Genomic DNA, 288,358 nt, shown 5'->3' with positions numbered 1-288,358 from the left:
CTCGGGTTCTCGACGATGAAGAACTATCCTCGGGTTTTGAGAACCAGGGTGTTACAGTTGGTGTTGATGCATATAGAATGTGGCTTTTGGTTCAAGGATCCATCAAATGATTTGCAGCTTCTTCATTTTGACAATTAAGAGCTCTAATTGCCCTTTTGCAGGAGTTGGTCTTCTATTCTTAATATGCCCAGTTGGTTTGCTGTTCGCTATGGGCTTCTATCCTTCAATCCTTCCGCTCATGGGAGCGAATTTCGTGGTACTTTGCTTGTCATGAGCAGTGGGGTTTTGCTGGGCAGTATCCTATCAAATTCCAAGGTTTTTAAAGTTGTAGTGCAGAATTGCAGGCCAGTCACAGCACCATGGATCTGTTCTGATTCGATTGATTCATAGAATTTGGTTGTATAATGAGATGGGCTGGCCCCTTATGCTATTTGTATGGGCTGCTCAGATGTCAGACAGTCTTTCAGTGATTCATGGGTTCATTTTGTATTCAAATTGATGCAGGTGGAGCTGGTTTCTTTCTTCCTCTTCTCCTTCTTGCTTCTTCTTTTTTTATTGTTTTTTTTAGTAACTCAGCGCAGATGATGTCCAATGTGAAGGTTTATCTATGCATAAGCGGCTAGCTGTTGCTGTCTGCAATGGATGGTTTATTTTGCAGTGGATTCACTGATGGAGATCCGGTGCTGGCAGGTAGCAACTTGATTTTGGTCCAATTTTTTGTGCATTCGTGGCCTTCTGATGTTGGTATGGTCATGTATTGGATATGGGCAATTTGTCTAGCTTTGATTAATCAAAGTAGGTCACTTGTTTATGCATTGTCAGTTTGCAAACTTCATGTAAGAAGCTTTTCCGATGTCCTTGGTGTAGGTTTATATTCTGGGCTGGTAGCATGTGGAATTTGGTGCAAGCATGGGGAAGAAAAATACTCATTCTTACTATCATTTTACAATTAAACACAACTGCTGTGGCTGCCAGTGACTAACTCCTAGTTAACAAGTCAGAAGTAGTGATAGATGATTCAAAATGACTCAATCTCACATCTGTTTGCTCTGCCCATCTGATTGCTCTAGGGAACTCTGCTTGGCCCACTTCAATGGCGATTGGAGTAGATTGATCTCGAACAGATCCCAACTTCTCAAGCACCCTTATGAGTCCAATCATGAACTGTTCTTGATGAATGCATACAGCTTTGTGACTCAATTCAGCTCACATCTGTGCCAGCTTTGTATTGCTTTCATCATTTCTGATTTGAGCGTGCATTTGCATGCCTCCAACAGAATCTATGAAGCCTAACAGAAAAATTCCAAGCATGCTGCATGCATACAACAAAGTGCACCCTCCAACAGAATCCATGTAGCCTAACAGAAAAATTCCAAGCATATAACATCTAGTTTTTCTGACCACCTCAATTAAGAAAATAGTGAAGAACTCTTAGTGGTACCAAGGAACATGAAAGAATCTACATGCAATTGCTGTGTTCAAAATGGAATTAAACATCTAACAACTTTGACTAATTTCCAAATGATCCTTTTGATCACTAAATCATCCTTCTTTATCACTCAAAAGAATAATGATAACAGTTAACCATCACTCAAAAGAATAATGATAACAATTAATCACCATCTTCCACAGGCAGATGCTTTATTTATTTATTTTTAAGGTAACAAGATAATAACTTTCTCTCAACCTGTTGAGCTCAGTAGATGAAAAACTCAATGTAGAACCTCTCCAGTCTATTCTGTTTGAATGAATAACTTCCAACCACAGTTCTAAAACTTGCTGACTTGACTTGAAACTTGGCCGAGTCAACTTTACTTGGTATGATTTTTGCTGGAAACTCAAATCAGCCAATGACCTGGCCGAGTCACATGGAAACTTGATGAGTTGACTCACTTAATCAACTCAAATCATTCTGACTTACATGGAAACTCAAATCAGCCAATGACCTGGCCGAGTCACATGGAAACTTGATGAGTTGACTCACTTAATCAACTCAAATCATTCTGACTTACTTTGTATCACTCATCTTGTCAAAGTCTTTTTAATTAAAAGTAAAAAAAAAAAAGGATTATTAATGCCTAGAGCTGTACATGAGTCGAACCTAGTCGAGCTTAGCATGGCTCGGCTTGGCCAGCAGCCAACCCCAGCTTGAACTCGGCTCGGCTCTGCTCAGCTCAGTCCTCGAGCTTGACTAGCCAGCTCAGCTTAGTTCAGTCAGCAGCTCGGGCTAGTTTGAGCCGAGTTCAAGCTTGTGCGGGATTTTCTCAAATACATATATTGCATTTTCAATCTCCCACACTTCGAATACAAATCAGTAAAAGTGCTTTGTAGGTATTCTATTAAACACTCGGTGAACAACATCAAGATCAAGATATAAGTGTAGTCCTGCAATGTAATTTTTTTTTTTGTGGGGATTTGTTTATTCAATATTCATTTGAATACTCATTTCGAGATACTTTGATATGATGGCAATCCAAGAAATAACACTTCATTGAGGCATTTCATCAAACACTCGGCGAGCAACATCAAGATCAAAATGACTGAATCACCTAGCCGATTTAATCCGAGTTGGGGTTCAAACTGAGTCGAGTCAAGCTCAAGCAAGCTCGAAATATTTTCAAGCTTCAAAAATCAGCTTGACTTCGTCCAATCCAGTTTGGAGCCGAGGCAAGTCAAGCTTTTTTTAATCGAGTCAAGTGAGTTGACTGAGCTAACTCGACTCATGTATAGCTTTACTAATGCCAAATTGAATCATGCAACCTCTTTAACATGAACTTCGATTTAGTAGTGCCCCTTAGGATCCACCTCAATGCAAACTATGTTGGCCCTACCATGATGTATGTGTTTTATCCATGCCATCAATTTGTTTTCTCAACTCATTTTAGGGCATGAGCTAAAAAAATGAGGCTGACCAAATCTCAGGTGAACCATACCACTGGAAGAGTGGTGGTAGAACTCCCACCATCAAAAACTTCATGGGGCCCACAAAAGTTTTGGATCAAGTTGATATTTAATTTTTCCCTTCATCTAGATCTGTCTAACCTAGTCAACAAGTTGGATGGCAAATAAACATTATAGTGGGCCCTAAGAAGTTTTTAATGGTGGGCGATCAACCACCATTGTATCTTGTGGTGTTGTCCACCTTAGGTTTGGACCTGTCTCCTTTATTTATTTATTATGCCATCAAATGAGCAGTAAAAAATGAATGGACAATATGTATAAAACACATACATCATGGTGGGGTCGGGAGAGCTTTTTCCACATTTACCAACAGTGAACCGTTCCTGGAGGGGTCACTGCCCAATCCGAATCCCTTTAACATAATAATTTTCAAAGATGGGTGTCAATCACCATTGCTTCCTATGGGGTAGTCCACTTAAGATTTGGACGTCTCATTTTTTTATTTTTTTATTTTTTGGCATGAGCCAGCAAAATGGATGGACATGGGATAAAATACATGCATCATGGTGAGGCCCAAAGAGCTTTTTAAGAGCACCAACCACTACCGACCTCAGTACTGTGGGGTCACTACCAAATCCCAGTCCCTGGCAATCTGCGTCCCACACAGATTGTTTTCAAACAATCTATCCATTTTTTTCAGTTTATTTCATGGCCTGAACTCCCAAGAAGTAGACCGGAAGATCAAGTGAGCCACAACACAAGAATATGGGGTAATGATACCCACCGTTGAAACCTTTTTTAGTCCCTGGTTATTTGTCATCCAACCTGTTGATAAGGTCCCTCGTACCTGAGTAAAATCACAAATATCAGCATGATCCAAAACTTTAGAGGCCTCAAGAAGTTTTTAACCATGGGTGTTCAATCACCACTCTTTCCTATGATGTGCTCCACTTGAGCTTATGATCTGGTTCTTTTTTGAATTCATGCCCTAAAATGAGGGGGCAAAACGGATGAACAACTTGGATTGGGTGTCCATCTGCTTTTCCGAATCATTTGAGGGCAGATCCCAAAATTGAAGCATATGGAAGTTCAAGTAGACCATGCCAAGGAAACCGTGGAATAATGACATATACCGTTAAAACCTTCCATAGGCCACAACGATGTTTATTTGTTATTCAATATGTTAATAAGAAATAAACACAGATGAAGAGAAAATATAAATATCAACTTGATTTAAAACTTCATCGCCCCACAAAATTTTGAACGGTGGGTATTGAATTCCTATTTTTTCTGGTCCACTTTAGCTTTGGATATCCGTTCAATTCTAGACTCATTTTTAAAATGAGGACAGATTGGCTACTCCCCAGCCACCAGCCCGGTGGCTGATGGTCGGTGCTCTATGGGCCCCGCATGATGTACGTGTTTCATCCATTATGTTCATCCATTTTTAAAGATCATTTTAAGGATTTATCCAAAAAATGAGATGGTTATAAATCTCAGGTGTACCACACCACATGAAAACAATAGTGATTAGATATCCACCATTAAAATCCTCCTAAGGCCCAATGTATTGTTTATTTGACATCCAATCTGTTGATTAGGTCATACATACCCAGACGAAGGGAAAAAACAAAGATCATCTTGATCGAAAACTTTTATGTCCCTCAAAAAGTTTTTAATGGTTGACGTTCATTCAAAACTGTTTCCTGTAATGTGGTTTGCTTGATATTGGGATATAACTCATTTTTGGTCCCATACCACAAAATGATCTAGAAAAATAGATGGACGTCATGGATGAAACACATACATCATGGTGGGGCCCACAGAGCACCGACCATCAGCCATTGGCGGGTGGCAGGGGTAGTAGCTAGTCCGTTTCCTTTTAAAATGAGCCCCTTCCACAGGCATGTGACAAATCCACTCCATCTAATAGTTTTTAAAGACAAGAATAGTGCTAGATTCAGATTGAAAAAATCATCCTGATTTAAAACTCAGCTGGGTCACACCACATGAAACAGTTAGAATAGAATGGCCTATCGTTGAGACCTTGGAGCCAACCATGATGTTTATATGCCATCTAAACCGTTCAAAAGGTTAGTACAACTCAGATAAACTGTAGGTATAGATATTATCTCGCCACAAAACTTCTGTGGCCCCCACAAAATTTTCAACGGTAGACATTCAATTCCTGCTGTTTCGTGTGGTGTGGCTTATCTGAGTTGAGTTCTGTATATGACTCATTTGGGAGTTCTTCACTATCGTGGTATTGTGAAACTGATGGACAGAGTGGATTTTTCACGGTCATCAATGTAGGCCCCACATAGTTTCTGACCACAGGAACTACATGTTGGCTGTTGCACCCCTTCTCTCAAAAATCTTTGATTTCAGAGAATGTCGTCGAGAAGAGCTGCTGCTGCCACTGCTCGAAGGGGTAAACCTCTTTTCTCTTCATCTTCTATTAAAATTACCATTTTTGCCCCTGATTCTAAAATCATAAAAAACAAGATCCCTACTCCCACCAAATTCAACAATTTGGTGAATGATCTATCCAATTCGATCCGAGCCGGTGCTTTTGTGAGGTTAGAGGATGTAGTCGGCCTCTTTGACCGTATGCTCCGCTCGCAGCCATTGCCTTCTGTCCAGACCTTCAATCACCTGTTAGCTACAGTTGCTAGAATGAGACACTATTCAACCGTGATTTCTTTTCATCGAGAGATGAATTGGTTAGGGATCCCATCTGATATCTATACACGGAACATTCTTCTCAATTGTTTCTGCCACTTGAATGGCGTTGGTTTCGGTTTCGCTGTTCTCAGCAACATCCTGAAACGTGGCCATGAGCCAGATGCTGCGACTCTAGCTACTTTTATTTAGGGGTTTTGTATGGAAGGGCGGATTGGGGAAGCGAGTAGTTTCTTTCTAAAGACAGTAGAAATGGGATATCCTTATGATGTGGTGACGTTTGGGATACTTATCGACGGTCTTTGCAAGTCGGGGAATAATGGAATGGCGCTTGGGTTGCTCCGGGAATTGGAGAAGGGTGCGGGTAAATGTAGGCCTGACCTTATGGTTTATACCTCGATCATCGACAGTCTATGCAAAGATGGGCTCACAAAGGAGGCCCTTAAACCTCTTCTTAGAAATGGTTGGTAAAGGGATTCGGCCGAACGTTTTCACTTACAGTTCTTTAATTCATGGACTATGCAATTTAGGGCAGTGGAAAGAAGCAATGATTCTGTTTGAGGAAATGTTGGATGGAGGAATCTCTCCTGATGTGACAACCTTCAGCATACTGGTGAATGCTCTTTGCAAAGAAGGAATGATTAAAGAAGCCCATGGATTACTAGAATTGATGACCCAGAGAGGTGAGGAGCCTAATGTAATCACATACAATGCATTGATGAATGGCTACTGTTTTACTAACCAAATGGATGCTGCCTTAAAGATATTTGATAACATGGTGTCTAAAGGCCATAAGCCTAGTGTCGTGACTTATAACATCTTAATCGATGGATATTGCAAGAATCAGATGGTGGACGAGGCTATGCAGCTGTTCCGAGAAATGCCTTGCAAGGGATTGGAGCCTAATGTTGTTAATTACAGTACTCTTATATGTGGGTTGTGCCGGGTACAGAGAGTTGGCTGCACAAGAGCTCTTCAATGATAAAAACTCATGGACAATGTCCGAATGTCCTCACATACACCATTTTGATGGACGGGCTGTGTAAAAATGAGCGTCTCATTGAGGCAATGAAACTACTCAATGAGATGGAAATTAGAGGAAATAAACCAAATAATGCAGTGTTCGATGTCCTTATCAATGGGATGTGCGAAGCTAAGGAACTCAAATATGTGAAGGAGCTTTTTAGTTGGGCCTCTTCCAAGGGCTTGGGGAATAATGTTAGAACATATAACACGTTAATCAATGGGCTCTGTAAAGAAGGGCTTATGGAGGAAGCTAATGGATTGTTCTTGCAAATGGAAGAGAAGGGTTGCCAACCTGACAGTGTCACCTTCAATGCTTTAATTAGGGGTTTTCTACAAAACAATGAGACTATCAAGGGAATGCAACTTCTTGGTGAAATGGCTAAAAGACATTTTTCTGTAGATGCATCCACTACATCTATGTTAGTGGGCTTGCTCACAGAGGGTGCAAAAGGTCAAGAATACCTTGGAATGCTTAATAAATTTGTCCCCTAGGGCGAATGAGAGGTGATTTGTTGAACATCAATTGAACATCAGCTCATTTTACTTGCTGTAATGAATGTTGCTGCTGGTTGTCCGATATCTTCTTCAGAGCTTTCCTGGAGGGTGAAAAAGGTCAAGAATACCTTAGAATGCTTAATAAATTTGTCCCCTAGGGCGAATGAGAGGTGATTTGTTGAACACCAATTGAACATCAGCTCATTTTACTTGCTGTAATGAATGTTGCTGCTAGTCGTCCAATATCTTCTTCAGAGCTTTCCTACATGCTGCACTTTGTAAGAATATCTATATGCATCTTCCAATATCTTCTTGAAAGCTTTCCCGCACGCGACATTGTGTGAAGACATCTAAATGGTCAGTGAGAACTGCAAAAGTTGCTTCATTCCAAATTTAGGCAATATTCCGTGAAATAACCCAATTACTCATTCATTAGTTTTCTAGCTCTAATTTGTAGATTTTTTTAGACAAATTAATTAGGATATTTCCTTTAAAAAAAAAAAAAAACATTTTTGTTGGTGGCCTCATCTTACTAGAACTAGTGATGTAACCCTTGCTCCATTGATAATTCAAAAAGTTAACTTGACTTAACTCTACTCAATATCTAGCTGGGTCGGGTCAACTCGAAGACTCAACGAGTCTTTAGTTGACTTGACTCGATATTTAAGTTTAGAAGTATCCAGCCTATGTGATATATTTGAAAATAACATAGTTTTTAAATACTCTCATTCAAACACAAATACGTGTCATAGCACACTGGTAGTGCACTTGCTTGTGAGACGCCCCCCCCCTGCGTGAACACGCGGTTTCCAAGTCACGTTGGGCTGACCGAGTTTTTGTGTCAACTCAATGTGTCTTGTTGAGTCCTGACCAATTCAGGCTCATTAGCAAGTTTCCAAGGGACTCAAATATCTCAAGTTGAGTTGATTAGGCCAAGTTTTGAGTTGAGTCACTGAGTTTTATAACTATGGCTCCATTAACTGGTTAACTTTGTGCGGAAGGCTGATAAGTATAGTAAGTTGATAACTGATGACTATTTGCTTTATGGTAATGCTGACCTAATCTCATACTAGATGTCTACAATGTAGTTGTAAGACTTACTAACATAATGTCATAATAGGTCAAGTAATAGCTAGATCAGAAGTATAGAGCTGTGATCCTACTAGGATTGAAGATCAATACCAATTGCAATAAATCCAAAAAATTTAACTACATAGTTTTCATGATGCAAACCACAAGATCTGAGAATAAAGAGATGAAGGGAATGGGAGTTATGATTAATCAATGAAGAGATTCATTGCTAGGGTTCAGAGAGTGACGAAATATGGTAGATGGTTGGGAACCGGACCTCTCTCAAGTGTGGCAACTGATCCAGTTTTGCACTTTCCAAATTGTAGGTCTCACTGTAGATAGAGGACATCATGAAAGTCACACTGTTTGGATGATCTTAACTGACCTAATCTCTGTGAATTTGGAGTGCTGATCATTTTCTTTCAAACTTCCGTGTGATAGTCGCCAATGTGATGCTTGTGATCACCGAGTTAGAGCATCTTTAGTGCCAAGCTCCATCCAAATTGGGGTACATTAGTTGGATGATCTGGATTGGTAGGAATTTATTCCATGTGTACAGTGGATGAGTACAACTTGAGTTATTTTACCTCTCTCAATTTGGAGAGGTCTTGGATTTGTCCTGTTTTTGGAGCTGCAATCAGAACCTCCAAATGCTAAGTCAGTTAGAAGGCATGTAATCTAATGGAATCAGCATAATTTGTTGATGCATACCAACAAATGTATAGCTGTCGTCACCTGGATTGCAGGTGATTCAGAAAGGCATTACAAGCAAAGGAAAAAACTTCAACATTCCAAAAGTGAATTCTGTGGTAGTTGGCTTTAAACATCTGAATGCAAGAAGAGGTAAAATCCAATTTGTTGAGTCTCTTTAGAAGCTCTTTAGTAAATTATTGAAGCTCACCTTTCAATTCTCCACCATTCATATTTATTGGAGATATTTTTGTGTGCAGCTTGCATTTTTATGCCATTGATGGTCACTTTAGTTTCAAGAAAATAATTAGGGGCGTGCTTGGATGCTCAATTGAACTGACTGCAATTCAAGTCCTTCGAACACAAATTTGTTAACCAGGGTTTGGCACCATTTTAATTCATAGTGACAACCAAACCCCCAATTGCAATTCCACATGTTTCTAGTTTGGACATGAAGCAGAAGTACTTTCAACTTTGAGTTTGCCTCTCAGGATGTACAGAGTAGTGCAAGCCTGACTTTGGTTGTTGTTTCTTTATCGAGTTGCATTGTTGCAATTGGATTCAGTTGAACTTGTCAACACAGCCTAAAGCTACTTTCAAGTCATTATTGTTACTTCTGCAAGAAAGGTTTTCATCATGAAGTCACTTTCTTTTGCCTTTTCTCTAGGGTCTGTCACAAGGTTAACTGGATCTCAGGTTGCTCTATGTGATGCTGGAACAGGTATATGGTACACTACTACCTCCAATATGTGGTACACTAGGGTAAGATCATTTTGGTCACCCCAGTACATACACTAGGTATGTGTACAGTTTAATATATGAATCAATATTCTAATTTATGTATAAAATGATGGTATTATTATTAGTGGTCTCACATCCATAATACAAGTATAAATCTCTACGTTCTCAATGTACATTGACATTACGACTCAAACCACACTGGGAGTATATAACCATAGTTTGGGATCGGTAAAAGTAGCATCCAGGTTGCAAATGACCCACAATCTGGATCATGGGATTTGGAACGGTAAACATAAGGGGATTGGTGATTTAGGTAACATTGGTCTCTCATGTCTTCTTGAAGGCAATTTCAATCTAATTATGTTTTCCTTGAGGAGGCTTCTCAATGTCTCCAAGAAAGAGAGAACCATTTGCAGCATTGAAGATTATGGTTTATTGAGAAACTGTGGATTGAGGTAGACTCTCAGCTGATAATTGGTGCAATGCAACTCCAAGAGAAAGCTTCCACGATCAATCACATTCAATGATCCACATACTATAATCTATAGGCAAGAGCAGAAATTCAGTCACATCTTCCGTCAGTAATGGAGCTGCTTACAGGTTGGAAGACTGTGCCATTAACATGACTTGTGAGACGATCTCTGATGCTCCTCTGGACTCCACTGCTTAGTTTGTTGTTGAAATGAATTGGCATGTCCATGATGTTTATTCAGACACTATCTTCTCTTCTAGATTTTGGGTCTAATTAAAACAATGATTTAAGTTTTCAGCATTTTGGTTTAGAGTCTCACGTTTACGATTCAATTTTCTTGAAAAGGAAAGATAGTGATTAGATTGCTTGGATATTCAAAAGAATTGGAATCTGTAAATTATTGGAAAAGGAAACATCTAGCTGTTTTTGGATGCTCTGTGAACTGAATTGCAATAATTTGATTCAATTCATAGAGTAACAAAACTAGAGTGGCAAGGTAGCCTCATTCTATTCTTAATTGTTGGAATATGGGGAGTAGCACACAATGGAAGAAATGAAGAAATTTAAAAAGGAAAAAAAGGAAAAAAAAAAGATTTTGTGGGTTCAAGTGTTGACTTGAATAGTCAATATCTTAAGACAGATTTGCTGCGATTGTTGGGTATTCCAAGTGCAAAAGAAAGGAGATGACAAATTGTCTTTAGGATACAATGAACTCACAAATTCAAAGTTCAACACGAATATTTGCACCTCGTAAGTGTTGAATATATCTTCAAGAATCAATTATTGATATGGCTCACGCAAACGTTCTCAAAAGGACAATTGCAGGAAGGCATAAGGTTGTAGATAGCTTGATCTAGGAATGGTGTTCTGTCTTTGGACTATGATATCAAGGATATATAGAACTTAAAGGGACATTGTGACCTTCCCGTTATGAAAAAACGGTGCTGCATTGGCTTGTATTTTCCGTATCGAGCTGTATTAACATTGATATTTGATAGCCTAAAGATGACTTTTAAAAAAAAAGTTTTCTTTGTTTTGTTTTGTTTTCCCCCCCTCTTTTCCTTTTAATTTCTGTATAGAGAGGGATTATTTTAAAGGCATTTCCGACCAAATCTAGATCAAATTTGAAGATCGAAACTTGTTTTTTTTTTTTTTTTTGCATCAAATCAAAGAATTGAACCTCCCGGGTCCGGTTTTACAAAAATCATAGAAAAGGTAAAAAAAATACTTTTTTTTTTGTTGCTTTTTCAATCTGGAATCACATTGAAACAACAATATAAATTATTTCGATTAAATATTGGTGGATTTGATTTGGATTTGAGGTGTTTTCCCTTTTTAAAAAAAATTATTTATTTATTTATTTATGTGGTTATTTTCTAAAAATTTTAGGAAAAACGTTTTTAAGTACTTTTCTTTTTTTTTTTTTACTGATTTTTATTGTCATGCTTGAGGAATATTAGAAGACTGGATCTATGGATTTGTTGAAGATTTGGAGGTTTATTTATTTATGTAGGTATTTTCTGAAAATTTTATAAACAAATTTAAATTAGTTTTTGTTTCTTTTCTTTTTCCAATTCTTGTTATGATCTTGAGGAGTATTAGAGGACCATGGATCTACTGATTTATTAAAGATTTGGGGCCTTTTCTTTTTTCTTTTATTTATTTATTTACACGTATTTTTTTTAAATTTTAGAAAGATTTTTAAATTAGTTTTTATTTTATTTTTCTGATTCTTGAAGAATATTAGAATATGGATCTACTGATTTGTTGAAGATTTGAGTTTTTTTTTTTTTAAATTTCTTTTTTATTTACACATGTTTTTTCTAAAAATTTCATAAAAAAGTTTTTAAGTCGTTTTTTATTTTTATTTTTATTTTTTAATTTTATAAATTTTTGTTATGATGCTGTAACTTCTCGGAAAAAAATCCGTACAAAAACCCGAGTTCCACCTCAGGCAGAAATCGCTCAAGACCAAATCCTTTAGAAATTAGACGAAAATTAATCAAGTGCTAAACTAAATTATCTGTGAAATTAGCTTGAACCACTTTAAATACGAACTGCAAGACCCAAAGCGTGTAGAATCGTTAATGCTACATTACCCTGAAACATAGAATCAATCTCAAAACTCGGTTGCTCTCGGGAGCACACAGAAACTCCGTATCGGATCTGTACCGCACGTTGAAAGTCCGATTACCACGAGACTATACAAATATGACCACCTTACTGGGCTTGACGACCATCTCGAAAATCAAGTCCAGATAGTATCCAGAAACGCACAACTTTAGCCCAGAGCGAAGTGTGTGAGAAACGCAAATATCTTTAGAAAATGTACTCAGATTTAAGTAAACAAGGCCGTTCGCTTGCGGGCCAATTCTAAGGTTTCAGATCGCCAGAATCTGACCCAAATACACCCTCGGATCAAGGAAAATTTCATACGCAGGTCAGTGTACTTGTGGCCCTGATTGAATGGCGGTGACCGTTGAACTGAAACCGGTCCTCTGCGGTCGTTCTGTAAATCCGATCGGACCAAAAACTTAACCTGACCTAGATCCAATGTTAGGGAACTTTCCCCGAATCGTATGCAGAAAAGGGGCCTCCAGATGTGCTTCTTTGGACCGAAACAGCCACTCTTTGGCTAGAACCTAAGTATACCATGGCCCCGGGGCCATTCCCTTCAGTTCTGAGCCTATGTAAGGGCCTTTACCCACCCTCCTCTCATTCCATACGAATTCTAAACCCTAAGAGAGAAAAGAGAGAGAAAGTGGAGAAGTGAGAGAGTGAGTGTGAGATAGTTCCTGGGATTCGATCCCACTACTCCACGTACGTAACTACCGCTTCCCTGTCGCTATGCTGGAGATTCTGATTCCGTTCTTGGGTAAGAAACCCTAACCCTAACCTGTTTTAGGAATCCAAATACGTAGATCGGTGAAATAGCTAACCCGTTTTATTAATTAGATATTCAAAGTCTAGTTCACAAGGTGATAGTGTTCAAATTAAATCCGTTACGAGTTTATACAGTTGGGTTGCGTCCTTATGCAGAAGGACAGGGTGATTGCCTATGCATCACGACAGTTGAGGAAACATGAGGAGAATTACCCTACGCACGACCTGGAGTTAGCGGCCGTCATCTTTGCATTGAAGCTCTGGAGACATTACCTCTACGGAGAGGACTTCGAGATCTTTTGCGACTACAAGAGCCTTCGCTATATATTCACCCAGAGAGACTTGAATATGAGGCAGCGCCAATGGATGGAAACCTTGAAGGACTTCAAGTTCGAGGTCTCCTACCATCCTGGCAAGGCCAACCTTGTGGCAGACGCGTTGAGCCGCAAGAAAGCGATAGCATTTGCGGCTCCGCTAATGGTTGAGGAGTGGAATATGGTGGAGTTCGTGTGAGATTTTGAGCAGAAGCTCACGGTAGAGGAGCCGTTTAAGAATGTCGCACACATTCGTGTGCGGCCACTTGTGGATGATAGGATCATAGCGGCTCAGAAAGAGGATGAGCGATTGGCTGAGATGAGAGAGCTGGTGAGCGACAGTCATGACTCCGAATGGAGAGTTGGTTTAGATGGAGGTTTGCGATATCGTGGCCGCCTGTGCGTCCCGAATCTCCATGACTTAAGGAGAGAAGTTCTGGTAGCCGCTCACAATTCGAAGATGGCGATGCATCCGGGTAGTACGAAGATGTATCGAGACATGAAGCGTTCGTACTGGTAGGACAACAGGAAGGCCCACATAGCTGACTTCGTATCCCGTTGTTTCACGTGCCAGCTGGTCAAAGCCGAGCATCGCCGACCTCCTGGTCTACTTCAGCCTATGCCTATAGCCGAATGGAAGGGGGACTTCATCTCTATGGATTTCATTTCAGGGTTACCGAAGACGAGGAAGGGGCATGACTCCATTTAGGTGATTGTGGACCGATTGACGAAATCGGCTCATTTCCTCCCGATCAGAGTTACAAACTCTGCAGACGATTTGGCCAGGCTGTACATCAAGGAGATAGTATTTCTGCATGGAGTGCCTATGGAGATCGTGTCGGATCGAGACACGCGATTCACATCTATCTTCTGGACTCGTATCTAGGAAGCAATGGGTGTGAAGTTGAAGTTTAGTACCGCGTTCCACCCACAGACGGATGGGCAGACGGAACGGGTAAACCAGGTGTTAGAGGACATGTTGCGAGCTTGCGTGCTTGATTTTAAGGACAGTTGGGATGACTGTCTTTCTTATGCCGAGTTCGCTTACAACAACAACTTTCAGGCGAGTATTGGCATGGCTCCCTACGAAGCACTGTATGAGTGCCCATGTAGAGCACCACATTGCTAGGTGGAAGTTGGCGAGAGAAGTTTGATTGGACCCGAGTTAATACAGGCGACCTCAGAGAAGATCGACATTATCAGGCATCGACTTCTTGCAGCACAGAGTAAACAGAAGAGTTACGCCGATACGAGACGGCGACCGCTAGAGTTTAAGGTTGGGGACCATGTATTTCTTAGGGTTTCCCCCATGAAGGGAGTCCTTCGGTTTGGCAAGAAGGGGAAGCTCATGCCGAGATTTATTGGTCCATTCCAGATACTAGACCGAGTGGGTGTGGTCGCGTACCGCCTTGCTTTGCCCACACCACTCGCGGGCGTGCACAACGTATTTCATGTATCTATGTTGAAGAAAAACCTTCCTGATCCTTCTCACATCATCAAATGGGAGTAGGTATAGTTGTATGAGGATGCTACTTATGTACTGCGGCCGATGCATATCCTAGACAGGAAGGAGCGGGTGTTGCGTGTAAGGTTATCCCGTTGGTGAAGGTGTTATGGACGCATCACACTGAGGAAGAGGCTACTTGGGAGACAAGCCGAGGTTCGTAAGAACTACCCCAAGATTTTCGAGGAGTACGAAAAGGTACTAATTTCGAGGACAATTTTTCTTTAAGGGGGGTAGATTGTAACGTCTCGAAAAAAAATCCGTATAAAGATCCGAGTTCCACCTCAGGCAGAAATTGCTCAGGACCAAATCCTTTAGAAATTAGATGAAAATTAATCAAGTGCTAAACTAAATTATCTGTGAAATTAGCTTGAACCACTTTAAATACGAACTGCAGACCCAAAATGTGTAAAATCGTTGACGCTACATTACCCTGAAACTTAGAATCAATCTCAAAACTCGGTTGCTCTCGGGAGCACATAGAAACTCCGTATCGAACCTGTACCGTACATCGAAAGTCCGATTACCGCGAGACTATACGAATATGACCACCTTACTGGGCTTAACGACCATATCGAAAATCAAGTCCAGATAGTATCCAGAAATGCATAACTTTAGCCCGGAGCGAAGTGTGTGAGAAACGCGAATATCTTTAAAAAATGTACTCAGATTTAAGTAAACTAGGCCGTTTGCTTGCGGGCCAATTCTAAGGTTTCAGACCGTCAGAATTTGACCCAAATACACCCTTGGATCAGGGAAAATTTCATACGTAGGTCAGTGTACTTGTGGCCCTGATCGAGTGGCGGTGACCGTTGAACTGAAACTGGTCCTCTGCGGTCGTTACGTAAATCCGATCGGACCGAAAACTTAACCTGACCTAGATCCAATGTCAGAGAACTTTCCTCGGATCGTATGCAGAAAAGGGGCCTCCAGATGTGCTTCGTTGGACCGAAACAACCACTCTTTGGCTAGAACCTAAGTATACCATGGCCCTGAGGTCATTCCCTTCAGTTTTGGGCCTATATAAGGGCCTTTACCCACCCCCCTCTCATTCCATACGAATTCTAAACCCTAAGAGAGAAAAATGAGAGAAAGTGGAGAAGTGAGAGAGTGAGTGTGAGATAGTTCCTGGGATTCGATCCCACTACTCCACGTACGTAACTACTGCTTCCATGTCGCTATACCGGAGATTCTAATTCCGTTCTTGGGTAAGAAACCCTAACCCTAAATTGTTTTAGGAATCCAAATACGTAGATCGGTGAAATAGCTAACCCGTTTTATTGATTAGGTATTCAAAGTCTAGTTTACAAGGCGAGAGTGTTCAAATTGAATCTGTTACGAGTTTACCGGCGAAAGGTGAGGACTATAAACGTTTAGGTTATGGTTTTCAAGGCTGTCAATGTCGGTTAATAATTTATAACTGACTTGGTTGCCATTTCTCATGCTAGATACGATGTTTCCCTCGCTTTACAGATATATATGAACTATGTTGAATATAGTGTAATTCATGTGTTTGTAAAAATGTTTGAATGGGTATGGAATTTGGATTCGTGCTTGCCATGATTATACGTTGTGGATATATGATTGTTGTATATGTGACAACTCCTTGGTGAAAGGATTTGCCCTAATACATGTTATGACCAACATACGCCATGTATGTTGAAGTGTGTAGTCAAGTGTTTGTAAAAATGTTTGATTGGGTATGGAATTTGGATTCGTGCTTGCCATGATTATTTGTCATGGATATATGATTGTTGTATATGTGACAACTCCTTGGTGAAAGGATTTGCCCTAATACATGTTATGCCCAACATACGCCATGTATGTTGAAGTGCGTAGTCTAAGTGTTTGCAAAAATGTTTGAATGAGTATGGAATTATGATTTGTGCTTGCTATGATTATTGATCGCTAATACATGATCGTTGTATACATGGCTACTCCTTGTGAAAGGACGAGCTATGGTATGTGTTTTTAATGAATTTATTACCTGTATGCAATGGGTGGTCTAAGTGTTTGATAAAATGCCTGAATGAGAAAATGCTTGATGTAATGTACTTGCTGAGGGTGTTGAGATAGGATTCTTAATTCCCTTATATATAGTTACAGTTTCCTTTATGCAACCTATCTTACAACTATGTAATTTATAAATTAATGCCTATGTGTGATGACATGTGTGGTATGTGTTTGTTGAAATGCTCGAATGGGATTTATGTTTAGATTTGGTTGTCACATGCTGTCTTGGAATATCACATGTGGATGCTATTGGTTGGAGTGTGATTGGGGCTACGATGTAGTCCAGACAATCGGTAATGGTTTACGATCGGTGGCCGTACTGCTTAGCCACAATGGATAAGCCTGATGAATCCGAGTCGTACGTTGTTTGTCGACAGTGGTTAGGCCACGCGGAATGCTTACGTACTCCATGTCGATCAAGTCAACGTACGCTTGTACCAGTCGAGCTTGACAAGTAACCCGATTGGCCCAATGTATGTTTACCACATATGGACGCTACTGCTTGAATCTAAGGTACCAAACTTACCAGAAAAAGGCCCGTTTAACCTTGGTACCTCGATCCGCTAAGACTCATGAGCCGGACATGGTGGTATGGGACACCGTGGTCGAGCTGTCGGCCTACGCTGGGGCAACGAGCCTCCCCGTAGTGTCCAATGAGTAACCTAGATTCGTGAGCTGAATACGGTGGTATAGGACACTGTATTAGAGCTGTCGGCCTACGATCAGGTGACGAGCCCGTAGTGACCTCGAGTATACTCTAAGACTACGTTAAGGCAACGAGCTTTTCTGTAGTGACCTCGAGTATAAACCAGGCCTGCGCTAAGGTGACGAGCCGCTCCGTAGCTACCTAGAACTGTTCTTCGTATGTGATTAACTAGGATTAATGACCCTAGATGGATCAATGTTTGGGAAAATGATATGAAGGGAGGTACCTTAGCTTCCCAATCCTGCTGTATGAATATGCCTAATTAAGAACTTGACTAATCACGATCATGCACCGCACTGCATGTGCTTTGGCAAGGAAGCGTATGTTTCGGGAGGATGCCATGCGCGAACGTGAGATGAAGTCGCTGAGGGAGTGTAGGCTAGGGCATGCATCATTACCGCATACCATTCTTGCATTAACAAGAGTAATCTAGGACATGATTGCTGTACTGCTTTATCATTTCTGCTTGACTGAATTGATAACATGTTAACCTTTGCCTTATAGTTCTACTGAGTTGATCACTCACTCCCACTCTGGGATGGTGTTTTAAAACACCAACCAGACTCTGTCTTAGTTGCAGATGATGGCGCAACTTATGAAGCGGAGCCTGATTTTTATGACGACGAGGAGTTCTCGTATATGCAGTATTCTAGCGGGTTCATGTAGGCCACATTCTGATTGTCGGGGCTATAGGGATTTCATGATGTAGACGGACCTACACATTTTGATATTTTGTATTTTGAAACGATACATGTAATTGTTTAACCTGGAACATGATTATACTTTGGAGACGCACCACCACTTATATGTTTTATATATACCTATCATGGTCTTCCGTTTGCGTAATTTAACTGTCTCAGGGGTATGATATATTGATTTAGTATAATCCCACTTATGTTTAGTGCACTAACATGGACAACATTTAATCATCATTATCCATGTTGCATAGGTGATGCGTTGGAACTCGGGAGTTGAACTTCTGCTCGACCCCCGATTTTCAGGGAGTTACTGATGCATGAGGAGTATTAGAAGACTATGGATCTAATTATTTCACACATGCTTTGATTTAAAAAAATATTTTCTACATTTTTTTTCTAGTTTCAAGTTAATTTTTTGAGTAGCTCTAGGGAAAAAGAAGTGGAGGATTATCCTTATGGTTGTCCATTTGGCAGTTTGGGCAGAAAGAAACAGCCATTGTTTCCACAACTGTAGAGTTTCCAAGGTGGGGGTGTTTTCGAGGGTTCTAATTTTGTTTAGAGATTGGGTTATGTAGTTCTTCTCTTTGTTTTGGGGGTTTCTAGCTACTCTGGAGTAGCTTTCTTTTCTTTTCTTTTTTCTTTTTTCTTTTATTTTTTTAATATAAATTTGGCTTTCAATAAAATGCTCATCTTTTTTTTTTTTTAAAGTTACTTTTTAGGTGTTTTCTATTTTTTAAATAAATTTAGAAAAACTATATTAGTTAATAGATAATCATATAAGCAATATATGATATCAAGTTCTGACACATATCAACAATTTATAGAAAATAAAATAAAATCAACACCACACCTTATAGTTGGTTAACCTGTTAGGATAACATTACATTGTTACCAAAGAACGGTCCGATACACCATCCAATACATTGTCAAAACACACAAAAAAAGATAGATTCCTGAAAATCTCATTTTTCCTATTTTCTAATATATTTCCGCTTTTTTTTTTTTTTTTTTTTTTTTTGCTTTAAAAAAATTCTGACCAATACAGGCCGATATGGCCCAATACGGCCTCGATACTAGTAAGCGACGCTATTCATATCAATTTTCCGCCAGGTCGATACGATGACCGATACCATCATTCAGGACCATGGAGTAGATGCCCACACTTGATGTTAATTGGGGTTTCTCAGATTGAGATCAGATGAAGATTGCAGAAAACTTGAGCTTGCTAAGACCCACTATCAAAAGTGTAACTTCAAGTGGAAATCTTTTGAAAACAAAAAGCTAGGAATATATGGCTAAAAGAGGGAGACTGCAACACTAGATTTTTCTATGGCTCGATTGTAGAAAGGTGTAGATCCATGGTGTGGAGAATTAAGACAAAGGCAGTCGTTATCCTTGAGTCAATTGATGATATTACATTGGAAGTTAAAATGCTTTAAGAACATCTTTTATTTGGAAGGCATTGAAGTGGGGAATATCCTTGATTGTGTTCCAAGGTTGGTGACAGGGCAAATGAATGAGGCCCTTCTATGCCCTCGCCTCTTTTGGAAGAAGTTGGAGATGTTAGATAGACTGAAATATGCCTTGTATAGCTAGCATACCTTATATAGTTGGTTTCCATATGTAAATGATTCTGATTTTATTTCTTTCCTTGTATAGATGCTGTAATCTCTATATATTCAACCCCTTTGGATTGTCTTAAATACACAAAAGCTTTCAGCTCCTCTCGGTTTACATGGTATCAGAGCTTCACTGATCCAAATCCGGCACCATCAGTTAGATCCGACCACACATGCGTCGTCCGGCCACCCCTGCTGCGTCGTCCGACCATCCCTCTGCTCGTCCAGCGCCCTCTGTTGCTCATCCCCTGTTGCAGATCCGACTACCCCTGCTCGTCCGACTGCCCCATCCAGATCTGTTGCTCCCATCTATTGCTCGTTCTCTTTGAGTTCCAGCAACCCCATCCAAATCTGTTGCTCCCATCCAGATTTGTTGAAAATTTGTTGCTGTTGCTCCCATCCAGATCTGTTGCTCCCATCTATTGCTCGTTCTCTTTGAGTTCCAGCAACCCCATCCAGATCTGTTGAAAATTTGTTGCTGTTGCTCCCATCCAGATCTGTTGCTGTTGCTGCTGCATCGCCAGATCTCACTTATCCAGCTCCAGATCCACTATTGCTGTTGCGATTCCGCCAGATCCAGATCTATATTTTCCAGATCCAGAGCTCCTGTTGTTGTTTCTATTTCACCAAATCCAAATACTGCTACCCCTTGGGTATCTCTTACTGTACGGTACACCTAAAACATTCTTTTGCTGCAACTCTTTGCGTGCTTTATATTAATTCCGATCAATGGACAAGAACTCATCACGTACAGAGGCCCGTGTAGTTTTGATGGTACCAATTATTCGCTATGGGCCATCCATTTTCAGAACTTCCTCAAGGGTCGTGGTTTGTGGGGACTAATTGATGGATCTGTTACTATTCCCACTTCCATGGATGCCGATAAATTGGCTGATTGGGAAATGAACAATGGACGGATTATTACCTGGATTCTCGATTCGGTCGATCAGTCCATTGCTGTTGGCCTCACACCTCATCGCACGGCCAAGGCAATGTGGGAGCATCTTCAAACAATTTATTAACAAAGTAATGTGGCCCGGTCATATCGTCCGGAACAGGATCTCGTTAACCTTACTCAGGGTGACAACAGTATTCAATCATTTTATTCTAAAATTGTCACAATTTGGACTGAAATGGCCTTGATGGATCCAATATTTCCTAATGACTTTAGGAATTTTCAAACTATGCGCGAGAGTGCGCAAGTTCGCCAATTTCTTATGAAACTGCGTCCGGAATTCGAGCATTGTTGGGCTGCTCTCTTGAACCGTGGCCCTACTCCTTCATTGAATTCGGTTATTAATGATCTATTGGTTGAGGAACAACGACTGAAAGTTCTATCACTTCCTTCCTTGACTCCGAGATCATCTGATATGGTGCTTGTTGTGTCCACCACTACACCAACACGTGGCTCCTCTCCTTTAACTTGTCGCAGCTGCAACAAGGTGGGTCATGTTGTCGCTCAATGCAAAAAATGGTGCGCTTATTGTCGACGAACTGGTCATGGTATTCAAGACTGTCGTACACGTGCATATGCATCTTCTTCCGGCCGTGGACGTGGTGGTCGTGGTCGTGGCCGTGGTCGTACTCTTTCTGCTACTGCTGCCACTATTTCTTCCGAGCCGACTGTTAGTGATTGTACATCTACTGTTTCTGCTGAAGGTCTTTCATCTCCGTTGACTCCTGCGATGCTCCAGCAAATCATTCAGGCCCTTTCTGCGGCTGGTATGTTAGGTATATCCCATCTTCTACATGGTTCTTCGATGCGGGTGCTTCCAATCATATGACCGGTGCTGTATCCCATCTTCGTGACATTCGTCCCTACACCGGCAATCAGGCTATTTCTACTGCTGATGACACTAGACTACTTATTCAGTCTATTGGATCATTGACTTTCTCTCCTTCTGCTCATCGCCAGTTCATCCTTCGTGATGTGTTTCATGTCCCTAACCTCTCCTCCAATTTAATTTCAGTTGGTCAACTCACATCCAATAATTGCTTAGTTATATTTCTTCCCAACTGTTGTTTTGTGCAGGATCTGGTGACGGGGAAGGTACTTGGGAGGGGTAGCGGCATGGTCGTCTGTACGTATTGGATTTTGATCCATCTGTCACTCCGGCTCGTTGTTTCTTTTCTCCTTCTTCATCAGATATTTCTTCGGCAAATAAATTGTGGAACATATGGCACTTTTGCCTGGGTCATCCACATTTCGATCGGTTACTTCAGTTAATTTCGTCTGGCATTTTAGGGAATATTTCTCTTAATAAAAATGATTTGAATTATTCTTGCTCTTCCTGTTGTCTTTCAAAAAGTGTGTTCCATTTTTCCTAAGTACTACAAAATCATCTTCGATGTTTGAACTTGTGCATACGGATGTCTGGGGTCCTTCACCAATTATGTCTCTCTCTGGTTTACGATACTATGTTATATTCATTGATGATTTCACACGTTACACTTGGATTTACTTTCTGCAATCGAAGTTACAGGTTTTTGAAAAATTCAAGTTATTTCACTCTATGGTGGAGACTCAATTTCGGGTTTCAGTTCAAACTCTCCGCTTTGACTCAGGGGGGAATATCTCTCAACTGATTTTCGTACATTTCTTCAAGGGCATGGGATTATTCAAAACCACCTGTTCTGATACTGAACGGGATGGCTAAAAGAAAAAATCGTTATATTGTTGAAACTGCCAATACCTTGATGACAACTATGAGTGTTCTTCGTTCTTTCTGGGCGGAAGCAATGTTACATTTCGTCTACTTGATTAACCGGATGCCAACCAAAGTTCTGAACAGTAAATCTCCTTACTCTATTCTCACCGGCTTACCTCCTGCATATTTTACATTTCGTGTTTTTGGTTGTATCTGTTATGTTCACCTGGCTTCACGTGAACGTAACAAACTATCTCCAAAATCAGTCAAATGTATGTACTTGGGATTTGGAAAAACTCAGAAGGGTTTTCGATGTTATGATCCGGTTTCTCATCGTGTTCGGGTTTCACGACATGTTATTTTTCTTGAACACATTGCTTTTCATTCATCTCTTCCTCCGCACACTCCAAACTCTCCTGGTCTAATTGCCTTTCTAGAAATTCCGTTTTCCTCAAGTACTGTCCCTCGTCCATTGCAGGTATACTCATGTCGACCACGTACAGATCCACCACCTATTACTCAACCCGAACCTACTGTACCTGTTGCAGATCCTGAACTTACCTCGATACGTCGTTCCGCTCGTGAACATCGAGTGCCTGATCGGTTGATATGCTCTATGTCTGCCATGAATGCTGCTCTGGATACCGTTTGTATTCCTACTTCATACTCTCAGGCAGCCACTCATGATTGTTGGAAGAAGGCTATGGCAGAAGAACTTGCCGCATTGGATGATAATCATACGTGGGACATTGTCACTTGACCTGCTGACCAACAGCTAATTGGTAGCAAATGAATTTATTCTGTCAAGCTCAAGTCTGATGGATCATTGGATTGATACAAGGCTCGACTTGTCGCTCAGGGATACAAACAGGAATATGGAATTGATTATGATGAGACTTTCGCCCGTGGCCAAGATGAAAACTGTTCGTACTCTTCTGGCTATATCTTCTGTTCGCTCATGGCCACTCGCTCAGATGGATGTGAAAAATGCCTTTCTTCATGGAGATCTCCAAGAAACCGTATATTTGAAACCTCCTCCTGGCTCTTTAATCCCTGACAATAAGGTATGTCGCCTAAAGAAAGCCCTGTACGGCCTCAAACAGGCACCTCGGGCATGGTTCCAACGCTTTCACGATGTTGTTACGGGTGCTGGCTTTACTCAAAGTGGTCATGACCCATCCTTATTTTTGCGCATTACTACTCACGGAATTCTCATTGTTCTGGTCTATGTTGACGACCTCGTCCTGACTGGTAGCGATGCTACTGACATCTCGGCCTTAAAGGAAGTTTTGCAATCCTCCTTCAAGATGAAAGACCTCGTCCACCTCACATACTTTCTTGGGCTTGAAATTTCACGTTCTAAACATGGGATCCTGGTCAGCCAGCGTAAATATGCCAAGGATCTTCTCGCTTTGGCATCATTGACAGATTAGAAAACAGTTCAAACTCCCTTAGAACTTAACATTCATTATGGCCGCGACGATAGTGATCTACTTGCACAGCCCGACTTATACCGCCGTTTGGTTGGGAGTCTGGTTTACTTAACTATGACTCGCCCTGATATTGCCTATGCTATCCAAGTCGTCAGTCAGTTTATTTTTGCTCCTCGGACTCTTCATATGACTGCGGTGTTCGCATCATACGGTACGTACGTGGAACTCTAGATCGATCACTGTTCTTCTCCTCCACGGTGACTCTGGACCTTCATGCTTATTCGGATGTTGATTCGACTGGTTGCGCTCTCGCACGAAGATCTACCACTGGCTACTGTGTTTTTCTCGGCACTTCTCTCATCTCTTGGAAGTGTAAGAAGCAGGCCACTGTTTCCAAATCAAGCACAGAAGTCGAGTATCGGGCGATGTCTGCTGCGTGTAGTGAGCTTGTTTGGTTACGTGGACTTCTTTCCGAGTTGGGCATTCCTGTGCAGAATCCTACTCCACTCCATGTTGATAATCTCAGTGCCATTCAGATTGCCTCTAACCAGATTTTTCATGAACGGACGAAGCATATTGAAGTTGACTGTCACTTTATCTGTGAGAAATTTCAGTCTGGGCTCATTTCTCTACCACATGTTGCATCCCATGATCAGATTGCAGACATTCTCACCAAGTCCCTAACTTCTATACATCACTCATTTCTCGTTGGCAAACTATTACTTGTCGATGACTCGCATTAGTTTGAGGGGGGATGTTAGATAGACTGAAATATACCTTGTATAGCTAGCATACCTTATATAGTTGGTTTCCATAGGTAGATGATTCTGATTTTATTTCTTTCCTTGTATAGATGCTGTAATCTCTATATATTCAACCCCTTTGGGTTGTCTCAAATACACAAGCTTTTAGCTCCTCTCGGTTTACAGGAGAAGCGGTTTCGTCTATCGCGGTGGATAGTACTCCATGCCAGATGGTGATGGGGACATCACGCGCGCATGCACACGCATGCCGCCCCCTACGTACGTATGCAAGGAGGAGGGCCCCACCGTTGATCTGGATCAATGACGACATCCAGGGAGGGCCTCCTAGCTAGAAGACTGAGTTTTGGTTAGTTGGAGTGGGCTCGGTAGTCAACTAAAGCCCATCATGGGATCTCATGATCGTGGCCCACTAGTCAAATTAATCTTATATTTTAGGTTTTGCTTATTAATATTATTTAAAGTATCATGGATGTTTTTGATATCTTTAATTAGTTTTTATTTTGGTTTACTTCATCGCCAAGTAATAGGTTGCGCACATGGCGCGAGTTTTGGGGTATAGGTTTTTTCTTATAAATAGGCACCCCTTTTGGCTTTTTTATTGATTGAAGCTTAATAAAAATTTTGCATTTTTCTACTCCTTTGAGTTCTCGAGTTGTGGAAATTCAATTGGGTGTGAAGCTCTCCCTTCATTGAAGGGCTAACTTCCGTGGTGCGAAGCCACATCAATTCCGATTCGCCCCCATACTCTACCATCTTTATTTCTCATCTCCTACCACCATCCGTGCTTCAAATCTGTCCTTTATTGCAACAGTTTTCCTCTTTACAGCAGAATTTCAGATTCTAGCCCAGCAGGAGGGTTGAAACTTCAGCGGAGCACCATGCACAGACCGCGCATCCAATCGACACGAAACTTGGGGGTTTTGAAGCCCTCCCCTGGCTGACCAAAGCCAAGGAAGCGCTTTTCGCATTTGGCGCCCCCTCGCACGTGCGACAGGCCTGACCGGTTGTCCGTGCGTGGGGACTATCTCCAGGTTCAGATTTCTGCCTATTTTACTCCTCTCATACCTATTCTCTCTAACTCTAACCCTAGATTGCATTACTTTCAATTTATTTGCCCTTTTTCTTACCCTAGGGTTCTATGAATTGAATTTGGTGAATCCCTTGGATTAAGGACTGATTGCTGTGCATGTGTGGATGATTTTTTTACTTCCCTTTGAGTATCGTTTGGTCCATAATTTTACTGATCCAGCCCTATCCTGTGTAGGTCTGGACTCACAGAGATTCCCTTTGCTTGAATGTTTGAACTTTTGTGTGGGATGTGGAATTTTATGTGATTGTTTCTGAATTAGTATAATCTAAAGCCTGAGATCTTGCATATCATATTTAATTTTCAAGTCTTACATCAAATTTGGTATCAGAGCCTAGGGTTCTTATAGGGGAATGCATTACATGTTTAGGGTTTAGTTGTTTATGTCCATTACGCATCAATTCTCATCATATATGGTTGTTTAGAGGTCCATAAACCCTGACATAAGCTACTGAAATTTTCTGTTATCCCCTTATTTGAATTATTTTATAAATTAACTTAGCTTTCCATTTTTAGGTTTATAAACTTTCTAATCTGTTTTTAAAAACTAATTTCCTTTCCATTTTCTTTTTTTAGAAACTAGTTTACTTTCCTTTTTCTTTTTTTTTAGAAACTAACGTACTTTTTATTTTTAGAAACTAGGTTGTTTTTTTTTAGAAACTTTCCTAATTTGTTTTTTAGAAACTTTTCTAAATTTTTTTTAGAAACTTTCCTTTTTCATTTTTAGAAACTAGGTTGTTTCTTATAAAAAAAAAAACACAGAACATTTGCAAGAGTCACTAAACAAGCTGTCCCAGTAGTTTGAGTCTTTGGGTAAGCGTTGGGAACAACATATAGACCAATGCTTTGAGCAATTTGATGTGCACAATACCCAACTAGAGACATCCGCCAGGACAAACTGCACCATTGGGAAGAGTACACCAGAGGCTAATGTAGCGTTACCCACTGAGGCCATTCTGGTAGTGGATGAGTTTCGTGATGTCTTTCCTGATGATCTACCGGATGAGTTTTCCCCCATGATGGATATAGGGCACACCAAAAAATGGGACACCATACTACCTATAGCCGAGTTTGCGTTTAATAGTTCTGTCGATAGGACCACAAATCTAAGTCTTTGTGAAGGCGTTACTGGTTATAAACCTAGGAAACCTATTAATCTTATCCCTATGTCGTTGTCCCATAGGCCGTCAGAGTCTTTTGCACATCACATTCATTCATGGCATCAAGAAATCAGGCAGAAGACCATGACTAGTAATGAACATTACACAATTTCTGCAGACTAATATAAACGTTTCAAGGAATTCAAAGTAAGGGACTCTGTGATGGTACGTATCAGGCCAGAGCACCCTCAAGGAGCCGTTCGTAAATTACATGCGCGTAGCGCTGGACCATTTAAAATTATAAAACGAAACGGTCTCAATGCGTATGTGGTAGATCTTCCACCTTCCATGAGAAGTAGTTTCACATTCAATGAGGAAGATCTAGTTTCATTTCAGGGGACCACTGATACATTGTCCAACATATCACCTAACCATCCTCTTTCCCCAGACATTTCCCTTGATCCATGGCCCCCTCTCGACCCATCTTCCCAGCCTTTACCTCTCATACCTACCCGTCCTGACCCATCTTCCCAGCTACCACATCTTATACCTACCATTCCCGACCCATTTTCTCAGCCTCTACCTCCCATACCTACCCGTCCCGACCCATCTTCTCAGCCTTTACCTCCCATACCTACCCTTCCTACACCCAGAGAGGTAATAGAGGATATCCTGGACCATCAGATAGTTTCAACGTCGGACGGTAGGTTTCAGAAGTACCTAGTTAAATGGAAGTCACGCCCAGCTTCAGAAATCACGTGGCTCATTGAGGAGGAGCTTCAGAGACTTGATCCTAACATCTTAGAGTGGTTCAGGAGTTTTATTTTGTCAGTGGCGAAATCTTCGCAGCTGGGGAGAGTTGATAGGGACATCAAGCCCCCACACACACGCACGCCGCCCCCTACGTACGTAAGCAAGGAGGAGGAGGGCCCCACCGTCGATCTGGATCGATGGCGACATCCAGGGAGGGCCTCCTAGCTAGAAGACTGAGTTTTGGTTCGTTGGAGTGGACCCGGTAGTCAAGTAAAGCCTATTATGGGATCTTATGATCCTGACCCACTAGTCGGATTAATCTTATATTTTAGGTTTTGCTTATTAATGTTATTTAGAGTATCATGGATGCTTTAAATTTCTTTGATTAGTTTTTATTTTGGTTTACTTAATCGCCAAGTAATTGGTTGCGCACATGGCGCGAGTTTTGGGGTATAGGTTTTTTCTTAAAATAGACACCCCTTGTAGCTTTTTTATTGATTGAAGCTTAATAAAAATTCTGCGTTTTTCTACTCTTCTGAATTCACGAGTTGTGGAAATCCAATTGGGTGCGAAGCTCTCCCTTTATCGAAGGACTAACTATCGTGGTGCGAACCACATCGATCCTGATTCGCCCTCATCCTCTACATCTCTAATTCTTATCTCCTACCACCATTCGCATTTCAAATCTGTCTTTTATTGCAACAGTTTTTCTCTTTACAGCAGAATTCCAGATTCTGGCCCTGCAGGATGGCTGAAACTTCGATGGAGCACCGTGCACAGACCGCGCATCCGATCGACACGAAACTTGAGGGTTTTGAAGCCCTCCCCTGGCCGACCAGAGCCAAGGAAGCGCTTTCCACGTTCGGCGCCCCCAGGCACGTGCGACGGGCCTGGCCCGGTGTCCGCCCGCGGGGACTATCTCCAGGTTCAGATTTCCGCGTATTTTACTCCTCTCATACCTATTCTCCTTAACCCTAACCATAGATTGCATCACTTTCAATTTATTTGTCCCTTTTTTTACCCTAGGGTTCTCCGAATTGGAATTGGTGCATCCCTTGGATTAGGGACTGATTGCTGTGCATGTGTGGATGATTTTTTACTTCCCTTTGAGTATCGTTTGTTCCATAATTTTACTGATCCAGCCCTAGCTTGTGTAGGCCTGGACCCGTACAAATTCCCCTTGCTTGAATATTTGAACTTTTCTGTGGGATGTGGAATTTTATGTGATTGTTTCTGAGTTAGTATAATCTAAAGCCTGAGATCTTGCATATCATATTTAATTTTCATGTCCTGCATCAGATGGCTTCTCCGGAAGCTTCTTTTACTCATGCTTGAAATATTGTTAGAGAGGATTTCTCTATTGATGCTTGCAAATTTTTCTCAGGTGGTCCTATCTTCATGTCCTTTTTATGCACATTGATTTGCTTGGTCCTGAAAACAGCTAACCCGAAGTATCTAATAGACTTCAGTCCCATGAGTCTTTGCAAATGCATATACAAGGTTTTCTTTAAGATTGTTGCTACGTGATTAGCAAGCATCCTTCCCCATATCATCTTAAAAGAACATGGAACTTTTGTTCAAGGAAGATTGATTGCTAAGAACATTAATATAACTAGTTAAATTGTGAATGAAATTGACTAGAAGGTTTGTCGGGATAATCTCATCTTGAGGCTGAATATGGAAAAGGCGTATGATCTGCTTGAATGGAGCTTCATTTCCTTAGTCCTCCAAAAGTTTGGCTTTGCTCAGGGCTGCATAGATATGATGGAAAGGCGTTGGAATGACTGCTGGTTTTGTATTATTATTATTAATGGTCGAGCTATAGGTTTCTTCATGTCCTTCCGAGGGCTTTGATAGGTGATCTGATTTCTTCTAGCATATTTATCCTAACAGCAAAAGTTCTGAGTAGGGGAGTCAGAAACCTCATGATATCCGGTGCATGCTAACCGTTCCACCTGCCCTGATTATGCCCGTTGATATCCCATTTTCTCTTTGCTGATGACATGACTCTTTCCCAATGGCAGGCAATCCCTGGTTTAGGAAATGAAGAAATTTCTAGTGAATTGTGAGAAGGCATCAGGACAAAGGATTAGTGCAAGGAAAAGCTACTTACTATCATTCGACAAGGTGATAGGCTCTCATGCTCAGAGCATCACTCAACTGACAGGTTTCAAGCAGACTGCCTTGCCCATGTCCTATCTGGGGGTTCCTCTTTTGAAGGGGAGGCTTCAGGTTAGCCACTCACTCTTCCTTGTTTAGATGACCAAGAAAAATCAAAGGATGAAAAGTGAAGCTACTGTCGTTGGCGAGGAGAATTACACTAATCATCAAGTATGTGCTAGCTAGCTATCCTATGCATGTCTTGGTTGCTTTTAAAATCCCAATATTCATCCATAAAAAAATGGAGGTAGTGCTCTTGGATTTCTGTTGGAGTGAATCAGAGGGCAAGAAAAACAGGCATTGGGTTAAATGGGCTAGAATCTTCTTTCCAATGTCAGAAGGAGGCTTAGGAGTAAGAAGGTTGGAGGATGTGATCCAAAGCTTCTGCATTAAGATGTGTTGGAACTTATTGTTGGGTGAATCTCTCTGGGCAAAGCTTTTTGGGGTCAAGTATCTTAACAAATTTATCAAAACTGATCGTATCTCTTAGGCTGGGGGGATTGAAGTTGTGGAAGGACCTAGCCTGGAAGCTTCTGACTACCTTTCAACATTTTAGATTGATGGTTTTCCGGTGTGAGATGGATTTTTGGTCTCAAAATTTGACAGGACTTGGGCTTTTGGCTGGTGCGAATGAAGTTAGAATCCCAGAGCATCTCCAGGATGCCAGAGTAGCTATTTTTTGGTTCAGGATGGAGCTTGGAACTTCTTGGATCTTGAGGATGCGGTGCTGGCTGACATTCTTCAGTGCATTCAGGGGAAAAATATAAAGGTCATGGACAGGGATGATTGATTCATATGGGCCTTGAAATCTTCAGGTAAGTTCTCCCTAAAGTCTGGTTAGGAGCATGTTCGGGCTAAGCGTCTTATCTAGTCGTGGACATGCTGGGCCTGTAATAAGTATATTCCACCGAAGCTGGCGGTGTTCTTATGGAAGGTTATGCACAAGGTGTGCTGGTTGATGTGGTTCTTCAATAGGCAGGCATACAAATAGCGTCCAAATGTGTTTGTTGTGACAGTGATTCTCAGGAGTGTAGGCCCTGACACTGTTCCTAGATGTACGAGATTATTCTAGAATGGTAATGCTCTTGCTCAGGCATCTGTGGATCACCTGCAAAGGGGATTTGCTGATCCTGGGACCCATCTGGCTAGCAGCAGCTCTCATACTCTGGATAGAAAGGATTTCTGAGGATTTCTGAGCCACCGTGGATCATCTACATAGCTTCACTAGAGAGTCCACTTACCAACAGCTTTTACAGTGCTCTGTCAACAGTGGGGAATGGGTGCAGTGCAATAAAAACCTGTTGGTCTACAGCTGAACAACGTTCAACCTGTTAATCAGGATGATCTGAATGTTGAATTTCAAGCTTCTTTGGGGGTGGCAGGGGCTGGATAGGTTGAGCTTCCAGGTGCATATATCCTATCATTTTGAGAGCCAGGGGCCCCAGAAAGGCAGGGGAAGGGAGTGGAAGATTCACCGGTGGAGGAGACACCACATCAGAAATTGGGAATGGAGAGGGAATACTGGTTCAGGCAATGAAATTGGAAGTGTGTGGAGTCTGGTTGGGGAGACAGATTAACAGGTCTCAAATTATGCATCTAAGAAGACTAGTTAGCAATGATGCTTCTGTTCCCCTCTTTCTTTGATCATTTGCATTTTTTTCTTCTTGACATTAGATTAGTTGATTTTCAAAGTATTCAAAGTAAACTGATCAAATTCGCCACACAACTATATGCTTAGTTCTAGCAATTGTTTAAACACCACCATATAAAGAGGTAAAGGATCATCAAGAAGCTGCTCCAAGATTTACTAGGCTAGTAAATGTTAAGGCGAAATACAATTGGCATGTCTAGTTCTTGGTGCAAGTGGGCTGGCCACAATGAAAGCTTGTCTTTGGTCTTCACCATTAAACCGTGATCAAGTTTGTATACATAAGCTAAGCTGTCCTACCAGTACAATCCGATATGGTTTTTCTATCAAAATTCTTGTGCATACACAACCAGCCTACCTTTTACTTCTCCAAGTTGGGGCTACTGAATGAAGCTGAAGCATTTCACTAAATCAACAGGACAGAAAAGCTGTTAGCATTGCTTCATGCCATTAGATACAGAATAACAACACATGGATATATGGATATACGAGGAAATCACGATTAAAAGATTAAAAAGAAGAAGAAGAGAACATCAGGCACTACATTAGTTAACCAGCTGCTGCCATGACTCCAAGAAAGATTTTGGAGTAGCATCCGAAACCAATAAGTATCGCCCAATACATATGGGTTTCATTTCAGAGCACAACTCACTTAAAACCTCCAAATTCACTTATTATTAGCCCGTATTTGAAGTATTTACAAATGTTTGTTAACATATTTTAATGTATTTTGTGGACTTACGAGACTTTTTTTTTTTACTGAAATTTGGGCATCTCATCCAATATGTACTAGGTTTTGGCAATGGACAATAGGATACCCATTACGCCCACTTCAGACTTGTTGCCAATAGAAGCCAAGCAAATATTCATGACATCTAAGACATAAAAAAGAAGAGGAAGAAGAAGAAGAGAATTGAAGAAAAAAGAAAAGAAAGTGTCTCAAAAACATTTAAAGGTTGGCATGTAAACTTTAGATCAATACATGGATAAGTTCATAAAGGAACAAGGTGTTCAAGTATACATAGGCAAATCTTAGCAAATAAATATACATACATGAAAGGATGATACAATATCAAAAGAAATACCTTGAAAGTAATCGGCTGCATGGAAAAATTAATTAAATTGAGTATTAGATGGCAACAGTTAAAAATTCAGAGCAACAGTATTAAGAGCTGAAGAAAGTGTTCGTTGTGGAGGACATCAGAGTAAAAACATTGAATTTCTTCTTTCAAGAAAGAAACCAAAAAAATCCAATACCTTCAAATTGACACGCTAGAATCCTCTCTTGCAGATCGAACATAGGGAAGCCAAAATCCCTTCCCTTTTCGCAATAAATTCTAGCTCTCTTCAGAAATTTGCTAGATCTGAGGGAGAACCCAAGAATCCCTCAAATCCCAATGGATTTCAATCTTGTATCCCACAACAACCCCTAGAATAGAAAATAAGGTGAATAAACCATAAAATATCTCAAAATCCTTTCCTATCTGTCGAATTCCTAACAGATCGCGGAAATCCTTTCTTTATTGTCGAACTCCTAATGGATCAAAGATGATAAGAAGCAGAACCTCAAAAATGAAAGAAAACCTTTTCCAGCCAAAGAATGTGATATTTTCTATTTGGAAGGTTAGGAAAGATAGAGAGAGAGAGACCTTGGAGCCCACGATGATAAAAAAAAAAAAAAAATTATCACGGGTTCTCTCTCTTCTTTTTTTTTTTGGCACAGATGGAGATGGACGGTCCTGTCAGGGGGCTCGTGGGGCCCATTGTGTTGTATGTGGTTTACCCACTCTGTCCATCCATTTTGACAATAGAATTTAGGCCATGATCCCATAAAGGAGGTAGATTGAAGCCCCAAGTTGATCACACCATAGACAAATCTCTATTTTTTTCTACTGTGTGGTTCACTTGAGCCTTCATGTGTATTACGATGGGCTCCATAGCACTTCTTTTTGGTAGTTTCCTTTGCCAACGGCTTTTAGTGATTCGTTGACGGCTTTTAGCCGTCGGAAAACCACCATATGACCGTTGACTTTAATTTAATTAATTATTTATTTATTTATTTATTTATTTGTAGTGTTTTGGCATAGAAATTGAAAATGTGAGGTATATTAATTCAGCCTAAGTTAGGGCCAACTCTTTTTAAAAATAAAAAATAAAAAAATTTATGTTACACGCTCACACCCCCACACACTCACGCCTTAGTGGGATTTCACCACCTATGGATACTCGAACCCTTGACCGGGTGTTGAAACTCCTTAGAGTCTACCATCGAAGCAAGAGTAAGGATCCCTGTGAGCTAAACTTGATCAAGCTGAATTAATTAAAAGGATTCATATTTTTCAACCCAAACCCAAACCAAGGACTTTGATAGACCGTGTGAGCTAAAGGTTGACCTGCACTTAAAGTTGCAGCCATATAGGGAAGTAAGAGATCGTGGTTTCACTAATTCAGACTCGTTGTATTTTTATTTTATTTTCTAGTTATACGATTCACTACTGTTTCCTTTAAACCTAATATATGTAGGGAATGAATGTGACATAATCATCACGGCATTACAAGCAATATATCAAAAGCTACTTATTCACACCGCTCTACATAAAATAGCCAAACACTTAAGAAAATCCACACACACGGAGAGAGAGAGAGAGAGAGAGAGAGAGAGAGAGAGAGAGAGAGAGAGGAATGCTCACCTACATACCTTCTTATGTGAGCACCCATGCACACCTTTACACACGTGTCATGGGCACATAATCTGAATGGTCCATGTGATGCGGCACCCCTTGAAACCTCACAATCCCAACTTTCGGCCTGATAAAAAACTTTAGAAGGCCATGGCAAAAGAAAACAGTTTCTTCCCTTGATTTGCATTTCTCTTTGCTATGGCCCACTAGAGTTTTGGATCATGGCAAATTATGTGCCCATGACACATGTGCAAAGGTAAAAAGGTGGGCAGGTGAGCATTTCTCTCTCTCTCTCTATATATATATATATATGTATGTGTGTGTGTGGGAAACGGTTCTATGAGGTCGACCTCATGGAAAGTTCCCATGAGGTGCAGCAACGTGGGCCCACCGTGATGTGTGTCTAACATCAATATTTTTTGAGAACTCATCTCCCATACTATAAGCTTAAAAATCTGGATGGTATACGATATGAAGCACCCCATGAAACCCTAATATAAATATAATACTCACTTGTGCACTAGTGCTCATGGATTCTCATCAAAATTTTTTGAGAACTCATCTCCCATTCTATGAACTTAAAAATCTGGACGATATGTGTTATGAAGCACATGAAACCCTAATGGTCTAAGTGGAATTTCACCACCTATGGGTATTCGAACCCTTGACCACGCATTGAAACTCCTTAGAGTCTACCACTAGAGCAAGAGTAAGGACCCGCCTAACTTTTACCTTATTCCAAAGTTTTGGTAGTCTATGGAAGAAGAAAGATGCAAAGGAAGAAACTATTTTTCTTTTGCCATAGCCCACCAAAGTTTTAGATCAAGGTAAAAGTTGGGCCGAAATGGTTACATGAGGTGCTGCATTACATGAACCGTTCAGATTTTGGACTCATTTCACGTGAGATGAGTTCTAGAAAAGTTCTCACAAGAAAGGGTGACAACTAGTGTGCATGTGAGCATTCCAATATATATATATATATATATATATATATATATACATACACATATATATAATTGAAACATTCTTTTTGATAAAGGCTTTCCCTTAAAAAAGAACAAAAAAGAAAAAAGGAAACAAAAACAAACAATTTTTATAAACATCTATACATTATACACATTCCATAACATAAAGAATTGCTTTTCTAATATTAATTAATGCTTTTATCTTGATAGAACACTGTCTCATTAGGCACAAGGCACTGTTAGCAAGCACAATATTCAATAGCCTGAATTTGTTACTGAAGACTCACTCCTTGCCAAGCACTATACATTCCTCCAAGTGAATTGGGGTCAGTCGATTTTTAAAGATTTAAATAAAGAAGAATATCAAATCTCCTCCAACTGTTGAGGCATCTTGAACCGGCAAAGAGGACACACATGGTTAATCTCCAACCATTGAATTAAGCATTCAACATCAAAAATATGTGAGCATGGCATACATATGACCTCCATCCCTGTACACAACTCATTCAGACAAATTGTACATTTGATCTCGTCTGACTTTCCTTTGTTAAACCTCATCCTCTCCAACACTTCAACTGAAGATCTTAATGCTGGTACTATACTAGCCCTCCTTTCATAAGCCAAGTCCATTGATTCTCTCAGGGCCTCAGCCAGTGTCTCATCTTCATCTTCTTCTTCTTCTTCAACCAATATCAAAACTTCAAAATCAGCAACAACGGGTACCATCTTCCTTCCCACTTCATGGGCCTTCTTCGCTATATCACTAATATTCAAGGCCACTGATTCAACACAATTTGTATGAATGTTCAAGTGGGAAACCATCTCAGCAACATGCCTTTTAGATGTCTCGGCTTCCAAGAAATTGTGGAGATCATTCGAGAACGTCTCCACCACTGTACGAAATTCCTCCTTGGATCGATGTCCCTCTACATCTATCCATCTACAGTATTCTTTCAATTGAATTTCTATGGATAGTGTGGGCACTTGGGATTCACATACTATTTCATCCAATTTTTCATGGACACTTTGCCAATAAAAACGGGTGATATTTCCATTGTGGACCATGTATGATTCATCAATGGGCAAATCAAATTCATCGTCGGAGGACATGTCCAAGTAATCTTCAATGGCAACGAACATGTTGAATTCATCTTCAAAGGTGGTGGAAGGTTTGAATTCAGCATGGGATGGTGTGACCGAGTCTTCTTGAACCACTACAAGAAACAGGGCCTTGGCCGACCGATGGGCCGACCTTTTGCGGGCGGCCAGTTTTAACGGCTGCCGGCAGGGTTGTATATATAAAAGAAAAAGAAAAAAACCCTATACCTAGCGCGACTCTTTCTCTCTCCCTCTCTCTGCCGCTCGCTCTCCTTCTCTCTCCCCACTGCAAATTCTCTCTCTCTGCGCCTCTCCCTCTCCGCTCGATCTATCTCTCTACGCCTCTCTCTCTGCACCTCTCCCTCTTTGCTCGATCTACCTCTCAGCCTCTCCCTCTCCGCTCGATCTATCTCTCCCTCTTCACTCTCGAACCCTCCCCTCTCCCTCTCCTCTCGATCTACCTCTCCCTCTCCCTCTCTCCCTCTTTTATTTCTTCTTTTCTTTGGTCTAGCAGATTAAGGATCATTATGCAATATCAGGTCTCTCTCTCTCTCTCTCTCTCTCTCTCTCTCTCTCTCTCTCTCTCTCTCTCTCTCTCCCCTTATCTATTCATATCAATTTGGGCATTTTTTTGGCATTTTTTAATCCGTAAAGTAACATTGTGTAATGATTTGTGTTTTGGGAATTTTTGAGTTTCGAATCCCTAATTAGGGATTTTGTAGTGTTGATTCCCTAATTGTGGATTATAGATTTAAAAAAAAAAAAACCGAAAATCCCTAATTAGTGGAATTTTCTTTAGAACTATGAAATGCTTTGTTTCTCTCGAGAGTAGCTAGATTTAGAAAATGCTGAAACCTTTAGCTTCTATGCGATCTGCAAAAGTTGGGATTAAAGATCAAGCATCATGAGGACAACCTGAAATTTCTGAACACTCAAACAAACAACTTTAGATGAATCCATTTTTGATATGCAAGTTTAGCTTAATGCTTTTCTTTAGTGTGGTGTCCTTGTATCATCTTGTTTATGATCCATCTTGAATTAGGTAAGGCGTTGAAACTAGCTAAAAGCAGAATCAGAAATGGAGTCCATAGGCTATCTATTATTCTGTTCTGTTTTCGAAGCTTGTGTGGCTTTCGATCTAATGCACTAGGAAAGTTGGGTCATTTAGATGCTACCCTAGGATTGCATCTCTGCAAGTGCAACACGATATAACTAGTTACTACTTCATTGCCTTTCTTTTTCTTCTTTTAATATCTATTTCCTATTTTATTGTTAAGGGTGTGAATGGTCAGGCCCACTCAGGCTTGGGTCCAGACTCTAATGGACATTTACGCCTAATTACTAATTGAGCCAGAAATTGGTTGAGGATCTTCTGCCTGTCAGGTTGGGCTGGATCCAGTCAGGTCTGGAATATATCTTGATCATATATATATTTTTTTATGATTAACATATATATAACTAAAAATGCATATCATGTTGGGTAGTTGCGTGCTTAATTTCTATTTGGTTTGCTGGGTCATCCCAAATCGAGCTCAGGCCAAGATCATGTTCTATTGGCTTGGGCTTGGGTGACCCTGACCCAGCTATGGATGCTGCTACTTATATATATATATATATATATATATATATAACACGCACTCACACCACAGTGGGATTTCACCACAATGGGCACCCAAACCCATGACCTCATGTTGAAACTCTTGTGAGTCTACCACTGAGGAATGAGTAAGGACCCAGCTACTTGCTGCTTGTTTTCTCTCCATATATGTTTAGCAAACTGCTGTCTTTGATATATGACCTGCATGTGTCATGTCTTTTATCCACTGCTAACACAACTTGTTCACTCAGTTAGTCTTGGAAAGTACCACTCATCTACTGTAGCTAACACTGGAAGTCAGAATCTTAACCGTCTACTGTACCACTCATGTCTTTGATATAATAACTGATTTTTTATGAATGGGTGGGGTTTGGGTCTGTTTGGATGCTTGGAATTTGTTTTTCATCCCATTAATGTTAATTTGAATGGGGGCTAATAATCACGCGGAGAGGATCTGCATGACCATTGATTTGTTCAGTTGAAACGTGAGCCATTAAGGATTTTTCAGGGTTGAGGGGCATTTTCCGTGCGGGTGTTGGAACCTGAGGTTTGTTGACTTCCCACCAAGCATTTGATGAAAATCCGTAATGGACTTTTACCATCTTGATAAATAATGGGATGCTGCAATTGGATATGTTGCATAATGTGCTACTTGACCTCTGTATTCTTGAAAATGTGACTGATTTATAGGTTGTTTGGAGCTTCTAGAATTTTTTTTCCATTACAGCTCTAGTCCTTCTGATTGAGAACTTGATTTTCATGCAGGAAAAGGCCAATGACAACTGTTGTATTTTCATCTGATTCCCTTTTTGCCTTCCATATACTGGGAATTGATGCACTTGTGGGCAATCAAAGTTCCATATCTGTCTGCTATATACAAAAGCTCCCTGCACCTTGGAGATACATTTCCTAGCATCTTTTGTAAGTGGATGGCTGTATTTTAGCATGGATTTTGTAGGGACTTTCAATCAATCTGATTGGCCTGAAATCCCTCAAGGACCCACTCCTTTTTTCTTTGGATTGAGAGTAATAAGTGATGTTCCCAACTCCAATGAAAATACAACTAATTTCAGAAGCTTACATTTCAACTCTCAGTTGGACTGTGGCTTTGGCATATTGATCTGACCTTACATGCTTCTTTTACATGGTGCCATCCTTTTCTCATGTTGTGTTAAAATGCCTAGGAGTGCCATGTGCTGACAGAATCTCACATGGCAGAGTTTGTGGATCATGTTTTGAATCAGTTAACAAGCAAGTAAACTAAAGTTGCTGTTAACGAGATTGCCTAGTCCTTTATTAATACTTACCTGTATGATAGAAGTTAGGAATTAGTTGATATATTTATTAGCGTGGATATGAACTTACATTATGATTCACCCAGGGATACTGAGGTAAGGGACTGGATTTGAAACATGGGGAAGAGGAAGTCAAGGGCAAAGCCACCTCCTAAGAAGTGGATGGACAAGCTTGATACTGTCTTTAGTTGCCCCTTCTGCAACCATGGAACCAGTGTTGAGTGCGGCATGTGAGCATTCTTCATCCCTTCATATATTTCTGTATTTGTATTTCTCTGAATGTGGTTTCTGGTTGTGTAGAATATCTGTCACATTTTGCCATATTATGGGATTGAATGATTTTTTTCTCTTTCAGTGATATGAAGAATTTGATTGGTGAAGCCACATGCTGGATTTGCCAAGAAAATTTTAGCACTACAATCACTGCAATGGAATTGATTGTGTGCTTTGCAAGGAGATCCTAACTTTAAATTCTATTTTTTGTTATTACATCTTCAACAGGCTTATGTTCAACAGCTAGAGTCTAGTAGGATTAACTTAGCTAGTACAGGAGCTCTAGAGGGCTCGAGCTCAGGTGAGGCTCTTTATTCATGTGTGCTATATATTCAGTGTGGATTTCATTTTCCGTTCTTCTTTATACTTGGAAGTTGGGTTTGATATTGCTCTAGTCATTAGGTTATAACCCATGTATGGAGGATTTCATGTTTCCATGCTTGGGCCGCCAACCAAAAACAGAGTTCTCAACCTGTGGCTGGCCATGATGTGAGTTTTTGTGTTATTTGGATAGCAAAGAACCATCAATTCACAAAAGAATTGTTAACATTTTTTATAGTTGGGATTTTTTAAAGATTATCTAATAAATATAAGATTTTCACTTGTTATCCTAATAAGATCCTGAAAATAGAATTCATTTTTCAATAATCTCAAAATAATCGTTTGATTATTATTAACTTTTCTTTCTTTTGCCTTGTGGAATGATTATTATAACTTTTTTCTTTCTTTCCCTTGAATTCCATGTATCCAAAAATGTCCTAAATGGACAAATTTTCATGAGTCAGATGACCAACTTCACTGGACATGTCCAGTGGGGATGATCATTTGTTTTATTGAGACATTTTGATTGGTTGCTTGTGCAGTTAGATAATGCTAAGCACAATTTGCAAAACAAATCTACAGCTTTGAAGGCCCACTCTGCAAGGTACACTACATGTATACTTGTAGCATATGTGCAATGTAGCAAAGTCATTCTTGCATGCTTTTTTTTTTTTTTTTTAAGAAAGCGAACTGATTAATTTTAGGATTTACAGCAACCCAGACCATGATGGGTTCCATCATGGATACACCATGAAGTAAGAATCTTACTTGGGTACAGTCCCAACCTCGGTTCCATCATGGATACCCCATGAAGTAAGGCATCTGTTGACTGTTACCCAGCTCATTACTGTAGGTGGCTTAACATCTTGATTGTGTTGCAGGATTTGATGTTCCCCTTACTCATCTGAGCTAGTCCCTTCCCCTTTTTAATGGATTTTTTTTTTTTTTTTTTTTTGTAAATGTTATTGATTTGGATCCCCATTTCTTGAGTAGTTTTTAATGAAGGATCTAAAATTAAGCTAGGGAAGAAAGAAGATGAAGAAGCTGATGAAATATAGCCGGTACTTATGACAAGTTGCCTTTACTAGATTCGGCCAAATAGTTATTCTTAACAATGCAATTTCAATGTTATTTTTTTGAAATCTTCTTGACTTGGCATATGATTGGATCATCTGAATATTAGCAAATCCATCTTGAAACTAAGTTGCCACTCTCACTTGAGAATTTTACATTTTTTGCTCTTAGAAACTTAGAAAAAAAAATCTAAAAGATAACAAAAGTGAGTCTATCCAAAGACTAGTGCAGCCACAACGAAGTATGAAATTTTTATTTCAATGTGTTATGGTAGAAAGGGTTGGGGCTTAACTTGAACCAGGGAATTAGAATCTGGTGAGCTCTTTGAACGGTAATGTAGCTCTTTGTGCAGGCCACTTGAATGGTAATGTAGCTCTTTGTAGCTCTTTGTGCGTCGGTGTTGGGTTCAGATCAGATAATGTGGTATGCATGTTCATTCTTTGAACGGTTCATCAGGTGAGCTCTTTGTGCAGGCCATTTTTCCTTGGAACAAATGCTTTAAAATATTGGGTGAATGGCCTGCATCCTATCTATATATATAGCCCCAACTGATCAGCAGATGGTTGGTATTCTGGGTAGAACACAAGGAATATGTATGTGATATCCACTCAAACCACTGTTTGAATATGGAGGTTTTTCTGGTAATAAAAGAATAAAAACACTACACACTGACTTGCAACTTGTTGAGATGCTCCTGCTTGATTTGTCATGGTAGAGATTCAGGATGGAAACTAAGAACCACAGCAAATGTTTTTTGGGAAACTTACACTTTCATTTACTAAGTTTCCGCTCACTCCTTGTGGGAGAGCACATCCTCCTTTGTATAAAAGGGTGGTTCCCACATCTATCCTAACGTAACCAAACCACACCATATTCATTTGCTTTGCATTCTTGCTCTCTTTGGACTTCAGTTTTATGGCCCCTTTTCACTGAACATTTTTCATTTTCCATCCTTCTCTTTTTAAAATTTTTTGAAATGTTGATAGGTTCTTGGGGCTTGGGGATTGGGCTGGGAAATTTTGATGGATGGGATGGAGGTTACACAATTCACATGCGTCCAGCAGGTATCTAAAATCTTTTTATAAATTTTATGTGTTTTGTGCATACCTCCCATGGTATTGCATCATTTCACTTGGTTCTGTTTTCCTGCTTCAGTTCAGGAGTTTTCTCCCAACTCGGATTATCTTTATCTTTCTATCTGTATCATAAAATGATCATTGAATTCCCCATAATAAAGTGTTTTAGTGCTCTATTTGTTGTTTCTTTCAATTCTTTTCAGGCTGGAAGTCTCCTGTTGCTGCCCATTTCTGTGGAAGTTACTTATGGCCTTAAGTGTATCCTCATGTGTCTTCACATCAACTTAGTGTTTTCATATCAGTAGCCATACGCTATAAAATTCCTTTTTTCCAGGGCTGACGTAGATGATATATAAATGGCAGGGGGTTTGATCATTTCAAGAAAATTCAAACCATCTTTTTTGTTGCTGCTTTAAACTTGGTTTCTGCATTTTACAACAAGGGAGTTGTATTTTAGTGCTTTCCTGTAATATTGGCATCGTTTTGATTGATTAAATTGTATGGTGGTCTGACCTTGGGTACTGTTAATGCTGTGCTTTCTTCCTGTGATAGTTATATTGTCAAGTGTTTTATCCATATCCTTCATAAAAATTAAAGTTACAATAGAGAAAATCTAATTAGAAAATCTAAACTCATTCAAAGGTATGTTCTAATAATATATTGTTTTGGCTTGTTCAAAATCATGAGAGGTTGGCTTTAATGACTGCTTTTGTTTCAAATAGGAATGCAGTCACTTGATATCAATATTCAGCCCCTTTAAGAAATTTTAGATCTAACCTTTCCATACAGCTGTAGCGGTATTCACAGATTAAGATTCACTGTTATTGATCATGTGTTTTCTGACTTGATTGAATAAATTGTAGGATAGAAACATAAAGCTATGTTTGTAAAATTTGAGCCTATTCTTGAAGTTGACGATGACCCTGTCAAGGTTGCGTTTGTGCAGGTTCTGGACCGTGGTGAGAAGATTGAGCTTCTGGTAGACAAAACAGAGAACCTCCGCTCACAAGTGGTGAACCTCAATATCATTGAGGGCCTGAACCTGCTGAAGGATTCCGAAATACTGGTGCTGATGCCTTTTACTGCTACACAACTCACCAAAGATCGACAGAAGAAACTAGTCCCTTGGAAACAATGGGCAACAAGGAGATCATTGACATTAACCAAGGTATGTTAGCTGCTTAGACTAGTGTAAAATTTTTTATTTTTTATTAAAAAAAAAAAACTAGGATGCGTGTAGGTTACCTTTTCTTTTATTCATTTATTTTTTAACCTTTTGATAATTAAGACTTTCTTTATGGCTGCGGATTTTCTGTGGCCATGAACTAAATCACTACGGGTTTAATTCGTAGCAAATTTTGTAAAAAGCTACAGTACAGATATCTACGGTCATACTGTGGGCTAGCCATCTTTAGCTACGGTTTTATTCGTAGCTTTCACCAATTTTCTGGACGATTTAGCGGCGTCCAGCACAACCGTCAGTAAAGGTCCTGTGGAGTGGGGCTGCGACCCCGGAACCATTGATGTGGGTGCGACCCTGACTGTAGGACCCAGTAGTACAAATCTTAGATTCGATGCAAGTTTCATGTTCTTACGTGTAAAAGGTGCGTGTGGAGAAGCTGCTTATTTCGCAACCAAAGTTGGTTCTCTCTTGGATGCGCGGATCCCGCATGAAATCCAAAATCCTGTGACCAGGCGTAAATCTCACGTAGGCATGTACAATGTACGCGGAAACTCCGTTGAGCCCACCACGATGTCCGTGTGGCATCCACTCCGGCCATCAATTTCTCCATCTCATGTTAAGGGATGAAGGTGGGGTCCACTATGATGTTTGTGGGAAATCCATGCGGTCCATCCATTTTGTGAGCTCATTTTAGGACATGCCACCTAAAACGAGAAAATCAAGGGAGGTAGACGAAAGGAAACGGTGATTATTCAGTTACCACCGTCAATCACTACTGTTTCTTGTTATATGGCCCACTTGGGTCTTTGGAACTACCTTATTTTTGGGATCTCATCTAACATGTTCAGACGAAACTGATGGACAGAGTGGATTTTACGCAGGTAATGCGGTGGGCCCCACAAAGCTCTATGTTCCGGGAAATCTTCGTATCAAGTGTTACACGATTTGGTGCTGCACCATCCCACGGTAGCGTGGTGATGTGTTGGGTGACGTGGGCTCACTTTAATTTATATGTTTTATATCTACTCCGTCCATCCTTTTTTATAGCTCATGTTATGCTATCAATAGAAAGATGAAGCAGAACCGAAGGTTAAGTGGATCACAACATATGAAAGAGTGGGAATAATGACATTCACGGTTGAAACTTTCTTCAGCTCAATGTAACGTTTATTTTCCAAATCAACTTGTTGATAAGATCACACATACCTGAATGGAAAACACAAACACCAGTTTGAACTAAAACTTTTGTGGCCCTCGGGAAGTTTTTAATGGGGCACATTCAATCAAGGTTGTTTTCTACAGCGTAGTCCACTTGAATAAGCTGTCAAAACATACGAATGGTGTGGATATAAAACACATGACTCAAAGTTGAACTCAAAGCTGTCAAAGCATATAAACGGTGTGGGTATAAAACACATAAATCAAAGTGGGATTCATAGGGCCAACATATCACCACCCTACCCCGGCAGTGGTGTGGGCAATACCACCTGATCTGCGGTCCCTAACTGCATATGCCAGCGGAAAGAGAAATTTACGACTGTGGACCCCACCTTTTATCCAGCGGTTTTTTGGAAGCAATACAAACTTAGAATACGCAGTTGGACCTCCTCGTACAGAGTCGGAATATCAGGACGAAAATACCCCTCCTCCTGACGGAAATGGCTCTTACTCTCCATTTCCTCTCTTTGCTTTTCCTCTCCCTTTCTACTGCCACTTTCCCTGCCGTTGCTTTCACCCCCCATTTCCTCACTGCATTTCCGGTAGAAAGATCCAAAAAAACACTCTTTTTATCGGCCCCATATCAGCATTTTGTCTTTTCTTCTTGAAATGATGGGCCTAACGAAGAAAGCACACAAGACAGGTATATATATATTATTTAATTATTATTACACACAGACACACACCCCACACACTCACGCTGGTGGAATTTCACCACCTATGGCACTCGAACTCTTGACCGGGAGTTAAAACTCCTGAGAGTTTACCACCCGAGCAACAGTAAGGACCCCACCTTTTATATTTTAAACTCAGTTGGGCCCACATTGAATTTACTATCCACGCCGTCCATCCGTTTTTCCATCTATTTTAAGGGGTTGAGCCCCAAATTGAAGCATATCAAAAGATCAAGTGGATCATACCACGGGAAACAGTGGGCATAATGATTTTCACTGCCGAAACCATAGTCGGCCCAACAGTGATGTTTGTTTGTTATCAAACCTATTCATAAGATCATACATATATGGATTAATAGAAAACACAATTATAAGCTTGATCCAAAACTTCTGTGGCCCCTAAGAAATGATCAACATTAGAAGTTCAATTCAAAATTTCATGTGGTGTGGTCCATTTCAACATTGGATATGTTTAGATTTTTCAGCTCAAGCCACGAAATTTTTTGTTAAGTTGGCCCCGCTGATTTTTCAGTTTGCCCCGTTGATTTTATAATTTTCTCCGCTGATTTTTCAGTTTGCCCCGCTGATTTTCTAGTTTTTCCCGTTGATTTTCTAGTTTGCCCCACTGATTTTCCAGTTTCCTCCGTTAATTTTCCAATTTGCCCCGCTGAATTTAATGATTTGCCCTGCTGAATCTCATGTTTCCGCCGCTGAATATCAAGTTTGCCCCGATCAATTTCATGTTTTCCCCACTGAATTTCATATTTTCCCTGCTGACTTTAATGTCTCCCCCGCTGAGTTTACTTATTTGTTAAGTTTGCCCCACTAATTTTCATGTTTGCCTCACTGATTTTTCAGTTTGCCCCGCTGATTTTCTAATTTCCCCCACTAATTTGTCAGTTTGCCCCACTGATTTTCCAGTTTGCCCCGCTGATTTTCCAGTTTCCCCCGCTGATTTTCCAGTTTGCCCCGCTGATTTCCTATTACCCCGTTGATCTTCTAGTTTCCCCTGCTGATTTTCCTGTTTGTCCCGTTGAATTTAATGATTTGCCCTGCTGAATCTCATGTTTCCCCCGCTGAATATCAAGTTTGCCCCGATCAATTTCATATTTTTCCCACTGAATTTCATGTTTTTCCCGCTGACTTTAATGTCTCCCCCGCTGAATTTCATGTTTGTCCCGTTCAATTTCATGTTTGTCCCGCTGAATGTCTAGGTTCCCTCCCTCAATGTCTAGGTTCCCTTCCACATATGAGGTTTTGGTGTATACATATTGCGATGAAAACAGAGGGGTATTACATAATCCGATGAACATGATGTATTACAAATAAAACACCATTGTGGGGCGTAGCAAGCGTAATCGGATTGCGTATTGAGTTAGTCAGTACGCTCCCATTGTACTAAGTAAACTCAGTTGGGCCCACAATGAATGTATGTAGTATATCCACACCGTCCATCCATTTTTCCATTTATTTTAAGGGGTTTAGTCCCCAAATTGAAGCATATCAAAAGATCGAGTGGATCATACTACGGGAAACAGTGGGCATAATGATTTCCACCGCCGAAACCATAGTCGGCCCAACAGTGATGTTTGTTTGTTATCAAACCTATTCATAAGATCATACAGATATGGATTAATAGAAAACACAATTATAAGCTTGATCCAAAACTTCTGTGGCCCCTAAGAAATGATCAACATTAGAAGCTCAATTCAAAATTTCATGTGGTGTGGTCCATTTGAACATTGGATATGTTTAGATTTTTCGGCTTAAGCCACGAAATTATTTATTAAGTTTACCTCGCTGATTTTTCAGTTTGTCCTGCTGATTTTCTAGTTTTCCCCGCTGATTTTCCAGTTTCCCCTACTGATTTTCCAGTTTGCCCTGCTGATTTTCTAGTTTGTCCCGCTAATTTCCTAGTTTGCCCTGCTGATTTCCTAGTTTGCCCCGTTGATTTCCTAGTTTGCCCCGCTGATCTTCTAGTTTCCCCCGCAGATTTTCCAGTTTGCCTCGCTGAATTTATTGATTTGCCCTACTGAATCTCATGTTTCCCCTGCTGAATATCAAGTTTACCCTAATCAATTTCTTTTTTTCCCCACTGAATTTCATGTTTTCCCCGCTGAATTTAATGTCTCCCCCGTTGAATTTCATGTTTGTCCCGCTGAATGTCTAGGTTTCCCCCCTCAATGTATAGGTTCCCTTTCACATATGGGGTTTTGGTGTATATATATTGCGATGAAAACGGATGGGTATTACATAATCCGATGAACATGATGTATTACAAATAAAACACAATTATGGGGCATAGAAAGCGTAATCGGATTGCGTACTGAGTTAGTCAGTACGTTCCCATTGTACTATGTAAACTCAGTTGGGCCCACAATGAATGTATGTAATATATCTACATCGTCCATCTGTTTTTTCATTTATTTTAAGGGGTTTATGTCACGCCCCAAACTCGGAGACCGGGCTCACAAAATTCCCGATCGCCGAATCCGGCGCCGACAGCCTCCGTAGAACCCCATTCTCGGCTCCCAGCGCCCATTCGCCAGGTTCCGATCCTGGGATGCTACAAGGAGGATTTTGTATATCAGTTTGATTCGTAATAAGCATAACCAAAGGCATAACCCACAAACAACAACCAAAAACTCCATCACATTTCCACTATAATAAAAAACTTTACAAGTACAATGAGCATAAGGGAAAATACAATGAAGGTAGACCAAAACTCTAAAAGAAGATCAGCCACGCGTCCAAGCCTCAGCGCTGCTGCGATCCAACGTCACCTGCACGCAACGGTCGTGCATAAGCTTATAGAAAGCTTAGAGGGTGGTGAAAGTGTATGCTCAAGGTGATAATGTAGTCATGCAGTATCAGAGTAATGCGGAACATGCTGATGAATGCTAAGAATCCCATTAGCCGTACCAAGGCCATGCGGTGCAAAGAATGATGTCGGCCATACCAAGGCCACGCAATGCAAAATGCAAGTCAAGCATACAAATCCTCATCTAAGTCCACATGTCAATACGGCTCAAATCTGGAATATCACCGGGGTCTAGTACACTCCAAGCCAGATTGCCGCCCCATCGCGCGCAATAAGGTGAGTGGAAAAGACCTCACTATCCGCCTGCCAATATCGGGCTCGGCTCGTCAATAGCGGACCCATTCCTCGAGCCGGTCGAACTGCCTAGCATTGCCCCTACTCTCGGGGTAAGGCCACACCCCTTCCAACCGACCACGACACTGGAAAACGCAACCGTCTGGTAATCGGCAATCGGCGCTCATGCATCCACTGCAGACGTTGGAGCAACCTCCTGGTACCATAAGGGTTTAGGGACTTTCACCCAGTGGATATCTATCGCACCCCATGTAGAGAGATTCAGTATCCAATCCCGCCAACCACGATGCGTCTGTGGAGGCTATGGCCACGTACAGTAACAATATCACACAATGTAAATGCATGAATCACACTATCCACTCGCAGCAATCTGCGCGTATCGTGCGCTCATGTAGGCAACATGTACGGAGCCCCTAAACAATCGCCCGAAGGCATGCTATGATCGATCATTTCTCATATCAAGCATACGTATGATGAATATGATCATGAATCATGGAATTAAATATGTTATATGGGGTGGATGATGTTCATAATGGAGACGGGCCTAGACGGCCTACACATTACACATATGGGCCTATCAGTGGGCCCAAGGGAAAGTCATAATGCGGACATTTAACCACACTACACTTACAATGTGGACGTCAAACCAACATTGCTCCCAAGGCACGACTGCCACAAATATCATTTCATAAGTTATTTTGGGATCACACATTGCAATGGACCTTAGGTACATCCATTGGGCCCTTAAATACATCAAATTAGCCAAGTCATATGGGCCTTATATTCATTAAGTGGGCCACACCAATGGGCCTTATGTACATTGCAATAGGCTATAACCCAGGGGCTTCAGAACATATCAAATAGGCCTAAGCTTATGGGCCTTACACGTGTCAAATGGGCCTCGACAGTTGGGCTCCATATGTACATCAAATGGGTCTACTCACCTGGGCCTTATATGTATCAAATGGGTCTCACCAATTGGGCCCCATGTGCACATCAAATGGGCCTCAACTCATTGGCCCCATTACATCAAATGGGCCTCGACAGTTGGGCCTTACATCTATATCAAGGTGGGCCTCAATCACAGGCCACAACAAACTAAGGTGGGCCTCCCACCAATATTATATAACACTATATATAATATATATATATATATATATATATATATATATATATATATATATATATATATATATATATATATATAATACATATGCATACGCCACACGCACGCCCACACCTGCACCCACCACGACCACCGCCACACACATGGGCTCCACCGCCCAAAGTGACGGTGGAGGTAAAACACATACATCATGTGGCTCCATGTGGGGCCCACCATAATGTTTATATGCCATCCTGACCGTTGATAAGGTCCCTAGATGAAGGGTGAAAATAAATTTCACCCCGATCCAAAACTTCAACGGCTACCAAATTCCAACGGTATAGTCCAATTCACACTGTTTCCTTTGATGTGGGCCGCCCGAATCTTGGATCAGTCTGATTTTTGGGGTGGGCCCACGTCAGATAGTGGCCCACCCGATGAACGGTTTAGACAAATTTTTATTTTTATTTTTTTGATTTCTATTTTTTTGAGGATTTTACTAGTGGGGTCCATATCCAAGCCATCCACTCCATCCAATGGCCTTCCATGGCCCTAGACAAGTTAAATGAGCCCAATATTGGACCTGTTTCGGCGGATAAAAAAAATAGGGAAGGTTTTAATGGTAAAGACCACCATTTGCTACGGTATGGCCCGCCCGAAGGCCTGATTGGTCCCATATTTCGGCTCAACGCCTAAAAGGTGGTTGGGAAGGGAATGGATGGTATGGATTTAATACATACATCAAGGTGGGGCCTACATGAGTGGACAACCCCCATTGGCAAGCTGTTTTTTCCAGCGTCTCTGGACGCTGGACCCTTGTAAATATATTAGGGGTGGGCCCTGCTTAGGTGGGCCACCTCATGGAAAAATGGTGTGGGTACTACACACAAAGTGGGCCCCACTTGTAGGTGATTTGGATGGAATACATACCCTATGGTGGGGTCCATTCAAGTGGGCCACACAACCTCATCATCATACAACAAAATAAAATAAAATGAAATAAAAATAAAATAAAAAGGGAGAGAAATAAAGAGTGAGACCGTGTGATGGAGGGACCCCGGCACTATGGGCCCTCCCTTGCACTAAATCATACATCAAGTGGGCCCCATTACACATGGGTCTATAAAAATTAGATCCAACGGTGGAGATCCCTTCTCCACTAAATTAAATGGTCTAGATGACCCTAAGCATGTAAAGAAATAAACATCATGATGGGGTCCATGGAGAATGGCCCCATCATGGAATGATCATGATGATCCAAGTGGGCCATTGGCCACATCTTAGGGTCCAAAGTGAGATCCAAACCATTGATCGGTTGGCCTCACTTGGCCCAACTTAAAAGCATCAAAATCTATCCTATCCAAACACCCACCGCTTGATCTTCTTGCTCCCTTGGCTTCCTTAGCTCCTTGTGCTACCCTTTGATGGAGGAAGATGGGAAATGGATGGTTGAGATGAGAGATGAAGGGGTGGGAAAGGTGGACCTCACAAATGAAGTTTTCTCACCATGGGGGACTCATACGTATGGTGCTCTCTCTTGGATTTAGATTTTTGAAAAAAATGAATAAGAAAGATAGTTGTAAAGGGAGAGAGAGAGAGAGAAAGAGATGGGTGATGGAGTGATGGGGGATGGTTTGGGTTGAAAATTGTGAAAAGGTGTATGGTTGTTGTTGAAATTTGGAAAAGAGGAGTGGTGAGGTGGAAAGAATGGTGGACTTTTGAAAAAGGTGGAGATGGTTTGTTGTACTTGAGGTATGGGATGCTTTAATGGTTGATTGATGGGACTAATAGTAGAGATTCCCTCGAAATCCGCAACGCGCGGTGTTTTCTTCGGAATAAACGCTGATCGGCATCTTCTTGCCTGGGTATCGGTTCAGTGCGCAAGTCATGGCGTTGGAACCGCGGCGACGACGCGGTCGCTATAATATAACTTTCGGACCAAGCCGACGTCGGTGCGCGGGACCTGGCTTAGGATCGTGCGCAAACACCGAATACGGTGCGAAGGTTGCCGAAATATGACCGGAAGGATCGCGGAAGCCTACGGAGCGGTACGGTCTAGGATACGGGGCTTACAGTTTAGCCCTCAAATTGAAGCATATCAAAAGATCAAGTGGATCATACCACAGGAAACAGTGGGCATAATGATTTCTACCACCGAAACCATAGTCGGCCCAACAGTGATGTTTGTTTGTTATCAAACCTATTCATAAGATCATACAGATATGGATTAATAGAAAACACAATTATAAACTTGAACCAAAACTTCTGTGGCACATAAGAAATGATCAACATTAGAAGTTCAATTCAAAATTTTATTTAGTGTGGTCCATTTGAACATTGGATATGTTTAGATTTTTCGGCTTAAGCCACGAAATTATTTGTTAAGTTTGCCCAGCTCATTTTCATGTTTGCCCCGCTAATTTTTCAGTTTGCCCCGCTGATTTTCTAGTTTCCCCCACTGATTTTCTAGCTTGCCCCGCTGATTTTCCAGTTTACCCCGCTGATTTTCCAGTTTCCCCCGCTGATTTCCTAGTTTGCCCCGCTGATCTTCTAGTTTCCCCCGTTGATTTTCCAGTTTGCCCCGCTGATTTTAATGATTTGCCCTGCTGAATCTGTAGTTTGCCCCGCTAATTATCCAGTTTGTCCTCCTCAATTTCATGTTACCCCCGCTAAAATTCAAGTTTGTCTCGCTGAATTTTATGTTTTCGTAACAGGGTTTAGGCATGTTTCTTTGAAGATGACAACTCTCTTCAAGAAGAAAATATGACCAATTAACCAACTATAAAACTAGTTGCAAATAACATCTTCTTGTTGATACTACCACTATAAATGTTCACTAATCTGGCCAACGTTGAACTTGGTAAAATGTCCAGCTTGCCATGTTCAATTTCCAATTTCTTGTTAGTTCCGATCAATGTATAGCTTATGTTAATGGTTTGTCTCTGTATAATTTTTGGTATTTCCTTGCTCATTTTCTATTTATATTTCATATGAAGCTTGTTCAAATTAATGAAATGCTACATTGTTTTCAGAAATGATTCCAATTTTGTACACTATGTTTATCTTGTGAATTTTATGTTTGATATATTTTTCAATTCATTTCTGCAGGCGACGAATATTCTGCCGTAATATCCAACCCAACATCTAGGTGTACACTGACATGGTGGTTTAACAAGGTGAAGGGTGGAGTGGAAAAGCACAATAGTCACCTAAATCTGTTTAGGCAATCCCCTTTCTCGTTTCTATTGCATGTTACATCCTTTAGATTTATGGGGGCTATATTTCAGATTCTTTTATTAAGATACAAAGGTGATTCGGTATTTGAGATCAGGGGGAGGCGATTGCAGTTTTCGGAGATGGACTTCGCCCTCATTACCGGTCTTAAGATTGGAGATCTTACTGTACCGAAGAATCGTTGCACTACGAGTACACTAAGAGATAAATACTTCAAGGAATATCCAATCTTAAAGAAGCACCTAATGGATGTGTTTGAGAGATTAGTTGACACCAATAAGCATGAGGACGTCGTGAAAGTTGCCCTACTTCTAGTTGTAGAGTGCTTTCTTACGGGAACCGAACCGAAAACCATGTGCAACTTGGATTATATTCACCTGGTGGACTCGTTAGATGATTTCTATAGGTATCCGTGGGGTAGTCTGGGATACTATACAATGTTGCAAGGAATCGAATTTGCTGTTGCCGCATCAAGGTCCCCTCGGTACACTGTATGTGGTTGCGCCCTTCGCCTACAAGTAAGAACACCTTTTATTTTTTATATGTTTTCCCTCTATATTCAATTATGGATTTTTAACCATATACAATTTTATTCTAACAGGTATGTGCAGTAGAGACATTTCCGGCCCTACAAGTGTGTATTGTTTCATATATTCCCCATCAAATTTCACGCTTCATTCAATACCGAGGCTGGAAATGTTGGAGGTACAACAGAATAAATGCTATTTTCGAGAGTAAAGCTGTAAGTTTATATATCTCTGACATTTACTTTGCTTAAGTTGACGTATACGCTTAATTATTTAACATTACTCTTTGTTCTTTTTCAGACATTAGTAGTAATGAAATTAGAACCAACTCTACGAGAATGGGAAATGGATGCCGTTCGCTTGGTGCGTGACAGTTTCCAGGTGAGATGTCATGAAAAATGAACTATAATTTTCTGCCATTGTAAAGTTATCCTTACTCTTACATATCCATCTATACATCTTGTAGCTTACCGAGACCCAGGAAGATGATGATGATGAGGGTAATGAGATTGATCATGAGGAGGATCAGTCAGATGATAACGATGAGAAAGGCGTGGAGGGAGAGGGACCGAGGGGGGTATCATGAAGAATGTTGTTTTTATGAAGAAATTTCGAATTGAGAGGAAAGAGTTAAAGAAGGAGAGAGAGGAATTGAAGAAGGAGAGGGACGAATTGAGAAAAGAGAGGGAAGAGATGAGAAGGAAAGAAGCAATGTTTGCTGAGAGGGAGAGATTGCTGAATGAGAAAGAACAATTGAAGAGGGAGAAGGATTTGTTTTTTGAGGACAAGGAAAAGTTAGTGAATGAGAGGGAGGAGTTTATTAAGGAGAAGGAATGTAGTCATACACGGAGGGGATGTTTTGTGATGGAGGAGGGTGAGGAGTTGAGGAAGACAGGGGAAGTAAATGATATTGAAGATAAAGAACTTTGACATGGGGACCTATATGTGCAATCGTATAGTAATGTCAAAGGTAATATATTGAATGCATCCACTTCTCATCCTGTTTATGAAAAGAGAACCAAAAGGATACCGAAGCCGTCATATTACAAGATTCTCCGTACTTGTCCCTGTCTGCATTCGATACAACCCCTGCGGCGGTTCCCGAACCCTAGCAAGTAACAGCTTTTGCAACTTCTCCAATACCATTTCCTCTACAGATGGATCCTTTCAGGATACTATCCGCACATGAGGTAAAAGAGGCAGAGGACTGGTATGAAGCAAACAAGGCCATGACAGCGGAAAAATGGTTCAGTACGATATGGCTGAAAGATGCGTGGGTTGATAGCGAGGTAAGCATTATTAATTTATTCTCAATATGTATTGATTGACATATAATTATGTGTTATATTAATCTATGACTAAATCGTACTATCCTATTGATTAGGCTATCGACACATACATCGAGTTCCTTGAGAAAAGGCATAACGACCTTTCAATAGCATATCCTCAAGATTGCAAGTTCTGTCCTACGTATTTTACGGCAACTATTTATTACGCTAATCCGTAATCTGCTTGAAAATTTGATTTTCTTACATAACGTGAACTTTCATCATGTTTGTAACAGCAAAGCCTTGAGGCGTGTTTGCCTATTTTGATTGCATAACAGGCCTCCAAATCGGCGTTAGAACGGGCCCAGCTATTAGGTCAGATGGGTACAGCCTACGCAATTGCCAAGCAGTGAGATAAACCATACACCAAAGCGATTTGGTGTTATGAACGAATAATGCACTTGTCACAGAACATCATCTCTGACTGTAATGTGTTCTATAATGTTTTAACTAATATATTTTTTTTTAATCATAGACAGGTGTATGCGCCCATAAATCACAAAAATTCATATTGGTTTCTGCTAGTCATCTATCCTAGAGTAAGAGAAATTATTGTTGTGGATAGCTTGTGCACCAATTTATTATCAAAGTACAAGCAAAAGATGAAGAAGATAACTGATGACTCCCCATCCTCTTCCATACCACTGGAGACAGCACTGCGCTTGAAGGGAAGAAGTGGACCATCAGAGTTGATGAATATGCACCGAAGCAGGACAATGGTTATGACTGTGGTATATTCGTAATGAAATACATCGACATTTTGTGTAGCGGTCTCACCTTGGCGGGAATAGACATGCAAAAATTCACCGCCGATTGGAGGAAGTTAATAGTATATAATTGCTTGTCTCTAGTTTGTAGATGATATTTGTCCAGGGCATGGGATGAATTTTGGAAATATGTTGTATACATTGTATTATATACATCGTTGAATATACATTGTAAGTTATGATGTATAACATACTTTGTAAGTTTTGATGTATAACATACTTTGTAATTTTGGTGGATAGCATACTTCGAAAAAATTTTGCATATTCGTCGGGATTGTAAGTTATGATGTATAGCATACTTTGTAATTTTGGTGGATGATGAAATGAACTTTATACTTTGTCCCACTATATTTTCCGTTTGCCTCGCTATGCTCATCGATCAAGTTCAATGTACATGGAACTCAATGCTTCAGATTGGCCCGCTCATTCTCATGCCTGATCCGCTCATTTTTATGCTTGCCCCACTCATTTTCATGCTTGCCCCGCTGATTTTGATGTTTCCCCAGCTGATTTTCATGTTTCCCCCGCTGATTTTCTAGTTTGCCCCGCTGATTTTTCAGTTTTCCCCGCTGATTTTCCAGTTTGCCTCGCTGATTTTCCAGTTTCCCCCACTGATTTTCTAGCTTGCCCCGCTAATTTCTTAGTTTCCCCCGCTGATTTTCTAGTATCCCCTGCTGATTTTCTAGTTTGCCCCACTCATTTCCTAGTTTCTCCCGCTGATTTTCTAGTTTACCCCACTCATTTCCTAGTTTCTCCCGCTGATATTTGAAAGTGATGATGGATGAATGGGATGGAAGGATTGGGGCTAAAGCATAAACGTAGGTAAGAGCCATGGAGATTGGTTGGGTTTATTAGAGATTAGGCAATGGAGAGACACTGGAGTTGGCTCAACTCTGTTAGTTCCATTAAACCAAAACCAACCACATTCCACCAGCCAACCCTATGACCGAAGGAAATAGCATCCATTTGATCACTTGATCAGTACTCCATGGAGTATGGAGGTCCAATTGGGTAATGTTGGACAATGAAGTTTCCATGAGTGCCAGGCTAGCACATCACGAGATTGCTGCTTCAAATGATAAAAAAAGAATTTCTGACTTCTGAGCAAGGTTTTAAATAATGCTGTGATTGTATCAGCCAGGCCCTAAAATGATACGATATTGGGCGTATCAGACTATAGGATCCATATCGGCCGAAATTGTCTCTTTACACACACACACACACATTAATAAAATAGGAAATTAAAACAATGGAATCTACACATCAGAAAATAGGATACAATAAATGTCGTGATGCATCGGAAAATTATATTTCTGTCATTATCATTAGAACTTCCACAATTGCTGGATAGGCTCCGCAAAGCAGTATAAGTGGATTGCTATGGCAAATTGCTATTAATTTGGAATCTGCCTTTTGTATTGATTGGGGATTGAGGATACGTGGTGATCCAGACTGTTGACCTGATGAGCCCCAATGTGGGCGTTGGATGCCCGAAACATTTTCCAGTCGGTAGATCCTGACCATCAAATCTTTATCCTCTTCTGGATTGTTCTCTTTTTACCGTATATCTCCAGGCCAGTGATTGGAGGGTTTGGATCTTCAGATCTGAGAGATTTTTGCACAATTCTGTCCTAGATTGTACCAATCAGATTAGCACCATGGGTCACCAAACAATGGGGCCCATTTGTACAGACTTGTACATCAGGAAACAATGTTCATGTCATGATGCATTAAGGCCCCATATTCATCTTTAACATCAGTCATTTGTATCATATATCCACCTAATAATAAATAAATAAAAATCATATTTTCCAAAATTTTATTTCTTAACATGGTAACTTATTGATGAAGCTGAACATGAAATTATGAGCAATAGGCCAAGTAAATGTTAGTGCAGCCCCAACCATGAACTAGAAAGCCAAGCTAATACATTCAACGTCACAGGCAACGTTGTCAAATTGCAAAAGTGATTATGTGCAGTCCATCATGTGTGATTGCATAATCGCAAAAGTGATCTCACATCTTCTTCTTCTTTTTTTATAAAAAATTTAAAAAATAAAAAATTGAAAAAAAAGGGACAAATCTGAAAATTTTGTAGAAAAGACTATAACCACTCCAAATTGGTATAGCCTAACACATGTGCATTGATTGTGGGGCTCACCAAAACTGTATTTCAGAGTGTGGGGCCCATTGAAATTATTAAATCCACTTGAAATGTGGGACCCACTGAAAATTTTCAAAAAAAAAGTGGAGGTCCGGGCGGTAGTGCCGCCCGTCCCCTTTTTTTTTGAAAATTTTTAAGTGGGTCCCACATTTCAAGTGCATTTAACCCCTCACACGCCCAAACCCTCCTATTCTATACCCCCCTCCTCATCTTCCTTCACACAAACCCTCTCTTCTTCTTAATCTCTCAACTTCCCTAAACCTTTCTTCATCTCCATTCCCCTTTCTTCATCTTCCTTCACCCTCTTTTTTTTTTTTCCAATCATTCTACCATCTCTTCAAGTTCCAAACCCCCTCTCCACATCTTCCACAATACCCATTTCCATCTTTCAAACTCTCTCAACTTCCAAACCCACTATCCACATCTTCCACAATCCCCATTTCCATCTTTCAAACCCTCATTTCCTTAAGCCTTTCTTCATCTCCATTCCCCTTTCTGCATCTTCCTTCACCCTCTTTTTTTTTAATCCTTCTACCATCTCCTCAATTTCCAAACCCCCTCTCCACATCTTCCACAATCATCTCTTCATCTTTTTAACACCTTTATAAACCCATCATCCTCATGGGGAAGAAGAGGGTGGTTCAAGCAAGTCCATCATCTCCATCTCAACAAAGAAGCACGAGGCGGGCTGTTATGGCTGTTGCGACTCCATCATCACCACCTGAGAGTGGAAATGTAGGGACGGTCAATGTTGGTGCAATGAGTTCTAGATCGGCTCATCGTGAAAGGAGGTCGAAGAGTGGCCACGATCGAAACTTTTGGACATTGGATGCGAGCCCATATCACGATAGGAAAGTGGTTTTCGAAATCACGGTGGGGGACCGACTGTTTGCCGAAAATGACGTGCTAGATCGGCTCTTGCATCAAGGTTGGGGACCTATTTTTGAAGGTAATTTTCCAGCCAACGAGCATGATATACGGTTTTTCCATTCTTGAATTATTAATGCAAGTGTCAACCCACTCGGATTTGACATTTCATTTGGAGACGTGCTGATTCCCATCAGGGTAGAAAACATCGCGAACATACTTGACGTGTCACTGGGAACGGTCCATATCCCTATAAACACTAGGAACTTGAACACATCGCAGCATAGGAATGAGCTGAGTAGGAGATTGTGTGGCCACCTCGTGGAGTGGAGGAGAGATAGTAGCTTCAGAAACAAAGAAATGATTCCAATTTACAGACTGTTGCATTACATCTTCACATATAATTTATATCCGAGAAGGGGAAATAGCACGGAGGTTTTTGTCTATCATGCAGAGATAATGTACCAGATAGGGCGTGGGGAGAATGTGTGCCTGCCCTCCATTATCCTTTACCATATAGTGAAGTCCGTGAAGACAAGAAGATATAATCTCTCCCTCCCATTTGTCCGCCTAATTTCCAAGCTAACCCGACAAAATGGGTTCAGGGCATCCATCGGCCCTTCACATCCAAAAAGAGTGATAACTGAAGACACCTTAAATCACATGTAATGTGGCCCTAGACAAGAGGCAAGGCGGTTGGAAGAAATGGGTGACGAGATAGCTGAAGATGAAGAAGGTAGCGAAGAGGATGAGGTTGAAGAAGAAGGAGAGGGTGATGATACAGGTGAGGTGCCCAATGCACGTCAAGGTTTAGATGAGCGTGTAGGGGAGATCGAGGCGAAACTATCTTAGATTAAGAAGGACCAGGACTATCGGAAGCGTAAGATGAAGAGTATGCACCGAACGATAAAGGCGGTGTTGTGTTGTGTACAGAAGGAGGGAGTGCCTCCTCCCTCGCTGGACTCGATATCACAGTAGGGAGTTGTGATGCATATGGACTCCTTCACTTCTGTTTAGCCGTGTTAGTGGTTATGTGCTTTGTGTTTAATGTGTAGTAAGAAGTGGATCATTTCCATCTAGTACTGTAATAGTTAGTAGTTGGCATCATTTACGTTTTTTACGTGGTTAGTTATGTATGAGAACAATGTACTAACTCAGATTATCAATGAAAGCGTTTCCGCTTTGGTTTATGATGAGCAGTAGTGTATGGATGTTCTCATTTTATCACTCTCAATCTCCTTCATCATGCATCTCAGATTGATTCTGTCATTTCTCATCCCAAGCATGAAATTGAGTTAGGCAAGCATGAAAATGAGCGGGGCAAACTAGAAAATGAGTGGGGCAAACTGAAATATGAGCTGGGCAAACTAGAAAATCAGTGGGGAAAACTAGAAAATAAGTGGGGCGAACTAGAAAATCAGCAGGGCAAACTGAAATATGAGCGGGGCAAACTAGAAAATCAGCGGGGCAAACTGAAATATGAGCTAGGCAAACTAGAAAATCAACGAGGGAAACTAGAAAATAAGCGGGGCGAACTAGAAAATCAGCGGGGCAAACTGAAATATGAGCGGGTCAAACTAGAATATCAATGGGGCAAACTGAAATATGAGTGAGGCAAACTAGAAAAATGGCGGGGCAAACTGCAATATGAGTGGGGCAAACTGAATTTTGAGCAGGGCAAACTAGAAAAACAGCGGGGCAAATTAAAATATGAGCGGGGCAAACATGAAAATGAGTAGGCCAAGGGGTTTCCCTTCTATGCCTGTGAAGTTCTCGTCTATCAGGCATGTTTTTGCTTTTGCTCATTCTAGTATCTACGCAATTGCCTTGCATTTATTTCCATGAGCATATTCCTTTTTGATGAGCATAGCGGGACAAACTGAAAATACTTTGGGACAAGGTAGAAAGTTCATTCATCATCCACAAAGATTACAAAGTATGCTATACATCAAAACACTAAATAAATTACAAAGTATGCTATTTTTCAGGTATGGGAAACTTGCACTTCCAGCGATTATAAACAGTTTGTTTGCATCGCCCACACTTTATTATTTTCGATTCCTCTCCACGCGATGGAATTCTCAACTTTTTGGGTCTTCCAACTGACCTCCTTTGTCCTGGAGGTTTAATTTGCGCATAATACTCCTTAAAGCCCACCGAAATTTCTTCCCACTCACTCTTATCACGTACTGGGTACACCGATTCGCTATACGTAGCTATGTAATTTTGCACCGTGTAGAATGAGGAGCAATATGAGTAATGAGGGAGATTTTAGTTTATACATACTGACATGACATGTATACAAGGGTACCCCTTCATGCCAAACTCGTGACATGTACACGAAAACTCACTGAGCTTGACTGTATAATTATAATCTTCCACAACATAGTACTCATCTCGAGAAATAAGATGGCATCGAACTTCTCGCGCCTTCTGCACAAGATCCTTTAACTACTGCTCCGCCATGGTGTTAATGGCCCTATAAATGATGTCGCAGATTCTCTTCTCTTATAAAATAATTCCTGTATTTTCAATCTAACCCCTTCTATCAATTTCGTAACGGGGTATTCGCGTGCTTCTTTGAAGAGGGCATTAACACACTCGGAAATGTTTGTAGTAACCAAGTTGAATCTTTTTCCTGGAAAGTGTGAAGATGCTCATCTCTTGTATCTGATTTCTGTCAGCCATGCATGTACTGCAGGGTTGGCCATTTCGATATCATGCATTACTTTTTCAAATTCAACCACCCTACATGTCTTCACTGCCCGCCAGAAGTACATATCCAATGACTTGTCTTTAAAGGTATCCACCAAGTTTCTATAGATATGATATGCGTAGTAGCCATGAATTGCACGTGGGAAGACATGGGGTACCTCTTTCAGTAAACCTTTATGTCTATCAGATGTAATCACAAGATCCTCCAGAGACCCTATCGCATCGCAAAGATAAGTAAGGAACCAATTTCAACTGCTACCATTCTCCGATTCCCCAATGCCAAACGCAATTAGAAATATATGATTGTCCCCATCTAAGGCCGTGGCGATGAATAGAACACCCTTGTATTTGCCCTTTAAGTGTGTTCCGTCAATGGCTAATACCCTCCGCAATGATTTTTGAAAACTTCTAACGCATTGTCCAAGCGCAACAAAACATCTTTCGAACCTGAAAGTCTTTTTGTTAACATGCAGGGCAGTCACTGTCCCTGGGTTGACCGTCCTCAATTCATGTAAATACAAGGGGAGTTGATTGTCGGAGTCTTCATAAGACCCTATCACCTGATTGATTGCAAGCTCCTTGGCTGCCCATGCCTTCCTATAACTGATAACAATATTATACTTCTCTTGCATGGCGAAGATAATATCACGTGGCCTCAACCCCAGGCGTTGCTCTATGCGGCTAACAACCAAATCACATGCTAACTTACTGCTTGCTTGCCGGTGATCACTCCTCATCTATGACATGCCACACGTGTGATTTTACGTATAAGTCCGTATCTTGAAAATTTCCGAATCACTCACGCGTGATGCATGAACCCTCTATTCGCATCTATCTTCGAAGTATACAATCGTAAATCTCCTAGAATTTGAGTACAGTACCCTGTACTGAAATTTATTTTGAAGGAAAAATTGGCTCAAAACATGCTGGCACCGACTCTTGTCCTTAAATGTTTGCTCAACGGCTATCTCGATCGATTCACTCAACGAATCCGTATATTCCAGCATTGCTGCATTAGTGAATGCAGCATCATCAAACGGCACAGGAACTTGACAGGTGTTGAAGTTTGATGTTTCGGGAAGGTCTGGATGCGGGATGTTGCTTTCAGGATTGATGTATCTTCGAGTTGTGGATGATGACGGTAGATCTGTTGTTGTTGTTAGAGGCGGTGCCATGTAATCACAAATGAGGTCAAGGTCACGTGCACCGCAGACTTGGGTACTCACAAATTTTGATGTTTAGTGCGGCTCGGACAGTTGATCATTTGTTCCTAATACTTGTAATGGATTTGGCTTATATTCAAATTTCACGCCATGCTCTTCTGCCACACTGTTAACGTGTGTTGTCATATTAATGTGTTGGATTGTCTCGATGACTAAAGGGATGAACTTTTTCGAATGCTCCAACTGTGTTGCCAGGAACACTTTGACGTCATCGTCGTCCTCAAGTACGGTTGGAGGGATTAATTTATTGGAGCAGGGATACAAAACTTTCATCTGAATATCACAATCTGTTGGTGTTCTCTTAATAATCCTGTACATTCTGGATATAAGTTCCTCGTACATAGTATCAACATCTAACGAAATAGTTTTCATACTTCCACTCATGTACGTTCATTGCTTATTTTCACATTCTAACTCCCCACCATAGCAACAGATGATTCTCGTAGCCATTATCTGAAAAATTCAATACAATGACAAATTATCAATAAATCGTTAAACAACAGAAGCTTACCATAAGACAAAACTCAATTAAATAATAGAAGACCGAAAACTCTCTTTCCCTTATAGATGAGAATGACATAAAGCTTAAGGAAATAAAGAGTAAGCAACGCGTTAAATTTTCACGTAAACAACCAGAACTTATATGGATTGGGCCTTTTACGAATGATTTCGTGTCGTATTTTATTAAATTGAGTAAGGCAATCTAACATGACATTGAACGGGGCAAACTGGAAAAATGAGCGAGACAACGTACAAATTGAGCAGGGCAAATATGAAATTCAGCGGGGGCAAACAATTAGCCACAAGAAGGCAAACATGAAATTGAGCGAAATGGAATTCAACGAGCATAGAATGAAATTGAGTGGGGCAAACTATAAATTAAACTATGCAAGCAAACATTAAATCGAGTGTATGTAATCTCCATCAATGCATAAAATTCAATAAGCCTAACGCATGAAATTGATTAAGCCTAACACATGCGCATCAACTTGCATTAAATTGACCGTAGCTAACATCAAATAAGTCCATCAGTAAATTCATTGAGCTAGCATCAAATAAACAACTAGAGCTCATACATTGAAAATATGAGCGGGGCAAACTAGAAATTGAGCTGGGGAAACATGGAATTGAGCAGGGCAAACATGAAATTTAGCGGGGCAAACTAGAAAATCAGCAGGGCAAACATGAAATTTAGTGGGGTAAACTAGAAAATCAGCAGGGCAAACTAAAATTAAGTGGGGTAAACATGAAAATTGAGCGGGACAAACTAGAAATTGAGTGGGGCAAACTACAAAATTCAACGGGAAAATCTAAAAAATCAGCCGGGCAAACTAGAAATTGAACGGGGCAAACAGAAAATTGAGCGGGACAAACTATAAATTCAGCTATGCAAGCAAACATTAAATCGAGCGAGCGTAGCATGATATTGAGCTGGGCAAACGATATTTCGAGTGAGCATAACATGATATTGAGCTGGGCAAACGATATTTCGAACGAGCATAGCATGATATTGAGCTGGGCAAACATTAAATCGAGCGAGCATAGTATGATATTCAGTGGGGCAAACATTAAATCGAGCAAGCATAACATCATATTCAGCGGGGCAAACATTAAATCGAGCGGGCATAGTATGATATTGAGTGGGGTAAAAATTAAATCGAGCGAGTATAGCATGATATTGAGCTAGGCAAACATTAAATTGAACAATCCTAACATGAAATTTATCGAGGCAAACATTAAATTGACCTTATCTATCATGAAATTGAGCTGGGCAAATATTAAATTGAGCGATATTAGCATGAAATTTATCGAGGCAAACATTAAATTGAACTTATCTTATCTACCATGAAATTAAGCTGGGCAAACATTAAATTAAGTGATCCTAGCATGAAATTTATCGAGGCAAACATTAAATTGACCTTATCTTATCTACCATGAAATTAAGCTGGGCAAACATTAAATTGAGCGATCCTAGCATGAAATTGAGTAAGGTAAACATGAAATTCAGCGAGCATAGCATGAGATCGTGTGAGCCCTAACATGGAATTGAGTGAGCTTCAAATGGAATTGAGCGAGTTCCACATGGATTGGACCGATCAATGCATAAAATTAACTAAGCCTAACACATGAAATTGAGTAAGCCAAATATATGGAATTGACCGAACTTCGCATGCAATGCAATTGTACGAGCCGAGCATTTTTTTTAAATATCTGTACCACCGACTACCGTAGTACAGGTCAAATGTAGGTTGAAGAGAGGTGCTTTGGAGTGAGGGAATATTTTGAACCTTTTTAAGGATTGCAAATGCAGCCACTTCGTGGGATTTCACGTAACCCTAGCCAAGAAAGAAAATGGCAAATGTAGAATGATGATATCTACATGATTCACTGAGATTCAATGAGGAAAATGAGAAGAATAACCTCAATGCGTTGGTTTATCATTGAAAAGGAGTGAAAGGCTGTTATTTTGAGAAGGGAGTGAAAGCAACAAGAGTGAAAGAATGGAGTTACATATTAAAGGAAAAGAAACGGATTGGCTACTCACCCTGCCACCGGCCAATGGCTGTGGTCGGTGGTCTGTGAGCCCCACCATGATGTATGTGTTTCATCCATTCCGTTCATCCAATTTTTCAGTTCATTTTAGTCCTTGTTCGAAAAAATGAGAGGGATATAAATCTCAGGTGGACCACACAACAAGAAGATAATATTGATTGGATATTGACAATTAAATTTCTCCTAAGGCCCAATGAACTGTTTAATTGACATCTAATCTGTTGATTAGTTCATACAGGCATAAATGAAGGGAAAAAACAAAAATCAAGTTCATCCAAAACTTTTATGGCCCACTAATGGTTTCTAATAGTTGACGCTCATTCAACACTATTTCCTGTAATGTGGTACACTTGAGATTTGAATATACCTCATTTTTGGTCTCATACCATAAAATGATGTGAAAAAAATATATGGACGGCATGGATGAAAAGCATACATCATGGTGGGCTCACAGAACACCGACCGTCCGCCATTAGCTGGTGGCAGGGGGAGTACCGAATCTGTTTCCGTAAGGAGGAGATATTCCGACTCCGTACGAGGAGGTCCAACTGCATATTCTAAGTTTGTATTGCTTCCAACACCGCCTGATCCGTGGTCCCTAACTGCATATGCCAGCGGAAATTGGATTGTAACTCAGTATGCTCTTATCATATTGAGTAAACTCAGTTGGACCCACCTTGAATGTATGTGATCTATTCACACCGTCCATTCGTTTTTCCATCTAATTTAAGGGGTTGAGCCAAAAATCTAATCATATCCAAAGATCAAGTGGACCATACTGCAGGAAACAGTGGGGATAAATGATATCTATCGTTAAAACCTTGCTAGACCTAACAATGATGTTTATTTGTCATCCAACCTGTTCATAAGATTATACAAACATGGATGAAGGGAAAAAATAAATATAAACTTGATTCAAAATTTCTGTGGCCCCTAAGAAATTTTCAACAGTAGATGTTCAATTCAACTATTTCCTGTGGTGTGGTCCATTTGAACATTATATATGTTTCATTTTTGGGTTGAAGCCCTAAAATTATCTGGTAAAATGGATGGACGGAGCAGATAAAATACATAAATCATGGTGGACCACACAGAGTTTACTCAATGCGCCTAAGCATAGTGAGTTACTCAGTACCCAATCCGCTTCCATGCCAACGTGGCGGAAAGAGTAATATCCAAGCAACGTTGTAACACCTGTTACGGGAGTTCCCTAACACAAAGTGATGTGGGGCCCACCTCAATGTCCTGGTGAAATCCACTCCATTCATCAGTTTCATTGGCTCATATTACAATGTGATTCTGAAACTGAATGAGATCGAAGATTAACTCGGTCACATAAGAAGAAACAGCGATAACTGAACGTTGAACATTAAAATCTTATCAGGTACATAGAAGTTTTGGATAAGGATGGTATTTCTTTCGATCCCTTCATCCAGGTGGCAATCACCTTATGAATGGGTTAGATGGCATACGGTGGGCACAGGAATGTTTTATGGTAGGCATTAATTTCACTCGACTGCTTCCTGTGGTGTGACCCACTGGATACGTTGATCATAACATCTGATTATGGGAACGTAAACTTCACAGTATACATTAACCGGATTGTCAGGAAATCATATTTTGTACATGTTAATTCAAGTTGCATTCATGTGTGAAATCTCTTATTACCTGTGTATCATCAACCATCACTATCAGAGTATCAAACTTTCCTCACGATGATTTCACAGAGCATGTTGCATGACTTATTGCATGTAACGTGTGGATGGGAAAGATGTACATAGGCCTCACATGATCAGTACTACTGTGTTTTTGCATGGGGACGGGGGACACGCTAGGTTTTTTTTGCCCAATTTTCCCTCTAGTGTAGTCCACTTTAGTTTTGGATCCAACTCATTTTTGATCACTTGTCCTAAAATTAGTTCGCCAAATGGATGAACGGATTATATTTCCCAAAAACATGGTGATAGGCCTCACCCAGCATCCTTGCGCAGGAACTCCGTGCGAAAGCTTTTGCAGGAAATCCGCTTCCCGCACATTACTAAGGCGTGACTTCCCAAGTTGGGACACATTTCGAGAGTCATGGCCCAAAAGTACGCCTGACATGGAAAACGGATTAGCTACTGCCCATGCCGCCAGCCGATGGTTGATGGTCGGTTGTCTGTGGGCCCCACCATGATGTATGTGTTTCATCCATTCTGTCCATCTATTTTTCAAGATCATTTTAAGATATGAGACCAAAAATGAGATATATACCAATCTCAAATGGACAGGAAACAGTGTTAAATGAACATCAACCATTAAAAACTTTTTGGGAGCCATGCAAGTTTTGGATCAATCTGATCTTTGTTTTTTTCCCTTCATCTGGGTCTATATGACCTAATCAACATATTGGATGTCAAATAAACAGTACAGTGGGCCTTAGGAGGATTTTAATGGTGGATATCCAATCATTATTGTTTTCATGTGATGTGGTGCACCTGAGATTTATATATATCTAATTTTTGGAACCAAACCCTAAAATGATATGTGAAAATGGAAGAACGGAATGGATGAAACATATACATCATGGTGGAGCCTACAGGGCATCGACCACCAGCATGGGATGTAGGCAGGGGGAGTAGCCAAACCGTGTTCATCGAAACGAAGGCCAAAAGTATAAGGCGGTCCTTTTGAACAAAGTAAGAGATTGGGATCATATGATCAGTCTGATTTTTGGGCCATCGATCATACACAATTGATTCGGCTAATGAAATTCACAGAGCTCATTTTGGACGGTCAAAAGCAAATGAGATGCAAACTACTCATCTGGACCTCATGATATGACAGCCGTGACTCAGAACTTAGACTGGCAGACAATCCTAACTGCTGGATCAGGGACAAGGGCCAAAAGTACAAAGTGGCCTTTCTTGATCAAATTTACCGGTTATGATTTTATATACAGACTGATGTTTTGGCCACCATCCATACGTATATAGTGGGGCTCGCACGATTAACCGTACGTTCTGATCTGGAATACAAACTCTACCTAATTATCACTTAATGGTATTATGGTATCAACTTCACAACCCTTCAGCAGAGCACTAAGCCGAAGGATCTTGACAGTCAGTTTAGTGCGCTCCAAATTGATGAGTTAATGCCCTTCACAACCCTCCACTCCCGGAAGGATGACTCCAGTGGCTTTTCATTTCTCCATCCATAGATGGTTTGTATTTCAAAACTATCCATATTAGATAATCTATTCGCCGCATTTGAAAGTCACTGATCAGATGGCCAGGATCATTTGATGTTGATACCAGGTTGGCCCGCCCACAGAACTACCCGTTCGGGGCTGGAGACAGGCGGGGGTAGGACGCAATCCGCATCCCTGTAGACAAAACCTTTAGCGGTTTTTATGAAGGAATACAAACTAAGTTACCAACTTAGATTAGCACGTGCGGACAGCGACTTTGAGGACGAAACTAACCCCCCTTTCACCGCGAAGACGAGCGCTGACGCTCCTCCAACTGAGAGTTGTACGAGCGGCTTAGAAGAGATCAAAGTTACATGGCCCCACAGCTATGTATTTATTATATGCACAACGTTCATCCATGTTTCAAGATCATATCGGAGCATTATCCCAAAAAAAAAAAAAATCATATCCAAAGATCAACTGGACCACACCACAAAGAGCAGCGGGGAAATTGATTTTCACCGTTAAAAATTTTGTAGGGCCCACCATAACATTTATTTTCTATCCAATCTATTCATAAGGTCACAAAGGCCTGGATGAAGAGGAAAAACAAATTTCATAATGATCCAAAACTTCTGTAACCCCTAAAAGGGTTTCAATGGTAGACTTTCAATTCCCCACTGCCTTTTACAGTGTGGTCCACTGGATAGCTAGATCTGTCTTAATTTTCATCTCAAGCCTTAATACGAGTTCTCCAAATAGATGGACGGTTTGGATATAACACATACCACATAATGGGACTCACAAAAATCGGTGGGGATTACATCAGGGAAAAAAAAGAAGAAGAAAAGAAACCAGCGTGTTGAGGTCGACCGGGTTGTAACCTGGGTAATTTGGTCAAAGTTGGGTCTATGGCTACGGATTATAACCATAGCATAACTGTAATGCTAAGCACTTTTTTCTCTTTTTATTTTTTACATGGAGAACTTTATTCTACCTATATTTTTCTCTAACACACATACACACACATATATAAATTTCTTTCTTTTTTATCATTTCTTTCTTTATTAGTTATTAGACGTACCACATATGATTTTGGGGTAGGAGAAGCTACTTTAGCCAACCAACCTAGTTATTTTCTAAGATTCCATCAGGTCGATGGTCGAAAATATATTTCATTCACTTTGCGGTCAAACTAGAAATTGAGAGGGGGAAACATGAAATTGAGTGGGCAAATTAAAAATTGAGCAGGGCAAGGTATGAATTGAGTGAGGGAACCTAAAAATTGAGCGAGGCAAGGTAGGAGTTCAGTGAGGGAATCTAAAAATTGAGCGAGGGAAGCTAGAAATTGAGCGAGGCAACGTATAAATTGAGCAAGGCTACGTCGAAATTGAGCGAGAGAACCTATGATTTGAGCTAGGCAACCTAGGAATTGAGGGAAGTTAGAAATTGAGTGAGGGAAGCTAGAATTTGAGCGAGGGAACCTAGAAATTCAGTAAGACAACCTAGGATTTGAGCGAATGAAGCTACAAATTGTGTGAGGGAACCTAGAAATTGAGCGAGACAACATATGATTTGAGCGAGGCAACATAGGAATTGAGCGAGGGAACCTAGGAAATGAGCGAGGCGATGTAGAAATTCAACGAGGAATCCTAGGAATTGAGCGAGGGAAGCTAGAAATTAAGCGAGGGAACCTAGAAATTCAGCGAGGCAACCTAGGATATGAGCGAGGGAAGCTAGAAATTGAGCGAAGGAACCTAGAAATTGAGCGAGGCAAGGTAGAAATTCAGCGAGGAAACCTATGATTTGAGCGAGGCAACCTAGGAATTGAGCGAGGGAAGTTAGAAATTGAGCGAGGGAAGCTAGAATTTAAGTGAGGGAACCTAGGATTTGAGCGAGGCAACGTAGGAATTGAGCGAGGGAACCTAGGAAATGAGCGAGGCAACGTACAAATTCAGCAAAGAATCCTAGGAATTGAGTGAGGGAAGCTAGAAATTAAGCAAGGGAACCTAGAAATTCAGCGAGACAATTAGGATTTGAACGAGGGAAGCTAGAAATTAAGCAAGGGAACCTAGAAATTGAGTGAGGCAAGGTAGGAATTCAGCGAGGCAACTTAGGAATTGAGCGAGGCAACGTAGGAATTCAGCGAGGCAACGTAGGATTTGTGCAAGGCAACCGAGGGAACCTAGGAATTGAGCAAGGAAAGCTACAAATTGAGCAAGGGAACCTAGAAATTGAGCGAGACAACCTATCAATTGAACGAGGCAACCTAGGAATTGAGCGAGGGAAGCTAGAAATTGAGCGAGACAACCTATGAATTGAGCGAGGGACCTAGAAATTGAGCGAGGCAATGTAAAAATTGAGCAAGGGAACCTAGAAATTGACCGAGGGAACCTATAAATGCAGCGAGGAAACCTACGAATTGAGTGAGGGAAGTTAGAAATTGAGTGAGGGAAGCTAGAATTTAAGTGAGAGAACCTAGAAATTCAGCGAGGCAACATAGGAATTGAGCAAGGCAACTTAGGAATTGAGCGAGGCAATGTGGAAATTCAACGAGGAAACCTAGGAATTGAGCTAAGGAAGCTAGAAATTAAGCGAGGGAAGCTAGAAATTGAGAGAGGGAACCTAGAAATTCAGCGAGGCAACCTATAAATTGAACGAGGCAACCTAGGAATTGAGCAAGGAAAGTTAGAAATTCAGCGAGGCAACCTAGAAATTGAGCGAGGGAACCTAGGAATTAAACGAGGCAACGTAGAAATCCAGTGAGGCAACCTAAGAATTGAGCGAGGGAAGCTAGAAATTGAGCGAGGGAACTTTGAAATTTAGCGAGGCAACATAGAAATTCAGTGAGGCAACACAGATTGAACGCTAATTAAATCGTCAACAAAGATTGAGCGCTCAAATCCTAGGTTTCCTCGCTAGATTTTTAGGTTCCCTTGCTCAATTTTTACGTTGCCTCGCTCAATTCCTTGGTTGCCTTGCTCAATTTCTAGGTTCCCTCGCTCAATTCATAAGTTGTCTCGCTCAATTTCTAGCTTCCCTCGCTCAATTTCTAGCTTCTCTCACTAAATTACTACCTTGCCTCGCTCAATTTCTAGGTTCCCTCGCTCAATTCTTACCTTGCCCCGTTCAATTTTCAGTTTCCCTCTCAATTTCATGATTGCCCCTCTCAATTTCTAGTTTGACCCCGAAGTGAATGAAATGGATTTTCGACCATCGACCCGATGAAATCTTGGAAAATAACTAGGTTGGTTGACTAAATTAGCTTCTCCTACCCCAAAGTCATATGTCGTACGTTAAGTAATTAATTTTAGTTTAGGAGATATGCTTGTTAAAAGATAGAAAAATATTTTTATATACTTATATATACATATTTACATATTTATGTATTAGAGAAAAATGTAAGGGGGAAAAAGTTCTCCTTGTAAAAAAAATAGTAAAAAATAAAATCTGTCTAGCTCCCGCGATAGTGCCGCCCTTTTTTTTCTTTTTTTTTTTGCTCTGTGTGTGCTTTTGTGGGTCCCATCATGAGGTCTGTGTTATATCCAAACCGTCCATCTATTTGGCGACCTCATATTAAGGCTTGAGATGAAAAATAAGACAGATCTAACTATAAAAGGCAATGGGGAATTGAACGTCTACCATTGAAACCCTTTTAGGGGTTACAGAAGTTTTGGATCATTATGAAATTTGTTTTTCCTCTTCATCCAGGCCTTTGTGACCTTATGAATAGATTGGATGGAAAATAAATGTTATGGTGGGCCCTACAAAATTTTTAACGGTGAAAATCAACTTCCCCGCTGCTCTTTATGGTGTGGTCCAGTTGATCTTTGGATATGATTTTATTTTTATTTTGGATAATGCTCCGAAATGATCTTGAAATATGGATGAACGTTGTGGATATAATAAATACATAGCTGTGGGGCCATGTAACTTTGATCTCTTTTAAGCCGTTCGTACAACTCTCAGGCCGTGTTTGTTAACGCTGAATTTTTGCACTTAACACAGAATGGGAAAAATTTTCCGTGTTTAGTGATGTTTGTTAATGTGTTATTAACATGGAATACAAAAAGCGCTAAGTGGTTTTTCATTGAATTCTTTCCGTGATAGGAGTTTGGCTTAATGGTGAACGCGGAATGCACTCCGTGATTTTTCATTAAATAAAAATTTTTTACTTCCAAAAGTACCCCTTTTCAAGTTACTAGGTTGATTTTTTCTTTTAAATTGTTTGCGCAACACAAAATTAACCTTTGTGAAACTTCTTTATGCCTCGCCATGATTTATGTGTTTGATCCACACCGTCCATCAACTTTTTCAGATAATTTAAGGTGTGATCCAATAAAAGAAGTAGGTCCAATGGTTAATTGGACCATAAGGTGGGGATTGAACGTACACCCTTAAAAACTTCTTAAGAGCTGGAGAAGTTTTAGATCAAGCTGATATTTGTGTTTTCACTTCATCCATATATACATGACCTAATGAATAGGTTGGATGGTAAAAAACATCACAGGATGGATGTCACTTCCGATTTCACACCCTTTGTTACCACATGTGGATGAGTTTCTTTTCTATATTGTTGTTAAAAATAGGTGGGGTCCACTTGTGATGATCTTTCGGAAGATCCACTCCATTCACCATCTTCAACACCTCGTGCTAACCCATGGTCCCAAATTTGAAGTAGATTCGATCTTCAGGTGGGCCGCACGATCCGCCAATGCATGACCCGTAACGTTAAAACATCTTTACATAACGTGTGAAAACATGGAAGTAACGTAAACTTGAATATTTTTCTGGAGTTCATTGGATTGTTTGAAGTAGTATAATCCACTCTGTTCATCGAGATTGGCACAACATGTTATGACATTGGTCCGAAAATGGAGCAGGTATATTGATCGGGTGGGCCACGAAGTTCAATAGAGTGTCAACGGTGGCATGTAATAGTAATGAGTATTTACAACTTTGCCATCCACTTCTCAAGTAGCTTTTGATGTCCGTTATGTCAAGGTGCGCCATCCGAATGTCTTGAAATTTGTTGAACATTCCTCATTTTTCGTACTCTTTCCATCGGTCCAGTTTGGACCTTGATCGATTATAAATGACCCACGTGCCTTTTTAAATGGACTAGCTTACTTGGTAATTCAAAATAATATTTGTGCATATTTATTTGACAAATTTTCAGGTAGTTTGGGCCTATACCCTAAACTCTTAATGATGATCGGTTTATCATGATATTCACGTGGCCCGTTTGGCGGATCCAACCACGATGAACGGTCATATGATATGCTAAAACTAGGAAGACTTGATTGTTGGTATTCTAGTCATGTATCCAAGTGATTGTACTGTCAGTTTTATAAATGGACGGATATAAAGCGGGTTTCTGAAGTGATTAGGGGTAGGACCGGTATATCGTTAGATTCGAGTGATTTTTTCACATTTCTAAGTTTCTCAGATTGTAATTCTAATGGTGAGTTAAGCATATTCATATGGTGTGAATAAGATGGACAGGTCATAATCTTGATTTGATAAGTGTACGAATGGATATAGAGGTTAAGTAGCTAATTTATTACGATCTAAGGCTGAAATTCAACGTATATGGTTAATTTATGATCATTAGGCCTGGTATAAAATCTCACATGAGACAGATTGTGGGAACCATGTGATCTGGAATTCGGGGGTCTACGTCAATGGCATTTTTATACCATGTGATATTTTAATTTTCTATTAAGTACTTTATAGTTTATTTGAATTAAATAGAATAATTTTATTTTCATTTAATAAAAAATAATTTCTTTATAATGTAAAGTATTTCCAAATAGGAGATAGATAAGGGCAAATGTGTCAAATTAACATATTTCAGACATTTCAGATATTTGTTAACAAACAGATTGTTTTAAATTCAGTACTTAATTTTCAGACTTCAGCCATAGTTACCAAACAAGTTTTTATGGATATAATAAATATATAGCTGTGGGGCCATGTAACTTTGATCTCTTTTAAGCCGTTCGTACTACTCTCAGTTGGAGGAGCATCAGCGCTCGTCTTCGCAGTGAAAAGGAGGGGTAGTTTCGTCCTTAAAGTCACTGTCTGCACCTGCTAGTCTAAGTTGGTAACTTAAGTTTGTATTCCTTCATAAAAACCGCTGGATAAGAGGTTTTGTCTACGGTGGTCATTTTCCCCTTAATTATCTCAACCAGAAGAAAATGGGTAATCGGTCTGGAAGTTATCAGTTGGTTGGACCGAATTGTATACAACTGTTTTATACATAAAACACTCAAACTCTATTATAGTCAAATCTACTCCGTTCACCATGTGAAGCCATAAAGAAAATCTAACACTAACATGAACAATGTGGAATTGATATTAAAACTTTTAAGTTCATAAGGTTTGTCCTGCCTAATATTTGGATGAGGCTGATTTTTGTATTTTCGCTTCATCTTGGTCAATTAAACAACGTGTGTTGATGATATTCACCATGGTGACCCCCACACAAACCCATGGGTGGCATCCCAACCCATCAGTGCACCTAGTTCGTGTATTTCATTGATTTTCTGCCCCATCCTGTAATTAAGGATAGAGCCAGATGGACGGGTTAGATACTCTTTTATCATATTCTGTCGGCTGCTTCCTCTGCAAAGTTACAAACCATATGGACGCCGTGGATATACAGTACATACATCGAAGTGGGTCCTACAGTCAGGGTCGCACCCACATCAATGGTTTTGGGGTGGCTGCCGCACTGCACAGGACCACAACAACTACCATCCCCTCTTCTCTTCTCTCATCAGGAGTCGTTTGGCACCCACAAAATCTTCGATTTCGTAAAATGTCGTCGAGAAGAGCTGCCGCTGCCGCTGCTCAAAAGGGTAAAACTCTCTCCTCTCCAGCTTCTATTGAAATTACCATTTCTGCCCTTGATTCTAAAATCACAGAGAACAAAATCCCGACTCCAACCCAATTCAACTATTTGGTGAATGATCTATTCAATTCGATTCGAGCTGGTGCTTTTGTGAGGTTAGAGGATGCAGTGGGCCTCTTCAATCGTATGGTCCGCACGCAGCCGCTGCCTTCAATCCAGACCTTTAATCGCCTGTTAACTACTATTGCTAAAATGAAACACTATTCGACCGTGATTTCTTTGCATCGGGAGATGAATTGGATAGGGATCCCATCCGATATCTATACATGGAGCATTCTTCTCAATTGTTCCTGCCGCTTGAATGGCATCGGTTCTGGTTTTGCTATTCTCAGCGACATCCTGAAACATGGCCATGAGCCAAATGTCATGACTCTGGCTACTTTTATTAAGGGGTTTTGTATGGAAGGGCGGATTGGGGAAGCGAGTAGTTTCTTTCTGAACACGGTAGAAATGGGATATCCTTATAATGTGGTGTCGTTCGGGATACTAATCGACGGTCTTTGCAAGTCGGGGAACAACGGAATGGCTCTTGGGTTGCTTCGGAAAATGGAGAAGGGAGCAGTTAAATGTAGTCCTAACTTTGCTGTTTATAACCCAATCATCAACAGTCTATGCAAAGATGGGCTCACAAGGGAGGCGCTTAACCTCTTCTCAGAAATGGTTAGTAAAGGGATTCAGCCGAATGTTTTCACTTACAGTTCTTTAATTCATGGACTATGCAATTTAGGGCAGTGGAAAGAAGTAATGAGTCTGTTTGAGGAAATGTCGAATCGAGGAATCTCACCCAATGTGACAACCTTCAACATACTGGTGAATGCTCTTTGCAAAGAAGGAATGGTTAAAGAAGCCCATGGATTACTAGAATGGATGACCCAGAGAGGTGTGGAGCCTAATGTAATCACATACAATGCATTAATGAATGGCTACTGTTTTATTGGCCAAATGGATGCTGCCTTAAAGATATTTGATTACATGGTGTGTAAAGGTCATAAGCCTAGTGTCGTGACTTATAACATGTTAATCAACGGCTATTGCAAGAAGCAGATGGTAGACGAGGCTATGTGGCTTTTCCGAGAAATGCCTTGCAAGGGATTGAAGCCCAATGTTGTTACTTACAACACTCTTATAGGTGGGCTATACCGGGTACGGAGAATTGTGGCTGCACAAGAGCTTTTCAATGAGATGAAAGCTCATGGACAATGTCCGAATCTCATCACATACACCATTTTGATGGATGGGCTACGTAAAAGTGAGCGTCCTGTCGAGGCAATGAAACTACTTAATGAGATGCAAATTAAAGGAATTCAACCAAATAATAAAGTTATGGATGTCCTTATTAATGGGATGTGCGAAGCTAGGGAACTTAAATATGCGAAGGAGCTTTTCAGTTGGGCCTCCACCATGGGCTTAGGGAATGATGTTAGGACATATAACACGTTAATCAATGGGCTCTGTAAAGAAGGGCTTTTGGAGGAAGCTAATGGATTGTTCTTGCAAATGGAAGAGAAGGGTTTCCAACCAGACAGTTTCACCTTCAATGCTTTAATTAGGGGCTTTTTACAAAAGAATGAGACCCTCAAGGCAATGCAACTTCTTGGGGAAATGGGCTAAAAGACATTTTTCTGTGGATGCATCCACCGCAACTATGTTAGTGGGCTTGCTCGCAGATGACATAAAAGGTCAAGAATACTTGGGAATGCTTCATAAATTTGTACCCTAGAGGCGACAAAGAGGTGATTTGGTGAACTTCGATTCAACATCAACTCTCTCTCTCTCTCTCTCTCTCTCTCTCTCTCTCAAGTTGTAACGACCCATACCATAATTGTAACAATGTTATCTGTTCTGACCACTGTCACCGTTAGGGAATACCTTGCTTGTAAGAGGTTGATACACATTCAACTCCTCCCATATTCCTTCGAGTTTCCTGTAATATTCACCTAGCGATTTATCTCCTTGTTGGAAAGGAAAAAACCTTTTCAAATAATTGGTGTGGATTGAGTGATGTTTTTATTTTTATTTTATTTTTTATGAATACATCTCTCATGGATAGAGCTATACATGAATCGAGTTAGCTCAGTCATCTCGCTCGACTCAACTAGGAAAAGCTCGAAATTGGATTCAAACTGAGTCGAGTTGGTTTTTAGAGCTCGAAAAAAATTTCAAGTTGAGTTCAAGCTTGCCCGAGCTTGACTCGACTCAGATCGAACCTCAACTCGAATCGACTCGGATTGAATTGGCTTGATGACTCGGTTATTTTGATATTGATGCTGCTCACCAAGTGGTTGATGAAATGACTCAACGAAGTGTTGTTTCGGGTGTATACATTCTCCGTAGGATCGGTTGGTGCGAGGAAGGAATGGAATCGAAACAAATCACAACAAAAAAAAAAAAACTTTACATTATAAGACTGCCCTCATATCTTGATTTTGATGTTGCTCACTGAGTGTCTGATGAAATACCTGTAAAGTGCTGTCATTGTTTTACATTTTGTTTAAAATTGAAGATGCACTCTACGTGTTTGAGAAAATGTCGCACAGGCTCGAACTTGTCTTGAACTTGTCTGAGTTGTTGATTGAATCAAGCCAAGCTTGCCAGTTAGGCTCAAGAAACGAGCCGACCTGAGTTCGAGCTGGGGTTAGCTACTGGCTGAGCCGAGCCGAGCTGTGCTAGGCTCATCTCGGTTCGACTTATTTACAACTCTACTCATGGAGAATCCTAAACTTTATTTGCCATATCTAGAAACATTTCTAATAGACATTTCTATACAATTCCACAAGCACATCACGATCTGAGCATTGTCCTAAATCCATTCATCATATTTACTTCTTTTCATCTAATTTCTCCTATTGTTCCCCTTGGCTGTTAAGACTTGTATAGATTTAGAATACTGGCCATTTAACTTGATAGTGGATATTTGAACCCTCAAAAAGTCATATGGATTTACGAACCTGATTTTTGCTTACCCTTCATATACATTGCAAATAGAGGCAATAAAAAGTAAAAGAAATGGATGTACAATGCTTATAGAAGTAAGGGCTAATGCTTCTGGAAACTTGAATGCTTCAGCCACTCAATCCAACACAATGCGTAAACAATACAGGATGCACCAATCGGCCCATACACCTTAATCAAATACTAGAAAGAACTACGATCACTTACACATCACCAACACCATTCACACATAGGCCATTGAAGAGGACAGTTTACTAGAAATAACCCTAAGTTTCTTAAAAAGCTATGAGCACAAGAGAACATGAAGGAAAGGAAGAGAAGGTTTTTGATAGGTAAGGGAAAAGAAAGTGATTGGAACTTGATCCATTACCGCTCTAATACCATCTAGTTTGATGTAAGAGAGAAGAAAAAGTGGAAAAGGGAACGAAGAGAATGGGAAAGGAAGAGAAAGTTACTGTTGGACGTCCCCCACCCCCTTGCTTATATTTACTTAAATCATAAAACAAAGTCTGTATCCAAATTTGGAACCTCCCTTTCAAATTTTGGATAAACAAAGTGTTCACAGAAATCAGGGCTTGTATCAAAATGGTAGTAGAGATTGATTTGTTGTTCGAATATTGTGAGAAAATTCGTTTTGCTATAATCTAAATATGGAAAAAAAAAAACTGCAAATGGTGCTGAAAAATATTTGAATAGAGTAAAAAATGATAGCATTTTCATAAAGTTGTAGAAGGAATCTCAGGAGTTGGTTATAGGTGTAGGGAAAGATAGCTCGAGCTCGTCGTTGATAGCGAATCAGAACATGGAAGATGATGGAACACCATATCGAGCAATGGATGATAAATCATTGTGTTGTAAGTCCCACGTTGGTGGGCAGAAAGGTGGAGGGAATAAAAGAGAAGAGGTATTGATGCATGGTAGTAATGATACCAATGTCAGTCATGGCCGAAGCTTTCAACAGGTGTGGGTCTCTTTAGGGGGGTCAAGATGCTTCGAACGAGAAGTCGAGCAATAAGCGTAGGGTACTTTTCTTGTTTTAATGAAGCAGAAGAGAATGGTGACATGTGGTGGTGATGTCACAAAAAATGCTTTTTAGCGTAGTGAAGTTTTGAATGGAACTTTTAATGTGGGCCTCACATTGCGTGTGGAAGGTGTCTCGCGAGTGGTTTTGTTAACACAACTGGGAACCACACGTGTGGTTTGCTTCACATAGATGGGCGAAAGTAGTGACGGCATGTGCTTGAAATTAATATAACGATATGGTGATTTTTCTCTGTTTTCTTCTTCTTCTTCTTCTTCTTCTTCTTCTTTTTTGACTTCGAATTGCTAGGAGAAAGAGAATATCTTCAGGAGCAATCGAACGTTTCCATTTTGAAATTATTGGAGGATTAGATAGAGTTTGGAGAGTGCAATGGGGTCTACGTTAAGCATCAATCAGTTGAAAGTTCCGACCAAGTGATGATGATTCATAAAGGTACACTGTCGTCATTGTTAGATCTACAGAGGCAAGAGGAAGATGAAGAGGCATCGACAAAGAGTTTGGCAATGTTTGCTCTGATAGTTTCTCACGAGGTGTAGAAGAAAGAGAGGAGCTCAGCAAAGAGAAGGGCAAGCACAATTTCTCTATGAAGATAATAAGTAGGAACGTGCGTCATATGAGGTGTCTGTAAAAGAGGGCACATATTAGGAATAATTGTAAACAATACAAGGCTTAAATAGTAGCTTTCCAGGCAAGGTATGTCGTATAGGTAACTATGGCCGTAACGGTCACCACCATTACCAATATGGGCATCGGCCGTAACGGTCACCACCATTACCAATATAGGCATCGGTCGTAACGGCCGATACGGGGGCCATAACGACCATTACGACCTCCATAATGGTTGAATTTATTTTTTTCCCTGAAAAGTTCTGGAATAATATAAATATTCCAAATATGTATTCTTTTTTTCCTTTATTTATTTATTAAAAAGAACATGTTTATGGTAGCGTAACAATCTACTCTTTTAGCGAGAGTGTTGTATCTGGTTGTTTGGTGAATTTATGAACATGGTTACATGTCTCTAATATTTACACATCACAATTAAGCAATAGAACTAGAAAATGAAAAAAAGGCATAAATAACATATTTTTTGAAGGGAAAAAAAAAAAAGACCCTCGAAGCTTCTATTCGCCTAAATCACTTCAATCTATTGTTTTAATCCTAAAAAAATATAGTAAGAGTGGTGGAAATCTGCTGTAGAATATTCTAAGAAAGTTTTTAGAATGAGAAAAGTGAAAAAATGAATTTAAATAGAAAAAAGTTGTCATCTTTTGACCGTTATGGGGGTAATGGTTGTTATGCCCCATAATGGTCGTTATAGCCCCAAAAAAGCCAATTGCCCCGTTTCATCCCCGTATCATGTAATGGTCATTGCCATTATGTATACGTATCGGCCTTTATGGCCATATCAGAATAAATACAGAACACTTTACTTCCAGGAATCAAAGCTGCAATCATATGATCAGAGGATAGTGGACTTATTGTGTAGGGGAAAATTCAAAGGTTGGGTGGCGTAAAACACAAATTGTTCAATAGGTAGATTTTTAACTATCTAGAACTCAAAGTTGTGGTCAAAGGAGAATTGTTGGGAGGGGCATTTCTCCCTATTTCTATTAGTAAAAGAGGTTTTATCAGGTTTTAAGTGGGTTTTTACAGTTGTCTGTGAGCCAAATAGATTGAGCTCATGACAATTATTCTGAGCTGAATTGGATTCATGCCAGAGTAAACAATAGTCGCCATGAGCGGTGGGTGGAGACTTCAATGCTGTGAGATTCTCTTTTCAAGAATAAAGTGGCAACCATATAACCAGAAGCATGGGGAATTTCTCAAAATGGATAGTCTATAATGACAAGGTAGATTTACCAATGGGCAAAGTAAAATTCACGTGATCTAATGGTTAGACTAGGGCAATTAAGTTGAAGCTGGATTGATTTTTGCTCTCAACGGATTGGGTTGAAAAGTTTCCTTTAGTTTTTCAAAGAGTTCTGTTTAGGCCAATATTCGATCACTGCCCGATCCTTTTAGAGATGAAAGATGAGGATTGGGGCTTGCATCCTTTTATGTTCGAGCTTGCTTCCTTAGTGGTGTAGAGTTTCTCGGATAAGGTGAAAGTATGTGGGTCTTCTTTCTCAGTTTGGGGTGGGGCCGGTCTCTCTTTTCCAAAAATTAAATTTGCTTAAGGGAAAGATAAATTTTTTTTTTTGGAAAAAGAGGTTTTGGAGAACTGGGAGGAGGAATCCTTGAAGAAATTCAGATGCTTAAAGTAAAAGAAGAGGGAGGCGAACATTCAGTTGATGAAATGGCATGGAGAAAAATTCGTAGGGCGAAGTTCAATGCGAGCTTAGGAAGGAAGAAATCAAATGGGGACAATATTCTAGGACTCTTTGGTTAAATGTGGGAGGCAAAAATATGAAATTCTTTCACACAATGGCTAGTGTGCGAGCTCGGAACAACAAAATTAAAAGTGTGGTGGTTGAGGGGGAAAGGGTTGAAGGGAAAGCAAGGGTATATGCATTGATAGTAAAACTTTACAAGGAGCTTTTGTCTAGGGAAGATTGGGAAAGACCAACATTTGATAATCTTCCTTTGGGTTCTATTTTGCGAGAGGCAGCAGAGTCTCTAGAGGAAGCTTTCACAGTTAAGGAAATAGAGGCAACCATTTCGGATTTGGTGAGTCAAAAGCCCCTGGTCGTGACGGCTATTCGATTGCAATTTATCAAAAGTTTTGGGATCTATTAAAGGCGGATGTGATTGATTTTGTAAAGGTTTTTTTAAAAGGAGTACTAGCGGTGGAATTAGGGACCACTTTTGTTGCACTAATCTCAAAAACACAAGGGGTGGAAAGCTTGAGGGAAGGTTCATTTCCGACTACATATCTTGGGTATCAATCTGTATAGGGAAGCTGGCCAAACACCTATAGGATAAAGTAATCGAGAGATTTGAAAGAAAGTTATGAGGTTCGAAGAGAAGGCACTTGTGTTTGGGAGGAGGGTTAATGCTAATTAAGGTGGAAATGTCTAATGTACAACTCTCCTACATGTCCTTATTTAAGTATCCGAAAGCGGTGGTGGAGAAGCTCTAAAAAATTATGCGGGATTTCTTGTGGAAGGGGGCAAAACAAAAGCATAAGTTTCATCTTTTGAAGTGGGAGGAAGTATGTTAGCCATGGGATAAAGGAGGAGCCGGTCTTAGGGTCTTGGGAGAGATGAATTTAGCATTATTGGGTAAGTGGGTGTGGAGGTTTGGTGTTGAAGATGATAGTTTATGGAGAGAAGTGGTGGGAAGAAAGTATGGATTTCAAGAAGCTTCTTGGTGGATTAAGGCATCATCATTGTATAGGGCATTGTTTCTTTGGAAAGCGGTGGCCTCGCTAAAAAATTAGGTTTGGGAAGGAGTGGGGGTTTCTTTGGGTAATGGTGAGGGGTGTAGATTTTGAGAGGATGTATGGCTACATGATAAAAAGTTGAGGGAGTTGCTCCCCCTTTTAGCAGAGCTTTTGCAAGAGGTTAACTTGTCCGTGGCAAGGTGTTATTCTTTCCAAGTAGCCCAGGAGAAACTTAAATGAGGAAGCGGTAGAGGAGTTGTTGAGATTGTTGGAAATGTTGAGCAAGGCATGCCCTTTGGTCTTACAAAGAGATTTGATCTGGTGGTTAGAAGAAAAGTCCGGCAAGTTTTCAGTTAAATCTCTCCACCAAATGATCAGTTGCAAGTTAAATGTCAACGGGGTTAGTCACACAGCTTAATCTTTGGAGATATGGCACTCCTTTGAAGGTGGCTGCTCCAGCTTGGCTAGTGGGAAGTAACAAAGTGCCTACAGTCGACAATTTGCTCAAGAGAAAAATGATTCTTCTAAATGTGTCTTATGTGTTACCAGGATGAGGAATCAGTGAATCATCTTTTCCTTCATTGTGTAGTCGTAAAGAAAGTATGGGAGGGGTTTCTTGGCATGTTTGGTTCTCGGTGGGTCATGCTGTGTTCCGTAGACTCTTTCTTTTTGTCTTGGCATGGTGGGGGTAAACAGTAGATCAACATGGAATGGGTGATCAAACCAAAGGCTATTGTGGCAGATCAGTTTCCTAAAAATTGGGCAGATTTTTGTAGTTTCTTTTTCTTTGTTCTTTTTTTTACGTTTTCTTGTAATTCTTTAGGCTTTGGCATCTTTGCAATAAAATCATCAAAGCTCAAGGAAAAAAAAAAAAAAAAGAGAAGAAAAAAGAGAGACATAAATACCTCCCACGTATTGCAATTTAACATGTGCATTGTAAGTGTACCAAATATGACTAGAGGCTACATGATAAATAAAGAGACTAGGTGGGCCGTACACCTTTATGATCCTTATTACTATTATCTAGGTGTGCTATACAATTGTACACCATTGTATACCCACATTCGTCAACATTAACATAATTGATGCACGCGGGTTTCTTCTCCTTCTGTTTGCTGTAATTTTTGTTTGTTTTACTTAGTTTCTGCATGGTTAATCTCCTTCAATCTGACAAACAATTGATTTGCATGTTTAGTTTGAAGTTACAATCTGGTGGTAGTAATCGGTCACTCTGATCTTTCCCTCTCCATCTTTGTTTCAGTGATTCTCTATTTGCTGAGCTAAAATTTATCTCCCTTTTTTATATTTTTTAATACCCTTTTTCTATTGAAGGTGATGTCCATGATGTTGATTATGACAATGGTGGTGGTGAATATGGTTATGATGCTAATATTGGACTATGTTGTTGAACAACAGATTATGATAACAGACTATGTTGTTGAACAACAGATTATGATAAAGAACGTAGCATTGGGATATGCATGTTGGGTGGAATGGCCTTGGTAATGTTGAGTGTGATCAATTGTTGGAATTGTATATAGTGGCTGGAATTTATCATTTATTATTTATCTCTACTGCCATTATTTTTCAGATTCATGATGAAAGTCAGGCCCTTGATTGAGTGGAATGGCCATGGGATAAGGCTTAGATGACGACGACGACAATGATGACCTCTGCTGCTATTGGATTTTCTACTTGAAGTTCCGAATATATGTTAGTCATGAGTTTTGGTGTTGATGAAGATAGAATGTGGCTTTTGTTTTAAGGCTCCATATTTGATTCGCAGCTTCTTGTTTTGACAATTAAAGAGCTTTAATTGCCCTTTTCAGGAGTTTGCACTTCTATTCTTCATATGCTCAGTTGGTTTTCTGTGGGCTTCTATCCTTCAATCCTTCAGCTCATGGGAGTGAATTTGGTGGTGCTATGTTTGTCACGAGCAGTGGGGTTTTGCTGGGCAGTTTCATATCAAATTCCATGGTTTTAAGCTGTAGTACAGAATTGCAGGCCAGTAACAGCCCCAAGGATCTGTTGTGATTTTGATTGATTCATAGAATTTGGTTGTTATTATCAAATGGAATGGCCCTATGTGCTATTTGTATGGGCTGCTCAGATGTCAGACACCCTTTCAGTGATTCATGCGTTGCAGCATCTTTTTGTTTTTGAATTGATGCAGTTGGAGCCGATTTCTTTCTTACTTCTTCTTACTTGGTTTCTTTCTTTTCTTGTCTTCTTTTTTTATTAGCTGAATGCAGATGATGTCCAATGTTAATGGTCAATCTATGCATTAGTGGCTAGCTGTTGCCGTCTGCTCGAGATAGTTTATTTTACAACGGATTCATTGATGGAGACTAGGTGCAGGCCAGTGGCAGCTTGATTTTTCTCCAATTTTCTGTGCATTCATGGCCTTCTGATGTTGGTATAGTGATGTCTTAGATATGGGCAATTCGTCTAACTTTGAGTTGTTAAAAGTAGCCCACTTGTTTATGCATTGTCAATTTGCAAACTTCATGTGAGAAGCTTTTCCTATCTCCTTGGTATAGGTTTATATACTGATGCAGGGAGGGACATGATGAGGTCGATCACCATCTTCCTCAGGGGATATCTGCTCCGAATCCATGGAGCTCTTTGGACTCCTAACAGAGCTTCCTCAAATTCACAAGGGATAAAAGTAGAAATAATTTCTAATAAATTCAAAACAACTTGATTGATGATAAAAAATGAAATTACAACTCTTTAAATAAAGAAGTCAAACCTAGGATAGAGTTTTAGACTTAGACTCCAAGTCAAACACCCTAAAAAGGTGACTTATTATAAATAGTAAACTTGCTATCTATAGACGACCTCTATTCCTACTAGACCCCATGGTTTTTGGCTAAAAATAGCGAGTGTCCAATTCGGACCAACCACGTTATTCTCCTAATTTTTCTATGCCCTTTTCATGTTGGGCAAGACTTCTACAACTCAAATGATCAAAAGTTATACTCGAATTAAAACTTACTATTTATAGTAAAAACGAAATTAAATGGGAATTTTAACCATCGATCCGATTGAATCTTGCAAATCCACCGTGGGTAACCCGGCATAGTGGGTTGGTTGGCTTAAGTTGGTTCTCTTACCTCAAAATCATATAATATGTCAAAAAACTCATCCAGGTTTGTGAGATACAACTGTTTTAAGGTTCTGACGGTCCGGGTCATTTCTGCCTCCGATCCGGCCTTTTTTGGTCCATCTTTGCCATGTAAGTGTCTGTGACCCGCTCTACATCATATACGCTGGCAGCATGTGGTATTAGGTGCCAGCACAGAGACGGAAATGCTCATTCCTATGCATATGGTCATTTTACCATTAAACCCAACTGTTGTGGTTGCCAGTGACCAACTCCTAATAATAACAAGTCATAGGTAGTGGCAGATTATTCAAAACAACTCAATCTCACATATGTTTGCTCTGCTTGTTTGATTTTTCTATGAAAATTCTGTATGCCGACTTCCATGGTGATTGGAGCAGATTGATTTGGAAGAGGACATCTCAAGGACCCGTATGAGTCCAATCATGAAATGTTTGTGATGCATATATACAGCTTTGTCACTCAGTTTAGCTTACATCAAAGCCAGCTTTTTATTCATTTCATTATTCTTACATTTCTTGAGTGTTGCTCATTGGCTGATTTTATACAGAGAGATTTAAATCAATACGGATGTTAGTCCACTTCATAATGGAATGCTCGGGTTCTCGACGATGAGCGACTATCCTCGGGTTTTGAGAACCAGGGTGTTATAGTTGGTGTTGATGCATATAGAATGTGGCTTTTGGTTCAAGGATCCATCAAATGATTTGCAGCTTCTTCATTTTGACAATTAAGAGCTCTAATTGCCCTTTTGCAGGAGTTGCTCTTCTATTCTTCATATGCCCAGTTGGTTTGCTGTTCGCTATGGGCTTCTATCCTTCAATCCTTCAGCTCACGGGAGTGAATTTCGTGGTACTTTGCTTGTCATGAGCAGTGGGGTTTTGCTGGGCAGTATCCTATCAAATTCCAAGGTTTTTAAAGTTGTAGTGCAGAATTGCAGGCCAGTAACAGCCCCAAGGATCTGTTCTGATTTCAATTGATTCATAGAATTTGGTTGTTATAATGAGATGGGCTGGCCCCTTGTGCTATTTGTATTGGCTGCTCAGATGTCAGACAGTCTTTCAGTGATTCATGGGTTCATTTTGTATTCGAATTGATGCAGCTGGAGCTGGTTTCTTTCTTCCTCTTCTCCTTCTTGCTTCTTCTTTTCTTATTGTTTTTTTTAGTAGCTCAGCACAGATGATGTCCAATGTGAAGGTCTATCTATGCATAAGCGGCTAGCTGTTGCTGTCTGCATTGGATGGTTTATTTTGCAGCGGATTCATTGATGGAGATCCGGTGCTGGCCGGTAGCAACTTGATTTTGGTCCAATTTTTTGTGCATTCATGGCCTTCTGATGTTAGTATGGTCATGTATTGGATACTGGCAATTTGTCTAGCTTTGATTAATCAAAGTAGGTGTTTATGCATTGTCAGTTTGCAAACTTCATGTAAGAAGCTTTTCCGATGTCCTTGGTGTGGGTTTATATTCTGGGCTGGTAGCATGTGGAATTAGGTGCAAGCATGGGGAAGAAAAATACTCATTCTTACTATCATTTTACAATTAAACCCAACTGCTGTGGCTGCCAATGACTAACTCCTGGTTATCAAGTCATAAGTAGTGATAGATGATTCAAAATGACTCAATCTCACATCAGTTTGCTCTGCCCATCTGATTGCTCTAGGGAACTCTGCATGGCCCACTTCAATGGTGATTGGAGTAGATTGATCTCAAAGAGAGATCCCAACTTCTCAAGCACCCTTATGAGTCCAATCATGAACTGTTCGTGACGAATGCATAGGGCTTTGTGACTCAATTCAGCTCACATCTTTGCCAGCTTTGTATTGCTTTCATCATTCCTAATGCATGCATAGACCAAAGATGTTTCTGATTTGAGCGTGCATTTGCATGCCCCCAACAGAATCCATGAAGCCTAACAGAAAATTTCCAAGCAAGCTGCATGCATATAACACCCTCCAACAGAATCCATGTAGCCTAACAGAAAAATTCCAAGCATATAACATCTAGTTTTTATGACCACCTCAATTAAGAAAATAGTAAAGAAGTCTTAGTGGTACCAAGGAACATGAAAGAATCTACATGCAACTGCTGAGTACAAAATGGAATTAAACATCTAACAACTTTGACTAATTTCCAAATGATCCTTTTGATCACTAAATCATCCATCTTTATCACTCAAAAGAATAATGATAACAATTAATCATCATCTTTCACAGGCGGATGCTTTATTTATTTATTTTTAAGGTAACAAGATAATAACTCTCTCAACCTGTTGAGCTCAGTAGATGAAAAACTCAATGTAGAACCTCTCCAGTCTATTCTGTTTGAATGAATAACTTCCAACCACATTTCTAAAACTTGCCGACTTGACTTGAAACTCGGCCGAGTTAACTTTACTTGGCATGATTTTTTCTGGAAACTCGAATCTGCAAAACTCAGTTGGTTGGACCGAATTTTATACAACTGTTTTATACATAAAACACTCAAACTCAAACTCTATTATAGGCAAATCTACTCCGTTCATCAGGTGAGAAAAATTATTTCAACTATACATACTAAAAAAGATCAGCCATATAGAAAATCTTACACTAACATGAGCAAAGTAATGTGGAATTGATATTAAAACTTTTAAGTTCATAAGGTTTGTCCTGCCTAATATTTGGATGGGGCTGATTTTTGTATTTTCGCTTCGTCAACGTTTGTTGATGATATTCACCATGGTGACCCCATCCAAACCCATGGGTGGCATCCCAACCCATCAGTGCACCTAGGTTGTGTATTTCACCTAGGATAGAGCCAGATGGACGGGGTGGATGCCTCACGTGTTGTAGCGGACTATGGTAAGGTTGGTGGTGGATGTACCGTATGTCGATATACTCTCTTATCATATTCTGTCGACTGCTTCCTCTGCAAAGTTTGTGTAACAACCTTATTCTACCTTGCAGTGCATGGGGCCCAACCTGTTGTAGTTATCACATCCAATCCGTCCATAAGGTGGCCCTTCAAGTTCACTCACTACATACCAAAAATCAGTTTGATAGAAAACCTATGTTGTTCACACAACATGAGAGAGTTTGGATGAGTTTCTCACCATTAAAAATTTCCATCTTGTTTCTGGGAACGACTTTGTTTCTTATAAACCATCTAATCCATTCAGAAGATGGGTTCCACCACCATGACTGGGCACTTCAAATCAGGTCATTTCAAAACTGAGGTAGGCCATCCGTAATTTTAAAGGTTTTGAACAGGTTTTTGCACTGGTTGGGCAACCTGATTTTTGGATGATACTAAGGGTTGGAGAAAATGAGGGGCACACATGATGGACGGATTGGATGTGTGACCCATCTCTTCAAAGGAAGCTACAGTCAATAGGCTGGGCCAACCTATGGGCTTATGGGCTGGTTAAATATTTCGGGCAGGCTTAGGTATAAAAGACCAAAAACTTAGGGCTGAGCCTACTGAGAGTATTGCTCGGTTGCTTTACTAAAAAAAAATAAAAGACCTAGCAACTTTGGGCTGAGCTTGGACTATATAACCCCATCTCACACAAATGTAGTCTATCTGATCAGACTGATATAATTAGATAAATATAAAATTAGAACCATTTTATTGATAAAAGCTTTCTTTAAAAAAAAAAAAAAAAACCATTATCTGAAGAATGAAGTTACGAATTACAGACTTCAGCTTTTTTGTTTATATAAATAATTCAATATAACAACTCATCTATCAGCAAATCTTCAAACACTTCTCACATCTTTTTTTCCTTCTCTTCTTTTCTTTCTCTTACTACAGAAGCAGCCATGTCATTGGGTGGGGAAGCGACATGGCTGCGGAAGCTGACATCCGATTCCATCAGGACACCAAAACCATCTACTGCAATGCCAATACCCAGAGCCGCTGCTCAGTTCGCATGCATGCCTCTCTCGAACGAGTGCCTGAAAACAAAGAACCTCTCCCTTCATCAAAATCACCTTGAACGAGCAGTCCCAGCAGCTCACGGCCACCTCCCATGGATACATATACAAAATCGAGGATTCAAAGGCATCTAAGAAAATGCAGATATTCTCAGACAAGCTTCATTGACACTGCCAACGTAATAGATCCATCTTACGTTTCCAAAATATTATGTCCTACTTCAATGTTCATCCAATGGCCCGTAAATTCTCTGCACAGAGCTTGGCCATTGGTGCTAGCGATATGGCAAAGCGGGCCATGAAAGCTTGTAAGGAGTTACATATGGCCATGGAGATTAATATAGCGACATTGTCGTTGGTGCAAGATGATGGAGATGCAGATTCAATGGCTAGGATTTTGACGTGGTCCCCTGTGGTCCCTGTATCAGGATCTTCTATTGAAGAATTGGAGGGGATGGGCTTAGAATCCGATGCTAGTAAGTGTGTAATATGTCAAGATGAATTCTTGGGAGGGGTTGGGATATTGTGTATGCCTTGCTCACATATTTTTCATGGCCAATGTATAATCCAATGGTTGGAGGAAAGACACGTATGCCCAGTCTGTCTATTTGAGATGCCGGTGAAGCACATGCAAGAAAGCTGATTTTTTATTTTTTTTATTTTTTTATTTTCTATAATCAATCTTGTCAAATTTTTACTGGTATGTATGATATTCTATTTGATTTTTTAAATAGTGACCCACATGATCTGGATGGGCCTAACTCTTGGGGCAGTGCTGTGAACCATCTGCACAAGTTCTATGCATCGTTATATGTTTCAGAATCAAAAGCTATGCCGGGCTTTTGCCAGCTAATGTCTGGATATGAGGCACACGCCGTTGAAACCGTCCCGAGGCTAACCATGACGGATAAATGCCATCGAACCGTTCATGAGATTATTCTTGGGACGGACTGAAAACCGAAGTATTAGCCTGATTGATGTAGAGTGGGTCTGATGTAGAGCAGGTCAGGGACAGTTTCATGGCCAAAATGTATCAGAAAAGGCCCGGTCGATGACAGAAGTGATCCGGACCGTCAGACCTTAAATCGGGCATATTTCGCAATTCGGAATGAGTTATCGGGTGTAAAATATATGATTTTGGGGTAGGACGAGCTGCTTTAGCTACCCAACCTCGTTATGTTGGTTGCGTAAGCTGGATTTGTGAAATACCATCAGATCAACTGTCGTTTCCCTGTTTTAATTCTGTTTTTATTATAAATAGTAAGTTTTAGTTTGATTATAACTCTTCATCCATTGGGCTTTAGGAGTTGCGCCCAAAGTGAAAAGTGCTTAGAATGATTAGGAGAACAGCGTGGTGAAGCCAAACAGGAAACTTACTATTTTTGGCCGAAAACCTTGCGCACTAGTAGACATCACAACCGTCTATAAATATAAGTTTACTATTTATATAAGTTGCGAATTCTAGGAGTTTTAGTCATAGCTTGATTCTGAAATTTCTCCCATATCTTAGTATCCCTATACAAAGGGTTGTAAACTCGTTTATTTCAATCATCTATCAAATTACGAATTTTCTAGAATTTATTTCTATTTTTCCTGTTCTTTTCCTCATAGATTCGAGAAGTCTCTGTGAGGAGTCCAGAGAAGCTCCATGGATTCAGAGTAGTTATCCTTGAGGAAGACGGTGATCGACCTCATCATGTTCATTCCTGTGTCAAATGGTATCAGAGCGAGGATTCCCCTCGGGCCGATGGCAAACAACGAAGGTATGAACCAAAATTCTGTGGGCGATGATCTAGGGATTCGTTATCTTTCGAAAAGAATGAAAGCTTTCCATCAGGATAGTCAGTTAACCATGCAAGGGCTGTATGCAACACTCGACCGTCTTGCGGATGCATTACTTCCACCCCGAATCTTAGATGATGCTCCATCGCCAGTGGTTGCTGTACGGCATAACCCCAATTTCCATAGAGCACTACCAGTGATAAATCGTAGGGCTACACCGGGTGATTTGAGCTTTAGCGACGAAGACCTTAATGAAGGCTTTGCCTGACAACCAATCCATGGAGGCGATCATCTAAATCATGCTGAGAGAGACTATCGAGGCAAGGCTAAACTTTCTAGTTTTAACGGTTTATTATGCATAGAAGATTTGCTCGACTGCCTAGCCGAACTAGAAATATATTTTGATTATCTGGACGTGTCAAAGCATAAAAAGGTGAAATTAGTAGTGTTTAAATTAAAATCTGGTGTTTCTGCATTGTGGGAGCAATTACAACTCTTACAAGCCCGGCAAAATGAGGCGCCCATCTCATCATGGCCACGGATGAGACGCCTTCTTCGATCTCGATTCCTTCCTAATGATTATGAACATGTATTATTCCAGCAATACCAAAACTGTTAATAGGGGAATCGAACCGTCAACAACCGTCTATAAATAGTAAGCTTACTATTTATAGTAAGTCACGATTTCTACTAGTTTTAGTTGTAGTTTAATTTTGAAACTTCTTCCTATGTTTCATGTCATTATTTAAGAAGGTTGTAAGCTCTTTTTAATGATCAATCAATTATTACGAATTTCTAGAAATTATTCTATTTTCTTATTTTCCTTGTGGATTCGATGTATCTTTGTGAGGAGTCCAGAGAAGTTCCGTGGATTCAGAATAGTTATCCCCTGAGGAAGACGATGCTCGACCTCAACACGTCCTTTCTATACGCCAGTTTGGTATTAGAGCCAGTCTTTCTCCTCGGATCTATGGCTTCTAGCAACGGGTTGGGCAATAATCCCATGGATGGTGCTCCAAGAAATTTGCCTTTAACGGCGGCGACTTTCAAAGTAGCACAACGAGAGAATCAGCAAGTCATGCAATGGCTGCAGGCTGTCATTGATCGATTGATGGGGGCCCTATGGCCACTCCGTGTTCATGGCGGTGACCCGCCACTAGCAGGTGTGGGAACTCGTAATCGCACTGATCGTGGGATAGTGCCGACAGTGAACCAAAGGATCATCCTTGAGGAGGGAGATCCATCAACGAGGAGGTCGATGACATGGTACTCCAACATCCCAGACAAGACATCGATTGAGCAGATCGAGAGTTCATGATGAGAGTCGATATTCCTAACTTCAATGGATGGCACCCCTTTCTATAACGCCGAAGATCTATAGCTGGATGAGTCCTTGGTCCACCAACTCCCCTCTAAATGCCCGTACTTTTTCTTGACTAACGTATTCCAGAGGGTCCTGTCCTCCGTCCCTAGTCTTCAGGTCCATTAGCCTAAGAGGGCCCAATTCATACTCTTAAGGTCTTTTATATCAGCCCCGCCTTCTTGTATGTGCTTACACACCTCCTTCCAATCGACCAAATGAAATTTCTTCTCTTCCTTACCATGCCATAGAAAACCTCTTCTTAACTTTTCCAGCGTTGCTGGTGTCAAGGCCGGGCATTTGAACATCGACATGAAATAGAAAGTGCTATGGAATCCCACTATATCAAACTCAAAATAATAATAATAATAATAATAATAATAATAATGCTGTGAGTCATGCTAAATTGTCTTAATATTTCTCAAGCATATTGCACATGGGTCATACCTCATTCTCTTCAATTCTCATTCTAAAGTACATCTAGACAGACTTTTGGGCTAATATATTACACCTGGGATTGATCAGAGACGAAATCCAAATTAACAAATTTTCAAAAGAAAAACTAGTAAACATACAGATGTAGGCATTCATGAACTTGAAGCAACAAGAAAAGGTCATTATTTGTTGTCTATTAGACCCTCATGAATTTTAATTAAGGAATAAGAAATTCATGCAAACTTATTTCAAGTTGTGAAAACTAGTATGATGAATTGAGAAGCACAGTCTACATGCTATAACATATTGCAATAAATGAAAGTTCCTACAAAGACCTGCATCACAGAAACCGAATAAATTTTTATTATTTTTTTAAAATTTTATCAACAGAAGAAGAATACTACCAAAATGCAGCCCAAGCATCTACCTTGAAATATATATAAAAATTAGTTCATTTCTGATGGGCATCAAATGACAACATCTGTACATTAAATAAATAAATAAATAAATAAAAAGAGTTAAAAAGTTTAAGATTAGCTGCCTTATACCTGCAAGTGCACCTAGCAAATCTCAGTCATTAGACCTTCAGTTGCATAAATTTTCTTGTGCTTGGGATCATGAAACAAAACCTGCACAGAAATGGATTGTCATTTAGGATCAATGAAGATGCACAAAGATTAGTGCCAAAGCACGAGATTTAAGCTCATTTTCATATAATCTCTCTTATACATTGCGACCTATGCCAGGAAATAAGAAAAAGAATTAGGCATTATTGCTCGATAACAAGCATCACATCCAGCTGCTCTTGAATGTGATTAGAAAAAAATATCGCTTGCAAATTTGCTATAAAAAAAAAAAAAAAAAGAAGAAGAAGAAGAAGAAGAAGGCAAAATTAAATGACTGCCGCTCAAAATAATCATGTAACAATTACCAAAGATGTTTGCCCAAATTACAGGATAAAGACAACAGGCAAACTGCACCCCTCACTGAAGTTCACACTCCAATTTCAAAGGCCTCAACAAGTCCCTGTCATTTGGACTACAGAATATAAGAAGCATTTTATGAAGGGTATTTATTTATTTATTTATTTTAGCTGGAGTTGCTTGAATCTCTCCCTTACACAAAAATGTCACCTTCGAAACTAGAGAAATGGATGTGAATTTTGGGGCTACCACAGAAGGCAGTCTACTGTTTCTGTAGGTTGAAGCGAAGGACTACCATGAAATGAAGGGCCTGCTCCTGTATTGCATGGCCGTTAGCACTCTAGCCCACTGTCCACCAAACCAAATCTCTGAGAAACCAACTCCACAACTCAGCTTTTTCAAAAAAAAAAAAAAATTTTTAAATTTAATTATTTTTTTATTTTTATTTTTCCGGGTGAAATTATTGAAACCACTTGCAGTAAATAGCCTTGAAGTTCTGATTTTTGAGCTAACATATGAGGCCAACTAAACTTCCATCTCACTCTCCAAAGGAGTGAAAACAATTCTGAATATAAAAACCACTCTCTTTTCTTGTAAAGGACACAGGAATATGTTCTGAGTTCACTAAATTCTCTTGAAGCTTGCAAAAAGAAATTAGTTTTCAGTGGTTAACGTTCAATTCCCACTATTTCCTTTGGTGGCGCGGTCCACTTGAGCTTTGGATCTACCTCAATTTTGGGCTCACACCTAAAAATGATATGACAAAATGGATGGATAGCCTGAATAAAACACATACATTATGTTGTGCCCCGCGTGATGGGTCAGTAGGCAATCAGCATCCCCACAATGGTGGGAGCCTTTCCAGACCAACCTAGTACTGGAGGGGTCACTAATGAATCCCATCTGTGTTTGACCTAAACATTCCATCCATTTTTCAATACTCATGATGAATTAAAATATGAAATAGATCCAAATCTCAGGTGGCCGCACTACTGTAAATGGCAGTGATTAAATAGCCCCAATAAAAACTTCCTAATGCCTATTATCATGTTTATTCACCATCCAACCTCTTGTCAGGTCACCTCACCTTAATGAAAGGAAAACACAATTATCAGTTTCATACAAAACTTGTGGCTCCCTGTAAGTTCTAATCACCCCTGTTTTCTGTGTGTGGTCCACCTGAGATTTGGATCTGCTTTATTTTTTAGCTCATGACCTAAAATGAGCTTAGAAAATGAATATACCATGTGATAAAACACATACATCATGGCAGGGCACACCATAACCAGTGTAAGACAAGTGATCGCTATTGCATAAGCAGCTCCCCCCTAACCAGTGTGTGACACAAAAAGATAGCAACCTGCAGATCTGCAGGAAAGAAAAAGTCCTTCAGTTAGATTACATCACCTGAAATTAACAGAAAAAAAATATTCTTAGTTAAATATAAGAGAAATCACCGTAAAACAGATAATAGTAGCTAGCTGTCTGATATGTGATACATACTCATCTTGACAGGAGTGGATTGCGTCAATATCTGTCAATAAGGCTTCCCTTTCTTGTGTTAGCGGTATCCTCTTGTATTCAATATTGTAGCCTTCAGCTTTCAGAGAGGCATATACTTCTGCAGGTGTCTTCACATCATCTAATAAAATGTTCTCCCAGTACCCTTCTACACTGGAATGCTTCGACACTGGATTAAGTTCTTCACGATGCAATAGCATTCGACCACCAGATTGTGTTACCTCAGCTATTATATCTTCTTTCATCTGAGCTTCCATGTTTTTCACCTGCATGAAGTCCAAGCAGGGATACATAAAGAAAATCTGTTGGCTTAATTATTTCTAATGTAATAGACTAATAGGCAGGGCTTTTTTTCCTTTTTTTTTTATCTTTTTTGGTGTGTGTGGGTTTGAAGAAGTCTTATGTTTCTTCGGTGCAATTTGGACAGGCATTTGAGAAGGCCTGGACGAAGTCTTGCTCATCAGCTCCTTCTGTTCTTGTGGTGCCTGCAAACAAGAACTACCTTCTCAAATCAATCACCTTTTCAGGCCCTTGCAGATCTTCCATTACAGTGATAGTGAGATGAATCTAAACCCAAAAATATCAACCATATCTTATGTAAAATTGAAGATGGTTTCACAGAACGTCTTCATTGTCTTCAGGGGACAAATACAAACACAAGTGTCCTATTCTTCAGTACTATTCATATCCAGTTGTTGCTTTAACTTGAAACACCTATGACCCATTCCAGTCATTTAAAGTTTTATTAATCAATGTAACTCTTTGTATTTCTAGACATCTGAATTCAGTGCAACTATCAAGATTTACAGGAAAGGTAAGTTGACATTATATAACAAACAAAAACAGAGAAGGACATAACCCTTTAAAAACTGAGGTTTCTGCCCAGTTGCCCAACGGAAAGAAATCAGAAGCTCCCTGGATTTAAAAGAACAGTGAGTGATATTAAAATCCCTCTCTTTATTTTAAGCAGCTACATTAAATAGATCTTGTTTAAGATGGCCACATGTGAAAACCCACAAGAGCACATCGATCATAAATAATAAATCTACCACTTTATTTAAAAGCTCAAAGAAAATAAGAGACAATACTTGATCATGCCACCCGTAACAGTGCCCCGTACAGGAGCTTGCCAGACTTTAAAAAGATCTTGGATCAGCTCCCAGCGGTGAGCTTGTGCACAAACCAAACCAAACCAGCATACTTAATGACCTCTGGCCAATCTTGTGAAGCCACAACCTTTTTTTAATTAGAAATCAAAGAGGATTTCATTAAAGAAAACTAAAACCAAAAATGCAGAACCTGGTAGACAGAGGGCCACTCACTGGACAAATATCCAAATCTCTTTCACCAGATTTCAATACCATCCTTTTGCGACATTTGTCTAGGCATCCAAGGATAACAATTTCTCTGAAACGTTTGACATTTATAGTAGTAGTCCTAGGCTCCTAGCCATAGAAGATATACACTTAAATCAGTCTTAGATAGAGTAAATCAGAAGTAAATAATATGACCCATGATAAGTGTTTAAAGTTCGGCACAAGTTAAGATGATTTATATTACAAGTCAATTGGATCTCAACATTAATCTGTTGGTAAAACCTAATTTGGAGGTATCATTGACTTAGGCATTTGATTATAGGCATTTGACATCATTCCTCCCAAGTAATTATAAGAAAAGATTGAAATTAAATTCAGATGAAAAGATTATTTATATTACATTAATGCTGCCAATAATCCCAGTGAAAGCATATCCATAAATCAAAAGATATGAATTATATGGTACATTCCCTTCCAAAAATATGGTTATTCACCCAGTGTGAACATTGAGTACAAAAAACTGATTGAGAAAAAAACAGAAAAAAAAAAAATCTCAATGCAATGACTAATATCTTGAAAACATCTACAAGCCTATTTTATTTTATATTCAAACTTCTTCAATTTGCACCATTAGCCTGCTGACATTAACAGATCAGCTAAAAAGAAAAACATGACAGCATAGTTTTGAAATTATAAAGCATGGGATGATGTGTTATGATTCTTCAACCCTGTAGTCATTTTTAAGATGAGAAAAATGCAACCAAAGATGTAAGAAGTCTCTGAATCAAATTACAAATCCATGCAGCAGACTTATTCCCATTTGAATATCTGAATGAAGGGGGAGAGAGAGAGAGAGAGAGAGAGAGAGAGAGGCATACAAATACAGATTTTTACAAGTAGAAATAAATTAGCACAAATGGCCTTAAAATTACAGCTAATAGATCAAGATACTATAATTCAGCAATCAAGAAATGATCAATTCTAAGATTATGTGATTAACTACCTTGTGACAGTACACCCATAGATCGTCCCCAAAGACCTATGCAGGAAATTTTTGGGTTGCTTCGTAGATAGGACACCACAGTTCTAAGATTATCTTTCTGACATATAGATAAACAAACACATCAAAAACTTGAGCACATGTAAATAGCACAAGATTAGGTGAAGTTGAGGATGAAGAAATTGATTATATATATATATATATATATATATATATATATATATATATATATATATATATATATATAAACTCTAATGAGATGTTGATAAAGTGTCTACAGTTAGCTATAGAGGTGACAGAGGGATATAGAAGTAGATTCCAAAAATGGGAAAATAAGCCATGGGGTACATCAAAACAGAGGATTCAAATAAGCAAAGATCCTCAATTTCAGACTCCTGCCTTGACTGGTTTCCAAAAAAACACAAGTTAAGAATATAAAAGAAAAAATAACCATGTCAGCTAAAAAAAAAAAAACAGAGAGAGAATCAGCTAATGAATACAATCCTATCAAGTTATCAAGCCAAATCTAGAAAAAGGCTAGTTCTTGAATTCTTGGCCCGAGGCTAGCTTGCAAATCCCAAGGGAAACGTGCATATTTGTTTAATTTGTCATATAATTTATTTTTTTATTTTTTATTTTTTTATTTTTTACACACGCACAGACGCACACACACACACACCCCCCACACACACACACGCACACACACACCCCACACACGTATGCCGTGGGATTTCACCACCGGTGGGTAAGAACCCTTGACCCGGTGTTGAAACTCCTGGGAGTCTACCACCCAGGCAGGAGTAAGGACCCGGGTGGTAGACTCCAAAGGTAATGAATTCCAAGGTAATGAATTCTAAGTTCCCAAGCACATTTCTAGATTCTGCAAAATTTTATTCCCAGTTTGTAGACATAATCAATTGATTCAATTTCTCGGAGAATTTGTTTCATGGAAATAAATTCTTTAGTAACTTCTAAATTCTAGGTTGCCAAATGACCCCTAAAACACATAGCTAGCACAATTTGTATTGCATATGAAAAAAGAAGCCTCTATATAGAAGCAAGTACTTTATCTGTGTTCATGGGTGGTCCCCACCATGCAGTGTCTTTCCCAAAATCAAGATGATCTGCGTTGTCACAACATTTGATTGAAAAGCCAACGCTCAACGTTCGATCTAGTGCCATAATTCATTGGAACCCACTCTTAAGGTTGAGACTCTAGGGCCATTCATAGGTGGAACCCACTCTTAAGGTTGAGACTCTAGGGCCATTCATAGGTGGAACCCACTCTTAAGGTTGAGACTCTAGGGCCATTCATAGGTGGAACCCACTCTTAAGGTTGAGATTCTAGGGCCATTCATAGGTGGAACCCACTCTTAAGGTTGAGATTCTAGGGCCATTCATAGGTGGAACCCACTCTTAACATGTGGTGGCTCAACAATTTAAGCAACCTCACTCATCATGTGGTCATGGATCTCACAAAGCTATGGCGTGCTCTGATACCAATTTGATGCAGGACAATTAACCACTTACTCTAAAAGCTCGAACTGTTAGAGTATGGCGAATTAATCCCTTTATCTCATAGCCCAGGCCCCACATCTCATGGGTTAGGACCTCCGCCGAACCCCCATTGTGGGCTTGTGGGCCCCAAATCACATGGGCCGCCCACCCCGAGTGTGTCCCTGCATTCCACGGGCTACCCCACTCAAGCCCGGTGTGAAATGCCCCTACATTAATACGTTTTTCATCCCAAGCAGTGGTGGACTAGGGGTGAGATGATGATACATTCCATGTGTTCGAGGGGGAAGAATAGAATGTGGTAGGGCCATCTTTCCACAACACAACTTGCAGGTTGAATTATCAATTTGGTTTAACCATCTACTGGGCCCTACTAAGGATGTCTTATTATGTAGAACTCATCCCTACTATACAATCCTATTTACCACCTTTATTCAATTTACTCCATCGAGTATTTCAGTGTCAATTTTTCATTTTTCCATTGGCTTGATGACCATGATCAGATGGATACGAATTTCTAATAGGTGTGATTTTGATACATAAGCTGTAAATCAGTGTATAGGTTGACCTGATTGGTACAAAACTGTGCCATGTGTGCTGTATTATATATGGCCCTACCATAGTCTGATTCCTATGACTCTACTTTATCATCTGTTCATGATCATTTCTAATATGTCTCAAACTCAAAATTGAAATTGAAAAATAAAAATGAACAGAGTAAAAAAAGGGAAGAGGAGTGGCCTAGTAGACCTACACTCTTCCCCAGCCTAATCCAGCAGAATAATATCTTGGAAAATGGAAAAAAAAAAACAAGAATCTAGAACTAAGAATCGAGAATTTACCCTTGTTTGTATGGAAATCGAGAATGAAACTGACTGAAGTGGTCCTACACACATATATTCTCTAGAAACCTTGTAAAAAAATATAAATCATCATAGAAACTATATAAAGAAGAAAGAAAAAGCTATTTGGAATCAATAGCAAAGCAATGTAGGAAAGGTTAAAAAATAAAACAATAAAAAAAAATTACCTTTGTTTCAAGCATAAAACCTTGTTAACTATTGGGTATTGCATTTGAAACAGTTTTTTGAATAAGGAGCTGTGACAGCTGTCCCCATTTCTTCCCGAGGAATGATAGGTTACTTCCTTGACTAAAGATATGTGAATGGTATAATGGTGTGGACTCTTGCTGTTTTTTCTTTATTAGACATCTATTTGTTGAACACTATGAAAGGGTGAGGACATCGCATCCACTGTAGTCATCTATTTGGATTAGTGAACCATGGGCTCCACTTGTAAAAACCTAAAAACTTGAACAGAGCTATACAATCTTTTGGGTTGAGCTATACTTGAATTTTTTTAAAAAAAAAAAATTGCTGAATTTGTGATAGTAAAATAGTGTGGGGTTTCTTTCATTTCAGTCTGATTTCTGAGAATGAGGATTCTTTTGTTGACTTCTAATGAAATCTGATTGAACATGGGGACTTGGTTCTTCTTAATTCCTGGTTTTTGGTTGATATGATTGCATGGTGGAAAAAAGAACATGGTTATGTGGGTAAAAATGCAATAATAAAATAAGTGCAATGTGCATGTGTGTGTGCATCATAGCTATCAAAATCATTCACCTAGGCATTTCAATGATTGCACAACTACTAGGTGTATACTCTCCTGGTGGCCTAATACAATCATGTACAAAATTCGAAAGGATTGTAGTTCAATTTTGAAAATAAGATAATTCAACCACATAGTAAGATCTCTAGTAAGCCAATGCATCAAAACTATCTCAAATTTATGGATAGGACTTCACTCAAACATTTCACCAAACACCTAAATGGCAAGTCAAACGAGTGCCTGAAAACAAAGAACCTTCTCTCCTCATCAAAATCACCTTGAATGAGCGACGGCCACCTCCCATGGATACATATACAAAATCGAGGATTCAGAGGCTTCTAAGAACATCCAGATATTCTCAGACAAGCTTCATCGACACTGCCAATGTATAATAGATCCACCTTACGTTTCCAAAATATTATGTCATACTTCAATATTCAACCTATGGCCCGTAAATTCTCTGCACAGAGCTTGGCCATTGGTGCTAGCGATATGGCAAAGCGGGCCATGAAAGCTTGTAAGGAGTTACATATGGCCATGGAGATTAATATACTGACATTGTCGTTGGTGCAAGATGATGAGATGCAGATTCAATGGCTAGGATTTTGACGTGGTCCCTCGTGGTCCCTATATCATTCACCCTTATTGAAAGCCTTGTATTTGTGTAGGGACCACCTTGTTATTCATGTGGCTCACATGATCTGAATGGGCATGACTCTTAGGGCAGTGCCGTGAACTATCTGCACAAGTTCTATGCATCGTTATATGTTTGAGAATCAAAAGCTATGCTGGGCTTTTGCCAGGTAACGTCTGGATATAAGCCACAGGCCACCTTCCCGAAGGTCGCCATGACATAAAAATACTATCAAACTGTTCATGAAATTATTCTTAGGATGGACTGAAGACACAAACATTAACCTGATCAAGAACTTCTGTGGCTCCAACAAGGTTTCAATTGTGACAGCTTGATCCCTACTATTCTCTTTGCTATTTCCCACTTGAGTTTTAGATCGGCCTCATTTCAGACTTATGTCCTAATTAACAAGGGCAAAAGATATCATGGTGGGCCCACATACTACAGATAATTTTTATCCATTGGGCTTCCAGCATGGGCAGCTTTAGACTGGGCTTGGGCTGTATACTAGACCTGTTAGGCATGACCTATATTTAAGCCTGTTTATTAATTAGGCCTGGCTTGGGCTTAATATAAGAGCTAGTTAGCCTGGCCCGAACCTGGTACCGCCTGGCCCGTTTAAAGTTTCAAGGACATTTTTGTGAATATCATGCTTGATTGGGCATTTTTAGCAAACTGGAGTGAGCTGGATTGCTGAACCAAATGATTAAATTGAACTAAGCCTACCGGCCTACCCAATGTATCAGTTTTGTCTCAACAGTTGCTATTTACGAGCTGTGAACCAATGGTCGTAGTCAGCATGCAAACAATGCAGGTCATGATTAAAAGGCTGGAATCTACTTGTTAGGCCCCGAGTTGAATTTGTTGGCTGAATTGATGTATTACAGATTGTTGTCTGTGCAATATTGGCCATTAACATGTTTTCTGCCCGTCGTCAGATGTATAGGAGCAAGAGTTGACAAATATGTGATCCTTTTCCTTAATGTATGAGAAAGAAGAAGAAGAAAGTTAAAGAAACCGGTGAGGGATATGGGGTAGAGGAAGGGACGCCAAATGGAGAGAGGTCTTAACAAGAAAATATGGGGTGGAGGAAGGGGGGCGGTGGACTAAAGCATCCTCGTTGTATCGATCTTCATATCTATGGAAATCAGTGGCTCACTAAAAGATAAGAGTGTGTGAAGGTATAGGTTTTAGCTTGGCGGATGGTAGTAGTAGTTTTTCGGTGAGGGATGAAGTAGTCACTTGGACTCCATGTTGTAGAAGAAATCTGGCTGATGAAGAGTTTGAAGAATTTTTGCAGCTTCTTCAATTGCTAGAAAAGGTTTCTCCAAGGCTATCAAATCCAGATTCCATAAAATGGTTAAAAGAAAAGTCAGGATCGTTCTCAATGAGATCTCTTTGTTGGTCTCTATGTGAAAGAGATGGTTTTGATGGGATGGCTCCAACAGCTTGGCTATGGCACTTCTCTAAGATCATCTTTCTGACATATAAATAAACAAACACATCAAAAACTTGAGCACATGTAAATAGCACAAGATTAGGTGAAGTTGAGGATGAAGAAATTGATATATATATATATATATATATATATATATATATATATATATATATATATATATATAAACTAATAAGATGTTGATAAAGTGTCTACAGCTAGCTATAGGGGTGACAGAGGTATATAGAAGTGGATTCCAAAAATGGGAAAATAAGCCATGGGGTACATCAAAACAGAGGATTCAAATAAGCAAAGATCCTCAATTTCCAACTTCTGCCTTGACTGGTTTCCAAAAAAAGATGAGTTAAGAATAAAAAAGAAAAAATAACCATGTCAGCTAAAAAAAAATAAAAGAGAGAGAATCAGCTAATGAATACAATCCTATCAAGTTATCAAGCCAAATCCAGAAAAAGGCTAGTTCTTGAATTCTTGGCCCGAGGCTAGCTTGCAAATCCCAAGGGAAACGTGCATATTTCTTTAATTTGTCATATAAATTGACATTCCAAGGTAATGAATTTTGTACATGATTGTATTAGGCCACCAGGACAGTATACACCTAGTAGTTGTGCAACCATTGAAATGCCTAGGTGAATGATTTTGATAGCTATGATGCACACACACATGCACATTGCACTTATTTTATTATTGCATTTTTATTCACATAACCATGTTCTTTTTTCCACCATGCAATCATATCAACCAAAAACCAGAAATTAAGAAGAACCAAGTCCCCATGTTCAATCAGATTTCATTCGAAGTCAACAAAAGAATCCTCAGTCTCAGAAATCAGGCAGAAATGAAAGAAACCCCACACTATTTTACCATCACAAATTCAACAATTATTTATTTATTTTTTTAATTCAAGTATAGCTCAATGTATTAATAAAAAAATGAAACATTTTTTGTCTTTAGCCATGTTGATCTACCCTTTACCCCCACCATGCCAAGACAAAAAGAAAAAGAGTCTATGGAACACGGCATGACCCACCGAGAACCAAACATGCCAAGAAATCCCTCCCATACTTTCTTTACAACTATGCAATGAATGAAAAGATGATTCACTGATTCCTCATCTTGGTAACACATAAAACACATTTAGAAGAATCATTTTTCTCTTGCACAAATTGTCGACTATAGGCACTTTGTTACTTCACAGTTCACACTAGCCAAGCTAGCAGCCATCTTCAGAGGAGTGCCATATCTCCAAAGATTAAGCTGTGTGACTAACCCCGTTGACATTTAACCTGCAACTGATCATTTGGTAGATAGATTTAACTGAAAACTTGCTGGACTTTTCTTCCAATCACCACATCAAATCTCTTTGTACGACCAAAGGGCACGCCTAGCACAACATTTCCAACAATCTCAACAACTCCTCTACCGGTTCCTCATTTAAGTTTCTCCTACAAGGAGCCCAAATAACTTCATCTCCTTGGAAAGAATAGCACCTTGCCACTCACAAGTTAACCTCTTGCAAAATCCCTGCTACAAGGGGGAGCAACTACCTCAATTTTTTATCATGTAGCCAAACATCCTCCCAAAATCTGAACCCCTCACCATTACCCAAAGAAACCCCCACTCCTTCCCAAACCTAATTTTTTAGCAAGGCCACCGCTTTCCAAAGAAACAATGCCCGATACAACAATGATCCCTTAATCCACCCAGAACCTCTTTGAAACCCATACTTTCTTCCCACCACTTCTCTCCATAAACTATCATCTTCGATACCAAACCTCCACCCCCACTTACCCAATAACGCTAAATTCATCTCTCCCAAGACCCTAAGACCGGCTCCTCCTTCATCCCATAGCTAACACACTTCATCCCACTTCATAAGATGAAACTTATGCTTTTGTTTTGCCCCCTTCCACAAGAAATCCCGCCTAATTTTTTCAAGCTTCTCCACCACCACTTTCGGATACTTAAATAAGGGCATGTAGTAGACTTGTAGGTTAGACATCGCTGCCTTAATTAGCATTAACCCTCATCCCAAACACAAGTGCCTTCTCTTCTAACTTCGTAACTTTCTTTCAAATCTTATATTATTCAACAACCGATTTCCACCACTCTTACTATATTTTTTAGGATTAAAATCATATATTGAAGCGATTTAGGTGAATAAAAAGCTCCGAGGGTCATTTTTTTTTCAAAAAACAAATAAATTTGTATTTATGCCTTTTTTCTATTTCTAGTTCTAATGCTTGATTATGAGGAGTAAATATTAGATACACGTAACCATGTTCATAATTTCACCAAACAACTAGACATAACACTCTCACCAAAGAGTAGACCGTTATGCTATCATAATCATGTTTTAAAAAATGAATACATAATTGGAATGTTTATATTATTCTAAATTGTTTAAATATTATTCCATAACTTTTCAGGAAAGAAAAAAAAATTCAGCCGTTACGGGGGGTCGAAACGGTCGTTATACCCCTAGTATCGGCCATTAAGGCCTATGCCCATATTGGTAATGGTGGTGACCGTTACAGCCACCATTACCTATACGAAATACCTTGCATGGAAGCTACTATCTAAGGCTTGTATTGTTTACAATTATACCTAATTTGTACCCTCTTTTATGGGCACCCCAGATGATGCACATTCCAACTTATTATCTTGATAGAGAAACTATGCTTGCCCTTCTCTTTGTTGAGCTCCTCTCTTTCTTCTTCACCTCATGAGAAACTATTGGATCAACCCTTGCAAAATTCCCTGTCAATGCCTTTTCATCTTCCTCTTGCCTCTGTAGATCTGACACTGATGACACTATACCTTTACGAATCATCATTGCTTGGTTGAAACTTTTAATTGACTGCTGCTCAATGTAGACCCCATTGCACTCTCCAAACTCTATCTAATCCTCCAATAATTTCGAGATGGAAACATTCGATTGCTTCTGAAGATATTCTCTTTCTCTTAGCAATCTGAAGTCGAAAAAGAATAGAAAGAGACAAACCACCATATCGTTATATATTAATTTCAAGCACGTGCCATCACTTAAACTTTCCCCCATCTATGTGAAGCTAACCACGTGTGTGGCTCCCAGTTGTGTTAACAGAACCACTTGCAAGACACCTTCCACATGCGATGAGAGGCCCACATTAAAAGTTCCTTTTGAAACTTCACTACGCTGAAAAGGCATTTTTTTTTCTTTTTTCTATGATGTCACCATCACATGTCACCATTCTCTTCTCCTTTATTAAAACAAGAAAAGTAAGCTTACTACTCGACCTCTCATTTAAAGCATCCTCACCCCACCAACCCCCCCCCCCCCCTTTAAAAAGAGACCCACACCCATTGAAAGCTTCAGCCGTGACTGACATTGGTATCATTACTACTAGAGGTGTACACAAGTCGAATCGAGTCGAGCTTGGCACAACTCGGCTCGGCCACTAGCTAACCCCAGCTCGAACTCGACTCGGCTCAGTCCTCAAGCCTGACTGGCTAACTCGGCTCAGTTTGGTCAGCAGCTCGGGCCAGTTCGAGCCTTTGCGGCATTTTCACAAACACATGGAGTACACTTTCAATTTCTTACTGTATGTAAAACAACAACAGCTGTTTACAGGCATTTCATCAAATACCTTGTAGGCAACATCAAAATCAAGAAAAAATGGGATTTGTTTCATATACATACCTTCCTTGCCACTAGCCGACACTTTATTGAGTCATTTCATCAAACACTTGGTGAGCAACATCAATATTAAAGTAACCGAGTCATATAACTGGTTCGATCTGAGTTCGATTTGAGTTGGGGTACGATCCGAGTCGAGTCGAGCTCGGGCAAGCTTAAACTCGGTTCAAAATTTTTTCGAGCTAAAAAATCAGCTCGACTCGGGTCGAACTCAGTTTCGAATCGAGCTTTTTCAAGTCGAGTCGAGTGAGCTAACCGAGCTAACTCGGTTCATGTACAACCCTGATTACTGCCACGCATCAACACCTCATCTCTTTTATTCCCCCTACCTTTCTGCTCATCAATGAGGGACTTACAGCACAATGATTTATCATTCCATCATCTTCGACATCCTGATTCGCCATCAACGACGAGCTCGAGCTATCTTCCTCTACACCTATAACAAACTCCTGAGATTCCTTCTGCAACTTTACAAAAATGCTATCATTTTCAACTCTAATTCGAATATTTTTTGGCACCATTTGCAGTTTTTTCTTCCTTATTTAGATCCTAGCAAAACGAATTTTCTCACAATATTCTAACAGTAGATCAATCTCCACTGCCATTTCAATACAAGCTCAATTTCTGTGAACACTTTGTTTATCCAAAATTCCAAAGGGAGGTCCCAAATTAGGATCCGTTTTATGATTTGAGTAAATATAAGCAAGAGGGTGGGGGGCATCCAACACTAACTCTCTCTTCCTTCCCCTTTCTTTCTCTCCTCTCTTTTCCACTTTCTCTTCTCTCTTACATCAAACTAGATGGTATTAGAGCGGTAATCGATCAAGTTCCAATCACTTTCTTTTCCCTTACCTATCAAAAACCTTCTCTTCCTTTCTTTCATGTTCTCGTGTTCATAGCTTTTTAAGAAACTTAGGGTTATTTCTAATGCACTTGCCTCTTCCATGGCCTATGTGTGAATGGTGTTGGTGATGTGTACGTGATCGTAGTTCTTTCTAGTATTTGGTTAAGGTGTATGGGCTGATTGGTGCATCCTGTATTGTGTATGCATTGTGTTGGATTGTGTGGCTGAAGCATTCAAGTTTCTAGAAGCATTAGCCCTTACTTCTATAAGCATTGTACATCCATTTCTTCTGGTTTTTATTGCCTCTATTTGTAATGGAGATGAAGGCTACGCAAAAATCAGGTTCATAAATCCATCTAACTTTTTGAGGGTTCAAATATCCACTATCAAGTTAAATGGTCAGTATTCTAAATCTATACAAGTCTTAACAGCCAAGGGGAACAATAGGAGAAATGGGATGAAAACAAGTAAATATGATGAATTGATTTAGGACAATGCTCAGATTGTGACGTGCTTGTAGAATAGTATGGAAATGTTATTAGAGATGTTTCTAGATATGGCAAATAAGGTTTAGAATTCTCCATGAGTAGAGTTGTACATGAGTCAAACCGAGTCGAGCTTGGCACAGCTCAGCTCGGCTCAGTTCTGCCAGTAGCTAACCCCAGCTCAAACTCAGCTCAGCTCGGTTCTTGAGCCTGACTGGCCTGCTCGGCTCAATTTGGTCAATAGTGCAGGCCAGTTCGAGCCTGTTCGACATTTTCTTAAACACATAGGGTGCATCTTCAAATTCACACATAATGCAAAACAATAACAGCACTTTACAGGTATTTCATCAAACATTCAGCGAGCAACATCAAAATCAAGATATGAGGGCAATCTTATAATGTAAAGTTTTTTTTTTCTAGTGATTTGTTTCGTATCCATTCCTTCCTCGCCACCAGCTAATCCCGCGGAGAATGTATGCACCCGAAACAACACTTTGTTGAGTCATTTCATCAAACACTCGGCGAGCAGCATCAATATCAAAATAACTGAGTCATCGAGCTGAATCGATCCGAGTCGATTCGAGTTAAGGTTCGATCCGAGTCGAGTCGAGCTCGGGCAAGCTCGAACTCAGCTTGAAATTTTTTCGAGCTCCAAAAACTAACTTGACTCGGTCCGAATCTAATTTCTAGCCGAGGCGAGTCGAGCTTTTCCGAGTCGAGTCAAGTGAGCTGACCGAGCTAACTCGACTCGTGTACATCTCTATCCATGAGAGATGGATTCATAAAAATAAAAACATCACTCAATCCACACCAATTATTTGAAGAGGTTTTTTACTTTCCAACAAGGAGATAAATCACTAGGTGAATATTACTAGAAACTCAAAGGGACACGGGAGGAGTTGAATGTGTATCAACCTCTTACAAGCAAGGTATTCCCTAACGGTAACAATGGCCATAACAGATACTATTGTTAAAATTATGGTATGGGCCGTTATGGAGAGAGAGAGAGAGAGAGAGAGAGAGAGAGAGAGAGAGAGAAACGATGTTGAATCGATGTTCACCAAATCGCCTCACCTTCTCCATAGGGCACAAATTTATGAAGCATTTCCAAGTATTCTTGACCTTTTTCGTCCTCTGTGAGCAAGCCCACTAACATAGTTGCGGTGGATGCATCCACAGAAAAATATCCTTTAGCCATTTCCCCGAGAAGTTGCATTGCCTTGAGGGTCTCATTCTTTTGTAGAAAGCCCCTAATTAAAGCATTGTAGGTGACACTGTCTGGTTGGAAACCCTTCTCTTCCATTTGCAAGAACAATCCATTAGCTTCCTCCAAAAGCCTTTCTTTACAGAGCCATTGATTAATATGTTATATGTCCCAACATTATTCCCCAAGCCCGTGGTGGAGGCCCAACTGAAAAGCTCCTTTGCATATTTAAGTTCCCTAGCTACGCACATCCCATTGATAAGGACATCAATAACTTTATTATCTGATTGAATTCCTCTAATTTGCATCTCATTAAGTAGTTTCATTGCCTCGATAGGACGATCACTTTTACATAGCCCATCCATCAAAATGGTGTATGTGATGAGATCCGGACATTGTCCATGAGCTTGCATCTCATTGAAGAGCTCTTGTGCAGCCACAATTCTCCTAACCTGGTACAGCCCACCTATAAGAGTGTTATAAGTAACAACATCAGGCTTCAATCCCTTGCAAGGCATTTCTTGGAAAAGCCACATAGCCTTGTCTACCATCTGCTTCTTGCAATAGCCGTTGATTAACATGGCATAAGTCACGACACTAGGCTTATGACCTTTACACACCATGTAATCAAATATCTTTAAGGCGGCATCCATTTGGCCAATAAAACAGTAGCCATCCATCAATGCACTGTACTTGATTATGTTAGGCTCCACACCTTTCTGGGTCATCAATTCTAGTAATCCATGGGCTTCTTTAATCATTCCTTCTTTGCAAAGAGCATTCACCAGTATGGTGAAAGTTGTCACATTAGGAGAGATTCCTCCATCCAACATTTCCTCTAACGGACTCATCGCTTCTTTCCACTGCCCCAAATTGCATAGTCCATGAATTAAAGAATTGTAAGTGAAAACATCCGGCCAAATCCCTTTACCAACCATTTCTGAGAAGAGGTCAAGGGCCTTCTTTGTGAGCCCATCTTTGCATAGACTGCCAATTATTGTGTTATAAACAGTAAGGTTAGGACTACATTTACCCGCTCCCTTCTCCATTTTCCAAAGCAACCCAAGAGCCATTGCATTGTTCCCCGACTTGCAAAGACCGTCGATTAGTATCCCGAACGACACCACATTATAAGGATATCCCATTTCTACCGTCTTCAGAAAGAAACTACTCGCTTCCCCAATCCGCCCTTCCATACAAAACCCCTTAATAAATTAGCCAGAGTCATGACATTCGGCTCATGGCCACGTTTCAGGATGTCGCTGAGAATAGCAAAACTAGAACCGATGCCATTCAAGCGGCAGGAACAATTGAGAAGAATGTTCCATGTACAGATATCGGATGGGATCCCTAACCAATTCATCTCCCGATGAAAAGAAATCACGGTCGAATAGTGTTTCATTTTAGCAATAGTAGTTAACAGGCGATTAAAGGTCTGGATTGAAGGCAGTGGATGCGTGCGGACCATACGATTGAAGAGGCCCGCTGCATCCCCTAACCTCACAAAAGCACCGGCTCGAATCGAATTGAATAGATCATTCACCAAATGGTTGAATTGGATTGGAGTCGGGATCTTGTTGTCTGTGATTTCAGAATCAAGGGCAGAAATGGTAATTTCAATAGAAGCTGGAGAGGAGAGAGTTTTACCCTTTTGAGCAGCGGCAGCGGCAGCTCATCTCGACGACATTTTATGAAATCGAAGATTTTGTGGGTGCCAAACAACTCCTGATGAGAGAAGAGAAGAGGGGATGGTAGTTGTTGTGGTCCTGTGGAGTGCGGCTGCCACCCCGGACCCATTGATGTTGGTGCGACGCTGACTGTAGGACCCAGTAGTACAAATCTTAGATTCGATGCAAGTTTCATGTTCTCACGTGTGATATGTGTAAAAGGTGCGTGTGGAGAAGCTGCTTATTTCGCAACCAAAGTTCGTTCTCGTGGATGCGCGGATCCCGCATGAAACCCAATACCTGTGACCACGCATAAATCTCACGTAGGCATGTACAATGTACGCGGAAACTCCGTGGAGCCCACCACGATGTCCTTGTGGCATCCACTCCGTCCATCAATTTCTCCATCTCATGTTAAGGACATGAACATGAAAACGAGGCAGATTCAAAACTCAAGTGGGCCACAACAACTGAAACAGTGGGGATTGAACAACCACCATTCAAAACTTAGTTGGGGACAGACACTCTCTGCATAAGGCTGGTATTTTGTTTCCCATCCAACCTGGTGGGAGTTTGGAAGGGAAATAATCATCAAGGTGGTCCCTTTGGCAAGTTTCAACCCTAGCCGTTTTCATCCCACTCTATTGGGTGGTCCTTCGGTCTACCTCAATTTTGGGATCATGTCCTAACATGAGGCGGCAAAACCGATGGACGGAGTGGATGCAACACGCACATCGATGTGGGCTCCATAGACCTTCTGGCTACAATTGAATGGTTAAGATTTGATGGTGAATTACTGTCTCCACTCATCCTAACGAATTATAGAAACTTATACTTTAATCTTCTTCTGTTTCTTTGTTTCTATAAACGCCTCTCACTTTCTTTCTTCTTCTTTTTTTCTTTCTTCTCTCTCTCTTCCTTCTTTAATATCACGACATCAGCAGCCATGTTCTTTAGTTCACATACATGCCGTACTCGAACCAGTGTTTCAAAACCAAAAACCTTCTCTCTACATCAGAATCACGTTGAACGAGCGGTCCCAAAAGCTCACGGCCACCTTGGATAGATACATATACAAAATTGAAGATGCAAAGGATTCTAAGAATGTCAAGATTTTCACAAACAAGCTTTGCTTATACTATCAACTTAAGAAATCCAACACAGGTGCCCGATATATGATGTCGAACTTCATGTTCATACACTGGCCAACGAATTCAAGACAAGATATACGTGGAAAAACCCTAAACTAGAGTAAAAAACCACGGATGCAAACTTCCACTATGAAGACAAACGAAGATTACAAGGCAATATACCAACCTCTCCCTTGGAAAAACATAGAAAATCCCTTGCCCACACCTTAGAAATATTTTTCAATATTCACCTTAACCCTAGAATAGCCCTAAGGACCCCAATTTATAGTTTTGGCAACTTCTCTTTCGCACCCCTGCGAAAGGTGACACAAAAATCCACAGTCCGCATCAGATTCGGAAACGAATCTGCGTAACCACGATCAGTCGAGCGGACTGCACGACTGGTCAAATACCTCGGATCCAAAAAACTGATGCTCGTTGGAGTTCGAGTCGTGTCAGTCCACGATTGGTCACGACCAGTCGAGCGGGCTCCACGACTGGTCAAGCAGGGGCCACGACCGGTCGTGCGCGGCCCCAGATGTGGCTCCACTTCTCAACAATTTTTCACTTGAAAACACATCGCCATAAACCTTTGTCTTCTTCATCCGGAATGCACCACCTCCCCGTCTTCAAGCCTGAAGACCAATTAAAGCTGAATAGAGCTTCAGCTTCTCCCATGTGACCGCCTTGGTCAGTATATCCGCAGGATTCTCACTTGTATAAATCTTCTCCAGAACAATCGATCCATCTTCCAGTAATAAACGTATGAAGTGATATCTGATGGCAATATGCTTGGTCCTTGAATGAAAGGCTGAATTCTTAGCTAAGTATATTGCACTCTGACTGTCACTGTATAGCTTGCAATCTGCTTGTTTCTTACCCAACCCTTCCATAAAACTGTAACGTCTCGAAAAAATTCGTACAAGGACCCAAGTACCACCTCAGGCAGAAATCACCCAGGACCAAAACCTTTAGAAATTAGGTTAATATTAGTAAGTGTTAAACTAGAGTACTTGTAAAATTAGCACTAATCACTTTAAATATGATCTGCAAGACCCGAAACGTGCAAAGTCATTGACGCTACATTACCCTGAAATCTAGAATCCATCCCTAAACCCGATTGCTCTTGGGAGCACACCGAAACTCCATATCGGACCTGGACCGCACGTCGAAAGTCCGATAACCACAAAACTATACAGCTATGACCGCATTACTGGACTTGACAACTCCCTCGGAAATCAAATCTAAATTGTGTCTATAAATGCACAACTTGAGCCCGGAACAAAGTGTGTGAGAAACGTGAATATCTTTAGAAATAAAATTCGAATTTAAGTAAACTGAGTCGTGTCGCTTGCGGGCCAAATATAAGGATTTAGACCGTCAGAATCTGACCCAAATACACCCTCGGATCAGGAAAAATTTTCCATATATGGTAATGTACTTGTGGCCTTGATCGAGTGATGGTGACCGTTGAACTAAAACCGGTCCGCCACGGTCGATCTGTAAACCCGATCAGAGCGAAAACTCAGCCTGACCTAGATCCAATGTCAAGGAGCTTAAGTCCGACCGCACGCAGAAAAGGAGGCTCCAGAAGTGCTCCATTAGATTGGAACAGCCGATCTTTGGACATAACCTAAGTATACCATGGCCCTGGGGCATTCCCATCAGTTCTGGGCCTATATAAGGGCCTTAAACCCTCTCTCTTATATTACATACTAATTTTAAACCCTAAGAAAGAGAGGAGAGGAAAAGGAAAGGAAAGAGAGAGAAAGAGAGAGAGAGTTGGAGATTTATCCTGGGATTTGATCCCGTTACTCCAAGCACTTAGCCACCCTATCTATATCACAAATCCGGCGTTTCCGACAACGTACTTGGGTAAGAAAACCTAATCATAATCTGTTTTAGGGTTTCAAATAGTGTAAGTTATGAAATAGCTAACCTAATTCATGTTATAGGTTGTCAATCCGCTATTGACAAAGATTAAGTGTCTAAAACGAATCCGTTACGTGTTTACCGGCGTAAGGTGCGGACTATAAACGTTTAGGTTATGATTTTCAAGGCTTTCAATGTCAGTTAATAATTTATTACTGACGTGGGTGCTATTTCACATGTCAAATGTGATATTTGTTTCGCGTTTCAGATATATATGAACTATATTGAGTTTAGTGTATTCCATGTATTTATAGAAATAACCGTATACGTATGGAATTTGAAAGTGTGTTTGCCATGATTAATTGTCGTGTGTTTATACTAGTTGTATATCTAACAACTCCTTGGCAAAAGGATTTGCCCCAATACATGTTATGGCCAACATACGTCGTGTATGTTAAAAAGTGTAGTCTAAGTGTTTGTAAAAATGTCTGAATGAACTAGTAGTTAGTAAATTGTATTTTATATGTTGTTGAGATATGATTCTCAACTACCTTAATTATGTATATGATTTCCTCCATGTATTTTATATTATAGTGTCTATTTAGGTATGGAATGTATATGTGTGAATTCATATTTAAGTTGTATTCCCTAATATGCTCAAATGATTGTATGAATTGAATCATTGATTCATTGCTGCCTTAATTTTCTTATAATTATCTGTTGAAATGGAATGTGCTTGGGACTATGATATAGTCAAGGCAATCGGTAACAGGCCCTGATTTGGTGGCTAAGGTTGTTTTCGCCCCACAGGACGTGTTCGATGAGTTCGAGCCGTACTTCGGTTGTCGACAGTGGTTAGGCCACATGGAGTGCTCGTGCACTTCATGTCGATCAATTCGATGTACGCTCGTACCAGTCGAGCTCGTCAAGTAACTCGATTGACCCGATGTATGTTCACCATGTATGGACGCTACTGCTTGAACCTAAGGTACCAACTTACCACTGGAAATCCCGTTAACCTTGGTACCTTAATCCGCTAAGACTCATGAGCCGGACATGGTGGTATGGGACACCGTGGTCGACTGTCGGCTTACGCTAGAGTGATGAGCCTCCCCGTAGTGTCCAGTGAGCAACACAGCCTCGTGAGCCGAATACGGTGGTATGTGACACTGTATTCGAGCTGTTGGCCTACACTGATAAGGTGACGAGCCCTTTGTAGTGACCTCAAGCATACTCTAAGACCGCGTAGAGGCGACGAGCCTTTACGTAGTAACAAGAGTACATACTAGGCATGTACTGATAAGGTGACGAGCCCTTTGCAGTGACCTAGAACCGTAACATCGTATGAGATTTGCTAGGACTGACAACCCTAGAATGGATCATCGTTTGAGAATTGATATAAGGGAGGTACCTTAGCTTCCCAATCCTACTGTATGAAAATGGTCTAATAAGAAACTCGGTAATCATGTTCATGCACCGCATTACGTGTGCGTTTGGTATAGCAGGTCAAGCACTGAGGAAGGGTTTCATGCCGCGATCGTGAGATGAAGTCGCTGAGGGAGCGTAGGCGAGGGCATGTATCATTATTTCATATCATTCTTGCATTAATCAGAGTATTTAGGGATGTTTGAATGTGCTGCTTTATCATTACTGCTTGACTGAATTGATAACATGTTAACTAAAAGTATAACCCTGAAGCCCCGCCGATCAGAACGGTCTATGCAAACCCGCCTGTATACTGCATATAAAAGAAGGCATCCTCATCGTCTACGAAGTCCGCCTCGCCTCATCAGTCGGGTCTCCATTTGCATCTAAGACAGAGTCTGGTTGGTGTGTACAACACCATCCCGCAATGTGGGAGTGAGTGATCAACTCAGTAGAACAATAAAGCAAAGGTTAACATGTTCTCAATTCAGTCAAGCAGTAATGATAAAACAATACAATCAAAGATTCCTAAGTACTCTGGTTAATATAAGAATGGTATGAATAAATGATGCATGTCCTCGCCTGCACTCCCTCTGCGATCTTCATCTAACAGTTGCGCATGTCAGTCACTTCCTTAGTGCTCTGCCCAACGCCAAACGGTACATGCAGTGCGGTGCATGAACGTGATTACCAAGTTCTTATTAGTTCTTTTCATATAGCAGGATTAGGAAGCTAAGGTACCTCCCTTATATCAATTCTCAAACGATGATCCAATCTAGGGTCGTCAACCCTAGTAAATCTCATATGATGTTACGGTTCTAGGTCGCTATAAAGGGCTCGTCACCTTATCAGTGTAGGCCTAGTGTACTCCTGTTGCTACGTAAGGGCTCGTCGCCTCTACGCAGTCTTAGCGTACGCTCGAGGTCACTACAAAGGACTCGTCACCTTATCAATGTAGACCGACAGCTCGAATATAGTGTCTCATACCACTGTATTCGGCTCATGAGTCTGGGTTGCTCACTGGTCACTACGGGGAGGCTCGTCACCCCAGCATATGCCGACAGCTCAACCACGGTATCTCATACCACCATGCCAGGCTCATGAGTCTTAGCGGATCAAGGTACCAAGGTTTTAAAGGGTTTTCACTGGTGAGTTTGGTACCTTAGATTCAAGCAGTAGCGTCCATACATGGTGAACATACATCGAGTCAATCGGGTTACTTGACGAGCTCAACTAGTATGAGCGCACATTGAGTTAATCGACATGAAGTGCGTAAGCACTCCATGTGGCCTAACCACTGCCAACATCCCAAGTACGGCTCGGATTCATCTATCACGTCCTATGTGGTGAGACAACCTCAGCCACCAAATCAGAACCTGTTATCGATTGCCTGGACTATTTCATAGTCCCAAACACATTCAATTATAACAAATAATCATACAAGCTAATTCGAACAGTAATGGATCAACAATTCCAATCATACAAGCATGTGAGCATTTGGTGGATTTCAACTTAAACAAGAATTCACACATATGTAATCCCTAAGTAAAACAGATAAGAATGTAAGTTACATGGCATACACATCGTTAAGATAGTTGAGAATCTCTTCTCAACGCCCATATAAAGTACAATTTATTACACATTTGTTCATTCAGACATTTCTACAAACACTTAGACTACATATTCCAACATACATGACGTATGTTAGTGATAGCACGTCTTAGGGTAAATCCTTTCACCAAGGAGTTGTTACACATACAACTAGCATAAACACACGACAATTAATCATGACAAACACACGTTCAAATTCCATACGTATACGACCCGTTTTACAAATATATGGAATACACTAGACTCCATATAGTTCATATATATCTAAAACGCGAAACAAACATCGCATTTGCCATGTGAAATAGCACCCACATCAGTAATAAACCATTAACTGACATTGAAAGCCTTGAAAACCATAACCTATACGTTTATAGTCCGCACCTTTCACCGGTAGACTCGTAGCGAACTCAGTTTTAAAAGTTAAGTCTTGTCTACGGCACCACAATAACCTATAACAAGAAATAAGTTAGCTAATTCATCCATTACGCTAGTCGGAAACCCTAAGACAAGTTAGGGTTAAGTTTTCTTACCTAAGTACGGAGTTGGAATCGCCTGTATAGCGATACAAGAGTGGCGGTTGAGTGCGTAGAGTAGCGGGATCGGATCCCAGGAAGTATCTCCAACTCTCACTCTCACTTTCTCTCTTTTCCCTTCTCTTTTCTCTTCTCTCTCTCCTAAGGTTTCTCAAATTCGTAGGAGGTGAGAGAGTGAGGGTTTAAGGTCCTTATATAGGCCCAGGTTTGATGGGAATGGCCCCAGGGCCAAGGTATACTTAGGTTATATCCAAATACGGACTGTTCCGGTCCAACGGAGCACTTCTGGTGGCCCCTTTTTCCACCTGCGGTCGAACTTAAGCTCCCTGACCATGGATCTAGTTCAGGCTGAGTTTTCGTTCCGATCGGGTTTGTGGATCAGCCGTGGTGGACCAGTTTCAGTTCAATGGTCACGGTCACTCGATCAAGGTCACAAGTACACCGACATGTGTGGGATATTTCTCTTGATCCAAGGGTATATTTGGGTCGGATTCTGACAGTCTGAATCCTTATATTTGACTCGCAAGCGACACGACTCAGATTACTTAAATTCAGATTTTATTTCTAAATATTTTCACGTTTCTCACATACTTCGCTCCAGGCTCAAGTTGTGCATTTCTAGACACAATTAAGACTTAATTTCTGAAGGGGTTGTCAAGTCCAGTAATGCGGTCATATCTGTATAGTTTCAGTATAATCGGACTTTCGACGTGCGGTCCAGGTCCGATACGGAGTTTCGGTGTGCTCCCGAGAGCAACCGAGTTTAGGGATGGATTCTAAATTTCAGGGTAACGTAGCGTCAATGATACTGCACGGTTTAGGTCTTGCAGATCATATTTAAAGTGATTAGTGCTAATTTCATAAGCACTCTAGTTTATCACTTGCTAACATTAACCTAATTTCTAAAGGTTTTAGTCCTGGGTGATTTCTGCCTGAGGTGGTACTCGGGTCCTTGTACGGATTTTTTCGAGACGTTATAACAGTTTTCTACTAGCATCATCAATAAAAGAAACAAAATAGCGTGAGCCACCAAGAGATAATACCTATGCCGGTCCCCACACATCAGTGTATACAAGCTCCAACAGATGCGTCTTTGGAGTACGTTGTCTTCTTGAAACTTACCCTTTTCTGTTTGCCATACACGCAGTCCTCGCAGAATTCCAAGTCAATAGACTTCAGCCCTGGTAGCTTCCCTTTAGACAATAACACTTTCATTATTTTCTCACTCATCTGTCCCAACCTCTGATATCATAACTGTTCATTCACTCCAGTTGATGCGACTGCGAGTGAACTATATGTTCCTGAAGTCACGTACAAAGTACTTTCCCTTTTACCTCAAGATATCATCAAGGCACCTTTTGTGATCTTCCAGGAATCACTAGTGAATGTCGTCACATAATTGGTATCGGCCAACTGTCCCACTGAGATCAGATTCCTTCTTAAACTAGGTACATGTCTGACATTCTTTAATTTCAACATCGCTCCGTCTTTCTGATTCATATGAACGTCTCCTTTTCCAACAATACTGCACGGCTCATCATCACCCTGGTAGACTCTCCCGAAGTCACCTGATACATAGTTACACAAAACTTCCTTATACGAAGTGGCATGAAACGAAGCACCTGAGTCTATAACCCAAGACTCATTCCTCGCATTAAGAGACAAGATCAATGCCTCTGTTTCACTCTCCTCAGATAGATTCATTGAATCCTTCTCGCCTTGAGAGCTTCCTTCTTGTTTCTTGAGCGCCCTGCAATCACGTTTCATATGCCCCTTCTTGTCGCAATGCCAACATCCGTCTTTGTCTTTCGGTCCCTTGGACTTCTTCCTTGACTTAGAACGCCCGTGTTTATTGCTTTCTTTATTCAGCGATCTTCCTCTTCCTTCAACGTTTAGAGCATTCCCTGAATCCCCTGAAACTCCTGATGCATTTCTTCTAGATTCTTTGTTGAGAATTAGACCGACCACATCATCAAATTTCAGCTTTGTCAACTCTGAAGAATTGTTCACAGCAATCACCAAACCATCCTAACTGTCTGGCAAACTGGATAAGATCAATAACGCCCTGACCTCATCCTCAAAAACAATGTAATGGATTCTAACTGGCTCGTGACTGTATTGAACTTGTTTAGATGTTCAGTCACGCTCCCACCATCTGACATCTTCATGTTGAATAGCTGTTTCATAAGATGAAGCTTGTTGGATGCTGAGGGCTTTTCATACATGGTGGCTAGGGCTTCCATTAATTCTTTTGTAGTTTTCATCTTGGATATATTGAAGGCGATGCTCTTAGATAAAGAGAGTCGGATCGTTCCTAAAGCCTTCCTATCCAGTAAAAACCATTCATCATCTGTCATCTTTTCTAGTTTCTTCTCTTTTCCTCCTAGAGGAATATAAAGGTCCTTCTGATACAGATAATCATCCATCTGCATCTTCCAGAAGGCAAAGTTTGAACCATCAAACTTCTCAATTCTAGTTTTCCCCTCTTCTATCATCGCTCCCAATAGAAGTAAACCAATAGCTTTGATACCAGTTGTTGCGCAGCACGCCAACAACGCAGTGAGCCTAGATCCAATCTCAGGCCTCACCCACAAATGATAAACAAGAAGAAATATAAACTAGAAACAGATTAAAGCAATCCAAACAAACCATAAGACAAGATATACGTGGAAAACTCCAAACTAGGGTAAAAAACTACAGATGCAAACTTCCACTATAAAGACAAACGAAGATTACAAGACAATATACTAACCTCTCCTTGGAAGAACATAGAAAATCCCTTGCCCATACCTTAGAAATATTTCTCAATATTCACCTTAACCCTAGAATAGCCATAAGGACCCCAATTTATAGTTTTGGCAACTTCCCTTTCGCAGCGACACAGAAATCCGTAGTCCGCATCAGATTTGGAAACGAATTTACGTAACGACGACCGGTCGAGCGGATCCCACGACCGGTCATGCATGGCTCATGATCAGTCGAGTACCTCGGACCAAAAAAACTGATGCTCGCTGGAGTTCGAGTCGTGCCAGTCCACGATTGGTCACGATCGGTCTAGCGGGCTCCACGACTGGTCGAGCAGGGGTCACGACCGGTCGTGCACGGCCCCAGATGTGGTTCCACTTCTCAACAAGACGTAGGTGCAATGGCTAGGATTTTGACAGAGTCAGTTGAGTTAGATGGGGAGATGGGGTTGGGCGTTGTCCCTGAATCAAGATCTTCTATTGCTTCGGAATCTGATGGTAGCAAGTGTGTAATATGTCAAGATGAATTTTTGGGAGGAATGGGCATACTACGTATGCCTTGCTCCCATATATTTCATGGTCAATGTATAATCAGATGGTTGGAGGAAAGCCAAGTGTGCCCCATCCGTTGATTTGAGATGACGCTCCAAAACATGCAAGGGAGATGATTTTTCTGTCATCATTGTTATCAAACTTTTACTGATATATTTAATATTCTATTTGATTTAAGCTTTGTTTTTTTCTTCTTCTTTTTTTTTTTCTTTCTATTTTTCAAGTGATTGTTAGGATTGTTGCTGGGTTGTCAATGTGCCAGTATGGCTCATTGGGCTTGCGAACTTGGCAGCTCAGGACGACTTTTGGCGAAATACTAGGGCGCATGATCTGAGTATAAAATTTAAGCCCGTTTTATTAATTTGGCTTGGGCTGAGGCTGAGGCAAGTTTGGATTGATTAAAGGAGGGTTGGTTTGGCATCCCTTGAATAAGAGTTTATTCGTTTATTTCTATATAACGAAAAACGAAAGCTTTTAGATTATTTAGTAAAAGTCTAATTAGGAAACTTATTTGTTTACAAAGTAACCAAATTAATTCCAATTTTTTTTGAAAAGGAGCTTATTTGGCTAAAACGTTTAACGCTAATTTTTAAACGAGTTTATCCTTAAAATTTTGAGGTAGTTCCCATCTTACCCTCTTCTCTTCACTTTACAATCTCTTCGAGGTAAGCCCACATGATGAATGGTCCACATCAAAGGTGGGCCCACATAATGCATAGTCACATTAAAGGTGAGCCCCACATGATGGATGACCTATATCAAAGTGTGGCCCCACATGATGCATGATCCACATAAGAAAAAAAAAAGAAGAAAAGAAAAAAAAAGTAGGCCTTACTTGATGAATGGTGGGCATATTGAATGTGGGAGCACATGATGGAAGGTTGACATTGTGGGCCCACATGATGAATGGCCCATACTGAAGGTTGGGACCTACATGATGGAAGGTCCACAGTAAAGGTGGGACCTACATAATGGATGTTGGACATCAAAGGTGGGTCCCTCATGATGAACAACTCATATTGAACGTGGGGCCCCACAAGATGTATGGTCCACATCAAGGTGGGGCCACATAATGAACGATTGACATCAAAGGTAGGCCTTGCATGATGGATGGCCTGCATTAAAGTGTGGCCTAGCAAGGTGAAACATGCACATCAAGTGGGTCCCATTGATGGTTAGTCCACATCAAAGCTAGGACCCATACGATGGACAATGGTCATTGAAGGTGAGCCCACATGATGGTCATTTGACATCAAAGGTGGGCCCACATGATGAATGATCCATATTGAAGGTGAGGCCCCACACAATAAATGGTCCGCATGCATCAAGGTGGGCCCACATAATAGACGGAGTGGGCTTCACATGATGGATGACTCACATCAAAGTGTGGCCCCTCACAATGGACAGTCCACATCAAGTGGGGGCAGTTCGTTAGAGTTTGTTGAAGCCATCAGCCAAGTGACGCTGTTGGATGCTGGTTTTACGGGCTGCAAGTTTTACATGGAGTAACAACCACCCTGGGAGATCCCTTATGTGGGAGAGGTTAGACAAGGTGTTGTGCAACTCAGAATGGCTGCTCCACTTGGAAGCGGATTGCGTACTGAGTAACTCAGTACGCTTATAGTAAACTCTATGGGCCCCATTGTCATTCACACATTGTATCCACTCCGTCCATATTTTTTAATCACGTACTTCTAGGGCTTTCTACCAAAAATGGAGCATATCCAAACTCAAGTCGACCACACCACTGGAAATAGTGTGAATTGAACATCTACGTTGAAAAATTCTTGTGAGCAACCGAAGTTTTAGATCAAGCTGATATTTGTGTTTTCCCTTCATCCATGTCTGTCTGATCTTATGAACAGGTTGGATGAAAAATAAACATCACTGGGGTCCTAGAAAGTTTTCAAATGGTGGAAATCAATACTTCCACTTTTTCTTGTGGTATGGTCCACTTGAGCTTTGTATATGCATCAATTTTGGGTTGAACCCCTCAAATGATATGGAAAAACGAATGGACGGCGTGGATAAACCACATGCATTCACGATGGGCCCAACAGAGTTTACTTAGCACAATAAGAGCGTATTGAGTAACTCAGTACGCAATCCGATTTCGCTCCACTTACCTACATTTCGGGTCCAACACCTGGCTATGACCAATTCAGACCACGTCAAACGGCAAGGCCGTTTGATTAGTTGGCTGATGAAAGCATGAAACTTCCATAATTAATCACTATTGAATTAATTCATAGAGTAAGAAGAAAATAAAATAAGCTCATAATTTTTTACCCAAAGAACCAACTTCTCTAGTTAAGGGACACATAAGGTAGTTCGAAAAGAACCAATGACATTGATAAAATGGATTTAAACAAAAGGAAAAAATAATAAAAACAAATGAAGATAAGAACTAGACTCACCTTCTTGTGGCCTACCTAAGTTTCAAATCAGGCTGAGTTTTGGTCCTAAGCTTTTTCAGAGGTGATGCATCTGATAGATGAGTTGGATGGTGTGAATACATCACATGGACCCCACATCTGCCTGGTGTCACCATAAGCATACTGTGGTGCTGGTACCGATGGAGCGCACCCTTTATGGGGCACATGGAAGATCAGCTTATTTTCTAGGTTAGCTAACATGCAAGGCAGAGACTGATGGACGAATGGCCCTGATCATGCACGTGCATCACATGTTAATGGATTGCACATGCATGGTGACCCCACACAAAGCCATGGGTGGCATCCCAACCCATCAGTGCACCTAGGTTGTGTATTTCACTGATTTCCTGCCCCATCCTGTAATTGAGGATAGAGCCAGATGAACGGGTTGGATACTCTCTTATCATATTCTGTCGGCTGCTTCCTCTGCAAAGTTACAAAACATAAGGACGGCGTGGATATAGAGTCCATACATCGAAGTGGGTCCTACAGTCAGGGTCGCACCCACATCAGTGGTTCCGGGGTGGCAGCCGCACTCCACAGGACCACAACAGCTACCATCCCCTCTTCTTCTCTCATCAGGAGTCGTTTGGCACCCACAAAATCTTCGATTTCGTAAAAATGTCGTCGAGAAGAGCTGCCGCTGCCGCTGCTCAAAAGGGTAAAACTCTCTCCTCTCCAGCTTCTATTGAAATTACCATTTCTGCCCTTGATTCTAAAATCACAGAGAACAAGATCCCGACTCCAACCCAATTCAACCATTTGGTGAATGATCTATTCAATTCGATTCGAGCCGGTGCTTTTGTGAGGTTAGAGGATGCAGCGGGCCTCTTCAATCGTATGGTCCGCACGCAGCCGCTGCCTTCAATCCAGACCTTTAATCGCCTGTTAACTACTATTGCTAAAATGAAACACTATTCGACCGTGATTTCTTTTCATCGGGAGATGAATTGGTTAGGGATCCCATTCGATATCTATAGTTGGAGCATTCTTCTCAATTGTTTCTGCCGCTTGAATGGCGTCCGTTCCGGTTTCGCTGTTCTCAGCAACATCCTGAAACGTGGCCATGAGCCGAACGTTGTGACTCTGGCTACTTTTATTAAGGGGTTTTGTATGGAAGGGCGGATTGGGGAAGCGAGTAGTTTCTTTCTGAAGACGGTAGAAATGGGATATCCTTATAATGTGGTGTCGTTTGGGATACTAATTGACGGTCTTTGCAAGTCGGGGAAGAACGGAATGGCTCTTGGGTTGCTTCGGAAAATGGAGAAGGGAGTGGGTAAATGTAGTCCTAACCTTACTGTTTATACCACAATCATCGACAGTCTATGCAAAGATGGGCTCACAAGGGAGGCGCTTAACCTCTTCTCAGAAATGGTTGGTAAAGGGATTCTGCCGGATGTTTTCACTTATAGTTCTTTAATTCATGGACTATGCAATTTAGGGCAGTGGAAAGAAGCAATGAGTCTGTTTGAGGAAATGTCGAATCGAGGAATCTCACCCGATGTGACAACCTTCAACATACTGGTGAATGCTCTTTGCAAAGAAGGAATGGTTAAAGAAGCCCATGGATTACTAGAATGGATGACCCAGAGAGGTGAGGAGCCTAATGTAATCACGTACAATGCATTGATGGATGGCTACTGTTTTACTGGCCAAATGGATGCCGCCTTAAAGATATTTGATTACATGGTGTGTAAAGGTCATAAGCCTAATGTCGTGACTTATGCCATATTAATCAACGGCTATTGCAAGAAGCAGATGGTAGACTAGGCTATGTGGCTTTTCCGAGAAATGCCTTGCAAGGGATTGAAGCCCAATGTTGTTACTTACAACACTCTTATAGGTGGGCTGTACCGGGTACGGAGAATTGTGGCTGCACAAGAGCTCTTCGATGAGATGAAAGCTCATGGACAATGTCCGAATCTCATCACATACACCATTTTGATGGATGGGCTGTGTAAAAGTGAGCGTCCTGTTGAGGCAATGAAACTACTTAATGAGATGCAAATTAGAGGAATTCAACCAAATAATAATTTTATTGGTGTCCTTATCAATGGGATGTGTGAAGCTAAGGAACTTAAATATGCGAAGGAGCTTTTCAGTTGGGCCTCCACCAAGGGCTTAGGGAATAATGTTAGGACATATAACACACTAATCAATGGCCTCTGTAACGAAGGGCTTTTAGAGGAAGCTAATGGATTGTTCTTTCAAATGGAAGAGAAGGATTTCCAACCAGACAGTGTCACCTTCAATGCTTTAATTAGGGGCTTTCTACAAAAGAATGATACCCTCAAGGCAATGCAACTTCTCGGGGAAGTGGCTAAAAGAAATTTTTCTGTGGATGCTTCCACCGCAACTATGTTAGTGGGCTTGCTCACAGAGGACGAAAAAGGTCAAGAATACCTGGGAATGCTTCATAAATTTGTGCCCTAGGGCGAAGGAGAGGTGATTTGGTGAACATCGATTCAGCATCAACTCTCTCTCTCTCTCTCTCTCTCTCTCTCTCTCTTTCTCTCAAGTTGTAACGGCCCATACCATAATTGTAACAATAGTATCTATTCTGACCACTGTTACCATTAGGGAATACCTTGCTTGTAAGAGGTTGATACACATTCAACTCCTCCTATGTTCCTTTGAGTTTCCAGTAATATTCACCTAGCGATTTATCTCCTTGTTGGAAAGTAAAAAACCTCTTCAAAAAATTGGTGTGGATTGAGTGATGTTTTTATTTTTATTTTATTTTTTATGAATACATCTCTCATGGATAGAGCTATACATGAATCGAGTTCGCTCAGTCATCTCGCTCGACTCAACTCGAAAAAGCTCAACTCGCCTTAGTTCGAATTTGGATTCGGACTGAGTCAATTTCAAGTTGAGTTCAAGCTTGCCCGAGCTTGACTCGACTCAGATCGAACCTCAACTCTGAATCGGCTTGATGACTTAGTTATTTTGATATTGATGCTGCTCACCGAGTGGTTGATGAAATGACTCAACGAAGTGTTATTTCGGGTGCATACATTCTCCGCAGGATCGGTTGGTGCGAGGAAGGAATGGAATCGAAACAAATCACTACAAAAAAAAAAAAAAAATTACATTATAAGATTGCCCTCGTATCTTGATTTTGATGTTGCTCACTGAGTGTCTGATGAAATACCTGTAAAGTGCTGTCATTGTTTTACATTTTGTTTGAAATTGAAGTTGCACTCTACGTGTTTGAGAAAATGTCGCACAGGCTTGAACTTGTCTCGAACTTGTCTGAGTTGTTGATTGAATCAAGCCGAGCTTGCCAGTTAGGCTCAAGAAACGAGCCGAGCCGAGTTTGAGCTGGGGTTAGCTACTGGCTGAGCCGAGCCGAGCTGTGTCAAGCTCGTCTCGGTTCGACTCATTTACAACTCTACTCATGGAGAATCCTAAACTTTATTTGCCATATCTAGAAACATTTCTAACAGACATTTCCATACAATTCCACAAGCACATCACGATCTGAGCATTGTCCTAAATCCATTCATCATATATACTTCTTTTCATCCAATTTCTCCTATTGTTCCCCTTGGCTGTTAAGACTGGTATAGATTTAGAATACTGGCCATTTAACTTGATAGTGGATATTTGAACCCTCAAAAAGTCATATGGATTTACAAACCTGATTTTTGCTTACCCTTCATATACATTGCAAATAGAGGCAATAAAAACCAGAAGAAATGGATGTACAATGCTTATAGAAGTAAGGGCTAATGCTTCTGGAAACTTGAATGCTTTAGCCACACAATCCAACACAATGTGTACACAATACAGGATGCACCAATCGGCCCATACACCTTAACCAAATACTAGAAAGAACTACGATCACGTACACATCACCAGCACCATTCACACATAAGCCATTGAAGAGGACAGTGCACTAGAAATAACCCTAAGTTTCTTAAAAAGCTATGAGCACAAGAGAACATGAAGGAAAGGAAGAGAAGGTTTTTGATAGGTAAGGGAAAAGAAAGTGATTGGAACTTGATCGATTACCGCTCTAATACCATCTAGTTTGATGTAAGAGAGAAGAAAAAGCGGAAAAGGGAACGAAGAGAATGGGAAAGGAAGAGAGTTACTGTTGGACGTCCCCCACCCTCTTGCTTATATTTACTTAAATCATAAAACAAAGTCTGTATCCAAATTTGGAACCTCCCTTTCAAATTTTGGATAAACAAAGTGTTCACAAAAATCAGGGCTTGTATCAAAATGGTAGTAGAGATTGATTTGTTGTTCGAATATTGTGAGAAAATTCGTTTTGCTATAATCTAAATGCGGAAGAAAAAACTGCAAATGGTGCCGAAAAATATTTGAATAGAGTAAAAAATGATAGCATTTTCATAAAGTTGTAGAAGGAATCTTAGAAGTTGGTTATAGGTGTAGGGAAAGATAGCTCGAGCTCGTCGTTGATAGCGAATCAGAACATGGAAGATGATGGAACACCATATCGAGCAATGGATGATAAATCATTGTGTTGTAAGTCCCTCATTGGTGGGCAGAAAGGTGGAGGGAATAAAAGGGAAGAGGTATTGATGCATGGTAGTAATGATACCAATGTCAGTCATGGCCAAAGCTTTCAACGGGTGTGGTTCTCTTTAGGGGGGTCAAGACGCTTTGAACGAGAAGTCGAGCAATAAGCGTAGGGTACTTTTCTTGTTTTAATGAAGGAGAAGAGAATGGTGACATGTGGTGGTGATGTCACAAAAAATGCTTTTTAGCATAGCAAAGTTTTGAATGGAACTTTTAATGTGGGCCTCACATTGCGTGTGGAAGGTGTCTCGCAAGTCAAGTGGTTTTGTTAACACAACTGGGAACTACACGTGTGGTTTGCTTCACATAGATGGGGGAAAGTAGTGACGGCATGTGCTTGAAATTAATATAACGATATGGTGGTTTTTCTCTTTCTTCTTCTTCTTCTTCTTCTTCTTCTTCTTCTTCTTCTTCTTCTTTTGACTTTGGATTGCTAGGAGAAAGAGAATATCTTCAGGAGCAATCGAACATTTCCATTTTGAAATTATTGGAGGATTAGATAGAGTTTGGAGAGTGCAATGGGGTCTACGTTAAGCATCAATCAGTTGAAAGTTCTGACCAAGTGATGATGATTCATAAAGGTACACTGTCGTCATTGTTAGATCTACAGAGGCAAGAGGAAGAAGAGGCATCGACAGAGAGTTTGGCAATGTTTGATCTGATAGTTTCTCACGAGGTGTAGAAGAAAGAGAGGAGCTCAGCAAAGAGAAGGGCAAGCACAATTTCTCTATGAAGATAATAAGTGGGAACGTGCGTCATATGAGGTGTCTGTAAAAGAGGGCACATATTAGGAATAATTGTAAACAATGCAAGGCTTAAATAGTAGCTTTCCAGGCAAGGTATTTCGTATAGGTAACTATGGCCGTAACGGTCACCACCATTACCAATATGGGCATCGGTCGTAACGGCCGATACAGGGGGCATAACGACCATTACGACCTCCATAATGGTTGAATTTATTTTTTTCCCTGAAAAGTTCTGGAATAATATAAATATTCCAAATATGTATTATTTTATTTTATTTTATTTAAAGAACATGTTTATGGTAGCGTAGCAATCTACTCTTTTGGTGAGAGTGTTGTATCTGGTTGTTTGGTGAATTTATGAACATGGTTACATGTCTCTAATATTTACACCACAATTAAGCAATAGAACAAGAAAATGAAAAAAAGGCATAAATAACATGTTTTTTGAAGGAAAAAAAAAAAAAGACCCTCGAAGCTTCTATTCGCCTAAATCACTTCAATCTATGGTTTTAATCCTAAAAAAATATAGTAACAGTGGTGGAAATTTGCTGTAGAATAATCTAATAAAATTTTTAGAATGAGAAAATTGAAAAAATGAATTTAAATAGAAAAAAGTTGTCATCTTTTGACCGTTATGGGGGTAATGATTGTTATGCCCCATAATGGTCGTTATAGCCCCAAAAAAGCCAATTGCCCCATTTCATCCCCGTATCGTGTAATGGTCATTGTCGTTACATATACGTATCGGCCTTTATGGCCATATCAGAATAAATACAGAACACTTTACTTCCAGGAATCAAAGCTGCAATCATATGATCAGAGGATAGTGGACTTGTTGTGTAGGGGAAAATTCAAAGGTTGGGTGGCGTAAAACACAAATTGTTCAATAGGTAGAATTTTAACTATCTAGAACTCAAAGTTGTGGTCAAAAGAGAATTGTTGGGAGGGGCATTTCTCCCTATTTCTGCTAGTAAAAGAGGTTTTATCGGGTTTTAAGTGGGTTTTTACAGTTGTCTACGAGCCAAATAGATTGAGCTCATGACAATTATTCTGAGCTGAATTGAATTCATGCCAGAGTAAACAATAGTCGCCATGAGTGGTGGGTGGAGACTTCAATGCTGTGAGATTCTCTTTTCAAGAATCAAGTGGCAACCATATAACCAGAAGCATGGGGAATTTCTCAAAATGGATAGTCTATAACGACAAGGTAGATTTACCAATGGGCGAAGTAAAATTCACGTGATCTAATGGTCAGACTAGGGCAGTTAAGTTGAAGCTGGATTGATTTTTGCTCTCAACGGATTGAGTTGAAAAGTTTCCTTTAGTTTTTCAAAGAGTTCTGTTTAGGCCAATATCCGATCACTACCCGATCTTTTTAGAGATGAAAGATGAGGATTGGGGCTTGCGTCCTTTTATGTTCGAGCTTGCTTCCTTAGTGGTGTAGAGTTTCTCGGATAAGGTGAAAGTATGTGGGTCTTCTTTCTCAGTTTGGGGTGGGGCCGGTCTCTCTTTTCCAGAAATTAAATTTGCTTAAGGGAAAGATAATTTTTTTTTTTGGAAAAAGAGGTTTTGGAGAACTGGGAGGAGGAATCCTTGAAGAAATTCAGATGCTTAAAGTAAAAGAAGAGGGAGGCGAACATTCAGTTGATGAAATGGCGTGGAGAAAAATTTGTAGGGCGAAGTTCAATGCAAGCTTAGGAAGGAAGAAATCAAATGGGGACAATATTCTAGGACTCTTTGGTTAAATGTGGGAGGCAAAAATACGAAATTCTTCAACAAAATGGCTAGTGTGCGACCTTGGAACAACAAAATTAAAAGTGTGGTGGTTGAGGGGGAAAGGGTTGAAGGGAAAGCAAGGGTATATGCATTGATAGTAAAACTTTACAAGGAGCTTTTGTCTAGGGAAGATTGGGAAAGACCAACATTTGATAATCTTCCTTTGGGTTCTATTTTGCGGGAGGCAGCAGAGTCTCTAGAGGAAGCTTTCACAGGTAAGGAAATAGAGGCAACCATTTCGGATTTGGTGAGTCAAAAGCCCCTGGTCCTGACGGCTATTCGATTGCAATTTATCAAAAGTTTTGGGATCTATTAAAGGTGGATGTGATTGATTTTGTAAAGGTTTTTTTAAAAGGAGTACTAGCGGTGGAATTAGGGACCACTTTTGTTGCACGAATCTCAAAAACACAAGGGGTGGAAAGCTTGAGGGAAGGTTCATTTCTGACTACATATCTTGGGTATCAATCTGTATAGGGAAGCTGGCCAAACTCCTATAGGATAAAGTAATCGAGAGATTTGAAAGAAAGTTATGAGGTTCGAAGAGAAGGCACTTGTGTTTGGGAGGAGGGTTAATGCTAATTAAGGTGGAAATGTCTAACGTACAAGTCTCCTACATGTCCTTATTTAAGTATCCGAAAGCGGTGGTGGAGAAGCTCTAAAAAATTATGCAGGATTTCTTGTGGAAGGGGCCAAAACAAAAGCATAAGTTTCATCTTTTGAAGTGGGATGAAGTATGTTAGCCTTGGGATCAAGAAGGAGCCGGTCTTAGGGTCTTGGGAGAGATGAATTTAGCATTATTGGGTAAGTGGGTGTGGAGGTTTGGTGTTGAAGATGATAGTCTATGGAGAGAAGTGGTGGAAAGAAAGTATGGATTTCAAGAAGCTTCTTGGTGGATTAAGGCATCATCATTGTATAGGGCATTGTTTCTTTGGAAAGTGGTGGCCTCGCTAAAAAATTATGTTTGGGAAGGAGTGGGGGTTTCTTTGGGTAATGGTGAGGGTGTAGATTTTGAGAGGATGTTTGGCTACATGATAAAAAGTTGAGGGAGTTGCTCCCCCTTTTAGCAAGGCTTTTGCAAGAGGTTAACTTGTCCGTGGCAAGGTGTTATTCTTTCTAAGGAGCCCAGGAGAAACTTAAATGAGGAAGCGGTAGAGGAGTTGTTGAGATTGTTGGAAATGTTGAGCAAGGCATGCCTTTTGGTCTTACAAAGAGATTTGATCTGGTTGTTAGAAGAAAAGTCCGGCAAGTTTTTAGTTAAATCTCTCCACCAAATGATCAGTTGCAGGTTAAATGTCAACGGGGTTAGTCACACAGCTTAATCTTTGGAGATATGGCACTCCTCTGAAGGTGGGTGCTCTAGCTTGGCTAGTGGGAAGTAACAAAGTGCCTACAGTCGACAATTTGCTCAAGAGAAAAATGATTCTTCTAAACGTGTCTTATGTGTTACCAAGATGAGGAATCAGTGAATCATCTTTTCCTTCATTGTGTAGTTGTAAAGAAAGTATGGGAGGGGTTTCTTGGCATGTTTGGTTCTCGGTGGGTCATGCTGTGTTCCATAGACTCTTTCTTTGGCATGTTGGGGGTAAAGGGTAGTTCAACATGGAATGGGTGATCAAACCAAAGGCTATTGTGGCAGATCAGTTTCCTTAAAATTGGGCAGATTTTTGTAGTTTCTTTTTCTTTTTTCTTTTTTTACTTTTTCTTGTAATTCTTTAGGCTTTGGCCTCTTTGCAATAAAATCATCAAAGCTCAAGGAAAAAAAAAAAAGAGAAGAAAAAAAGAGAGACATAAATACCTCCCACGTATTGCAATTTAACATGTGCATTGTAAGTGTACCAAATATGACTAGAGGCTACATGATAAATAAAGAGACTAGGTGGGCCGTACAGCTTTATGGTCCTTATTACTATTATCTAGGTGTGCTATACAATTGTACACCCACATTCGTCAACATTAACATAATTGATGCATGCGGGTTTCTTCTCCTTCTGTTTGCAGTAATTTTTGTTTGTTTTAAATAGTTTATGCATGGTTAATCTCCTTCAAGGTGACAAACAATTGATTTGCATGTTTAGTTTGAAGTTACAATCTGGTGGTAGTAATCGGTCACTCTGATCTTTCCCTCTCCATCTTTGTTTCAGTGATTCTCTATTTGCTGAGCTAAAATTTATCTCCCTTTTTTATATTTTTTAAAACCCTTTTTCTATTGAAGGTGATGTCCATGATGTTGATTATGACAATGGTGGTGGTGAATATGGTTATGATGATAAATTGATAATATTGGACTATGTTGTTGAACAACAGATTATGATGAAGAACGTAGCATTGGGATATGCATGTTGGGTGGAATGGCCTTGGTAATGTTGAGTGTGATCAATTGTTGGAATTGTATATAGTGGCTGGAATTTATCATTTATTGTTTCTCTCTACTGCCATTATTTTTCAGATTCATGATGAAAGTCAGGCCCTTGATTGAGTGGAATGGCCATGGGATAAGGCTTAGATGACGACGACGACAATGATGACCTCTGCTGCTATTGGATTTTCTACTCGAAGTTCTGAATATATGTTAGTCATGAGTTTTGGTGTTGATGAAGATAGAATGTGGCTTTTGTTTTAAGGCTCCATATTTGATTCACAGGTTCTTGTTTTGACAATTAAAGAGCTTTAATTGCCCTTTACAGGAGTTTGCACTTCTATTCTTCATATGCTCAGTTGGTTTTCCGTGGGCTTCTATCCTTCAATCCTTCAGCTCATGGGAGTGAATTTGGTGGTGCTATGCTTGTCATGAGCAGTGGGGTTTTGCTGGGCAGTTTCATATCAAATTCCATGGTTTTAAGCTGTTGTGCGGAATTGCAGGCCAGTAACAGCCCCAAGGATCTGTTGTGATTTTGATTGATTCATAGAGTTTGGTTGTTATCATCAAATGGAATGGCCCCATGTGCTATTTGTATGGGCTGCTCAGATGTCAGACACCCTTTCAGTGATTCATGCGTTGCAGCATCTTTTTGTTTTTGAATTGATGCAGTTGGAGCCGATTTCTTTCTTACTTCTTCTTACTTGGTTTCTTTCTTTTCTTGTCTTCTTTTTTTATTAGTTGAATGCAGATGATGTCCAATGTTAATGGTCAATCTATGCATTAGTGGCTAGCTGTTGCCGTCTGCTCGGGATAGTTTATTTTACAGTGGATTCATTGATGGAGACTAGGTGCAGGCCAGTGGCAGCTTGATTTTTCTCCAATTTTCTGTGCATTCATGGCCTTCTGACGTTGGTATAGTGATGTCTTAGATACGGGCAATTCGTCTAACTTTTGAGTAGTTAAAAGTAGCCCACTTGTTTATGCATTGTCAATTTGCAAACTTCATGTGAGAAGCTTTTCCGATCTCCTTGGTATAGGTTTATATACTGATGCAGGGAGGGACATGATGAGGTCGATCACCATCTTCCTCGGGGGATATCTGCTCCGAATCCATGGAGCTCTTTGGACTCCTAACAGAGCTTCCTCAAATTCACAAGGGATAAAAGTAGAAATAATTTCTAATAAATTCAAAACAACTTGATTGATGATAAAAAATGAAATTACAACTCTTTAAATAAAGAAGTCAAACCTAGGATAGAGTTTTAGACTTAGACTCCAACTCAAACACCCTAAAAAGGTGACTTATTATAAATAGTAAACTTGCTATCTATAGACGATTCTCTATTCCTACTAGACCCCATGGTTTTTGGCTAAAAATAGCAAGTGTCCAATTTGGACCAACCACGTTATTCTCCTAATTTTTCTATGCCCTTTTCATGTTGGGCAGGACTTCTACAACTCAAATGATCAAAAGTTATACTCGAATTAGAACTTACTATTTATAGTAAAAACGAAATTAAACGGGAATTTTAACCATCGATCCGATTGAATCTTGCAAATCCGCCGTGGGTAGGGGTTGGTTGGCTTAAGTTGGTTCTCTTACCTCAAAATCATATAATATGTCAAAAAACTCATCCAGGTTTGTGAGATACAACTGTTTTAAGGTTCTGACGGTCCGGGTCATTTCTGCCTCCGATCTGGCCTTTTTTGGTCCATCTTTGCCATGAAAGTGTCTGTGACCCGCTATACATCATATACGCTGGCAGCATGTGGTATTAGGTGCCAGCACGGAGACGGAAATGCTCATTCCTATGCATATGGTCATTTTACCATTAAACCCAACTGTTGTGGTTGCCAGTGACCAACTCCTAATAATAACAAGTCATAGGTAGTGGCAGATTATTCAAAACAACTCAATCTCACACATGTTTGCTCTGCTTGTTTGATTTTTCTATGAAAATTCTGTATGGCCGACTTCCATGGTTATTGGAGCAGATTGATTTGGAAGAGATCTAGACATCTCAAGGACCCGTATGAGTCCAATCATGAAATGTTTGTGATGAATATATACAGCTTTGTCACTCAGTTTAGCTTACATCAAAGCCAGCTTTCTATTCATTTCATTATTCTTACATTTCTTGAGTGTTGCTCATTGGCTGATTTTATACAGAGAGATTTAAATCAATACGGATGTTAGTCCACTTCATAATGGAATGCTCAGGTTCTCGACGATGAGCGACTATCCTCGGGTTTTGAGAACCAGGGTGTTATAGTTGGTGTTGATGCATATAGAATGTGGCTTTTGGTTCAAGGATCCATCAAATGATTTGCAGCTTCTTCATTTTGACAATTAAGAGCTCTAATTGCCCTTTTGCAGGAGTTGCTCTTCTATTCTTCATATGCCCAGTTGGTTTGCTGTTCGCTATGGGCTTCTATCCTTCAATCCTTCAGCTCATGGGAGTGAATTTCGTGGTACTTTGCTTGTCATGAGCAGTGGGGTTTTGCTGGGCAGTATCCTATCGAATTCCAAGGTTTTTAAAGTTGTAGTGCAGAATTGCAGGCCAGTAACAGCCCCAAGGATCTGTTCTGATTTCGATTGATTCATAGAATTTGGTTGTTATAATGAGATGGGCTGGCCCCTTGTGCTATTTGTATGGGCTGCTCAGATGACAGACAGTCTTTCAGTGATTCATGGGTTCATTTTGTATTCGAATTGATGCAGCTGGAGCTGGTTTCTTTCTTCCTCTTCTCCTTCTTGCTTCTTCTTTTCTTATTGTTTTTTGTCGTAGCTCAGCGCAGATGATGTCCAATGTGAAGGTCTATCTATGCATAAGTGGCTAGCTGTTGCTGTCTGCATTGGATGGTTTATTTTGCAGCGGATTCATTGATGGAGATCCGGTGCTGGCCGGTAGCAACTTGATTTTGGTCCAATTTTTTGTGCATTCATGGCCTTCTGATGTTAGTATGGTCATGTATTGGATATTGGCAATTTGTCTAGCTTTGATTAATCAAAGTAGGTGTTTATGCATTGTCAGTTTGCAAACTTCATGTAAGAAGCTTTTCCGATGTCCTTGGTGTGGGTTTATATTCTGGGCTGGTAGCATGTGGAATTAGGTGCAAGCATGGGGAAGAAAAATACTCATTCTTACTATCATTTTACAATTAAACAGAACTGCTGTGGCTGCCAATGACTAACTCCTAGTTAACAAGCCATAAGTAGTGATAGATGATTCAAAATGACTCAATCTCACATCAGTTTGCTCTGCCCATCTGATTGCTCTAGGGAACTCTGCATGGCCCACTTCAATGGCGATTGGAGTAGATTGATCTCAAAGAGAGATCCCAACTTCTCAAGCACCCTTATGAGTCCAATCATGAACTGTTCGTGACGAATGCATAGGGCTTTGTGACTCAATTCAGCTCACATCTATGCCAGTTTTGTATTGCTTTCATCATTCCTAATGCATGCATAGACCAAAGATGTTTCTGATTTGAGCGTGCATTTGCATGCCCCCAACAGAATCCATGAAGCGTAACAGAAAATTTCCAAGCAAGCTCTGCATGCATATAACAAAGTGCACCCTCCAACAGAATCCATGTAGCCTAACAGAAAAATTCCAAGCATATAACATCTAGTTTTTCTGACCACCTCAATTAAGAAAATAGTGAAGAAGTCTTAGTGGTACCAAGGAACATGAAAGAATCTACATGCAATTGCTGAGTACAAAATGGAATTAAACATCTAACAACTTTGACTAATTTCCAAATGATCCTTTTGATCACTAAACAATTAATCATCATCTTCCACGGGCGGATGCTTTATTTATTTATTTATTTTTAAGGTAACAAGATAATAACTTTCTCTCAACCTGTTGAGCTCACTAGATGAAAAACTCAATGTAGAACCTCTCCAGTCTATTGTGTTTGAATGAATAACTTCCAACCACAGTTCTAAAACTTGCTGACTTGACTTGAAACTCGGCCGAGTTAACTTTACTTGGCATGATTTTTGCTGGAAACTCGAATCTGCAAAAATCAGTTGGTTGGACCGAATTTTATACAACTGTTTTATACATAAAACACTCAAACTCAAACTCTATTATAGGCAAATCTACTCCGTCATCAGGTGAGAAAAATTATTTCAACTATACATACTAAAAAAGATCAGCCATATAGAAAATCTTACACTAACATGAGCAAAGTAATGTGGAATTGATATTAAAACTTTTAAGTTCATAAGGTTTGTCCTGCCTAATATTTGGATGAGGCTGATTTTTGTATTTTCGCTTCATCAACGTTTGTTGATGATATTCACCATGGTGAACCCACGCAAACCCATGGGTGGCATCCCAACCCATCAGTGCACCTAGGTTGTGTATTTCACCTAGGATGGAGCCAGATGGACGGGGTGGATGCCTCACGTGTTGTAGAGGACCGCAGTAACGGTTGGTGATGGATCTACCATATGTCCATATATTCTCTTATAATATTACGTCCACTGCTTCCTCTGCAAAATTTGTCTAACCACCTTATTCTACCCCGCAGTGTGTGGGGCCCACCGTGTTGTAGTTATAACATCTAATCCGTCCATAAGCTGCCCTTTCAAGTTCACTCACTACGTACCAAAAATCAGTTTGATACAAAACCTACGTTGTTCACACAACACGAGAGAGTTTGGATGAGTTTCTTACCATTAAAAATTTCCATCTTGTTTCTGGGAACGACTTTGTTTCTTATAAACCATCTAATCCATTCAGAAGATGGGTTCCACTACCATGACTGGGCACTTCAAATCAGGGCATTTCAAAACTGAGGTAGGCCATCCGTAATTTTAAAGGTTTTAAATGGGTTTTTGCACTGCTTGGGCAACCTGATTTTTGGATGATACTAAGGTTTGGAGAAAATGAGGGGCACACATGATGGACGGATTGGATGTGTGACCCATCTCTACAAAGGAACCTACGGTCAATAGGCTGGGCCAACCTATGGGCTTATGGGCTGGTTAAGTATTTCGGGCAGGCTTAGGTATAAAAGACCAAAAACTTAGGGCTGAGCCTACTGAGAGTATTGCTCGGTTGCTTTACTAAAACAAAATAAAAGATCAAGCAACTTTGGGCTGAGCTTGGACTATATAACCCCATCTCACACAAATGTAGTCTATCTGATCAGACTGATATAATCAGATAAATCTAAAAACAGAACCATTTTATTGATAAAAGCTTTCTTTAAAAAAATAGTGAAAAAAATATAACCAAAAAATAAAAAATAAAAAATCTTTCAAAACACCTGTACAATGAGCCCATTCCACAACTTAAAAGAATTGCTTTTTTAATAATCCATTTTTGAAGACTCACTCTTTGCAAAACCACAGGCATTCCTTCATCTGATTTTCCGTAGAGTCGATTTTCAAAGACAATTCCTGCATGCTTATCTATAGATGTAAAGAATAAAGAAAAATATCAATTCTCTTCAAACTGTTGAGGGGGCATCTCCAACCATTGAATTATGCATTCACTATAAAAAAATATGTGAGCATGGCATACACATGACCTCCTTCCCTGTAGAGAATTCATTCAGACAAATTGTACACTTGATCTCGTCTGACTCTCCTTTGTTGAAACTCATCCTCTTCAAGGCTTCAACTGAAGATCTTAATGCTGGGACTGCACTATCCCTCCTTTCAAAAGCCAAGTCCATTGATTCTCTTAGCGTCCTAGCCAGTGTCTCTTCTCCTTCTTCTTCTTCTTCTTCTTCAATCAATTCTAAAATCTCTAAAATCTCAAACTCAGCTACAATCTGTACCATCTCCTTTCCTGCTGCATGGGCTTTCTTTGCTATATAATTAATATTCAAGGCCACTGATTCAACACAGTCTCGATGAATGTTTAAGTGAGAAATCATCTTTGCAATACGGCTTTTAGATGTCTCTGCTTGCAAGGAATAGTGAAGATCATCTGAGAATGTCTCAACCACCCTACGAACTTCCACACTGGGCTCTGATTATTGTCCTCCTGCATCTAATCGTCTAGAGTATTCTTTCTTGGGCTTCAGATACTATTTCATTCAATTTTCCATGGGCACTTGGGCTTCAGAAACTCAAGTGAGGCACACGAGAGGAAACAGTGATAATTCAATTACCACCGTTGAAACATTCATACGGCAACAGCTGCATATGCCAGCGTGCCAGAAAGAGCAACATCCAAGTGACACTGTAACACCTGGTACGGGAGTTCCCGTAACGCAAAAGTTCCGTGAGGCCCATCTCAATGTCTGGGTGAAATCCACTCCATTCATCAGTTTCACCGACTCATGTTACAATGAGATTCCAAAACGGAAACAGATCGAAGATTAAGTGGACCCCACAAGAAGAAACAGCGAGAGATGGGACGTTCAACATTGAAACCTTATTAGGGTCACAGAAGATTTGGATCAGGATGATATTTGTTGTGATCCTTTCATCCCGGTGGCAATCACCTACCTACTGCTTTAGGCGGTGTGGCCCACTGGATGTGTTAATCATAACCTCAGGTATATGAGCCCATAAACATCACTGTGAGGCCTAAGTATTTTCATCTTAGGTTGTTGATCATGTCCTGTGATCCAATGGCATTTCATTATTCTGTTAAGCCGTTCCCATTTTTCATTTAAACAAATAATTAAATAGACACCAATTAGACCATTAAGAAATCATATTTTGAACGTGTCAATTCAAGTTGCATATCCATGTGTGAAAGCCCTTGGTACCTGTGTATCATCAGCCATCACTATCAGAGTATCAAACTTTCCTCATATTAATTTTACAGGGCATGTTCCCAGCCTTATTAGAGAGGGGCCACGTGGCAAAAATGCATGTGAACCAGATTATATCATTGAAAGGCAAATAAACATTATAGTAGGTTTTAATGGTAAGTGTTCAATCACCCATGTTTCTTGTGTTGTGGTCCACCTGATATTTTAGAATCTCCTGCATTTTTTGGATCAAACCTAAAATAAGCATATGAAACGGATGGACGGTGTAGATATAAGACACATATATCACAGTGGGCCCAACATGCAGGTTGGTGGATCTTATCCACTGAAGCTGCGTCCAAAGTTGCTATATGCAAACCTTCTAAATACCATTATCTGAAGAATGAAGTTACGAATTACAAACTTCAGCTTCTTTGTTTATATAAATAATTCAATATAACAACTCATCTATCAGCTAATCTTCAAACACTTCTCACATCTTTTTTTCCTTCTCTTCTTTTCTTTCTCTCACTACAGAAGCAGCCATGTCATTGGGTGGGGAAGCTTCTCTCCAACGCCAATACCCAGAGCCGCTGCTCAGTTCATCATGCGTGCCTCTCTTGAACGAGTGCCTGAAAACAAAGAACCTTCTCTCCTCATCAAAATCACCTTGAACGAGCAGTCCAGCAGCTCACGGCCACCTCCCATGGATACATATACAAAATCGAGGATTCAAAGGCATCTAAGAAAATGCAGATATTCTCAGACAAGCTTCATCGATACTCTTAACGTAATAGATCCACCATACGTTTCCAATATATTATGTCGTACTTCAATGTTCATCCTATGGCCTGTGAATTCTCTGCACAGAACTTGGCCATTGGTGCTAGTGATATGGCAGAGCGGGCCATGAAAGCTTGTAAGGAGTTACATATGGCCATGGAGATTAATATTGTGACAATGTTGTTGGTGCAAGATGATGGAGATGCAGATTCAATGGCTAGGATTTTGACGTGGTCCCCTGTGGTCCCTGTATCAGGATCTTCCATTGAAGCATTGGAGGGGATGGGCTTAGAATCCGATGCTAGTAAGTGTGTTATATATCAAGATGAATTCTTGGGAGGGGTTGGGATATTGCGTATGCCTTGCTCACATGTTTTTCATGGCCAATGTATAATCCGATGGTTGGAGGAAAGACACGTATAACCAGTCTCTCTATTTGAGATGCCGGTGAAGCACTTGAAAGAAAGCTGATTTTTTTTTTTGTTTTTTTTTATTCTATAATCAGTCTTGTCAAATTTTTACTGGTATGTATGATATTCTATTTGATTTTAGCTTCTTTTTTTTTTTTTTTTTTTTTTTTTTTTAAAGTCATTCATCCAATATTCAACTTTTCTATTCATCTATTCACTTGCTTATTCAAAGCCTTATACTTGTGTAGGGTCCACCTTGTTATTTATGTGGGCCACGCTATAGAAATTAACAACTTAACCTTCTAAATTTAAATAGTGACCCACATGATCTGGATGGGCCTGACTCTTAGGGCAGTGCTGCGAACCATCTGCATAAGTTCTATGCATCGTTATATGTTTGAGAATTAAAAGCTATGCCAGGCTTTTGCCAGCTAACGTCTGGATATGAGGCACACGCCGTTGAAACCTTCCCGAGGCTAACCATGACGGATATGTAGGGAAGCGCGGAAGGTGAGCCCTTAAGATCTGACGATCTACACGAGTTTTGGAACCCTCACAAAGTAGAAGATTAACGCTCCTACGGCCCGCCTATGTACTACTGGAGCAGATGAATCTATTCACACCTCTGATCCTACGGTATAGGTGGCCTCGGATCACGATTTATGGATTAGATCGTCCCATGGACAAGCCAAAATGGACAGATTATTGTGCACACTATATCTTTCTGTATGCTATCGGTATTTCTTATGATTGATTGCACTTTACGAGAGAAAAGCCCATCCCTTTTTATAGGAAAGGAAGGAGATGGGATGAGATCAGATTATCCGGTCTTCTCCTTATCTCCTATCCAAAATCAAATTCAAAAATGAATTTGAAATCTCAACAGAAAGGAAAAGGCCGGAAGAAGCCTAAACATATGGGACCCATCCGCTAGTGATTGCTTACCAGTGGGCCCCACTGGCCTACGTCCAACATCTCCCACTCAATCACATTGTGGGATAAGCACAAAAATTTGTCCATCTAACTCACCCAATAACAATCAAAGACCAAACATCGCGATCAAAAGAATCAGAGGCGTGGGACCAGCTGGATCACCGTAATTTTCTCACAGGTGCTTAAGTACTAAGTGACCACCTAACAAGTACTCAATAACCCAAGCTTTGCAATGCCTGTCTTAGTCCGCATGACCACACCGGATGGAGTTAAATCCCGATCTGGAGTACTCGACCAACATATGTACTTATCCAACTTATCGAGTTATTTTGAAAACTTGATTTTTCATAAACTTAGACTATAACCAATTTAAAGCAATACTTATATATGTATGCTTTTTAAGAAAAATATTGTTTGCAAAAGTCTAATAAAAACAACTCGATACTGCCGGCGGATAAGTCTTCAAATGCGTATTTATAGTTCTAGAAACTTAATGTAGCTGTCACGGGATCTTTCCTACGCAGATGTGTAATTTGGAATTAATCAAGCCGCTTTCCTAGCGTAACTGAGTCTGGCCAATCAAGGACCCTTCGTGATAGTACACTAAAGTAGCGACTCAATCTCATCCTCATATACACAAGAGGAGGGTAGCTAAGGACACAAAGAGTCACCTACGGAGCTGGCTACTAGCACCTTGCAATGATTGGATCGAATCAAAGTAATCTGTAGGTAAAAAGGTCTTAGCACGTGGCTACAATCTACGTCGTAAAGTAGACAATACTAGGTAAATGTCGGGTCTACAATATGCAGGTCATTCTACATGAGGTACGACTCATTTCATAACCTCATAACCTGACTATAAATTCAGGCCATAACATTGATCGCATGAAAAATAAATGGTGCAATTATGTTATTCGACTTTATCAGTCTCATCTTCAATCTTAAAAGATTGTAGGCGGATACAACTCACTCATATCCTCATCTTTTATTATTTACAATAAAGAGAAGTTCATACCTCAATGTATAAACATGACCCCAATTGTACCTCTCTTGTACATTCAAGGTTGGTCAACCTGTGCGAGTGGGTGACCAGCCTGCCGACAAAAAATAGAAATCCTACATTATCTCAAGGTAAATGCTGATGATCTACTTACCTAGTTTATATTAATGTTCAATACTAAATAAATGAAATGTGTTTTTCATTAATGAAAGATCAAAAGTATTACAAAATAAGTACATCACTCAAGCCTTGCTCAATCCCATCTGCCTAACGTGAACCTGAAATAGATCTCTAGCCATAGGTTTCGTCATAGGATCGGCCATCATCTCCTTAGTAGGAATATAGCTGAGGGCGACCTTCTTATCTCTCACTTGATCATGGACGTAATGATACTTGATCTCAATGTGATTAAACTTCTGGTGGTGTTTAGGATCCTTTGCCAAGTCAATGGCAGAAGTACTGTCTATCTTCAGCGATATAGGCTGACGAACACTTGGTACAACACCCAAACTCAATAGAAATCTGGGAACCCATACACACTCCTGAACTGCAGCACAACATGCAATGTACTCAGCTTTCATAGATGAAAGAGCTATGGATGTCTGTTTTTTACTCGACCATGAGATAGCTCCTCCTCCGAGTAAGAATACATATCCTGAAGTAGACTTTCTCTCGTCGGCGTCATTATCCCAAGCAGCATCAGAATATCCTTTGAGCTCGATACTTGTGCCTTCATAACACAACATTAGGTCTTTCGTTCCTCTTAGATAGCGGAATATATGTTTGACGGCTTATCAATGAGATTGTCCTGGGTTACTCTGATAACGGCTGACTATGTCAACTACATAGCTAATACACAGTCTGGTGCAAAGCATAGCATACATTAAGCTCCCTACTATGCTTGAATAAGGTACTGAGGACATATCCAATTTCTCGGCTTCAATCTGGGACACGATTTTCTATCTAGCTTGGTAACTTTATCCATAGGGGTTTCAACAACTTCTGAATTTTTCATCTTGAACCGCTATAAGATCTTTTGTATATAGGTGGCTTGAGATAAGCCTAAAAAATTCTTAGGGCAATCTCTGATTTTTTACCCCAAGAATAAAGTTGGCTTCACCAAGGTCTTTTATCTTAAAGTTCGAGAATAGCCAATTTTTAGTCAATATCAATAATTGCATGTAATTACCAGCTAACAGGATATCGTCTACATATAGAGATAGTATCGGAAAGGATCTTTCAAATCGTTTCATGTATACACAATGATCTTCTTTACTCATCGTGAATCCAAAAGTAGTGATGGCTAAGTGGAACCTCATGTACTATTGTCTTGGAAATTGCTTCAGCCCATAAATAGATTTCAACAACTTGCAGAATTTTTTTGGATGTTTTTTGTCCACATGACCCATGGGCTGATGCATGTATATCTCTTTGTTCAAGTCACTATTTAAAAATGCAGTCTTTACATCCATCTGATATAACTCTAAATTTAAACTTGCGACAATGGACAAGATCACGCGGATTGAGGAGAACTTTGCAATAGGTGAAAAGTCTCCTCGTAATCAATGCTTTCTTTTTGTGTAAAACCTTTAGCAACTAATTGTATTTTGTACTTGTCCACTGTTCCATCTGTCTTTCTTTTTATCTTTAGTACCCATTTATTACCTATCGCTTTGCGATTGGAATACGGATCAACAAGTTCCCAGACTTTATTCTTCTCCATGGAAGCGATCTCTTCATCCATAGCATTCACCCAATCAGCCGAGTTAGAAGATAACAACGCATCCTGATACGAATCAGGTTCATCATCATCAACCGCAACGTAAGAGAATGTTTGCCCCTCAATATCGAAGTATCTTCAGGGAATCAATCCTCTTTCGCTTCGACATAACTCAGGAGCCCTCTGAGATGTCCTCCCACTGTCCTGACGAACTATACGAGCGTCATCATTTTAAGAAGCAGAACTCCCACTCTCCTGAGATACATCAGGTATTTTAAAAAGTTCTATTGAAACCTTTTGCTGCATTCGGCTCGGGTATCTATCTTCAACGAAGGTCATGTTCCGGGATTCTATCTCAATCAATCGTCTATGGCCCTAAAAAATTAGAACGTATGCCTTTGAATGCATAGGGTACCTTATGAACACGTATTCAATGGTTTTACTATCAAGTTTACTTCTATGCGGAGTAGGTAGCAAAACATATCCCAAAGATCCCCAAGAGCGTAGGTTGGCTAGAGAAGGAATCCTCCCATACCACAACTCATATGAGGTCTTAGGAATGGATTTGGATGAGACTCTATTAAGGACGTATACGGCTGTTAAGAGTGCGTCTCCCCAGAATGTGGTAGAGAGATTGGCTTGTATCATCATCGATCTAACCATATCTAATAGTGTCCTATTCCTTCTCTCTGCAACACCATTTTTTTGTAGAGTGTAAGCCATTGTGTACTGTCAAACTATGCCAACGTTTTCACAATATGATTTAAACATTTTAGATGTATACTCGCCACCTCTATCAAATCGAAAGATTTTAATCTTTTGTTCAAGCTGATTTTCCACCTCAGCTTTATATTTAAGAAAATAATCAAAAGCCTCAAATTTGTGTGAGATGAGATACACATTTTCATAGCGCAAGTAATCGTCAATAAAAGTGACAAAGTATTAACATCCATTTCTGGCATGTACATTGAAAGGTCCACAGATGTCTGAATGGATTATCTCTAGTGTGCCCTTGGACCTAGTCGCTTTAGGAGATGGTTTCTTCGAAGTCTTTCCGAACACACAATGTCCACAAAATGGCAAATCAAATTTGGATAAGGAGTCTAACAGACCAGAACGTACTAGTCTTGTCATATGATCCTTTCCAATGTGACCTAACCTCGCGTGCCAATTTTGAGATTCAGATACTACAATTTCATTTGACATAGCAGATAAAGCAAGAGGTGCATTATAACTATCTACGTCCAGAATAAATAAATCTAAAATTAAATTTTTCCATGCAAAGATGAAGTTATTTAGTCTCAAAGAAACTCTTGTCCCGGAAAATCAAATATCAAAACCATCATATAATAACTTAGAAACATAAATTAAATTCCGACACATCCCCGGTGCATAAAGAGTATTACGGAGGATTATTGTTTGCCCTATACGCGTAAGAAGATGTGAAACGCCAATCCCTAGTACGTCTTCGACAGCATTATTTCCCATATACACATTGTAACTTCCCTTGGCTACAGGTCGAAATTCCTCGAGTCCTCGACGACTCCATGTCACGTGCTTTGTTGCGTCTGAATCCAAAATCCATTCGTTAGATATAGTATCAACAGAAAGGATTTTAGAACAAACGCCTACATACAAAGTATCTAGTGACTGAGAAATTACCGTCTTTTTATGGGCACACTGCCGAGCATAATGGCCGGAATTTCCACAAACAAAGCAAACTATATTTGTCTTTTTCTGCTTCTTCTTTTCATTCCCCTTCTTGAGATTTGGAGGAGGTGTCGTGGTCTTCTGTTCTTAGTTATTCTTTTTCGCCTTCTTGCGAGCTTTGAACCGTTTCTTTTTATCTTTCCGTTTATAGGTCTCTGCTACAAAGGCCTTGGCCGATCCTAGCTGAATTGCATTCATTTCAACATCCCGTACCAAGTGGCCACAAAAGTCTCTGAACGTAGTGATAGAATCAGTATAGTTCAGAATTCTTTTGATTAGGGCCCAAGATTCAGGCAAGAAACAGTGCATTGCTATTATTTTTTGATTTTCAGTCAATTTACACCCAATATAAGGGCACCTATCATCTGCTCCATCTTACAAATATGATCTTTGATTGGGCAGGCGACTGGCATCCTATACTCCTGGAATTCTAATTCCATTGCCCGAACTCTCGCATCTAACTTCTGCGCATAGATATTTGTCAGTGCTTTCCAAATTCCCTTAGCGGTGTCATGTACTTCATACGTAGGTATGAGTTCTTTGTGCATAATGCTAATAAGGACATTATGGGCTGAACGATTTTGTTTACGTCACTTATTGTAGCGGGTCATTGCAACCCTATGTTCTCCTAAATTTTTGTTTTCAGCTAGTATGGGTTCCTCTTGAACCTCATCGAGTGTGTACGATATATCGTCCTCGTACAGAAGGCTTCACACCGCGCGGGACCAGTCTTCATAGTTGTTACCGTCGAAATGTTGTCCTTTCAGCTGTTCAGCAGTTAACGCTTTGGTAACCATCTCTACATTGCATAAGTATCACTACTTAGCTATGATCTAACGTGTTATACAAATTTTCAAAGTATAAAAGTAGTCAACACATTTTAACGAGATCTGAAAGTCCACATATACCCGAATGGGCGGTGTAGATCAATCAAGTTCTCTATTTAAGATGAGTTTAATGCTTTTATAAGAATAAATTTGTATAACGTGCAACCTTCCATTATTAGTTGGATGCATCATTTGGTGGAGGAGAATCAACTCTCACTCAGGTTATGCACAACCTATTTATATGTGTAGGGAGCATTCTAACACTAATTTTCTATATTCCAATGAAAAAAATGGCTTAGATCTGATCACATCAGGCGTAATTATATCACACATATAATCATTATTATCAGATTAAAAAAAAAAATTGAAGTGCATAGCCATAAAGAGAGTTCAATTATCACCTGTGATTATGACCATTAGTGATGGATCCGATCATTACCGTTAATGATCATTGTTGATGATAGATCCTTTCATTAACATTGATCATCATGGTTGATGATCGTTTCAATCACTAATAATCTTTGGATCACTAGTGAATAGAATGATATAAAGGAAATCACATTCACATGCATATATATATGTACATGTCAAAAAAAAAAAAAGAAAAAAAGAGAGAAATATACATATTACTTGCAAGAAAGCTGTAGAGTTTCGGGTTACTCCAAGTGGGCAACTGGACCAAAGTTTATTGATCCAACAGTTGATATTATGGGCCCCACTTGTATATCCCATATGTCAATAATCCAGTTGATGTAAGAATCTAATCCCTTCATTTTATTAGATGATAGGATTATTCAATCTAGGATATATTTATTTCAGGGGCGATCGATAGTGAGACTAACAATCTCAACGGCCTAAATCATTGAAAAATGGGCCCACTTGTACAAAACTGAAAACCAAAGCAGTATGCCAATCCTAGGGCCCATATATAACACAAGCATACATGCATCCACTGCACACAGGACTTCACTTGTCTGTACTTGCCTAAGTTACATGAGCCCACATGATATACATGTGAAATCCACTCAGTTTCTCAAGTAATGGGCCATTCTATTGATGTGCTTTAGCCCAAAATTTGACATACTTGTTTCACGAGATCCTAACCATCGGATCAGAGATCTTTCGTGTATTCATGGCCCACCATATGAGGTGACTACCCTGATTTGTTTGCATCTTGATAGACGGTCTGGATCTATCCCACGAGAAGCCATAAATTCATTCCCTCTCGCTTATCTCTAGAAGTATCAACGGTTGAGATTGGAGAAAGTATCAACGGCTGAGATTAGAGAGAGAGGTGGCACAACCCATGAAGCCATTCCCTCTCTCTTATCTCTGGAAGTCGCTTATAGTTCTGGAAAAACAGATGGACACCGTGGATTTAGAACACAGACTTCAAGGTGATCCTCATTATAGAGGTTTCCAGGGTAGACGTTCAATCCCCACTACATATTATAGTATGGTCCATTTGATAATTATATCTGTCTTATTTATCTTCTCAAGCCTAAATCCGAGGTCGCCAGATGGATGGACGGTTTGGATATAACACATACCTTGTTATTAGACCCACGTGTACAACAGCTATATCACTGGTATAATGTACATCAGCCAATCAGCTTCCCACGTGTACAACAGCTATATAGCCAGTATGATGCACAGCAGCCAATCAGCTTCCCACGTGTACAGTAGCTATATAGCTGGTATGATGTACACCAGCCAATCAGCTTCCCACGTGTACATCAGCTATATGGCTGGGTGCGTGACACGTCAATACAACAATCTATTGGCACGTATGGTGAGATACGTCACCGGCAGCTATATTGATGACATACGTCACTAGTAGCTAGTTGTGATGAGATACGTCACCAGCAGCTATATTGATGAGATACGTCACCAGTAGCTTGTTGTGATGAGATACGTCACCAACAGCTATATTGATGGGTATGTCTCCTGATTTAGTTGTGTAGCTCACGATGAACGTGTGGTGAGTGGCTAAGAATAAAATATGGTGGATGATATACATGGACATTGAAGGGACAAAATGATCATGGGACCCATGTACAAAATGAACGGCTACTAATAAACATAATTCCACAATTTCTATTCAATTTTGTACATGGCCCATGTGGATGATACCAGGGTGTCATTCACAATATCTATTCAATTTTGTATATGGCCCATCCACGTTATGGGCTACAAACTGACAGCTATGGTCACAAAAAATGCATGCCAGGCTAATTTGATAAAAAAAAATAAATAATAATAATGGGAATCCAGATTGTCCGTATTGATAGGCCGTTGTAATGGGTACTGTCCACAGCAGTCCAAATAAAACACATGCACATACCATTCGAAAGCCATGATTAGGAGTCCAAGCAAAAAAAAGAAAGGTCACTTACCTTTTAGATGAAAATAATCGGAGATCCATCATTGAACGCTTTGATACCACTGTAGGGAAGCACGAAAGGTGAGCCCTCAAGATCTGAAGGTCTACATGAGTTTTGGAACCCTCACAAAGCAGAAGATTAACGCTCCAATGGCTCACCTATCTACTACTGCAGTAGATGGATCTATTCACACCTCTGATCCTACGGTATAGGTGGCCTCAGATCACGATCTACGGATTACATCGTCCCAAGGACAAGCTAAAATGGACAGATTACTGTGCACACTATATCTTTCTGTATACTCTCGGTATTTCTTATGATTGATTGCACTCTACGAGAGAAAAGCCCATCCCTTTTTATAGGAAATGAAGGAGATGGGATGAGACCAGATTATCCGGTCTTCTCTATCTCCTATCCAAAATCAAATTCAAAAATGAATTTGAAATCTTAACAGAAAGGAAAAGGCAGAAGAAGCCTAAACATATGGGACCCACCCACTAGTGATTGCTCACCAGTGGGCCCCACTGGCTTACGTCCAACAGGATAAATGCCATCGAACCATTCATGAGATTATTCTTGGGACAGAATGAAAACAGAAGCATTAGCTTGATTGATGTAGAGTGGGTCAGGGACAGTTTCATGGCCAAGATGTATCAGAAAAGGTCCGGTCGATGACAGAAGTGATCCGGACCGTCAGACCTTAAATCCGGCATATCTCACAATTCGGAATGAGTCATCGGGTGTAAAATATATGATTTTGGGGTAGGACAAGCTACTTTAGCTACCCAACCCCGTTATTCTGGTTGCGCAAGCCGGATTTGCGAAATACCATCGGATCAACTGTCGTTTCCCTATTTTAATTCCATTTTTATTATAAATAGTAAGTTTTAGTTTGATTATAATTCTTCATCCATTGGACTTTAGGAGTTGCGCCCAACGTGAAAAGTGCTTAGAATAATTAGGAGAACAGCGTGGTGAAGCCAAATATGAAACTTACTATTTTTGGCCGAAAACCTTGCACACTAGTACACATCACAACTGTCTATAAATACAAGTTTACTAAGTTGCGAATTCTAGGAGTTTTAGTCGTAGCTTGATTCTGAAATTTCTCCCATCGCTTAGTATCCCTATATAAAGGGTTGTAAACTCGTTTATTTCAATCATCAATCAAATTACGAATTTTCTAGAATTTATTTCTATTTTTCTTGTTCTTTTCCTCATGGATTCAAGAAGTCTCTGTGAGGAGTCCAGAGAAGCTCCATGGATTCGGAGTAGTTATCCTTGAGGAAGACGGAGATCGACCTCATCACGTTCATCCCTGCGTCAATTGGTATCAAAGCAAGGATTCCCCTCGGGCCGATGGCAAACAACAAAGGTATGAACCAAAATCCTGTGGACGCTAATTCAGGGATTCGTTATCTTTCGGAAAGAATGAAAGCTTTCCACCGGGATAGTCAATTGACCGTGCAAGGGTTGTATGCAATACTCGACCGTCTTGTGGATGCGTTACTTCCGTCCTGAACCCTAGATGATGCTCCACCGCTTATGGTTGTTGTAAGGCATAACCTGATTTCTGTAGAGCACTACCAGTGATAAATCGTAAGGCTACACCAGGTGATTCGAGCTTAAGAGACGAAGATCTTAATGAAGGCTTTGCCCAACGACCAATCCATGAAGGCAATCATTTAAATCATGCTGGGAGAGACTATCGAGGCAAAGCCGAACTTTCTAGTTTTAACGGTTTATTAGGCATAGAAGATTTGCTCGACTGGTTAGCCGAACTAGAAATATATTTTGATTATATGAACGTGTCAAAGTATAAAAAGGTAAAATTAGTAGCGTTAAAATTAAAATTCGGTGCTTCTGCATGGTGGGAGCATTTACAACTCTCACGAGCCCGACAAAATAAGGTGCTCATGTCATCATGGCCACGGAGGAGATGCCTTCTTCGATCTCGATTCCTTTTTAATGATTATGAGCATGTATTATTCCAGCAATACCAAAACTGTTGATAAGGGAATCAAATCGTCAACGACCATCTATAAATAGTAAGCTTACTATTTACAGTAAGTCACGATTTCTATTAGTTTTCGTTGTAGTTTAATTTTGAAACTTCTTCCTATATTTCATGTCATTATTTAAGAAGGTTGTAAGCTCGTTTTAATGATCAATCAATTTATTACGAATTTCTAAAAATTATTTTATTTTCTTATTTTCCTTGTGGATTCGATGTATTTTTGTGAAGAGTCCAGAGAAGTTCTGTGGATTCAGAATAGTTATCCCCTGAGGAAGATGATGCTCGACCTCAACACATCCTCCCATGCGCTAATTTGGTATTAGAGCCAGTCTTTCTCCTCGAATCTATGGCTTCTATCAACGGGTTGGGCAACAATCCCATGGATGGTGCTCTGGGAAATTTGCCTTTAACGGCGGTGACTTTTGAAGCATCACAACGAGAGAATCGGCAAGTCATGCAAGGGCTGCAGGCTGTCATCGATTGCTTGACGAAGGCCCTAGGGCCACTCCGTGTTTATGGCGGTGACCCGCCACCAACAGGTGTGGGAACTCGTAATCGCACTGATCGTGGGATACTGCCGATAGTGAACCAAAGGAGATGGAGATCCATCAACGAGGAGGTCGACGACGTGGTACTCCAATATCCCGGACAAGACATCGATCGAGTAGATCGAGAGTTCAGGATGAGAGTCGATATTCTTAACTTCAATGGATGGCACCCCTTTTCATAACGCCGAAGCTCTGTAATTGGATAAGTCCCTGGTCCACCAACTCCCCTCTAAACGCCCATACTTTTTCTTGACTAACATATTCCAGAGGGTCCCATCCTCCGTCCCTAGTCTTCAAGTCCATTTGCCTAAAAGGGCCCAATTCATACTCTTAAGGTCTTTTATACTAGCCCCGCCTTCTTGTACGTGCTTACACACCTCCTTCCAATCGACCAAATGAAATTTCTTCTTCTCTTCCTTACCAAGCTATAGAAAACCTCTTCTTAACTTTTCCAGCATTGCCAATGTCAAGGCCGGGCATTTAAACATCGACATGAAATAGAAAGTGCTATGGAATCCCACTACATCAAACTCAAAAGAAAAAAAATAATAATAAAATAATAAAATAATAAAAAATGATGTGACTCATGCTAAATTGTCTTAATATTTCTCAAGCATAATGCACATGGGTCATACCTCATTCTCTTCAATTCTCATTCTAAAGTACATCCAGACAGACTTTTGGGCTAATATATTACACCTGGGATTGATCAGAGATGAAATCCAAATTAACAAATTTTCAAAAGAAAAACTAGTAAACATGCAGATGTAGGCATTCATGAACTTTAGGCAACAAGAAAAGGTCATTATTTGTCATCTATTAGACCCTCATGAATTTGAATTAAGGAATAAGAAATTCATGCAAACTTATTTCAAGTTGTGAAAACTAGTATGATGAATTGACAAGCACAGACTACATGCTATAACATATTGCAATAAATCAAAGTTCCAACAAAGACCTGCATCACAGAAACCGAATAAATTTTTATTTTTATTTTTATTTTTTAATTTTATCAACAGAAGAAGAATACTACCAAAATGCAGCCCAAGCATCTACTTTGAAATATATATAAAAATTAGTTCATTTCTGATGGGCATCAAATGACAACATCTGTCCATTAAATAAATAAATAAAAAGAGTTAAAAAGTTTAAGATTAGTTGCCTTATACCTGCATGTGCACCTAGCAAATCTCAGTCATTAGACCTTCAGTTGCATAAATTTTCTTGTGCTTCGGATCATGAAACAAAACCTGCACAGAAATGGATTGTCAATTAGGATCAATGAAGACGCACAAAGATTAGTGCCAAAGCACGAGATTTAAGCTCATTTTCATATAATCTCTTATACATTGCGACCTATGCCAGAAAATAACAAAAAGAATTAGGCATTATTGCTCCATAACAAGCATCACATCCAGCTGCTCTTGAATGTGATTAGAAAAAAATATCGCCTGCAAATTTGCAAAAAAAAAAAGAAAAAGGCAAAATCAAATGACTGCCGCTCAAAATAATCATGTAACAATTACCAAAGATGTTTGCCCAAATTACAGGATAAAGACAACAGGCAAACTGCACCCCTCACTGAAGTTCACACTCCAATTTCAAAGGCCTCAACAAGTCCCTGTCATTTGGACTACAGAATATAAGAAGCATTTTATGAAGGTTTTTTTTTATTATTTTATTATTTTTATTTTATTTTATTTTATTTTATTTTTGTTATTTAGCTGGAGTTGCTTGAATCTCTTCCTTACACAAAAATGTCACCTTCAAAACTAGAGAAATGGATGTGAATTTTGGGGCTACCACAGAAGGCAGTCTACTGTTTCTGTAGGCTGAAGGGAAGGACTACCATGAAATGAATGGCCTGCTCCTGTATTGCATGGCAGTTAGCACTCTAGCCCACTGTCTACCAAACCAAATCTCTGGGAAACCTACTCCACAACTAAGCTTTTTCAATCTTTTTTTATTTTTTTAAATTATTATTATTATTTTTTTTCCGGGTGAAATTATTGAAACCACTTGCAGTAAATAGCCTTGAAGTTCTGATTTTTGAGCCAACATATGAGGCCAACTAAACTTCCATCTCACTCTCCAAAGGAGTGAAAACAATTCTGAATATAAAAACCACTTTCTTTTCTTGTAAAGGACACAGGAATATGTTCTGAGTTAACTAAATTCTCTTGAAGCTTGCAAAAAGAAATTAGTTTTCATTGGTTAACGTTCAATTCCCACTATTTCCTTTGGTGGTGCGGTCCAAATGAGCCTTGGATCTACCTCAATTTTGGGCTCACACCTTAAAATGATATGACAAAATGGATGGATAGCCTGAGTAAAACACAAACATTATGGTGTTCCCACGTGATGGGTCAGTAGGCAATCAGCATCCCCACAATGGTGGGAGCCTTTCCAGACCAACCTACTACTGGAGGGGTCACTAATGAATCCCATCTGTGTTTGACCTAAACCTTCCATCCATTTTTCAATACTCATTTTAGGGGATGAATTAAAATATGAAATAGATCCAAATCTCAGGTGGCCGCACTACTGTAAATGGCAGTGATTAAATGGCCCCAATAAAAACTTCCTAATGCCTATTATCATGTTTATTCACCATCCAACCTCTTGTCAGGTCACCTCACCTTAATGAAGTTAAAACACAATTATCAGTTTCATACAAAACTTGTGGCTCCCTGTAAGTTTTAATCACTCCTGTTTTCTGTGTGTGGTCCACCTGAGATTTGGATCTGCCTTATTTTTTAGCTCATGACCTAAAATGAGCTTAGAAAATGAATATACCATGTGATAAAACACATACATCATGGAAGGGTACACCATAACCAGTGTAAGACAAGTGATCGCTATTGCATAAGCAGCTCCCCCATAACCAGTGTGTGACGCAAAAAGATAGCAACATGCAGATCTGCAGGAAAGAAAAAGTCCTTCAGTTAGATTACATCACCTGAAATTAACAGGAAAAAAAATTCTTAGTTAAATATAAGAGAAATCACCGTAAAACAGATAATAGTTGCTAGCTGTCTGATACATGATCCATACTCATCTTGACAGGAGTGGATTGAGTCAATATCTGTCAATAAGGCTTCTCTTTCTCATGTTAGCGGTATCCTCTTGTATTCAATATTGTAGCCTTCAGCTTTCAGAGAGGCATATACTTCTGCAGGCGTCTTCACATCATCTAATAAAATGTTCTCCCAGTACCCTTCTACACTGGAATGCTTCGACACTGGATTAAGTTCTTCACGATGCAATAGCATTCGACCACCAGATTGTGTTACCTCAGCTATTATATCTTCTTTCATCTGAGCTTCCATGTTTTTCACCTGCATGAAGTCCAAGCAGGGAGACATAAAGAAAATCCGTTGGCTAAATTATTTCTAATGTAATAGACTAATAGGCATGTTTTTTTTTTTTTTTTTTTTTTTTTTTGGGGTGTGTGTGTGTGTGTGTGGGTTTGAAGAAGTCTTATATTTCTTCGGTGCAATTTGGACAGGCATTTGAGAAGGCCTGGACAAAGTCTTGCTCATCAGCTCCTTCTGTTCTTGTGGTGCCTGCAAACAAGAACTACCTTCTCAAATCAATCACCTTTTCAGGCCCTTGCAGATCTTCCATTACAGTGATAGTGAGATGAATCTAAACCCAAAAATATCAGCCATATCTTATTCAAAATTGAAGATGGTTTCACAGAACGTCTTCATTGTCTTCAGGGGACAAATACAAACACAAGTGTCGTATTCTTCAGTACTATTCATATCCAGTTGTGGCTTTAACTTGAAACACCTATGACCCATTCCATTCATTTAAAGTTTTATTAATCAATGTAATTCTTGTTTTTTTATATGTATTTCTAGAAATCTGAATTCAGTGCAACTATCAAGATTTACAGGAAAGGTAAGGTAAGTTGACATTATATAACAAACAAAAACAGAGAAGGACATCCCTTTAAAAACTGAGGTTTCTGCCCAGTTGCCCGACGGAAAGAAATCAGAAGCTCCCTGGATTTAAAAAAACAGTGAGTGATATTAAAATCCCTCTCTTTATTTTAAGCAGCTACAGTAAATAGATCTTGTTTAAGATGGCCACATGTGAAAACCCACAAGAGCACATCGATCATAAATAATAAATCTACCACTTTATTTAAAAGCTCAAAGAAAATAAGAGACAATAGCTGATCATGCCACCCGTAACGGTGCCCAGTACAGGAGCTTGCCAGACTTTAAAAAGAACTTGGATCAGCTCCCAGCGATGAGCTTGTGCACAAACCAAACCAAACCAAACCAGCATACTTAATGACCTCTGGCCAATCTTGTGAAGCCACAACCTTTTTTTAATTAGAAATCAAGAAGGATTTCATTAAAGAAAACTAAAACCAAAAATGCAGAACCTGGTAGACAGAGGACCACTCACTGCACAAATATCCAAATCTCTTTCACCAGATTTCAATACCATCCTTTTGCGACATTTGTCTAGGCATCCAAGGATTACAACTTCTCTGAAACCTTTAACATTTATAGTAGTAGTCCTAGGCTCCTAGCCATAGAAGATATCCACTTAAATCAGTCTTAGATAGAGTAAACCAGAAGTAAATAATATGACCCATGCTAAGTGTTTAAAGTTCGGCACAAAATGATTTATATTACAAGTCAATTGGATCTCAACATTAATCTGTTGGTAAAACCTAATTTGGGGGTATCATTGACTTGGGCATTTGATAATAGGCATTTGACATCATTCCTCCCAAGTAATTATAAGAAAAGATTGAAATTAAATTCAGATGAAAAGATTATTTATATTACATTAATGCTGCCAATAATTCCAGTGAAAGCATATCCATAAATCAAAAGATATGAATTATATGGTACATTCCCTTCCAAAAATATTGTTATTCACCCAGTGTGAACATTGAGTACAAAAACCTGATCGAGAAAAAAACAGGAAAAAAAAAAATCTCAATGCAATGACTAATATCTTGAAAACATCTACAAGCCTATTTTATTTTATATTCAAACTTCTTCTTTTTGCACCATTAGCCTGCTGACATTAACAGATCAGCTAAAAAGAAAAACATGACAGCATAGTTTTGAAAAATTATAAAGGGATGATGTGTTATGATTCCTCAACCCTGTAGTCATTTTTAAGATGAGAAAAATGCAACCAAAGATGTAAGAAGTGTCTGAATCAAATTACAAATCCATCCAGCAGACTTATTCCCATTTGAATGTCTAAATGAAGGGCCAAATTTGAAATAGATATATCTTAATATCAAGAACAGACAATAGTTTGTGTACATGAGAGAGAGAGAGAGAGAGAGAGAGAGAGGAGGGGGGGTGGCTGGCATACAAATAAATTAGCACAATTACAGCTATTAGATGAAGATACTATAATTCAGCAATCAAGAAATGATCAATTCTAAGATTGTGTGATTAACTACCTTGTGACAGTACACCCATAGATCGTCCCAAAGACCTATGCAGGAAATTTTTGGGTTGCTTCGTAGATAGGACACCACAGTTCTAAGATCATCTTTCTGACATATAGATAAACAAACACATCAAAAACTTGAGCACATGTAAATAGCACAAGATTAGGTGAAGTTGAGGATGAAGAAATTGATATATATATATATATATATATATATATATATATATATATATATATATATATATATATATATATATATATATAAAATACTAATGAGATGTTGATAAAGTGTCTACAGCTAGCTATAGAGGTGACAGAGGGATATAGAAGTGGATGCCAAAAATGGGAAAATAAGCCATGGGGTACATCAAAACAGAGGATTCAAATAAGCAAAGATCCTCAATTTCCAACTTCTGCCTTGACTGGTTTCCAAAAAAAGATGAGTTAAGAATAAAAAAGAAAAAATAACCATGTCAGCTAAAAAAATAAAAGAGAGAGAATCAGCTAATGAATACAATCCTATCAAGTTAACAAGCCAAATCCAGAAAAAGGCTAGTTCTTGAATTCTCGGCCCGAGGCTAGCTTGCAAATCCCAAGGGAAACGTGCATATTTCTTTAATTTGTCATATAAATTGACATTCCAAGGTAATGAATTCTAGGTTCCCAAGCACATTTCTAGATTCTGCGGAATTTTATTCCCAGTTTCTAGACATAACCAATTGATTCAATTTCTCGGAGAATTTGTTTCATGGAAATAAATTCTTTAGTAATTTCTAAATTCTAGGTTGCCAAATGACCCCTAAAACACATAGCTAGCACAATTTGTATTGTATATGAAAAAAGAAGCCTCTATGTAGAAGCAAGTACTTTATCTGTGTTCATGGGTGGTCCCCACCATGCAATGTCTTTCCCAAAATCAAGATGATCTGCGTTGTCGCAACATTTGATTGAAAAACCAACTCTCAACGTTCGATCTAGTGCCATAATTCATTGGAACCCACTCTTAAGGTTGAGACTCTAGGGCCATTCATAGGTGGAACCCACTCTTAACATGTGGTGGCTCAACAATTTAAGCAACCTCACTCATTATGTGGTCATGGATCTCACAAAGCTATGGCGTGCTCTGAGACCAATTTGATGCAGGACAATTAACCACTTGCTCTAAAAGCTCGAACTGTTAGAGTATGGCAAATTAATCCCTTTATCTCATAGCCCAGGCCCCACATCTCATGGGTTAGGACCTCAGCCGAACCTCTATCGTGGGCCCCAAATCACATGGGCCGCCCACCCCGAGTGTGTCCCCGCATCCCAGAGGCTACCCCACTCGAGCCCGGTGTGTAATGCCCCTGCATTAATACGTTTTTCATCCCAAGCAGTGGTAGACTAGGGGTGAGATGATGATACATACCATGTGATCGAGGGGGAAGAATAGAATGTGGTATGGCCATCTTTCCACAACACAACTTGCAGGTTGAATTATCAATCTGGTTTAACCATCTACTGGGCCCTACTAAGGATGTCTTATTATGTAGAACTCATCCCTACTATACAATCCTATTTACCACCTTTATTCAATTTACTCCACTGAGTATTCAGTGTCAATCTTTCATTTTTCCATTGGCTTGATGACCATGATCAGATGGATACGAATTTCTAATAGGTGTGATTTTGATACATGAGCCGTAAATCAGTATATAGGTTGACCTGCTTGGTACAAAACTGTGTCATGTGTGCTGTCTTATATATGGCCCTACCATAGTCTGATTCCTATGACTCTATCATCTGTTCATGATCATTTCTAACATGTCTCAAACTCAAAATTGAAATTGAAAAATAAAAATGAACAGAGCAAAAAAAGGGAAGAGGAGTGGCCTAGTAGACCTACACTCTTCCCCGGCCTAAACCAGCAGAATAATATCTCGGAAAATGGAAAAAAAATAAAATAAAATAAAATAATAAATCAAGAATCTAGAACTAAGAATCGAGAATTTACCCTTGTTTGTATGGAAATCGAGAATGAAACTACATATATTCTCTAGAAACCTTGTAAAAAAATATAAATCATCATAGAAACTATATAAAGAAGAAAGAAAAAGCTATATGGAATCAATAGCAAAGCAACGTAGGAAAGGTAAAAATAAAAAACCAAAAAAAATTACCTTTGTTTCAAGCATAAAACCTTGTTAACTATTGGGTATTGCATTTGAAACAGTTTTTTGAATAAGGAGTTGTGACAGCTGTCCCCATTTCTTCCCGAGGAATGATAGGTTAATTCCTTGACTAAAGATATGTGAATGGTATAATGGCGTGGACTCTTGCTGTTTTTTCTTTATTAGACATCAATTTGTTGAACACCATGAAAAGGTGAGGACATCGCATCCACTGTAGTCATCTATTTGGATTAGTGAACCATGGGCTCCACTTGTAAAAACTTAAAAACTTGGACAGAGTTATACAATCTTTTGGGTTGAGCTATACTTGAATCAAAAAAAAAAAAAATTGCTGAATTTGTGATGGTAAAATAGTGTGGCGTTTCTTTCATTTCTGCCTGATTTCTGAGAATGAGGATTCTTTTGTTGACTTCGAATGAAATCTGATTGAACATGGGGACTTGGTTCTTCTTAATTTCTGGTTTTTGGTTGATATGATTGCATGGTGGAAAAAAGAACATGGTTATGTGAATAAAAATGCAATAATAAAATAAGTGCAATGTGCATGTGTGTGTGCATCATAGCTATCAAAATCATTCACCTAGGCATTTCAATGGTTGCACAACTACTAGGTGTATACTGTCCTGGTGGCCTAATACAATCATGTACGAAATTCAAAAGGATTGTAGTTCGATTTTGAAAATAAGATAATTCAACCACATAGTAAGATCTCTAGTAAGCCAATGCATCAAAACTATCTCAAATTTATGGATAGCACTTCACTCAAACATTTCACCAAACACCTAAATGGCAAGTCAAACGAATGCCTGAAAACAAAGAACCTTCTCTCCTCATCAAAATCACCTTGAACGAGCGGTCCCAGCAGCTCACAGCCACCTCCCATGGATACATATACAAAATCAAGGATTCAGAGGCTTCTAAGAACATCCAGATGTTCTCAGACAAGCTTCATCGATACTCTCAACGTAATAGATCCACCATGCGTTTCCAATATATTATGTCGTACTTCAATGTTCATCCAATGGCCCGTCAATTCTCTACACAGAGCTTGGCCATTGGTGCTAGTGATATGGCAAAGCGGGCCATGAAAGCTTGTAAGGAATTACATATGGCCATGGAGATTAATATTGTGACATTGTCGTTGGTGCAAGATGATGGAGATGCAAATTCAATGGCTAGGATTTTGACGTGGTCGCCTGTGGTCCCTGTATCAGGATCTTCCATTGAAGCATTGGAAGGGATGGGCTTAGAATCCGATGCTAATAAGTGTGTAATATATCAAGATGAATTCTTGGGAGGGGTTGGGATATTGCGTATGCCTTGCTCACATATTTTTCATGGCCAATGTATAATCCGATGGTTGGAGGAAAGACACTTATAACCAGTCTCTCTATTTGAGATGCCGGTGAAACACTTGAAAGAAAGCTGATTTTTCGATAACCAGTATTCTCAATTTTATTTTTTTATTATTTTTTTTAATGTCATTCACCCTTACTGAAAGCCTTGTATTTGTGTAGGGCCCACCTTGTTATTCATGTGGCCCACATGATCTGAATGGGCATGACTCTTAGGGCAGTGCCGTGAACTATCTGCACAAGTTCTATGCATCGTTATATGTTTGAGAATCAAAAGCCATGTTGGGCTTTTGCCAGGTAACGTCTAGATATGAGCCACAGGCCGTTGAAACCTTCCCGAGGCTTGCCATGACATAAAAATGCCATCAAACTGTTCAGGAAATTATTCTTAAGATGAACTGAAGACACAAACATTAATCTGATCCAGAACATCTGTGGCTCCGACAAGGTTTCAATGGTGACAGCTTGATCCCTACTATTCTCTTTGCTATTTCCCACTTGAGTTTTAGATCCACCTCTGTAACGCCCTGAAAATCGGGGGTCGAGCAGGTACCCAACTCCCGAGTTCCAACACATCACTTATGCAATATACATAATGATGATTTGATGTTGTCCATGTTAGTGCATAAAACATGAATGAGATTAAGCTAAATCAGCAGATCATACTCCAGGGACAGTTAAATTTACGCAAGTGGAAGACTGTAATTAGAGTATAAAATATGTAAGTCATTGTAGGTCCCCAAAGCATGAACGCATTGCCAGGTCAAATAGTTATAAGTATTGATTCAAAATACAAAATGTCAAAAGAGTGGTAGTCCTCTACAAGCATAAACCCTGAAGCCCCGTCGATTCAGAACGGTCTACGAGAACCCGCCTAAATACTGCATATATGAGAAAGCATCCTCATCGTCCTCAAAATCTGACTCCGCCTCGCAGGCTACGCCATCATCTAAACCTACAACCTACAACAGGGTCTGGTTGGTATGTACAACACCGTCTCGTAACGTGGGAGTGAGTAATCAACTCAGTGGAACAATAAAGCAAAGGTTAACATGTTATCAATTCGGTCAAGCAGTAATGATAATGCAGACATATCAGACATTCCTAAATACTCTTATTAATGCAAAGATAAAATGTAAGCATGATGCATGCCCTCGCCTACACTCCCTCGTGCGACACCATCTTACGGTCGCGGCATGCTTTCTTCCCTCTGTGCTCTTCAACCCGGGGCACATGCAGTGCGATGTAATGAGCGTGATTACCGAGTTATTATTAGTCCCTCTCATACAGCAGGATTGGGAATCTAAGGTACCTCCCTTATATCAATTCCTAAACAATGATCCAATCTAGGGTCGTCAATCCTAGTAAATCTCATACGATGTTACGGTTTTAGGTCGCTGCAAAGGGCTCGTCACCTTATCAGTGCTGGCCTAGCGTACTTCTGTTGCTACGTAAGGGCTTGTTGCCTCTACGCAGTCTTAGCGTACGCTCGAGGTCACTACAAAGGGCTCGTCACCTTATCAGTGTAGGCCGACAGCTCGAATACAGTGTCCCATACCACCGTATTCGGCTCACGAGTCTGGGTTGCTCACTGGTCACTATAGGGAGGCTCGTCACCGCAGCATAGACCGACAGCTTGACTACGGTGTCCCATACCACCATGTCCGGCTCATGAGTCTTAGCGGATCGAGGTACCAAGGTTAAAGGGGTTTTCACTGGTGAGTTTGGTACCTTAGATTCAAGCAGTAGCGTCTATACATGGTGAACATACATCGGGTCAATCGAGTTACTTGACGAGCTCGACTAGTACGAGCATACGTTGAGTTGACCGACATGAAGTGTGTAAGCACTCCGTGTGGCCTAACCACTGCCGACATCCCAAGTACGGCTCGGATTCATCGATCACGTCCTATGTGGCGAAACAACCTCAGCCACCTATTCAAAGCCTGTTATCGATTGCCTGGCCTATTCCGTAGTCCCAAACACATTCAATTATAACATATAATCATACAAGCAAATCAGAACAGTAAAGGATCATCAATTCCAATCATACAAGCATGTGAGCATTTGATGGATTTCAACTTAAAACATGAATTTACACATGCAGTCCCTAAGTAAAACAGACAAAGAATGTAAGTTACATGGAGGAAATCATACACATCGTTAAGATAGTTGAAAATCTCTTCTCAACGCCCATATATCGTATAATTTATTACACACTTGATCATTCAGACATTTCTACAAACACTTAGACTACACATTCCAACATACAAGACGTATGTTGGTGATAGCACGTCTTAAGGCAAATCCTTTCGCCAAGGAGTTGTTACACATACAACTAACATAAACATACGACAATTAATCATGGCAAACACACGTTCAAATTTCATACGTATACGATACTTTTTACATATACATGGAATACACTAAACTCAATATAGTTCATATATATCAGAAACACGAAACAAACATCGCATTTGGCATGTGAAATAGCACCCACATCAGTAATAAACCATTAACCGACATTGAAAGCCTTGAAAACCATAACTTATACATTTAGAGTCTGCACCTTTCGCCGGTAGACTCGTAACGAACTCAGCTTTAAAGCTAAGTCTTTGTCTACGGCAGATTGGCAACCTATAGCATAAATTAGGTTAGCTATTTCATCACTTACACTATTTGAAACCCTAAAACAGATTAGGGTTAGGTTTTCTTACTTAAGAATGGGATTGGTATCGCCCGTATAGGGACACAGGAGTGGTGGCTAAGCACGTGGAGCGTCAGGGAAAGATCCCAACATCTATCTCTCACTCTCTCTCTCTCTCTTCCTCACTTTCTTCTTCTCTTTTCTCTCTTCTTTCCCTTAGGGTTTGCAAAATTCGTATGGCATATGAGAGGGAGTGTTTAAGGTCCTTATATAGGCCCAGGTTTGATGGGAATGGCCCCAGGGCCAAGGTTTACTTAGGTTATTTCCAAATATGGACTGTTCCGGTCCAACGGAGCACTTCTGGTGGCCCCTTTTCCATGTGCGGTCGGACTTAAGCTCCCTGACCATGGATCTAGGTCAGGCTAAGTTTTCGTTCCGATCAGATTTATAGATCAGCCGTGGCGGACCAGTTTCAGTTCAACGGTCACGGTCACTCGATCAGGGCCACAAGCACATCGACATGTATGGGACATTTCTCCTGATCCGAGGGTGTATTTGGGTCAAATTATGATGGTCTGAATCCTTATATTTGGCCCACAAGCGACGCGACTCAGATTACTTAAATTCGGATTTTTATTTCTAAATATTTTCACGTTTCTCACACTCTTCGCTCCGGGCTCAAGTTGTGCATTTCTAGACACAATTAAGACTTGATTTCCGAGGGGGTTGTCAAGTTCAGTATTGCGGTCATAACTGTATAGTTTTACGGTTATCGGACTTTCGACGTGCGATCTAGGTCCAATACGAAGTTTCAAGGTGCTCCCGAGAGCAACTGGGTTTTGAGATGGATCCTAAGTTTCAAGATAATGTAGCGTTAATGATTCTACACATTTTGAGTCTTGTAGTTCATATTTAAAGTAGTTCGAGCTAATTCTATTGATTGTTCAGTTTAGCACTTAACTAAATCGTGCCCTAATTACGATAGAATAAGGTCTTAGGGCAGTTCTACGCCCCTTTCTGGCACTTTTAGTTGGTATATTATTTTAATTATTTTTCTAATAGTTCATCATCAAGTCCACTTCATCCCTACCAAATTTCATTAGATTTCGTTTTGTAGAAAAATTCTAAAAATTCCAGAAGCAGCAGTTGTCCAAACTAATGATTTTCGGACAGTTGTCACAACGACCTATATTTAACTATATTAAGTATTTTATTATATTTTTTACTTATTTTTATATGAAACTAGACTTATCAAGCTTCAATATGGCTTTTGAATCACCTAAATCGGAGTTATAACGAGGGAAATATGACTTTTCAAAGTTGGACGAAAGTCGCAGAATTTTTCTGCCGAAAACAGGCCGTCGGCCCGCTGCGGCCGTGCCAGGCCCGCTTGGCGGCGAGGCCTCGCCAAACCGGCGAGCCCCTCGCCGGTCGCTGGACTCTGGGGCGATGGCTCGCCCCAGGGGCGATGTCCTCCCCCCCGGGGGTGCTGGATACATGCGGAACCCACCCCGGGTCCCCCCGAATTGTGTTGTTTGGGCCCTCGAGTCCGTCGAGGCATTATCGAGTCTCATTTGTAAACCAGAATGAGTTATTTGACGTGCAATATATGATTTTGGGGTAGGAGAAATTAATCTATCCAAATAATCTATTTATTTCGTAATATTCCAAAAGGTTAATAATCAAAAGCCCATTTTATTTACGTATTTACCATTACAGTAAGTTTTAGTTTAAGTATTGTTCTTCATCATTTAAACTTTAGGATTAGTATCTAATATGAAAGTACTTAGAAAAATTTGAAGAATAAGATGGTGAAAGGTGAGATTTTTGAAGGAAATGGGAGATTTTGAAGGAAATGGGTTGAAAGGGGATTTGAGACTTTGGGATTGAGTTTTTGAGAAGTAATTACGGTGTTAGATCGACCCATTGCCTAAGTACGTTAACTCCAAGTTGGCAAAAATCCGGGGTGTTACAACCTCATTTCAAACTTATGTCCAAATTAACATAGGCAAAAGATATCATGGTGGGCCCACATACCACAGATAAATTTTATCCATTGGGCTTCAGGCGTGGCCAGCTTTAGACTGGGCTTGGGCTGAATACTAGACCTGTGAGGCATGACCTATATTTAAGCCTGTTTATTAATTAGGCCTGGCTTGGGCTTAATATAAGAGCCAGTTAGCCCCGCCCGAACCTGGTACGGCCTAGCCCGTTTAAAGTTTCAAGGACATTTTTGTGAACATCATGCTTGATTGGGCATTTTTAGCAAACTGGAGTGAGCTGCATTGCTGAACCAAATGATTAAATTGAACTAAGCCTACCGGCCTACCCAATGTATCAGTTTTGTCTCAACAGTTGCTATTTACGAGCTGTGAACCAATGGTCGTAGTCAGCATGCAAACAATGCAGGTCATAATTAAAAGGCTGGAATCTACTTGTTAGGCCCCGAGTTGAATTTGTTGGCTGAATTGATGTATTACAGATTGTTGTCTGTGCAATATTGGCCATTAACATGTTTTCTGCTTGTCGTCAGATGTATAGGAGCAAGAGTTGACAAATATGTGATCCTTTTCCTTAATGTATGAGAAAGAAGAAGAAGAAAGTTAAAGAAACCGGTGAGGGATATGGGGTAGAGGAAGGGACACCAAATGGAGAGAGGTCTTAACAAGAAAATATGGGGTGGAGGAAGGGGGGCGGTGGACTAAAGCATCCTCGTTGTATCGATCTTCATATCTATGGAAATCGGTGGTGTCACTAAAAGATAAGAGTGTGGGAAGGTATAGGTTTTAGCTTGGGGGATGGTAGTAGTAGTTTTTCGGTGAGGGATGAAGTAGTCACTTGGACTCCATGTTGTAGAAGAAATCTGGCTGATGAAGAGTTTGATGAATTTTTGCAGCTTCTTCAAATGCTAGAGAAGGTTTCTCCAAGGCTATCAAATCCAGATTCCATAAAATGGTTAAAAGAAAAGTCAGGATCGTTCTCAATGAGATCTCTTTGTTGGTCTCTATGTGAAAGAGATGGTTTTGATGGGATGGCTCCAACAGCTTGGCTATGGCACTTCTCTAAGATCATCTTTCTGACATAGAGATAAACAAACACATCAAAAACTTGAGCACATGTAAATAGCACAAGATTAGGTGAAGTTGAGGATGAAGAAATTGATATATATATATATATATATATATATATATATATATAAACTAATGAGATGTTGATAAAGTGTCTACAGCTAGCTATAGAGGTGACAGAGGGATATAGAAGTGGAATCCAAAAATGGGAAAATAAGCCATGGGGTACATCAAAACAGAGGATTCAAATAAGCAAAGATCCTCAATTTCCAACTTCTGCCTTGACTGGTTTCCAAAAAAAGATGAGTTAAGAATAAAAAAGAAAAAAAAACCATTTCAGTTAAAAAAATAAAAGAGAGAGAATCAGCTAATGAATACAATCCTATCAAGTTATCAAGCCAAATCCAGAAAAAGGCTAGTTCTTGAATTCTTGGCCCGAGGCTAGCTTGCAAATCCCAAGGGAAACGTGCATATTTCTTTAATTTGTCATATAAATTGACATTCCAAGGTAATGAATTTTGTACATGATTCTATTAGGCCACCAGGACAGTATACACCTAGTAGTTGTGCAACCATTGAAATGCCTAGGTGAATGATTTTGATAGCTATGATGCACACACACATGCACATTGCACTTATTTTATTATTGCATTTTTATTCACATAACCATGTTCTTTTTTCCACCATGCAATCATATCAACCAAAAACCAGAAATTAAGATGAACCAAGTCCCCATGTTCAATCAGATTTCATTCAAAGTCAACAAAAGAATCCTCATTCTCAGAAATCAGGCAGAAATGAAAGAAACCCCACACTATTTTACCATCACAAATTCAACAAATTTTTTTTTTTTTTTTTAATTCAAGTATAGCTCAATGTATTAATAAAAAAAATGAAACATTTTTTGTCTTTAGCCATGTTGATCTACCCTTTACCCCCACCATACCAAGACAAAAAGAAAGAGTCTATGGAACACGGCATGACCCACCGAGAACCGAACATGCCAAGAAATCCCTCCCATACTTTCTTTACAACTATGCAATGAATGAAAAGACGATTCACTGATTCCTCATCCTGGTAACACATAAAAAACATTTAGAAGAATCATTTTTCTCTTGCACAAATTGTCGACTGTAGGCACTTTGTTACTTCACAGTTCACACTAGCCAAGCTAGCAGCCATCTTCAGAGGAGTGCCATATCTCCAAAGATTAAGCTGTGTGACTAACCCCGTTGACATTTAACCTGCAACTGATCATTTGGTAGATAGATTTAACTGAAAACTTGCTGGACTTTTCTTCTAATCACCACATCAAATCTCTTTGTAAGACCAAAGGGCACGCCTAGCACAACATTTCCAACAATCTCAACAACTCCTCTACAGGTTCCTCATTTAAGTTTCTCCTACAAGGAGGAGCCCAAATAACTTCATCTCCTTGGAAAGAATAGCACCTTGCCACTCACAAGTTAACCTCTTGCAAAATCCCTGCTAAAAGGGGGAGCAACTCCCTCAATTTTTTATCATGTAGCTAAACATCCTCCCAAAATCTGAACCCCTCACCATTACCCAAAGAAACCCCCACTCCTTCCCAAACCTAATTTTTTAGCAAGGCCACCGCTTTCCAAAGAAACAATGCCCGATACAACAATGATCCCTTAATCCACCAAGAACCTTTTTGAAACCCATACTTTCTTCCCACCACTTCTCTCCATAAAGTATCATCTTCGATACCAAACCTCCACACCCACTTACCCAATAACGCTAAATTCATCTCTCCCAAGAGCCTAAGACCGGCTCCTCCTTGATCCCATAGCTAACACACTTCATCCCACTTCATAAGATGAAACTTATGCTTTTGTTTTGCCCCCTTCCACAGGAAATCCCGCCTAATTTTTTCAAGCTTCTCCACCACCACTTTCGGATACTTAAATAAGGGCATGTAGTAGACTTGTAGGTTAGACATCGCCGCCATAATTAGCATTAACCCTCCTCCCAAACACAAGTGCCTTCTCTTCTAACTTCGTAACTTTCTTTCAAATCTTATATTATTCAACAACAGATTTCCACCACTCTTACTATATTTTTTAGGATTAAAATCATAGATCGAAGCAATTTAGGTGAATAAAAAGCTCCGAGGGTCATTTTTTTCAAAAAATAAATAAATTTGTATTTCTGCCTTTTTTCGATTTCTAGTTCTAATGCTTGATTATGAGGAGTAAATATTAGACACACGTAACCATGTTCATAATTTCACCAAACAACCAGATACAACACTCTCACCAAAGAGTAGACCGTTATGCTATCAAAAACATGTTTTAAAAAATGAATACATAATTGGAATGTTTATATTATTCTAAATTGTTTAAATATTATTCTATAACTTTTCAGGAAAAATAAAATAAAAAATTCAGCCGTTACGGGGGTCGTAACGGTCGTTATGCCCCTAGTATCGGCCATTAACGCCTATGCCCATATTGGTAATGGTGGTGACAGTTACAGCCACCATTACCTATATGAAATACCTTGCCTGGAAGCTACCATCTAAGGCTTGTATTGTTTACAATTATACCTAATTTGTACCCTCTTTTATGGACACCCCAGATGATGCACGTTCCAACTTATTATCTTGATAGAGAAACTACGCTTGCCCTTCTCTTTGTTGAGCTCCTCTCTTTCTTCTTCACCTCATGAGAAACTGTTGAATCAACCCTAGCGAAACTCCCTATCAATGCCTCTTCATCTTCCTCTTGCCTCTGTAGATCTAACTCTGACGACACTATACCTTTACGAATCATCATCGCTTGGTCAAAACTTTTAACTGACTGCTGCTCAATGTAGACCCCATTGCACTCTCCAAACTCTATCTAATCCTCCAATAATTTGGAGATGGAAACGTTCAATTGCTTCTGAAGATATTCTCTTTCTCTTAGCAATCTGAAGTCGAAAAAGAATAGAAAGAGACAAACCACCATATCGTTATATATTAATTTCAAGCACGTGCCATCACTTAAACTTTCTCCTATCTATGTGAAGCAAACCACGCGTGTGGCTCCTAGTTGTGTTAACAGAACCACTCGCAAGACACCTTCCACATGCGATGAGAGGCCCGCATTAATGGTATTTGTTTCATATACATACCTTCCTTGCCACCAGCCGACACTTTATTGAGTCATTTCATCAAACACTTGGTGAGCAACATCAATATTAAAGTAACCGAGTCATCTAACTGGTTCGATCTGAGTTCGATTTGAGTTGGGGTTCGATCCGAGTCGAGTCGAGCTCGGGCAAGCTTGAATTCGGTTCGAAATTTTTTCGAGCTAAAAAATCAGCTCGACTCGGGTCGAACTCAGTTTCGAATCGAGCTTTTTCGAGTCGAGTCGAGCGAGCTAACCGAGCTAACTTGGTTCATGTACAACCCTGATTACTGCCACGCATCAACACCTCTTCTCTTTTATTCCCCCTACCTTTCTGCCCATCAATGAGGGACTTACAGCACAATGATTTATCATTCCATCATCTTCGACATCCTGATTCACCATCAACGACGAGCTCGAGCTATCTTCCTCTACACCTATAACAAACTCCTGAGATTCCTTCTGCAACTTTACAAAAATGCTATCATTTTCAACTCTAATTCGAATATTTTTCGGCACCATTTGCAGTTTTTTCTTCCTTATTTAGATCCTAGCAAAACAAATTTTCTCACAATATTCGAACAGTAGATCAATCTCCACTACCATTTCAATACAAGCTCAATTTCTGTGAACACTTTGTTTATCCAAAATTCCAAAGGGAGGTCCCAAATTTGGATCCAAACATTGTTTTATTTTCTCTCCTCTCTTTTCCACTTTCTCTTCTCTCTTACATCAAACTAGATGGTATTAGAGTAGTAATCGATTAAGTTCCAATCACTTTCTTTTCCCTTATCTATCAAAAACCTTCTATTCCTTTCTTTCATGTTATCTTGTGTTCATAGCTTTTTAAGAAACTTGGGGTTATTTCTAGTGCACTTGCCTCTTCAATGGCCTATGTGTGAATGGTGTTGGTGATGTGTACGTGATCGTAGTTCTTTCTAGTATTTGGTTGAGGCGCATGGGCTGATTGGTGCATCCTATATTGTGTATGCATTGTGTTGGATTGTGTGGCTGAAGCATTCAAGTTTCTAGAAGCATTAGCCCTTACTTCTATAAGCATTGTACATCCATTTCTTCTGGTTTTTTATTGCCTCTATTTGTAATGGAGATGAAGGCTACGCAAAAATCAGGTTCATAAATCCATCTAACTTTTTGAGGGTTCAAATATCCACTATCAAGTTAAATGGTCAGTATTCTAAATCTATACAAGTCTTAACAGCCAAGGGGAACAATAGGAGAAATGGGATGAAAAGAAGTAAATATGATGAATGGATTTAGGACAATGCTCAGATTGTGACGTGCTTGTAGAATAGTATGGAAATGTTGTTAGAGATGTTTCTAGATATGGCAAATAAGGTTTAGAATTCTCCATGAGTAGAGTTGTACATGAGTCAAACCGAGTTGAGCTTGGCACAGCTCAGCTCAGCTCAGTTCCACCAGTAGCTAACCCCAGTTGAAACTCGGCTCGGCTCGTTTCTTGAGCCTGATTGGCTAGCTCGGCTCGATTTGGTCAATAGTGCGGGCCAGTTCGAGCCTGTGCGACATTTTCTTAAACACATAGGGTGCATCTTCAAATTCACACATAATGCAAAACAGTAACAACACTTTACAGGTATTTCATCAAACACTCAGCGAGCAACATCAAAATCAAGATATGAGGGCAATCTTATAATGTAAAGTTTTTTTTTTTAGTGATTTGTTTCGTATCCATTCCTTCCTCGCCACCAGCTGATCCCGCGGAGAATGTATGCACCCGAAACAACACTTTGCTGAGTCATTTCATCAAACACTTGTCGAGCAGCATCAACATCAAAATAACTGAGTCATCGAGCAGAATCGACCCGAGTCGATTCGAGTTGAGGTTTGATCCGAGTCGAGTCGAGCTCGGGCAAGCTCGAACTCGGCTTGAAATTTTTTCAAGCTCCAAAAACCAACTTGACTCGGTCCGAACCCAATTTCTAGCCGAGGCGAGTCGAGCTTTTCCGAGTCGAGTCAAGCGAGCTAACCGAGCTAACTCGACTCGTGTACATCTCTATCCATGAGAGATGGATTCATAAAAATAAAAACATCACTCAATCCACACCAATTATTTGAAGAGGTTTTTTACTTTCCAACAAGGAGATAAATCGCTAGGTGAATATTACTAGAAACTCAAAGGGACACGAGAGGAGTTGAATGTGTATCAACCTCTTACAAGCAAGGTATTCCCTAACGGTAACAATGGTCATAACAGATACTATTGTTAAAATTATGGTATGGGCCGTTATGGAGAGAGAGAGAGAGAGAGAGAGAGAGAGAGAGAGAGAGAGAGAGTCGATGTTGAATCGATGTTCACCAAATCGCCTCACCTTCTCCATAGGGCACAAATTTATGAAACATTCCCAAGTATTCTTGACCTTTTTCCTCCTCTGTGAGCAAGCCCACTAACATAGTTGCGGTGGATGCATCCACAGAAAAATGTCTTTTAGCCATTTCCCCGAGAAGTTGCATTGCCTTGAGGGTCTCATTCTTTTGTAGAAAGCCCCTAATTAAAGCATTGAAGGTGAAATTGTCTGGTTGGAAACCCTTCTCTTCCATTTGCAAGAACAATCCATTAGCTTCCTCCAAAAGCCCTTCTTTACAGAGCCCATTGATTAACGTGTTATATGTCCTAACATCATTCCCCAAGCCCGTGGTGGAGGCCCAACTGAAAAGCTCCTTCGCATATTTAAGTTCCCTAGCTTCGCACATCCCATTGATAAGGACATCAATAACTTTATTATCTGGTTGAATTCCTCTAATTTGCATCTCATTAAGTAGTTTCATTGCCTCAACAGGACGCTCACTTTTACACAGCCCATCCATCAAAATGGTGTATGTGATGAGATTCGGACATTGTCCATGAGCTTTCATCTCATTGAAGAGCTCTTGTGCAGCCACAATTCTCCGTACCCGGTATAGCCCACCTATAAGAGTGTTGTAAGTAACAACATTGGGCTTCAATCCCTTGCAAGTCATTTCTCGGAAAAGCCACATAGCCTCGTCTACCATCTGCTTCTTGCAATAGCCGTTGATTAACATGCTATAAGTCACGACACTAGGCTTATGACCTTTATACACCATATAATCAAATATCTTTAAGGCGGCATCCATTTGGCCAATAAAATAGTAGCCATTCATCAATGCATTGTATGTGATTATATCAGGCTCCACACCTCTTTGGGTCATCCATTCTAGTAATCCATGGGCTTCTTTAACCATTCCTTCTTTGCAAAGAGCATTCACCAGTATGTTGAAGGTTGTCACATCGGGTGAGATTCCTCGATTCGACATTTCCTCAAACAGACTCATTGCTTCTTTCCACTGCCCCAAATTGCATAGTCCATGAATTAAAGAATTGTAAGTGAAAACATCCGGCCAAATCCCTTTACCAACCATTTCTGAGAAGAGGTTAAGGGCCTCCTTTGTGAGCCCATCTTTGCATAGACTGCCGATGATTGTGTTATAAATAGTAAGGTCAGGACTACATTTACCCACTCCCTTCTCCATTTTCCGAAGCAACCCAAGAGCCATTGCATTGTTCCCCGACTTGCAAAGACCGTCGATTAGTGTCCCGAATGACACCACATTATAAGGATATCCCATTTCTACCGTCTTCAGAAAGAAACTACTCGCTTCCCCAATCCGCCCTTCCATACAAAACCCCTTAATAAAAGTAGCCAGAGTCGCAGCATCTGGCTCATGGCCACGTTTCAGGATGTTGCTGAGAACAGCGAAACCGAAACCGACACCATTCAAGCGGCAGAAACAATTGAGAAGAATGCTCCAAGTATAGATATCGGATGGGATCCCTAACCGATTCATTTCTCGATGCAAAGAAATCACGGTCGAATAGTGTTTCATTTTAGCAATAGTAGTTAACAGGCGATTAAAGGTCTGGATTGAAGGCAGCGGCTGCGTGCGGACCATACGATTGAAGAGGCCCACTGCAACCTCTAACCTCACAAAAGCACCGGCTCGAATCGAATTGGATAGATCATTCACCAAATGGTTGAATTTGACGGGAGTAGGGATCTTGTTCTCTATGATTTTAGAATCAAGGGCAGAAATGGTAATTTCAATAGAAGCTGGAGAGGAGAGAGTTTTACCCTTTTGAGCAGCGGCAGCGGCAGCTCTTCTCGACGACATTTTACGAAATCGAAGATTTTGTGGGTGCCAAACGACTCCTGATGAGAGAAGAGAAGAGGGGATGGTAGTTGTTGTGGTCCTGTGGAGTGCGGCTGCGACCCCGGAACCATTGATGTGGGTGCGACCCTGACTGTAGGACCCACTTCGATGTATGTATTGTATATCCACGCCGTCCATATGTTTTGTAACTATATTGTGGAGCATGGTCCCAAACATGACACAGATAAAAATTTCAGGTGGACCCCACCACTTGCAGGGAAGCGGATTGGCTGGTGTACCACACACCAGAACATGCAAGGAGATGATTTTTCTGTCATCATTGTTGTCAAACTTTTACTGATATATTTAATATTTTATTTGATTTAAGCTTTGTTTTTCTTCTTCTTTTTCTTTTTTTCTTTTTTTTCAAGTGATTGTTAGGATTGTTGCTGGGTTGTCAATGTGCCAGTATGGCTCATTGGGATTGCGAACTTGGCAGCTCAGGACGGGTTTTGGTGAAATACTAGGGCGCATGATCTGAGTATAAAATTTAAGCCTATTTTATTAATTTGGCTTGGGCTTAGGCTGAGGCAAGTTTGGATCGATTAAAGGAAGGTTGGTTTGGCATCCCTCAAATAAAAGTTTATTTGTTTATTTCTATATAACAAAAAACGAAAGCTTTTAGATTTTTTAGTAAAAGCCTAATTAGAAAACTTATTTGTTTACAAAGTAACCAAATTAATTCCAATTTCTTTGAAAAGGAGCTTATTTGACTAAAACCAGTACACGTTTAGCACTAATTTTTCGACGAGTTTATCCTTAAAATTTTCAGGTAGTTCCCATTTTACCCTCTTCTCTTCACTTTACAATCTCTTTGAGGTAAGCCCACATGATGAATGGTCCACATCAAAGGTGGGCCCACAAAATGCGTAGTCACATTAAAGGTGAGCCCCACATGATGGATGACCTCTATCAAAGTGTGGCCCCACATGATGCATGATCCATGTAAGATAAAAAAGAAAAAAAAAGAGTAGGCCTTACTTGATGAATGGTGGGCATATTGAATGTGGGAGCACATGATAGAAGGTTGACATTAAGTGTGGGCCCACATGATGATGGCCCATACTGAAGGTTGGGACCTCCACAATGTAAGGTCCACAGTAAAGGTGGGACCTACATAATGGATGGTGGACATCAAAGGTGGGTCCCTCATGATGAATGACTCATATTGAACGTGGGGCCCCACAAGATGTATGGTCCACATCAAGGTGGGCCCACATAATGAACGATTGACATCAAAGGTAGGCCCCGCATGATAGATGGCCTGCATTAAAGTGTGGCCTAGCAAGATGAAACATGCACATCAAGTGGGTCCCAATTGATGGTTAGTCCACATCAAAAGTGGGACCCATATGATGGACGATGGTCATTGAAGGCGAGCCCACATGATGGTCAATTGACATCAAAGGTGGGCCCACATGATGTACGATCCATATTGAAGGTGGGGCCCCACACAATAAATGGTCCGCATCAAGGTGGGCCCACATAATAGACGGAGTGAGCTTCACATGATGGATGACTCACATCAAAGTGTGGCCCCTCATAATGGACAGTCCATATCAAGTGGGGCGGTTCGTTAGAGTTTGCTGAAGCCATCAGCCAAGCGAGGCTGTTGGATGCTGGTTTTACGGGCAGCAAGTTTTACATGGAGTAACAACCACCTGGGGAGATCCCTTATGTGGGAGAGGTCAGACTGGGTGTTGTGCAACTTAGAATGGCTGCTCCACTTACCTACATTTCGGGTCCAACACCTGGCCATGACCAATTCGGACCACGTCTAACGGCAAGGCTGTTTGATTAGTTAGCTGATGAAAGCATGAAACTTCCATAATTAATCACTATTGAATTAATTTATAGAGTAAGAAGAAAATTTACCCAAAGAACCAACTTCTCTAGTTATGCGACACATAAGGTTGTTCGAAAAGAATCAATGACATTGATAAAATGGATTTAAACAAAAGGAAAAAATAATAATAATAACAAATGAAGATAAGAACTAGACTCACCTTCTTGTGGCCTACCTTAGTTTCAAATCAGGCTCAGTTTTGGTCCTAAGCTTTTTCTGAGGTGACGCATCTGATAGATGAGTTGGATGGTGTGAATACATCATAACATGGACCCCACATCTGCCTGGTGTCACCATAAGTTTACTGTGGTGTTGGTACCGATGGAGCGCACCCTTTATGGGGCACACACAACCCATGGGATGAGCAGATAGCTTATTTTCTGGGTTAGCTAACATGCAAGGCAGAGACGGATGGACGAATGGCCCTGATCATGCACGTGCATCACATGCTAATGGATTGCACATGCATGGGACCTTTTCTTGGAGCCCTATTTGTATTTTCGCTTCATCAACGTTTGTTGATGATATTCACCATGGTGACCCCACACAAACCCATGGGTGGCATCCCAACCCATCAGTGCACCTAGGTTGTGTATTTCACTGATTTTCTGCCCCATCCTGTAATTGAGGATAGAGCCAGATGGACGTGGTGGATGCCTCACGTGTTGTAGAGGACCGCAGTAACGGTTGGTGGTGGATGTACCGTATGTCGATATACTCTCTTATCATATTCTGTCGACCGCTTCCTCTGCAAAATTTGTCTAACAACCTTATTCTACCCTTCAGTGTGTGGGGCCCACCGTGTTGTAGTTATAACATCCGATCCGTCCATAAGGTGCCCCTTCAAGTTCACTCACTACTAACCAAAAATCAGTTTGATACAAAACCTATGTTGTTCACACAACATGAGAGAGTTTGGATGAGTTTCTCACCATTAAAAATTTCCATCTTCTTTCTGGGAACGACTTTCTTTCTTATAAACCATCTAATCCATTCAGAAGATGGGTTCCACCACCATGACTGGGCACTTCAAATCAGGGCATTTCAAAACTGAGGTAGGCCATCCGTAATTTTAAAGGTTTTAAACAGGTTTTTGCACTGCTTGGGCAACCTGATTTTTGGATGATACTAAGGTTTGGAGAAAATGAGGGGCACACATGATAGACGGATTGAATGTGTGACCCATCTCTTCAAAGGAACCTACGGTCAATTGGCTGGGCCAACCTATGGGCTTATGGGCTGGTTAAGTATTTCGGGCAGGCTTTGGTATAACAGACCAAAAATTTAGGGCTGAGCCTACTGAGAGTATTGCCCGGTTGCTTTACTAAAAAAATAAAAGACCAAGCAACTTTGGGCTGAGCTTGGACTATATAACCCCATCTCACACAAATGTAGTCTATCTGATCAGACTGATATAATCAGATAAATCTAAAAATAGAACCATTTTATTGATAAAAGCCTTCTTTAAAAAAATAGTGAAAAAAATATAACCAAAAAATAAAAAATAAAAAATCTTTCAAAACACCTGTACAATGAGCCCATTCCACAACTTAAAAGAATTGCTTTTTTAATAATCCATTTTTGAAGACTCACTCTTTGCAAAACCACAGTCATTCCTTCATCTGATTTTCGGTAGAGTCGATTTTTAAAGACTTCCTGCATGCTTAGCTATGGAGGTAAAAAGAACAAATAAAATTATCAAATCTCTTCAAACTGTTGAGGCGGCATCTTGAATTGGCAAATCGGGCACACATGGTTCATCTCCAACCATTGAATTATGCATTCACTATCAAAAATATGTGAGCATGGCATACATATGACCTCCTTCCCTATAGAGAATTCATCCAGACAAATTGTACACTTGATCTCGTCTGACTCTCCTTTGTTGAAACTCATCCTCTTCAAGCCTTCTACTGAAGATCTTAATGCTGGTACTGCACTATCCAGTGTCTCTTCTTCTTCTTCCTCTTCTTCTTCGTCTTCTTCTCTAATCAATACTAAAATCTCAAACTCAGATACAATCTGTTCAATCTTCTTTCCTGATTCATGGGCTTTATTTGCTATATAATCAATATTCAAGGCCACTGATTCAACACAGTATGGATGAATGTTTAAGTGGGAAATCATCTTGGCAATACGGCTTTTAGATGTCTCTTCTTGCAAGCACTACCAGAAAACTGGCCTTTGCCGGTGGTCCCCGAAAACCGCCGGCATAGCCTTTGCCCGCAGTTTGCTAACAGCCGGTAAAGCCTCAGTTGGTAAAGGCTTTACCGGCAGTCGTGTTCCCTTTACTGGCGGTTGTGCAGGCCGCCGCTGCATGCGGGATTTACTGGCGGTTGTCCTGGCCGCTGCTGCATGTGAGATTTACCGACGGTTTGTACGGCAGGTTGTGGTATTTGAATTTTTGACTCTTGATCCATGTGAGACTGATTTAACTTTACTAACACTTTAATTAGCATTTAGGCTCCTAATTCCATAATGCATATGCATTTGTAAACGCATCTATAATTGTGATTTGGTTTTTTTTTTTTTTAATTTCCCTATGCCTTACTGGTTAAGCTCTCTTTTCCATTGCCTATGGCAGCTTCATGTTGCCTGCAGTTTTGGATGTACAGGCTCATTAGATTGCAAATATTCAGTTTATAATTAAAAAAAAAAGAGGAGGAAATGACACAAAATAGATGCCCGACTCACCTTGAGTCCCATTTTATGAGTTCTGCCTCCCCAACTCATAAAATGATGGACCTTATCATTGACCTTTTTGGTCAAGGCCCACCTGACTTTTGGTCAAGGCCCACTTGATATCACATTCCTCTTAGGAAGTCGATTGTGCCTAGTGATTGTTTTCCTATAAAAAAATACATGCCTATGTGGCCCTTTCACATGCACCGAGCTGCCACGAATAATATTTACAATAATAAATCGAATAGTTTCAAATAAAATAAAATCTATCGATCTATAGCTCCCATTCATCCATGCCTAAAACCTGCAAAACAAAATAGCGAAAAGAAATTAATTGGTATTAGAGTTAGAGATTGGAATTCAACTCAATATTGCATCAAAATACATATTAAAGCAATCGAAAACTTATTTCCAAGAGCCTGTGTAAGTTGTACAGAGGAAAGAAGTGTCCTAGCTATCATTACTTTTATTCTATTAGAACATACAATTGCCAATGCCAATGAAAACAATAACATTTTAATCAAGAAGTGCCTTGTAATCTTCAGTTTCAGTTTGATACACAAATGAAAATGAAAACCTGAATTTCCAGGAAATGAAAAGGAGACTGGAGACCCATGCTTCTTGATGTAAATAGCAAATATGGGTGCAATAGAATGCAAGAATTTTTTATTTTAAATCAAGAGGTATAAAATCTGATGGGAAGTAAAAGGGCAAATGATGGTACAATTCAGATGGATAAAACTGAAATTCTCAACAATTCAATCTACTGATAGCTAGCAAATATCATATGAGAGAGAACAAGTAATGAAAAAGTTTCCAATGCTAGGAACAAGGTCAAATGATTTCATACCATTCCCAATCAGTTGATGTACAGACAGGCATAAGAATGAACACTGCTGGTCTGATCTAAATACGTAAAAGGCAAACAATAGCTTTTTTAAAAAGAAAAACAGAAATAATGTGTACTTGTCTCTTCAACTTACTGTTTGGATGAAACATTCTAGAAACAAACCGAACTGTTGGTGGCTTATTTGGATAATCCTCTGTAAACTGAAGTGTCAATTTAAACGTACCTGAAGGATTCAAAGAAATTTAAAACACAATTAAATCATTTTGTAATAGTCAACACATGAAACATCAAGAAAAACCTACTCATAAATGCAAGCAACCTAAAGTTGAACAGATGTTAACAAAACCACTCAAGTGATTGCAACAGAGCACATTGCAAAAAAGAGTCTTCACCTCAAAATTGCATTTCAAAAACCCTGCAAAATGGGATTTTAGAATACACTCAAATCCCAAAACACCATTGGCAGGAAGATATGGTGAATTCCATCACGTTATTCATAGAAATGAATGAAAAGAACAAGAAATATGGAGCACATCATAAACTTATGGGATCTTGGGTGGTTTGATCCTCACCGTAATAGTAGGTAGACAGAATAGTGATCCTCTCAGTCAGCCGAAAATGAAAGAACCATCAGTTCCAATGTTTTGAATGGACAAAAAACTCTAATCAGTTATTTAACTGTTGAAATTATTAACTTGTTAAACATACATGAAGCAATGAAATAATCAAGTACAGAAACAAAATTCCAAACCCAAGATAAACTACAGATAATAATTTCTCTGCATCACTCTGAAAAGAAAGTCAACTTGAATGTAAATATCAATGTGGAATAAGATGCATAAGGATGGTGTGCATGCTTAGCGAAATGCTGAAACAGAGATGCTAAACAGAGTCGAAAACTCACCAATTGACTAAGAGCCCAATCTAGCATGTTCCAGACATTAAATTCATGTTTCGGTTCAATATAGACACACCACTGCTTTATTGAAGAAAGACAGAACTAAAATGGTACAGGTCCCAACACAAATATCCTGATGACTGCAAAAAGGCTTGAAGTTAGTACATATCGTGTCCATAAAAGAAATGATTTCACATGCCAAAGTAAAAATCTACATTAGTCTTGTGAGTTGCTTTCATGATTCAAAGGTATTTCACCTGCATGAGCCGCCCCAAAAATCCAAACCATCTTCACTAGAGGGACAATAAAATTCAAAATGGATTTGATACAAAAAAACATGTTACTTAGTTGTACAATAGATCAATGATTCTACAAACATATTTCAATAAAAGATGAGATTGTATAAATAATAAAAAAAATTTAAAAATTTATGGGATGTGGGTCTTACCGGAAAAGCTTGAATCTTACAATATGACACAAAAGAACACTACCAAACGAACACACTTCTTGCTGTAATTAACACAAGAAGACAGCCAAGGCATGCTGATAAAGCCTTTTATTCAAAATCTGCACAAAAAGCAAACAAATCACGGGCACAAATATTTCTAAAATAAATGTGAATTGTTATAAATAGAGTTCGAGTAATAAAGCCTCTATTCTCTAAGTTGAAAGCAATCATCTGAAATTGAATAGAGAATAATTAAGAAAAAAATAAAGATAAATAGACGTGCCTTGATCATATTTTTTCATAGTTATAACTCAAAAGTATATTTAAAGCCATCATAGGCACTTCAAATAATTCAAGCACGAGCTTGGAAATATCATCTAATTCTAAAGTAGAAACAAAACAAGAAATATATTGTTAAGTGTCATACGCTGCCAGAGTATCAAATAACTCCCTATATACGTAATGCGCATCTCTTAACAATATACACAGGTATTCAGAAATGACAAGTGGGGCCCATAGCCCAGTAATATGTACCATTTATCTATTGATTGCCATCATTACAATTACCAAAAATCAATTATCAGCCTTATCATGGTCATGTCAATAGTTATACATGCTACATCAGGCAGTTAAAATAGAAGATATAGGCACAAGTTTATGAATGTCACAGATTAATTTAAGGTTTCGAGAAACTTACATCCACCTCACTCTTACTGCCAAGTAGTCCGGATGAAAATGCATCTCCACTATAAGAAGGGAAAATGCATCTACACCATAAGAAGATGAAAAGCTGAAACAAATCACAACATAAATCTCCATAGATTAGTCAAGCAAAACTACTAAATATTTCAAGAACATAGCGATGGAATCCCACTACGAATATGTAAAGAGTTGTATTTCTGATATAAGACATTTCCACATCCATTTCACACAACATGGAAACCACCACAACTTTGTTTTTGTAAAACAAGACATCAATGTAATCTGTGAGAGAAACTACAGAAAATATCATAATTGAGACATTTCAATCAATTCACTACATTCAAAACAGCTGCAATTCCTTCTAAACGATATCAAAATGCAAAATATCTTCAAAACCAAACATCTAATTCACCACGATGCTTCCACAAAATCAGTAAAATACAGCTAAAATCCCCTTCAACCAAAATCCAAGAAACCGATTCTTCGACAAGAATCAGTTTCCAAAACCAGCTATTCACCAACTCAATAAGATGTTCTAAAACTCCAATTCCACTTCGAATCCAAAAAAAAATCAGAAGACAGAACTAAAAAAAAAATTTCAAACCAACTTAGAAATTTTACTTCTCTGAACTTCTGAAAACGGAAACGTGAAAAAAATACTACCATGAAACAAACATTAGCTGTCACAACCAACTGCCAAGATCAATTTTTTTTTTTTGTTTTCAAATATAACGAGAGAGAGAGAGAGAGAGAGAGAGAGAGAGAGAGAGAGAGAGAGATCCCTCCATTTAGCTCAATCCATAGCTGTCACAACCTACAAAACAAAATAACAAAAAGAAATTAGTCTCATCAAAGTCTTATATAAGAAGTTCTATTGTATATGCAAAAGAAAAGAAAAAAAATCTTACCAAACAACAACAATCAGGCCAACAAATACTTGTTCCAACCGCATCCCCAATTGTTACGTATCGTCCATAGGGTCTCATCAAAGTCTCTTCACGTACAATTGCCACCTAAATATATACTTCCCAAAAACCATTTCCAAGTGGGAACCCGCCTACTTTTGTGAGCGGATCCTTACTCAAGACAATTCCTCTAGCAACAGTAACCCCACGGATACTAGTAAGAAGAACTTCGATCACGTCCTACAAATAAAATTTACTCTTTAACACAATACATTGCATCATTTGTATACCACATCTAATTAAGAACACAAGAATCTCAAAACACAATAATCTAACCTTGAACTGTCCAAAATGGGACAATTTGAGCGATTTCTATGCCACCAAAAACACACCATATCTATGTATGGCCACATAGAAATCCTCAAATGGGTAACTAATTATCTAACTTACAAATCACAATCACAAGTCACAATAATAATTTAAGGAAAAAATAATACATATAAAGCATACTGCCCAAATTTGTATTTTCCTATTGTGACTCACGTGAGCACTGGATTTACATAAATTTTGATATGACCTTGCAATATAAGTCAACTCAATAAACATACAAAGCATACATTTTGTTAACAGTAATAATCATGTATAAGAGACGTTGGATGAACTCGTGTATTAGAGATAAATATCTCTAACACAATCATTGTTAACTAAGATGAAAGATGGCGTCATGTATTAGAGATTCAAGGCCTGACCACCCACTACAAAATGTACATTAAAAATGCTTCCAACAGCCACTTGAAAAGAGATGAGAAAACCATTTAAAATTTCACATAGAGTATTGACATTAACCATGCAGGTGTTGCATCAAATTTCAAGGAGGTGGCACATGATATAATCAAATCAATTGGTATACTATAGATAATTAGCATAACCCAACATCACTTACTTGTGGAGAAGAAGAAATACACCACACAAGACAAATGTGCCCGCGACAAGGATCCAACCAATGACCACCAAGCTACAGCAAGTAGGAATCAGGCATTGGGTCAGATAACCAATGACAATAAAACATGAATGTTATGAAAAATTGCTACAAGCAAAGAGGAAATATGTGGTCTTGAGCCTTGGCTCACTGATTTAGGGCCAAGCTTGGGTGAGAAGTGCTACATAATGTCCTAGATCAACAGATCCTAAGGCCATGTTTTGGTTGATGCCTAAAAAACTTGTCATAGTTTATTAACTGGATAAGGAGTGCCATAGTTGCTTACAATGTAGATGCTTGGCATTGCATACTTGTGTTCTTTTATTGATTTTCATTTATACTTTATTATGTTTTGTTCAGGTTCAGCAACTCTGCATCCCCTGTCCATGTTGATGATGATGAAAGATCCACTTTTCATTAGAGTTGTTTCTTTAAGGGTAGAGGTCAATAGTATGAATAATGTTTGATGGTATCCACAATTACATCAATTCCAAAAATAGCTCAAGCTATAAGTTTATCTTCTGTTTTTGTCACAACCCTAAATCTAGTGTTGGTAATCCATGATTACGGGATACCAAATTTTGGTTGACAGCCTCCGTAGAACTCCGATTTTGGGACTTCCAACTATTACATCCTAAGTCCCATAAGCGGGGCTCCACAAGGAGGATTTCTGAAAGTAAAGACAACAAGCATGTATGTCTCAAAATTTCATCATATTCAACATATATTATTGTGTACAACTGAGCACATCAAGGCAAAAACAAAACATAAACCATGTCATATTTACTATACCTGATGTACATATTCAGGGTTTTACAAAAAAAAAAAAATACACACTGATATGTATAAAACAAAAAGGACAACTAGAGTCTGTAGCCTCTACTCCTGCAGCTCCCTACTCTCACCTGTAACAAAAAAAATAGAAAGGAAAGCTTGAGCTACTAAGCCCAGTGAGTGCGTGTGTGCAGTGAAAATGCATGTTTCATGTCATGCTCCTCTAATGCACATGCTTTCTGGCTCGATAACAATAAAATAAAGATACAATGCCTACTCTTTCAACGTTTTCACAACTTTCTACATTTCTCAATTGGATCACCAGGGTCTAAAACAGAGGTGGGACTCGCATATGATTACTACCCACTTGTGTAGACTTTTCCACCGTGGTCAACTATAGAGGTGGGACTACATAGTTCACGGGCCGAACTAGTTTAACCCACTTGTGTTAAACCTCACTATCTGCTTAATAGCGAGAAATAATAAGTCGCTTGGCAAAACGATAGTGGACAATTTACGAGCTCATCACACACAACCTATCTTTGCTTACCCATAAGCAGGTCAGGTCAAACCTCTCAACTAATCGACACGCGTCGATGGGAGTCGCTGCCTACTTTGGTATTTCGGCATTCCAGCGCTCTGTTCTTCCACCCGGTCTAAGCATTGGTCGCTCCCAATGGTACCAATCGGGGTTTAGGGACTTTCACCCACGGACCCTTTAATTATGTCCTATTGAATTACACATTTCCGATGTGGTGTCCAACTCAAGTTATAACAAAGTATGTTTCATCGCATTTACAATTACCATATGCATAAGTCCACATACAAGCACAAAATGTCATTGTTTTCAAGGCAAACATAGGACGACCTTCCTCATGTGGTCTCCTCATACATTTAAGTTCCACATTTAAATTCCTCAGAAGGGTCTCATGTAATACATCATGTATCTAGACGGTTTACATATTCATCATAGACACATCGTGTGTCGCACTACAACCCACGATGATCACCATATCATGATATGAATCATTCACTCTCAAGCATACAATGATACAACAACTATGAATCATGCATATGATATGCACATGACTTAGCCAATCTAATTCCAATCCGGGATTTATTCTGTTATAAGACTTCATGCTACAAGCATGCTTTTTCTTAAGAAGTAACTACATTAAAAAGATGTAGGATATTTCTTTGAAACAATTTGCCAAACAGGTAGCGGGCGGATGTAAGGGACAGAGAGAACCCGTTTGTAAGGGACAAAGAGAGAAACCGTTAGAAATACGTATGACTTTCATCTAATCAGTCATTAATAACCTAGTCAACTAACGTATAAAATCCACTTTCATCTAATCAGCCATAACCTTAAGAAAGTCCAGCAATAACCTAACGAATTTAAATCAGCAAAGCTAGTCTTCTATAGGGTTTTGAAAGAAAATCCAGCAATCTATTAACCCTAAATATAAATCCAGCGAAAACCTAACTCTAAAACAGACAATCCAACAATTATTTAACCTTAAAACAGAAATTTCAGCAATTTTCTAACCCTAAATGAAAATCCAGCGAAAACCTAACCCTAAAACAGAAAATCCAGCAATTATTTAACTTTAAAACAGAAATTTCAGCAATCTTCTAACCCTAAATGAAAATCCAGCGAAAACCTAACCCTAAAACAGAAAATCCAGCAATTATTTATCTTTAAAACAGAAATTTCAGCAATCTTCTAACCCTAAATGAAAATCCAGCGAAACCCTAACCCTAAAACAGAAAAATCCAGCAATTCTCTAACCTTAAAACAGAAATTCCAGCGATAGGGTTTTGAAGAAAACCTCAACGTACACATATACGTGCTCCTAATCTATACACTCACCTGTAACTAGCAAAGGATTGACTTGCAATCTCAGCTTCTATTTCCTTTTCTTCTTCTTCTTCTTCTCAACTTCACATTCAACAAGAAAGAGTGCTGAAAAATAAAATCCTGCAAGAGGGTTTTCATATGTGTGGACTTGAAATTGGTTTTAAAGGGTTATGGGATGTTTTGTGATGATTTTGAAAAGTTTAAGCGTATAGTAGCAATATAACAATGTTATTTAAGTAGTTGGAACTAACGTATTCCAAGGAGTTTAAAAACATCGAGGTCATTTGAGTATATTTTCTCAAAATATACATGTACATATCTATGCATAACTTACACTCCGGGTGTCCTATTGACATGCCGTTTTCGCCATTAACTCCGTAACTCGACTACGGTTACAACGGTTAGGTTCTCGGACCTAACGGATTTTGAAAACTCGATGGTGGGGCTCCGCCAGATAAAATAAGAAAATAATTGTCATTTCTCAGATTGTTTAATTTTAAGTCCATATCTTAAATTCGGACATCGGGTTGAAATACGGCTTGCGGCTTGATAACAGAACAACATTATGATCAAGTCAAAACAATCTCGAGGCCAATGGACCTATAGTCAACGGCTATCCAGTGTACAAACCAGATTTCGGGGTCATGGGTCTTACAACTCTTCCCTCCTTAAAAAATTTCGTCCTCGAAATTTCAAAACATATCCAGTTATAACAGTACAATACAACAATACAACAATAACCATATCATATTTATAAGTACTTAGGAATCAAATAAATGAGGGTAACGACTGCATATCTCTGCTTCCCGTTCCCAGGTTGCTTCTTCTACAGAATGATAACCCCATTGGACTTTAACTAAGGGAATGACTTTAGTACTAAGAACCTGTTCTTTTCTATCCACGATACAAATTGGCTGCTCGATATAGGATGCAGCTTCCTGAACTGCTAAGGATTGCCAGTCAATAACAGGTGTTATTATCTTTGGATCACATTTACAAAACATCAAGACGTGAAAAACATTATGAACTCCAGATAATTGGGGTGGCAAAGCAAGACAATAAGCTACGGTGCCAACTCGTTCAACAATATCAAAGGGCCCTAGGGCTAGCTTTCTCTTAACACCAAATCATACTACACCTTTCACTAGTGAAACTCGAAGATATACACGGTCTCCCTCGACAAACTCTAGGGGTCTACGCCGACGATTTGCAAAACTCTTCTGCCGACTTTGAGCTGTAAGCATACGTTGTCGAATAAGATCAATCTTTTCAGACGTTTCCGAACAACATCAGGACCTAAAAGACACCGCTCACCAATCTCAGTTTAACAACTTTGGGACCGACAAGGTCTACCATATAACGCCTCATAGGGTGCCATGCCAATAGTAGCCTGAAGACTATTATTATATGCAAATTCTGCTAACGGCAAGTGGTCGTCCCAACTACCAGAGAAATCTAAGGCACATGATCTGAGCATGTCCTTGAGAATCTGGTTAACTCTTTCGGACTGCCCATCTGTTTGTGGATAATATGCTATACTAAATCTTAAAACCGTCCCCATTGCTTTTTGAAAACTCTTCCAAAACTTTGATGTAAACCTCGGATCTCGGTCAGATACAATCGACACAGGTACACCATGTAATCTAACAATTTCGTTTATAAACAAAGCTGCGAGCTGATCTGTAGACCAAGATATACATATAGAAAGAAAGTGAGTTGTCTTTGTTAAACGGTCTACAATAACCCATATAGCATCATGTCGACGTAAGGTTCTTGGTAAACCCACAATGAAATCCATAGTTACATGTTCCCACTTCCATACTAGTATCTCCAAAGGTTGCAATTCCCCTGCCGGCTTTTGATGCTCTGCCTTTACTCGTTTGCAAACGTCACACTCTGACACATGCCTAGCAACTTCACGTTTCATTCCAGTCCACCAAAATTGCCTTTTCATGTCCTTATACATCTTCGTAGAACCTGGGTGGATAGTAAACTGAGTGCGATGTGCCTCATCCATAAGGGCCTTCTTCAATTCTGAGATATCTGGAACATATAATCTACCCTGAAACCGAAGTCCACCATCCAAACCTATCTGCCCTCTGGTTGACTTTTCCCTATTATCACCTCTTTACAAAACAACGCCCATTGATCAAACTATTGGGCTTCTATTACTTGGGATATCAAAGAGGGCTGAATCGTCAAGTTTGCTAATTGTACAACTGAGGACTGTAGAGTCATCTCAAAATCAAATTCAGTTATATCTTCTACCATTTTCCACTCTCGCATCATCAATTGTGCCACTTGGGCCTGTGGCTGACGACTTAAAGCATCCGCCACCACATTAGCTTTTCCTGGGTGGTACTGAAGATCAAAATCATAGTCATTCATCAATTTCATCCAACGTCTCTACCTCATATTCAATTCGGCTTGGGAAAAGAGGTATTTTAGGCTCTTACGATCCGAAAAGAGTTCGAATCTAACCCCATACAAGTAATGCCTCCATACTTTGAGGGCATAAACTACCGCTGCTAACTCTAGGTCGTGTGCGGGATAATTCTGCTCATAAGGCCTAAGTTGACGAGATGCATATGCTACTACCTTGCCCTGTTGCATTAGGACACACCCTAAACCTATAAGCGAGGCATATATATACACAACGAATCCCTCACTTCCAGATGGAAGAGTGAGAATCGGTGCCGTCGTAAGACGAGTTTTTAATTCCACGAATGCCCGCTCACAGGCTTCACTCCAAATAAACATTGCATCCTTTCGAGTCAATCGAGTCAGTGGGACAGCTATACGAGAAAATCCTTTAACAAAACGTCTATAATACCCTGCTAGACCTAAGAAACTTCGAATCTCAAATGCATTCTTCGGCTATTTCCATTGCAAAACTGCTTCAACCTTAGCTGGATCAACTGAAACTCCATTCTTCGAAACTGTGTGCCCTAAAATTTCACTTCTTCCTGCTAAAACTCACATTTTTCCAGTTTAGCATATAGCTGGTGGGCACGAATGGTTTGCAACGTCATCTCTAAGTGACACTCATGATCTTTCCTTGTCATTGAATATATTAAAATATCATCAATAAAAACAACAATAAACTGGTCTAAATAAGGACGGAATACCTCATTCATCAACTGCATAAATACTGCAGGTGCATTAGTCAGACCAAATGACATGACCTGAAATTCAAATTGTCCATAACGAGTCACAAAAGCTGTCTTCGGGATATCTTCCTCCTGAACCAGAATCTGATGATACCCGGACCGTAAATCTATCTTCGAGAAATACTGCGCAACACTCAACTGATCGAATAAATCATCTATTCTTGGGAGCAGATACTTATTTCTAATTGTAACTTATTAAGTCCTCTATAATCGACACACAACCGTAAAGAACCATCCTTCTTCTTTACAAAAAGCACAGGCGCTCCCCAAGATGAAGTACTTGGGCGAATAAACTCCAACCGACGTAATTCATCTATCTGCCTTTGCAACTCATGGAACTCTAACGGTGCCATACGATAAGGGGCTCTGGATATAGGGGCAGTGCCAAGAATAAGATCTATTCGAAACTCTGTCCGTCTAACGGGTGGTAAACCTGGAATTTCCTGAAAAAATCTGGAAAATCACGTACTACCAACAACTGTTCAATACATACACCTTTAGACTCGTTATAAAGACAGGACATCAAGGTCTCTATAAACTTATCTTTAGGATCAGCCACAAACTGAAATTGAAGATGGTCAGGTATAGAAAAGGTGACTGTCTTAGCGGTACAGTCCAACACTGCATGGTACTTGGCTAACCAATCCATTCCCAAAATCACATCATACTCTAACAACTCCAAAACATAGCAATTGATTGGAAGGGCATACTCTGCTATGTAAACAGGACAGTCTTGGCATATAGAACTCAACACCATTCGTTTCCCTAAAGGAGTCAAGAGCTCTAATCCCTTGGTCATCGATGTTCTCGGCAATTCCAATGACTGACAAAAACTATCTGCTATAAATGAATGTGATGCTCCAGAATAAAAAAGGACACGTGCAAAAAGGGATGATACTACAAGTATACCTTCTATGACTCCTCCCTTAGTCTGAGCATCTTTCTTTTGAATTGCATAAACACGAGGTTGCGTCTGAAGGGGTAAGTGTTGTCTACCTTGCTGCCGCTGTGACTATTGTTGAGACTGTTGATGTTGGGGCCTATACTGTGTCCTATATGGTGGCCTTTGCTGTTGGGGCTGCTGATGTTTAGGTGGTTGATATGGCTGCTGTTTCTGCGGATTGGGACAATCCTTTTTACGGTGCCCTACACCACCACAATTATAACAGGCTCCGAAAAACTGTCGCTGAGGAACAAACGATGATACTAGGGATCTGACATCAGGTCTAGCTACAAATTGTCATTGAGGAATAAATGGTACTACTGGGGGTCTTACATCAGGTCCGGCTACATTATCATATCTGACTGTAGGCCTCTTTGGGGATGAAAATGGCTGAAAACTACTACCACTCTCTAAAATAAATCTCCTCTTCCTTTGTTGATTAGAAGTAGATGGATGCGTACTTTGTTGTTGGTTCCAATCAGACTTAAAAAGCTGTGCCTTCGCTACTACTCCCTCAAGAGTCGACAACTCAAACCCTCTAACTCGAGATTGCAAACTAGGACGCAAACCATCCTCAAATTTCCTCGTCTTTAAATCATCAGTGGCTACTAAATGCGGAGCAAAACGAGATAATTTTATAAAACGAGCCTCATAGTCAGCAACAGTAATCTCACCCTGAACCAAAGAATCAAATTCATGTGCTTTCTGACGATAAGCAGCTACGGGGAAAAACTTACGATCGAATTGGTCTTTAAATGCGTCCCATGTCCACACAAATTTTGGATCTACTGAACGAACAACTGATTTCCACCATTGTTCTGCCTCTCCTTGCAATTGATAAGTCGCTAAGGTAACACATTGCTTGGAAGTACAACCCATAACTTGAAAAAGTTTCTCTATTTCTGACTTCCATAACTCGGCTGCCATAGGATCTGGCTTGCCAGAAAAACAAGGTGGATCTAGACGTCTAAACTCCTTAAAAAAAGCACTGGCCCGCTCTTGCGCTGATGTCTCAGGAGTATAACTAGATCGCTACTTTTGATTAGCCGTTATAGTTGACATAGTCTGCAACAGTTGTTGAAGTTGTGTTGCAGGAATAGGTATAACTGGATCTGGAACAGATTTTGACGTAAATTGTGACTTAGACTTGGGTTGTACTGGAGGAGTCTGAACAGATTTCGACGTAGATTTTGACTTAGACTTAGGTTGCATTGGAGGAGTCTGAACAGGATTCTTTCTAGGCAGCATCCTATAGATAAAACACCGAATTAGCCTAAAAAGAACTGGGAATAAGTAAACCGATACAATATACACAATAGTAAATAACCATACAACTCCTCTACTTCACAAAACATGAACCTAACAACTCTAACACAACAACATATAGTAAATACGTTAGGATTTATGTAGATAGTTCCCAGATCATGCTCTGATACCATTTTCTATCACGACACTAAATCTAGTGTTGGTAATCCATGATTACGGGACACCAAATTTTGGTTGACAGCCTCCGTAGAACTCCGATTTTGGGACTTCCAACTATCACATCCTAAGTCCCATAAGCGGGGCTCCACAAGGAGGATTTCTGAAAGTAAAGACAACAAGCATGTATGTCTCAAAATTTCATCATATTCAACATATATTATTGTGTACAACTGAGCACATCAAGGCAAAAACAAAACATAAACCATGTCATATTTACTATACCTGATGTACATATTCATACAAAAAAATACACACTGATATGTATAAAACAAAAAGGACAACTGGACTGTAGCCTCTACTCCTGCAGCTCCCTACTCTCACCTGTAACAAAAAAAAAAAGAAAAAAAAGGAAAGCTTAAGCTACTAAGCCCAGTGAGTGCGTGTGTGCAGTGAAAATGCATGTTTCATGTCATGCTCCTCTAATGCACATGCTTTCTGGCTCGATAACAATAAAATGAAGATACAATGCCTACTCTTTCAACGTTTCCACAACTTTCCACATTTCTCAATTGGATCACTAGGGTCTAAAACAGAGGTGGGACTCACATATGATTACTACCCACTTGTGTAGACTTTTCCACCGTGGTCAACTACAGAGGTGGAACTACATAGTTCACAGGCCGAACTAGTCTAACTCACTTGTGTTAAACATCACTATCTGCTTAACAACGAGAAGTAATAAGTCGCCTGACAAAATGATAGTGGACAATTTACGAGCTCGTCACACACAACCTATCTTTGCTTGTCCATAAGCAGGGTAGGTCAAACCTCTCAACCAATCGACACGCGTCGGTGGGAGTCACTGCCTACTTTGGTATTTCGGCATCCCAGCGCTCTGTTCTTCTATCCGGTCTAAGCATTGGTTGCTCCCAATGGTACCAATCGGGGTTTAGGGACTTTCACCCACGGACTCTCTAATCATGTCCTGTCGAATTACACATTTCTGGTGTGGTGTCCAACTCAAGTTATAACGAAGTATGTTTCATCGCATTTACAATTACCATATGCATGAGTCCACATACAAGCACAATATGTCATGGTTTTCAAGGCAAACATAGGACGACCTTCCTCATGTGGTCTCCTCATACATTTAAGTTCCACATTTAAATTCCTCAGAAGGGTCTCATGTAATACATCATGTATCTAGACGGTTTACATACTCATCATAGACACATCGTGTGTCGCACCACAACCCATGATGATCACCATATCATGATATGAATCATTCACTCTCAAGCATACAATGATACAACAACTATGAATCATGCATATGATATGCACATGACTTAGTCAATCTAATTCCAATCCGGGATTTATTCTGCTATAAGACTTCATGCTACAAGCATGCTTTTTCTCAAGAAGTAACTACATTAAAAAGATGTAGGATATTTCTTTGAAACAATTTGTCAAACAGGTAGCGGGCGGATGTAAGGGACAGAGAGAAACCGTTAGAAATACGTATGACTTTCATCTAATCAGTCATTAATAACCTAGTCAACTAATGGAGAAAATCCACTTTCATCTAATCAGCCATAACCTTAAGAAAGTCTAGCAATAACCTAACGAATTTAAATCAGCAAAGCTAGTCTTCTATAGGGTTTTGAAAGAAAATCCAGCAATCTATTAACCCTAAATACAAATCCAGCGAAAACCTAACTCTAAAACAGACAATCCAGCAATTATTTAACCTTAAAACAGAAATTTCAGCAATTTTCTAATCCTAGATGAAAATTCAGCGAAAACCTAACCCTAAAACAGAAAATCCATCAATTATTTAACTTTAAAACAGAAATTTCAGCAATCTTCTAACCCTAAATGAAAATCCAGAGAAAACCTAACCCTAAAACCAAAAATCCAGCGATTATTTATCTTTAAAACAGAAATTTCAGCAATCTTCTGACCCTAAATGAAAATCCAACGAAACCCTAACCTTAAAACAGAAATTCCAGCGATAGGGTTTTGAAGAAAACCTCAACGTACACATATACTTGCTCCTAATCTATACACTCACCTGTAACTAGCAAAGGATTGACTTGCAATCTCAGCTTCTATTTCCTTTTCTTCTTCTTCTTCTTCTTCTTCTTCTCAACTTCACATTCAACAAGAAAGAGTGCTGAAAAATAAAATCCTGTAAAAGGGTTTTCATATGTGTGGACTTGAAATTGGTTTTAAAGGGTTATGGGATGTTTTGTGATGATTTTGAAAAGTTTAAGCATATAGTAGCAATATAACAATGTTATTTAAGTAGTTGGAACTAACGTATTCCAAGGAGTTTAAAACATCGAGGTCATTTGAGCATATTTTCTCAAAATATACATGTACATATCTATACATAACTTACACTCTGGGTGTCCTATTGACATGCCGTTTTCGCCGTTAACTTCGTAACTCGACTACGGTTACAACGGTTAGGCTCTCGGACCTAACAGATTTTGAAAACTCGATGGTGGGGCTCCGCCAAATAAAATAAGGACATAATTGTCATTTCTCAGATTGTTTAATTTCAAGTCCATATCTTAAATTCGGACATCGGGTTGAAATACGGCTTGCAGCTTGATAACAGAACAACATTATGATCAAGTCAAAACATTCTCGAGGCCAATGAACTTATAGTCAACGGCTATCCAGTGTACAAACCAGATTTCGGGGTCACGGGTCTTACAACTTGTCAAACTAGTTCTCATGTGACTACAAGGCTTATAGAGATGTTTTGTTTGGATGATATTTTCTAAGTGCTTGTGGGAGATTTGAGCTGTGAATCAGGTTGGATCCATTTGTGAAGATCAACTAGGATAAAAGTAAGGTAGGTTCATTCATCTGGCAGCCACACGCACCAAAACAATTATCTGTTTAAAAAAATCAGCAAGCCCATCTAATGAATGGATCAGCCTGATGCTCTTACCTTTTTGTACAGCTATGATGTCCCCATATGCATTTGTGCTGCATTTAAATGTTTGTGTGGACTGTGGAGAGGTATTAGGTCTCTGATTCAAGCCCAGTTTACCTATTCAAAAACTTTTTGCCGATTTGGAATTTTCATGGAACTCTGTCCAGCACCTCATATCCCTGTTTGGCAGCAACAACCATGTCAAATTTGTTTCACAGTTGTTCTCTTAAAAGAAAAGAAAAAACTGTGTGACTTGTTACTGCCGTTGAAATGTTTACAAACATCAGGGTGCATTACCTATAATGGACATGGGATGAAGGAGTTCGTTCATCAAAGGACTTCGGATTATCTTAGTCAGGAGGACTGGCATGTGCATGAGATGACAGTGAGGCAAACACTTGATAAGAGTCATTTTCATTTTGTCAATGGCCTTTTCTCTTTGAAACATTTTTGTTGAGTTTTTAGAATTCCAGTTTAATTTCTGTTGAGTTCCATGCCTTAAAAAATTTTCAATTTTTAGAGAAGAATTCTCATTTGGTTTATGTGAAAGTATATGCATTCAGTGGCTAATGATATTCACAAATTATGTGCAGAGATTGCCGAACATAGAAGGAAATCATTAGGACTCGTTAGTTTTTTAAGGCTTTGATCTAGGACATTATGTGCACTTTTTCCTCCTACGTTCTTGCTACTTTCTTGTATGCATTAACTAATGTTTTTGGTATTTGGGATATCTGAACACAGAAATTATGAACTGAGTAAACTGAAATTTAAATTAGAGAAATGATCAAGTGCTCCCACAGCTCTACAAATCATGTGCTCCCAATTGCATATGGCTACCTAGACAGAGCAATCCCATTTTTCAGCTAATGCAGTAGCAATTTTTACAAGAGATATGCTGAAGGAGACACTACAAGAAGTACAAACGTATCAAGCTTAACAAATATTTTGCTTTTCCTAATACTTGGATGAAATTATATGACAATCAAACGCTCATTGTCATTAAAGCCCCGTTTTTTCAGGTCCAAATTGAAATTGACAGAATTACAATTGAGAAACGAAAAATCCCTGATATAATTACAATTGAGAAACGAGAAGCAGGATTGTTTCTGTCTCAATTTATTTACACTCCATAGGGAAACAATTTAAACCCAAGTTAAGAAAAACATGTACCTACTCCCATCAGTAAAGTAAATGAGACAAAAAAGCAGGTTACAGATATTAAGAAATGAAATAGAATTAAATAGCATAATTATAGAAACTTGTGAGACAAGACAGTAGATTCAAAGATTCTTTCCTTTCTAGTGTCTGGAATATTTTCAGAAAAAAACTGTAAGCCACTCAATTAAAAACTGATAATCTGATATGCTTTCAGGGTTGTTTCTGTCTCAATTTATTTACACTCCATAGGGAAACAATTGAAACCCAAGTTAAGAAAAACATGTACCTACTCCCATCAGTAAAGTAAATGAGACAAAAAAGCAAGTTACAGATATTAAGAAATGAAATATAATTAAATAGCATATTTATAGAAACTTTTTCCCTGCAGTTCCCAGGTTTCAAAGGTCAAGCACATGGAAAAGCATCAAAGGTAAAACCTAATATCTCCTTATTAATGGAGCAAATGCAGTCTCCTCATAGATCCAATGAACTATCCCCAAAGAGTGTCAATAGTACACACAAATAACCTTTACTTCATAGATATCTTATAGTAAACATAACAAGCAACTGTAAAAGTTGAGTTCCTAATGCAATAAATAATGGAACTGACATGGTATAGTGACATCATACCTGGAAGTACTGATATTAGCAACTTACCACTCTGTGTAGTTGATCAGCTGAACGGTGATTTCCTTCTGTTCTTTGATAGCCTCTGTAATTTTAGAGACAGTTCCTTGATCTGTATCAGGGCCTTGAAGAAACCTACAGCATCAACTTGATCTTATTGTTTAATTGTGGTCTGATAAGGGAGATCTCACAATTTTAGTAGAAAATAAGAAACTGAGGGCCAGTTCACATTCATCAAATTCAAAAGGATTTAAATCCTTTAGGTTCCAAAATGCACTTCATTTGGAACTAGATAATGAATGGCTTGGATCTCATGAACTTGTTCATGGGCAGATTGTGGGCAGCTCAACATGCATGAGTCTAATTTAAGTTTTTATCTGAAATACATTGCCACCATCATACAATTGTACTGTTACTTACTGAATGATTATATGAATTGTATTCCAGTCAAAAGTGTTCTCATTATTTTCATTTGGTATTCAGTTGAAAAAATGTTGGTGAAAAAGGGGCCCAAACAGATGGATGTGATGGTAAATCGGGCTCCATCACGCAAACATACAAATGGGCCAGGTAAGCATCTGCAATAAACAGATGGTGTCTTACTCCCATAAACTTCTCAGCATTAAGCTTAAAACTTCAAGAATTCAAAGCTTAAAACTTTAAGTGATACAGCTCCACAGATGCAAATGGGCCATTAGTAGCGTGGATGATCAAATATAAAATAGATAATACATACAAGTAGATGTATGCCTATGATCGTGTTCTCTTGCACAAGGAGCAAATTAGGATGCAGATTTCATACTACTTGCCGTGCAGCAAAAAGCTCTGTGGAGCCTACTGTGCTGTGTATGTGACATTTACTCGGCCCATCATTTGCACCAGGTAGTGTTAGGATGAGGACAAAAAAATAGGCTGATCCAAACTCAAGCCTTGGAAGTTCTTTTCTTTCTCCCAATTCCATTCTCTTTGGGTTCTTTTTTTTCTTTCTTTTTTCATTTTTCTTTGGTGGAATTTCCACATTTTCAGATCTTGGAAACTGTTTTTCTTTACTGGAGTTAATCTGAATTTTCAAAGCTAATGCCCCCTTTTCCTCCCTACAGTCGTTCCTTTTTCATTATCTTTTCTTTTTTTTCTTTTTCTTTTTTCTTTTTTTTTTTTGGTTTTTTCTTTCTGTGTTGTAGTTTTACTCTCCAATTTCCTTCTACATTTTCATAGCTCGAAAATCTTGTCTTTTTATTCAGCATTATCATATCTCAATACGAGTTGGTGGCTGAGCTAAAAACAGTGAAAATGAACCGCGACTATCTAGCATCATTGACGAGATTTCAAGGCTAGCTACATAAACATTTCAAGAATAGGACCAATGATATCTCCAAAATTTTGCTCCCCAACTTTTATGAAGGAAAATGGCCCCGAAATATGAAATAGGATCCATTTTCAAGCATTTCCCAGAAACTAAACATGTGCAGCAGCCCTTGCTACTGGATTCCATTTCCATTAGGGCTATTTTCTAGGAGCCAAATCAGCCCAACACAATATAAGAAATCAGTAACTGATATGTGAAATAAATGAGCTGAAAAAAAAAGGCAGGAAATCGACAACGCAAATCCCTAAAAATGGATTTGACAACGCAAATCCCTAATTAGGGATTTGTATTCGACAAAGCATACCTGAGATGGATGAGAATCCGAGATCCACGAGCAACAGAAGACCGAACTGCAGCAGAGGGCCAAGAGATAGAGAGAGAGAGGGGGAGAGAGAGAGAGGAATAGGGTTTTGAGAGAGAGATAGATAGGGAGAGTGAGAGTGAGAGGAGAGCGAGAGGGAGAGGCAGAGGGAGAGGGAGAGGGAAAGGGAGAGCGTGCGAGGGGGAGAGGGAGAGGGAGAGGGAGAGCATGCAAGAGAGAGAGGGAGAGGGAGAGGGAGAGGGAGGGAGAGCGAGAGGGAGGGAGTCGGCGCTCAAATAAATTAGGGCTTTTTAAAAAAAAAAAAATTTATATGGCATAGCGTTTGCCCGCAGCCGGTAAAACTGGCCGCGGGTAAAGGGTTGGGCCATCGGTCGGCTTAGGCCGCTTTTCTTATAGTGAAGAAATAGTGATGATCGTCTGAGAATGTCTCAACCACCCAACGAACTTCCGTCTGTTCACTAGTGGGCTCTGATCGATGTCCTCGTTCATCTAACCGTCCACAGTATTCTTTCAACTAAATTTGTATGGATAGTGTGGGCACTTGGGCTTCAGATACTATTTCATCCAATTTTCCAGGGACACTTTGCGAATGAAAACGGGAGCGGACCCTGTGCGAATGAAAACGGGAGCTGACCCTGTATGACATGGAGAAATCAAATTCATCGTAGGAGGACGTGTCGGAGTCATCTTCAACGGTAGTGGAAGGGTCGAATTCAGCATGGGATGGTGTGACCGAGTCTTCTTGAACGACGGACATGGTTGGTGGTGTGATCGAGTCTTCTTAAATGACGGACATGATTGGTGGTGTGACTAAGTCTTCTTGAATAACGGACATGGTTGGTGTTGTGTACTCACCTGAATTCATGAGTTGAGAATAAGATGCGAAAGAGAAATTGGACGCTGAAGAGAGAGATTAAATACTCGTTAGGAAGAAAGGCTCGGCACGTCTTCTTTATTTATAGGGATGGTGTTTTCAAGTCCTCACGCGTTTACAATTCCGCAGTGCATCGCAAGTGCATCTACATTAACGCGAGTTTCCAGGGAATTTAAGAAACACAATGATCCATGGAGCCCAATGTCATGTCCACATGAAATCCACTCCGTCCATCAGTTTAACAAGCTCATGCTAGCATGAAATCCCAAAAATGAGCTAGATTAAAGATGTAAGTGGACCACACCACAGGAAATAGTAGGGAGAGAAACGCCTACCATTAAAGCCTTTCTGGGATCATGCTGACGTTTATATTGCATCTAAACCATTCAAAACAGTACCCAAGACATCACCATCCCACCTCACCCCAGCAGTGGCGTGGGCAACACCACTTGATCGGACGCGGATTTCTTGCTAAAGCCTTTCACAGTAAGTTGCTGCGCAAGGACGCTGGGTGGGGTCCAACTATATGTTTCTAAGAAATCCACTCCGTCCATCCGTTTTCTGAGATCATTTTAGGATATACGAACAAAAACGAAGTGTATCCAACACTTAATTGGGCCACACGAGAGGAAACAGTGATAATTCAGTGAGAACCGTTGAAGCATTCTTATGGCCATAAAAGTTTTATACCAGGCTATCTTTTCAATGTTTTCACTTCATCCCATTGAGAATGAACTTATAAACGGTTTGGATATCATATAAACATCAAGGTGGAGCTCAAGGAGGTTTCAACGGTAGAAATTTCTTTTACCAATTTTCTCTCTCGTGTGACTCACTTCAATTTTTTATCCATCTCATTTTTGGTGGAACGTCCTATAATTAGCTAGAAAAACGAATGGACTGAATGGATTTCTCACATACATTAAAATGGGCCCCACCCAGCATCCTTGTGCAGGAACTAACTGAGAAAGACTTTCACAGGAAATCCGCGAATCCGCGTTCCGCGTCCCCCTACCGCATATGCCAGCGTAGCAGAAAGAGTAACATTCAAGTGACGATGTAACACCTGGTATGGGAGTTCCCCTGACACAAAAGTTCCGTGAGACTCATCTCAATGTCAGGGTGAAATCCACTCCATCCATCAGTTTCACCGACTCATGTTACAATGAGATTCTAAAACAGAAACAGATCAAAGATTAAGTGGACCCCACTAGAAGAAACAGTAAGAGATGGACGCTCAACATTGAAACCTTAATATTTTCACAGAAGATTTGGATCAGGATGATATTTGTTGTGATCCTTTCATCCCGGTGGATGTGTTAATCATAACCTCAGATCTATGAGCCCATAAACATCACTGTGAGCCCCAGGGCATTTCATTATTCTCTTAAGCCGTTGGCATTTTTCATTTAAACAAATAATTATATATGGACCAATTAGACGGTCAGGAAATCATATTTTGAACGTGCTAATTCAAGTTGCATATCCATGTGTGTAAGCCCTTAGTACCCGTGTATCATCAGCCATCACTAATCAGAGTATCAAACTTTCCTCTTATTAATTTCACAGGGCATGTTCCCACCCTTATTAGAGAGAGGCCACGTGGCAAAAATGCATGTGAAACAGATTATATCTTTGAAAGGCATATAAACATTATAATACGCCCTAGGAAGTTTTCAATGATAGGCATTCAATCACCTATATTTTCTGGCACGGATTAGGTGAGACCTTGAAATCATGGAGGTGGGTAGGACCCCTCAAGTGGATCATACCACAGGAAACAGTGAGGATAATGATTTCCACCGTTGAAACCTTGCTAGGTCCCACTGTGATGTTTATTTGTCATCCAACCTGTTCATAAGATCATACAAACATGGATGAAGGGAAAAAAACAAATATAATCTTGATCCAAAACTTCCGTGGCCCTCCAGAATTTTTCAATGGTAGATGTTCAAATCAACTGTTTCATATGGTGTGGTCCATTTGAAGATTTTATATGCTTTATTTTCGGTCTCAAGCCGTACAATTATCTGTTAAAATGAATGGATAGATCGGATAAAATACATGATTTGGATAGATCGGATAAAATACATAAATCATGGTAAACCTCACAGAGTTTAATCAGTACGATGAGCGTGGTGAGTTACTCACTATGCAATCCGCTTCCATTTTTTAACGGCTCCTGTGTTAAGCTCTCCGCAGTTGAGTATCCTAAAACTTCTTCTAGGAAATAGAGGTACTAATAGACTCATAGCAGGATAAGGAAAAGATGTCAGTTTCTAAACACATAAGAGCGTAATGTCACCACGTGAGACGGGGAAGTAGGCACTTCAGGACGCGGCTTTGGTGGAACCCCGGCTCTGGGCTACATTGATGTATTTGTATCATATCCATGCCGTTCATTCTTTTCTCTGGATCATTTTATGAAACAATACAAAAAAATACAACAGATACAAATCTCAGATGGACCACACCATTCAAGCTGATATTTGTGTTTTCGCTTCATCCAGATATGCATAACCTTATCAACAGCAAGGATCGAAAATAAACATTACGTGGGCAGCAGTAGGTGTTAATGGTAAGTGTTCAATCACCCATGTTTCTTGTGTTGTGGTCCACTTGATATTTTAGGATCTCCTGCATTTTTTGGATCAAACCTAAAATAAGCTTATGAAACGGATGGACGGTGTAAAAATTTGTCCATCTAACTCGCCCAATAACAATCAAAGACCAAACATCGCGATCAAAAGAATCAGAAGCGTGGGACCAGCTGGATCACCGTAATTTTCTCACAGGTGCTTAAGTACTAAGTGACCACCTAACAAGTACTCAATAACCCAAGCTTTGTAATGCATGTCCTAGTCCGCATGACCACACCGGATGGAATTAACTCCCGATCTGGAGTACTCGGCCAACATATGCACTTATCCAACTTATCGAGTTATTTTGAAAACTTGATTTTTCACAAACTTCGACTAAAACCAATTTAAAGCAGTACTTATATATTTATGCTATTTAAGAAAAATATTGCTTGCAAAAGTCTAATAAAAACAACTCGATACTGCCAACGGATAAGTCTTCAAGTGCGTATTAAAAATTCTAGAAACTTGGTGTAGCTGTCATGGGATCTTCCCCACGCAGATTTGTAATTTGGAATTAATCAAGCCGCTTTCCTAGCATAACTGAGTCTGGCCAATCAAGGACCTTTCATGATAGTACATTAAAGTAGCGACACTCAATCTCATCCTCATATACACAGGAGGAGGGTAGCTAAGGACACAAAGAGTCACCCATGGGGCTTGCTACTCGCACTTTGCAATGATTGGATCAAATCAAAACAATCTGTAGGTAAAACGGTCCCAGCATTTGGCTACAATCCACGTCGTAAAGTAGACAATACAAGGTGAATGTCGGGTCTACAATACGCAGGTCATTCTATATAAGGTACGACTAATCTCATAACCTCATAACCTGACTATAAATTCAGGCCATAACATTGATCGCATGAAAAATAAATGGTGCGATTATGTTATTCGACTTTATCAGTCTCATCTTCAATCTTAAAAGATTGTAGGCAGATACAACTCACTCATATCCTCATCCTTTATTATTCACAATAAAGAGAAGTTCATACCTCAATGTATAAACATGACCCCAAATGTACCTCTCTTGTACATTCAAGGTTGGTCAACCCGTGCGAGTGGGTGACCGGCCTGCCGACAAAAAATTTAAATCCTACATGATCTCAAGGTAAATGCTGATGATCTACTAACCTAATTTATATTAATGTTAAATACTAAATAAATGGAATGTGTTTTTCATTAATGAAAGATCAAATGTACTACAAAACAAGTACATCACTCAAGCTTTACTCAATCCCATCTGCCTAACGTGAACCTGAAATAGATCTCTAGCCATAGGTTTCGTCATATGATCAGCCATCATCTCCTTAGTAGGAATGTAGCTGAGGGCGACCCTCTTATCTCTCACTTGATCACGGACGTAATGATACTTGATTTCAATGTGCTTAGACTTCTGGTGGTGTTTAGGGTCCTTTGCCAAGTCAATGACAGAAGTATTGTCTATCTTCAGCGATATAGGCTGACGAACACTCGGTACAACACCCAGACTCAATAGAAATCTGCGAACCCATACACACTCCTAAACTACAACACAACATGTAATGTACTCGACTTTCATAGATGAAAGATCTGTGGATGTCTGTTTTTTACTCGACCATGAGATAGCTCCTCCTCCGAGTAAGAATACATATCCTGAAGTAGACTTTCCCTCATCGGCGTCATTACCCCAAGCAGCATCAGAATATCCATTGAGCTCGAGGCTTGTGCCTTCATAACACAACATTAGGTCTTTCGTTCCTCTTAGATAGCGGAATATACGTTTGATGGCTTGCCAATGAGACTGTCCCGAGTTACTCTGATAACAGCTGACTATGTCAACTGCATAGCTAATATCCGGTCTGGTGGAAAGTATAATATACATTAAGCTCCCTACTGCGCTTGCGTAAGGTACTAAGGACATCCAATTTCTCGGCTTCAGTCTGGGGACACGATTTTCTATCTAGCTTGGTAGCTTTATCCATAGGGATTTCAACAACTTCTGAATTTTCCATCTTGAACCGCTATAAGATCTTTTGTATATAGGTGACTTGAGATAAGCCTAAAAAATTCTTAGGGCGATCCCTGATGATTTTTACTCCAAGAATAAAGTTGGCTTCACGGAGGTCTTTTATCTCAAAGTTCGAGAATAGCCAATTTTTAGTCAATATCAATAATTGCATGTCATTACCAGCTAGCAAGATATTGTCTACATATAGAGATAGTATCGGAAAGGATCATCCAGACCGTTTAATGTATACACAATGATCTTCTTCACTCATCGTGAATCCAAAAGTGGTGATAGCTAAGTGGAACATCATGTACCACTGTCTTGAAGATTGTTTCAGCTCATAGATAGATTTCAACAACTTGCAGACTTTCTTTGGTTGCTTTTTGTCCACATAACCCATGGGCTGTTGCATGTATATCTCTTCATCCAAGTCACCATTTAAGAATGCGGTCTTTACATCCATCTGATATAACTCTAAATTTAAACTTGCGACAATGGACAAGATCACACGGATTGAGGAGAACTTTGCAACAAGTGAAAAGTCTCATCGTAATCAATGCTTTCTTTTTGTGTAAAACCTTTAGCAACTAATTGTGTTTTGTACTTGTCCATTGTTCCATCTTCCTTTCTTTTTATCTTTAGTACCCATTTATTACCTATCGCTTTGCGATTGGAAGACAGATCAACAAGTTCCCAGACTTTATTCTTCTCCATGGAAGCGATCTCTTCGTTCATAGCATTCACTCAATCGGCCGAGTTAGAAGATAACAATGCATCCTGATACGAATCAGGTTCATCATCATCAACCGCAACGTAAGAGAATGTTTGCCCCTCAATATCGAAGTATCTTTGAGAAATCAATTCTCTTTCACTTCGACATAACTCAGGAGCCTACTGAGATGTCCTCCCACTGTCCTGACGAACTATAGGAGCGTCGTCATTTTAAGAAGCAAAACTCCCACTCTCCTTAGATACATCGGGTATTTCAAAAAGTTCTATTGGAACCTTTTGCTGCATTTGGCTCGGGTATTTAACTTCAACGAAAGTCACATCTCAGGATTCTATCTCAATCAATCGTCTATAGTTCTCATAAACTAGAACGTATGCCTTTAAATGCATAGGGTACCTTATGAACACGCATTCAATGGTTTTACTATCAAGTTTACCTCTATGCGGAGTAGGTAGTAAAACATATCCCAAAGATCCCTAAGGGCATAGGTTGGCTAGAGAAGGAATCCTTCCAGACCACAACTCATATGAGGTCTTAGGAATGGATTTGGATGAGACTTTATTAAGGACGTAGACGACTGTTAAGAGTGCGTCTCCTCAGAATGTGGTAGAGAGATTGGCTTGTGCCATCATCGATCTAACCATGTCTAATAGCGTCCTATTCCTTCTCTCTGCAACACCATTTTTTTGTGGAGTGTAAGCCATTATGTATTGTCGAACTATGCCAACGTTTACACTATGATTTAAACATTTCAGATGTATACTCACCACCTCTATCAGATCGAAGGATTTTAATTTTTTTCTCAAGCTAATTTTCCACCTCAGCTTTATATTTAAGAAAACAATCAAAAGTCTCAAATTTGTGTGAGATGAGATACATATATCCATAACGCAAGTAATCGTCAATAAAAGTGACAAAGTATTAACATCCATTTTTGGCATGTACATTGAAGGGTTCACAGATATCTGAATGGACTATCTCTAGTGTGCCCTTGGACCTAGCCGCTTTAGGAAATGGTTTCTTCGAAGTCTTCCCGAACACACAATGTCCACAAAATGACAAATCAACTTTGGATAAGTCTAACAGACCAGAACGTACTAGTCTTGTCATACGATCCTTTCCAATGTGACCTAACCTCGCGTGCCAATTTTGAGATTCAGATACTACAATTTCATTTGACATAGCAGATAAAGCAAGAATTGCATTATCACTATCTACGTCCAGAATAAATAAATCTGAAATTAAATTTCTCCATGCAAAGATGAGGCTATTTAGTCTCAAAGAAACTCGTCCCAGAAAATCGAATATTAAAACCATCATATAATAACTTAGAAACATAAATTAAATTCTGACGCATCCCCGGTGCATAAAGAGTATCATGGAGGATTATTGTTTGCCCTATATGCATACGAAGATGTAAAACGTCAATCCTTAGTACGTCTTCGACAGCATTATTTCCCATATACACCTTGTAACTTCCCTTGGCTACAAGCTGGAATTCCTCGAGTCCTCGACGACTCCACGTAACGTGCTTTGTTGCGTCTGAATCCAAAATCCATTCGTTAGATATAGTGTCAACGGAAAGGATTTCAGAACAATCGCCTACATACAAAGTATCTACTGACTGAGAAATTACCGTCTTTTTATGGGCACACTGCCGAGCATAATGGCCGGAATTTCCGCAGACAAAGTAGGCTATATTTGTCTTTTTCCGCTTCTTCTTTCCATTCCCCTCCTTGAGATTTGGAGGAGGTGTCGTGGTATTCTGTTCTTAGTTATTCTTTTTTGCCTTCTTGCGAGCTTTAAACCGTTTCTTGTTAGCTTTCCGTTTATGGGTCTCTGTTATAAAGGCCTTGGCCGATCCTAATTGAATTGCATTCATTTCAACATCACGTATCAAGTGGCCACAAAAGTCTTTAAACATAGTAATAGAATCAGCATGGTTCAGAATTCTTTTGATTAGGGCCCAAGATTCAGGTAAGAAACGGTGCATTGCTATTATTTTTTGATTTTCAGTCAATTTACACCCAACATTCATAAGGACACCTATCATCTGCTCCATCTTACAGATATGATCTTTACTGGGGCAGGCGACTGGCATCCTATACTCCTGGAATTCTAATTCCATTGCCCGAACTCTCGCATCTGACTTCTGCGCATAGGTATTTGTCAGTGCTTTCCAGATTCCCTTAGCGGTGTCATACATTTCTTACGTAGGTATGAGTTCTTTGTGGATAGTGCTAATAAGGACATTACGAGCTGAACGATTTTGTTTACGCCACTTATTGTAGCGGGTCATTGCAGCCCTATGTTCTCCTAAATTTTCGTTTTCAGCCAGTATGGGTTCCTCTTGAACCTCATCGAGTGTGTACGATATGTCGTCCTCGTACAAAAGGCTTCGCACCGCACAGGACCAGTCTTCATAGTTGTTACCGTCGAAATGTTGTCCTTTCAGCTATTCAGCGATTAACACTTTAGTGGCCATCTCTACATTGCATAAGTATCATTACTTAGCTAAACGTGTTATACAAATTTTCAAAGTATAAAAGTAGTCAACACATTTTAACGAGATTTGAAAGTTCACATACCCGAATGGGCGGTGTAGATCAATCAAGTTCTCTATTTAAGATGAGTTTAATGCTTTTATAAGAATAAATTTGTATAACGTGCAACCTTTCATTTTTAGTTGCATGCATCATTTGGTGGAGGAGAATTAACTCTCACTCAGGTTATGCACAACCTATTTATATGTGTAGGGAGCATTCTAACACTAATTTTCTATATTCCAATGAAAAAAAAGGCTTAGATCTGATCACATCAGGCCTAATTATATCACACATATAATCATTATTATCAGATTAAAAAATAAAAAAATTTGAAGTGCATAGCCATAAAGAGAGTTCAATCATCACCTGTGATTATGACCATTAGTGATGGATCCGATCATTACCGTTAATGATCATTGTTGATGATGGATCCTTTCATCAACATTGATCATCATGGTTGATGATCATTTCAATCACTAATGATCTTTGGATCACTAGTGAATAGAATGATATAAAGGAAATCACATTCACATGCATATATATGTACATGTCGAAAAAAAGAAAGAAAAAAGAGAGAAATATACATATTACTTGCAAGAAAGCTGTAGAGTTTTGGGTTACTCCAAGTGGGCAACTGGACCAAAGTTTATTGATCCACCAGTTGATATTATGGGCCCCACTTTGTATATCCCATATGTCAATAATTCAGTTGATGTAAGAATCTAATCCCTTCATTTTATTAGATGATAGGATTATTCAATCTAGGATATATTTATTTCAGGGGCGATCAATAGTGAGACTAACAATCTCAACGGCCTAGATCAGTGAAAAACATAATTCCACAATTTCTATTCAATTTTGTACATGGCCCTTGTGGATGATACCAGGGTGTCATTCACAATATCTATTCAATTTTGTATATGGCCCATCCACGTTATGGGCTACAAACTGACAACCATGGTCCCACAAAATGCATGCCAGGCTATATATATATATATATAGGAATCCAGATTGTCCATATTGACAGGCCGTGGTAGTGGGTACTGTCCACAGCAGTTCAAATATAACACATGCACATACCATTCGAAAGCCATGATTAGGAATCCAAGCAAAAAAAAAAAAGGGTCACTTACCTTTTAGATGAAAATAATCGGAGATCCGTCGTTGAACGCTCTGATACCACTGTAGGGAAGCGCAGAAGCTGAGCCCTCAAGATCTGACGGTCTACACGAGTTTTCGAACCCTCACAAAGCAGAAGATTAACGCTCCAACGGCCCGCTTATCTACTACTGGAGTAAATGGATCTATTCACACCTCTGATCCTACGGTATAGATGGCCTCGGATCACGATCTATGGATTAGATTGTCCCAAGGACAAGCCAAAATGGACAGATTACTGTGCACACTATATCTTTCTGTATACTCTCGGTATTTCTTATGATTGATTGCACTTTACGAGAGAAAAGCCCATCCTTTTTTATAGGAAATGAAGGAGATGGGATGAGACCAGATTATCCGGTCTTCTCTATCTCCTATCCAAAATCAAATTTAAAAATGAATTTAAAATCTTAACAGAAAGGAAAAGGCGGAAGAAGCCTAAACATATGGGACCCACCCACTAGTGATTGCTCACCAGTGGGCCCCACTGGCCTACGTCCAACAGGATAAATGCCATCGAACCGTTCATGAGATTATTCTTGGGACGGAATGAAAACAAAAGCATTAGCCTGATTGATGTAGAGTGGGTCAGGGACAGTTTCATGGCCAAGATGTATCAGAAAAGGTCCGGTCGATGACAGAAGTGATCCAGACCGTCAGACCTTAAATCCGTCATATCTCGCAATTCGGAATGAGTCATCGGGTGCAAAATATATGATTTTGGGGTAGGACAAGCTACTTTAGCTACCCAACCCCGTTATGCTGGCTGCGCAAGCTGGATTTGCGAAATACCATCGGATCAACTGTCGTTTCCCTATTTTAATTCCGTTTTTATTATAAATAATAAGTTTTAGTTTGATTATAATTCTTCATCCATTGGACTTTAGGAGTTGCGCCCAACATGAAAAGTGCTTAGAATAATTAGGAGAACAGCGTGGTGAAGCCAAATATGAAACTTACTATTTTTGGCCGAAAACCTTGCACACTAGTAGACATCACAACCGTCTATAAATACAAGTTTACTATTTATAGTAAGTTGCGAATTCTAGGAGTTTTAGTCGTAGCTTGATTCTGAAATTTCTCCCATCGCTCAGTATCCCTATATAAAGGGTTGTAAACTCGTTTATTTCAATCATCAATCAAATTACGAATTTTCTAGAATTTATTTCTATTTTTCTTGTTCTTTTCTTCATGGATTCGAGAAGTCTCTGTGAGGAGTCCAGAGAAGCTCCACGGATTCGGACTAGTTATCCTTGAGGAAGACGGTGATCGACCTCATCAAGTTCATCCCCGCATCAATTGATATCAGAGCGAGGATTCCCCTCGGGCCGATGGCAAACAACAAAGGTATGAACCAAAATCCTGTGGACGGTAATTCAGGGATTCGTTATCTTTCGGAAAGAATAGAAGCTTTCCACCGGGATAGTCAGTTGACCATGCAAGGGTTGTATGCAACACTCGACCGTCTTGCGGATGCGTTACTTCCGTCCCGAACCCTAGATGATGCTCCACCGCCTGTGGTTGCTATAAGCCAAAACCCGATTTCCGTAGAGCACTACCGGTGATAAATCGTAAGGCTACACTAGGTGATTCGAGCTTAAGACACGAAGACCTTAATAAAGGCTTTGCCCGACGACCAATCCATGAAGGCGATCATCTAAATCATGCTGGGAGGGACTATCGAGGCAAAGCCGAACTTTCTAGTTTTAACGGTTTATTATGCATAGAAGATTTGCTCGACTGGTTAGCCGAACTAGAAATATATTTTAATTATATGAACGTGTCAAAGTATAAAAAGGTGAAATTAGTAGCATTTAAATTAAATTTCGGTGCCGCTGCATGGTGGGAGCATTTACAACTCTCATGAGCCCGACAAAATAAGGCGCCCATGTCATCATGGCCACAGATGAGATGCCTTCTTCGATGTCGATTACTTCCTAATGATTATAAGCATGTATTATTCCAGCAATACCAAAACTGTTGATAGTTATAGTAAGTCACAATTTCTACTAGTTTTAGTTGTAGTTTAATTTTGAAACTTCTTCCTATATTTCATGTCATTATTTAAGAAGGTTGCAAGCTCGTTTTAATGATCAATCAATTTATTACGAATTTCTAAAAATTATTCTATTTTCTTATTTTCCTTGTGGATTCAATGAATCTTTGTGAGTCCAGAGAAGTTCTGTGGATTCAGAATAGTTATCCCCTGAGGAAGACGATGCTCGACTCAACACGTCCTCCGATGCGCTAGTTTGGTATTAGAGCCAGTCTTTCTCCTCGAATCTATGGCTTCTAGCGACAGGTTGGGCAACAATCCCATGGATGGTGCTCCGTGAAATTTGCCTTTAACGGCGGCAACTTTCGAAGCAGCACAACGAGAGAATCGGCAAGTCATGCAAGGGCTGCAGGCTGTCATCGATCGCTTGACGGAGGCCCTAGGGCCACTCCATGTTCATGGCGGTGACCTGCCACCAACAGGTGTGGGAACTCATAATCGCACTTATCGTGGGATACTGCCGACAGTGAACCAAAGGAGAGGGAGATCCATCAACGAGGAGGTCGACGACGTGGTACTCCAATATCCAGGACAAGACATCGATCGAGCAGATCGAGAGCTTAGGATGAGAGTCGATATTCCTAACTTCAATGGATGGCAACCCTTTCCATAACGCCGAAGCTCTGTAGTTGGATAGGTCCTTGGTCCACCAACTCCCCTCTAAACGCCCATACTTTTTCTTGACTAATGTATTCCAGAGGGTCCCGTCCTCCGTCCCTAGTCTTCAAGTCCATTTGCCTAAAAGGGCCCAATTCATACTCTTAAGGTCTTTTATACTAGCCCCACCTTCTTGTACGTGCTTACACACCTCCTTCCAATCGACCAAATGAAATTTCTTCTTCTCTTCCTTACCATGCTATAGAAAACCTCTTCTTAACTTTTCCAGCGTTGCCAATGTCAAGGCCAGGTATTTGAACATCAACATGAAATAGAAAGTGCTATGGAATCCCACTACATCAAACTCAAAAGAAAAAAATAATAATAAAATAATAAAATAATAATAAATGATGTGACTCATGCTAAATTGTCTTAATATTTCTCAAGCATATTGCACATGGGTCATACCTCATTCTCTTCAATTCTCATTCTAAAGTACATCTAGACAGACTTTTGGGCTAATATATTACACCTGGGATTGATCAAAGATGAAATCCAAATTAACAAATTTTCAAAAGAAAAACTAGTAAACATGCAGATGTAGGCATTCATGAACTTTAGGCAACAAGAAAAGGTCATTATTTGTCTTCTATTAGACCCTCATGAATTTGAATTAAGGAATAAGAAATTCATGCAAACTTATTTCAAGTTGTGAAAACTAGTATGATGAATTGAGAAGCACAGACTACATGCTATACCATATTGCAATAAATCAAAGTTCCTACAAAGACCTGCATCACAGAAATCGAATAAATTATTATTATTATTTTTTAATTTTATCAACAGAAGAAGAATACTACCAAAATGCGGCCCAAGCATCTACTTTGAAATATATATAAAAATTAGTTCATTTCTGATGAGCATCAAATGACAACATCTGTCCATTAAATAAATAAATAAAAAGAGTTAAAAAGTTTAAGATTAGTTGCCTTATACCTGCATGTGCACCTAGCAAATCTCAGTCATTAGACCTTCAGTTGCATAAATTTTCTTGTGCTTGGGATCATGAAACAAAACCTGCACAGAAATGGATTGTCATTTAGGATCAATGAAGACGCACAAAGATTAGTGCCAAAGCACGAGATTTAAGCTCATTTTCATATAATCTCTTTATACATTGCGACCTATGCCAGAAAATAACAAAAAGAATTAGGCATTATTGCTCCATAACAAGCATCACATCCAGCTGCTCTTGAATGTGATTAGAAAAAAATATCGCCTGCAAATTTGCAAAAAAAAAAAAAAAAAAAGGCAAAATCAAATGACTGCCGCTCAAAATAATCATGTAACAATTACCAAAGATGCTTGCCCAAATTACAGGATAAAGACAACAGGCAAACTGCACCCCTCACTGAAGTTCACACTCCAATTTCAAAGCCCTCAACAAGTCCCTGTCATTTGGACTACAGAATATAAGAAGCATTTTATGAAGGTTTTTTTTTATTATTTTATTATTTTTATTTTATTTTATTTTTGTTATTTAGCTGGAGTTGCTTGAATCTCTCCCTTACACAAAAATGTCACCTTCGAAACTAGAGAAATGGATGTGAATTTTGGGGCTACCACAGAAGGCAGTCTACTGTTTCTGTAGGCTGAAGCGAAGGACTACCATGATATGAAGGGCCTGCTCCTGTATTGCATGGCCGTTAGCACTCTAGCCCACTGTCTACCAAACCAAATCTCTGGGAAACCTACTCCACAACTCAGCTTTTTCAATCTTTTTTTTCTTTTTTTTAAATTTTTTTTTTTTTTTCCGGGCAAAATTATTGAAACTACTTGCAGTAAATAGCCTTGAAGTTCTGATTTTTGAGCCAACATATGAGGCCAACTAAACTTCCATCTCACTCTCCAAAGGAGTGAAAACAATTCTGAATATAAAAACCACTTTCTTTTCTTGTAAAGGACACAGGAATATGTTCTGAGTTAACTAAATTCTCTTGAAGCTTGCAAAAAGAAATTAGTTTTCAGTGGTTAACGTTCAATTCCCACTATTTCCTTTGGTGGTGCGGTCCAATTGAGCCTTGGATCTACCTCAATTTTGGGCTCACACCTTAAAATGATATGACAAAATGGATGGATAGCCTGAATAAAACACATACATTATGGTGTTCCCACGTGATGGGTCAGTAGGCAATCAGCATCCCCACAATGGTGGGAGCCTTTCCAGACCAACCTACTACTGGAGGGGTCACTAATGAATCCCATCTGTGTTTGACCTAAACCTTCCATCCATTTTTCAATACTCATTTTAGGGGATGAATAAAAATATGAAATAGATCCAAATCTCAGGTGGCCGCACTACTGTAAATGGCAGTGATTAAATGGCCCCAATAAAAACTTCCTAATGCCTATTATCATGTTTATTCACCATCCAACCTCTTGTCAGGTCACCTCACCTTAATGAAGTTATAACACAATTATCAGTTTCATACAAAACTTGTGGCTCCCTGTAAGTTTTAATCACTCCTGTTTTCTGTGTGGTCCACCTGAGATTTGGATCTGCCTTATTTTTTAGCTCATGCCGTAAAATGAGCTTAGAAAATGAATATACCATGTGATAAAACACATACATCATGGCAGGGTACACCATAACCAGTGTAAGACAAGTGATCGCTATTGCATAAGCAGCTCCCCCATAACCAGCGTGTGACGCAAAAAGATAGCAACATGCAGATCTGCAGGAAAGAAAAAGTCCTTCAGTTAGATTACATCACCTGAAATTAACAGGAAAAAAATTTCTTAGTTAACTATAAGAGAAATCACCGTAAAACAGATAATAGTTGCTAGCTGTCTGATACATGATCCATACTCATCTTGACAGGAGTGGATTGAGTCAATATCTGTCAATAAGGCTTCTCTTTCTCATGTTAGCGGTATCCTCTTGTATTCAATATTGTAGCCTTCAGCTTTCAGAGAGGCATATACTTCTGCAGGCGTCTTCACATCATCTAATAAAATGTTCTCCCAGTACCCTTCTACACTGGAATGCTTCGACACTGGATTAAGTTCTTCACGATGCAATAGCATTCGACCACCAGATTGTGTTACCTCAGCCATTATATCTTCTTTCATCTGAGCTTCCATGTTTTTCACCTGCAAGAAGTCCAAGCAGGGAGACAAAAAGAAAATCCGTTGGCTTAATTATTTCTAATGTAATAGACTAATAGGCATGTTTGTTTTTTTTTTTTTTTGTTTTTTTTGGGTGTGTGTGTGTGTGTGTGTGTGTGTGTGTGGGTTTGAAGAAGTCTTATATTTCTTCGGTGCAATTTGGACAGGCATTTGAGAAGGCCTGGACGAAGTCTTGCTCATCAGCTCCTTCTGTTCTTGTGGTGCCTGCAAACAAGAACTACCTTCTCAAATCAATCACCTTTTCAGGCCCTTGCAGATCTTCCATTACAGTGATAGTGAGATGAATCTAAACCCAAAAATATCAACCATATCTTATTCAAAATTGAAGATGGTTTCACAGAACGTCTTCATTGTCTTCAGGGGACAAATACAAACACAAGTGTCCTATTCTTCAGTACTATTCATATCCAGTTGTGGCTTTAACTTGAAACACCTATGACCCATTCCATTCATTTAAAGTTTTATTAATCAATGTAGCTCTTGTTTTTTTATATGTATTTCTAGAAATCTGATTTCAGTGCAACTATCAAGATTTACAGGAAAGGTAAGGTAAGTTGACATTATATAACAAACAAAAACAGAGAAGGACATCCCTTTAAAAACTGAGGTTTCTGCCCAGTTGCCCGACGGAAAGAAATCAGAAGCTCCCTGGATTTAAAAAAACAGTGAGTGATATTAAAATCCCTCTCTTTATTTTAAGCAGCTACAGTAAATAGATCTTGTTTAAGATGGCCACGTGTGAAAACCCACAAGAGCACATCGATCATAAATAATAAATCTACCACTTTATTTAAAAGCTCAAAGAAAATAAGAGACAATAGCTGATCATGCCACCCGTAACGGTGCCCCGTACAGGAGCTTGCCAGACTTTAAAAAGATCTTGGATCAGCTCCCAGCGATGAGCTTGTGCACAAACCAAACCAAACCAAACCAGCATACTTAATGACCTCTGGCCAATCTTGTGAAGCCACAACCTTTTTTTAATTAGAAATCAAGAAGGATTTCATTAAAGAAAACTAAAACCAAAAATGCAGAACCTGGTAGACAGAGGACCACTCACTGCACAAATATCCAAATCTCTTTCACCAGATTTCAATACCATCCTTTTGCGACATTTGTCTAGGCATCCAAGGATTACAATTTCTCTGAAACCTTTAACATTTATAGTAGTAGTCCTAGGCTCCTAGCCATAGAAGATATCCACTTAAATCAGTCTTAGATAGAGTAAACCAGAAGTAAATAATATGACCCATGCTAAGTGTTTAAAGTTCGGCACAAGATGATTTATATTACAAGTCAATTGGATCTCAACATTAATCTGTTGGTAAAACCTAATTTGGGGGTATCATTGACTTAGGCATTTGATAATAGGCATTTGACATCATTCCTCCCAAGTAATTATAAGAAAAGATTGAAATTAAATTCAGATGAAAAGATTATTTATATTACATTAATGCTGCCAATAATCCCAGTGAAAGCATATCCATAAATCAAAAGATATGAATTATATGGCACATTCCCTTCCAAAAATATTGTTATTCACCCAGTGTGAACATTGAGTACAAAAACCTGATCGAGAAAAAAACAGGAAAAAAAAAATTCTCAATGCAATGACTAATATCTTGAAAACATCTACAAGCCTATTTTATTTTATATTCAAACTTCTTCAATTTGCACCATTAGCCTGCTGACGTTAACAGATCAGCTAAAAAGAAAAACATGACAGCATAGTTTTGAAAAATTATAAAGCAAGGGATGATGTGTTATGATTCTTCAACCCTGTAGTCATTTTTAAGATGAGAAAAATGCAACCAAAGATGTAAGAAGTGTCTGAATCAAATTACAAATCCATCCAGCAGACTTATTCCCATTTGAATGTCTAATTGAAGGGCCAAATTTGAAATAGATATATCTTAATATCAAGAACAGACGATAGTTTGTGTACATGAGAGAGAGAGAGAGAGAGAGAGAGAGAGGAGGGGGGGTGGCTGGCATACAAATAAATTAGCACAATTACAGCTAATAGATGAAGATACTATAATTCAGCAATCAAGAAATGATCAATTCTAAGATTGTGTGATTAACTACCTTGTGACAGTACACCCATAGATCGTCCCCAAAGACCTATGCAGGAAATTTTTGGGTTGCTTTGTAGATAGGACACCACAGTTCTAAGATCATCTTTCTGACATATAGATAAACAAACACATCAAAAACTTGAGCACATGTAAATAGCACAAGATTAGGTGAAGTTGAGGATGAAGAAATTGATATATATATATATATATATATATATATATATATATATATATATATATATATATAACTAATGAGATGTTGATAAAGTGTCTACAGCTAGCTATAGAGGTGACAGAGGGATATAGAAGTGGATGCCAAAAATGGGAAAATAAGCCATGGGGTACATCAAAACAGAGGATTCAAATAAGCAAAGATCCTCAATTTCCAACTTCTGCCTTGACTGGTTTCCAAAAAAAGATGAGTTAAGAATAAAAAAGAAAAAATAACCATGTCAGCTAAAAAAATAAAAGAGAGAGAATCAGCTAATGAATACAATCCTATCAAGTTATCAAGCCAAATCCAGAAAAAGGCTAGTTCTTGAATTCTCGGCCCGAGGCTAGCTTGCAAATCCCAAGGGAAACGTGCATATTTCTTTAATTTGTCATATAAATTGACATTCCAAGGTAATGAATTCTAGGTTCCCAGGCACATTTCTAGATTCTGCGGAATTTTATTCCCAGTTTCTAGACATAATCAATTGATTCAATTTCTCGGAGAATTTGTTTCATGGAAATAAATTCTTTAGTAATTTCTAAATTCTAGGTTGCCAAATGACCCCCAAAACACATAGCTAGCACAATTTGTATTGTATATGAAAAAAGAAGCCTCTATGTAGAAGCAAGTACTTTATCTGTGTTCATGGGTGGTCCCCACCATGCAATGTCTTTCCCAAAATCAAGATGATCTGCGTTGTCGCAACATTTGATTGAAAAACCAACACTCAACATTCGATCTAGTGCCATAATTCATTGGAACCCACTCGACTCTAGGGCCATTCATAGGTGGAACCCACTCTTAACACGTGGTGGCTCAACAATTTAAGCAACCTCACTCATTATGTGGTCATGGTTCTCACAAAGCTATGGCGTGCTCTAATACCAATTTGATGCAGGACAATTAACCACTTGCTCTAAAAGCTCAAACTGTCAGAGTTTGGCGAATTAATCCCTTTATCTCATAGCCCAGGCCCCACATCTCATGGGTTAGGACCTCAACCGAACCCCCATCGTAGGCTCGTGGGCCCCAAATCACATGGGCCGCCCACCCCGTGTGTGTCCCCGCATCCCAGGGGCTACCCCACTCGAGCCCGGTGTGAAATGCCCCTGCATTAATACGTTTTTCATCCCAAGCAGTGGTAGACTAGGGGTGAGATGATGATACATACCATGTGATCGAGGGGGAAGAGAATAGAATGTGGTAGGGCCATCTTTCCACAACACAACTTCCAGGTTGAATTATCAATCTGGTTTAACCATCTACTGGGCCCTACTGAGGATGTCTTATTATGTAGAACTCATCCCTACTATACAATCCTATTTACCACCTTTATTCAATTTACTCCACCGAGTATTCAGTGTCAATCTTTAATTTTTCCATTGGCTTGATGACCATGATCAGATGGATACGAATTTCTAATAGGTGTGATTTTGATACATGAGCCGTAAATCAGTATATAGGTTGACCTGCTTGGTACAAAACTGTGCCATGTGTGCTGTATTATATATGGCCCTACCATAGTCTGATTCCTATGACTCTACTTTATCATCTGTTCATGATCATTTCTAACATGTCTCAAACTCAAAATTGAAATTGAAAAATAAAAATGAACAGAGCAAAAAAAGGGAAGAGGAGTGGCCTAGTAGACCTACACTCTTCCCCGGCATAAACCAGCAGAATAATATCTAGGAAAATGGAAAAAATAATAATAATAATAATAAAATAAAATAATAAATCAAGAATCTAGAACTAAGAATCGAGAATTTACCCTTGTTTGTATGGAAATCGAGAATGAAACTACATATATTCTCTAGAAACCTTGTAAAAAAATATAAATCATCATAGAAACTATATAAAGAAGAAAGAAAAAGCTATATGGAATCAATAGCAAAGCAACGTAGGAAAGGTAAAAATAAAAAACCAAAAAAAATTACCTTTGTTTCAAGCATAAAACCTTGTTAACTATTGGGAATTGCATTTGAAACAGTTTTTTGAATAAGGAGCTGTGACAGCTGCCCCCATTTCTTCCCGAGGCATGATAGGTTACTTCCTTGACTAAAGATATGTGAAAGGTATAATGGCGTGGACTCTTGCTGTTTTTTCTTTATTAGACATCTATTTGTTGAACACCATGAAAAGGTGAGGACATCGCATCCACTGTAGTCATCTATTTGGATTAGTGAACCATGGGCTCCACTTGTAAAAACTTAAAAACTTGAACAGAGCTATACAATCTTTTGGGTTGAGCTATACTTGAATCAACAAAAAAAAAAAAAAAAAAAATTTGCTGAATTTGTGATGGTAAAATAGTGTGGGGTTTCTTTCATTTCTGCCTGATTTCTGAGAATGAGGATTCTTTTGTTGACTTCGAATGAAATCTGATTGAACATGGGGACTTGGTTCTTCTTAATTTCTGGTTTTTGGTTGATATAATTGCATGGTGGAAAAAAGAACATGGTTATGTGAATAAAAATGCAATAATAAAATAAGTGCAACGTGCATGTGTGTGCATCATAGCTATCAAAATCATTCACCTAGGCATTTCAATGGTTGCACAACTACTAGGTGTATACTGTCCTGGTGGCCTAATACAATCATGTACGAAATTCAAAAGGATTGTAGTTTGATTTTGAAAATAAGATAATTCAACCACATAGTAAGATCTCTAGTAAGCCAATGCATCAAAACTATCTCAAATTTATGGATAGCACTTCACTCAAACATTTCACCAAACACCTAAATGGCAAGTCAAACGAATGCCTGAAAACAAAGAACCTTCTCTCCTCATCAAAATCACCTTGAAAGAGCGGTCCCAGCAGCTCACGGCCACCTCCCATGGATACATGTACAAAATCGAGGATTTAGAGGCTTCTAAGAACATCCAGATGTTCTCAGACAAGCTTCATCGATACTCTCAACGTAATAGATCCACCATACGTTTCCAATATATTATGTCGTACTTCAATGTTCATCCAATGGCCCGTGAATTCTCTGCATAGAGCTTGGCCATTGGTGCTAGTGATATGGCAGAGCGGGCCATGAAAGCTTGTAAGGAGTTACATATGGCCATGGAGATTAATATTGTGACATTGTCGTTGGTGCAAGATGATGGAGATGCAGATTCAATAGCCAGACTCGATCTGAATCCAATTTCGAGCTTTTCCTAGTTGAGTCGAGCGAGATGACTTAGCTAACTCGATTCATGTATAGCTCTATCCATGAGAGATGTATTCATAAAAAATAAAATAAAAATAAAAACATCACTCAATCCACACCAATTATTTGAAAAGGTTTCTTCCTTTCCAACAAGGAGATAAATCGCTAGGTGAATATTACAGGAAACTCAAAGGAATATGGGAGGAGTTGAATGTGTATCAACCTCTTACAAGCAAGGTATTCCCTAACGGTAACAGTGGTCAGAACAGATACCATTGTTACAATTATGGTATGGGTCGTTACAGCTTGAGAGAGAGAGAGAGTTGATGTTGAATCGAAGTTCACCAAATCACCTCTTTGTCGCCCCTAGGGTACAAATTTATGAAGCATTCCCAGGTATTCTTGACCTTTTACGTCATCTGCGAGCAAGCCTACTAACATAGTTGCGGTGGATGCATCCACAGAAAAATGTCTTTTAGCCATTTCCCCAAGAAGTTGCATTGCCTTGAGGGTCTCATTCTTTTGTAGAAAGCCCCTAATTAAAGCATTGAAGGTGAAACTGTCTGGTTGGAAACCCTTCTCTTCCATTTGCAAGAACAATCCATTAGCTTCCTCCAAAAGCCCTTCTTTACAGAGCCCATTGATTAATGTGTTATATGTCCTAACATCATTCCCCAAGCCCATGGTGGAGGCCCAACTGAAAAGCTCCTTTGCATATTTAAGTTCCCTAGCTTCGCACATCCCATTAATAAGGACATCCATAACTTTATTATTTGGTTGAATTCCTCTAATTTGCATATCATTAAGTAGTTTCATTGCCTCGACAGGACGCTCACTTTTACATAGCCCATCCATCAAAATGGTGTATGTGATGAGATTCGGACATTGTCCATGAGCTTTCATCTCATTGAAGAGCTCTTGTGCAGCCACAATTCTCCATACCCGGTATAGCCCACCTATAAGAGTGTTGTAAGTAACAACATTGGGCTTCAATCCCTTGCAAGGCATTTCTCGGAAAAGCCACATAGCCTCGTCTACCATCTGCTTCTTGCAATAGCCGTTGATTAACATGCTATAAGTCACGACACTAGGCTTATGACCTTTACAGACCATGTAATCAAATATCTTTAAGGCAGCATCCATTTGGCCAATAAAACAGTAGCCATTCATCAATGCATTGTATGTGATTACATTAGGCACCACACCTCTCTGAGTCATCAATTCTAGTAATTCATGGGCTTCTTTAACCATTCCTTCTATGCAAAGAGCATTTACCAGTATGGTGAAAGTTGTGACATCAGGCGAGATTCCTCGATTTGACATTTCCTCGAACAAACTCATTGCTTCTTTCCACTGCCCTAAATTGCATAGTCCATGAATTAAAGAACTATAAGTGAAAACATTCGGCAGAATCCCTTTACCAACCATTTCTGAGAAGAGGTTAAGCGCCTCCCTTGTGAGCCCATCTTTGCATAGACTGTCAATGATTGTGGTATAAACAATAAGGTTAGGACTACATTTACCCGCTTCCTTCTCCATTTTCCGAAGCAACCCAAGAGCCATTCCGTTGTTCCCCGACTTGCAAAGACCGTCAATTAGTATCCCAAACGACACCACATTATAAGGATATCCCATTTCTACCGTCTTCAGAAAGAAACTACTCGCTTCCCCAATCCGCCCTTCCATACAAAACCCCTTAATAAAGGTAGCCAGAGTCACGACATCAGGCTCATGGCCACGTTTCAGGATGTCGCTGAGAATAGCAAAACCAGAACCGATGCCATTCAAGCGGCAGTAACAATTGAGAAGAATGCTCCATGTACAGATATTGGATGGGATCCCTAACCAATTCATCTCCCGATGAAAAGAAATCACGGTCGAATAGTGTTTCATTTTAGCAATAGTAGTTAACAGGCGATTAAAGGTCTGGATTGAAGGCAGCGGCTGCGTGCGGACCATACGATTGAAGAGGCCCGCTGCATCCTCTAACCTCACAAAAGCACCGGCTCGAATCGAATTGAATAGATCATTCACCAAATGGTTGAATTGGGTTGGAGTCGGGATCTTGTTCTCTGTGATTTTAGAATCAAGGGCAGAAATGGTAATTTCAATAGAAGCTGGAGAGGAGAGAGTTTTACCCTTTTGAGCAGCGGCAGCGGCAGCTCTTCTCGACGACATTTTACGAAATCGAAGATTTTGTGGGTGCCAAACGACTCCTGATGAGAGAAGAGAAGAGGGGATGATAGCAGTTGTGGTCCTGTGGAGTGCGGCTGCCACCCCTGAACCATTGATGTGGGTGCGACCCTGACTGTAGGACCCACTTCGATGTATGTATTGTATCCACGCCGTCCATATGTTTTGTAACTATATTGTGGAGTATGGTCCCAAACATGACACAGATAAAAATTTCAGGTGGACAGTTACTGCTATTAAAAACCAAGACGAGCGCCGACGTTCCTCCATCTCCGAGTTGTACGAACGGTTCAAAGGAGATCAAAGTTGCATGGCCCCACAGTGATGTATTTTTTATATCCACACCGTTCATCCATTTTTTAAGATCATTTTAAAGCACCACCCAAAATGAATCATGTCCAAAGCTCAAATGGACCACACCTAAAATAGCAGCAGAAATAAAGATTTTCACTGTTAAAAAACTAGTAGGGCCCGCCGTAACGTTTATTTTCCATCCGATCTATTCGTAAGGTCAAAAATACCTGAATGAAAAGGGGAAAAAAAATCGTATTAATCTGAAACTTCCTGGGAGCTAGAGAAGTTTCGGATCAAGCTGATATTTCTGATTTCACTTCATCCACGCCTACGTGAAATTATTAATAAGTTGGATGGTAAAAAACACATCACGTTGGCCCCTAGAAAGGTTTTAACGGTGGGTGTCATTATCAATGCAGCTTCCTTTGGTGTGGTCCAGTGGAGCTGTGTACATGCCTAATTTTTAATTCCAAACCTTAAAATGATATACCAAAAGAGTTGAACGGCGTGGATAAAACATTTACATCACGGTGGACCCCAGACCGATTACCGTCCGGGCGGCCGCGTCCACCGTAAAAACGGTGAGATCGGGAAGCCCCACACGCACCCTCTGTACAAGCTTCTCTACACGCGGTGCACGTGCGAACATGTTAAGCATGATGTGAATCTTAGATTCGATGCAAGTTTCATGTTCTCACGTGCGATACGTGTAAAAGGTGCGTGTGGAGAAGCTGCTTATTTCGCAACCAAAGTTGGTTCTCTATTGGATGCGCGGGTCCCGCATGAAATCCAAAATCCTGTGACCACGCGTAAATCTCACGCAGGCATGTACAATGTACGGGGAAACTCCGTGAAGCCCACCACAATGTCCGTGTGGCATCCACTCCGTCCATCAATTTCTCCACCTCATGTTAAGGACATGAACATGAAAACTAGGCAGATTCAAAACTCAAGTGGGCCGCAACAACTGAAACAGTGGGGACTGAACAACCACCATTCAAAACTTAGTTGGGGACAGACAATTTCTGCATATGGCTGTTATTTTGTTTCCCATCCAAGCTGGTGGGAGTTTGGAAGGGAAATAATCATCAAGGTGGTCCCTTTGGCAAGTTTCAACCCTAGCCGTTTTCATCCCACTCTCTTGGGTAGTCCTTCGGTCTGCCTCATTTTTGGGATCATGTCCTAACATAAGGCGGCAAAACAGATGGACGGAGTGGATGCAACACGCATATCGATGTGGGCTCTACAGACCTTCTAGCTACAGTTGAACGGTTAAGATTTGATGGTTCCCCACTCATCCCTAACGAATTATAGAAACTTTAATCTTCTTCTATTTCTTTGTTTCTATAAACACCTCCCACTTTCTTTCTTTCTTCTTCTTTTTTTTTTCTTCTCTCTCTTCCTTCTTTACTATCACGACATCAGCAGCCATGTTCTTAGACGAGGAAACTGGCACCTGGTTCGATCAAAACACCAAAATCATCATCTCTGCCAATACCCAGATCCGTTGCTCAGTTCGCATACATGCCGTGCTCGAACCAGTGCTTCAAAACCAAGAACCGTCGCTCTTCATCAGAATCACATTGAACAAGCGGTCCCAAAAGCTCACGGCCACCTTGGATGGATACATATACAAAATTGAAGATGCAGAGGATTCTAAGAATGTCAAGATTTTCACAGACAAGCTTTGCTTATACTCTCAACTTAAGAAATCCACCAAAGGTGCCCGATATATGATGTCGAACTTCATTGTTCATACACTGGCCAACGAATTCTTGATAGAGAGATTGGCCATTGGTGCAAAAAAAAAAGAAGTAGGCCTTACTTGATGGATGGTGGGCATATTGAATGTGAGAGCACATGATAGAAGGTTGACATTAAGTGTGGGCCCACATGATGAATGGCTCATACTGAAGGTTGGGACCTACATGATGGAAGGTCCACAGTAAAGGTGGGACCTACATAATGGACGGTGGACATCAAAGGTGGGTCCCTCATGATGAACGACTCATATTGAACATGGGGTCCCACAAGATGTATGGTCCACATCAAGGTGGGCCCACATATTGAACGATTGACATCAAAGGTAGGCCCCGCATGATGGATGGCCCGCATTAAAGTGTGGCCCAACAAGATGAAACATGCACATCAAGTGGATCCCAATTGATGGTTAGTCCACATCAAAGGTGGGACCCATATGATGGACGATGGTCATTGAAGGTGAGCCCACATGATGGTCAGTTGACATCAAAGGTGGGCTCACATGATGAATGATCCATATTGAAGGTGGGGCCCCACACAATAAATGGTCCACATCAAGGTGGGCCCACATGATAGACGGAGTGGGCTTCACATGATGGATGACTCACATCAAAGTGTGGCCCCTCACAATGGACGGTCCACATCAAGTGGGGCAGTTCGTTAGAGTTTGCTGAAGCCATCAGCCAAGCGAGGCTGTTGGATGCTGGTTTCATGGCAGCAAGTTTTACATGGAGCAAAAACCACCTGGGGAGATCCCGTATGTGGGAGAGGTTAGACAGGGTGTTGTGCAACTCAGAATGGCTGCTCCACTTGCCTACATTTCGGGTCCAACACCTAGCCATGACCAATTTAGACCACGTCATAAGGCAAGGCTATATTTGATTAGTGGGCTGATGAAAGCATGAAACTTCCATAATTAATCACTATTGAATTAATTCATAGAGTAAGAAGAAAATAAAATAAGCTCATAATTTTTTACCCAAAGAACCAACTTCTCTAGTTATGCGACACATAAGGTAGTTCAAAAAGAATCAATGACATTGATAAAATGGATTTTTTTTTTTTAAGGAAAAAATAATAAAAACAAATGAAGATAAGAACTAGACTCACCTTCTTGTGGCTTACCTTAGTTTCAAATCAAGCTGAGTTTTGGTCCTAGGCTTTTTCTGAGGTGACGCATCTGATAGATGAGTTGGATGGAGTGAATACATCACATGGACCCACATCTGCCTGGTGTCACCATAAGCTTACCGTGGTACTGGTACCGCTGGAGCGCACCCCTTTTTGGGGCGCATGGAACCCATGGAATGAGCAGATCAGCTTATTTTCTGGGTTAGCTAAATTATTTTCAAGTAAGAACCCTGATGTAGCAATCCCATCTGCATATTCTCTAAACGATTGCATGTCACAACTAAGCATGGACCGTCCACGTGCTCTAAATAAAGGATACTCTGGACTGCATCAGGAAAAAGGAAAACAATCATGAAGCAAACTGTGGAGTACATGAAAAATGCAACAACATTTCATAATAATTTAAACCAACTGAAAACTTGAGTCGGCCTTCTGTCAAACATTGCAAATGAGTCCATCCTGAATTCATATTACTTAACTCATAAGTGAGTTACAAGTGAAAAGATAACCAAAGGGACCAAACAACAGTCCATGGTACTAAAGTTCATGGTATATTAGAAATAAGCAGAATTACTTACCTGTCAATCAGGATGTTCTGAATGATAAGGTTTGACATAGAATGGCCATACCGAGGGTGATTGATAAAGTTCCTACATAAATGAAAAGTTTACTACCATAATTACCCAAAGTAAATACCATAGGTCTAACTGATGAAGAATGAGAAACAATCTAATCCTAAGTCCACAACAACTAACCAATAAGAAGAAATTGGTTTTGCAGTAGTATACGTCTAGACTTTGCCCATTGGATTGGTTTTATAACTTCTTAACCTTGCTCTTCTTTCTGTAAAACTAAAACACTCCTGAAGAAAGAATGAAAGAAAAAAAAAAGATATTAACCAGAGGTAATCCATGTCAAGAAAATGTTGACATTGACAATCAAAGAGAAAATTGATAAATGCATAAGGAACTTTTTGTGTTCAGCTAGTGAAGACACCATGGTTAACTATGAAGGGCAATAAGATCACAGTGTTACTAAAATTGAAACCTCCTAGATAACTAACAATATTGAAATCTGTCACAATAGCTGGAATATCATGAAAGGATCCATAAAAGCATTGTTTTATACAAAGCAACCAATCAAGGAAGTTCTCTAGCTATGCATCTCTATATGAATTGTGACTCAGATTCCTGCACTGGGAAAAAAGATCGGTTAGCAAAATAAACTGCCTACTCATAAACCAGAGACTTTAACACCCTCACAGATTACAAGAACTTACAAATAACGGAGAGATTTCAAGGAAGCTAAGGAGAACTGAATATTCTGACTCAGCCAATTGAATGCCAGGTTTCTGCATTGCAGGAAGAAAACAAAAATATATCTTGGAACTGAGATTCAGATTTTTTTTAAAAAAAACATAACATCTTCCTCCTAATAACTAATGAAAGCTAAGATGAAGATAGCAGAAAGTCTAGAGATGAGGAAATTTTCAAATTTATAAATGCCTCTAATGAATTCAAATGGCATATCGTGAAAAAAATTAAGGAAAAGACTATCTAAAACTAAAGAATTAGATGTGTGCTAGTAGAAGAGAACTCCCTTAAAAAGAGAGGAGGTGAGAAAACAGAGAACTCCCTAAAAGTTACTCATATAGAGCCACTGGTATGTCAAAGCCATAAAAGAATACATAAAATTTTAATTGCAAATCTCAAAAGAAGCGAGATAGTGTGTGTGGGGCAAGAAAAACCCCTGTTTACCTATGCATTTGGATGCTTAGTTGGACGGAATTGCTAAACAAAAAAATAAAAATAAAAGTGAAAAGGGGAGAAACAATATCTATAGAATCTGTTTCTTACTCATCAAACGATATTAAACTTACCAAGAGATTTGATGACAACACTGTTGGACGTAGGCCAGTGGGGCCCACTTGTGAGCAATCACTAGTGGGTACGTCCCATGTTTTCTCCGGTCTCTTCCTTTGAATTAAATTTCAAATTCAAATATGAATTTGATTTTTAATTGAAGATAGGGATTTGATCGGATTATTTGGCCTTATCCCAATCCCACCCAAACTCTCCTTCCTCTGTTATAAAAAGGAATGCGCTTCTCTCGTGTAAAGCATTGAGTCATACGATAAACCGAGAGTATACAGAGAGATACAGTGTGCACTATAGTCTGTCCATTTTAGCTTGTCCTTGGAACGATCTGATTCATAGATCGCAATCCGGGGCCACTTATACCATAGGATCAGAGGTGTGAATAGATCCATCTGCTCCAGTAGTAGATAGGCGAGCCGTTGGAGAGTCAATCTTCTGCTTTGTAAAGGTTCCAAACATCGTGTAGACCGTCAGATCTTGTAGGCTCACCTTCCGCACTTCCCAACAAACACTGCTCTTAATAGTGAATCAGGATGCCTAATCCGCCCGGTCGATTGTCCACATTTTGGATCAACCCACTTCTTAACCTGTAGAAATGCTGAAAATTTCAACCTAGCACTGCTGCATTAAAGAAATATGGAAGAAAATGATGCATTAAAGAAAACTAGTTTGCCTAGGGTCTACTACTTTCTTGGTGAAGTCCTCACTTTCCAAATTCAACAAACCAACCTATACAAAAAGCAAGGGATGTAAACATACTAATAGATCCCAAAAATGAATCATATCTAAATCTAAGGTGTACAACAAAATAAGAAAACAGTAAAAATTAAATATCCTCAAGATAGAAAATATCATCCAATATTTCCTAAATCAAAATTGTAAGTACAACCTGAAAGTCAGTTGTTGGCCATGAATACTAAACCAAAAAATTAAAAAATAAATAAATTGGCAGTTGGAATGGAATCCATTTCACAGGAATTTGCTAGCCGGCTGCTGGCCAGGAATCCGAAAACAGGCTTTTAACTCGAAATGGATTCCAACTGGAATCCATTTCTCACCTTTCCAGGGCCCAAATGCCGGATTTTTCCCACACTCAAGGACTCCATTTCCATAATTGAACCTTTCCACTTGCACTTAGAAGCTGAGTGTGGTGTGATGTAATGGTCATCCATCAGGACCATCCAGTGACATTGTTCACAAAGAAGGAAAAGGGCATGAGTTCATCTAGACACAACAGAACAATACCCAAAAAGACTGTAATGTTCACCAAGATCACTCTGTCATCCAATGGGACTGTCCAAATAAAATTTACTGCAATTAGATTGCCTTTTAGGCAAGAATGAGTACGAAATTAAGCACAATCAGATGCCGTAAACTTCTAATAAATTGATTTTATTTGTTTTTTCTGGTAGACTGTCGAGAAGTGAGGCAATTCGTCAAGAGTCAAATTGCAATAATTCAAAACAGCAAAAGCTGTACGAGTCCGACTCCATTTATAACGAGTGAAGACGCACAAACTGTAATTTAAAAATATTTCAAATTTGGAACATATGGAATCATGGTTTGGGTCATGTCTTCTCATGAATGAAAATGGTGCCATCCCAACTTTGATTATCTCTATATTGAAAATAGGACCATTGGATATTTCATACTTTTAACCATCCAAATAATCTCCACTAGTCTGACGATCAGCTGAAACTAACTGATGTTTGGAAGACTATATGGTTATTTCAAATGCAAGTTTTGCTGCAGTGGTAACTTGGACGCATAGTGGTAGATGAAAGAAGATGGGGAATATTGCAAAACTACACACACACACATATATATATAGAGGCATGCTCACCTACGCACCTACGCAGGTGCGCACCTTTGCACACGTGTCATGGGTGTCGAATCCGAACGGTCCATGAGATGCATAATCCCATGAAAACTTAGGGGGTGAATTTTCACCCTGATCTAAGATTCTGGTTGGCCATAGCAAAGAGAAATTCAAATCAAGGGAAGAAACTGTTTGCATTTTTCATGGCCCACCGAAGTTTTGGATCAAAGTAAAAATTTGCACCAAAGGGTTTCATGAGGTTCTGCTTCATGTGGACTGTTTCATGGCCCACCGAAGTTTTGGATCAAAGTAAAAATTTGCACCAAGGGGTTTCATGAGGTTCTGCTTCATGTGGACCGTTCAGATTTGCGAGACTCATCAGATATGATGAGTTCTCAAAAAAGTTCATATGTACTACGTACGAACTGGTTCGCAGGTGAGCATTTCTCTGTGTGTGTGTGTGTGTGTGTGTGTGTGTGTAACGCTTCAAACGAGAAGTTGAGCAATAAGAGTAGGGTACTTTTCTTGTTTTAGGGCCTGTTTGTTTTTTCAAGGCGATGGTAAATACACTATAAATAGTAATTATTATGATTTCACCATGTTTGAAAATTCATAGGAATTTGTGCCTTTGAAATTGGTTCAAAGGAGATAATTTTAAATTTTGAACCGCAAGATAATGCATATGATATATCTATTCCGTCCATTTGTTTTACTACAATATTTTGAAGCATGAGACAAAAAATGAAGCAGATCCAACACTCAAGTGGCCCACACCAAAAGAAACAGTGGCCCCACAAAGTTTTTAACGGTTAGTATTCGATTCCCTTTTTCGTATGACGTGGTCCACTTGAGTTTTGGATATGCCTCATTTTTTTACTTAAGCTATAAATTCAACTGGAATATTGGATGAACAGTGTGGATAGCGAAATGCATCACTGTGGGACCCACAGATATTTTGTAATATTCTTGGTTTTCGTGTCAAAATGTAAGCAGTCAAATCAAGTATGCTGTAAATGCATGGGGAAATAATTATTACTTTTTTACATGGTATTTACCAGTTCACCGGAAAATCAAACAAGCCCTTAATGAAGGAGAAGAAAATGGTGACGTGTGGTTGTGATGTCACAAAAAAATGTTTTTTAGCGTAGCAAAGTTTCGAAAGGAACTTTTAATGTGGGCCTCTCATCGCGTGTGGAAGGTGTCTCGCGAGTGGTTCTGTTAACACAACTGGGAGCCACACGTGTGGTTTGCTTCACATAGATGCGGGAAAGTAGTAACGGCACGTGCTTGAAATAAATATAATGATATGGTGGTTTGTCTCTTTCTTTCTTTCTTTCTTTCTTTCTTCTTCTTCTTCTTCTTCTTCTTCTTCTTCTTTTTTCCAACTTCGGATTACTAGGAGAAAGAGAATATCTTCAGGAGCAATCGAACGTTTTCATTTTGAAATTATTGGAGGATTAAATAGAGTTTGGGGAGTTCAATGGGGTCTACGTTACGCAGTAGTTAGTTGAAAGTTCTGACCAAGTGATGATAATTTGTAAAGGTACACTGTCATCATTGTTAGATCTACAGAGGCAAGAAGAAGATGAAGAGGTATCGACGGAGAATTTGGCAATGGTTGATCAAACAGTTTCTCATGAGGTGTAGAAGAAAGAGAGGAGCTCAGCAAAGAAAAGGGCAAGCATAATTTCTCTATGAAGATAATAAGTTGGAATGCATGTCATCTGGGGTGTCCGTAAAAGAGGATACATGTTAGGAATAATTGTAAAAAATACAAGGCCTAGATAGTAGCTTTCCAGGTAAGGTATTTCGTATAGGTAACGGTGGCTGTAACGGTCACCATCGTCACCAATATGGGCATCGGCTGTAACGGCCGATGCTGGGAGCATAATGTTCATTACAACCTCCGTAATGGTTGAATTTATTTTTTTGCCTAAAAAGTTTTGGAATAATATTTAGAAAATCTAGAATAATATAAATGTTCTAAATATTTATTCTTTTTCTTTTTTTCTTTTAACATGTTTATGGTAGCGTAACAGTATACTCTTTTTGTGAGAGTGTTAGATTTGGTTGTTTGGTGAATTTATGAACATGGTTATATGTCTCTAATATTTACACATCACAATCAAGCATTAGAACTAGAAATTGAAAAAAGGCATAAATAACATGTTTTTTGAAGGAAAAAAAAAAAAAAAGACCCTCGGAGCTTCTATTCTCCTAAATCGCTTTGATCTATGGTTTTGATCCTAAAAAATATAGTGAGAGTGGTGGAAATCTGCTGTAGAATAATCTAAGAAAGTTTTTAGAATGAGAAAAGTGAAAGAATGAATTTAAATAGAAAAAAGTTGTCGTTTTTTTACCATTACAGGGGTAATGGTTGTTATGCCCTATAATGACCATTATAGCCCCAAAAAAGCCAATTTCCGCGTTTCATCTGTTGAATGTCAAATATTGCATATTTTTCCCTATTTATATCTTAGTTTTATGAACATGATAATGCTTAATGGGTATATTTTATACATGTTGGTATTGCAAGGTGAATCTAAGAGCTTGGATTGAAAAGAATGTTAAAAGCATAGATTTGATACTCAAGAATCACCAAGGCAAATGATGGATCTTAGATGACCAAGATTGAAGAATTCACATGCCAAAGATACAAGGAAACCGAGTGAGGAATGAAGAAAATCAAAGATTTGAAGTGAAGAAAATGTTTAATTTGAAGTTACAATCTAGTGGTAGCAATCGGTCACTCCGATCTTTCCCTCTCTATCTTTGTTTCAGTGATTCTCTATTTGCTGAGCTAAAATTTATCTCCCTTTTATATATTTTTTTAATACCTTTTTTCTATTGAATGTGATGTCCATGATGTTGATTATGACAATGGTGGTGGTGAATATGGTTATGATGATAATATTGGACTATGTTGTTGTACAACAGATTATGATGAAGAATGTAGCATTGGGATATGCATGTTGGGTGGAATGGCCTTGGTAATGTTGAGTGTGATTAATTGTTGGAATTGTACGTAGTGGCTGGAATTTATCTTTTTTTGTTTAACTCTACTGCCATTATTTTTCAGATTCATGATGAAGTCAGGCCCTTGATTGAGTGGAATGGCCATGGGATAAGGCTTAGATGACGATGACGACAATGATGACCTCTGCTGCTATTGGATTTTCTACTTGAAGTTCTAAAAATATGTTAGTCATGAGTTTTGGTGTTGATGAAGATAGAATGTGGCTTTTGTTTCAAGGCTCCATATTTGATTTGCAGCTTCTTGTTTTGACAATTAAAGAGCTTCAATTGCCCTTTTCAGGAGTTTGCATTTCTATTCTTCATATGCACAGTTGGTTTGCTGTGGGCTTCTATCCTTCAATCCCTCAGCTCATGGGAGTAAATTTGGTGGTGCTATGCTTGCCGTGAGCAGTGGGGTTTTGCTGGGCAGTTTCCTATCAAATTCCATGGTTTTAAGCTGTAGTGTAGAATTGCAAGCCAGTAACAGCCCCAAGGATCTATTGTGATTTTGATTGATTCATAGAGTTTGGTTGTTATCATCAAATGGAATGGCCCCATGTGCTATTTGTATGGGCTGCTCAGATGTCAGACACCCTTTTTGTGATTCATGCGCAGCATCTTTTTGTTTTTGAATTGATTCAGTTAGAGCCAGTTTCTTTCTAACTTCTTCTTACTTTGTTTCGTTCTTTCCTTGTCTCTTTTTTTTTTTTAATAATTAGCTAAGTGCAGTTAATGGTCAATCTATGCATTAGCGGCTAGCTATTGCTGTCTGCTCGAGATAATTGCAAACGAAATTACAACTCTTTAAATAAGGAGTCTTGAACACGAGACCTCCCCTGTGGGCCCCAAATCACATGGGTCACCCACCCCAAGTGTGCTCCTACATTAATCGCCCCCGGTGAGGAGTCTCGAACACGACACCTTCCGCTCTAATACCAATTTGATGCAGGATAATTAACCACTTGCTCTAAAAGCTCGAACTGTTAGAGTATGGCGAATTAATCCCTTTATCTCATAGCCCTGGCTCCACATCTCATGGGTTAGGACCTGGGCCAAACCTCCCTCGTGGGCTCATGGGCCCCAAATCACATGGGCCGCCTATCCCAAGTGTGTCCCCGCATCCCATGAGCTACCCCACTCGAGCCTGGTGTGAAATGTCCCTGCATTAATCACCCTCGGTGAGGAGTTTCGAACACGAGACCTCCCTCGTGGGCCCCAAATCACATGAGTCACCCACCCTGAGTGTGTCCCCACATCCCACGAGCTACCCCACTCGATCCCGATGTGAAAATGCCCCTACTTTATAATCCTACTAGACTTCATGGCTTTTGGCTAAAAATAGTAAGTGTCCAATTTGGCCCAACCACGTTATTCTCCTAACTTGGAAAGGACTTCTCCATATGTTGCTTCAGCTAGATTCATGTTCCTGCTTGGACAAGATCAGGTCTAAGCCCTTTTCATGTTGAGCACGACTTCTACAACTCAAATGATCAAAAGTTATACTCATATTAAAATTTACTATTTATAGTAAAAATGAAATTAAACGAGACTTTTGACCGTCGATCTGATTGAATCTTGCAAATTTGTTGTGGGTAATCCGATGTAGTGGGTTGGTTGGCTTAACTAGGTTCTCCTACCTCAAAATCATACAAAATATGTCGAAAAACTCGCCCAGGTTTGCGAGATGCAAGATACAACTGTTTTAAGGTTCTGATGGTCCAGATCATTTCTGCCTCCGATCAGGCCTTCTTTGGTCCATCTTTACCATGAAAGTCTGCGACCCACTCTACACCATATACACGGGCAGCATGTGGAATTAGGTGGCAACATCGGGACAGAAATGCTCATTCCTATGCATAGGGTCATTTTACTATTAAACCCAACTGCTGTGGCTGCCAGTGACCGACTAACAATAACAAGTCATAAGTAGTGGTGGATGATTCAAAACAACTCAATCTCACATTTGTTTGCACTGCTTGTCTGATTTTTCTGTGAAAATTCTATATGGCCGACTTCCATGGTGATTGGAGCAGATTGATCTGGAAGAGATCTTGACTTCTCAAGGACCCATTTGAGTCCAATCATGAACTGTTTGTGATGAATATATATAGCATTGCCAAACTCAGTTCAGCTCACATCAAAGCTAGCTTTCTATTCTTTCTTATTCCAATTCCAGTACAAGCGTACATTTGCGTGCCTTTGACAGAATTCATGCAGCAAGTTTTCGAGAAGGCTGCTTGCATATAACATCTAGTTTCTCTGACTACCTCAATCAAGAAATAGTTCAGAATTCTCAGATGTACTGAAGAACATGAAACAATTTATGTGATTGATGGTTTTTTTTTTTTTTTTTTTTTTTTTTTTTAAGGAAACAAGATGATAACTCTCTCAACCAGTCAAGCTTAGTAATGAAAAACTCAAAAGTAGAACCTCTCCAATGTATTTGTCTGAATAACTTCCAACCATAGTTCTAAATCTTGTTGACTTGACTTGAAACTTGTGAGATTTCTGCATGAAATTGGAATTTTCCAGTGACTCGGCCTGGTCACATGGAAATTTGTTGAGTTGACCCACTAACTCGGTCAACTCGATTCACTCTGACTCATTATGTGTCAATCATCTTATCAGAAGTCTTTTTTAATTAAAAGGAAAAAAAGATTACTTATACTCGATTCAAACGTGCAACCTCTTTAACATGGACTTGGGTGATTGGGTAGTGACCCCTCCTGGACTGACCTCGTCACAGGAAAAGCTCTGTTGCCCCCCCACCATGATATATGTGTTTTATTTATGATGTCCATCCATTTTGTCATCTCATTTTATAACGGGAGTTAAAAATAATACAGATCCAGATCTCAGGTGGACCACACCACAGGAAGTAGTGGCAGTTGAATATCCACAGTTAAAAACTTCGTGGGAGACATAAAAGTTTTGGATCAAGTTGATATTTATGTTTTCCCTTCATCCAGTTTTGTCCCTTTAGCTTGAGAAATTTTTTTTTTTTTTTTTTTTTTTTTAAATCATGGGTGTCAATCACCACTGTCTCTGCAGTGTGGTCCACCTGAGATTTGGCTGTCTCATTTTTGGGCGTGAGCTAGCAAAATGAATAGACATCATGAATAAAATACATGCATCATGATGGGGCTCACAGAACACTGACCTTAGTACTATAGGGGTCACTACCAAATCTTACTACCCCACAATTGGTGTCCAAATCTAGCAACGCGATGAACGGTTGGTATGTTGATGTGCTGCAAGCTGTGGGGCCAACATCATGTATTTGTCTTATATCCATACGGCCTATATCTTTTTCCAGTTCATTTCATGGCATGAACTCAAAATTAAATATACCCTCAACCTTTCCAAAGCCCTGTTTGTTTGTCATCCAACTTCTTGATAAGGTCACTCGTATCTCTTCAAAGGGAAAGCACAAATATCAGCCCTTTTTAAAATTTTAATGGTCGGCGTTCAATGATTACTGTTTCCCATTGTGTGGTCCACTTGAGCCTCCGATCAGTTTCTTTTGAGTTCATGCCCAAAAATAAGGGGGGCAAAACAGATGGATGGCTTAGATATAAAAGACATGCATCACATTAGGTCCCACTACACGCAACACACGGACACACTAAGGCAGGTGTCACCTGGTGTCCGACTAGATGGAAGCGGATTACATACCCAGTAACTTAGTAGGATATAATGTACAGAGTAAACTTTCTGGTAAGGCAGAAAGTCGGTTGGGTTGGATTGGTGCTAAACCCTAGCCCAACTCAAGGTTCCTATACATTAACCCTAACCCAACCTCAGGTTGGGAATTCTCAACCCAAGCTCAACCCAAGCGGGCTCTGTAAGACCCGAGGCCTCGAAATCTGGTTCGTACACTGGATAGTCGTTAGTTGTGGGGCCAATAGGCTTGGTCAGGTGGATACATACTAATATCTTAGTTATTATATTAGTCTATTATATTTCAATACATGCATTATTTTTTGCACCTATGATTTTATAAATTTTATATGTCGTTATTTATCATAAAGAATTTCATTTTTTCTAAACAAATAAGCTAAAATATATATTTGGGAGGGAGAAATCCAGCAAGTCTTGTTAGCTTGAGTCATTGGAAATGGCGTGGACCAATAAGACCCAATAACATTAGAATTTCTTATTCCTTCAACACTGATTACCCGCACTCAATTATAATTTATAACTTATATATCCATCAGGTTTGGATTGGGTTGGGCAACCCGACACCTTAACCGACACCTAACCCAACTTTTACTGGATAGTGTTTATATAGCCTAAGCTTAGACCAAATCCGATACATGCCCGACCCCAACCCAATGTCGGGTAGGTCGGGTTGAACCCGCCCAACTTTCAGCCCAACTTTGTGGGCCCACCGTGGATGTATGTGTTTTATCCATACCGTCCATCCATTTTTTTAAAATAATTTTAGGGCAGAACCTTAAAATTGAAGCATATCCAAAGTTCAAGTGGGCCATGCCATAAGAAAACGTATGGATAATGAAATCCACCGTTGAAACCTTTCCAGGAATCAACGTGATGGACGGAGTGATTTTTCACGGTCATCTATGTAGGCCCCACATAGTTTCCGACCACAGGAATTACACGTTGCACCCTTCCTCTTCTCTCAAAAATCTTCGATTTCGTAAAATGTCATCGAGAAGAGCTGCCGCTGCCGCTGCTCAAAAGGGTAAAACTCTCTCCTCTCCAGCTTCTATTGAAATTACCATTTCTGCCCTTGATTCTAAAATCACAGAGAACAAGATCCCGACTCCAACCCAATTCAACCATTTGGTGAATGATCTATTCAATTCGATTCGAGCCGGTGCTTTTGTGAGGTTAGAGGATGCAGCGGGCCTCTTCAATCGTATGGTCCGCACGCAGCCGCTGCCTTCAATCCAGACCTTTAATCGCCTGTTAACTACTATTGCTAAAATGAAACACTATTCGACCGTGATTTCTTTTCATCGGGAGATGAATTGGTTAGGGATCCCATCCAATATCTATACTTGGAGCATTCTTCTCAATTGTTTCTGCCGCTTGAATGGGGTCCGTTCCGGTTTCGCTGTTCTCAGCAACATCCTGAAACGTGGCCATGAGCCGAATGTCGTGACTCTGGCTACTTTTATTAAGGGGTTTTGTATGGAAGGGCGGATTGGGGAAGCGAGTAGTTTCTTTCTGAAGACGGTAGAAATGGGATATCCTTATAATGTGGTGTCGTTTGGGATACTAATTGACGATCTTTGCAAGTCGGGGAACAACGGAATGGCTCTTGGGTTGCTTCGGAAAATGGAGAAGGGAGCGGTTAAATGTAGTCCTAACTTTGCTGTTTATAACACAATCATCGACAGTCTATGCAAAGATGGGCTCACAAGCAAGGCGCTTAACCTCTTCTCAGAAATGGTTGGTAAAGGGATTCAGCCGGATGTTTTCACTTACAGTTCTTTAATTCATAGACTATGCAATTTAGGGCAGTGGAAAGAAGCAATGAGTCTGTTTGAGGAAATGTCGAATCGAGGAATCTCACCCAATGTGACAACCTTCAACATATTGGTGAATGCTCTTTGCAAAGAAGGAATGGTTAAAGAAGCCCATGGATTACTAGAATGGATGACCCAGAGAGGTGAGGAGCCTAATGTAATCACATATAGTGCATTGATGAATGGCTACTGTTTTATTGGCCAAATGGATGCCGCCTTAAAGATATTTGATTACATGGTGTGTAAAGGTCATAAGCCTAGTGTCGTGACTTATGCCATGTTAATCAATGGCTATTGCAAGAAGCAGATGGCAGACGAGGCTATTTGGCTTTTCCGAGAAATGCCTTGCAAGGGATTGAAGCCCGATGTTGCTACTTACAGCACTCTTATAGGTGGGCTATACCGGGTTAGGAGAATTGTGGCTACACAAGAGCTCTTCAATGAGATGCAAGCTCATGGACAATGTCCGGATCTCATCACATACACAATTTTGATGGATGGGCTGTGTAAAAGTGATCGTCCTGTTGAGGCAATGAAACTACTTAATGAGATGCAAATTAGAGGAATTCAACCAGATAATAAAGTTATTGATGTCCTTATCAATGGGATGTGCGACGCTGGGGAACTTAAATATGCGAAGGAGCTTTTCAGTTGGGCCTCCACCACGGGCTTGGGGAATAATGTTAGGACATATAACATGTTAATCAATGGGCTCTGTAAAGAAGGGCTTTTGGAGGAAGCTAATGGATTGTTCTTGCAAATGGAAGAGAAGGGTTTCCAACCAGACAGTGTCACCTTCAATGCTTTAATTAGGGGCTTTCTACAAAAGAATGAGACCCTCAGGGCAATGCAACTTCTCGGGGAAATGGCTAAAAGACATTTTTCGGTGGATGCATCCACCGCAACTATGTTAGTGGGCTTGCTCACAGAGGACGAAAAAGGTCAAGAATACCTGGGAATGCTTCATAAATTTGTGCCCTAGGGCCACAAAGAGGTGATTTGGTGAATGTCGATTCAACATCAACTCTCTCTCTCTCTCTCTCTCTCTCTCTCTCTCTCTCTCTCTCCCTCTCTCAAGCTGTAACAACCCATACCATAATTGTGACAATGGTATCTGTTCTGACCACTGTTACCGTTAGGGAATACCTTGCTTGTAAGAGGTTGATACACATTCAACTCCTCCCATGTTCCTTTTAGTTTCCAATAATATTCACCTAGCGATTTATCTTCTTGTTGGAAAGCAAAAAACCTCTTCAAATAATTGGTGTGGATTGAGTGATGTTTTTATTTTTATTTTGTTTTTTATGAATACATCTCTCATGGATAGAGTTGTACACAAGTCGAGTTAGCTCAGTCATCTCACTCGACTCGACTTGGTAAAGCTCAACTCGCCTTAGTTCGAATTTGGATTCGGATTGAGTCGAGTTGGTTTTTAGAGGTTGAAAAAATTTCAAGTTGAGTTCGAGCTTGCCCGAGCTCGACTCGACTCAGATCGAACCTAACTCGAATCGACTCAGATTGAATTGGCTCAATGACTTGGTTATTTTGATATTGATGCTGCTCGCCAAGTGTTTGATGAAATGACTCAATGAAGTGTTGTTTCTGGTGCATACATTCTCCATAGGATCGGATGGTGGCGAGGAAGGAATGGATACGAAACAAATCATTACAAAAAAAAAAAAAAACTTTACATTATAAGACTGCCTTCATATCTTGATTTTGATGTTGCTCACTGAGTGTCTGATGAAATACTTGTAAAGTGTTGTCACTGTTTTACATTCTGTGTGAAATTGAAGGTGCACTCTATGTGTGAACTTGGCTCGAACTTGTTCGAGCTTTTGATTGAATCAAGCCAAGCTGGCCGGTTAGGCTCAAGAACCGAGCCGATCCGAGTTCGAGCTGGGGTTAGCTACTGGCTGAGCCGAGCCAAGTTGTGCCAAGCTCGTCTCGGTTCAACTCATTTACAACTATACTCATGGAGAATCCTAAACCTTATTTTCCATATCTAGAAACATCTTTAACAAACATTTCCATACTATTCCACAAGCACGTCACAATCTGAGCATTGTCCTAAATCCATTCATCATATTTACTTCTTTTCATCCAATTTCTCCTATTGTTCCCTTTGGTTGTTAACACTTGTATAGATTTAGAATACTGGCCATTTAACTTGATAGTGGATATTTGAACCCTCAAAAAGTCATATGGATTTACGAACCTGATTTTTGCTTACTCTTCATATCCATTACAAATAGAGGCAATAAAAACCAGAAGAAATGGATGTACAATGCCTATAGAAGGATTAATGCTTATGGAAACTTGAATGCTTCAGCCACACAATCCAACACAATGCATACACAATACAGGGTGCACCAATCAGCCCATACACCTTAACTAAATACTAGAAAGAACTATGATCACGTACACATTACCACCACCATTCACACATAGGCCATTGAAGAGGCTAGTGCACTAGAAATAACCCTAAGTTTCTTAAGAAGCCATTAGCACAAGAGGAGATGAAGGAAGGAAGAGAAGGTTTTTAATAGGTAAGGGAAAAGAAAGTGATTGGAACTTGATCGATTACCGCTCTAATACCATCTAGTTTGATGCAAGAGAGAAGAAAAAGTGGAAAAGGGAAGAGAGAGAATGGGAAAGGAAGAGAGAGCTATTGTTGGACGTCCCCCACCCTCTTGCTTATATTTACTCAAATCATAAAACAAAGTCTGTATCCAAATTTGGAACCTCCCTTTCAAATTTTGGATAAACAAAGTGTTCACAGAAATCGGGGCTTGTATCAAAATGGTAGCAGAGATTGTTCTGTTGTTCGAATATTGTGAGAAAATTCATTTTGCTAGAATCTAAACAAGGAAGAAAAATCTGCAAATGGTGCCGAAAAATATTTGAATAGAGTAAAAAATGATAGAATTTTTGTAAAGTTGCAGAAGGAATCTCAGGAGTTGGTTATAGGTGTAGAGAAAGATAGCTCGAGCTCGTCGTTGATAGTGAATCAAGACGTCAAAGATGATGGAACACCATATCGAGCAATGGATGATAAATCGTTGTGTTGTAAGTCCCTCATTGGTGGGCAGAAAGGTGGGGGGAATAAAAGAGGAGGTGTTGATGCGTGGTAGTAATGATACCAATGTCAATCATGGCCGAAGCTTTCAACGGGCATTGTTCTCTTTTGGGGGGGGGGGGGGTGGGGGGGTGAAGATGCTTCGAACGAGAGGTCAAGCAATAAGCGTAGGGTACTTTTCTTGTTTTAATGAAGGAGAAGAGAATGGTGACATGTGATGGTGATGTCACACAATAAAAGTGAAGTTTTGAAAGGAACTTTTAATGTGGGCCTCTCATTGCGTGTGGAAGGTGTCTCGCGAGTGGTTCTGTTAACACAACTGGGAGCCACATGTGTGGTTTGCTTCACATAAATGGGGGAAAGTAGTGACGACACATGCTTGAAATTAATATAACTATAGGGTGGTTTGTCTCTCTTTTCTTTTTTTCTTTTATTTTTATTTATTTATTTTTTTTTTTTAATTTTTTCGACTTCAAATTGCTAGGAGAGAGAATATCTTCAGGAGCAATCGAACGTTTCCATTTCGAAATTATTGGAGGATTAGATAGAGTTTGGAGAGTGCAATGGGGTCTACGTTAAGCTGTAGTAAGTTGAAAGTTCCGACCAAATGAGGATGATTCGTAACAGTACTCTGTCGTCATTGTTAGATCTATAGAAGCAAGAGGATGATGAAGAGGCATCGACATAGAGTTTGGCAATGGTTGATCTGGCAGTTTCTCATGAGGTGTAGAAGAAAGAGAGGAGCTCAACAAAGAGAAGGGAAAACACAATTTCTCTATGAAGATAATAAGTTGGAATGTGCGTCATCTGGGGTGTTCGTAAAAGAGGGCACATATTAGGAATAATTGTAAACAATACAAGGCTTAGATAGTAGCTTTCCAGGCAAGGTATTTCGTATAGGTAATGGTGGTCGTAACGGTCACCACTGTTACCAATATGGGCATCGGCCGTAACGGCCGATACGAGGGGCATAATGACCATTGCGACCTCCATAATGGTTGAATTTTTTATTTTTTTTTGCCTGAAAAGTACTGGAATAATATTTTAAAAATCTAGAATAATATAAATATTCCAAATATGTATTCTTTTTTCTTTCTTTTTTTGAACATGTTTATGGGAGTGTAATACTCTACTCTTTTGGCGAGAGTGTTGTATCTGTTTGTTTGGTGAATTTATGAACATGGTTACATGTCTCTAATATTTACACATCACAATCAAGCATTAGAACTATAAATTTAAAAAAGGCACAAATAACGTGTTTTTTGAAGGAAAAAAAAACCCTCGGAGCTTCTATTCACCTAAATCGCTTCAATCTATGATTTTAATCCTAAAAAATATGGTAAGAGTGGTGGAAATCTGCTGAAGAATAATCTAAGAAAGTTTTTAGAATGAGAAAAGTGAAAAAATGAATTTAAATAGAAAAAAGTTGTCATTTTTTTTTTTTTTATCGTTATGGGGGCCGTTATGCTCCATAATGGCCGTTATAGCCCCAAAAAAGCGAATTGCCCTGTTTCATCCCCGTATTGTGTAATGGTCATTGCCATTACGTATACGTATCGGCCTTTATGGCCATATTGTAATAAATACAAAACACTTTACTTCCAGGAATCAAAGTTGCAGTCATATGATCAGAGAATAGTGGACTTGTTGTATAGGGGAAATTCAAAGGCTAGGTGGCGTAAAACACAAATTGTTCAATAGGTAGAATTTTAACTATCTAGAACTCAAAGTTGTGGTCAAAGGAGAATAGTTGGGAGGGGCATTTCTCCCTATTTCTACTATTAAAAGAGGTTTTATCAGGTTTTAAGTGGGTTTTTACAGTTGTGTACGAGCCAAATAGACTGAGCTTATGACAATTATTCTGGACTAAATTGGATTCATGCCAGAGTAAACAATAGTCTCCATGGGTGGTGGGAGGAGACTTCAATGTTGTGAGATTCTCTTTTCAAGAATCAAGTGGCAGCCGTATAACCAGAAGCATGAGGAATTTCTCGAAATGGATAGTCTATAATAACATGGTAGATTTACCAATGGGCGAAGTAAAATCAACATGATTTAATGGTCATACTAAGGCAGTTAAGTCGAAGCTGGATTGGTTTTTGCTCTCAACGGATTGGGTTGAAAAGTTTCCTTTAGTTTTTCAAAGAGTTTTGTTTAGGCCAGTATCCGATCACTGCCCGATCTTTTTAGAGATGAAAGATGAGGATTGGGGCCTGCGTCCTTTTATGTTCGAGCTTGCTTCCTTAGTTGTGTAGGGTTTCTTGGATAAGGTGAAAGTATCTGGGTCTTCTTTCTCAGTTTGGGGTGGGCTCGTTCTCTCTCTTTTCTAGAAATTAAATTTGCTTAAGGGAAAGATAATATATATATATATATATATATATATATATATATATATATATATATATTTGGGGAAAAAGTGGTTTTGAAGAATCGGAGGAGGAATCCTTGAAGAAATTCAGATGCATAACGTAAAAGACGAGGGAGGTGAATTTTCAGTTGATTAAATGGCATGGAGAAAAATTCGTAGGGCGAAGTTCAATGCGAGCTTAGGAAGGAAGAAATCAAATGGGAACAATATTCTAGGACTCTTTGGTTAAAAGTGGGAGGCAAAAATATGAAATTCTTTCACGCAATGGCTAGTGTGCGAGCTCGGAACAACAAAATTAAAAGTGTGGTGGTTGAGGGGGAAAGGGTTGAAGGGAAAGCAAGGGTATGCGCATCGATAGTAAAAATTTACAGGGAGCTTTTGTCTATGGAAGATTGGGAAAGACCGACACTTGATAATCTCCCTTTGGGTTCTATTTTGTGGGAGGCGGTAGAGTCTCTAGAGGAAGCTTTCAAAGTTAAGGACATAAAGGCAACCATTTCGGATTTGGTGAGTGAAAAACCCCTGGTCTTGACAGCTATCCGATTGCATTTTATCAAAAGTTTTGGGATCTATTAAAGGTGGATGTGATTGATTTTGTAAACGAATTTAAAAAAGAAAAAAAAGAAAAAAGAGTATTAGCGGCGGACTTAGGGGCCACTTTTGTTGCACTAATCTAAAAAAACAGAAGGGGTGGAAAGCTTGAGGGATTTTATACCAATTAGTCTTTTGGGGAGCCTTGATAAGATTTTGGCCAAAATCCGAGCATCAAGGTTTCGAGTAGTCATAGGAGAAGTGATATCCAGGTCACAAGGGTCTTTGTAGATTAACATTAGATAATGGATAGCGTGTTGATAGCTCATGAGTTATTGATTCTTGTAACATGAAAGGTATAAAGCGGTTATTTGCAAATTGGATATTAAAAAAGCTTATGATTACATGGATTTAGACTTTCTCTATCATATGTTGGGTCATTTGGGGTGCAGAGAGAAATGGCAATTGTGGATTCATGTTTGTGTTAAATCGGATTTTTTTATTATTATAAATTATTCTGGTTAATGATTCTCTAAAGGGCTTTTTCAAGTGTTAAAAGGGTTGTGTCAAGGAGATCCTTTGTTGCCATACTTGTTCGTGATAGTTATGGAGGTGTTGGGCAGGATGATTGATAAAGGAGTAGCAATTAGCCTAGTGCAAGGTTTTAAATTTAATAATTCTCAGTTTCAAATATCATACTTACAATATGCGGATGATACATTGCTTATGTGTGACGCAAACGAATCAAAGGTTGATAATCTTTGGATGATTGTAGTATGTTTTGAGGTGGTATTGGGTTTGAAGGTTAATTCTGGTAAAAATGAATTATTGGAAGTGGGTTTGACAAGGGAAGAATAGGTTCTTTTGCTAGGATCTTTGGTGTAGGGAAGGTTCATTTCTGACTACATATCTTGGGTATCAATATGTATAGGGAAGCTAGCCAAACACCTATATGATAAAGTAATCGAGAGATTTGAAAGAAAGTTATAAGTTAGAAGAGATGGCACTTGTGTTTGGGAGGAGGGTTAATGTTATTAAGCTGGTGATGTCTAACTTACAAGTCTACTACATGTCCTTATTTAAGTATCCGAAAGCGGTGGTGGAGAAGCACTACAAAATTAGGCAGGATTTTCTTGTGGAAGGGGGCAAAACAAAAGCATAAGTTTCATCTTTTGAAGTGGGAGGAAGTATGTTAGCCATGGGATCAAGGAGGAGCCGGTCTTAGGGTCTTGGGAGAGATGAATTTAGCATTATTGGGTAAGTGGGTGTGGAGGTTTGGTGTCAAAGATGATAGTTTATGGGGAGAAGTGGTGGGAAGAAAGTATGGATTTCAAGAAGCTTCTTGGTGGATTAAGGCATCATCATTGTATAGGGCATTGTTTCTTTAGAAAGTGGTGACCTTGCTAAAAAATTAGGTTTGGGAAGGAGTGGGGATTTCTTTGGGTACTGGTGAGGGGTGTAGATGAGAGGATGTTTGGCTACACGATAAAAAATTGAGGAAGTTGCTCCCCCTTTTAGCAGGGCTTTTGCAAGAGGTTAACGTGTCCGTGGCAAGGTGTTATTCTTTCTAAGGAGCCTAGGAGAAACTTAAATGAGGAAGCGGTAGAGGAGTTGTTGAGATTGTTGGAAATGTTGAGCAAGGCGTGCCCTTTGGTCTTACAAAGATAATTGATGTGGTGGTTAGAAGAAAAGTCCGGCAAGTTTTCAGTTAAATCTCTCTACCAAATGATCAGTTGCAGGTTAAATGTTAACGAGGTTAGTCACACAGCTTAATCTTTGGAGATATGGCACTCCTCTGAAGGTGGCTGCTCCAGCTTGGCTTGTGGGAAGTAACAAAGTACTTACAGTTGACAATTTGTGCAAGAGAAAAATGATTCTTCTAAATGTGTCTTATGTGTTACCAGGATGAGGAATCAGTGAATCATCTTTTCCTTCATTGCGTAGTTGTAAAGAAAGTATGGGAGGAGTTTCTTGGCATGTTTTGTTCTTGGTGGGTCATGCTGTGTTCCATAGACTCTTTCTTTTTGTCTTGGCATGGTGGGGGTAAAGGGTAGATCAACATGGCTAAAGAGCTTATCATGGAATGGGTGATCAAACCAAAGGCTATTGTGGCAGATCAGTTTCCTTAAAATTGGGCAGATTTTTGTAGTTTCTTTTTCTTTTTTCTTTTTTTTACTTTTCTTGTAATTCTTTAGGCTTTGGCCTCTTTGCAATAAAATCATCAACGTTCAAGGAAAAAAAAAAAAAGAGAAGAAAAAAGAGAGACATAAATACCTCCCACGTATTGCAATTTAACATGTGCATTGTAAGTGTACCAAATATGACTAGAGGCTACATGATAAATAAAGAGACTAGGTGGGCCGTACAACGTTATGGTCCTTATTACTATTATCTAGGTGTGCTATATGATTGTACACCCACATTTGTCAACATTAACATAATTGATGCATGCGGGTTTCTTCTCCTTCTATTTGCTGTAATTTTTGTTTGTTTTTATTAGTTTATGCATGGTTAATCTCCTTCAATCTGACAAACAATTGATTTGCATGTTTAGTTTGAAGTTACAGTCTGGTGGTAGTAATCGGTCACTCCGATCTTTCTCTCTCCATCTTTGTTTCAGTGATTCTCTATTTGCTGAGCTAAAAATTATCTCCCTTTTTTATATTTTTTAATTCCCTTTTTCTATTAAAGGTGATGTCCATGATGTTGATTATGACAATGGTGGTGGTGAATATGGTTATGATGCTAATATTGGACTATGTTGTTGAACAATAGATTATGATGAAGAACATAGCATTGGGATATGCATGTTGGGTGGAATGGCCTTGGTAATGTTGAGTGTGATCAATTGTTGGAATCGTATATAGTGGCTGGAATTTATCATTTATTGTTTTTCTCTACTGCCATTATTTTTCAGATTCATGATGAAAGTCAGGCCCTTGATTGAGTGGAATGGCCATGGGATAAGGCTTAGATGATGACGACGACAATGATGACCTCAGCTGCTATTGGATTTTCTACTTGAAGTTCTGAATATATGTTAGTCATGAGTTTTGGTGTTGATGAAGATAGAATGTGGTTTTGTTTTAAGGCTCCATATTTGATTCGCTGCTTCTTGTTTTGACAATTAAAGAGCTTTAATTGCCCTTTTCAGGAGTTTGCACTTCTATTCTTCATATGCTCCGTTGGTTTTCTGTGGGCTTCTATCCTTCAATCCTTCAGCTCATGGGAGTGAATTTGGTGGTGCTATGCTTGTCATGAGCAGTGGGGTTTTGCTGGGCAGTTTCATATCAAATTCTATGGTTTTAAGCTGTAGTGCAGAATTGCAGGCCAGTAACAGCCCCAAGGATCTGTTGTGATTTTGATTGATTCATAGAGTTTGGTTGTTATTATCAAATGGAATGGCCCCATGTGCTATTTGTATGGGCTGCTCAGATGTCAGACACCCTTTCAGTGATTCATGCGTTGCAGCATCTTTTTGTTTTCGAATTGATGCAGTTGGAGCCGGTTTCTTTCTTACTCCTTACTTGGTTTCTTTCTTTTCTTGTCTTCTTTTTTTATTAGCTGAGTGCAGATGATGTCCAATGTTAATGGTCAATCTATGCATTAGTGGCTAGCTGTTGCCATCTGCTCAGGATAGTTTATTTTACAGCAGATTCATTGATGGAGACTAGGTGCAGGCCAGTGGCAGCTTGATTTTTCTCCAATTTTCTGTGCATTCGTGGCCTTCTGATGTTGGTATAGTGATGTCCTAGATATGGGCAATTCGTCTAACTTTTGCGTAGTTAAAAGTAGCCCACTTGTTTATGCATTGTCAATTTGCAAACTTCATGTGAGAAGCTTTTCCGATCTCCTTGGTATAGGTTTATATACTGATGCAGGGAGGGACATGATGAGGTCGATCACCATCTTCCTCAGGGGATATTTGCTCCGAATCCATGGAGCTCTTTGGACTCCTAAGAGAGCTTCCTCAAATTCACGAGGGATAAAAGTAGAAATAATTTCTAATAAATTCAAAACAACTTGATTTATGATAAAAAATGAAATTACGATTCTTTAAATAAAGAAGTCAAAGGTAGGATAGAGTTTTAGACTTAGACTCCAACTCAAACACCCTAAAAAGGTGACCTATTATAAATAGTAAACTTGCTATCTATAGACGACCTCTATTCCTACTAGACCCCATGGTTTTTGGCTAAAAATAGCAAGTGTCCAATTCAGACCAACCACGTTATTCTTCTAATTTTTCTATGCCCTTTTCATGTTGGGCAGGACTTATACAACTCAAATGATCAAAAGTTATACTCGAATTAAAACTTACTATTTATAGTAAAAATGAAATTAAATGGGAATTTTAACCGTCGATCTGATTGAATCTTGCAAATCCGCCGTGGGTAACCCGGCATAGTGGGTTGGTTGGCTTAAGTTGGTTCTCTTACCTCAAAATCATATAATATGTCAAAAAACTCATCCAGGTTTGTGAGATACAACTGTTTTAAGGTTCTGACGGTCCGGGTCATTTCTGCCTCCAATCAGGCCTTTTTTGGTCCATCTTTGCCATGAAAGTGTCTGTGACCCGCTCTACATCATATACGCTGGCAGCATGTTGTATTAGGTGCCAGCACGGAGACGGAAATGCTCATTCCTATGCATATGGTGATTTTACCATTAAACCCAACTGTTGTGGCTGCCAGTGACCAACTCCTAATAATAACAAGTCATAGGTAGTGGCAGATTATTCAAAACAACTCAATCTCACATATGTTTGCTCTGCTTGTTTGATTTTTCTATGAAAATTCTGTATGGCTGACTTCCATGGTGATTGGAGCAGATTGATTTGGAAGAGATCTTGACATCTCAAGGACCCGTATGAGTCCAATCATGAACTGTTTGTGATGAATATATACAGCTTTGTCACTCAGTTTAGCTTACATCAAAGCCAGCTTTCTATTCATTTCATTATTCTTACATTTCTTGAGTGTTGCTCATTGGCTGATTTTATACAGAGAGATTTAAATCAATACGGATGTTAGTCCACTTCATAATGTAATGCCCGGGTTCTCGACGATGAGCGAATATCCTCGGGTTTTGAGAACCAGGGTGTTATAGTTTGTGTTGATGCATATAGAATGCAGCTTTTGGTTCAAGGATCCATCAAATGATTTGCAGCTTCTTCATTTTGACAATTAAGAGCTCTAATTGCCCTTTTGCACTTCTATTCTTAATATGCCCAGTTGGTTTGCTGTTTGCTATGGGCTTCCATCCTTCAATCCTTCAGCTCATGGGAGTGAATTTCGTGGTACTTTGCTTGTCATGAGCAGTGGGGTTTTGCTGGGCAGTATCCTATCAAATTCCAAGGTTTTTAAAGTTGTAGTGCAGAATTGCAGGCCAGTAACAGCACCAAGGATCTGTTCTGATTTCGATTGATTCATAGAATTTGGTTGTTATAATGAGATGGGCTGGCCCCTTATGCTATTTGTATGGGCTGCTCAGATGTCAAACAGTCTTTCAGTGATTCATGGGTTCATTTTGTATTCAAATTGATGCAGGTGGAGCTGGTTTCTTTCTTCCTCTTCTACTTCTTGCTTCTTCTTTTTTTATTGTTTTTTTTAGTAGCTCAGCGCAGATGATGTCCAATGTGAAGGTCTATCTATGCATAAGCGGCTAGCTGTTGCTGTCTGCATTGGATAGTTTATTTTGCAGTGCATTCACTGATGGAGATCCGGTGCTGGCAGGTAGCAACTTGATTTGGTCCAATTTTTTGTGCATTCGTGGCCTTCTGATGTTGGTATGGTCATGTATTGGATATGGGCAATTTGTCTAGCTTTGATTAATCAAAGTAGGTCACTTGTTTATGCATTGTCAGTTTGTGTAACGCCCTGAAATTCGGGGGTCGAGCATAACTCAGCTCCCGAGTTCCAAAACATCACTTATGCAACATATTTAATGAATGATGTATGTTGACTGTATTAGCACATAAACATGGGATAGATTAAGCCAAAACGCAGATATGATTCAGGGATAAGTGAATAAAGCAAGCGGAAGACTTATAGTAAAATATGTGTACAAGTGTAAGTCCCTGAATTACATATACAACCAGATCGTGTAAAAGTGTTATTTATCAAAATTATAAGTACAAGTTACATCATTTCAGTTCCCAAAATAGTAATCCCATAGATCCCGCGCAACAGACCGAGGCTCGCTAGAACCCGTCTGAAAACTGCATATAGGAGAAGGCAGCCTCGTCGTCATCCAACTCCCGCTCTGCCTCAGACGTCGCATCCACATCTGCAACATCAGGGCCTAAGACAGAGTCTGGTGGGTGTGCAACACCGCCCGAAACGTGGGAGTGAGTGATCAACTCGGTGGAACAATAAGGCACGGGTTAACATGCTATCAGTTCAATGGTAAGCCATTATTTAAAACAGATAAATAAATAAATCCTAAGTACTCTTATTAATGCAGGTATGAATGAAATATGATGCGTGCCCTCACACGTACACCCTCAGCGTCTTCATCTTACGTTACGCATGACATCGCCTCAAAGTGCGCCACATCTACAAAGCACATGCAAATGCGGTGCATGGTTATGATTACCAAGTTGTTATTAGTCCATTTCACACAACAGGATTGGGAAGCTAAGATACCTTCCTCATATCACCATCCAAACAGTGATCCATACTAGGGTCGTCAATCCTAGACATCTCATACGACAATATGTTTGAGGTCGTAGCAAAGGGCTCACCAATCAATGTACGCCTTTCATGCCCTTACTACCACTGATCGGCTCGCCACCTCCTTGCGGTATCCGTATGCTCGAGGTCACTACAAAGGGCTCGTCACCAATCAATGTAGGCCGACAAAGACGAATATGGTGTCCCATACCACCATAATCGGCTCACGAGATTAAGTTGCTCACCGGTCACTACGGGAGGCTCGTCACCCCGGCCGTAGGCCGACAGCTCGACCACGGTGTCCCATACCACCATGTCCGGCTCATGAGTCTTAGCGGATCAGGTACCATGGTTATTAGGATTTCACTGGTAAGTTCGGTACCCTAGATTCAAGCAGTAGCGTCCATACATGGTTAACATACACTGGACAATCGGGTTAGTTGACGAACTCGACTAGCACGAGCGCACGTTGAATTGAACGACATGGAGTGCGCAAACACTCCGCGTGGTCGAACCACTGCCGACAACTCTAATACGACTCGGGTTCGTCTAATGCGTCTCACGTGGCGAAAGCAATCTCAACCACGACCATAGGGTCAATTACCGATTTCCTGGACTAAGGCATAGTCCCAAATACATTACACTACTACAGATATTCATATGGAATGTAAAACAGTAATGGAACAACCACTCAAATCATGGTGCATACACATCTGAAGAATATCAACTTAACATAAATGTAAGCATAGGAATGCTTGAATTTAAATAACTTGGAATGTAAATGCATAAAGGAAATCATGCGCATCCATAGAAGTATTGAGAACCACTTCTCAACGCCCACATTTAGTGTAATCAGTTACACGTAGATCATTCATGCATTTCTACAAACACTTAGCATTCATGGAACAACATACATGACGTATGTTGAAACACATGCACTTAGACATTTCCTTTTCCCAAGGAGTTGTCATACATGCATCCAGCATACATACATGACAATTAATCATGGCAAACATAAGTGCATATTCTATACATATACGGTACTTTATAAATACACATAGAATACACAAATCTCAACATATCACATGCATATCAGGAAAGCAACGTAAGCGCAACATTTGGCATGTGAAATCTCATCCATAACAAGAATAAATCACTAACTGGGATTGAAAGCCTTGAAAACCATAACCTATACACTTAAAGTCCTCACCTTAAGCAAAGAAAGAACCGCCGAACTGATTTAGACGAGTTGTCTTCGTCAACGGCGCAAGAATACCCTAAAATAAGGATAGAAATGAGATACAACAACACCAAGTCTAATCTAAGCTCTAACACAGATTAGGGTTAGTTTAACTTACCCCAAAAGAACTCAGAATCGCCAAAGGAACGATTCAAAGTGAAGATTCAAAGGTGAAGAAGAACAAGGAAGAATCAAGGTGATTCACCAACTAATCTCTCTCACTTCCTCTCTCTTTTCCACTCTCTTTCCAAGGTAGGGTTAGAGAAATTCGTATGGAAATGAGAGCTAGGGTTTAAGGACTATATATAGACCTTAAAATGATGGAAATAACCCCAGGGTCAAGGTATACTTAGGTTATAACCAAAGTACGCCTTTCTCGATCCAACGAAGCACTTGGTGGGCCTATAACCACGAAAGGTCGAACTTAAGCTCACCGACCATGGATCTAGGTCAGGCTGAGTTTCATACCGACCGGCTCTTCGATCAGCCGTGGCAGACCACACTCAATTCAACGGTCACCGAAACTCGATCAGGACCACAAGCACCATGACCTGCCTGGGCTATCTTCTCTGATTCGAGGGTGAAATTGGGTCAGAATCCAACGGTCAGATAGCTTAAAATCGTCGCGCAAGCGACACGACTCAGATTTCATAAAAAGCTTATTAAATTCCAACCGTTCTCACACTCTTCACTCCGAACTCAACCAAATCGACCCAGAACATCAGATCGACTTGATTTTTGAGGTGAAGACCAAGCCCAACTCAGTGACCGCAACAGCCTAAGATCATCGCCATCGGACTTTCGACGCGCGGTCTAGGTCCGATCCAGATCTTCCAAAAAATCCCCAGAACAACTGGATTTAGCGATGGATCCCAGATTTCAGAGTAACGTAGCGCTCACTAATCTGCACGTTTAGAGCCATGCAGATACAATTTAAAGTGATTGATGCGAATTTCACAAGCAATCAAGTAAAGCGCTAATTACCCCAAAAACAACTACTTAAGGAAAGATTAGCACAAAAATTCCAAGGTCGTTACAGTTTGCAAACTTCATGTAAGAAGCTTTTCCGATGTCCTTGGTGTAGGTTCATATTCTGGGCTGGTAGCATGTGGAATTTGGTGCAAGCATGGGGAAGAAAACTACTCATTCTTACTATCATTTTACAATTAAACACAACTACTGTGGCTGCCAGTGACTAACTCCTAGTTAACAAGTCAGAAGTAGTGATAGATGATTCAAAATGACTCAATCTCACATCAGTTTGCTCTGCCCATCTGATTGCTCTAGGGAACTCTGCATGGCCCACTTCAATGGCGATTGGAGTAGATTTATCTCGAACAGATCCCAACTTCTCAAGCACCCTTACGAGTCCAATCATGAACTGTTCTTGACGAATGCATACGGCTTTGTGACTCAATTCAGCTCAGATCTGTGCCAGCTTTGTATTGCTTTCATCATTCCTAATGCATGCATAGACCAAAGATGTTTCTGATTTGAGCGTGCATTTGCATGCCTCCAACAGAATCCATGAAGCCTAACAGAAAAATTCCAAGCATGCTGCATGCATACAACAAAGTGCACCCCCCAACAGAATCCATGTAGCCTAACAGAAAAATTCCAAGCATATAACATCTAGTTTTTCTGACCACCTCAATTAAGAAAATAGTGAAGAACTCTTAGTGGTACCAAGGAACAATAAAGAATCTACATGCAATTGCTGTGTACAAAATGGAATTAAACATCTAACAACTTTGACTAATTTCCAAATGATCCTTTTGATCACTAAATCATCCTTCTTTATCACTCAAAAGAATAATGATAACAGTTAACCATCACTCAAAAGAATAATGATAACAATTAATCATTGTCTTCCACAGGCAGATGCTTTATTTATTTATTTTTAAGGTAACAAGATAATAACTTTCTCTCAACCTGTTGAGCTCAGTAGATGAAAAACTCAATGTAGAACCTCTCCAGTCTATTTTGTTTGAATGAATAACTTCCAACCACAGTTCTAAAACTTGCTGACTTGACTTGAAACTTGGCCGAGTCAACTTTACTTGGTATGATTTTTGCTGGAAACTCAAATCTGCCAATGACCTGGCCGAGTCACATGGAAACTTGATGAGTTGACTCACTTAATCAACTCAAATCATTCTGACTTTGTATCACTCATCTTGTCAAAGTCTTTTTAATTAAAAGTTTTTTCTTTTTTTTAAATAAAAAAAAAAGGATTATTAATGCCTAGAGCTGTACATGAGTCAAACCTAGTCGAGCTTAGCATGGCTCAGCTTGGCCAGCAGCCAACCCCAGCTTGAACTTGGCTCGGCACGGCTCAGCTCAGTCCTCGAGCTTGACTAGCCAGCTCAGCTTAGTTCAGTCAGCAGCTCAGGCTAGTTTGAGCCGAGTTCAAGCTTGTGTGGGATTTTCTCAAATACATAAATTCCATTTTCAATCTCCCACACTTCGAATACAAATCAGTAAAAGCGCTTTGTAGGCATTCTATTAAACACTTGGTGAACAACTTCAAGATCAAGATATAAGTGTAGTCCTACAATGTAAATTTTTTTTTTGTGGGGATTTGTTTATTCAATATTCATTTGAATACTCATTTCGAGATACTTTGATATGATGGCAATCCAAGAAATAACACTTCATTGAGGCATTTCATCAAACACTTGGTGAGCAACATCAAGATCAAAATGACTGAATCACCTAGCCGATTTAATCCGAGTTAGGGTTCAAACTGAGTCGAGTCAAGCTCAAGCAAGCTCGAAATATTTTCAAGCTTCAAAAATCAGCTTGACTTCGTCCAATCCAGTTTGGAGCCGAGGCAAGTCAAGCTTTTTTTAATTGGGTCAAGTGAGTTGACTGAGCTAACTCGACTCATGTATAGCTTTACTAATGCCAAATTGAATCATGCAACCTCTTTAACATGAACTTCGATTCAGTAGTGCCCTGTAGGATCCACCTCAATGCAAACTATGTTGGCCCTACCACGATGTATGTGTTTTATCCATGCCATCAATTTGTTTTCTCAACTCATTTTAGGGCATGAGCTAAAAAAATGAGGCTGATCCAAATCTCAGGTGAACCATACCACTGGAAGAGTGGTGGTAGAACTCCCACCCTCAAAAACTTCATGGGGCCCACAAAAGTTTTGGATCAAGTTGATATTTAATTTTTCCCTTCATCTAGATCTGTCTAACCTAGTCAACAAGTTGGATGGCAAATAAACATTATAGTGGGCCCTAAGAAGTTTTTAATGGTGGGCGATTAATCACCATTGTATCTTGTGGTGTTGTCCACCTTAGGTTTGGACCTGTCTCCTTTATTTATTTATTATGCCATCAAATGAGCAATAAAAAATGAATGGACAATATGGATAAAATACATACATCATGGTGGGGTCGGGAGAGCTTTTTCCGCATTTACCAACAGTGAACCGTTCCTGGAGGGGTCACTGCCCAATCCGAGTCCCTTTAACATAATAATTTTTCAAAGATGGGTGTCAATCATCATTGCTTCCTATGGGGTAGTCCACTCAAGATTTGGACGTCTCATTTTTTTTTTTTTTGGCATGAGCCAGCAAAATGGATGGACACGGGATAAAATACATGCATCATGGTGAGGCCCAAAGAGCTTTTTAAGAGCACCAACCACTACCGACCTCAGTACTGTGGGGTCACTACCAAATCCCAGTCCCTGGCAATCTGTGTCCCACACAAATTGTTTTCAAACAATCTATCCATTTTTTTCAGTTTATTTCATGGCTTGAACTCCCAAGAAGTAGACCGGAAGATCAAGTGAGCCACAACACAAGAATATGGGGTAATGATACCCACCGTTGAAACCTTTTTTAGTCCCTGGTTATTTGTCACCCAACTTGTTGATAAGGTCCCTCGTACCTGAGTAAAATCACAAATATCAGCATGATCCAAAACTTTAGAGGCCTCAAGAAGTTTTTAACCATGGGTGTTCAATCACCACTCTTTCCTATGATGTGCTCCACTTGAGCTTATGATCTAGTTCTTTTTTGAATTCATGCCCTAAAATGAGGGGGCAAAACGGATGAACAGCTTGGATTGGGTGTCCATCTGCTTTTCCGAATCATTTGAGGGCAGATCCCAAAATTGAAGCATATGGAAGTTCAAGTAGACCATGCCAAGGAAACCGTGGAATAATGACATATACCGTTAAAACCTTCCATAGGCCACAACGATGTTTATTTGTTATCCAATATGTTAATAAGAAATAAACACAGATGAAGAGAAAATATAAATATCAACTTGATTTAAAACTTCATCGCCCCACAAAATTTTCAACGGTGGGTATTGAATTCCTATTTTTTCTAGTCCACTTTAGCTTTGGATATCCCTTCAATTCTAGACTCATTTTTAAAATGAGAACAGATTGGCTACTCCCTCGCCACCAGCCCGGTGGCTGATGGTCGGTGCTCTATGGCCCCACATGATGTATGTGTTTCATCCGTTACGTTCATCCATTTTTAAAGATCATTTTAGGGATTTATCCAAAAAATGAGATGGTTATAAATCTCAGGTGTACCACACCACATGAAAACAATAGTGATTAGATATCCACCATTAAAATCCTCCTAAGGCCCAATGTACTGTTTATTTGACATCCAATTTGTTTATTAGGTCATACATACCCAGATGAAGGGAAAAAACAAAGATCATCTTGATCGAAAACTTTTATGTCCCTCAAAAAGTTTTTAATGGTTGACGTTCATTCAAAACTGTTTCCTGTAATGTGGTTCGCTTGATATTGGGATATATCTCATTTTTGGTCCCATACCACAAAATGATCTAGAAATATAGATGGATGTCATGGATGAAACACATACATCATGGTGGGGCCCACAGAGCGCCGACCACCAGCCATTGGCGGGTAGTAGGGATAGTAGCCACTAGGCAGTCCGTTTCCTTTTAAAATGAGCCCCTTCCACAGGCATGTGACAAATCCACTCCGTCTAATAGTTTTTAAAGACAAGAATAGTACTGGATTCAGATTGAAAAAATCATCCTAATTTAAAACTCAGCTGGGTCACACCACATGAAACAGTTAGAATAGAATGGCCCATCGTTGAGACCTTGGAGCCAACCATGATGTTTATATGCCATCTAAACCGTTCAAAAGGTTAGTACAACTCAGATAAACTGTAGGTATAGATATTATCTCGCCACAAAACTTCTGTGGCCCCCACAAAATTTTCAACGGTAGACATTCAATTCCCGCTGTTTCGTGTGGTGTGGCTTATCTGAGTTGAGTTCTGTATATGACTCATTTGGGAGTTCTTCACTATCGTGGTATTGTGAAACTGATGGACAAAGTGGATTTTTCACGGTCATCAATGTAGGCCCCACATAGTTTCCGACCACAGGAACTACATGTTGGCTGTTGCACCCCTTCTCTCAAAAATCTTCGATTTCGGAGAATGTCGTCGAGAAGAGCTGCTGCTGCCACTGCTCGAAGGGGTAAACCTCTTTTCTCTTCATCTTCTATTAAAATTACCATTTTTGCCCCTGATTCTAAAATCATAAAAAACAAGATCCCTACTCCCACCAAATTCAACAATTTGGTGAATGATCTATCCAATTCGATCCGAGCCGGTGCTTTTGTGAGGTTAGAGGACGCAGTTGGCCTCTTTGACCGTATGCTCCGCTCGCAGCCGTTGCCTTCCGTCCAGACCTTCAATCACCTGTTAGCTACAGTTGCTAGAATGAGACACTATTCAACCGTGATTTGTTTTCATCGAGAGATGAATTGGTTAGGGATCCCATCCGATATCTATACACGGAACATTCTTCTCAATTGTTTCTGCCACTTGAATGGCGTTGGTTTCGGTTTTGCTGTTCTCAGCAACATCCTGAAACGTGGCCATGAGCCAGATGCTGTGACTCTGGCTACTTTTATTAAGGGGTTTTGTATGGAAGGGCGGATTGGGGAAGCGAGTAGTTTCTTTCTAAAGACAGTAGAAATGGGATATCCTTATGATGTGGTGACGTTTGGGATACTTATCGACGGTCTTTGCAAGTCAGGGAATAACAACCGCTTGGGTTACTCCGGGAATTGGAGAAGGTTGCGGGTAAATGTAGGCCTGACCTTATGGTTTATCCCTCAATCATCGACAGTCTATGCACAGATGGGCTCACAAAGGAGGCCCTTAATCTCTTGTTAGAAATGGTTGGTAAAGGGATTCGGCCGAATGTTTTCACTTAAAGTTCTTTAATTCATGGACTATGGAATTTAGAGCAGTGGAAAGAAGCAATGATTCTGTTTGAGGAAATGTTTGATGGAGGAATCTCTCCTGATTTGCCAACCTTCAACATACTGGTGAATGCTCTTTGCAAAGAAGGAATGATTAAAGAAGCCCGTGGATTACTAGAATTGATGACCCAAAGAGGTGAGGAGCCTAATGTAATCACATACAATGCATTGATGGATGACTACTGTTTTACTAGCCAAATGGATGTTGCCTTAAAGATATTTGCTAACATGGTGTCTAAAGGCCATAAGCCTAGTGTCGTGACTTGTAACATCTTAATCAATGGATATTGCAAGAATCAGATGGTGGACGAAGCTATGTAGCTGTTCCGAGAAATGCCTTGCAAGGGATTGGAGCCTAATGTTGTTAATTACAGTACTCTTATATGCGGGTTGTGCCGGGTACAGAGAGTTGTGGCTGCACAAGAGCTCTTCAATGAGATGCAAACTCATGGACAATGTCCGAATGTCCTCACATAAACCATTTTGATGGATGGGCTGTGTACAAATGAGCATCTCGTTGAGGCAATGAAACTACTCAATGAGATGGAAATTAGAGGAAATAAACCAAATAATGCAGTGTTCGATGTCCTTATCAATGGGATGTGCGAAGCTAAGGAACTCAAATATGTGAAGGAGCTTTTCAGTTGGGCCTCTGCTAAGGGCTTGGGGAATAATGTTAGAACATATAACACGTTAATCAATGGGCTTTGTAAAGAAGGGCTTATGGAGGAAGCTAATGGATTGTTCTTGCAAATGGAAGGGAAGGGTTGCCAACCTGACAGTGTCATCTTCAATGCTTTAATTAGGGGTTTTCTACAAAACAATGAGACTGTCAAGGGAATGCAACTTCTTGGTGAAATGGCTAAAAGAAATTTTTCTGTGGATGCATCCACTACATCTATGTTAGTGGGCTTGCTCACAGAGGGTGCAAAAGGTCAAGAATACCTTGGAATGCTTAATAAATTTGTCCCCTAGGGCGAATGAGAGGTGATTTGTTGAACACCAAGTGAACATCAGCTCATTTTACTTATTGTAATGAATGTTGCTGCTGGTCGTCCAATATCTTCTTCAGAGCTTTCCTACATGCTGCACTTTGTAAGAATATCTATATCCATCTTCCAATATCTTCTTAAAAGCTTTCCCGCACGCGACATTGTGTGAAGACATCTAAATGGTCAGTGAGAACTGCACAAGTTGCTTCATTCCAAATTTAGGCAATATTCCGTGAAATAACCCAATTACTCATTCATTAGTTTTCTAGCTCTAATTTGTAGATTTTTTTAGACAAATTAATTAGGATATTTCCTTTTAAAAATAAAAAACATTTTTGTTGGTGGCCTCATCTTACTAGAACTAGCGATGTAACCCTTGCTCCATCGATAATTCAAAAACTTAACTCGACTTAACTCTACTCAATATCTAGCTGGGTCGGGTCAACTCGAAGACTCAACGAGTCTTTAGTTGACTTGACTAGATATTTAAGTTTAGAAGTATCCAGCCTATGTGGTATATTTGAAAATAACATAGTTTTTAAATACTCTCATTCAAACACAAATACGTGTCATAGCACACTGGTAGTGCACTTGCTTGTGAGACGCCCCCGCGTGAACACGCGGTTTCCAAGTCACGTTGAGCTGACCGAGTTTTTGTGTCAACTCAATGTGTCTTGTTGAGTCCTGACCAATTCAGGCTCATTAGCAAGTTTCCAAGGGACTCAAATATCTCGAGTTGAGTTGATTAGGCCAAGTTTTGAGTTGAGTCACTGAGTTTTATAACTATGGCTCCATTAACTGGTTAACTTTGTGCGGAAGGCTGATAAGTATAGTAAGTTGATAACTGATGACTATTTGCTTTATGGTAATGATGACCTAATCTCATACTAGATGTCTACAATGTAGTTGTAAGACTTACTAACATAATGTCATAATAGGTCAAGTAATAGCTAGATCAGAAGTATAGAGCTGTGATCCTACTAGGATTGAAGATCAATACCAATTGCAATAAATCCAAAAAATTTAACTACATAGTTTTCATGATGCAAACCACAAGATCTGAGAGTGAAGAGATGAAGGGAATGGGAGTTATGATTAATCAATGAAGAGATTCATTGCTTGAAGGGTTCACAGAGTGACGAAATATGGTAGATGGTTGGGAACCGGACCTCTCTCAAGTGTGGCAACTGATCCAGTTTTGCACTCTCCAAATTGTAGGTCTCACTGTAGATAGAGGACATCATGAAAGTCACACTGTTTGGATGATCTTAACTGACTTAATCTCTGTGAATTTGGAGTGCTGATCATTTTCTTTCAAACTTCCATGTGATAGTCGCCAATGTGATGCTTGTGATCACCGAGTTAGAGCATCTTTAGCGCCAAGCTCCATCCAAATTGGGGTACATTAGTTGGATGATTCAGATTGGTAGGAATTTATTCCATGTGTATGGTGGATGAGTACAACTTGAGTTATTTTACCTCTCTCAATTTGGAGAGGTCTTGGATTTGTCCTGTTTTTGGAGCTGCAATCAGAACCTCCAAATGCTAAGTCAGTTAGAAGGCATGTAATCTAATGAAATCAGCATAATTTCTTGACGCATACCAACAAATGTATAGTTGTCGTCACCTGGATTGCAGGTGATTCAGAAAGGCATTACAAGCAAAGGAAAAAACTTCAACATTCCAAAAGTGAATGCTGTGGTAGTTGGCTTTAAACATCTGAATGCAAGAAGAGGTAAAATCCAATTTGTTGAGTCTCTTTAGAAGCTCTTTAGTAAATTATTGAAGCTCACCTTTCAATTCTCCACCATTCATATTTATTGGAGATATTTTTGTGTGCAGCTTGCATTTTTATGCCATTGATGGTCACTTTAGTTTCAAGAAAATAATTAGGGGCGTGTTTGGATGCTCAATTGAACTGACTGCAATTCAAGTCCTTCGAACACAAATTTGTTAACCAGGGTTTGGCACCATTTTAATTCATAGTGACAACCAAACCCCCAATTGCAATTCCACATGTTTCTAGTTTGGACATGAAGCAGAAGTACTTTCAACTTTGAGTTTGCCTCTCAGGATGTACAGAGTAGTGAAAGCCCGACTTTAGTTGTTGTTTCTTTATCGAGTTGCATTGCAATTGGATTCAGTTGAACTTGTCAACACAGCCTAAAGCTACTTTCAAGTCATTATTGTTACTTCTGCAAGAAAGGTTTTCATCATGAAGTCACTTTCTTTTGCCTTTTCTCTGGGGTCTGTCACAAGGTTAACCGGATCTCAGGTTGCTCTATGTGATGCTGGAACAGGTATATGGTACACTACTACCTCCAATATGTGGTACACTAGGGTAAGATCATTTTGGTCACCCCAGTACATACACTAGGTATGTGTAAAGTTTAATATATGAATCAATATTCTAATTTATGTATAAAATGATGGTATTATTATTAGTGGTCTCATGTCCATAATACAAGTATAAATCTCTATGTTCTCAATGTACATTGACATTACAACTCAATCCACACTGGGAATATATAACCATAGTTTGGGATCGGTAAGAGTAGCATCTAGGTTGCAAATGACCCACAATCTGGATCATGGGATTTGGAACGGTAAACATAAGGGGATTGGTGATCATGGGATCATGGGATTTTTTTTATTTTTTTTTTGCATCAAATAGAAGAATTGAACCTCCCGGGTCCGGTTTTACAAAAATCGTAGAAAAGGTAAAAAAAATACTTTTTTTTTTTTGTTGCTTTTTCAATCTGGAATCACATTAAAACAACAATATAAATTATTTCAATTAAATATTGGTGGATTTGAGGTGTTTTCTCTTTTTTTTTAAAAAAAAATTATTTATTTATTTATTTATGTCGTTATTTTCTGAAAATTTTAGGAAAAACGTTTTTAAGTACTTTTTTTTTTTTTTTCTGATTTTTATTGTCATGCTTGAGGAATATTAGAAGACTGGATCTATGGATTTGTTGAAGATTTGGAGGTTTATTTATTTATGTAGGTATTTTCTGAAAATTTTATAAACAAATTTAAATTAGTTTTTTTTTCTTTTCTTTTTCCAATTCTTGGTATGATCTTGAGGAGTATTAGAGGACCATGGATCTGCTGATTTATTAAAGATTTGAGGCCTTTTCTTTTTTCTTTTATTTATTTATTTACACGTATTTTTTTTAAATTTCAGAAAGATTTTTAAATTAGTTTTTATTTTATTTTTCTGATTCTTGAAGAATATTAGAATATGGATCTACTGATTTGTTGAAGATTTGAGTTTTTTTTTTTTTTTTAATTTCTTTTTTATTTACACATGTTTTTTCTAAAAATTTCATAAAAAAGTTTTTAAGTCTTTTTTTTATTTTTATTTTTATTTTTTATTATAATTATTTTTTAATTTTATAAATTCTTGTTATGATGCTGTAACGTCTCGGAAAAAAATCCGTACAAAGACCCGACTTCCACCTCAGGCAGAAATCACTCAGGATCAAATCCTTTACAAATTAGATGAAAATTAATCAAGTGCTAAACTAAATTATCTGTGAAATTAGCTTGAACCACTTTAAATACGAACTGCAAGACCCAAAACGTGTAGAATCGTTGACGCTACATTACCTTGAAACATAGAATCAATCTCAAAACTCGGTTGCTCTCGGGAGCACACAGAAACTCCGTATCGGACTTGTACCGCACGTCAAAAGTCCGATTACCGCGAGACTATACGAATATGACCACCTTACTGGGCTTGACGACCATCTCAGAAATCAAGTTCAGATAGTATCCAGAAATGCACAACTTTAGCCCGGAGTGAAGTGTGTGAGAAACGCAAATATCTTTAGAAAATGTACTCAGATTTAAGTAAACTAGGCCGTTCGCTTGCGGGCCAATTCTAAGATTTCAGATCGTCAGAATCTGACCCAAATACACCCTCGGATCAGGGTAAATTTCATATGCAGGTCAATGTACTTGTGGTCCTGATCGAATGGCGGTGATCGTTGAACTGAAACTGGTCCTCTGCGGTCGTTCCGTAAATCCGATCGAACCGGAAACTTAACCTGACCTAGATCCAATGTCAGGGAACTTTCCCCAGATTGTATGCAGAAAAGGGGCCTCCAGATGTGCTTGATTGGACCGAAACAACCACTCTTTGGCTATAACCTAAGTATACCATGGCCCTGGGGCCATTCCCTTCAGTTCTGGGCCTATATAAGGGCCTTTACCCACCCCTCTCTCATTCCATACGAATTCTAAATCCTAAGAGAGGAGAGAGAAAGCGAAGGAGAAAGTGGAGAAGTGGGAGAGCAAGTGTGAGATAGTTCCTGGGATTCGATCCCACTACTCCACGTACATAACTACCGCTTCCGTATCGCTATGCTGGAGATTTTGATTCCGTTCTTGGGTAAGAAACCCTAACCCTAACCTGTTTTAGGAATCCAAATACGTAGATCGGTGAAATAGTTAACCCGTTTTATTGATTAGGTATTCAAAGTCTAGTTTACAAGGTGAGAGTGTTCAAACTGAATCCGTTACGAGTTTATGCAGTTAGGTTACGTCCTTATGCAGAAGGACAGGGTGATTGCCTATGCATCGCGACAGTTGAGGAAACATGAGGAGAATTACCTTACGCACAACCTGGAGTTAGCGGCCGTCATCTTTGCATTGAAGCTCTGGAGACATTACCTCTACGGAGAGGAGTTCGAGATCTTTTGCGACCACAAGAGCCTTCGCTATATATTCACCTAGAGAGACTTGAATATGAGGCAGCGCCGATGGATGGAAACCTTGAAGGACTTCAAGTTCGAGGTTTCCTATCATCCTGGCAAGGCCAACCTTGTGGCAGACGCTTTGAGCTGCAAGAAAGCAATAGCATTTGCGGCTCCGCTAATGGTTGAGGAGTGGAATATGGTGGAGTTCGTGCGAGATTTTGAGCAGAAGCTCACGGTAGAGGAGCCGTTTACGAGCGTCGCACACGTTCGTGTGTGGCCACTTGTGGATGATAGGATCATAGCGGCTCAGAAAGAGGATGAGCGATTGGCCGAGATGAGAGAGCTGGTGAGCGACAGTGATGACTCCGAATGGAGGGTTGGTTTAGATGGAGGTTTGCGATATCGTGGCCGCCTATGCGTCCCGAATCTCCATGACTTAAGGAGAGAAGTTCTGGCAGCCGCTCACAATTCGAAGATGGCGATGCATCCAGGTAGTACGAAGATGTATCGAGACATGAAGCGTTCGTACTGGTAGGACAACATGAAGGCCCACATAGCTGACTTCGTATCCCGTTGTCTCACGTGCCAGCAGGTCAAAGCCGAGCATCGCCGACCTCCTGGTCTACTTCAGCTTATGCCTATAGCTGAATGGAAGTGTGACTTCATCTCTATGGATTTCATTTCAGGGTTACCAAAGACGAGGAAGGGGCATGACTCCATTTGGGTGATTGTGGACCGATTGACGAAATCGGCTCATTTCTTCCCGATCAGAGTTACAAACTTTGCAGACGATTTGGCCAGGCTGTACATTAAGGAGATAGTATGTCTGCATGGAGTGCCTATGGAGATCGTGTCGGATCGAGACACGTGATTCACATCTATCTTCTGGACTCGTATCTAGGAAGCAATGGGTGTGAAGTTGAAGTTCAGTACCGCGTTCCACCCACAGACGGATGGGCAGACGGAACGGGTAAACCAAGTGTTAGAGGATATGTTGCGAGCTTGCGTGCTTGATTTCAATGACAGTTGGGATGACTGTCTTCCTTATGCCGAGTTCGCTTACAACAACAGCTTTCAGGCGAGTATTGGCATGGCTCCCTACGAAGCACTGTATGGGTGCCCATGTGGTGCTGGGCGGAAGTTGGCGAGAGAAGTTTGATTGGACCCGAGTTAGTACAGGTGACCTGAGAGAAGATCGACATTATCAGGCGTCGACTTCTTGCAGTACAGAGCAGACAGAAGAGTTACGCCGATACAAGATGGCGACCGCTAGAGTTCAAGGTTAGGGACCATGTATTTCTTAGGGTTTCCCCCATGAAGGGAGTCCTTCAGTTTGACAAGAAGGGGAAGCTCACGTTGAGATTTATTGGTCCATTTCAGATACTAGACCGAGTGGGTGTGGTCACGTACCGCCTTGCTTTGCCCACACCACTCGCGGGCGTGCACAACGTATTTCATGTATCTATGCTGAAGAAATACGTTCCTGATCCTTCCCACATCATTAAATGGGAGCAGGTACAGTTGTGTGAGGATGCTACTTATGTACTGCGGCCGACGCGTATCCTAGACAGGAAGGAGCGGGTGTTGCGTAGTAAGGTTATCCCGTTGGTGAAGGTGTTATGGACGCATCACACTGAGGAAGAGGCTACTTGGGAGACAGAAGCCGAGGTCCGTAAGAACTACCCCCAGATTTTCGACGAGTACGAAAAGGTACTAATTTCGAGGACGAAATTTTTCTTTAAGGGGGGTAGATTGTAACGTCTCGGAAAAAAATCCGTATAAAGACCCGAGTTCCACCTCAGGCAGAAATCGCTCAGGACCAAATCCTTTAGAAATTAGATAAAAATTAATCAAGTGCTAAACTAAATTATCTGTGAAATTAGCTTGAACCACTTTAAATACGAACTGCAAGACCCAAAACGTGTAAAATCGTTGACGTTACATTACCCTGAAACTTAGAATCAATCTCAAAACTCAGTTGCTCTCGGGAGCACACAGAAACTCCGTATCGGACCTGTACCGCACGTCGAAAGTCCGATTATCGTGAGACTATACGAATATGACCGCCTTACTGGGCTTAACGACCATTTCGGAAATCAAGTCCAGATAGTATCCAGAAACGCACAACTTTAGCCCGGAGCGAAGTGTGTGAGAAACGCAAATATCTTTAGAAAATGTACTCAGATTTAAGTAAACTAGGCCACTCGCTTGCGGGCCAATTCTAAGGTTTCAGACCGTCAGAATCTGACCCAAATACACCCTCGGATCAGGGAAAATTTCATACGCAGGTCAGTGTACTTGTGGCCCTGATCGAGTGGTGGTGACCGTTGAACTGAAACTGGTCCTCTGCGGTCGTTCCGTAAATCCGATCGGACCGAAAACTTAACCTGACCTAGATCCAATGTCAGGGAACTTTCCCCAGATCGTATGCAGAAAAGGGGCCTCCAGATGTGCTTCGTTGGACCGAAACAGCCACTCTTTGGCTATAACCTAAGTATACCATGGCCTTGGGGCCATTCCCTTCAGTTCTGGGCCTATATAAGGGCCTTTACCCACCCCTCTCTCATTCCATACGAATTCTAAACCCTAAGAGAGAAAAGAGAGAAAAAGTGGAGAAGTGGGAGAGCGAGTGTGAGATAGTTCCTGGGATTCGATCCCATTACTCCACGTACGTAACTACCGCTTCCGTGTCGCTATACCGGAGATTCTAATTCCGTTCTTGGGTAAGAAACCCTAACCCTAACCTGTTTTAGGAATCCAAATACGTAGATCGGTGAAATGGCTAACCCATTTTATTAATTAGGTATTCAAAGTCTAGTTTACAAGGCGAGAGTGTTCAAACTGATTCCGTTACGAGTTTACCTGCGAAAGGTGCGGACTATAAATATTTAGGTTATGGTTTTCAAGGCTGTCAATGTCGGTTAATGATTTATAACTGACTTGGTTGCCATTTCTCATGCTAGATATGATGTTTTCCTCACTTTACAGATATATATGAACCATGTTGAATATAGTGTATTTCATGTGTTTGTAAAAATGTTTGAATGGGTATGGAATTTGGATTCGTGCTTGCCATGATTATCCGTCGTGGATATATGATTGTTGTATATGTGACAACTCCTTGGTGAAAGGATTTGCCCTAATACATGTTATGACCAATATACGCCATGTATGTTGAAGTGTGTAGTCTAAGTGTTTGTAAAAATGTTTGATTGGGTATGGAATTTGGATTCGTGCTTGCCATGATTATCTGTCATGGATATATGATTGTTGTATATGTGACAACTCCTTGGTGAAAGGATTTGCCCTAATACATGTTATGACCAACATACGCCATGTATGTTTAAGTGTGTAGTCTAAGTGTTTGTAATAATGTTTGAATGAGTATAGAATTATGATTTGTGCTTGCTATGATTATTGATCGCTAATACATGATCGTTGTATACATGGCTACTCCTTATGAAAGGACGAGCTATAGTATGTGTTTTTAACGAATTTATTACCTATATGCAATATGTGTGGTCTAAGTGTTTGATAAAATGCCTGAATGAGAAAATGCTTGATGTAATGTACTTACTAAGGGTGTTGAGATAGGATTCTTAATTCGCTTATATATAGTTACAGTTTCCTTTATGCAACCTATCTTACTACTATGTGATTTATAGATGAATGTCTTTGTATGATGACATATGTGGTATGTGTTTGTTGAAATGCTCGAATGGGATTTATGTTTAGATTTGGTTGTCACCTGCTGTCTTGGAATATCACATGTGGATGCTATTGGTTGGAGTGTGATTGGGGCTACGATGTAGTCCAGGCAATCGGTAATGGTTTACGATCGGTGGCTGTACTGCTTAGCCACAACGGATACGCCTGATGAATCCAAGTCGTACGTTGTTTGTCGACAGTGGTTAGGCCACGCGGAATGCTTACACACTCCATGTCGATCAAGTCAACGTACGCTTGTACCAGTCGAGCTTGTCAAGTAACCCGATTGGCCCAATGTATGTTTACCATGTATGGACGCTACTGCTTGAATCTAAGGTACCAAACTTACCAGAGAAAGGCCCGTTTAACCTTAGTACCTCGATCCGCTAAGACTCATGAGCTGGGCATGGTGGTATGGGACATCGTGGTCGAGCTGTTGGCCTACGCTGGGGCGACGAGCCTCCCCGTAGTGTCCAATGAGCAACCTAGATTCATGAGCCGAATACGGTGGTATGGGACACTGTATTCGAGCTATCGGCCTATGATCAGGTGACGAGCCCGTAGTGACCTCGAGTATACTCTAAGACTACGATAAGGCGACGAGCTTTTCTGTAGTGACCTTGAGTATAAACCAGGCCTGCGCTGAGGTGACGAGCCGCTCCGTAGCTACCTGGAACAGTTCTTCGTATGTGATTAACTAGGATTAACAACCTTAGATGGATCAATGTTTGGGTAAATGATATGAAGGGAGGTACCTTAGCTTCCCAATCCTGCTGTATGAATATGCCTAATTAAGAACTTGACTAATCACGATCATGCATCGCACTGCATGTGCTTTGGCAAGGAAGCGCACGTTTCAGGAGGATGCCATGCGCGAATGTGAGATGAAGTCGCTGAGGGAGTGTAGGCAAGGGCATGCATCATTACCGCATACCATTCTTGCATTAACAAGAGTAATCTAGGACATGATTGTTGTACTGCTTTATCATTACTGCTTGACTGAATTGATAACATATTAACCTTTGCCTTATAGTTCCACTGAGTTGATCACTCACTCCCAATCTGGGACGGTGTTTTAAAACACCAACCAGACTCTGTCTTAGTTGCAGATAATGGCGCAGCTTATGAAGCGGAGCTTGATTTTTATGACGACGAGGAGTTCTCGTATATGCAGTATTCTGGCGGGTTCATCTACGCCGCATTCTGATCGTCGGGGCTATAGGGATTTCATGATGTAAACGGACCTACACATTTTGATATTTTGTATTTTAAAACAATACATATAATTGTTTAACCTGGAACATGATTATACTCTGGAGACGCACCACCACTTATATGTTTTATACATACCTATCATGGTCTTCCGCTTGCGTAATTTAACTGTCTCTAGGGTATGATATGCTGATTTGGTATAATCCCACTCATGTTTAGTGCACTAACATGGACAACATTTAATCATCATTATCCATGTTGCATAGGTGATGCGTTGGAACTCGGGAGTTGAACTTCTACTCGACCCCCGATTTTCAAGGAGTTACAGATGCATGAGGAGTATTAGAAGACTATGGATCTAATTATTTCACACATGCTTTGATTTTAAAAAATATTTTCTACATTTTTTTTCTAGTTTCAAGTTAATTTTTTGAGTAGCCCTAGGGAAAAAGGAGTAGAGGATTATCCTTATGGTTGTCCATTTGGCAGTTTGGGCAGAAAGAAACAACCATTGTTTCCACAACTGTAGAGTTTCCAAGGCGGGGGTGTTTTCGAGGGTTCTAATTTTGTTTAGAGATTGGGTTATGTAGTTCTTCTCTTTGTTTTGGGGGTTTCTAGCTACTCTGGAGTAGCTTTCTTTTTTCTTTTTTCTTTTTTCTTTTTTCCTTTATTTTTTTAATATAAATTTGGCTTTCAATAAAATGCTCATCTTTTTTTTTTTTTTTTAAAGTTACTTTTTGGGTGTTTTCTACTTTTTAAATAAATTTAGAAAAACTATATTAGTTAATAGATAATCATATAAGCAATATATGATATCAAGTTCTGACACATATCAACAATTTATAGAAAATAAAATAAAATCAACACCACACCTTATAGTTGGTTAACCTGTTAGGATAACATTACATTGTTACCAAAGAACGGTCTGATACACCATTCAATACATTGTTAAAACACACAAAAAAAGATAGATTCCTGAAAATCTCAATTTTCCTATATTCTAATATATTTCTGTATTTTATTTTATTTTTTGCTTTAAAAAAATTCTGACCAATACAGGCTGATATGGCCCAATATGGCCTCGATACTAGGAAGCGATGCTATTCATATCATTTTTCCGCCAGGTCGATACGATGACCGATACCATCATTCAGGACCATGGAGTAGATGCCCACACTTGATGTTAATCGGGGTTTCTCAGATCGAGATCAGATGAAGATTGCAGAAAACTTGAGCTTGCCAAGACCCACTATCAAAAGTGCAACTTCAAGAGGAAATCTTTTGAAAACAAAAAGCTAGGAATATATGGCTAAAAGAGGGAGACTGCAACACTAGATTTTTCTATGGCTCGATTGTAGAAAGGTGTAGATCCATGGTGTGGAGAATTAAGACAAAGGCAGTCGTTATCCTTGAGTCAATTGATGATATTGCATTGGAAGTTAAAATGCTTTAAGAACATCTTTTACTTGGAAGGCATTGAAGTGGGGAATATCCTTGATTGTGTTTCAAGGTTGGTGACAGGGCAAATGAATGAGGCCCTTCTATGCCCTCGCCTCTTTTGGAAGAAGTTGGAGAAGCGGTTTTGTTTATCGCGGTGGATAGTACTCCATGCCAGATGGTGATGGGGACATCACGCGCGCATGCACACGCACGCCGCCCCCTACGTACGTATGCAAGGAGGAGGGCCCCACCGTCGATCTGGATCTATGACGACATCCAGGGAGGGCCTCCTAGCTAGAAGACTGAGTTTTGGTTAGTTGGAGTGGGCCCGGTAGTCAACTAAAGCCCATCATGGGATCTCATGATCGTGGCCCACTAGTCAAATTAATCTTATATTTTAGGTTTTACTTATTAATGTTATTTAGAGTATCATGGACGCTTTCGATATCTTTGATTAGTTTTTATTTTGGTTTACTTCATCGCCAAGTAATAGGTTGCGCACAAGGCGCGAGTTTTGAGGTATAAGTTTTTTCTTATAAATAGGCACCCCTTGTAGCTTTTTTATTGATTGAAGCTTAATAAAAATTCTGCGTTTTTCTACTCCTTTGAGTTCTCGAGTTGTGGAAATCCAATTGGGTGCGAAGCTCTCCCTTCATCGAAGGGCTAACTTCCGTGGTGTGAAGCCACATCGATCCCGATTTGCCCCCATCCTCTACCATCTTTATTTCTCATCTCTTACCACCATCCGCACTTCAAATCTGTCCTTTATTGCAACAGTTTTCCTCTTTACAGCAGAATTTCAGATTCCGGCCCTGCAGGAGGGCTGAAACTTCAGCGGAGCACCATGCACAGACCGCGCATCCAATTGACACGAAACTTGGGGGTTTTGAAGCCCTCCCCTTGTCAACCAGAGCCAAGGAAGCGCTTTTCGCATTCGGCGCCCCTCGCACGTGCGACAGGCCTGAGTCCGTGCATGGGGACTATCTCCAGGTTCAGATTTCTGCCTATTTTACTCCTCTCATACCTATTCTCTCTAACTCTAACCCTAGATTGCATTACTTTCAATTTATTTGCCCTTTTTCTTACATTAGGGTTCTATGAATTGAATTTGGTGAATCCCTTGGATCAAGGACTGATTGTTGTGCATGTGTGGATGATTTTTTTACTTCCCTTTGAGTATCGTTTAGTCCATAATTTTACTGATCCAGCCCTAGCTTGTATAGGTCTGGACCCACAGAGATTCCCCTTGCTTGAATGTTTGAACTTTTGTGTGGGATGTGGAATTTTATGTGATTGTTTCTGAATTAGTATAATCTAAAGCCTGAGATCTTGCATATCATATTTAATTTTCAAGTCCTACATCAAATTTGGTATCAGAGCCTAGGGTTCTTATAGGGGAATGCATTACATGTTTAAGGTTTAGTTGTTTATATCCATTACGTATCAATTCTCATCATATATGGTTGTTTAGAGGTCCATAAACCCTGACATATGCTGCTGAAATTTTCTGTTATCCCCTTATTTGAATTATTTTAGAAATTAACGTAGCTTTCTATTTTTAAGTTTATAAACTTTCTAATATGTTTTTAGAAACTAATTTCCTTTCCTTTTTCTTTTTTTAGAAACTAGTTTACTTTCCTTTTTCCTTTTTTTTAGAAACTAACTTACTTTTTATTTTTAGAAAGTAGGTTGTTTTTTTAGCAACCTTCCTAATTTGTTTTTAGAAACTTTTCTAAATTTTTTTTAGAAACTTCCTTTTTCGTTTTTAGAAACTAGGTTGTTTCTTATATAAAAAAAAACACGGAACATTTGCAAGAGTCACTAAACAAGTTGTCCCAGTAGTTTGAGTCTTTGGGTAAGCGTTGGGAACAACATATAGACCAATGCTTTGAGCAATTTGATGTGCGCAATACCCAACTAGAGACATCCGCCAGGACAAACCCCACCATTGGGAAGAGTACACCAGAGGTTAATGTAGAGTTACCCACTAAGGCCATTCTGGTAGTGGATGAGTTTCGTGATGTCTTTCCTGATGATCTACAGAATGAGTTTTCCCCCATGATGGATATAGGGCACACCAAAACATGGGACACCATACTACCTATAGCCGAGTTTGCGTTTAATAATTCTATCGATAGGACCACAGATCTAAGTCTTTGTGAAGTCGTTACTGGTTATAAACCTAGGAAATCTATTGATCTTGTCCCTATGTCATTGTCCCATAGGCCGTTAGAGTCTTTTGCACATCACATTCATTCATGGCATCAAAAAATCAGGCAGAAGACCATGACTAGTAATGAACATTATACAATTTCTGCAAACTAACATAAACGTTTCAAGGAATTCAAAGTAAGGGACTCTGTGACGGTCTGCATCAGGCCAGAGCAGTACCCTTAAGGAGCCATTCGTAAATTACATGCGTGTAGCACTGGACCATTTAAAATTATAAAACGAAACAGTCTCAATGAATATGTGGTAGATCTTCCACCTTCCATGGGAAGTAGTTTCACATTCAATGAGGAAGATCTAGTTTCATTTCAGGGGACCACTGATACATTGTTCAGTATATCACCTAACCATCCTGATTCCCCAAACATTTCCCTTGATCCATGGCCCCCTCTCGACCCATCTTTCCAGCCTTTATCTCTCATACCTACCCGTCCTGACCCATCTTCCCAGCTACCACGTCCCATACCTATCCTTCCTGACCCATTTTCTCAGCCTCTACCTCCCATACCTACCCGTCCCAACCCATCTTCTCAGCCTTTGCCTCCCATACCTACCCTTCCCACACCCAGAGAGGTAATAGAGGATATCTTGGACCATCAGATAGTTTCAACATCGGACAACAGGTTTCAGAAGTACCTGGTTAAATGGAAGTCACGCCCAGCTTCAGACATCACGTGGCTCACTGAGGAGGAGCTTCAGAGACTTGATCTTGACATCTTGGAGTGGTTCAGGAGTTTTATTTCGTCAGTGGCGAAATCTTCGCAGCTGGGGAGAGTTGATAGGGACATCAAGCGCCTACGCACACGCACACTGCCCCCTACGTACGTACACAAGGAGGAGGAGGGCCCCACCGTCGATCTGGATCGATGACGACATCCAGGGAGGGCCTCCTAGGTAGAAGACTGAGTTTTGGTTCATTGGAGTGGACCTGGTAGTCAAGTAAAGCCCATCATGGGATCTTATGATGGTGACCCATTAGTTGGATTAATCTTATATTTTAGGTTTTGCTTATTAATGTTATTTAGAGTATCATGGATGCTTGAAATTTCTTTGATTAGTTTTTATTTTGGTTTACTTAATCGCCAAGTAATAGGTTGCGCACATGGCGCGAGTTTTGGGGTATAGGTTTTTTCTTATAAATAGGCACCCCTTGTAGCTTTTTTATTGATTGAAGCTTAATTAAAATTCTGCGTTTTTCTACTCTTCTGAGTTTTCGAGTTGTGGAAATCCAATTGGGTGCGAAGCTCTCTTTTCATTGAAGGACTAACTACCGTGGTGCGAAGCCACATCGATCCTGATTCACCCTCATCCTCTACCACCTCTAATTCTCATCTCCTACCACCTTTATTGCAACAGTTTTCCTCTTTACAGCAGAATTCCAGATTCTGGCCCTGCAGGATGGCTGAAACTTCGGTGGAGCACTGCGCACAGACCGCGCATCCGATCGACACGAAACTTGGGGGTTTTGAAGCCCTCCCCTGGCCGACCAGAGCCAAGGAGGCGCTTTCCACGTTCGGCGCCCCCTCGCACATGCGACAGGCCTGGCCCGCTGTCCGTGCGCGGGGACTATCTACAGGTTTAGATTTCTGCCTATTTTATTCCTCTCATACCTTTTCTCCTTAACCCTAACCATAGATTGTATTACTTTCAATTTATTTGTCCCTTTTTTTACCCTAGGGTTTTCCAAATTGGAATTGGTGAATCCCTTAGATTAGGGACTGATTGCTGTGCATGTGTGGATGATTTTTTACTTCCCTTTGAGTGTCGTTTGTTCCATAATTTTACTGATCCAGCCCTAGCCTGTGTAGGCCTGGACCCGTACAAATTCCCCTTGCTTGAATATTTGAACTTTTGTATGGGATGTGGAATTTTATGTGATTGTTTCTGAATTAGTATAATCTAAAGCCTGAGATCTTGCATATCATATTTAATTTTCATGTCCTGCATCAGATGGCTTCTCTAGAAGCTTCTTTTACTCATGCTTGAGATATTGTTAGAGAGGATATCTCTATTGATGCTTGCAAATTTTTCTCAGGTGGTCCTATCTTCATGTCCTTTTTATGCACATTGATTTGCTTGGTCCTGAAAACAGCTAACCCGAAGTATCTAATAGACTTCAGTCCCATGAGTCTTTGCAAATGCATATACAAGGTTTTCTTTAAGATTGTTGCTATGTGATTAGCAAGCATCCTTCCCCATATCGTCCTAAAAGAACATGGAACTTTTGTTCAAGGAAGATTGATTGCTAAGAACATTAATATAACTAGTTAAATTGTGAATGAAATTGACCAGAAGGTTTGTGGAGATAATCTCATCTTGAAGCTGAATATGGAAAAGGCGTATGATCTGCTTGAATGGAGCTTCATTTCCTTAGTCCTCCAAAAGTTTGGCTTTGCTCAGGGCTGCATAGATATGATGGAAAGGCGTTGGAATGACTACTGGTTTTGTATTATTATTATTAATGGTCGAGCTATAGGTTTCTTCATGTCCTTCCGAGGGCTTTGATAGGTGATCTGATTTCTTCTAGCATATTTATCTTAACAGCGAAAGTTCTGAGTAGGGGAGTCAGAAACCTCATGATATCCGGTGCATGCTAACCGTTCCACCTGCCCTGATTATGCCCGTTGATATCCCATTTTCTCTTTGCTGATGACGTGATTCTTTCTCAATGGCAGGCAATCCCTGGTTTAGGAAAGGAAGAAATTTCTAGTGAATTGTGAGAAGGCATCAGGACAAAGGATTAGTGCAAGGAAAAGCTACTTATTATCATTCGACAAGGTGATAGGCTCTCATGCTCAGAGCATCACTCAACTGACAGGTTTCAAGCAGACCGCCTTGCCCATGTCCTATCTGGGGGTTCCTCTTTTGAAGGGGAGGCTTCAGGTTAGCCACTCACTCTTCCTTGTTCAGATGACCAAGAAAAATCAAAGGATGAAAAGTGAAGCTGCTGTCATTGGCGAGGAGAATTACACTAATCATCAAGTATGTGCTAGCTAGCTATCCTATGCATGTCTTGGTTGCTTTTAAAATCCCAATATTCATCCATAAAAAAATGGAGGTAGTGCTCTTGGATTTATTTTGGAGTGAATCAGAGGGCAAGAAATACAGGCATTGGGTTAAATGGGCTAGAATCTTCTTTCCAATGTCAGAAGGAGGCTTAGGAGTAAGAAGGTTGGAGGATGTGATGCAAAGCTTCCGCATTAAGATGTGTTGGAACTTATTGTTGGGTGAATCTCTTTGGGCAAAGCTTTTTGGGGTCAAGTATCTTAACAAATTTATCAAAACTGATTGTATCTCTTAGGCTGGGGGGATTGAAGTTGTGGAAGGACCTAGCCTGGAAGCTTCTGACTACCTTTCAACATTTTAGATTGATAGTTTTCCGGTGTGAGATGGATTTTTGGTCTCAAAATTTGACAGGACTTGGGCTTTTGGCTGGTGCGAATGAAGTTAGAATCCCGGAGCATCTCCAGGATGCCAGAGTAGCTATTTTTTGGTTCAGGATGGAGCTTGGAACTTCTTGGATCTTGAGGATGCGGTGCTGGCTGACATTCTTCAGTGCATGCAGGGGAAAAATATAAAGGTCATGGACAGGGATGATTGATTCATATGGGCCTTGAAATCTTCAGGTAAGTTCTCCCTATAGTCTGGTTAGGAGCATGTTCGGGCTAAGCGTCTTATCTAGTCGTGGACACGCTGGGCCTGTAATAAGTATATTCCACCGAAGCTGGCGGTGTTCTTATGGAAGGTTATGCACAAGGTGTGCTGGTTGATGTGGTTCTTCAATAGGCAGGCATACAAATAGTGTCCAAATGTGTTTGTTGTGACAGTGATTCTCAGGAGTGCAGGCCCTGACACTGTTCCTAGATGTACGAGATTATTCTAGAATGGTAATGCTCTTGGTCAAGCATCTGTGGATCACCTGCAAAGGGGATTTGCTGATCCTGGGACCCATCTGGCTAGCAGCAGCTCTCATACTCTGGATAGAAAGGATTTCTGAGGATTTCTGAGCCACCGTGGACCATCTACATAGCTTCACTAGAGAGTCCACTTACCAACAGCTTTTACAGTGCTCTGTCAACAGTGGGGAACAGGTGCAGTGCAATAAAACCTGTTGGTCTAGTAGCTGAACAACGTTCATCCTGTTAATCAGGATGATCTGAATGTTGAATTTCAAGCTTCTTTGGGGGTGGCAGGGGTGGATAGGTTGAGCTTCCAGGTGCATATATCCTATCATTTTGAGAGCCAGGGCCCCCAGAAAGGCAGGGGAAGGGAGTGGAAGATTCACCGGTGGAGGAGCCACCACATCAGAAATTGGGAATGGAGAGGGAATACTGGTTCAGGCAATGAAATTGGAAGTGTGTGGAGTCTGGTTGGGGAGACAGATTAACAGGTCTCAAATTATGCATCTAAGGAGACTAGTTAGCAATGATGCTTCTGTTCCCCTCTTTCTTTGATCATTTGCATTTTTTTTTTCCTTGACATTAGATTAGTTGATTTTCAAAGTATTCAAAGTAAACTGATCAAATTTGCCACACAACTATATGCTTAGTTCTAGCAATTGTTTAAACACCACCATATAAAGAGGTAAAGGATCATCAAGAAGCTGCTCCAAGATTTACTAGGCTAGTAAATGTTAAGGCGAAATACAATTGGCATGTCTAGTTCTTGGTGCAAGTGGGCTGGCCACAATGTAAGCTTGTCTTTGGTCTTCACCATTAAACCGTGATCAAGTTTGTATACATAAGCTAAGCTGTCCTACCAGTACAATCCGATATGGTTTTTCTATCAAAATTCTTGTGCATACACAACCAGCCTACCTTTTACTTCTCCAAGTTGGGGCTACTGAATGAAACTGAAGCATTTCACTAAATCAACATGACAGAAAAGCTGTTAGCATTGCTTCATGCCATTAGATACAGAATAACAACACATGGATATATGGATATACGAGGAAATCACGATTAAAAGATTAAAAAAAGAAGAAGAGAACATCGGGCACTACATTAGTTAACCAGCTGCTGCCATGACTCCAAGAAAGATTTTGGAGTAGCATCCGAAACCAATAAGTATCGCCCAATACATATGGGTTTCATTTCAGAGCACAACTCACTTAAAACCTCCAAATTCACTTATTATTAGCCCGTATTTTAAGTATTTACAAATGTTTGTTAACATATTTTAATGTATTTTGTGGAATTACGAGACTTTTTTTTTTTATTACTGAAATTTGGGCATCTCATCCAATATGTACTAGGTTTTGGCAATGGACAATAGGATACCCATTACGCCCACTTCAGACTTGCTGCCAATAGAAGCCAAGCAAATATTCATGACATCTAAGACATAAAAAAGAAGAGGAAGAAGAAGAAGAGAATTGAAGAAAAAAGAAAAGAAAGTGTCTTAAAAACATTTAAAGGTTGGCATGTAAACTTTAGATCAATACATGGATAAGTTCATAAAGGAACAAGGTGTTCAAGTATACATAGGCAAATCTTAGCAAATAAATATACATGCATGAAAGGATGATACAATATCAAAAGAAATGCCTTGAAAGTAATCGGCTGCATGGAAAAATTAATTAAATTGAGTATTAGATGGCAACAGTTAAAAATTCAGAGCAACAGTATTAAGAGTTGAAGAAAGTGTTCGTTGTGGAGGACATCAAAGTAAAAACATTGAATTTCTTCTTTCAAGAAAGAAACCAAAAAAATCCAATAGCTTCAAATTGACACCCTAGAATCCGGACATCAGAGTAAAAACATTGAATTTCTTCTTTCAAGAAAGAAACCAAAAAAATCCAATACCTTCAAATTGACACGCTAGAATCCTTTCTCTTGCAGATCGAACATAGGGAAGCCAAAATCCCTTCCCTTTTCGCTATAAATTCTAGCTCTCTTCAGAAATTTGCTAGATCTGAGGGAGAACCCAAGAATCCCTCAAATCCCAATGGATTTCAATCTTGTATCCCACAACAACCCGTAGAATAGAAAATAAGGTGAATAAACCATAAAATATCTCAAAATCCTTTCCTATCTGTCGAATTCCTAACAGATCGCGGAAATCCTTTCTTTATTGTCGAACTCCTAATGGATCAAAGATGATAAGAAGTAGAACCCCAAAAATGAAAGAAAACCTTTTCCAGCCAAAGAATGTGATTTTTTCTATTTGGAAGGTTAGGAAAGATAGAGAGAGAGAGAGAGACCTTGGAGCCCACGATGATAAAAAAAAAATTATCACGGGCTCTCTCTCTTTTTCTTTTTGGCATAGACGGAGATGGACGGTCCTGTCAGGGGGCTCGTGGGGCCCATCGTGTTGTATGTGGTTTATCCACTCTGTCCATCCATTTTGACAGTACAATTTAGGCCATGATCCCATAAAGGAGGTAGATTGAAGCCCCAAGTTGATCACACCATAGACAAATCTCTATTTTTTTCTACTATGTGGTTCACTTGAGCCTTCATGTGTATTACGATGGGCTCCATAGGAGCACTTTTTTTTGGTAGATTCCTTTGCCAACAGCTCTTAGTGATTCGTCGACGGCTTTTAGCCGTCGGAAAACCACCATATGACCGTTGAATTTAATTTAATTAATTAATTAATTATTTTTATTTATTTATTTATTTATTTGTAGTGTTTTGGCATAGAAATTGAAAATGTGAGGTATGTTAATTCAGCCTAAGTCAGGGCCAACTCTTTTTTTTTTTTTTTTTAAATAGTTTTATTTTACACACACCCCCACACACGCCTTAGTGGGATTTCACCACCTATGGATACTCGAACCCTTGACCTGTGAGCTAAACTTGATCAAGCTGAATTAATTAAAAGGATTCATATTTTTCAACCCAAACCCAAACCAAGGACTTTGATAGACCGTGTGAGCTAAAGGTTGACCTGCACTTAAAGTTGCAGCCATATAGGGAAGTAAGAGATCATGGTTTCACTAATTCAGACTCGTATTTTTTTTTTTCTTCTAGTTATACGATTCACTACTGTTTCCTTTAAACCTAATATATGTAGGGAATGAATGTGACATAATGATCACGGCATTACAAGCAATATATCAAAAGCTACTTATTCACACCCCTCTACATAAAATAGCCAAACACTTAAGAAAAGCCACACACATGGGGGGGGGAGAGAGAGAGAGAGAGAGGAATGCTCACCTACATACCTTCTTATGTGACCACCCATGCACACCTTTACACACGTGTCGTGGGCACATAATCTGAATGGTCCATGTGATGTGGCACCCCTTGAAACCTCACAATCCCAACTTTCGGCCTGATAAAAAACTTTGGCAAGCCATGGCAAAAGAAAACAATTTCTTCCCTTGATTTGCATTTCTCTTTGCTATGGCCCACTAGAGTTTTGGATCATGCCAAAAATTGTGCCCATAAAGTTTCGAGGGGTGTTGCATCACGTGGACCATCCAAATTATGTGCCCATGACACATGTGCAAAGGTAAAAAGGTGGGCAAGTGAGCATCTCTCTCTCTCTCTATATATGTGTGTGTGTGTGTGTGTGTGTGTGTGTGTGTGGGAAACGGTTCTATGCGGTCGACCTCATGGAAAGTTCCCATGAGGTGGAGCAGCGTGGGCCCACCGTGATGCGTGTCAAACATCAATATTTTTTGAGAACTCATCTCCCATACTATAAGCTTAAAAATCTGGATGGTATACGATATGAAGCACCCCATGAAACCCTAATATAAATATAATACTCATTTGTGCACTAGTGCTCATGGATTCTCATCAAAATTTTTTGAGAACTCATCTCCCATACTATGAACTTAAAAATCTGGACGGTATGCATTATGAAGCACGCCATGAAACCCTAATGGTCTAAGTGGAATTTCACCACCTATGGGTATTGAAACCCTTGACCAGGCATTGAAACTCCTTAGAGTCTACCACCGGAGCAAGAGTAAGGACCCGCCTAACTTTTACCTTATTCCAAAGTTTTGGTAGTCTATGGAAGAAGAAAGATGCAAAGGAAGAAACTATTTTTCTTTTGCCATAGCCCACCAAAGTTTTAGATCAAGGTAAAAGTTGGGCCGAAATGGTTACATGAGGTGCTGCATTACATGAACCGTTCAGATTTTGGACTCATTTCACGTGAGATGAGTTCTAGAAAAGTTCTCACAAGAAAGGGTGACAACTAGTGTGCATGTGAGCATTCCAATATATATATATATATATAATTGAAGCATTCTTTTTGATAAAGGCTTTCCCTTAAAAAAGAAAAAAAATGAAAAATGAAAAAAAAAAAACAATTTTTATAAACATCTATACATTATACACATTCCATAACATAAAGAATTGCTTTTCTAATATTAATTAATGCTTTTATCTTGATAGAACACTGTCTCATTAGGCACAAAGCACTGTTAGCAAGCACAATATTCAAAAGCCTGAATTTGTTACTGAAGACTCACTCCTTGCCAAGCAGTATACATTCCTCCAAGTGAATTGGGGTCAGTCAATTTTTAAAGATTTAAATAAAGAAGAATATCAAATCTCCTCCAATTGTTGAGGCATCTTGAACTGGCAAAGAGGACACACATGGTTAATCTCCAACCATTGAATTATGCATTCAACATCAAAAATATGTGAGCATGGCATACGTATGACCTCCATCCCTATACACAACTCATTCAGACAAATTGTACATTTGATCTCGTCTGACTTTCCTTTGTTGAACCTCATCCTCTCCAACACTTCAACTGAAGATCTTAATGCTGGTACTATACTAGCCCTCCTTTCATAAGCCAAGTCCATTGATTCTCTCAGGGCCTCAGCCAGTGTCTCATCTTCATCTTCTTCTTCTTCGTCTTCTTCATCATCTTCTTCTTCTTCTTCTTCTTCAACCAATATCAAAACTTCAAAATCAGCAACAATGTGTACCATCTTCCTTCCCACTTCATGGGCCTTCTTTGCTATATCACTAATATTCAAGGCCACTGATTCAACACAATTTGTATGAATGTTCAGGTGGGAAACCATCTCAGCAACATGCCTTTTAGATGTCTCGGCTTCCAAGAAATTGTGGAGATCATTCGAGAACGTCTCCACCACTGTACGAAATTCCTCCTCGGATTGATGTCCCTCTACATCTATCCGTCTGCAGTATTCTTTCAACTGAATTTCTATGGATAGTGTGGGCACTTGGGATTCACATACTATTTCATCCAATTTTTCATGGACACTTTACCAATAAAAACGGGTGATATTTCCATTGTGGACCATGTATGATTCATCAATGGGCAAATCAAATTCATCGTCGGAGGACATGTCCAAGTAATCTTCAATGGTAGCGAACATGTTGAATTCATCTTCAAAGGTAGTGGAAGGGTTGAATTCAGCATGGGATGGTGTGACCGAGTCTTCTTGAACCACTACAAGAAACAGGGCTTTGGCCGACCCATGGGCCGACTTTTTGTGGGCGGCCAGTTTTAACGGCTGCCGGCAGGGTCCGTATATATAAAAGAAAAAGAAAAAAACCCTATACCTAGCGCGACTCTTTCTCTCTCCCTCTCTCTGCCGCCCGCTCTCCCTCTCTCTCCCCACCGCAAATCTCTCCCCACCGCAAATTCTCTCTCTCTACACCTCTCCCTCTCCGCTCGATCTACCTCTCAGCCTCTCCCTCTCCGCTCGATCTCTCTCTCCCTCTTCACTCTCGACTCCCCTCTCCCTCTCCTCTCGATCTACCTCTCCCTCTCCCTCTCTCTCCCTCTTTTATTTCTTCTTTTATTTGGTCTAGCAGATTAAGGATCATTATGCAATATCAGGTCTCTCTCTCTCTCTCTCTCTCTCTCTCTCTCTCTCTCTCTATCTATCTATCTATTCATATCAATTTGGGCATTTTTTTGGCATTTTTTAATCCTTAAAGTAACATTGTGTAATGATTTGTGTTTTGGGAATTTTTGAGTTTCGAATCCCTAATTAGGGATTTTGTAGTGTTGATTCCCTAATTGTGGATTATAGATTAAAAAAAAAAACTGAAAATCCCTAATTAGTGGAATTTTCTTTAGAACTATGAAATGCTTTGTTTCTCTCGAGAGTAGCTAGATTTAGAAAATGCTGAAACCTTTAGCTTCTATGCGATCTGCAAAAGTTGGGATTAAAGATCAAGCATCATGAGGACAACTTGAAATTTCTGAAGACTCAAACAAACAACTTAAGATGAATCCATTTTTGATATGCAAGTATAGCTTAATGCTTTTCTTTAGTGTGGTGTCCTTGTATCATCTTGTTTATGATCCATCTTGAATTAGGTAAGGCGTTGAAACTAGCTAAAAGCAGAATCAGAAACGGAGTCCATAGGCTATCTGTTATTCTGTTCTGTTTTCGAAGCCTGTGTGGCTTTCGATCTAATGCACTAGGAAAGTTGGGTCATTTAGATGCTACCCTAGGATTGCATCTCTGCAAGTGCAACACGATATAACTAGTTACTACTTCATTGCCTTTCTTTTTCTTCTTTTAATATCTATTTCCTATTTTATTGTTAAGGGTGTGAACGGTCAGGCCCACTCAGGCTTGGGTCCAGACTCCAGACTCCTCGCTCTGTTGTTCTGGATCTAATGGACATTTACGCCTAATTACTAATTGAGCCAGAAATTGGTTGAGGATCTTCTGCCTGTCAGGTTGGGCTGGATCCAGTCAGGTCTGGAATATATCTTGATCGTATATATTTTTTTATGATTAACATATATATATAACTAAAAATGCATATCATGTTGGGTAGTTGCGTGCTTAATTTCTATTTGGTTTGCTGGGTCATCCCAAATCGAGCTCAGGCCAAGATCATGTTCTATTGGCTTGGGCTTGGGTGACCCTGACCCAGCTATGGATGCTGCTACTTATATATATATATATATATATATATATATATATATATATAACACGCACTCACACCACAGTGGGATTTCACCACAATGGGCACCCGAACCCATGACCTCATGTTGAAACTCTTGTGAGTCTACCACTGAGGAATGAGTAAGGACCCAGCTACTTGCTGCTTGTTTTCTCTCCATATATGTTTAGCAAACTGCTGTCTTTGATATATGACCTGCATGTGTCATGTCTTTTATCCACTGCTAACACAACTTGTTCACTCAGTTAGTCTTTGAAAGTACCACTCATCTACTGTAGCTAACACTGGAAGTCAGAATCTTAACCATCTACTGTACCACTCATGTCTTTGATATAATAACTGATTTTTGATGAATGGGTGGGGTTTGGGTCTGTTTGGATGCTTGGAATTTGTTTTTCATCCCATCAATGTTAATTTGAATGGGGGCTAATAATCACGCGGAGAGGATCTGCATGACCATTGATTTGTTCAGTTGAAACGTGAGCCATTAAGGATTTTTCAGGGTTGAGGGGCATTTTCCGTGCGGGTGTTGGAACCTGAGGTTTGTTGACTTCCCACCAAGCATTTGATGAAAATCCGTAATGGACTCTTACCATCTTGATAAATAATGGGATGCTGCAATTGGATATGTTGCATAATGTATTACTTGACCTCTGTATTCTTGAAAATGTGACTGATTTATAGGTTGTTTGGAGCTTCTAGAATTTTTTTCCATTACAGCTCTAGTCCTTCTGATTGAGAACTTGATTTTCATGCAGGAAAAGGCCAATGACAACTGTTGTATTTTCATCTGATTCCCATTTTGCCTTCCATATACTGGGAATTGATGCACTTGTGGGCAATCAAAGTTCCATATCTGTCTGCTATATACAAAAGCTCCCTGCACCTTCGAGATACATTTCCTAGCACCTTTTGTAAGTGGATGGTAGTATTTTAGCATGGATTTTGTAGGGACTTTCAATCAATCTGATTAGCCAGAAATCCCTCAAGGACCCACTCCTTTTTTCTTTGGAATGAGAGTAATAAGTGATGTTCCCAACTCCAATGAAAATACAACTACTTTCAGAAGCTTACATTTCAACTCTCAGTTGGACTGTGGCTTTGGCATATTGATCTGACCTGATTGTTACATGCTTCTTTTACATGGTGCCATCCTTTTCTCATGTTGTGTTAAAATGCCTAGGAGTGCCATGTGCTGACAGAATCTCACATGGCAGAGTTTGTGGATCATGTTTTGAATCAGTTAACAAGCAAGTAAACTAAAGTTGCTGTTAACGAGATTGCCTAGTCCTTTATGAATACTTACCTGTATGATAGAAGTTGGGAATTAGTTGATACATTTATTAGCGTGGATATGAACTTACATTATGATTCACCCAGGGATACTGAGGTAAGGGACTGGATTTGAAACATGGGGAAGAGGAAGTCAAGGGCAAAGCCACCTCCTAAGAAGTGGATGGACAAGCTTGATACTGTCTTTAGTTGCCCCTTCTGCAACCATGGAACCAGTGTTGAGTGCGGCATGTGAGCATTCTTCATCCCTTCATATATTTCTGTATTTGTATTTCTCTGAACGTGGTTTCTGGTTGTGTAGAATATCTATCACATTTTGCCATATTATGGGATTGAATGATTTTTTTCTCTTTCAGTGATATGAAGAATTTGATTGGTGAAGCCACATGCTGGATTTGCCAAGAAAATTTTAGCACTACAATCACTGGAATGGAATTGATTGTGTGCTTTGCAAGGAGATCCTAACTTTAAATTCTATTTTTTGTTATTTTCATCTTCAACAGGCTTATGTTCAACAGCTAGAGTCTAGTAGGATTAACTTAGCCAGTACAGGAGCTCTAGAGGGCTCGAGCTCAGGTGAGGCTCTTTATTCATGTGTGCTATATATTCAGTGTGGATTTCATTTTCCGTTCTTCTTTATACTTGGAAGTTGGGTTTGATATTGCTCTAGTCATTAGGTTATAACCCATGTATGGAGGATTTCATGTTTCCATGCTTGGGCTGCCAACCAAAAACAGAGTTCTCAACCTGTGGCTGGCCATGATGTGAGTTTTTGTGTTATTTGGATGGCAAAGAACCATCAATTCACAAAAGAATTGTTAACATTTTTTATAGTTGGGATTTTTTAAAGATTATCTAATAAATATAAGATTTTCACTTGTTATCCTAATAAGATCCTTAAAATAGAATTCATTTTTCAATAATCTCAAAATAATCATTTGATTATGATTAACTTTCCTTTCTTTTGCCTTGTGGAATGATTATTATAACTTTTTCTTTCTTTCCCTTGAATTCCATGTATCCAAAAATGTCCTAAATGGACAAATTTTCATGAGTCAGATGACCAACTTCACTGGACATGTCCAGTGGGGATGATCATTTGTTTTATTGAGACATTTTGATTGGTTGCTTGTGCAGTTAGATAATGCTAAGCACAATTTGCAAAACAAATCTACAGCTTTGAAGGCCCACTCTGCAAGGTACACTACATGTATACTTGTAGCATATGTGCAATGTAGCAAAGACATTCTTGCATGCTTTTTTTTTTTTAAGAAAGCGAACTGATTAATTTTAGGATTTACAGCAACCCAGACCATGATGGGTTCCATCATGGATACACCATGAAGTAAGAATCTCACTTGGGTACACTCCCAACCTTGGTTCCATCATGGATACACCATGAAGTAAGGCATCTGTTGACTGTTACCCAGCTCATTACTGTAGGTGGCTCAACATCTTGATTGTGTTGCAGGATTTGATGTTCCCCTTACTCATCTGAGCTAGTCCCTTCCCCTTTTTAATGGATTTTTTTTTTTTGTAAATGTTATTGATTTGGATCCCCATTTCTTGAGTAGTTTTTAATGAAGGATCTAAAATTAAGCTAGGGAAGAAAGAAGATGAAGAAGCTGATGAAATATAGCAGGTACTTATGACAAGTTGCCTTTACTAGATTCGGCCAAATAGTTATTCTTAACAATGCAATTTCAATGTTATTTTTTTGAAATCTTCTTGACTTGGCATATGATTGGATCATCTGAATATTAGCAAATCCATCTTGAAACTAAGTTGCCACTCTCACTTGAGAATTTTACATTTTTTGCTCTTAGAAACTTAGAAAAAAAATCTAAAAGATAACAAAAGTGAGTCTATCCAAAGACTAGTGCAGCCACAACGAAGTATGAAATTTTTATTTCAATGTGTTATGGTAGAAAGGGTAGGGGCTTAACTTGAACCAGGGAATTAGAATCTGGTGAGCTCTTTGAACGGTAATGTAGCTCTTTGTAGCTCTTTGTGCGTCGGTGTTGGGTTCAGATCAGATAATGTGGTATGCATGTTCATTCTTTGAATGGTTCATCAGGTGAGATCTTTGTGCAGGCCACTTTTCCTTGGAACAAATGCTTTAAAATATTGGGTGAATGGCCTGCATCCTATGTATATGTATAGCCCCATCTGATCAGCAGATGGTTGGTATTCTGGGTAGAACACAAGGAATATGTATGTGATATCCACTCAAACCACTGTTTGAATATGGAGGTTTTTCTGGTAATAAAAGAATAAAGACACTACTCACTGACTTGCAACTTGTTGAGATGCTCCTGCTTGATATGTTATGGAAGAGATTCAGGATGGAAACTAAGAACCACAGCAAATGTTTTTTGGGAAACTTACACTTTCATTTTCTAAGTTTCCGCTCACTCCTTGTGGGAGAGCACATCCTCCTTTGTATAAAAGGGTGGTTCCCACATCTATCCTAACGTAACCAAACCACACCATATTCATTTGCTTTGCATTCTTGCTCTCTTTGGACTTCAGTTTTATGGCCCCTTTTCACTGAACATTTTTCATTTTCCATCCTTCTCTTTTTTAAATTTTTTGAAATGTTCATAGGTTCTTGGGGCTTGGGGATTGGGCTGGGACAATTCACATGCGTCCAGCAGGTATCTTAAATCTTTTTATAAATTTCATGTGTTTTGTGCATACCTCCCATGGTATTGCATCATTTCACTTGGTTCTGTTTTCCTGCTTCAGTTCAGGAGTTTTCTCCCAACTCGGATTATCTTGATCTTTCTATCTGTATCATAAAATGATCATTGAATTCCCCATAATAAAGTGTTTTAGTGCTCTATTTGTTGTTTCTTTCAATTCTTTTCAGGCTGGAAGTCTCCTATTGCTGCCCATTTCTGTGGAAGTTACTTATGGCCTTAAGTGTATCCTCATGTGTCTTCACATCAACTTAGTGTTTTCATATCAGTAGCCATACGCTATAAAATTCCTTTTTTCCAGGGCTGATGTAGATGATATATAAATGGCAGGGGGTTTGATCATTTCAAGAAAATTCAAACCATCTTTTTTGTTGCTGCTTTAAACTTGGTTTCTGCATTTTACAACAAGGGAGTTGTATTTTAGTGCTTTCCTGTAATATTGGCATTGTTTTGATTGATTAAATTATATGGTGGTCTGACCTTGGGTACTGTTAATGCTGTGCTTTCTTCCTGTGATAGTTATATTGTCAAGTGTTTTATCCATATCCTTCATAAAAATTAAAGTTACAATAGAGAAAATCTAAACTCATTCAAAGGTATGTTCTAATAATATATTGTTTTGGCTTGTTCAAAATCATGAGAGGTTGGCTTTAATGACTGCTTTTGTTTCAAATAGGAATTCAGTCACTTGATATCAATATTCAGCCCCTTTAAGAAATTTTAGATCTAACCTTTCCATACAGCTGTAGCGGTATTCACAGATTAAGATTCACTGTTATTGATCATGTGTTTTCTGACTTGATTGAATAAATTGTAGGATAGAAACATAAAGCCATGTTTGTAAAATTTGAGCCTATTCTTGAAGTTGACAATGACCCTGTCAAGGTTGCCTTTGTGCAGGTTCTGGACCGTGGTGAGAAGATTGAGCTTCTGGTAGACAAAACAGAGAACCTCTGCTCACAGGTGGTGAACCTCAATATCATTGAGGGCCTGAACCTACTGAAGGATTCCGAAATACATGTGCTGATGCCTTTTACTGCTACACAACTCACCAAAGATCGACAGAAGAAACCAGTCCCTTGGAAACAATGGGCAACAAGGAGATCATTGACATTAACCAAGGTATGTTAACTGCTTAGACTGGTGTAAACTTAATAAAAAAAAAAAACTAGGATACATGTAGGTCACCTTTTCTTTTATTCATTTTTTTTTTTTTTTAAAACTTTTTGATAATAAAGATTTTCTTTATGGCTACGAATTTTCCGTGGCCATGACCTATATCGCTACGGATTTAATTCGTAGCAAATTTTTAAAAAGCTACGGTACAGATAGCTACGGTCATACTGTGGGCTAGCTATCTTTAGCTACGGTTTTATTCGTAGCTTTCACCGATTTTCTAGACGATTTAGCGGCGTCCAGCACAACCGTCAGTAAAGGTCATGTGGAGTGGGGCTGCCACCCCAGAACCATGATGTGGGTGCGACCCTGACTGTAGGACCCAGTAGTACAAATCTTAGATTCGATGCAAGTTTCATGTTCTTACGTGTAAAAGGTGCGTGTGGAGAAGCTGCTTATTTCGCAACCAAAGTTGGTTCTCTCTTGGATGCGCGGATCCCGCATGAAATCCAAAATCCTGTGACCAGGCGTAAATCTCACGTAGGCATGTACAATGTACGCGGAAACTCCGTTGAGCCCACCACGATGTCCGTGTGGCATCCACTCCGGCCATCAATTTCTCCATCTCATGTTAAGGGATGAAGGTGGGGTCCACTATGATGTTTGTGGGAAATCCATGCGGTCCATCCATTTTGTGAGCTCATTTTAGGACATGCCACCTAAAACGAGAAAATCAAGGGAGGTAGACGAAAGGAAACGGTGATTATTCAGTTACCACCGTCAATCACTACTGTTTCTTGTTATATGGCCCACTTGGGTCTTTGGAACTACCTTATTTCTGGGATCTCATCTAACATGTTCAGACGAAACTGATGGACAGAGTGGATTTTACGCAGGTAATGCGGTGGGCCCCACAAAGCTCTATGTTCCGGGAAATCTTTGTATCAAGTGTTACACGATTTGGTGCCGCACCATCCCACGGTAGCGTGGTGATGTGTTGGGTGACGTGCGCTCACTTTAATTTATATGTTTTATATCTACTCCGTCCATCCTTTTTTATAGCTCATTTTATGCTATCAATAGAAAGATGAAGCAGAACCGAAGGTTAAGTGGATCACAGCATATGAAAGAGTGGGAATAATGACATTCACGGTTGAAACTTTCTTCAGCTCAATGTAACGTTTATTTGCCAAATCAACTTGTTGATAAGATCACACATACCTGAATGGAAAACACAAACACCAGTTTGAACTAAAACTTTTGTGGCCCTCATGAAGTTTTTAATGGGGCACATTCAATCAAGGTTGTTTTCTATGGCGTAGTCCACTTGAATAAGCTGTCAAAACATACGAATGGTGTGGATATAAAACACATGACTCAAAGTGGAACTCAAAGCTGTCAAAACATATAAACGGTGTGGATATAAAACACATAAATCAAAGTGGGATTCATAGGGCCAACATATCACCACCCTACCCCGGCAGTGGTGTGGGCAACACCACCTGATCCGCGGTCCCTAACTGCATATGCCAGCGGAAATGAGAAATTTAGGACTGTGGACCCCACCTTGTATCCGGCTGTTTTTATGAAAGAAGACAAACCTTGTTTTGCAACTTAGACCTCCATGTGCGGAGACCGAAATTCAAGATGAAAATACCCCTCCTCCTGACGGAAATGGCTCTTACTCTCCATTTCCTCTCTTTGCTTTTCCTCTCCCTTTCTACTGTCACTTTCCCTGCCGTTGCTTTCACCCCCCATTTCCTCACTGCATTTCCGGTAGAAAGATCCAAAAAAACACCCTTTTTATCGGCCCCATATCAGCATTTTGTCTTTTCTTCTTGAAATGATGGGCCTAACGAAGAAAGCACACAAGACAGGTATATATATATTATTTAATTATTATTACACACAGACACACACCCCACACACTCACGCTGGTGGAATTTCACCACCTATGGCACTCGAACTCTTGACCGGGAGTTGAAACTCCTGAGAGTTTACCACCCGAGCAACAGTAAGGACCCCACCTTTTATATT

At 39.8% G+C, this 288,358-nt stretch overlaps 8 protein-coding genes, 1 long non-coding RNA gene and 1 pseudogene across 26 annotated transcripts; 6 read left to right on the top strand and 4 right to left on the bottom strand.

The window, feature by feature from the left end:
* The first annotated feature begins 5,292 nt into the window (after window positions 1-5,292).
* LOC131249699 (pentatricopeptide repeat-containing protein At3g22470, mitochondrial-like) lies at window positions 5,293-40,314 on the top strand. Its single transcript, XM_058250474.1, has 7 exons — window positions 5,293-5,769; window positions 5,861-6,529; window positions 6,574-7,113; window positions 38,515-38,670; window positions 39,131-39,274; window positions 39,546-39,806; window positions 40,181-40,314. Exons 1-3 carry the CDS (start codon window positions 5,293-5,295, stop codon window positions 7,099-7,101), a joined length of 1,674 nt encoding a protein of 557 aa, XP_058106457.1. The 3' UTR covers window positions 7,102-7,113; window positions 38,515-38,670; window positions 39,131-39,274; window positions 39,546-39,806; window positions 40,181-40,314.
* A 391-nt stretch (window positions 40,315-40,705) lies between these two features.
* On the top strand, window positions 40,706-44,047 carry LOC131249698 (uncharacterized). Its single transcript, XM_058250473.1, has 4 exons — window positions 40,706-41,305; window positions 41,699-41,776; window positions 42,735-42,956; window positions 43,853-44,047. Exons 2-4 carry the CDS (start codon window positions 41,735-41,737, stop codon window positions 44,045-44,047), a joined length of 459 nt encoding a protein of 152 aa, XP_058106456.1. The 5' UTR covers window positions 40,706-41,305; window positions 41,699-41,734.
* Window positions 44,048-74,210: 30,163 nt separating this feature from the next.
* On the top strand, window positions 74,211-76,157 carry LOC131249697 (pentatricopeptide repeat-containing protein At1g63400-like). Its single transcript, XM_058250471.1, has one exon. The coding sequence runs from the start codon at window positions 74,211-74,213 to the stop codon at window positions 76,155-76,157; it is 1,947 nt and encodes a 648-aa protein (XP_058106454.1).
* Window positions 76,158-90,871: 14,714 nt separating this feature from the next.
* LOC131249016 (uncharacterized) lies at window positions 90,872-218,254 on the bottom strand. Of its 12 annotated transcripts, XM_058249577.1 has the most exons (15): window positions 217,925-218,254; window positions 214,921-215,017; window positions 212,467-212,796; window positions 212,274-212,378; window positions 210,640-210,720; window positions 209,494-210,175; window positions 159,581-159,700; window positions 156,577-156,672; window positions 97,247-97,343; window positions 95,369-95,412; window positions 94,864-95,193; window positions 94,670-94,774; window positions 93,032-93,112; window positions 92,496-92,559; window positions 90,872-92,388 (listed from the first exon to the last, which is right to left on the bottom strand). In XM_058249577.1, the coding sequence occupies exons 7-13, from the start codon at window positions 159,662-159,664 to the stop codon at window positions 93,044-93,046; spliced, it is 825 nt and encodes a 274-aa protein (XP_058105560.1). In that variant the 5' UTR covers window positions 159,665-159,700; window positions 209,494-210,175; window positions 210,640-210,720; window positions 212,274-212,378; window positions 212,467-212,796; window positions 214,921-215,017; window positions 217,925-218,254; the 3' UTR covers window positions 90,872-92,388; window positions 92,496-92,559; window positions 93,032-93,043. The 12 variants fall into 12 exon arrangements, 2 of the variants coding, with proteins under 2 accessions (XP_058105560.1, XP_058105561.1); XM_058249578.1 differs by lacking the exons at window positions 156,577-156,672; window positions 159,581-159,700; window positions 209,494-210,175; ... (3 more) ...; window positions 214,921-215,017; window positions 217,925-218,254 and adding an exon at window positions 108,539-108,810 and having other exon boundaries at window positions 90,873-92,388; XR_009172617.1 differs by lacking the exons at window positions 90,872-92,388; window positions 92,496-92,559; window positions 93,032-93,112; ... (9 more) ...; window positions 214,921-215,017; window positions 217,925-218,254 and adding exons at window positions 150,993-151,650; window positions 151,766-151,829; window positions 152,300-152,380; ... (2 more) ...; window positions 154,139-154,468; window positions 156,933-157,881.
* LOC131249015 (pentatricopeptide repeat-containing protein At1g63080, mitochondrial-like) lies at window positions 123,103-134,782 on the top strand. Of its 3 annotated transcripts, none has more exons than XM_058249576.1 (5): window positions 123,259-125,082; window positions 131,923-132,067; window positions 132,157-132,278; window positions 132,395-132,917; window positions 134,447-134,782. In XM_058249576.1, the coding sequence occupies exon 1, from the start codon at window positions 123,259-123,261 to the stop codon at window positions 124,405-124,407; it is 1,149 nt and encodes a 382-aa protein (XP_058105559.1). In that variant the 3' UTR covers window positions 124,408-125,082; window positions 131,923-132,067; window positions 132,157-132,278; window positions 132,395-132,917; window positions 134,447-134,782. The 3 variants fall into 3 exon arrangements, 2 of the variants coding, with proteins under 2 accessions (XP_058105559.1, XP_058105558.1); XM_058249575.1 differs by having other exon boundaries at window positions 132,395-133,234; XR_009172612.1 differs by lacking the exon at window positions 134,447-134,782 and having other exon boundaries at window positions 123,103-123,298; window positions 132,395-133,590.
* Window positions 171,010-173,211, bottom strand: LOC131249013 (pentatricopeptide repeat-containing protein At1g63330-like). Its single transcript, XM_058249572.1, has one exon. It carries the CDS (start codon window positions 173,106-173,108, stop codon window positions 171,273-171,275), a length of 1,836 nt encoding a protein of 611 aa, XP_058105555.1. The 5' UTR covers window positions 173,109-173,211; the 3' UTR covers window positions 171,010-171,272.
* Window positions 218,255-218,405: 151 nt separating the features above from the next.
* On the bottom strand, window positions 218,406-220,461 carry LOC131249014 (pentatricopeptide repeat-containing protein At3g22470, mitochondrial-like). The gene has a single exon (XM_058249574.1). It carries the CDS (start codon window positions 220,459-220,461, stop codon window positions 218,650-218,652), a length of 1,812 nt encoding a protein of 603 aa, XP_058105557.1. The 3' UTR covers window positions 218,406-218,649.
* Window positions 220,462-222,597: 2,136 nt separating this feature from the next.
* LOC131249008 (uncharacterized) lies at window positions 222,598-225,564 on the bottom strand. 5 transcript variants are annotated; one of them, XR_009172600.1, is made up of 5 exons: window positions 225,542-225,564; window positions 225,420-225,452; window positions 224,418-225,013; window positions 224,241-224,312; window positions 223,414-223,987 (listed from the first exon to the last, which is right to left on the bottom strand). It is a non-coding gene; the product is annotated as an uncharacterized LOC131249008 (long non-coding RNA). The 5 variants fall into 5 exon arrangements; XR_009172598.1 differs by lacking the exon at window positions 225,542-225,564 and adding an exon at window positions 222,598-223,365 and having other exon boundaries at window positions 223,657-223,987; window positions 224,418-225,521; XR_009172599.1 differs by lacking the exon at window positions 225,420-225,452.
* Window positions 225,565-235,038: 9,474 nt separating this feature from the next.
* Window positions 235,039-237,083, top strand: LOC131249696 (pentatricopeptide repeat-containing protein At1g63330-like). The gene has a single exon (XM_058250470.1). It carries the CDS (start codon window positions 235,039-235,041, stop codon window positions 236,848-236,850), a length of 1,812 nt encoding a protein of 603 aa, XP_058106453.1. The 3' UTR covers window positions 236,851-237,083.
* An 18,135-nt stretch (window positions 237,084-255,218) lies between these two features.
* LOC131249695 (pentatricopeptide repeat-containing protein At1g64583, mitochondrial-like) lies at window positions 255,219-283,386 on the top strand (annotated as a pseudogene).
* Window positions 283,387-288,358: the final 4,972 nt, after the last annotated feature.

This window comes from Magnolia sinica, chromosome 6 (assembly GCF_029962835.1).
Source record: "Magnolia sinica isolate HGM2019 chromosome 6, MsV1, whole genome shotgun sequence".
Lineage (NCBI taxonomy): Eukaryota > Viridiplantae > Streptophyta > Magnoliopsida > Magnoliales > Magnoliaceae > Magnolia > Magnolia sinica.
This window is presented reverse-complemented; position numbering and strand designations above follow the sequence as displayed.

Coding starts and splice junctions, on each gene's coding strand:
- LOC131249699 (XM_058250474.1), top strand. CDS start 5,293: ATGTCGTCGAGAAGAGCTGCTGCTGCCACTGCTCGAAGGGGTAAACCT. Junction 5,770..5,860: donor CTGCGACTCTAGCTACTTTT/ATTTAGGGGTTT, acceptor ATGATGTGGTGA/CGTTTGGGATACTTATCGAC. Junction 6,530..6,573: donor TTATATGTGGGTTGTGCCGG/GTACAGAGAGTT, acceptor ATGATAAAAACT/CATGGACAATGTCCGAATGT.
- LOC131249698 (XM_058250473.1), top strand. CDS start 41,735: ATGGATGGGATGGAGGTTACACAATTCACATGCGTCCAGCAG. Junction 41,777..42,734: donor AATTCACATGCGTCCAGCAG/GTATCTAAAATC, acceptor GCGTTTGTGCAG/GTTCTGGACCGTGGTGAGAA. Junction 42,957..43,852: donor GATCATTGACATTAACCAAG/GTATGTTAGCTG, acceptor GATTTTACGCAG/GTAATGCGGTGGGCCCCACA.
- LOC131249697 (XM_058250471.1), top strand. CDS start 74,211: ATGGACGGGTTAGATACTCTTTTATCATATTCTGTCGGCTGCTTCCTC.
- LOC131249015 (XM_058249576.1), top strand. CDS start 123,259: ATGTCGTCGAGAAGAGCTGCCGCTGCCGCTGCTCAAAAGGGTAAAACT.
- LOC131249016 (XM_058249577.1), bottom strand. CDS start 159,664: ATGTTCTTAGAAGCCTCTGAATCCTTGATTTTGTATATGTATCCATGG. Junction 95,413..97,246: donor TATGGGTGTACTGTCACAAG/GTAGTTAATCAC, acceptor TCTTGTTTGCAG/GCACCACAAGAACAGAAGGA. Junction 94,775..94,863: donor CTACTATTATCTGTTTTACG/GTGATTTCTCTT, acceptor TCTTTCCTGCAG/ATCTGCAGGTTGCTATCTTT.
- LOC131249013 (XM_058249572.1), bottom strand. CDS start 173,108: ATGTCGTCGAGAAGAGCTGCCGCTGCCGCTGCTCAAAAGGGTAAAACT.
- LOC131249014 (XM_058249574.1), bottom strand. CDS start 220,461: ATGTCGTCGAGAAGAGCTGCCGCTGCCGCTGCTCAAAAGGGTAAAACT.
- LOC131249696 (XM_058250470.1), top strand. CDS start 235,039: ATGTCATCGAGAAGAGCTGCCGCTGCCGCTGCTCAAAAGGGTAAAACT.